Source organism: Hyla sarda, chromosome 2 (genome assembly GCF_029499605.1).
Source record: "Hyla sarda isolate aHylSar1 chromosome 2, aHylSar1.hap1, whole genome shotgun sequence".
Taxonomy (NCBI): domain Eukaryota; kingdom Metazoa; phylum Chordata; class Amphibia; order Anura; family Hylidae; genus Hyla; species Hyla sarda.
In genome coordinates this window covers 260,775,700-261,064,057 of record NC_079190.1, presented here as the reverse complement: position 1 = coordinate 261,064,057, position 288,358 = coordinate 260,775,700, and the positions used below count along the sequence as shown (strand labels likewise).

Here is a 288,358-nt window from a genome sequence, read left to right as displayed (position 1 = left end):
CCAACTCTTTTTGTTGGGTTTTGCGCCTAAATTCTGTCACATGGATCGTTTGACAGAATGTACAACAGAAAAAACTCGACAAAATTTTAATCACTCTGAGTGAAAGAAAAATAAACTACAAAATAGGTGTTTTCGGGAAAAGGGGCGTGTTCCCTACATTTCATCCAAAATCATTCTTTTCTGAAAACCACTCCGAAATTCATGTATAGAGTTTCAGAAAGTGGAGTAAATTCTCTGGCTGTTTGCTCCTTTGCCTGCCTCATCTTTTTCAAGCGATTCTGTTTTATTATTTATTTATTTTTTTCACAATTTTATTTTAACAATGTTTTAGCTTTATTTTCACATCACATTTTTTTTCCTATTGCTCCGGCTGTGTGCTTCCCCAAACAGGGCCCGTGCCTCCCCCTTACAGCGGCTTGCTGTTTCCTAGGGAGAGCCCAGATCACATTGAGACTCTTCCTTTTGAAGACCTCCCCACTCTGCTGCCTGGTTACTTAGGCCCCAGGTGAAGGATTCTCCAGAGTGAGTCAAGGAAATGCATCCTTTCCTTGCCACTTTATCACAATATATATAGTTATGTATTTCTATACATATATATTTTCACAAATTATATATATTTTTTTCTTTTCCCGGTTTTTATTTTAAAAATCTGTCACACTGCAACAGATTTAACCCTGCAATAGATTTTACCATGCGACAGATGAACCCTGCAACAGAAATTACCATGCAACAGATTTTTTCCCTACGACTAAAAAGATCGGGAAAAGTGCGACAGATCAGTAAATACCAAGAGAAAAAAAGGTCGGAAAAGCAAAAGTCAAACACAAACCGACACTCTTCTCTTAGAAACTGAGGGCCGTTGTAGTGCTATATAACAAGAACATTTCTATACATCAACATTAAAGTTTTTGATAGGTCTAGAATAAGGGCTGGAACAACTTATTTTGGTGCCCTGGCAAGAAAAGACAAATGGCGCCCACAACTTCCACTTCATATCTTGGTGCAACTTACCTTCATCACCTGGTAAAAAGGGCCTTCAATACACCAACCAGTTCAGCAACAGAACTGGATAGACTGCACTAGCCATTTGGGTTGTCTGATGGTTGTCAGAATAATACAGTATCTTTGGTCAGTAAAATAATAAAGCTGGGAGCAGTAAGAACATCAGTAATGTGTAATTTTTGCTCACATCTCATAGGGCATTGACATTCAAACTAGAGTATATATAGAGGTTTTCTCCCTTAGAAAATAAAGAAATAATATATATATATATATATATATATATATATATATATATATATATATATATGGCGGTGAGAGACCACTGAAATGTTGTCTACTACATCATGGAATAGACCACAAGTTTTGCTTCACATAATTTTGGAGTGCTGCCTACTATTTCCTTTATATCAAGGGAATCGGAGCACCGAGGCTCGTTAGTGCCTGCACTCAAACTACATTCTATTTGGTCTGGATGTGCTGCTTCTTATTGGACTATATATATATATATATATATATATATATATATATTTTTTTTTTTTTATCTCACAGACTAAGCTATGAGATAAACGTCTAATTTATAGTCATACAATGACCAAGTAATACCACTATACAATCTACCTTTTTTCTTGCAATCTGGAATCTGAGAAGGGGCAGTGATATCCTATAAGTACTGAGGCCATGTGGGGAAGGGAGCCAACTATCCACTGTTGGCACACCACAAAGTTCTGCTTTATTTTGTTAAATCATGCAAATAAACCATACATACATGTCTAATTGATAGGAAAAGCCTAAGATATGTTAATTTCAGTGGTAATTGCTATTATCCCTAAACAAAATGATGGCATATTCACATGTGGCAGATTTGATGCAGAAATTGTTTGAAAATGAGTTCCAGAAATCATAATGGGTGTTGGATTTCTGCAAGCCCTATTCAGATGAGTAGCTACAGGTCTGCCACATGTGAACATGTCTAGAAGGGCAGGGTCACATGGAAGGAATCTGCAGTGCAATTTATGCTGCTGATCCACCAATGATCTACCCTACAGTGTGCCTACAGCTGTGCCTGCCTGCTCGTAGTGGCAAGAGGCAAGCGGATTGATGCTACGAGCAGGCACAGCTGGAGGCACACTGTAGGGTCCATCATCGTATTTTACACTGCGCATCCATTCTATGTGACCCTACCCTAAAAGTTTTAAACTTTTTACACTACATTGTCAGCCATACAATTCAGCAAATGGCTAAGAAGACGTGAGTAGTTACTGTTCAGAGGATTTGGTAGGCCATGTTAGACCCACTTGGCTTATTCTTACACTGACTTTCTCTTCATATTTGTATTTGGACTCTTCTTTCTAATAACGTATGCATATTTTAACATGTTATTGATTATAAAAGCTATTATATACTTTTGATAACATTACTTTCCTTTCATTGATATTTATCAAATGGGTGATAGTGTCATCTGTACTGTTGCATGCGAGAGCAGAATACATTATGACTCGGTCAAAATGACGTCTGGAAATTCCAGGCTATAGTAAAGATCACTGAACGCTGATGTCTAAGTCATTGTGGTGCCCTAAAACATCTGACTAATAACATAATTCTGATTCAGCCTCTGACAACAGAATGCAGAACTAGTTAACAGAAGAAGATACATGTCTCAAACACTTTCCCACGGTCTGTTCTTAAAATAGATAAATTGTTAACTGACCCAGTCTATCTGCGCAAATGATAAAAAGATAACTATAAGTTATTAAACCTAAGTGCAAAATGCGGTTTGTTCCTGTGAGTTTTGTTAGGTGTCATTTTTGGCAGTAACGTATGTGAGCATTTGCACATAGGAAAGAAGCAGATATTGCTGTAGTGTCAGGGAATACAGGTGCAAGCAGACAATTGGGTTGTGCGGTTGAAATTGTGGTTTTCCTGCCTAGAAGCTTGTTGCAGACAAGTATGATGTTAGTAAGCTGCTAGGAGCTTATGTTTCTGCAAAATGTGTTTTTCTCATCATTGAAACATTTCATTTACTTGGAAATGGTTTAATTTGTTGAGTTACTAACATGTCTTACCTAACTGCTATCTGCTGTAGTTTGGCTTCTTAACACGCTGTTTAATGTTTTAAAAAGTAGTGCAGATCTTTTTTTTTTTTAGAAGAATAAGTCTTGTTTAACATGTACAAATTTTTGGTTCATTCAGTATGAGAAAATCGGTCCCTTTATCAACGCTCTGATCTTATCTAAGCAACAAGGGTTATGTACAAATGTAGCCTCTGTGTCTATGCAGTTTTTAGATCTTACTAGTATATGTACAGTCTACAGTCCAAACCTTTAATTCCCATATAAATAACCCCAATTTTTATAATCATCTATGTACTGCAGCAAGCTATGGGTTAACGTGTGCGGTGACTGGTGGCCCTAGTAAACTATTTACTTCTCTATCCTTCCATTTAGGTGATTGTGCTCCTCTTGAAAACATTCACAAAGGTATAGACAATAGTTGGCTCCAAGAGGGTTATAAGGTAGCGTTCCCTTCTGATCGGCTCTGGATCTGGTTACAAAGTCTCAGAAGCTGATTGGAATTAAAGGGGTTATCCAGGAAAAAACTTTTTTTTATATATATATATCAACTGGCTCCAGAAAGTTAAACAGATTTGTAAATGACTTTTATTAAAAAATCTTAATCCTTTCAGTACTTATGAGCTGCTGAATTTGAGTTGTTCTTCTCTGTCTAAGTGCTCTCTGATGATACGTGTCTCGGGAACCGCCCAGTTTAGAAGCAAATCCCCATAGCAAACCTCTTCTACTTTGTGCAGTTCCCGACACAAGCAGAGATGTCAGCAGAGAGCACTGTTTCCAGACAGAAAACAACAACTCAACTTCAGCAGCTGATAATAATTGAAAGGATTAAGATTTTTTAATAGAAGTAATTTACAAATCTGTTTAACTTTTTGTATCCAGTTGATATATAAAAAAAAAAGTGTTTTCCTGGAATACCCCTTTCATGCCAAGTCAGAATTCTCCCCAGAAGGGAAGAGAACCCATCTGCAGACAGCTGTTTCGGGGCGTTTGCCCCTCGTCAGTACAGAGCAGGGTGTTCTGGCTTGGCTGAGGATGAGAGACCTGTAGCGACTTGCTAAAAGGCATGAGTATTTTCCTCAGGGAGAGGCACCACTTCCGGTGTAAAACAGAGATTTAAAAAAAAAAAAAAAAAAAAAAGGTTTCCACGGGAGTACCCCTTTAACCCCTTAAGGACCAGGCCATTTTACACCTCAGGACCAGAGCGTTTTTTGCACATCTGACCACTGTCACTTTAAACATTAATAACTCTGGAATGCTTTTAGTTATCATTCTGATTCCGAGACTGTTTTTTCGTGACATATTCTACTTTAACATAGTGGTAAAATTTTATGGTAACTTGCATCCTTTCTTGGTGAAAAATCCCAAAATTTGATGAAAAATTTGAAAAATTGAATTGAAGCTCTCTGCTTGTAAGGAAAATGGATATTCCAAACAAAAAAAAATTTGATTCACATATACAATATGTCTACTTTATGTTTGCATCATAAAATTGACAAGTTTTTACTTTTGGAAGACACCAGAGGGCTTCAAAGTTCAGCAGCAATTTTCAAAATTTTCACAAAATTTTCAAACTCACTATTTTTCAGGGACCAGTTCAGGTTTGAAGTGGATTTGAAGGGTCTTCATATTAGAAATACCCCACAATTGACCCCTTTATAAAAATTGCACCCCCAAAGTATTCAAAATGACATTCAGTCAGCGTTTTAACCCTTTAGGTGTTTCACAGGAATAGCAGCAAAGTGAAGAAGAAAATTCACAATCTTCATTTTTTACACTCGCATGTTCTTGTAGACCCAATTTTTTTATTTTTACAAGGGGTAAAAGGAGAAAATTCATACTTATGTTTGTAGCCCAATTTCTCTCGAGTAAGCACATACCTCATATGTCTACTGCGGCGGGCGCAGTAGAGGGCTCAGAAGCGAAGGAGCGACAAGGGGATTTTGGAGAGTACGTTTTTCTGAAATTGTTTTTGGGGGGCATGTTGCATTTAGGAAGCCCCTATGGTGCCAGAACAGCAAAAAAAAAAAACACATGCCATACCATTTTGGAAACTAGACCCCTTGAGGAATGTAACAAGGAATTAAGTGAGCCTTAATACCCCACAGGTGTTTCACGACTTTTGCATATGTAAAAAAAAAAAATTTTTTTCACTAAAATGTGTGTTTCCCCCCAAATTTCACATTTTTGCAAGGGTTAATAGCAGAAAAGACCCCCCAAAATTTGTAACCCCATCTCTTCTGAGTATGGAGGTACCCCATAAGTTGACCTGAAGTGCACTACGGGTGAACTACAATGCTCAGAAGAGAAGGAGTCATATTTGGCTTTTTGAGAGCAAATTTTGCTCGGGGGGCATGTCGCATTTAGGAAGCCCCTATGGTGCCAGAACAGCAAAAAAAAACCACATGGCATACCATTTTGGAAACTAGACCCCTTGAGGAACGTAACAAGGAATAAAGCGAGCCTTAATACCCCACAGGGGTTTCACGACTTTAGCATATGTAAAAAAAAAAAAGTGTGTTTCCCCCCAAATTTCACATTTTTGCAAGGGTTAATAGCAGAAAAGACCCCCCAAAATTTGTAACCCCATCTCTTCTAAGTATGGAAATACCCCATGTGTGGACGTCAAGTGCTCTGCTGGCGCACTACAATGCTCAGAAGAGAAGGAGCGCCATTGAGCTTTTGGAAAAAAAATTGTTTGGATTGGAAGTCAGGGGCCATGTGCGTTTACAAAGCCCCCCGTGGTGCCAGAACAGTGGAACCCCCCACATGTGACCCTATTTTGGAAACTACACCCCTCACAGAATTTAATTAGAGGTGCAGTGAGTATTTACACCCCACTGGCGTTTGACAGATCTTTGGAACAGTGGGCTGTGCAAATGAAAAATAAAAATTTTCATTTTCACGGACCACTGTTCCAAAAATCTGTCAGACACCTGTGGGGCGTAAATGCTCACTGTACCTCACTTATTACATTCTGTGAGGGGTGTAGTTTCCAAAATGGGGTCACATGTGGGTATTTTTTGGGAGGGGTTTATGTCAGAATCGCTGTAAAATCAGCCACCCCTGTGCAAATCACCAATTTAGACCTCAAATGTACATAGTGCGCTCTCACTCCTGAGCCTTGTTTTGCGCCCACAGAGCATTTTACGCCTACATATGGGGTATTTCCGTACTCAGGAGAAATTGCGTTACAAATTTTGGGGGTCTTTTTTTCCTTTTAACGCATGTGAAAATAAAAAGTAAAGGGCAACACCAGCATGTTAGTGTCAATTTTTTTAATTTTTTTACACTAACAAGCTGGTGTAGCCCCAACTTTTCCTTTTCATGAGGGGTAAAAGGAGAAAAAGCCCCCAAAATTTGTAGTGCAATTTCTCCCGAGTACTGAGATACCCCATATGTGGCACTAAACTGTTTCCTTGAAATACGACAGGGCTCCGAAGTGAGAGAGCGCCATGCGCATTTGAGGACTAAATTAGGGATTGCACAGGGGTGGACATAGGGGTATTCTATGCCAGTGATTCCCAAACAGGGTGCCTCCAGCTGTTGCTAAATTTCCAGCATGCCTGGACAGTCAGTGGCTGTCCGGAAATGCTGGGAGTTGTTGTTTTGCAACAGCTGGTGGCTCCTTTTTGGAAACACTGCCATACAATACGTTTTTCATTTTTATTGGAGGGGGGGAGGACAGTGTAAGGGGGTGTATATGTAGTGTTTTACTCTTTATTAGGTGTTAGTGTAGTGTTTTTAGGGTACATTCACACTGGCGGGTTACGGTGAGTTTCTCGCTAGAAGTTTGAGCTGCTGCGAAAAATTTGCCGCAGCCCAAACTTGAAGCAGGAAACTTACAGTAAGCCTGCCCGTGTGAATGTACCCTGTATGTTCACATGGGGGGGCAAACCTCCAGCTGTTTAAAAACTACAACTCCCAGCATGTACTGACAGACCGTGCATGCTGGGAGTTGTACTTTTGCAACAGCTGGAGGCACACTGGTTGGAAAACCTTCAGTTAGGTTCTATTACCTAACTCAGTATTTCTAACCAGTGTGCCTCCAGCTGTTGCAAAACTACAACTCCCAGCATGTACTGATCGCCGAAGGGCATGCTGGGAGATGTAGTTATGCAATAGCTGGAGGTACGCAACTACAACTCCCAGCATGCCGAGACAGCTGATTGCTGTTGGACATGCTGGGATTTGCAGTTTTACAACATCTGGAGGGCTACAGTTTTAGAGAACACTGGAAAGTGATCTCCAAACTGTGGTCCTCCAGCTGTTGCAAAACTACAATTCCCAGCATGCCCTGACAGCAAACAGTTGTTTGAGCATGCTAGGAGTTGTAGTTTTGCAAGATCTGGAGGGCTACAGTTTAGGGACCACTGTATAGTGGTCTCAAACTGTAGCCCTCCAGCTGTTGCAAAACTACATATTCCAGCATGCCCAAACAGCTGTCTGGGCATGCTGGGAGTTGTAGTTTTGCAACATCTGGAGGGCTACAGTTAGAGACCACTGTATAATGGTCTCAAACTGTACCCTCCAGATGTTGCTAGGAAACTCACCGGCTTCCGTCGGATCCAGCCGCACGTCATCGCCGCCCGCCGATCTCCGTCGCCTGCAGCCTCCGACGCCCGCCCGGATCGGTAAGTGGATCTTCGGCGCCGGTCCCCGTCGTTTCCCCATCCTGCCCCGCCTATTGTGGGAGGGCAGGACGGGGAAAACGAAAGTTAACCCCCCCGCCCCCGATCTGCTATTGGTGGTCGCGTCTAGAACACCAATAGCAGGGATAGGAGGGGTGGCACCCGTGCCACCTCACTCCTATCGCTTCAGGGGGATCGTGGGTGTCTTAGACACCCGCGATCCCCCTTACATTCCGGGTCACCGGGTCACTATAGACCCGTAATGACCCGGAATCGCAAGTGTGAATTCACTTGCGATTTGCCGCCATCACCGACATGGGGGGGTCTGATGACCCCTCTGGGCATTTGCACGGGATGCCTGCTGAATGATTTCAGCAGGCATCCCGCTCCGATCCCCGCCCGGCGGGGACTAGAACTGCCCATGTCGTAAATGTACGTCCCTGGTCCTTAAGACCCAGGGTGTCGGAACGTACCGTTACGTCATTGGTCCTGTAGGGGTTAATGCCAAGTCAAAATTCTCCCAAGAAGGGAAGAGAACCATTCTGCAGACAGCTGTTTCAGGGTGTTTGCCCCTCGTCAGTACAGAGCAGGGTGTTCTGGCTTGGCTGAGGATGAGAGACCTGTAGCGACTAGCTAAAAGGGACGAGTATTTTCCTCAGGGAGAGGCACTGCTTATATATATCTCAAAGAAACTTATTAAGAGTGTTGTAGGAGAACCTTTGTTTTAAACCTTTCATTTGTGTGGTAGAAAATGTGTATGTGCACCAAATGTATTAAATGGTGCAGTGCACATGATAAATATGATGCTAATGCATATTTTCCTGCAACTTTTTAAACTATGTGCCAAAATGCTGTCCACAGCCAGTTTTGTAAGCCAAAACACACAGCTGGTATAGATTTGTGACAAATGGAAGGCTTTGAGATTAACTGTGTGACAATTGCACATGATAAATTCAGGACCACTTCAAAAAGTTAACTATGGCATAGCTACCCGATTTTTAAAAAGCTTCTAAAGCGAATGAAAATCTTTTAAACAGCAACTAAGACAAATTGTGCAACAAATCTACACCACAAAAACAGAGTAAAAGCAATGATAACTTTTTTGTGTGTATGTATGTGTGTGTGTATGTTTCAGCATCACTTAGGAGATATTTCAGGGAAACTTGTTACATGTGTTACTTATATGTAAATGAAAGTTATAGGGTAGTGTAATGACCCCTAACCTATCCCCACTGGTGAGGGTTGGGTTTTGTGTCTAAAGTCCAAAGCAAGTCTATTGGACTTCTGGTACCTTACTCCGCAAGGGCCCCACTCTGTATCTTTGGGTCAATGTGTCAGTCCAGCTTGCAAGCCATGCTCCTTTCCACAATCCACATCCTCTTCTATTTTCGGCCTAAAATCTTATCATCACAGCTCAGCCCCACCTAAGGACGGTATATGAGGACAGATTATAAGGACAGGATATGACAATGGGATATGAGGACAAGAGAATCATTGTTGCTTTATCTCTCTCCCACAAGGTTTAGGTAGGAAGACCGGGCAACTCCAGGTACATGGCTAGTGGAGAATAAATGTGCTCACAGTAGCTGAGCTACAGTGCCCCCTGATAATATGGACTTAATGTCTTTAGGGGGACCTGAAGCCATGGAACATCCCATATGTGCTATGGGATCCTTGCACAACTTTCCCCCAAAGTCTCTGTTTTGAGTAGTTTGGTCCTGTATCCTTGACACTTGGCTGAAACATAAGATGATTTTACAAGTTTGTAAACCACCATCAGCTTCAGGAAAGGTACAATTTGCTTTTAAACTCTACCAGCTATCCAACAATGTGTGCAGCTTTTATCAGAAAGTACAGGTGACAGATTCCCTCTGAATATTAAATGACCATAGACATAAGATAAATAATGACTAAAAGAGTCCAGCTCATTAGTGAAGAGTCCAGCTCATTAGTGAATTTGCGATATTTTGCTAATATGAGGACGAATATTCATCCCATATTCGTGAAATTCGAATATTCGTTATATTCGTGCCGTTTTTTGAATTGCAAAATTTTGCTATTGGGAATGCGAAATTAATAGTGAAATTTAGCTCGTCTGCGCATGTGCGCTATAACATCATACGATGGACGTTGCTAGGGACGTTGCTAAGCTCTGACAACTGTGCTTGCAGAACTCTCATTGGCTCACAGGCATAAGTAGGGCAGAATTTCCACGAATATTCGCATGCATAAACCTTTATTCGCATGCATAAAAATTCGCTACGAATATTCGAATTGCGAATATTCGTGAGCAACACTACGGCACATTGAAGATATATGAATCTGACCTTATGAAAAGTGAAAGTCCTTTGTGAAAGTACTAGACGTGTTTTGTCTTTCTTTATGAATTGCCAAATCTAGGCATTGGAAATTATATTAAATCTTTCTAGAGTGATATACCTCAATATCTTCTTTTCTCATCGCTTCTGGAGTTGCCTTTAAATGAGTTCTCCTACCAACAACACTTGTTCTGTATACAAAACCAAAGCAGAACTCCGGAGGAAAAAAAAAGTTTTAAAATCAACTGGTGCCGAAAGGTTATTCAGATTTGCTAATCACTTCTGTTAAAATATTGCAATCCTTCCAGTACTTATCAGCTGCTGTATAATACAGTTGTGTAGATCTTTCCAATCTGACCACAGTGCTCTCTGCTGCCTCCTCTGTCCGTGTCAGGAACTGCCCAGAGTAGGAGCAAATCCCCATAGCAAACCTATCCTGCTCTGGACAGTTCCTGACATGGAGAGAGGTGGCAGCAGAGAACACTGGGGTCAGACTGGAAACAACTATACAACATACTCTGGAGCATACAGCAGCTAAGTAGGACAAGCTGTGATGGTTGCCAAGTCAGAGGTCTTATGCCAGACCACCCTTCATCCCTAAAGTTCAGCTTGCTAGCAGTTAGACAATCATTTATATAACTTCCCACTGTTTCACCCATTGTCCACAATGCCTTGTATACAGTATATTAATAATGCATGACCTCCATTTCTCTCCACCCATGTGCAGTAATCGATGCAGTGCTGGCTGGGTACCCTACTGCATATCGGTATATAGCTGTATAACTGTCCAATAAGTTGATTGGTAACAGTGTCATTCAGTAAAAGTCTGGTCCTATGTGACCAATGGCGAGATTCCCAGGACCGCAGTGACAAACTAGTACAAATGACAAATTGTATTTATCAAATGTTCTATAACAGCTTCACAATCTTTTAAGATTAAAATGTTCATAGTTTTATAAATTGGTAAACACTGTACATGGGGACACCGATTTTGTCAGGTAATATTATAGTGACACTAAGGCTCCTTTCCCACTGTGAGCATTCATCCATTGTTTAACATCCGTTTTCTGTGTAAAAATGGATGTATAATAATGGATGAAATAACGGATGTTAACGGCTGAATAATGTCCATCAAAATAATGGGCATATTCATCTGTTAAGACCCATTATAACATCCCTCATGTACAGCCGTTTTAACACCTCTGCCTACAGACTCCCACAGCCGGGACTACTACTACTACTCCCATAAGGGAACAGACTCTGTTCCATTATGGGGGTTGTAGTACAGGGGCTGAGGGATTGATTGCACTTTTGAGACCTGATGCGATTAGAAGTTATTCAACAGGGGAGCGGGTGGCATGCTCCACTCCCCTGCGATTTACGATATATTTACAGTTCACAGCGTAGAAACAGTACCGGCACAGCTGCGGCAACACCCTATTTATTCTATGAGCTCTCACGCGACCAAATGCTGGGAAGGCAAGGAGTGATGGGGTAATGCCGTCCGTGACAGACCGGGTGCTCAATCCTCTAAAGTATACACAGTAGAATCCGGGAAGAGCAAAGAAATAAGGAGGCACTCACGGTTTTGTCGGGGTGACAGCAGGCTTCTTTATTTCAGGTGCGGCATGCGAACATCGGCGTGGGACGCCAGACCAGTGCAGACAGGTAGTGACAAATGTTTCACGCCCCTTCTGGGCGTTTCTTCAGACTCGCCTTCCTCCTGCTTCACGCACAGGTAAATAGTCCACCCAGCGTGACGTCAGGGGGAAGGATTATTATCTTGATGTGAAGTAAAACCACAAATTTTAAAAACAAGACAACTGTATGCGAAAATCGAACATGGGAAGCAACGTAATGATATTTATAAAAATACACTAAGATCAAGGCGGTCATTCAAGCCCAAGTTACCTTGAGCATTGAGTTCGAGGATCAGTCTCGCCTCTCTCTGCAACAGGGTTTTAAGCCGATCTATGCCCTCCTTTTGATTAACCCTTTCTATGCCTAAAAAGGTAAGGCAAGAGGAATCACTGGAATGGCAGGTTACAATGTGCTCAATCAACCTAGGGCTACCATGTCCTGTTTTTATGGAATGCACGTGTTCCCTAAATCTAATATTAAGGGCTCTTTTAGTGCACCCTATATAAAACCTCTTGCAGGGGCAAAGTATTGCATAAATGACAAAATTAGTCCGACAGCAAATTACATCCTTGAATCTAATATTTTTACCTCCAATATTTATGGTTTTTTCTGGATTGATGAAATTACACCAGTTACAAGAATTACAGCGATAGTTTCCTGGGGATAAAGTTCTGTTCAACCAGTTCTTGTCTTGTTTTTTTGTCTCAAATTTACTTTGAACTAATTCGTTTTTCAAATTCCTAGTTTTACGGAACGCTATTAAGGGTTTATTTTTGGTAATATCCCTTAAATTAGTATCGTTCTGCACCAAGAACCAGTTATCGTAAATGATTTTCTTAATTCTTTCAGCCATCGGGCTGAATTGAAAAGAAAAAGTAAAGGGAGGAGATTTCTCCTTTCTTTGATCACTGTGTTTCTTGTTGTAAAACTTTTTTCCTTTCAGGAGGTCACTTCTTTTTTGTTTAGAAGCTCTTTCTAGAGCCTGGTTTAGGATAGGTTCTGGGTAACCTCTAATTAATAGGCGTTTTTTCAAGTCCATTGCCTGCAACAAAAAATCTTCGTCACTACTATTAACTCTTTTTAAGCGCAAAAATTGTCCATATGGGACAGCTTTTTTTACGTGTATAGGGTGATAAGACCCGTAATGCAGCAACGAGTTGCAGGCAGTGGGCTTGCGATAGCCTTTCGTTTTTAGGCTATTATTCTCTAAATTAATCAATACATCTAAGAATTCTAATTCTCTGCCACCTATTTTGCTAGTAAATTTCAAATTCATGTCATTGGATGCGTTCAGTTCAGACACGAAGTCCGTAAAGGCGGACTCCGTGTCTGTCCATACTATGAACACGTCATCCACGAAACGTCTATAGCATGCTATCGACTTCAAATGTTTATTTTTACCGGAAAATATGTATTTTTTCTCAAACATAGCTACAAACAGGTTAGCCAGTGTGCACGCCACTGGCGTACCCATGGCTACGCCTCCCGTTTGTGTGAACCATTGTTCACCAAATTTAAAGGAGTTATTTGATAAAATAAATTAAAGGGATTCACAAATGAAGTCAATGCATGCCATACTCTTATCAGAGGACAATAATAAATCTCGTACAACCTCTACTGCTAGATTTTGAGGTATACTTGTATAGAGGCTCAATTTCAGTTTGAAATTGATCTTTTCAAAACTGTAAGAAAAATGAATCTAAAAAAGTTTTTTTGTACTAATAAAATTTCTAACGAGCAACCCAGGTTAGAGGGTGAGGTCCCTGTCAGTATAGGTCCTTTGGGATTCAGTGTCTTCCAGGATGCCCCAAAAGCGGAGCTGGAAGGCTTGGAATCCCTTATAGACCTACTGAATGAAAATGATTCTAGCCCCTCTGAGTTTGATATGTCTCAAACTATTTTTCAGGTCCAGGAATTCACTGGAGGGAATAGATCTACTTTCTGCCCCCCGCTAGCACCCGGGAGCAGTCTAGATCTTTTTCAAAAAAGAGTTCTAGAAAGTATAAAAGCACTTAAGTACCCTGCACATGGTAACAATATCAGCAGGGAAGAATCATTAGCTTTAGAACAACTGAAGAAAAGAGATGACATAATAATTAAAAAATCAGATAAGGGAGGAAATATAGTCCTTATGAAAAAAAGTTATTACGTACAGGAAGCCAATAGACAGCTTAACGATAAGAGATTCTATCAAAAACTTTCGTCAAACCCTTTGAGTAAAACCACTAGTAAATTACAGTCCCTATTACGTATTCACATAGAAAAGGGGGTTCTATCTAAAAAAATGGCAGAAAAATTACTCCCTAAATCTCCGAGGGTTGCCCAGTGGTACTTCCTTCCTAAAGTACATAAAACTTTAGAGTCCCCACCTGGACGACCTATTGTCTCCGGTGTGGGGACCCTAACCGAACCCATCTCAAAATTTGTGGACTGGCTACTCCACCCACTTCTATCTGAAATTCCATCCCTAGTCAAAGACACTAATGAGTTTTTGTTAACTTTAGAAGGACTTTCATGGCCAGCAGACTGCATCCTTACGTCTGTGGACATAGAAAGCCTCTATACAAGTATACCTCAAAATCTAGCAGTAGAGGTTGTACGAGATTTATTATTGTCCTCTGATAAGAGTATGGCATGCATTGACTTCATTTGTGAATCCCTTGAATTTATTTTATCAAATAACTCCTTTAAATTTGGTGAACAATGGTTCACACAAACGGGAGGCGTAGCCATGGGTACGCCAGTGGCGTGCACACTGGCTAACCTGTTTGTAGCTATGTTTGAGAAAAAATACATATTTTCCGGTAAAAATAAACATTTGAAGTCGATAGCATGCTATAGACGTTTCGTGGATGACGTGTTCATAGTATGGACAGACACGGAGTCCGCCTTTACGGACTTCGTGTCTGAACTGAACGCATCCAATGACATGAATTTGAAATTTACTAGCAAAATAGGTGGCAGAGAATTAGAATTCTTAGATGTATTGATTAATTTAGAGAATAATAGCCTAAAAACGAAAGGCTATCGCAAGCCCACTGCCTGCAACTCGTTGCTGCATTACGGGTCTTATCACCCTATACACGTAAAAAAAGCTGTCCCATATGGACAATTTTTGCGCTTAAAAAGAGTTAATAGTAGTGACGAAGATTTTTTGTTGCAGGCAATGGACTTGAAAAAACGCCTATTAATTAGAGGTTACCCAGAACCTATCCTAAACCAGGCTCTAGAAAGAGCTTCTAAACAAAAAAGAAGTGACCTCCTGAAAGGAAAAAAGTTTTACAACAAGAAACACAGTGATCAAAGAAAGGAGAAATCTCCTCCCTTTACTTTTTCTTTTCAATTCAGCCCGATGGCTGAAAGAATTAAGAAAATCATTTACGATAACTGGTTCTTGGTGCAGAACGATACTAATTTAAGGGATATTACCAAAAATAAACCCTTAATAGCGTTCCGTAAAACTAGGAATTTGAAAAACGAATTAGTTCAAAGTAAATTTGAGACAAAAAAACAAGACAAGAACTGGTGAACAGAACTTTATCCCCAGGAAACTATCGCTGTAATTCTTGTAACTGGTGTAATTTCATCAATCCAGAAAAAACCATAAATATTGGAGGTAAAAATATTAGATTCAAGGATGTAATTTGCTGTCGGACTAATTTTGTCATTTATGCAATACTTTGCCCCTGCAAGAGGTTTTATATAGGGTGCACTAAAAGAGCCCTTAATATTAGATTTAGGGAACACGTGCATTCCATAAAAACAGGACATGGTAGCCCTAGGTTGATTGAGCACATTGTAACCTGCCATTCCAGTGATTCCTCTTGCCTTACCTTTTTAGGCATAGAAAGGGTTAATCAAAAGGAGGGCATAGATCGGCTTAAAACCCTGTTGCAGAGAGAGGCGAGACTGATCCTCGAACTCAATGCTCAAGGTAACTTGGGCTTGAATGACTGCCTTGATCTTAGTGTATTTTTATAAATATCATTACGTTGCTTCCCATGTTCGATTTTCGCATACAGTTGTCTTGTTTTTAAAATTTGTGGTTTTACTTCACATCAAGATAATAATCCTTCCCCCTGACGTCACGCTGGGTGGACTATTTACCTGTGCGTGAAGCAGGAGGAAGGCGAGTCTGAAGAAACGCCCAGAAGGGGCGTGAAACATTTGTCACTACCTGTCTGCACTGGTCTGGCGTCCCACGCCGATGTTCGCATGCCGCACCTGAAATAAAGAAGCCTGCTGTCACCCCGACAAAACCGTGAGTGCCTCCTTATTTCTTTGCTCTTCCCGGATTCTACGATATATTTACCTTCATTATTAAAATCCCCGCTGGGAGCCCTGAATGGCCGGTACTGAGGAGCCATTCAGAGCTCCCGGCGGGGTTTTCAAATAGAGGAGCTGCGGTGGGGAAAGATATATAGAATCGCTGGGGGGGGGGGGGGTAATATATCTGGCCCCCACAGTGCATTTATATATGTTCCCCCCGCAGCGCATTTATATATCTTCCCCCCGCAGCGCATTTATATATGTTCCCCCCGCAGCGTATATATATGTTCCCCCCCACAGCGCTATCATAAGACCCCGGCAGCACTATGAATGAAAAGTATTATACAGCAGCGCATCTGACCGGGACGATGTGCTGCTGAAAGAATACTTGTCATTCATAGCGCTGCAGCGGCATCTGTATATAGATGCACTTCAGGGGTCAGACACATATCCATATGTCTGGCCCCCCACAGCGCTTCTATAATCAAATGCGTTTGCAGCGCTGTGAATGAAAAGCATTCTTTCAGCAGCACATCGCGCCGGCCAGATGCGCTGCTGGGGGCTTATGACAGCACTGCGGGGGGAACATATATATGCGCTGTGGGGGAACATATATATGCGCTGCGGGGGGGACATATATAAATGCGCTGCGGGGGGAACATATATAAATGCACTGCCAGGGGAACATATTGTGGTAAGCCTCGGGGGGTGTAGCGTAGCTGGGGTGTTGCTGAACAGGTATCAGGGGTTTATTAACCCTTGTCACTCGGGACGCCAGGGTGAGGGTTAAATGCTGAGGTAATGCTGGGCCTATCGCCACCCTTCCCAAGAGCGATAGGTGAGTGCAGAATAACGGATTGTCCACAACCAGTACTTAGCTGAAAACTTGTTGAAACTTTACAGAAGATTTTCTGTAACATGCAGTAACCGATAACAGTCCAGATAACAGAGTCTATATACAGCTGCACAGCGATTGACAGTGGTTGGGACCGGGTAAGTTCTCTTTAGTTTAGGAGGATTTTGTAGCATAGATCCGCTGGATTTATGGATAGGTTTAGGTCCAGTGATCTTGCGGAGTTAGAGGGGAATTGTAAGAACTCACAGTCTTTAGCGTAGGCCGAGGCCGCAAGGCTTTGGCCTAGTAATTGTCTTTGGAAGTTGCGAAGGTCCTACCTCATCCAGTGTCAGCAACGCAAGAGAGCGATTATTGGCTGCAGCTTATATGGGCAGGGGTTGAGCGGTTTTGGATTGGTCCATAACAGCTGTCACTCACTGTTACATGGCATTGTGGGTGAACACCTGACACAAGAACCACCGAAGGTCCTTCAACAAACCATAGAGTTCTGAACACCGAGTCACATGACCTAAGGTCCTGCAACGCTAACAGGTAGGCATTTAAATATACATATTTATACTGATATTTATATGAATATTAGCTAACTGAAGGGTGACGAGGGGCTAACTAGAAAAGAGGGACCCCACCGTTCCTAGGAACTCTGACTTTGGGGACCTCTACCAAGGTACGGTATGCAATACGGTACCGTGACACCACAAACCCCCTTACTTAAAACAAGTCGACCCTGACGCCTGTCCCTTAAGTGTCGCATTGCCTTCATATTGTGCGATATGGCGTAGATTCATGTGTTGTCAACTGACCACCATAGCTGCAGATGTGGGGTTTTTGGTTGATGGCACATGGAGGTGTGTCATATCTTCTGTAGGCTGAATCACCTTGTAACCTAATGCTGTACTGTATGTATGGGCGTGGCTCTGTACTATGGGAGTGGCTATTGAAAACCCTTCTTTTGTTGTCTACATAAATAAACTGAACACTGACCTCCTTCAGGTATTCTTCCTATGCTGGAGAAGGAATCAGTTGCTGGGACCCCCCCGATCTCCCTAACTGGGCGCGGCCATAAGTGCTCATGGTGATGTAGCGTCGACCTAGAGGTCGACGGTGACGGCCCGTCTCCTCCCCGTCCCCATACAGTTCTATGGGGGATGCAGGGAGGCACGAATGCTGCCTCCCCGCCTCTCCCATAGAGATGTATGGAGGAGGCGTACCGGCCGCAACGTCATGCTGCAGCTGGCACGCCCCCTGCACAGGAGAGCCGCGGCCCCGCACAGGAGATCGCCGGGGGCCCCAGCGTTCGGACCCCCCGCGATCAAACACTTATCCCCTATCTTGAGGATAGGGGATAAGTGTTTGTAACGCTGCAGATGTCCTTTAAGGGTAGTTTACCCTGAGTAGTCCTTTGAGACCGGTGCTAGCGATTGGCGACTGTAATGCTACTCTCGGAGGAGCCGGGAGAGTCACCCATTTAGCAACTGCTAAAACACTTTTTAAATGTTTCTAGTGTATGTACTTGTATACAAGAATTACTCACAATTCTTCATTTATGTACACGTGCATCTAGCGGACATTTTTCCGTGTACAACACTTACTTACTTTTTATGTACAAAAACTTACATATTTATTAACACTCCAACAAAATTCAGACGCATACACCTGATAAGTGCAACTTTTAGCAAGAAAGTCTTATAAATATAGGGATATATACACAAAACGGGCATGTAAGGATCTGCAGTCCACCTACACTAGGAGTCCAGTGATAAACACGCCTTACCACAATCAGCCGGGCACACAACTTACGAATCTCCTACTGGCTAGGAGTCTCTTGACCTAAGGGTCAGGCACAAAGCTTAGTGGTTACCTTGCTGAACTTGGAACTGGAACAGTCTTAGCATAGTCCTGTTAGGCACATTTGTCTTGAACTTTTCTGTTGCTGAAAAATAAAAGAGGTTAGCAAAAAGAAACACAACAGTCATCACATGACAGTTCTTTAGAAGACATTCCTCTGAACTCTTACTGTTCCTCTTCTAGACCCCCTAGCTCTTCCAACATCAGGGGCTGGCTGGGTGTTAATATAACTCTCCCACACCACATTGGTGAGAGTAGAGTGGGTTACAGTGGGATTCAAAGTGACCAGGGGTTTACTGGTAGCCCTGGTTACTGGGATCAAGGTTGGTGCCAAAGGTTTTAGCCCCATCTCCATGTCAGGAGCGGGCCACAGCACTTTCGTTGGTACCCTGGAAGCAGGCAAACTCTCATTGCTCCGAGAGGGCCTGGGTACGGTCTTTGGTGCCCGAAGTTTAGGCCTACTTTCCTGGTCCTGGGCAGGCCTTAGCACTTTGCTGTACACTGAAGAAGATGACTGTTGTTGGAGAAGCTCCTCCTCCTTGAGTACGCTGGTGGAGGCATCCAACTCCCAATCTGTAGAGAGGAAGTATTTGAAGGGAAATTGTGTTGGAGCTGTTGGTCTGGTGACAACAGCAGCCCATTCTCCTCGCAGGCCCCGGACGGGGGTGTATTCCACTATTTCACCCACCTCCAGGGAATAGAACTTTTTATGAAGATATGGCCTCTGTACTGCTCGCCGGTTTACGAGGAGGGTTTGCCCTGTGTGGCAATCTATGAGGGTCCCATACCCTCTGACCTTGTCGAACTTGGCCACAGTTGCTCTTCGTCGTTCTAAGGGCTCCTCCCCTTCTCGGGGATGATCCCACTTGTGGATGAACAGTGCCTCCATCTCTTTAGTGTTCTCCTGATAACAAATTCTCTCCTCAACTCAGCCAGCTCGGCTTCCTGACGGGCCCTTTCTCTTTGTGCAGTTGGGATTGGTGGGGCTCGTCCCCAAAAATCCACAGGGGCAAATTTGGTGAGCGCAGTCGTGCACTCAGCAAGCTGGACAGGGGTACTTCAGGCTCAGGGCTGGAGGAGGAAGAAAAGGCCGCCTCCGGCGGGGTACTCACTGTAGACTACTCCGATGGGATCTCGGCCCACGAGCCCCAAGTCCGGTGGTGAGGGGACAATCTCACTGGCGATGCTACTCCAGGTGTCCCAGCGCAGTCTCCTGGAGGTGTATCCGGCCAGTCATCATCATCGTCGGGCAGTGGGGGAAGAATGCAGGCCCCCTCTTCGTCCAACGACAACCGCTGCAGACAGTCGGCAAGTTCGTGGAACAGTTGGGCTGCGACCGCCACAACTTTCCGTTGCTCTGGCGCCATCTTGGTGCTCTCACCACGTGGAACGCTGCACTGCTCCATGTCTGTACTCTCCGGCTCTCTGCGCAGACTCAAGAGGTCGCTGTGCAGGGTTTCCTTTATACTGGGCTTTCCCAAAATGGCTGTCGGCAGGAAGAACATTATCGGTGCAGCCCCAACTTCTGGTCCTTCCAGAAACAACTCCTCTGTCTCTAAGTTCCCTTTCGGCTGCGATACAGCAACTTGACAGCCACGCCCAGGGTCGGGACGTGGCGCAACGCTGGACTTTTTTGCGCGCTTATTCGGCAGCAGGTTAACTCTTCCTGTGCTGACCGGACCAGAGGATCGTAGCATGTATTCATTTTGTAGTTTACACATTCTTGCAGCGAATATATCTTCGCCTCCCCCTTACTTTTCGCGTGGCCCCCTTGTAATACACACCACACGCACCGTTCTTGTACACTATAATGCGGTTTGCACATGAATGAAGCCCGTTATATTGGGGGGAGAACACTTTCTCTAGTGGCAACAGCAGCAGGCACACCCCCGAATCCTGTTCGTCAGATGCCAAAAAGGCTTTGTGGTAAGCCTTGGGGGGTGTAGCGTAGCTGGGGTGTTGCTGAGCAGGTATCAGGGGTTTATTAACCCTTGTCACTCGTGACGCCAGGGTGGGGGTTAAATGTTGAGGTAATGCTGGGCCTATTGCCACCCTTCCCAAGAGCGATAGGTGAGTGCAGAATAACGGATTGTCCACAACCAGTGCTTAGCTGAAAACTTGTTGAAACTTTACTGAAGATTTTCTGTAACATGCAGTACCCGGTAACAGTCCAGATAACAGAGTCTATATACAGCTGAGCAGCGATTGACAGTGGTTGGGACCGGGTAAGTTCTCTTTAGTTTAGGAGGATTTTGTAGCATAGATCCGCTGGATTTAAGGGTAGGTATAGGTCCAGTGATCTTGCGGAGTTAGAGGGGAATTGTAAGAACTCACAGTCTTTAGTGTAGGCCGAGGCCGCAAGGCTTTGGCCTAGTAATTGTCTTTGGAAGTTGCGGAGTTGGCTGCAGCTCCCTTATATGTGCAGGGGTTGAGCGGTTTTGGATTGGTCCATAACAGCTGTCACTCACCGTTACATGGCATTGTGGGTGAACACCTGACACACGAACCACCGAAGGTCCTTCAACAAACCATAGAGTTCTGAACACCAAGTCACATGACCTAAGGTTCTGCAACGCTAACAGGTAGGTATTTAAATATACATATTTACACTGATATTTATATGAACATTAGCTAACTGAGGGGTGACGAGGGGCTAACTGGAAAAGAGGGACCCAACCGTTCCTAGGAACTCTGACTTTGGGACCTCTATCAAGGTACGGTATGCAATACAATATCGGGACACCACAATATATAAATGCGCTGCGAGGGGCTATACATCGGGTCGCATCGGGTCTCAGAAGTAAGACCCAGTGCGATCAATGATCAATCCCTTAGCCCCTGTACTATAACTCCCACTATGGAACAGAGTCTGTTCCATGATGGGGGTTGTAGTACAAACACTAATGTAGTCTCCCCAGCCACCGGCATACTCCCGCAGCCAGGGAATTACTACTCCCATCATGGAAACAAGTCTGTTCCATGATGGGAGAAGTAGTAGTCCCTAGCACTGCAGGAGTCTGCTGATGTCACCTTCTCTGAGCATGCTCAGAAGTAATAACTGATATTATAAACCAGGTGCAAACCGATGGCATAAAGGCTCATACGTTTGCCATAGACTTCAATGTTAAAAATAACGGCCGTTAATTTACCCGTTTCTTGTGACAAAATAAAAATGGGGGAAAGTGATGTTTTTTTTTTCCATCACAACTAATGTCCGTTATTCATGATGGGCTATAACGGGTCATAACGGATAATAAAAAAATCCAATAGACTTCAATGGGATTTTGTAACGGACGTTTATAACGGATCTTTTAAGGGATCTTTTAATCTTCCTCCCTCTGTCACTGTGTTAGTGTCAACTATTGTGAACACTGTGTAAAGGAGGGGAACTCTCAATATGGGGGGCACTCTTTATCAGTAGTGTTGCTCACGAATATTCGCAATTTGAATATTATTCGCGAATATCGCATATTCGCGAATTCGCGAATTTCGCGAATATATAGCGCTATATATTCGTAATTACGAATATTCGTTTTTTTTTTTTTTCACAGTACACCTCACAGTGATCATCCCTCTCTGCTTCCAGCTTGTGTGGTGTAAAGAAGGCTGTAATACTACTGTGTGAGACTGTCGTGCGAAAATTCGCATATGCGAAAATTTGCATATGCTAATGTTCGCATATGCGAATATTCACATATGTTAATTTTCGTATACGCGAATATTCGCAAATGCGAAAATAAAACAAGGATATAACGAATATGCGAATATTCGCGAATATATGACGAATATTCGTCCATATATTCGCGAATATTCGCGAATTCGAATATGGCCTATGCCGCTCAACACTATTTATCAGAATCTCTGTTTATCTGGTACATGAAGTGTATGTAGGAGCCAATACTGTAGAATAATTGTGGAGATAAACCAATGAATTATATCACTTACTGTGAAAGCTGTCAACCAAACAATTTCTATATGCTATTGTGCAGAATAGTAATGGGTGACAATATGGGTGAAAACAGACACTCAGATATTCTTTCCCCTGCTTTTCTTAAGTTACTGTCCTCTAGCCACAGCATTTTGAAGGTGAGTTTCCACGCACTCTGCAGGGGGATGCAGTGACACAGTGAGTGACTGTGAGAAAGGAAGGCCCTGTGCTTGCTTTCCAGTAAATGAGATCATAGGCTAAGCTAAGTTCATACAACATGTCATCTATTAGCATTTATTGTTCCAGTTTCATGTATAACCATATAATGGCTAAAAAGTAAAAAAAAAAAAAAATGGTGACATATTAAAGGGGTACTCTGCCCCTAGACATCTTATCCCCTATCCTGATTGCGGGATGTCTGATTGCGGGGGTCCTACCATTGGGACCCCCGGCATTTGTTTAGAATGCTGGATGCGGGCAGCTGCTGGCCTGGAGATCGCGGGGGTCCCCAGCGCCGGGACCCCCTGGGATCAGACATCTTATCCTCTATCCTTTTGGATAGGGCATAAGATGTTTTTCGGTGGAGTAAACCTCTAAACAAGGTTTAATATGATAACAGTGAAGGAGTCACACCACACAAAAACAAAAGTTTTAGATTTTAGAAAAACAGACTTTTCAAAAATGAGATTAGTCATAAATGAGTCCCTATCAGATTGGAACAAATTACATGGAGTTCAGGAGAAATGGGGCTACATAAAAGACGCTTTATTGAAGACAACAGAAAATTGCACTAGACTTGTCAGTAAAAGCAGAAAAAGGAAGAGACCACTGTGGTACTCAGAAGTGGCCAAAAGAAGTGGCAGAAGTGGCCAAAATCATAAAAAACTAAAAACTAGCATTTAGTAATTATAAAACAACCCAGAGCAATGAAGATAGGGAAATCTACAAGACTAGGCAGAAAGAGGCCAAGCAAGTTATAAGAACTTCTAAAGCACAGGCAGAAGAAAAACTAGCTCAGTCTGTGAAAAAAGGGGATAAGACATTCTTCAGATATATAAATGAAAAAAAGGAAATTAAAACAAGGAATAACTAAATTAAAAACAAAGGAAGGAAGGTATGTAGAAGAGAATAAGGGGCTAGCCGACTGCCTTAATGAATACTTCAGTTCAGTTTTTACAGAAGAAAAAGAAGGAAAAGGACCTCCATTAGAGAGGAAAACTAAGGAATCATTTGATGCATGTGTCTTTACAGAGGAAGAGGTTCTACGTTTGCTTTCTAAAGTGAAGACAAATAAATCACAGGGGCCTGATGGGATACACCCAAAATTATTAAAAGAGTTTAGTGGTCAGCTAGCAAAACAGTTAACAGATTTATTTAACCAATCAATGGTAACACGAGATTGGAAATTAGCAAATGTTGTGCCCATTCACAAGAAAGGTAGTGGGGAGGAATCAAGCAACTATAGGCCAGTAAGTCTGACATCAATAGTGGGGAAATGAATGGAAACCCTACTAAAGGATAGGATTGTGGAACATCTAAAATCCCATGGATTGCAAGATGAAAAACAACATGGGTTTACTTCAGGGAGGTCATGTCAAACAAATCTTATTGATTTTTTTGACTGGGTGACTAAAATAATAGATGGCGGAGGGTCAGTAGACATCGCATATCTAGATTTTAGTAAGGCTTTTGACACTGTCCCACATAGAAGACTTATCAATAAACTACAGTCATTGAGCTTGGACTCCAATATTGTTGAGTGGATTAGGCAGTGGCTGAGTAACAGACAACAGAGGGTTGTAGTCAATGGAGAATATTCAGAGCACAGTCTTGTCACCAGTGGGATACCTCAGGCATCTGTACTGGGACCAATATTGTTTAATATCTTCATTAGTGATATTACAGAAGGTCTCGATGGTAAGGCATGTCTTTTTGCTGATGACACAAAGATATGTAACAGGGTTGATGTTCCTATAGGAATATGCCAAATGGAAAAGGATTTAGGCAAACTAGAAGAATGGTCAGAACTCTGGCAACTGAAATTTAATGTGGATAAGTGCAAGATAATGCACCTGGGGCATAAAAACCCTCAGGCAGAATATAGATTATTTGACACAGCCCTGACCTCAGTATCTGAGGAAAGGGATTTAGGAGTAATTATTTCAGAAGACTTAAAGGTTGGAAGACAATGTAATAGAGCAGCAGGAAACGCTAGCAGAATGCTTGGATGTATAGGGAGAGGTATAAGCAGTAGAAAGAGAGAAGTGCTCATGCCGCTGTACAGAACACTGGTGAGACCTCACTTGGAGTATTGCGCGCAGTACTAGAGGCTGTATCTCCAGAAGGATATAGATACTCTAGAGAGAGTTCAGAGAAGAGCTACTAAACTAGTACATGGATTGCAGGATAAAACTTACTACCAGGAAAGGTTAAAGGACCTTAACATGTATAGCTTGGAAGAAAGAAGAGACAGAGGGGATATGATAGAGACTTTTAAATACATAAAAGGAATCAACACGGTAAAGGAGGAGAGCATATTTAAAAGAAGAAAAACTACCACAAGAGGACACAGTTTTAAATTAGAGGGGCAAAGGTTTAAATGTAATATCAGGAAGTATTCCTTTACTGAGAGAGTAGTGGATGCATGGAATAGCCTTCCTGCAGAAGTGGTCGCTACAAATACAGTGAAGGAGTTTAAACATGCATGGGATAGGCATAAGGCTATCTTTAATATAAGATAGGGCCAGGGACTATTCATAGTATTCAGATTATTGGGCAGACCAGATGGGCCAAAAGGTTCTTATCTGCCGACACATTCTATGTTTCTATGTTTCTACATAAAGTTCATGTAAAGGAGCAAAAATATCTAATTTATCCTAAGGTGGTACTTCAGTGGAAAACTTTTCTTTTTCCAAATGAAATGATGCCAGAAAGTTAAACAGATATGTAAACTAATTCTATTTAAAAATCTTAATCCTTCCAATACTAGCAGCTGCTGTATGCTCCAGAGGAAGTTCTTTTCTTTTTTATTTATTTCCAGTCTGACCACAGTGCTCTCTGCTGACACCTCTGTCCATGTCAGGAACTGTTCAGAGTAGAAGCAAATCCCCATAGCAAATCTCTCCTGCTCTGGACAGTTCCTGACATGGACAGAGGTGTCAGCAGAGAGAAAGACTGAAAATAAATTCAAAAAGAAAAGAACTTCCTCTATAGTATACAGAAGCTGGGAAGTACTGGAAGAATTAATTAAGAATTAAGATTTTTGATAGAAGTAATTTACTAATTTGTTTGACTTTCTGGCACAAGTTCATATAAATAAAAAATTGTTTTCCACAGTAGTAAAACTTTAATAATACATTATGCCATTTCCTCCTGTAGGAAAAATTAATTCCTAAAATTGTCCCCTGTGGCATCATTGGCCTCCAGTAGGTGCCACTTATAACTATCTTCCAGCCTCTGACATCAACTGGGATAAAATGTTTCCTGCTTCTTCATGAAGAATATTTTCTGCAGGATTATTATTGGGGGATTTCAAGAATGCATAGCCGGTTTGACCTTCCTCCACAACATTTTCTCAAGATTTAGATCTAGATTTTGACTTCTGCTATTTTAGCCTTGGTAGATTTACTGTAATGTTTAAAGGGTTACTCCGCTCCCCAGCGTCCGGAACATTGAGTCCTGAACGCTGTGTGCGGGCTTTCGTGTTCATGCCCGCCCCCTCATGACGTCATGGCCTGCCCTCTCAATGAAAGTCTATGGGAAGGGGGTGCGACGGCCATCACGCTCACTCCCATAGACTTGCATTTAGGGGGTGGGACTTGACGTCACATGACAGGGTGTGACGTCAAGAGGCGGCGGGCGTGAACACGGAAGCCCGCACACAGCGTTCAAAAACTCAATGTTCCGGACGCTGGGGAGTGGAGTAACCGTTTAAGTTAATTGGCAAAATGCAATCTTCACTGTTGGTAGAGCTTAAGTCTTCTAAAGATGGTATTAAATTATTTTCATGTCTTAAAGAGGTATCCTGGCTTGATACATGTTATCCCCTATTCAAAGTATAGGGGATAAGATATATTATCGCAGCCCTCGGCATTCTGTGATGTCACTGCCCCCCCCCCCTAGTGATACCACGCCCCCTCCATTCATGTCTACACCCCCTTCCATAGACATGAATGGAGGGGGCATGGTGTGATGTCACTAGGGGTGTGGTCATGACATCACATCCCCGTCTCGGAGGCAGCACCCAGCACAGAATGCTGGGGGCTGCACCGAGATTGTGGGGGTCGCCAGCTGTGGGACCCCTGCGATCATACATCTTATCCCCTATACTTTGGATTGGGGATAAGATGTATAAAGCTGGAATACCCCTTTAAAGAATTGTTCAAGTGGCTGCACATCATACTCATCAAATGCCAAGAGAGAACATAGCCATAAGTGCAACTACCGTCATATTCTTGGTCAGTGTTCCCTGTATATATTCTGTCAAGAACAGGTTTGGGCCCAGCAGATGTAAACAGTAAGGGTAGGGTCACATGTGCCAAACTTTGCTGCATATTTGATGCTGCGTATTTTCCTATCCACATAAGTCAATAGGTTGCAAAATCAGCTGCGTATTTTGCTAGCCATTGACAATGGGTAGGAAGATATGCAGCTGCAAATACGTTGCAAAATGCGACAAGCAAATGCAACAGGGCTCTGGAGTGAGAGCGCTCCATACGCATTTGAGGCCTAAATTAGTGATTTGCACAGGGACAGATAATACTTGCAGAACTTTACTTACATGCGGTGTACCAAAACAGAAATCTCCCCCTATTGCATTGTTTCCCTACCTAGGTGCCTCCAGCTGTTGCAAAACTGTGACTCCCAGCATGATGGGAGTTGTAGTCTTGCAACAGCTGGAGGCAGCCTGGTTGGGAAACACTGCCCTACTGTGTTGATCCAGAGGAAGGCAAAAAAAAACCTTATGAGGTGAATGCCAATTTGCCCCAAAAATTGATTCCCGACTCTAAATATGGCAATCAGAATAAATCCCTGGATCAACATTCTTGGGACTTTTTGGGGATTATTACAACCAGGGACTGGAATGTGCCTGTGTTGCCAATGCATCGGAAAAGCGTGTACAGCGTCACCAACACATTGGAAAAGAACAAACACATTGTACAACACTGCATGGCTCGTGTACAAAGCGTAGTTCATTTGGGGATGGATAAAAATGGGGTAAATTGTAAATTTAATACCCCATAGACCTATGATTCACCTTGAAGCATTCTTTGATGCAGAGGCCTGGTTTTTCAGGACAGGTTTCACACTGGAAAATGGTGTCCTTTCTTATCCCTTTTTTAAGACAGACTTTGCATCTTTTCTGGGACCGTCCCTTTTTTCCAGTGTGGGAGACCTCTCCTGGAAAATGTGCCCTGGTACAATATGGGGGCCTACAGTTCGAGAGGTATTTGGGCTTGCTCCTTACTGGTTGCCATAGATCAGGGCCTTGATCACTACCTCCTGGAACTGCAGGAATGTCCCCGTGTTGCCAGCACCTCAGAATAGTACAAAAGCGTTGTACAATGCTATTTTTTTTTGTACCATCTTCTGGTTTTGTACATGGCACCATATGGTTTGAGGACTTGATCAGAGAGATTAACTCCCCCTATATACTGATTGTAGTCCAGGATACAATCTGACTTTAGGACCGTTGCAGCGGTACCTTGCACAGGGACAGGTGAGCTGCCATTACCATGAATGTTGGTCAGCATAAGAACCTTCCTCTTGTCCTTATATCTGACCAACAGCAGATTTTCACTAGTAACTGCTCGGCTCTCACCCCTATGGATCGGGGAGGGATATGTGGGGAGGCCTCTTTGATTTCTCCGCACAGTGCCACAAGCTGCAGTAGCTCTGGCGGAAAGGGTCTTGAAGAGGGGGATGCTTGTATAAAATTTATCCATGTAGAGGTGATAACCTTTATCCAGCAGAATTTTTCCACTAACTCCCAGGATGGGGGGACATTCTGGGGGTTCAATGCGGGAATCCTTCGCTTCGTACACCCTAAATCTGTAAGTGTAACCTGAGGTACTCTCAGGGCCAGATTAAGGCTACCTGGACGACGGTGTACTTCATTATGATGCGGCCCCCCTCCTCCTGCTTTTTCTATTTTTCATATTTACTTACCTGGCCGCGCTCGGCAGGCTCAGGTAGCGTCGGGTCTCGTGGGCTGTGACGAGTTACGTCTCCTGTGGCTCCTCTGCACGACGTCACTCGTCATTTCCTGCAGCGCTGGGGTGTAATGAAGAAAACTGTGCCCTGTAGCGGCGCGGCTGCCGGAAATGAGGAGTGACGTCCCTGACACTGTGCAGAGGAGCCGCAGGAGACGTCACTCGTCACAGCCCACATGACCCGACGCATCACCTGAGCCTGCCGAGCGTGGCCAGGTAAGGAAATATGAAATATAGAAAAAGCAGGAGGAGTCCGGGGCGGGCCCACAGGAGCCACCGCTGGTCACTGTTTTAAAGTGGCCATGGCCGGGCTATCGGGGGCCCCGATCCGCTACTAAGCAGCCTGCAGGGATGTCCCGAATGTGACGGGGCCCCCTGCGGGCACGGGGCCCGGAGCAGGTGCTCCATGAGCGTCAATGATGATTCGGCCCTGGGTAGTCTCACAGAGGTTGTATACTTTCACGCCATACCTTGCCCTTTTACTGGGAATGTACTGGCGGAAATGGAGTCTCCCTTTGATACTAATAAGGGACTCGTCAATGGCAACCTCCTTTTGGGGGATGTAGGCCTCCGCAAATTTATTAGTGAAATGATCTATGACCGGCCTGATTTTGAATAGGCGGTCATATGCAGGATCATTTGGAATGGGCACGTTGCATTATCAACAACAAAGGCAAACATTTGAGGACAGCCTCAAAGCGTGCCATGGCATGGCCATATGGTAGAGTGGGGTGTTATACAGAACATTCCCACTCCAGTATTGCCTAATGGTTGGCTTTTTGACTAGGCCCATATGCAGCATGAGGCCCTAAAATGTCCTCATCCTGGCTGCATTAATGGGGGTCCATCTATTGGGCCTAGCCAAAAAAGAATCAGGGTGCTGGGTCACACACTGTTTGGCATACAAGTTTGTTTGAGCCACCATCAAATTGACAAAGTCCTCACTGAAAAAAAATGTAAAACTCTATTTCAGTGAGGTCTGTGGTGTCAATTTGGATTCCTTGGCGGCCAGCAAACCCAGGAATCAGTGGTGCATAATTGTTCAGACCTGGGGTCCAGACAGGGTCATCTATAGGGGGGACAGGGAAACTTGTACGGTGGGACAAGGCTACTAGTCCACTAGAACACTGTATGAGGGACAAGGCTACTAGTTTTGGGGATAGTGCTAATAGTTTGGGGGCCAGGGCTACTAGTTTGGGGGGCCTCTACCGGCATTGCTTAGGGGGCTCATCATCAGTGGATGATGAGGAAGAGGAAGAAATGAGGAAGCTGGGATCTTCCTCTTCCCCATCACTGACTGATTTGGCAAGCATGGCATTTGCCTCCTCTGCTGAAAACACCCTACTGGCCATTTAAAGGGGTTATCCAGGAAAAAACTTTTTTATATATATATCAACTGGCTCCAGAAAGTTAAACAGATTTGTAAATTACTTCTATTAAAAAATCTTAATCCTTTCAGTACTTATGAGCTTCTGAAGTTAAGGTTGTTCTTTTCTATCTAAGTGCTCTCTGATGACACATGTCTCAGGAACCGCCCAGTTTAGAAGAGGTTTGCCATGGGGATTTGCTTCTAAACTGGGCGGCTGGCGAGACACGTGTAATCAGAGAGCACTTAGACAGAAAAGAACAACCTTAACAAGCTGAGGCCCTCGGCGTTCCTGTCCATTTACCTGTCTGACACCGCCGCCATGTTTATGCAATAAAGAACCTTTTTGAAGCTACTATCTTGGGTGAGTGTCGTCCTCCCTTCTTTCAACATATAATTTACAAATCTGTTTACCTTTCTGGAGCCATTTGATATATAAAAAAAGATTTTTCCTGGATTACCCCTTTAAATATTTTTTTGGGTGGTAGGGACAGGGACGGGGGTTGTAAGTGTGTGTGAAAATGTAGTCTTTTTAGGTACTTTATTTGTGAGAAGTGTAGGTGCAGTGTAGTGTAGTGATTTTGAAACAGTACAAAACGCAAACGCTTTCCGAAAAAAAAGAAAGGGGTATGGTCCGGGAACACAGTGCAGAACAGCGACTGTTGGCACGGCCCGCAAACACCCACTCCAAAAAATAAAAAAGCACAAAAAACTGGGGGGAAAAAAACTACAGGAAAAAAAAACCTGCCCCCCCCCCCCCCCAAAAAAAAAAAAAAAAGTATATATACCATATTTATCGGCGTATAACACGCACTTTTTGGGCTAAAATTTTTTGCCTAAAGTCTATGTGCGTGTTATACGCTGATACACCCCCAGGAAAGGCAGGGGGAGAGAGGCCGTCGCTGCCCGCTTCTCTCCCCCTGCCTTTCCTGGGGTCTAGAGCGCTGTTGCCGGCCCTTCTCTCCCCCTGGCTATCGGCGCCGCTGCCTGTTCTGTCCCCCTTTTGGGAGAGAAAAGGCAGCGGCACCTATTGCCGGCGCCGCTGCCCCGTTGCCTCCCCCCATCCCCGGTGGCATAATTACCTGGGTCGGGTCCGCGCTGCTGCAGGCCTCCGGCGTGCGTCCCCGGCGTCGTTGCTATGCGCTGCATGGAGCGGCGCATTACGTCAATGCGCCGTGCATAGCAACGACGCAGGGGACGCGCGCCAGAGGCCTGCAGCAGCGCAGACCCAACCCAGGTAATTATGCCACCGGGGATGGGGGGAGGCAACGGGCCTTTTGAAAACACCAGCCATCTTCACCCGATCACCCGTCGGGAGACATACCACCATGTCATGACGTACATTTACGTCCATTGTCGTTAAGTGAGCACTTATATCAGGGATATAAGGGCAGGTGTATGGCATTCTGGAACAGTTCCAGAAACCTTACATTGTATTATAGAATCCTGAACTCTTGACAGTAGGAAATTTTGGGACTCTGTACAGTTCTTGAATGCTTCCTCAGCTAAACCTGTATAGAACACTACACACTCAAGCTTTCTGTATCTTCCTTCCTCTTGGAAGCTTCTTCTGATGCCTACTCCTAGGGAAACAAAACATTGGATAGGTAGGCTGACCCTATATGCGTTGACCCAAAGGAAGGACATGGTGATAGAGCAGGGTAAAAGTGGGAAAAAGTCACGGATGTCACAAGTGACTGTAGTGGTGAGGTAGATCACAAGTGTCCTGGCCAGTAGTAAATTGGAAGGTCCTTCATGTTAAGTGTGCAGTAGAACCAGGACAACAGGACTTAAAGGGGTACTCCGGTGAAAACCTTTTTTCTTTTAAATCAACTGGTGGCAGAAAGTTAAACATATTTGTAAATTACTTCTATTAAAAAATCTTAATCCTTCCAGTACTTATTAGCTGCTGAATGCTACAGCGGAAATTCCTTTCTTTTTGGAACACTGATGACATCACGAGCACAGTGCTCTCTGCTGACATCTCTGTCCATTTTAGCAACCATGCATAGCAGATGTATGCTAAGGGCAGCATGGTGGCTCAGTGGTTAGCACTGCTGCCTTGCAGTGCTGGGGACTTGGGTTCAAATCCCACTAAGGACAACAATAAATAAATAAATAAAGCGTTATTATTATTATAATAATGTCAGCAGAGAGAACTGTGTTTGTGATGTCATCAGAGAGCATTCCAAAAAGAGAAGAATTTCCTCTGTAGTATTCAGCACAGGAAGGATTAAGATTTTTTAATAGAAGTAATTTACAAATATGTTTATCTTTCTGCCACCAGTTGATTTAAAAGAAAAAAGGTTTTCACCGGAATACCCCTTTAAATGGGCACTCTCATAAAAAAAATGTTTTCTATGTTTTATTTGTGTTTAAAAAAGCTGGCACTAGGTGTCTCCCTACTTGTCAAGAGCACATTTCCCCCCCATCTCATGCACAGTCTTTGGACTCCTGCTGGCCTGGCAAAAGTCCAAACACAGGAAGTGCAGCCTGGAGTGCTGAGGGGGGGTGTCTAGCCTCTTCCAATCATAGCTCCTCTCACACTGAACTGCTGAATGCTGTTGGTTGCAGAGTAAGGGAGAAAGTTCTCCCCTGTATGGCTTCAGATGATGTCACACCTGCTGATTAATCCCCCTTCCCAGTCTGTGAACCTGAGGCTGAGCAGAAAATACAGAGCAATATCAAGGTAGAAAAATAAAAATAAAGGCAGGGGTGGTTTATCATGATGGGGGCAGTGAACTGGGAGGATTATAAAATGTATCAAGTTAATGAGAGGTACTATTTAAAGAGTTCTGCAACATGATGGGTAACAGTTTACTTCTTCCACATAGTGAAGGCACATATGTTAAACAGTTTCAATGAAAACGGTACCTGAGTTAGTAGATGGCAGATGGCATAGGGGACTAAAGGAGTTAAATGTTCTGTTGATAGGCACTGAGATGATAGATCCCCCAAAAAGCCTTGGAAAACAGTACAGGTTGGTTTTTAGCAGAGACACATTTGTTGGCATACACCTACTGGCCATTTTTTAGGTACACCTGTTCAATTGCTTGTTAACACAAATAGTTAATCAGCAAATCACATGGCAGCAACTCAATGTATTTGGGCATGAAGATGTGATCAAGAATTCTTGCTTAGGTTCAAACTGATCATCAGAATGGGGAAAGAGGGGGCTTTAAGTGACTTTGAACATAGCATGGTTGTTCGTGCCAGACAGGTTGGTCTGAGTATTTCAGAAATCTACTGGGATTTTCATGCATAGCCATCTCGACAGTTTACAGAAATGGTCAGAAAATGAGAAAATATCCAGTGTGCAGCAGTTGTGTGGATGAAAATGCCTTGTTGAAATCAGAGGTCAGAGAAGAATTAGTAGACTGATTTGAGATGAAAGAAAGGCAACAGTAACTCAAATAACCACTCATTCCAACTAAGATATGCTGAATACCATCTCTGAATGCACAACACATCGAACTTTAAAGTAGATGAGTTACAGCAGCAGAAGACCACACTGGGGGCCATACCTGTCAGCTAAGAACAGGAAACGGAAGCTAAAATTTGCAGAGGCTAACCAAAATTGGACAATGGTAGACTGAAAGAATGTTCCCTGGTCTCATCAGTCTCAATTTCAGCTGCTAGATTCAGATGGCAAGGGCAGAATTCAGCATAAACAACATAAAATCATGGATCCATCCTGCCTTGTATCTCTGACTCAGGCTGGTGGTGGTGGTGTTATGGTATGGGAGACATTTTTGAGACACACTTTGGGCCCCTTAGTACCAAGTGAAAATCATTAAAACATGGTGGCCTACCCAAGTATTGTTACTGGCCATGTCCATCCCTTTATGAACACAGTGTACCCATCTTCCGATGGCTTCCAGGAGTATGGTGCACCATGTCACAAAGCTCAAATGATCTCAAATTGGTTTCTTGAACATGACTGTAAGTTCACTGTACTCCAATGCCTTCACAGTCACCAGATCTCAATACAATAGAGCATATATGGGATGTGGTGGAATGGGAGATTTGTGTCATGGATGTGAAGCCAACAAATCTTTAGCAATTGCATTATCCATCATTTTCATATGGACCAAAATCTCTAAGAAATGTTTCCAGCACCTTGTAGAAAGTATGACATAAAGAATGGAGGCAGTTCAAAAGGTAAAATGGGGTCACACCTGGTACAAGCAAGGTGTACCATATAAAGCGGTCAATGAGTGTAGACAACTAAGGGGACCTAAAAATCATTATTCCCTTAGTCTTGGAGAAGTTTAGAAGAAATAAATCCTTCAGGTCAGGCTAATGTCTTTATGCAGGATATCTGTAGTCATCAGAGTGATAGCCTGTATTCATATACATGACTTGTCCCTGGTAGTCTTTAGCAATTATGTTAAAACTTCAACTTCAATCAGCAACAAAACCTTGAGAGGTTTTAACACATATGGTATAAAGCCACAAGTCAATGTACCCTAGAAAAGTTAGACTTCTATATGGAGCTTATTGTTGAAAAAAACAAACAAACCAACCGCATTGATGCTACATGATTCTTGGGGGTTCTAAGGGATTCCAAAAGGTTAACTACATTAATGCAGCAGTGGGCAGAAAGTATGAATGTATGTGAATGGGTTTAACTCCTTCATACTATCTGCCATTCCCTGGTAACATACAAAAAAGAAATGCAAAAAGAATGCTAAAATGCTGTTTTACATTACAATAAATTCACGAGATGTTTCATCAAAGTATAAAAAATATACCATAAATATACCAAACACTAGATATACACATTAGATTATCATTTGACCCCCTTTTCAAAGGAACATTGGCACAGATTAGAGCAAATTCATTATGCTGTTACATTTATTAGACCTGATACTCAAAGAGTTGATCAGAAACTGAAAGAGAGGGTGTTCACATCTTCCACTTTCAGTCAGTTAGAAAAAGCATAAAAGCTAAACTCTCCCACAAATTTGTAAAAATACACACCCAGGTTATAATAATCACTAAGGAATCATTCACATTGCTGTACTTTTGGTCAACGTTACTTACATAAAACATTTAAATATGTTGGTAAAGTGTAGTAGGACATGTGACAGTTTTTTCACATTAACCCATTTACTTTGAAATACTGATAATAATTCAAATGTAGACAAGATTAGAACTTCACTTGAAGTTGAAGTTTGTTTTATTACTATAGAATAAATAACACGGTAAAACTACTTTGATATGTTAGTTACCCACAAGTATGCCAACAAATAATACCACTTGAATATTGCTAGTACCTGAACAAATCAAAATTAAAGTTACACCAATAAAGGACACATTCCTAGATTATGTCTGTTATGTGGTTGTGGTCTATGTATTTTTTCTAATTTAAACAAAGGTCCCAGGTTTTGCAGTTTATAGGTCCTCAATATCTAGTTCAATCATAAAGTGGCATATTGTTACACAAAGCATGATTCCATCACAGTTTTCATCATTACTCTTTTATTTTCTTCATCTATAGAGCCATATGAGGGTTTATTACTTGCAGGACCAATTGAATTTTATAATTATATCCCTCATTTTAGATACTGTAAAACAGAAAATCAGAAAATAAGTTTGTGACACTGAAAAAAAATGCAATTGGGAAATTGGGGGAGGTAGGGGGGGGGAGTTACAACGATATCCAATTTGTATACTTTTTGTCATGTTTTGGTTCTTTTATAAAATGATAAGCTTAAACAAAAAAAAATCATTTAACCCCTTGGGGATCAAGCCCATTTTGATTTTTAGAACCAGGCCAATTGTAACGACTGGTGATGGGGAAGTGGATCCGCTGGACCTGTGTGGATGATGGCGTGGACGCGCCGAACCAGGGAGCGGAGTCTAAGGTGACGCTGGTTTTCAGCAGAGCCTGCCGCAAAGCGGGAAGGACTTGCTGCGGCAGGCGGCACCCAGGTCGCTAGCCCGGATACGACTTGTCCACACAGGCTGCCGAGGTGTAGCATGGCACAGGAAGGATAAGGCAAGCTCGTAGTCAGGACAGGCAAAGGGTCAGGGATGTAGCAATGTGGTCAGAGGCTGGCAGCACAGGAGCAAGGTCAGGAACGTAGCAAGAAGGTACAGTAAAACTTCAGCACAGGCAGAAAACACTTTCTCTAAGGCTCAAGGAGACACAAAGATCCAGCAGGGATCAAGGGGAAGTCAGTCCCCTTTATAGGATCAGCAGCCAGCAATTATCAATTACCAGTGCGCTGGCCCTTTAAATCCCAGAGAGTCGGCAGGCGCGCACTTGGGGACAGGTGCGCGCATGCCGGCAAACAAAGTGCATTGGAGTGTTGGGAGGTGAGAAGGAGCAGGGAACACGGGAGTGCCCGCAATCTGGGAAGCAGACCACAGCACCAGAGGGGGGCAGAGGCGAACACCTGCGGCCGGGACACCGGACCGCAGGAGAGCACATAACAGCAGGGAGCACCTGCGGTCGGGACATCGGACCTCAGGAGTGCATATAACAGCAGACGAGCACCTGCGGCCGGGACGCTTGACCGCAGGAGCTCTCGTTACAGTACCCCCCTTAGTCTCCCCCTCTTTCTAAGGCAAAGTCTTAATCTGAGAACCAGATCCTGGTCTACGATGTTTTCCTCAGGTTCCCAGGATCTCTCCTCAGGACCAAACCCCTTCCAGTCCACCAGAAATAATTGTTTTCCCCTGATGGTCTTGTGGCAAGAATCTCCTGAACTTCAAACACATCAGAAGCCGAGGAAACAGGACTAGGAAAGATGTTCTTCTGAGAGAACCGGTTAAGAACGAATGGCTTGAGGAGGGAGATGTGGAAGGAGTTCGGGGTGCGCAGAGAAGGAGGAAGATGTAATTTGTATGCAGCCGGATTAATGCGACGTAGAACTTTAAAAGGACCCAAGTACCGTGGCCCCAGTTTGTAACTAGATTGCTTCAGACGAACATACTTTGCAGAGAGCCTTGTTCCCGGGAGAATAGACTGGTGGAGATCTCCTCTTCTTGTCAGCCTGGGACTTCATACGAGAGGAGGCGAAAGCTAAAGAATGACGGGTATCCAGCCAAATAGTTTGAAAGTCTACTGCTGATACATCTACTGCTGGTACATCAGAAGAGGCGGACAGAGGAAGATGAGGATGAGGATGGTGACCATAGACAATTAAGAATGGAGAGGTACCAGTAGACTCTGAGTAATGATGATTGTAAGAGAACTCAGCCCAGGGTGAGCAAAAACAAAATGTCGAAGATACTCTCCAAGAACTTGATTCACCTGTTCCACTTGGCCGTTGGTCTGCGGATGGTATGCTAATAAAAAATCCAATTTGACGAGAGCAGAGGGCCCGCTTAGGTCCTGGTGCACCACATCGGAGGCTCTAGAGAGGGCATCGGCTTGGATGTTTTTGTGCGCAGGACGAAAATGGATGAGAAAATTTAACCGGGAAAACAAAAGTGACCACCTTGCCTGCCGAGGGTTCAGACGTTGTGCGGACTGTAAGTGAAGAAGATTTTTATGGTCCGTATAGATGTTGAAAGAATGAGTAGCTCCCTCTGACAGGTGATGCCATTCTTCCAGGGCAAGCTTGATGGCCAAGAGATCCTGATCACCAGTAGTGTAATTCCTATCAGCAGGAGTAAAAGTTTAAGATGAGAAGCCACAGGTCAGCATTTTGCCCTTGGAGGATTTCTGAGTCAAAACTGCTCCTGCACCTACTGAATAGGCTTCCACTTCGAGATAGAATGGCTTGTCGAGATCAGGTCTCGTTAGTACGAGTGTAGAGGCAAATGCCGACTTCAAACTAGAAAAAGCCTCCTCCGCTGCAGATGACCAGGACTTGGGGTTGGCACCTTTCTTGGTAAGAGCCACAATCGGAGCTACCAAGGTGGAGAAGTGTGGAATGAACTGCCGATAGTAGTTGGCAAACCCAAGGAAGCGTTGAATAGCCCAAAGGCCAGAAGGTTGCAGCCAGTTAAGAACCGAAGACAGTTTATCAGGATCCATCTGTAGGCCTTGATTGGAGACAATATAGCCGAGGAATGGTAAACTCGATTTCTCAAAAAGGCATTTCTCTAGCTTGGCGTAAAGACGGTTGCTCCGAAGGCGTCGCAGAACCTGATGCACATGAGTGTGATGAGCTTCCAAGTTGGGTGAGAAGATCAAAATGTCGTCCACCACCTCACACACCACCTCATAAGTGTAAAGTAGATCTCGGAAAATGCCATTACCAAAGAAGAAACTGGCTCCTGCTGGAGAGGAAGACTTCTGTATAAAACACTTCTGTAGGTTCTCTCTTATGTATTCAGACATGGGCTGCGTCTCAGGAGCCAACAAGGGATAAATTCTTCCCTGAGGGGGTGAAATACTCGGCAGAAGATCAATTGGAAAATCATAGGGTCGATGTGGTGGAAGACTCTCCGCTTGTTTCTAGCAAAACACATCAGCGAAGTCTTGATACGGGGTAGGCAGACCCGGCAGAGAGGGACAAGGAATGGGATGCTTCAGTTGAATTGTCAACAGACAGTGATTCTGGCAGTCCTGGCCCCAATGTGAGACTTTTCCGGAACGCCAATCGAGCACTGGGGTGTGGCATTGCAGCCAAGGCAGATCGAGGAGCACCGAAGAAGAACCACGGGGGAAGCACGTAAAACCTGATTCATTCCTTGTGCATAACACCCACTTGCATCCTCAGAGGTTTTGCGAGTTGTGTGACTGGAAGATGATATTTGTAGACTAGAGTGGCATCTACGAAGTTCCCTGCAGAACCAGAGTCCACAAAGGCAGAAATGTGGAGCAAGGATCCAATAGAGGTGAAGAGCTGAACTGGCATGTATAAACGAAGAGAGGAAGTATTCACACCTAGAGATGCCTCTCCCACATGCCGCTGAGGCTGAAGAGGTCAATTATTATGAAAACGCTCTGGACTGGCACACTACAGGCACAGGTTCTCTCCCGTCGGCGCGACCTCTCTTGTGGGGACAGGTGAGCACGATCAACCTGCATGGGCTCTTCAGCAGAAGATAAGGAAGTAGGCTGAGACATTCACTGAAACACCAGAGCCAAACGGGGAAGACGACAAGAACGAGTAGGTTTGTGTTCTTTTCGGAGCTCCTATTGCATTTCGGCAAAACACACATCTATGCGGGTCGCCAGCAGAATCAATTCACTCAAGGAAGTTGGTGAGTCCCGTGTGGCTAGAGCATCCTTAACCTTGCTAGAAAGTCCCTTCTTGAAAGTAGCACACAGGGCTGCATCATTCCAATCCAACTCAGATGCTAGAGTATGGAATTGGACCGTGTAGTTGCCCACAGAAGATTTCCCTTGGCGGAGGTTCAGGAGGGCTGTTTCGGCCGTAGATGCCCCTACTGGCTCCTGGAAGACACTTCGGAATTCCGAGAAGAAGGCTTGTAGGTTGGATGTCACAGGATCACTTTTGTCCCAGAGGAGTAGCCCAGGCCTTGCTGGAAAGAAGGCTGACCACGAAAGCCACTTTAGCATGTTCAGACGGAAACTGATCGGCCACGAGTTCCACGTGCATGGAGCATTGGGTAACAAATTCCCTGCACAATTTAGGGTCCCCTTCATACTTGGTAGGCATAGACAGATGAAGTTTGAGACCTAGGGATGCCACGGAAGGAGCGGTCCCCGAGGTGCTCCATCATGGTGGACAACTGGTTCAGTTGTTGGGCCTGCTGCACCAACTTTTGAGACTGCTGAGTCACAATTATAGAGAGGTCTGTGACACTAGGCAAAGGCACTTTGGTGGGATCCATTGCTGAATCTTACTGTAACGGCTGGTGATGGAAAAGTGGATCCACTGGACCTGTGTGGATGATGACGTGGGCCGTACTAGGGAGCAGAGTCTAAGGTGCTGCTGGTTTCCACCAGAGCACACTGCAAAGTGGGATGGACTTGCTTTGGCAGGCTGCACCCAGGTTGCTACCCCTGATACGATTCGATTCGTCCACACAGGCTGCCGAGGTGTAGCATGGCACAGGAAGGATAAGGCAAGCTCATAGTCAGGATAGGCAAAGGGTCAGGGTTGACGGCACAGGAGCGTGGTAAGGGATGTAGCAGGATGGTCATAGGCTGGCAGCACAGGAGCAAGGTCAGGAACGTAGCAGGAAGGTACGGTACATGGAAAGTCAAAACACACAGAAAACGCTTTCTCTAAGGCTCAAGGAGACACAAAGATCCGGCAGGGATCAAGGGGAAGTCAGTCCCTTTTATAGAGTCAGCACCCGGCAATTACCAATTACCAGCGCGCTGGCCCTCTAAATTTCAGAGAGCCAGCATGCGCGCGCACAAGGGGACAGGAGTGCACACGCTGGCAAACAGGGCACATCGGAGTGTGGAGAGGTGAGAAAGAGCAGGGAACACGGGAGTGCACGCAATCCGCAGCACCACGGGAAGCGGATCGCAGCACCAGAGGGGGGCAGAGGTGAGCACCTGCGGCCGGACCGCAGGAGCGCACATAACAAATAAATACCAATAACACAGACAACAAAACCCTATTTATGGGAGGGGGAATCATAACACCCCTATGTACTCCAAGGGTGCATGTAAACGTCTGCTATTACAACAGCAAACTACAAACACCAATATCAAAAAAGAGCTGTAACAAACATGGGAAGTAAAAAAAAATACACAAACTTTATTGTTAAAAAGCACAGATTAAAAAACAGAAAGACAGGGGAGGAATGGCAACTGAAATAAAAGATGTCTGCTGGATATAGTGCATGAGGAACTAGTATCAAAAATGGCATTTGCCATACAATATACAGGTATATAATAGGGATGGTACATTCAGGTAGCACACTACATCTACTGCATGGTAAATATATAGTAATGGCTACACAACAGCACACTGTGGTTCAAGTGAGATAAATGCATAAATAAGTAACCGCAGGCTATGTGGACCCTACCAAGGTACAATGGTGCTAGCTGAAAAATACCCACATGTGCAGGGCATGTGCGCAGCCAGGAGATGTCCACCTCTACGATCATTTCGGACAAAGTCCTTCTTCCGGGAGTCGCGCACCTAACAGCAGGGGAGCGCTCGTTACACCAATTTCCATTTTTGCACTTTTGTCATTTCCTTCTCCCCTTCTAAAAATCATAATGCTCAAAATTTTGCACCTACACACCCATATAAAGGCTTGTTTTTTGCATCATCAATTGTACTTTGTAATGCCATCACTTATATTATAACATAATCAGTGGCAAAACGGGAAAAAAAACATATTTGTGGGGTGAAATAACAAAAGCCATTTTGTCAATTTTGGGGAGTACGTTTCTACGCAGTGCACTTTTTGGTAAAAATGGCACCTTATCTTTTTTCTGTAGGTCCATACAGTTATAATGATAATCAATTTATGTAGGTTAAAAAAGTTATAACCACATGCACCAAAATTTGTATGTTTAAAATTGTCATCTTCTGACCCTGACCTATAACTTTTTTATTTTTCGGGGCTATATGATGGCTAATTTTCTTTTGCGCCATAATCTGTAGTTTGGTAAAATTGTTATGATGGAACTTTTTGATAGCTTTAAAAAAAATTTTGAATGGTATATGAAGTGACCAAAAATGCACAATTTTGGACTTTTTTTTTACTTGTACACCATCGACCGTGTGGTTTAGTTACCCTTATATTTTATTAGTTCAGACATTTACGCACGCAGCGGTACCACATATGATTATTTTTATTTTATTATTTTATTTATAAATTGGGAAAAGTGGGGATTGAAACTTATTAGGAAGGGGTTAATTAATTGTTATAAACTTTTTTTTAACACTTTAATTTTTTTTAGCCTCCATAGGGAACTATACCATATAATCTTTTGATTGCATATACTGATCAATGCTATTATATAGCATAGCATTGATCAGTGTTATTGTTGCTCTGCTATGCAGGCTGGGAGCAGCAGAAGACCAGTCAGACAACGAGGAAGCAGGTAAGGGCTCTCCTGCTATCTTCTCAGCTGATCGGTTTCACCGCGATGTTCCCGATCAGCTCCACTGAGCTGCCGGGACACTTTCACTTTCGTTGTAGATGTCGCAATCAAATTTGATTGCGGCATCTAAAGGGTTAATGCCGGGCATCGGCCCGATCGACAGTATCCGGCATTAACCCTGGGTCCCGGCTGCTGACAGCAGTCAGGACTCACCGGGTTTGAAGCATTCACAGCTCGTGAGCGTGCTTCAAACCGTGGTAATGGGACCAGGGTGTGCATGTACACCCTTGGACCTTAAGTACCAGGATGCAAGGGCGTACCTGTACGCTCTTTGTCCCCAATAGGTTAAATCTGATGCATATAACTCTATTTTTCTTTTAGTCTACAAAGCTGTGTGGGGCTCTATTTTGTTTCATATGTTTTTTAACTCCTTAACGATGAAGGATGTATATTTACATCCTCCGCCGACTCCCGCGATATGCCGCGGGGTCAGGCGGTGACCCCGCGTCATATCGGGTCGGTCCTGGCAGCCATCAACAGCATGGGACCCACGGCTAATACAGGACATCACCAATCGCGGTGATGCCCTGTATTAACCCTTCAGACGCGGCGATCAAAGTTGACCGCCGCGTCTGAAGCGAAAGTGAAAGTATCCCGGCTGCTCAGTTGGGCTGTTCGGGACCGCCGCAGTGAAATCGCAGCACCCTGAACAGCTTACAGGAGACCGGGAGGGACCTTATCTCCTCGGTATTCGATCGACGAATGACTGCTCCGTGCCTGAGATCCAGGCAGGAGCAGTCAAGCGCCGATAACACTGATCACAGGCGTGTTAATACACGCCAGTGATCTGTGTAAAAGATCAGTGTGTGCAGTGTTATAGGTCCCTATGGGAGCTATAATATTGCAAAAAAAAAGTACCATAAAAGTGTTAATAAAGATCATTTAACCCCTTCCCTAATAAAAGTTTGAATCACCCCCCTTTTCCCATTAAAAAAATAAAACCTATAACATAAAAAAATTAACTAAAAGTGACCAAAAAGTCAGATCAAAACAAAAATGGTACCGATAATAACTTCAGATCACGGTGCAAAAAATGAGTCCTCATACCGCCCTGTACGTGAAAAAATCTAAAAGTTATAGGGGTCAGAAGAGGACATTTTTAAACACATACATTTTCCTGCATGTAGTTATGATTTTTTCCAGAAGTACGACAAAATTAAACCTATATAAGTAGGGTATCATTTTAACCGTATGGACCTACAGAATAAAGATAAGGTGTAATTTTTACCAAAATAGGCACTGTGTAGAAACGGAAGCCCCCAAGAGTTACAAAATGGTGTTTTTTCTTCGATTTTGTCGCACAATGATTTTTTTCTGTTTCGCTGGGGATTTTTGGGTAAAATGACTAATGTCGCTGCAAAGTAGAATTGTTGACGCAAACAATAAGCCATAATATGGATTTTTAGGTGGAAAATTGAAAGTGTTATGATTTTTAAAAGGTAAGGAGGAAAAAACGAAAATGCAAAAACTGAAAAACCCTGCGTCCTTAAGGGGTTAAGGTTATTCTGTTCTCCAGGCAGTTTAATTAACATACAATTTAAAATGTTTTTGTTTAGTTTTTTAATTTGAAAATTGGATGACTTGAATTTTTTATATGGAGGGGATTTTTATTTAAAATACTTTTAAAAACATTCGTACGGGAACTTTTATTAGCAATAGTTTGGTTGCTTATTGAATATATTGCTTTGCTATTGCATTAAATTGAATTGCCTAATTGGCCATCTACTGGTACAGTCTGCCTATGTCAGGCTGTAACAGTAGATCAGCCGCGGCAGGCACCAGGCTGCCATGGGACCAAACTTGCTCCCTGCAATCTTGCCATGGGGGTGCTAATCAGACCTTCAAACAACCAATGGTGAAACTCTGTACTGTTTAAATGTCCTTGTTTTGACACCCGCATCTAAACAGTTAAAATAGACAGAATGAGAAATCAGCGACTGCCTTTAGCTTCTGCCGTGTATAGGCTCAAGTCTCAGACCTGCTCTATACACTCCTGGCAGCCTAGGGCAAGCATGCTAGTTTCTGGTTCACTGACAGGTAAAAAAAAAAAATATATATATATATATATCTATATATATATATAAAAAGTAAAGATGATGCAGCACTCCACAATTATGCATAAGGTGGTATTTATTCCAGCATGTTCAAAGACAACGTTTCACCAGTCTATCACTGGCTTTCTCAAGTAACTGATAGTGACATAGGTGGGTATAAATAGACCTCCCATTTGGTCATGTGACATAATTAACAAAACAATTTACATAGGTAAATCAGGTGCATACATACCGTATTTATCGGGGTATACCACGCACCGGCCTATAACACGCACCCTCATTTTTCCACGGATATTTGGGTAAAAAAAGTTTTTTACCCAAATATCCATGAAAAAATGAGGGTGCGTGTGTGCGCGTGTATATACCCCGATACATCCCCAGGAAAGGCAGGCAGAGAGAGGCCGTCGCTGCCCGCTTCTCTCCCCCTGCCTTTCCTGGGGTCTAGAGCGCTGCTGTCGGCCCTTTTCACCCCCTGGTTATCGGCGCCGCTGCCCGTTCTGTCCCCCTGACTATCGGTACCGGCGCCCCATTGCCGGCGCCGATAGCCAGGGAGAGAGAAGCGGCGCCGACAGCCAGGGGGAGAGAAGGGGCAGCGGCACCCATTGCCGGCACCGCTGCCCCGTTGCCTCCCCCCATCCCCGGTGGCATAATTACCTGAGTCCGGTCCGCGCTGCTCCGCTGCTCCAGGCCTCCGTCGTGCGTCCCCGGCGTCATTGCTATGCGCTGAACGGCGCGGCGCTCTGACGTCATGCACCGCGCCGTGCATAGCAATGACGCCGGGGACGCACGACGGAGGCCTGGAGCAGCGGAGCAGCGCGGACCGGACTCAGGTAATTATGCCACCGGGGATGGGGGGAGGCAACGGGGCAGCGGCGCCGGCAATGGGTGCCGCTGCCCCTTCTCTCCCCCTGGCGCCGATAGCCAGGGGATGAAAAGGGCCGACAGCAGCGCTCTAGACCCCAGGAAAGGCAGGGGGAGAGAAGCGGGCAGCGACGGCCTCTCTCCCCCTGCCTTTCCTGGGGGTGTATCGGCGTATAACACGCACACAGACTTTAGGCTAAAAATTTTAGCCTAAAAAGTGCGTGTTATACGCCGATAAATACGGTAATTAAAAGTGAATAACTTGAACATTTCATAACGTATAGAACATCATGGTATATATGCATGTAATACAGTGATCAGATATTAGATACTGTTCATAGAAGACGTAAAAATGACATAAATATACATGCAAGTGCGTGCAGTCGTGAAATACTTCCGGTGTCCTCGCCATGATGCCTGTGTTGCAGAGACGCTGATCCAGCGTGGTATCAAAGAGATTCGCGGCTGTTAGCATCGTTTCCGGGTTGGGAGGGGGTAGCGGCGTCCAAATTACGTCATTGCTACCATAGAAATCTCTCTCCGTCACTAGCGCATGCGTAATAGGCCTATGGGATGTAGAGAACGGACTGCTCATGCGTACTGTGAGTTGCGTCCTTGGCAACCAATGCGTCCATACCTTAGTAGCCTAGTAACCAGGACTTGTCAGCGGCTTCAGTGGCAGTGAGCGATGAGCGTATCCATGTTGGGCTTATCTGAGGTGAGTAGTTAGTCAGTCACTTCACCACTAGTGGGTGTTGTCGTGAAGAAGATAGTATAGATTCCCCATTGGAAAATAAGAGAGTGGGGGAAACCTGTTCCGTCTATCGTTGTCCTTAGCAACAGTTGTCCACACAGAACCATAAAGAAAAGTGGGCATCCATTATTCATAAGCACATGCGAGTATCCTAAATAGGACAGGAATTTTTGCATTTTTGCCCTGTCGGTGTGTTTGAACCGACTGCAGGTCCTGTAAACCATCATGAATCTGTGGAGCTGTCGGTGTGTGTGAACCGATCCTGTGCTCCAGACCACTGTGTGTGTACCGGTACCAACTGGGGTGCGCTCTGGGTGGTCAAGCTGAAAAAAAGAGAGACTGTGAATGCCATGTTATATAGGATCACATTAGAAGCTCCCACACACACAGAAGGTCACACATATATCTCAGGGACATAGGCAACCCTGTCTAGTGTGTAATTGGGATAATTGCGGGGGGTGCCTATTAAGAGCCGCTCATGGACATGTGCATACTCAGCACCAGGTCGAGTGGCTGTTGTCAGAGGAAATCCAACCGTAGCCACTAGCCGACTTTGAACCCCTCTTCCCACACACTATTGCAGACATGTGTCTATATAGGTCCCTCATTCATGAAAACAGTCATGCCGGAGCTCCGAGGATATGGAGTGTGGTTGGTACAACACAAAACAGTAAAGTAGATGGTACAGTTGTACGGAGGCAAGTGTGCAGAAGGGAATTATGCCCATGAGAATAGAGTAGAAAATAGATATAAGAACAGTGTTAGAAAGGGGAAAAGTCACATGGATGAAAATTACCGCATAATAAGAGGAGGAAAGATGAATGAACTGGCTATATTGTCGAGTATGAAATCCAATGATAGATATAGGGTAAAATCCAAAGTGGTGGTCGGCATCATGGCAAGTACCCGGTGTGCAAGTGGTCTAAAAACAAAAGAGAGTAGCAAAATTAAAAATAATATAATATATTGTAATATATACAAATGTTGTGATACATATCACTATCACCTAAAGCTTGGTGGGGAAACTGATTATCAAGGGGCTATGTCAATCAACGTTTAAGCATTTTAGGGAGGACTGTGAACTCCACATTAAGTCCTTTTGCTTTCAAACAATCAAGGTTGTGTATCCATCTGAGTTCTCTGGTTTTGAGCATGGTTATGCAATCACCGCCCCTCGTTGGTGGGGGGATGTGATCGACCAGCATGCCCCTAAGTTCAGATTCCATATGTTTGGCTTCAGTGAAATGCTTGGACACCGGTAAGTCCATGCGCTTTATTCTTATAGAATATCTATGTTGGTTTAAGCGGGTTCGGAAATCATTCTTTGTTTCCCCCACATAAATCAAATTGCAGGGACACCAAAGTATGTAAATGACATGATTACTTTCACATGTCAGATAAAAATTGATGGGATATTCTTTCTTGGTTTGCGGATGTATAAATGTATTGCCCTTGTTAATATATTTACAACTAACGCATCTGAGGCATGGGAAGCATCCTTTGGATTTAATTGACATATATTTCTGATTCTTTCTAGGTCCTGCGATGTCAGCTTTAATCGGGTGGTCCCTAAGGTTCCGTGACCTACGGTAAGACATTAAAGGGGGGATTTGGAATTCTTTTATCTGGGGAAAGCTGTTTTTAACAAGGTGCCAGTGTTTTTTTATGGCTCTAGAAATACTATTGGATGTTTCGTTATACGTGGAGATAAAGGGTATATGGTTGAGTTGGTCTTTTTTATGAAATTGGGATTTGCCTAGTCTCCTCTCAGTTTTTACCCTCTGTACATGTTTAGAGATGATGCCCGCTGGGTATCCTCTCTCTCTGAAAAGTTTAACCTGTCGATCTACTGCCATCTCAAATTTATCCTCTCTGTCCGTGATACGGCTAGCTCTTAGAAGTTGGCTGTAAGGTAATGAAGATACCATGGGTCTGGGGTGTGAAGATTCGAATTTCAGAAGGGTGTTACAATCTGTAGGTTTGTAATAGATGTCTGTGGATAGTCTGTTGTTACAAATGGTCACTTGTGTATCTAGAAAATTGACAGTGTTGTCGGAGAAGGATAAGGTAAACTGTAAGTTGGTGTCAATGCTGTTGAGATACTTCTGGAAGTTTAGTAATTCCTCTGGTCCCCCTGTCCAGATGATGAAGATATCATCTATGTACCTCCACCACCCCAGTAAGTAACTGGAGTGGTGGGATACATAGACGCTCTCTTCCGCAAACTTGGCCATAACGATGTTTGCGTATGTAGGCGCTACGTTGCTGCCCATAGAGGTCCCCCGTTTTTGGATATAGAACTCATCGTTGAAGGAGAAATAATTATTCTCCAATACAAATGAAAGTAGCTGTAAAATGAAGTCATTTTGTATGATAGTTAATGGGAGTTTTTTTTAGAGCATTGCTCACTGCTCTAAAACCCCTATCATGTTGAATTGAGGTGTAGAGTGAGACTATGTCAAAGGAGGCTATGATGGCATCATCTGGTATATGTAATGGTTGAATCACTGATAAAAAGTGCATAGTGTCTCTACGGAAAGATTTTGTACCTGTGGCCAGGGGTCTGAGTACTTTATCCAAAAAAATTGAAACATGGTTAGATAGTGACCCTCTCCCCGAGACTATTGGTCTACCGGGAGGGTCTTTTAACCGTTTGTGTATTTTAGGAAGTAAGTAAAGTAGTGGGGTAACCGGGTATTCAATAAACAAAAATTCTTTAAGTTTTTTATCAATAATGAGATCATCGGCCGCCTTGTCGAGTATCTCATTCAGTTTCCGTTGCATAGATTTTTTTGGATCGTTCTGGAGTAATTCATACACCTCCCCATCCCCTAGTTGTCTATGTGCCTCATTAAGGTAAGTACTCCTGTCCATCACCACAATTCCACCGCCCTTATCTGCAGGTTTAATTATTAAATTGTGGTTTTGGATCAGTTCTTGCATGGCTATGATTTCCCCATGTGTCATGTTGGGATGTTTAAGTATTGTCTGTTGTTCCTTGATATGTGTGAATTCACGTTTAACACAATCAATAAAAGTAGAAGTCACTCTTAGAGGGTAAATCATAATTCCTAAATACAAACCCATGAGTATTCTGGTTAAGCAATGCCTGTGTATCAGAGGACTCAAATGGGTTTTGGCTAAACCATATTTTCAGTTTTAAGCTACGAATAAAGTTCACAAAATCAAGTTCTAATTGAAACCAATCATTATGTATGTTGGGGCAAAAACTGAGACCTTTAGACAATAAAGACAATTGTTGTTCAGTAAGTATGGTAGAGGAGATATTTACCACAGTCTCTGTTTTTTTCTGTGTTACTTCTTCCTCTGTTGCTGAATTTGCTTGTGCTGTTGGGTCCGACCCGACTTCTGTGCTCTGGTTCTTGCGACCTCGTTGGTGTTTGCGTCCTCCTCTCCTTGGCCGCCCCCGACGGGCGGCACGTGCACTAAAAAAGGATTCTGCTTGTTTTGTCGGTTATGTCTTACTGTTCCATCTTCTGTGTCTGTCTCATTTCTCTTTTGAAATCTTTTATAGGTAGATACGGTATTTTCCCATGTATAAACATGTCCATTAGTGTAGTCCTGGCAGTCACGGAACCATTTATGTCTTTTTGTTTCCTCAATCTGTACGCGTTGTTTCTCCAGGTAGGCTTGTTGTTTGTCAGATAGGTCACGCCATTCCTCCTCTGAGAGGGATGCTTATAGGGCTATTTCCACCTCTGTTACTTTGGTTTTCAGTGTAGCCATATAACGTTGCAAAAATTCTATGTTTAGAAGTATAAGATCCAGCGACTATTTGTTGGAAATAGCTTCATAGCAGGTACGAAAATCTGTATCATTAGTAAATGCGTTGGTCCTGGGTTGGGCTCTCATGCCTCTCGGGATTCTCCTTGTGCGGTAGTATTCACTTAAGGTAGATAGATGGAGTTGAACAGTGAGTAGTTTTTTTGTCTCACTTTCATAGGACCGTTTTAAATCAATTTTAGACGGGTTATGTAAAAAAGCAGTGTTGATTGTCAAACTCCCCAAGATACGATCAGCGTCCACTTTGCTATAGGAAAACACATCTGTGGAATGTGGGGTTGAGGTTATTTCTATGTTGGTATCCATCTGTGTATCCATAATGTACCTGAGTGCACGCCTGTCGACCTTCAAACAGCAAAAAGATAAAGGCAGCACCTCAGTCGTCCAGAGTAGGAGAAGAAAATGAAAAAGAAGATGGGGTGCTCGCATTCCTGGAACCTGGGTCCACTGGTTCCTCAATCCAGAAAAGTAAAGATGATGCAGCACTCCACAATTATGCATAAGGTGGTATTTATTCCAGCATGTGCAAAGACAACGTTTCACCAGTCTCTCACTGGCTTTCTCAAGTAACTGATAGTGACATAGGTGGGTATAAATAGACCTCCCATTTGGTCATGTGACATAATTAACAAAACAATTTACATAGGTAAATCAGGTGGTGGAGTGACTGACTAACTACTCACCTCAGATAAGCCCAACATGGATACGCTCATCGCTCACTGCCACTGAAGCCGCTGACAAGTCCTGGTTACTAGGCTACTAAGGTACGGACGCATTGGTTGCCAAGGACGCGACTCACAGTACGCATGAGCAGTCCGTTCTCTACATCCCATAGGCCTATTACGCATGCGCTAGTGACGGAGAGAGGTTTCTATGGTAGCAATGACGTCATTTGGACGCCGCTACCCCCTCCCAACCCGGAAGCGATGCTAACAGCCGCGAATCTCTTTGATACCACGCTGGATCGGCGTCTCTGCAACACAGGCATCATGGCGAGGACACTGGAAGTATTTCACGACTGCACGCACTTGCATGTATATTTATGTCATTTTTACGTCTTCTATGAACAGTATCTAATATCTGATCACTGTATTACATGCAAATATACTATGATGTTCTATACGTTATGAAATGTTCAAGTTATTCACTTTTAATTATGTATGCACCTGATTTACCTATGTAAATTGTTTTGTTAATTATGTCACATGACCAAATGGGAGGTCTATTTATACCCACCTATGTCACTATCAGTTACTTGAGAAAGCCAGTGAGAGACTGGTGAAACGTTGTCTTTGCACATGCTGGAATAAATACCACCTTGTGCATAATTGTGGAGTGTTGCATCATCTTTACTTTTCTGGATTGAGGAACCAGTGGACCCAGGTTCCAGGAATGCGGGCACCCCATCTTCTTTTTCATTTTCTTCTCCTACTCTGGACGACTGAGGTGCTGCCTTTATCTTTTTGCTATATATATATATATATATATATATATATACATATATGTGTATAATATTTAGTAAAAAAAAATCTAATTAAACATATTTTATAACATGACAGAAAAGAACAGTTTTGTGTTGTACTAAATACATTGTGTTGTATATACATAGCACATATACATGCATATGTAAATGTTTGTTTGGTTATATCACCTAGAAATCAGTGTGACATTTTTGTGGAACGAAAGCTCTGTTTGTTTTTTAGCCTCTGAAATTCTTCTGTGTCTTACCGATCACAAGTCAGACTTCAATCTATCTCTGGTGGCTCTTAACCCAACTTAGAACCACACTTTACACTTTCAAGAACATTGTATAAACCTCAGCTTTAGGTTATGAAAGAGGTTTTCACTGCCACCACCTTCAGCAAATGTGAGACTTATTGAAAAGACGTAGATGTGTGTATCAAAATAAGTGGTCTGAAAACAGTACAAACGCTTCTGGTACAATAAAAGCAAAATATCCCTTTCTTATTCCTATTTGTACAGTATATAAAGCTCTTAACTAATCCTGATGAACATCACACAGTTAACCACAAGTCTTTAAAAGTTGTTGACATGATAACAGAAACCCTGGTGTAATGTGTAGACCTCCACAAGCACTTAATATAGTCCCTATGGGGACTATTCAAGTGTAAAAAAAAATGTAAAAGTAAAAGTTAAAAAAAATTGAAAAATCCCCTCCCCCAATAAAGAAGGAAAACGTCCGTTTTTTCCTATTTTACCCCCAAAAAGCGTAAAAAATTTTTTTTATAGACATATTTGGTATCGCCGCGTGCGTAAATGTCCGAACTATTAAAATAAAATGTTAATGATCCCGTACGGTGAACGGCGTGAACGAAAAAAAAAATCCAAAATTCCTACTTTTTTAATACATTTTATAAAAAAAAAATTATAAAAAATGTATTAAAAGTTTTTTATATGTAAATGTGGTATCAAAAAAAAGTACAGATCATGGCGCAAAAAATGAGCCCCCATACCGCCGCTTATACGGAAAAATAAAAAAGTTAGAGGTCATCAAAATAAAGGGATAATAAACGTACTTGTTACGCCGAGCGCTCCGGGTCCCCGCTCCTCCCCGGAGCGCTCGCAGCATCCTCTCATTCGCAGCGCCCCGGTCATACCTGCTGACCGGGTGCGCTGCAATATCACTTATAGCCGGGATGCGATTCGCGACGCAGGAGGCGCCCGCTCGCGATGCACATCCCGGCTCCCGTACCTGACCCGTTCCCCGTCTGCCTTGTCCCGGCGCGCACGGCCCCGCTCCTTAGGGCGCGCGCGCGCCGGGTCTCTGCAATTTAAAGGGCCACTGCGCCACTGATTGGCGCAGCAGGCCTAATCAGTGTGTTCACCTGTGCACTCCCTACTTATACCTCACTTCCCCTGCACTCCCTCGCCGGATCTTGTTGCCATTGTGCCAGTGAAAGCGTTCCCTTGTGTGTTCCTAGCCTGTGTTCCAGACCTCCTGCCATTGCCCCTGACTACGATCCTTGCTGCCTGCCCTGACCTTCTGCTACGTCCGACCTTGCTCTTGTCTACTCCCTTGTACCGCGCTTATCTTCAGCAGTCAGAGAGGTTGAGCCGTTGCTGGTGGAAACGATCTGGTTGCTACCGCCGCTGCAAGACCATCCCGCTTTGCGGCGGGCTCTGGTGAATACCAGTAGCAACTTAGAACCGGTCCACCAACACGGTCCACACCAATCCCTCTCTGGCACAGAGAATCCACCTCCAACCAGCCGAATCGTGACAGTACTAATTTGGTTAAAAAGTTTGTGATTTTTTTTAAGCGCAACAATAATATAAAAGTATGTAATAATGGGTATCATTTTAATCGTATTGACCCTCAGAATAAAGAACACACGTCATTTTTACCATAAATTGTACGGCGTGAAAACGAAACCTTCCAAAATTAGCAAAATTGCGTTTTTCGATTTAATTTCCCCACAAAAATAGTGTTTTTTGGTTGCGCCGTACATTTCATGATATAATGAGTTATGTCATTACAAAGGACAACTGGTCGCGCAAAAAACAAGCCCTCATACTAGTCTGTGGATGAAAATATAAAAGAGTTATGATTTTTAGAAGGCGAGGAGGAAAAAATGAAAACGTAAAAATTTAATTGTCTGAGTCTTTAAGGCCAAAATGGGCTGAGTCCTTAAGGGGTTAAAATTATCTTTTACAAACAATGTTTGTATATACTGTTTTCAATTGGTTAATTTGTATCTTCTAGGCAGTCTCCATACAGGAGAAATGTTCCGGGGAAACATGTGTCTATATTTTTTGTTACATGTATCCTTACCTGCCAATCCTGCCAGCAACACTAACTGTCCTTCTTTAGATGAGCGCTGCACATCACGCTTGCAACAGCTGGAGGGTTATATACTTATGCCCACTATGGCATCAGGTTCCCCCCGCCCACTGTTACGACATACAGCGGATCCGCTATGTCATGGCCCGATTCCGGGCCGCGTCGTCCGCCCATCAAGTTTGCACATTACGAACAGCTGGAGTTACATACATTGTGCACACAGTGACACCTGATCGCTCCACTTGTAGATGTGTTGGACAGTTAGTAGCGCATCACTCGCATTCCATTGGTGCGCACCAGTGTCAATCACCGTGGCGTAGTTCTGACACGGCCAGGTAAGAGGATTACCTGGCTGTGCACACTGGTCTGTAAGGCGTGACCAAGCAGACTGCAAGGACTCCATTGAGTCCTCTTTCCTGTTCTCCCCCCCGGACCCCACTGTACTGCGGATCTTCACTTTCCTGTGTATCGTTTGATCTGAATAAACCACTATCAAGGGTGAGTGCTGCGCTGTCATCATTTTTTGTTTCTACATTTTTGCACCTCTGTCTATTGCTGCATTGCACCACCCTGTGTACAGTACAGGCCCCTGACCATCAAGCATAAACCTAATCAGCAGGACTCTATTTTCCACTATTCTGCATTAGTATTTTTTAGCTAAAACAAAGAAATCTTACAGTTCTACTTGTTTATCTTCAATTCCTGGTGTGGGTAGCATACTGTCCTAAATATGCAAGTGTGAATGAGCGACATGTTGCATAACTTTTCATGATACAATAGTCAAGCTTTCTTTACATAACACTGGACAACGACTTTGATTGCCGTATTTTCCGCCGTATAAGACGCACTTTTTGTTCCCCAAAACTGGGGGGAAATAGTCGGTGCGTCTTATACGGCGAATACACACCTATCGCGACGGTCCCTGCGGCCATCAACGGCCGGGACCCGCGGCTAATAAAGGACATCACCGATTGCGGTGATGCCCTGTATTAACCCTTCAGACGCGGCGATCAAAGCTGACCGCCGCATCTGAAGGGAAAGTGACACTAACCCGGCTGTTCAGTCGGGCTGTTCGGGACCGCAGCGATTTCACCGCTGCGGTCCCGAACAGCCTGACTGAATAGCCGGATTAGTGCTTACAGGACACCGGGAGGGACCTTACCTGCCTCCTCAGTGTCTTCTCCGTTCAGGGATCCCTTGTATGGCCGGCGCTCTCCTTCCTCATCATCACGTCGTCGCGTACGTGCGTCGGCGAGCGTAACGACGTGATGACGGCGACGGAGAGCGAGGATACCCGGCCGGCAGCAGAGACGTTCAGCAGCAAGGTGGCAGCAGAGCGACGGGGACACGGCGACAGCTATGGAGCGACATCCAGGGCAGCAGTGACGAGTCTGGAGCGGCGGGGACACGTGAGTATTACCTCCTATGCAGTGATCTTCAATCTGTGGACCTCCAGATGTTGCAAAACTACAACTCTCAGCATGCCCGGACAGCCAACGGCTGTCCGGGCATGCTGGGAGTTGTAGTTTTGCAACATCTGGAGGTCCGCAGGTTGAAGACCACTATTGGGTTCAAAATCTTTAATTTTTTAGATTTTGCACCTAAAAATAGGGTGCGTCTTATACGCCGGCATTACGCCGGTAAATACGGTATTTACCTTTATATCACAGATGGCAGAGATATAAGATATAATATATAGCCACATTCTATTACAAAACTAAATCATATCTATCTAAAAAGCTATTTTAAATTTAGCCCAACATTTTCCAAACTATTTAAAGGCAAAAATATTTCTACACGTCTCAAAGTTTTTACTTAACTTTGTGTGCGTGGGTGGTAGACCCATCCCGAAATCCTATTTCCTAATTTCTCTGAAGTCTCTGCTTTGGCTTCTCAAGTGTGTTCTCCATCTGCAGTGAATTAGACTTAGTTATCTGAAATAAGCAATATTACGCTTTTCTGCAAAAACACTGACCCTCTTAACTAGTGTATGCCTTTATTGTCTACTTGGAAAAATATTGGGAGCTTGAAAATCTGTCAGCTATCTCAAGGATATAATGAGAAGGAAATCTAGTAGTGACCAAACATAAACAATGTAGTATCCTATGGCCAAACACATACTGTAATCCATGGTGTCTTAGAAATGCAACTTATATCCTTGATGAAAAGACTTCAGCTGTATGTGCAGTCAACACGCAACTTCTCTTATCCTAACAAAAAAGTGTTACCTAGTGTATTTAACAGAGTACACTGTGTGAGTACTGTGAGGAACCTTAAGTGTATCCAGAATAATTATCAAATACACCAATTGCCACAGAATGGGAAAGTGCTAAAGAAGTTTTTACCATTTAAAACTACAGCTCCAAATATGACCTAAGTAGTGGTGAGGAGATGCTGGGAGTTGTTGTTTCACCCATCATTACTGCAAAACTTACAAGTGACTACAACTCTGATGGGACAGTCAGGACAATACACAATGATATCAGTGACTACAAGTGACATCTTCTCTATAGTCTTTCCTTATCTAATTCAGATGGAACATACCACCGGGTCCAGCTAAATATTCTCACTGCATAACTTGACGCCCAGACGGCTCTTCACTGTGTCAGCGGATTCTGATCCTCTATATGAAAAAAGTATTATTATAATACTGCCAAACACCATATCCTTTGAATATAATTCTGACACACTGTATCCTCCGAATATACTACAATTCACTTTACCCTTTGAATACAATACTGCCACACACTGTACCCTCTGAATATAATACTGCCATACACTGTACCAACTGAATATAATACTGCCACACACTGTACCCTCTGAATATAATACTGCCACACACTGTACCCAATGAATATAATACTGCCACACATTGTACCCACTGAATATAATACTGCCACACACTGTACCCTCTGAATATAATACTGCCACACACTGTACCCACTTAATATAATACTGCCACATACTGTACCATCTGAATATAATACTGCCACACATTGTACCCACTGAATATAATACTGCCCACACACTGTACCCAATGAATATAATACTGCCACACACTGTACCCACTGAATGATACTGCCACACACTGTACCCAATGAATATAATACTGCCACACACTGTAACCTCAGAATATAATACTGCCACACACTGTACCCTCAAAATATAATAATGCCACACACTGTGCCCTCAGAATATAATACAGCCACACACTGTACCCCAGAATATAATACTGCCACACACTGTACCTCTGAATATAATACTGCCCACACACTGTACCCTCAGAATATAATACTGCCACACATTGTACCCTCTGAATATAATACTACCACACACTGTACGCTCTAAATATCCCTCTGAATACAATACCGTGATGTATTGTGGCTAATGAAAACCGTACTACCCCAGAAATTCCTTATACTCTGTGCCCCTCATATATAGTAGTAATGCCCCATCCTGTGCCCCCACATATAACTATGACCTGTCCTGTTCCCCCTCATAATAATATTGCCCTCTGTCCTGCGCCCCTACCATATAATGCCCCCTGTGCTGTGCCCCTCACATACAATGCCCCTGCAATGTTCCCCTCACATATAATGCCCCCCAATCCTGCACCCTCAGGGGGCATTATAAGTGAGGGGACCATAACAGGGGGCATTATAAGACAGGGCACATTATATGTTAGGGGCACATGACAGGGGGGCATTATATGTGAGGGGCACATGACAGGGGGTTCCTCACTCATGTGCCCCTCACATATAATGCCCCTTCAATGTTCCCCTTACATATAATGCCCCCCAATCCTGCTCCCTCAGGGGGCATTATAAGTGAGGGGAACATAACAGGGGACATTATAAGTTGAAGTACATTATATGTTAGCGGCCCAAGACAGGGGGGCATTATAAGTGAGGGGCCCAAGACAGGGGGGCATTATAAGTGAGGGCCTGTTATGTGCCCCTCAGTTATAGTGCCCCCCTGTCATGTGCCCCTCACATTTAATGCCCCCTGTTATGTGCCCCTAACTTATAATGCCCCCTTCATGTGCCCCTCACATTTAATGCCCCGTTATGTTCCCCTCACATATAATGCCCCCTGTCCTGCACCCTCAGGGGGCATTTTAAGTAAGGGGCACATGACATGGGGCATTAAATGTGAGGGGCACATGACAGGAGGCATTAAATGTGAGGGGCACATGACAGGGGGGCATTATATGTGAGGAGCCCCCCTGTCATGTGCCCCTGACTTATAATGCCCCCTGTCATGTGCCCCTCACTTATAATGCCCCCTGTCATGTGCCCCTCACTTATAATGCCCACCTGTCATGTGCCCCTCACTTATAATGCCCCCATGTCATGTGCCCCTCACTTATAATGCCCCCCTGTCTTGGGCCGCTAATATATAATGTGCTTCGACTTATAATGCCCCGTTATGTTCCCCTCACATATAATGCCCCCTGTCCTGCACCCTCAGGGGGCATTTTAAGTAAGGGGCACATAAAAGGAGGGCATTATAAATCAGAGCACATTATTTGTTAGCGGCACATGACAGGGGGGCATTATAAGTGAGGGGCACATGACAGGGAGGCATTATAAGTGAGGGGCACATGACAAGGGAGCATTATAAGTGAGGGGCACATGAAAGGGGAGCATTATAAGTGAGGGGCACATGACAGGGGAGCATTATAAGTCAGGGGCACATGACGGGGGCATTATAAGTGAGGGGCACATGACAGGGGGGCATTATAAGTGAGGGGCACATGACAGGGGGGCATTATAAGTGAGGGGCACATAAAGGGGCCCTGTCAGTCTGCTGGAAGTGGCCATTCCAATGTCCCGGAAGCTCCGTGGAGGGTTCAGCACCCCCTTCCAGCAGACTGCAGGGGCCCTGTTCGGGAGATTGTAGGGGGTCCTAGCGCTCGGATCCCCCACAATCTATAACTTATCCCCTGTCTCGGCATCTAAATAGGCTGTAAGTAAATGAAAAGTAGATGCTGGCAGCAGTGGGATAGATATGATATAGATATATAGATATATATGAGATAGATAGATAGATAGATAGATAAGACGCAAGAAGATACAGCAGCACACCCAGTAGTAAAGTGCAAAATATGGGATTTATTTAACCCATATCAGATGCGACGTTTCGACGGCCTCCCGCCATCTTTTTCAAGCATGGTACACTGGTTACAACATCCACATTATATCAGGTGTGTGATTAACAAACAATCAAATGTAAACATTGTCATAAAAGTGATCAAAAATACAATCATAAAATTTAAGTGTATACAATATATAAAGTGCATATATTACAAACCAATGCAATCGTAACATCAATATAAATTTAGCAAAATCCTCAAAAAATAAACAAATATCAGTTTGCCCAAACGTGGGGGGGGGACAGAGTCAGTCTGTTAAAAAAGAGGGAACTATTCTGGATATTCGAATTGGAATCTTTAAGTCCTAAAGGACTTAATGTTGACTTTGCCATCACACCTCCATATACCATCACACCTCCATTTGCCATCACACCTCCATATGTAGAGCCTAAATCTGTGTCCATAATTGGAGAATAGTACACAGGAATGTATTACAATCCAATCTATATATTGTATATATAAGCATTGATGATACCTCAATATACTGATACTATTCTCTTTTTCTTCTAGATTGCAAGCAATATGATACCGAAGAGATAGATCCAACCATTCTCCTGCCCAGCTATAACCGCTTTGTGACTCATGGATATATTTAATATTGGTGATGATAAATTAATTCTAGTGTATTTTTGTAAATTTATATTCTCTGACAAATAGCTATAGGAGTTATTCACCTGTATTTGGTGAAGAAATTCAATAATTTTTTATAATAATCTTAAGATATAACTATGGTTATGATTATATACATACATCCAGTGCTATTATTGACACTATTTATTTAGATTCTTCATCTAGTGTAGCTAGTATTAATTTTCACTAATCACTATGATGTAGCACATTTTTTTCTCTTTTTTATTCCTATTTTTCACATATAGTCTCTAGTGCGTTTCCCTATACTTTATTGGCGAGACACAGTGAGAATTCATCTTCACATATTCATTAACATAGGGTTATAAAATACCTTCAAACACTATTTTTTGTTTCACCTTCCCTTGTCTTTATTCTGTACACTATTCACATGTGGATGCGCTTTCGATGCGTTTTTCCGGTTATCTGGTGGGACGCGTCGGGAGCTCATCCACATGTGTCTTATCACAACATCAATTCACTGTTTTTATATTTGATAAATACATTTTCTACTAGATTATGTAGTTATCCCCCTGTTCATATTGTACTGCGGTTTTTGTGCGTTTTCCACGAGTGTTGGAGGACGCACATAAACCTCCAGTAGTCTACACACTGAAATCAGAGAGAGCCATATATACTATAGTTAGATCTATACATATTCAATAGATTTTGAAAATATTATATATAGAGTTTTTATAACTATTCACTAATAATACGCGCGATATGCAGCAGTATATGCGCATGCACCGAATCGGCTGGCCTGAGCTGGCGAGGCCCATGTGACTCGTGTGATCATGTGATGGTCATGTGACTGCTGGGTACCGATGTGGAAGTGAGGAACGCCGATATGGCGTCTATGGGCGTACAGGAGTATGAGGATCTGTCTCAAGGTAGATTTCATGTTTTTAACTTGCTTTTAATTCACTGCTGATATGGCACACCTGGGATTCCGGTTTAGGGAAACTGATATTTGTTTATTGTTTGTTAATCACACACCTGATATAATGTGGATGTTGTAACCTGTGTACCATGCTTGAAAAAGATGGCTGGATGCCGTTGAAACGTCGCATCGGATATGGGTTAAATAAATCCCATTTTTTGCACTTTACTACTGGGTGTGCTGCTGTATCTTCTTGCGTCTTGGATTATCTGTGCAGTCTGCGATTGGGACTGCTATCCTCGCTTGCACCCCAAGATTTTGCCAGAATACGTGGTTGTGCTGCCTGCTCCTTTCATAGATAGATAGATAGATAGGAGATAGATAGATAGATAGATAGATTGATTTGAGATAGATATGAGATAGATAGATAGATATGAGATAGATAGATAGATAGATATGAGATAGATAGATAGATAGATAGATAGATAGATTGATTTTAGATAGATATGAGATAGATAGATAGATAGATAGATAGATATGAGATAGATAGGAGATAGATAGATAGATAGGTTGATATGAGATAGATAGATAGATGATAGGTAGATAGATAGATGATAGATAGATATGAGATAGATAGATAGATAGATAGATATGAGATAGATAGATAGATAGATAGATAGATACATAGATATGAGAGAAAGATAGGAGATAAAAAGACAGATAAATCAGTGTTCCCCAACCAGGGTGCCTCCAGCTGTTGTAAAACTACAACTCCCAGTATGCCCACAAAGCCAAATACATGCTGGGAGTTGTAGTTTTACTATAGTTAGAGGTCTCTGCTGGGAAACACTGATAAGAGTTCCCCTTTACCTGTCTCCCGAGCCTTACCATGAAGGGCAGCATCAGGGTGGGCAGGGGGGCATCTGGAGGCATTGGGTGGGTGTCCGGGTCTGTGGTGAAGGGCAGTAAGCTGAGCCCGGCCTGCTGGAAACACAGAGGGGTGAGAGGGGGATGAGCTTATCTCTTCCCAGCCCCTGCACAGTGTAATGGCTGCAGACTGAATGATGCTGAGACCGGAGCATTCTCAGCACTGACAGGCAGCCCGCGCGGCCTGCAGAGAATGGTGTCCTGCAGAGAATGGTGTCCTGCAGAGAATGATTTCCTGCAGAGAATGGTGTCCTGCAGAGAATGGTGTCCCTGGCGGTTCACACGCTGCAGGTGAGGGGACAGTGCAGCCGGGGATGACAGCTCGCGCTCATCACTATTATAGTATCGGGAGGGGCAGCAATCTCGGGGGGTGGGGGGCAATTGCCACTGTCACAAATAATATTCTATCGCCATACAAATTCCACCCTCTTTTTCTCCCCCTTCATCAATCAAATGAAAGTGGATCAAAATCCATGAGTCCAATTGCCCCCCGAAACAATGCCAGAACATGTCAGTAGCACAGAGGTTAAGAAATGACAAGCTCAGAGTCCTGTCTACAAATGCTCGCAGTTTAGGTAATAAAATCAATGAACATGGGTCAATAATGGCATCTGAGAATGTAGATTTAGTAGCTGTTACTGAGGCATGGTTTAATGAACGTAATGACTGGGACATAACCATACCAGGGTCCTCTTTGTACAGAAGAGACAGATACGGCAAGAAAGGAGGAGTGTGGCCCTGTATGTGAAAGAAAGCATAAAATTTAACCTAATACAAGTTAGTGAGGCCAACATAGAGTCAGTTTTGGTTATGTTACAGTTTGGTAATCATATAGTAATCTTGTGTAGGTATGATATATAGACCTACTAGTTGAAGAAATAGCTAAAATGACAATGAAAGGAAAAGTTATCATTATGGGAGACTTTAATCTTCTGGATACAAACTGGAAAACCAAAACAGCTAGTTCTGCCAGGAGTACAGATATTCTAAATTCCCTACTGGGATTATCTCTACAACAAGTAGTTGAGGAGCCAACCCGGAGGGAGGCCATTTTGGATTTGGTATTCACAAATTGGGATTTGGTATATGATGTCATTGTAGGCGAAAGCTTGGGATCTAGTGATCCCCAGTCAGTGTGGTTTAATATAAGAACAGTGAGTGAGTCACACCACACAAAAACAAAAGATTAAAAAAAAACAGACTTTTCAAAAATGAGATTAGTCATAAATGAGTCCCTATCAGACTGGAACAGATTACATGGAGGCCAGGAGAAATGGGGCTACTTAAAAGATGCATTGTTGAAGGCAACAGAAAATTACATTAGACTTGTCAGTAAAAAGGGAAAAAGGAAGAGAACACTGTGGTACTCAACAGAAGTGGCCAAAATCATAAAAAACTAAAGGCTAGCATTTAGTAATTATTAAAAAAAAAAAAAAAAAAAAAAACAGAACAATGAAGATAGGGAGATCTACAAGATTAGGCAGAAAGAGGCCAAGCAAGTTATAAGAACATCTAAAGCACAGGCAGAAGAAAAACTAGCTCAGTCTGTTAAAAAAAGGGATAAGACATTCTTCATATATATATATATAAAGGAAAAAAGGAAATGAAAACAAGGAATAACTAAATTAAAAACAAAGGAAGGAAGGTATGTAGAAGAGAAAAAAGGGCTAGCCGACTGCCTTAATGAATATTTCTGTTCAGTTTTTACAGATGAAAAAGAAAGAAAAGGACCTCCATTAAGAGGAAGACTAATGATTTGTTTGATGCATGTGCCTTTACAGAGGAAGAGGTTCTACATTTTCTGTCTAAAGTAAAGACTAATAACTGACGGAGGCCTGATGGGATACACCCAAAAGAATTAAAAGAGCTTAATGGGGAGCTGGCAAAACCGTTAACAGATTTATTTAACCAATTACTGATAACAGGAGTCGTCCCGGAAGATTGGAAATTAGCAAATGTCGTGCCCATTCAAGCAACTATAGGGAAGAATCAAACAACTATAGGCCAGTAAGTCTGACATCAATAGTTGGGAAATTAATGGAAACCCTACTAAAAGATAGGATTGTGGAACATCTAAAATCCCATGGTTTGCAAGATGAAAAACAACATTGGTTTACTTCAACGAAATCATGTCAAACAAATCTTATTGATTTTTTTGACTGGGTGACTAAAATAATAGATGGCGGAGGTCCAGTAGACCTCACATATCTAGATTTTAGTAAGGCTTTTGACACTGTCCCACCAAAATGGCTATTTCTGGCCTACAGAGAGCCTCAATAGGGATGTAGAACACTTTGCTTTGTTCTAACATGCATATGGAGTGTGCTGGGGTAGTGAAATAATACTGTTATTCAGTATGACATGCATATTACAGGCATCGCTTTTAGAATCACTGCAGAGCGGCACAATGACAGAGCCTGGAGGTGGCAGCAGTATGAGGAGACCATAAAGTGGCTGAATGACACAGCGTGGAGGTGTTGGCAGCATGGGAAGACCATATAGTGGCTGAATGACACAGCGTGGAGGTGTTGGCAGCATGAGGAGACCATATAGTGGCTAAATGACACAGAGTGGCGGTGTTGGCAGCATGAGGAGACCATATAGTGGTTGAATGACACAGTGTGGAGGTGTTGGCAGAATAGGAAGAACATATAGTTGCTGAATGACACAGCTTGGAGCTGACAGCAGCATGAGTAGACACTAGGGCTTCACAATCCCTAAGATTAAAAGAGGAATTTTGAAATTTAAATTGAAGATTTATGGTAGCTAGTGCTTTATTTTTAGGCCCAGGCCCAGCAGCATCGGTAAACCATATATTGGCTGAATGGCACAGCCTGGAGGTGGCTGAAGCATGAGGATACCATATAGTGGCTGAATGACACAGTGTGGATTTGGCTAAAACATGAGGAGGCCATATAGTGTCTGAATGGCACAGCCTGGAGTTGACAGAAGCATGAGGAGACCATTGAAATTTAAGATTTTTGAATAGAAATTTAAGATTTTTTTTATTAAAATTGAGAATTTTTAAATTGAAATTTTAACTCCCAAGTTAAAGTTTCCCGGGTCCCGGAGTGTGGGTAAAAAGGACCAAATATAACAAAGAGTCACATGTCAAATGGCAGCACAATGACAGAGCCTGGATGCAGCATCAGTATGAGGAGACCATATAGTGGCTGAATGACTGTCTGGAGTTTGTTGCAGCATGGGGAGACGATATAGTATCTGAATGGCACAGCTTGGAGTTGGCAGCAGCATGAGTAGACACTAGGGCAGTAATGGCGAACCTATGGCACGCATGCCACACGTGGCCATAGTTCGCCATGGATGCCTTTAGATGCGCTCCGCCGGTGTGAGGTGGAAACTTGCGACCGCTCCTCCACTCAGCTCTCCGAAGGTTTCCGAAGCTAGAGCTGAGTGGAGCAAAGGCAGAGCAGAGGAAGCAGGTCTGCACAGGAGAAAGAAGGCAGAGCAGGGGAGAGAGGACATACACAGCTTCTCATCTCCCCTGCCCCTGCTCTGCCTTCGGAGGATGCAAATTTCCACGGGGAAAAGAAGCCAGAGCAGGGGAGAGAGGACGAACATGGCTCCTCATCTCCCCTCCCTAATGATTTCTATGTGTGAAGGGGGACATACTGCATGGGATGGGGACATCACAGACTGGGGATGATTTCTATACGTGAAGGGGGACATACTGCATGGGCTGGGGATAAGGGGAGGGGGGACATCACAGACTGGGGAGGATTTCTATGTGTGAAGGGTGACATACTTCATGGGCTGGGGATGAGGGGGGGACAGGACATTACAGACTGGGGATGATTTCTATGTGTGAAGGGGGACATACTTCATGGGCTGCGGATGAGGGGGGGGACAGGACATTACAGACTGGGGATGATTTCTATGTGTGAAGGGGGACATACTGCACGCATCTCCCCTCTCCCCGCTCTGCCTTCGGAGGATGCAGGTCTACACATCACCCCCACACACAGCACCCCTCAAACACACAGCACCTCACACACAGCACCCCTCAAACACACACACACAGCACCCCCACACACAGCACCTCATACAATTTCAGTCTGGTATGTAATCATATCACAAGTTGAGTATCCCCTTGTACGCATCTTTGGCACAGTTTACATGTAGCTTTTTTTGCAGCTGAACGATCAGAAACCTGAAGAAAAATGCAGGTCTATTGACATACATGCAAAGCTGCACCAAAACCGGATGTAATTCTGATGTAAACTGTGCCAAAGCAGCATGTAGGATGCGTGCAAACTGCAGGTGGATAGGTGGGAATAGGTTCTTATTTAGGGGATGCACCACCAACCACCAAACAAGTAACAACTACTTAAAGTAAAATTAAATTTTAGGCTGATCTCATATTGTTACGCCGAGCGCTCCGGGTCCCCGCTCCTCCCCGGAGCGCTCGCAACATCCTCGCTACTGCAGCGCCCCGGTCAGATCCACTGACCGGGTGCGCTGAGATACCGCCTCCAGCCGGGATGCGATTCGCGATGCGGGTGGCGCCCGCTCGCGATGCGCACCCCGGCTCCCGTACCTGACTCGCTCTCCGTCGGTCTTGTCCCGGCGCGCGCGGCCCCGCTCCCTAGGGCGCGCGCGCGCCGGGTCTCTGCGATTTAAAGGGCCACTGCGCCCCTGATTGGCGCAGTGGTTCTAATTAGTGTGTTCACCTGTGCACTCCCTATGTATACCTCACTTCCCCTGCACTCCCTCGCCGGATCTTGTTGCCATCGTGCCAGTGAAAGCGTTTCCTTGTGTGTTCCTAGCCTGTGTTCCAGACCTCTTGCCGTTGCCCCTGACTACGATCCTTGCTGCCTGCCCCGACCTTCTGCTACGTCCGACCTTGCTCTTGTCTACTCCCTTGTACCGCGCCTATCTTCAGCAGTCAGAGAGGTTGAGCCGTTGCTAGTGGATACGACCTGGTTACTACCGCCGCTGCAAGACCATCCCGCTTTGCGGCGGGCTCTGGTGAATACCAGTAGTAACTTAGAACCGGTCCACTAGCACGGTCCACGCCAATCCGTCTCTGGCACAGAGGATCCACCTCCTGCCAGCCGGCATCGTGACAGTAGATCCGGCCATGGATCCCGCTGAAGTTCCTCTGCCAGTTGTCGCCGACCTCACCACGGTGGTCGCCCAGCAGTCACAACAGATAGCGCAACAAGGCCATCAGCTGTCTCAACTGACCGTGATGCTACAGCAGCTACTACCACAGCTTCAGCAATCATCTCCTCCGCCAGCTCCTGCACCTCCTCCGCAGCGAGTGGCCGCTTCCGGCCTACGACTATCCTTGCCGGATAAATTTGATGGGGACTCTAAGTTTTGCCGTGGCTTTCTTTCACAATGTTCCCTGCACTTGGAGATGATGTCGGACCAGTTTCCTGTACACTCCTTCTTCTCGGAAATTCGAAGTGTCTTTGAGGAACCTGCCCGAGCCTCTTCTGCTGAGACTGCCCTGCTGAACCTGGTCCAGGGTAATTCTTCCGTTGGCGAGTACGCCATACAATTCCGTACTCTTGCTTCCGAATTGTCCTGGAATAATGAGGCCCTCTGCGCGACCTTTAAAAAAGGCCTATCCAGCAACATTAAAGATGTTCTGGCCGCACGAGAAATTCCTGCTAACCTGCATGAACTCATTCATCTAGCCACTCGCATTGACATGCGTTTTTCCGAAAGGCGTCAAGAACTCCGCCAGGATATGGACTTTGTTCGCACGAGGCGTTTTTTCTCCCCGGCTCCTCTCTCCTCTGGTCCTCTGCAATCCGTTCCTGTGCCTCCCGCCGTGGAGGCTATGCAAGCTGACCGGTCTCGCTTGACACCTCAAGAGAGGACACGACGCCGCATGGAGAATCTTTGCCTGTACTGTGCCGGTACCGAACACTTCCTGAAGGATTGTCCTATCCGTCCTCCCCGCCTGGAAAGACGTACGCTGACTCCGCACAAAGGTGAGACAGTTCTTGATGTCAACTCTACTTCTCCACGCCTTACTGTTCCTGTGCGGATATCTGCCTCTACCTTCTCCTTCTCTACTATGGCCTTCTTGGATTCCGGATCTGCAGGAAATTTTATTTTGGCCTCTCTCATCAACAGGTTCAACATCCCGGTGACCAGTCTCGCCAGACCCCTCTACATCAATTGTGTTAACAATGAAAGATTGGACTGTACCGTACGTTACCGCACGGAGCCCCTCCTATTGTGCATCGGACCTCATCACGAAAAAATTGAGTTTTTGGTCCTCTCCAATTGCACTTCCGAAATTCTCCTTGGACTACCATGGCTTCAACGCCATTCCCCAACCCTTGATTGGTCCACAGGAGAGATCAAGGCCTGGGGTACTTCTTGTTTCAAGGAGTGTCTTAAACCTGTTCCCAGTACTTCCTGCCGTGACCCTGTGGTTCCCCCTGTAACCGGTCTCCCTAAGGCTTATATGGACTATGCCGACGTATTTTGCAAAAAACAAGCTGAGACTTTACCTCCTCACAGGCCTTATGACTGTCCTATTGACCTCCTCCCGGGCACTACTCCACCCCGGGGCAGAATTTATCCTCTGTCCGCCCCAGAGACTCTTGCTATGTCTGAATACATCCAGGAAAATTTAAAAAAGGGGTTTATCCGCAAATCCTCCTCTCCTGCCGGAGCTGGATTTTTCTTTGTGTCCAAAAAAGATGGCTCCTTACGTCCTTGCATTGATTACCGCGGACTTAATAAAATCACGGTAAAAAACCGCTACCCCCTACCTCTTATCTCAGAACTCTTTGATCGCCTTCAAGGTGCCCACATCTTTACCAAACTGGACTTAAGAGGTGCTTATAATCTCATCCGCATCAGGGAGGGGGACGAATGGAAAACTGCATTTAACACTAGAGATGGACACTTTGAGTATCTGGTCATGCCCTTTGGCCTGTGCAACGCTCCTGCCGTCTTCCAAGACTTTGTTAATGAAATTTTTCGTGATCTCTTATATTCCTGTGTTGTTGTGTATCTGGACGATATTCTGATTTTTTCTGCCAACTTAGAAGAACACCGCCAGCATGTCCGCATGGTTCTTCAGAGACTTCGAGACAATCAACTTTATGCCAAAATGGAGAAATGTCTGTTTGAATGTCAATCTCTTCCTTTCCTAGGATACTTGGTCTCTGGCCAGGGACTACAAATGGACCCAGATAAACTCTCTGCCGTCTTAGATTGGCCACGCCCCTCCGGACTCCGTGCTATCCAACGTTTTTTGGGGTTCGCCAATTATTACAGACAATTTATTCCACATTTTTCCACTATTGTGGCTCCTATCGTGGCTTTAACCAAGAAGAATGCCAATCCTAAGGCCTGGCCTCCTCAAGCGGAAGATGCATTCAAACGGCTCAAGTCTGCCTTCTCTTCTGCTCCCGTGCTCTCCAGACCTGACCCGTCTAAACCCTTCCTATTGGAGGTTGATGCCTCCTCAGTGGGAGCTGGAGCGGTCCTTCTACAAAAAAATTCTTCCGGGCATGCTGTTACTTGTGGTTTTTTTTCTAGGACCTTCTCTCCGGCGGAGAGGAACTACTCCATCGGGGATCGAGAATTACTGGCCATTAAATTGGCACTTGAGGAATGGAGGCATCTGCTGGAGGGATCAAAATGTCCAGTTATCATTTACACCGATCACAAGAATCTCTCCTATCTCCAGTCTGCCCAACGGCTGAATCCTCGCCAGGCCAGGTGGTCTCTGTTCTTTGCCCGTTTTAATTTTGAAATTCATTTTCGCCCTGCCGACAAGAACGTTAGGGCCGATGCTCTCTCTCGTTCCTCGGATGCCTCGGAAGTAGAGCTCTCTCCGCAACACATCATTCCTCCTGACTGCCTGATCTCCACTTCTCCAGCCTCCATCAGGCAAACTCCTCCAGGGAAGACCTTCGTTTCTCCACGCCAACGCCTCAGAATCCTCAAATGGGGTCACTCCTCCCACCTCGCTGGCCATGCGGGCATCAAAAAGTCCTTGCAACTCATCTCTCGTTTCTATTGGTGGCCGACTCTGGAGCCCGACCTTCTGCTACGTCCGACCTTGCTCTTGTCTACTCCCTTGTACCGCGCCTATCTTCAGCAGTCAGAGAGGTTGAGCCGTTGCTAGTGGATACGACCTGGTTACTACCGCCGCTGCAAGACCATCCCGCTTTGCGGCGGGCTCTGGTGAATACCAGTAGTAACTTAGAACCGGTCCACTAGCACGGTCCACGCCAATCCCTCTCTGGCACAGAGGATCCACCTCCTGCCAGCCGGCATCGTGACACATATGTAGCATTAGTGTTAAAATATCATGAAACATTTCATGAGAAAAGGGAGTGGCCCAAAACTGCACCACAAACCATGAACATTCATGGTAAAATGTGTGTGGTTTTGTTGTGTGAGAACCAAGCTCAAGGCAGAACTTACCTGCAGAACAGTTTTCTTAATAGGCTTGGTTAAAGCACATCTAAAAATAAACTTGGAAAATGCAATTTTTCTAAGCCCACGCTTTAATTCCGTTAAGCAATACTGTACACATTAGGGGCAACTTACTAAAACTGACTAATCATTAGACAATGCAAATTTTGGCTACGGCTGTTTGATAAATCTGTCTTGATCAAAATCTGTAGACTGTGTAGGATAAATTTTGACCAACTGTTAGTTGGCTTACTTAACACTAGAACTGTGCACCAAACTATACATTTGGTAAATTCTCTTTTGTTTACTCTGCAATGCCCTTTTTCTAAGAAGCAACCTCCTTTTTCAGCCCAGATGAAAAAGTGTCTAAGAAGTGTCTAAAACTTTCTTAGTAACTGAAAATGACAGTGGACTCCCTTAAAGGGATACTCTGCCCCTAGACACCTTATCCCCCCCCCCCCCCACAATCTCTCCTGCAGCACCCCCTGTCATCTGGTGCACGGAGTGAACTTCGCTACATGCCTGATGACGGGCGATACAGGGGCCGGAGGATCGTGACTTCAGGGCTCCGCCCCCTCTTGACGTCACACCATTTGCATTGAGGGTACAGGGTGTGACGTCACAAAGATTGGGGATAAGATGTCTAGGGTAGGAGTACCCTTTAAATAATCACCGAACAAGACTGAACACAGGAAGGGAGGCTTAGCTATTGCTATGTGCAGGAGAGGGGAAAGAGAAAAAAAGCCAAGAATGTGTACTTGCAATTTGTGAACCTGTCTACCTCCTCTAGAAAGACCAAAGCTCTTCCTCAAAAGTAAATCAAGGCCTTCCTCTCATCTCTAAAGTTCGCTCTGTGCACCAGCTCTGGCTCCACAGTAAATCAAGGCCTTCCTTGTTGTGTTGCTGTTTTTTTCCCCTTTCTTCTCACATAGCACATTGCAGAGCTAGTGCTTCAGTAACCTCTTTGACCCCACTTACCATCTCAAGAAGTTTACTCTATATCCTCCCACAGCACAGTGCAACCTTTATCAGTTCAATACACTTTCACTAGCACTGCAAGGAGTGAGACCTGTGCTTTGACTGTTCAGAAAACTAAGGAAGGAAGTAATTGTGTGAGTACTGCTGACATGCAGCCCAGCTCTGGTCCCTCCCCCTGAAAAGAAAGAATGAAAAAATGCTGCGCACCATGGAGAGGGACTCTCAGGGGCTTAATAAAAGCACTCGTCATCTTGTCACCACTCTGAAGGGTCAATCTAACAACACCATGCAAGATTGTAAAAAGTCTTTTCATATGACAAGTATAGGCCCCATAGTAAATGTCACAGCTGTCGTTTAACCCTAATCTGTCTCCTTTTCTTCTATATGCTCATGATTCTATGATCCTACAAATCCTGACACAATAACCCAATGTAGTATTTTCCTGCTTTAATATATTGCATTAATTACCAGCCATTGCTGTTTCTATTTACAAAACAAATCAAAGAGAAATGTTGGGAAGTGTTAGCCAAGCATTGTTAGAAACAACACATTGTTAAGCCAACATTTCACTTTGGAACTGTAAGTAGCAGCAGATCATCAGCTTTGAAATTCTACGGATGTTTTATGTTTAACAGGGTTATTCGCCTCAAATTTAACCATCTCTTTGCCTAAGGTCTTTGCCTCTGACTGTCATAGCATTTAAAATGGGTTGTACAGGATGAGAAAAACATGGCGGCTTTTTTCTAGAATCAGGGCCATGCCTGTCCGTTGGCTCCATTGAAGTGGGATAAATGGCAATACTACACAGACATTTTTGTACAGATTTGGCACTGTTTTTGGAAGAAAGCTGTCATGTTTTACTAATCTTGTACAACCCTTTTAACTTTCCCTCAAGGATCAGATCAATTATCACTTTGATGCATCTATGTGATTTAATACTTCTGAGGTATTAGACCACAAACAAACACATTTGCTTAACCCTTTGTACCAGTAAGAAGTACATCAGTATCCAATACCAGTATAGTGTACCCTGTATTCTTCAACATGGCAAAGTATCTTTATGCTGCCTGAGACAAAATGCAATATGGCACCAAGTCCCCAAGAGGGGATCGGGAAAGTGAAGTTATGGACTATATATCTGTCAACACAATGCCAACACATGGCCCCCCACCTATCCACTCCCACACTATGCAGAGAATGTGGTCATAATCAGTTAGCTCTGTACACCATGTAGTGGCAGTTACGCGTTACTGCAGTCTCAGCTCCTATTGACGTGAATACTAGAATGAACATATTTATTCTTTTAAATGGAGTCTGGAATTTAAATTACTGTAGTAGAAACTCAGCAGTATGCAGGCACCATTGAAAACAATGGGAGGCTGCTGTCATGCAATTTCTATGTGGAATTTCTCCACTTGGACATTCTGTAGTGTGAATGCACCCTGACTCTTTCATTTATATTTCCCATTACTTTTAAATCCTCTTCTGGTTTTGGCACAATAACTGCAATGTGTGTAATATAGCCTCAGAGTGCCCTTCCTTGCAGTACATGCTTTAGATATGTTTCATAAAATCTGTATAAATGTAATGATGTTTATTGGTTTTTGGAATATGTGCAATTTTATTGTAAATATTATTACCTTTATAAGACATTTATTGTACAGTATGTTTTCTACATACAGTACATTCTCATTGATATACAATACAGGGCCTCTACATACATTACAGATGAATCAAACATTAAATTGATATTCAACAGGTTACACTGTGTTTATTTTATTAGCATGTGGTGTATTATATTTTTCAGATTAAAGTTGGCAACTTCTGTACATTTATATTAAGGTATGATACATGTCATCCCCTATACACACAGCAAATGTATACAGTAATATAGTGTATCGCATTAAAGTATAATACATTCATATATTCATATAATACAGTAATCTACACAAAGGTTTCATGAAGATTACATTTATATAAGGATACAGTACATGGCATTGTCATAGAGTACATTCATATGAATATATACAGTAGTTCATGTAATCTTCTTACGGTTTTGACAGATTATATTCATATGAAGATATAGTACATGGCCTCTGCATACAGTACATTCATATCAACATATATAGTAGTACCTATAATCTTCTTACAGTTTTGACAGATTATATTAAATATGAAGATAAAGTACATGGTATACAATACATTCATATAAGCATAATCTGCATACAGTATTGCTATAGATCAGTATAAAGTCTCTAAATCAGAATGTTATCAGTCCTTTCCATAGGTCGTAGTATTATTTAGAAGGCAGTATTAAGTGTTGTACAACTGAATCCTTCCTCCACACGCAGTGAGTCAGCTCAGCCCCAATCAAAAAGACTAAGAGAAAGCCACAGACGCTGTACAGGGTTTAGACATCAAAGATCAGGTGATCATCCCCATCTACTCTGTAAATGACTGCGTTGTCTTTTTTCTCCAGTTGACTTAGAACTCTTTGAGGCCTTGTACACACAACCACATGACCACAGTCAGTACAGCGTTGAAATCTTAACACTGTCTGCAACTTTCAGCACCACATCTAATATTATCAAACCAACCTATTTGTTTGCGGAAAAAAGAAAGGTAATGTTTCTTCATAAACTTCTCATACTCGATCATTTTTCTCCTCCCTCTCCCTCTCTCTCTCTCTCTAAGCTTTAACATCCATGTCTCGCTTGTGTTCTATTCTGTGGAAAGAAAAATCATGCTGCAAATTAGTGGTTGCACATTCCTGTGGCCATACAAACTCAGAGACACTCATTGTCTTTAGGGAACTGCCTATTGTATGCTATTGAATTTATTTTTTCCTCTTCTTTCTGCCAGTTAAGTCTAAACCACAAGGAATAAACTGTCGCCTTCAAGTAGGCCACCAGCATGGAGCCCAGTCATCCCTTCGACCCGTTTGCTGCATTTACCAATGGCTTTTTCCGTGGTGAGTAGTATTTTTTTTAAACATATGAATAGGGGCATAGCTTTCTGCAAGATAATTACCAGATGCATTCGTCTACTGTATATATTGTGGGGTCTGATGTTATTTACTAGACTCATGCCAGGTTGAGGTTTAGGAAGTGGTTGGAATATAAGTCCAGAAGAAGTAAAGCAAAGCTTTTGTTTCACAGTTTTTCTACAGTGTCTTTTGAGCTTTGCTTGTATTTCTTTATATTATTTCCTATACGCAACTTTTTAATGCTGGAATGTTTTTTTTGCATGCTCAATCTCGGCAATAAAGAAAGTGCCTTATCACTGATAAAACTGTATGTATGGAAAGTTATAGTGGTTTTAACAGAATTGTTCATTAGCAGCTAAAACAAACCAAGAATAGGGCATTATGGCAAAGAAAAGGTCTGTTTCTGCACGGCTTCACATCTTATCAAAATATAGACTGTTTTACTATTATTCTCCACAAATTTGCAGATTACAGATTATTGTTGCTATTTCTATCTTGGTGAAAACTAAAAGGAGTGATCACCGGATGTCGGACATTTCTACCATCTACCTTATTCTATTTTATAGCCATTGCATACAGTATTATTACTGTTAATGTTATTGTACAGAATTCCTTAATATGTTTCTTAAATTATTTTGATACTAGATTTACAGTTTTATTTATTTTTAAAAAATGAAGAAAGAAAATTAAAACTTAAAAAAACAAAACCACAACACGATAACATTAAGTGTTTAATAGCGATGGATGACTTTCACGTGATTCATACAAATTATCTGACTGCCCCATGGACTCAGAAGGTATCCCCCCCCCCCCCCAAATGTAAAATTAGCAATAGTTGTCAAGGGAGTTTTTCTTTCAGTTTCTCATAGATAATACAGTTACATATGAGACTTGATGGATTTGACTGGTCTTTTATTTTGACCTATTTATTAACTATATAACTATGGTGCATTATGGGAATTTGTCATCAGAAAATATATATTATTTAAATTCAGTTTTAATGTTAAACATATTTTTCAAGATTTATTTTACTATCTATATATTAAGTATACGTGTAGTCTTGCAATTTTTATTCTGGACACAAGGCCTAATAATAAACTGACACTTCCTGTTTGGTAGAGATCACTTCAGTGAGATTACAGCGAATGGTTTCACCAGTGCCTAGAAAATGATCCCATGTGAATAGGGTCTGGTCCAGTCTATTGTGTCTTTGTCCTTGGGGCTTTCTGTAAAGTATATCTCTAACTGCAAGCTGGCTGCCCCATAATAATGTACTGAAATAAGATATAAAAAAAAGTAATAAAGAAAAAAGAAAAAAAAGAAACAGATAAAAAAAAACATGTTTTGGGTCTGGATTTAATCACTGTTAAGGGGTACTCCAGTCTAGATAAACTGGGGCTCTGTTCAGGAGATCACGGGGGTCACCGAGCTCAGACTCCTAGTAATCGAACACTGTGGATAGGGGATAAGTTTATTTAAGGTAGAGATCCCAAATAAAGCTTGCCCAATATATTGAGATAGGATTTAATGGAGTTTGAAGATGCCTGTGCCCTCTTTAGTAAATCTATCACATGATTCAGTGCAAATACTGTAGTTTTCGCACTAGCTCAAATTATTGGCACTTTTTCTATACCAGCATCTATGTGTAGTAGAGGTGCAAGTTTTTTCTAAAAATGTTTGTGACTTTTTTAAATGCTACATGTCATAAACATGTTTAAATTCTGACCAAGCAGTAAGCCACACTCGTTTTTTTTACTCCCCTTTTACAAACTTATATGCATGGCAGAAATGGCTATAATTCAGATTTAGCCACCCAAGAGATAAACCTCTAAGGGTAAACTGTTTCTTGGGTAACACAGGTTTGTGGAGTTGTGGGAATTATATATATGCAGATATGCTGTTCCCTTGCGTGCAGAACCTGCAGAATAGATTCTCATATATAAAATGTAAAAAGATCCATAAAGATTCTTCTGCAGTCAGTCCTGTTTACCACAGAATTTTGAAGCTGCAGAACTGATCAAACTATCCTTAAGCTTTACTTAGGCAGGGTTCACACCTCGATTTGTGCCCCTGGGGCATGTATGTATCCCGAATCCTGTCAAAATGACACACTGAATTATCCATGCACAGACAGGCACAGAGCCCATTTATTTCAATGGTCTGAGCGTAGTTGGTTAGTGACTACGTTCAGGTCATTTTCTGAACGTATCTGGGTTTCATCTCGGACTGTAAAGTGCTGCAAAGCACACTTGTCAGTCCAAGCCAAAACATGTATTCACCCAGAAACCTACCCGAACCTAGTCACTAGGTTAATTGTAATTAATGTGGCTCATGCCTGTTCCCACCTAGATACGTCAGCATGTCAATTGGACAGTTTCCAGATGTATCTGTGCCTCGGAGGCTCTAATTGTTGTCTGAACAAGCACTTGTATATAATATTTGTATCTATGGTTTGTAGTTTTTACTAATAATTCACCAATCGCCACTGTAATGCCAAGTCAAATTTACAACAAGTTTTATAACTTACCTGAGTAATCATTGACACTTTATCTTAAATGGGGTTGTCCCAGCATGCTCATTACAGTTTTCTACGCTCCTCTGACCTCGGCAAACAGGGCAGAGCAACAGAGAAGTCCAGAAGGAACAAGCTGGGACAACCCCTTTAACAAAGTATTAACCTTTTTTGTGTAAAATTGCTTCTCAAAGATACTTGCTTCATTGCCTCTGATTGCATTATTATATGAGTTCTAGTGTAGACTTACTGCAGTTAATGGCATATTGATAAGATATACCAAAAATGTCTGATCATGTCTGATAAGGCTCTTGTACCGCTTTCAAAATGCCTGTTATGGGGAAATTTCCTTGTGGCCTGTTTGAAAGTAATAAAGTGATCACTGATTTATTGATATTTCTATAATAAAAGATTTTTTTTTTTCATTTATTGTTTTTGGTAACACAGCCCATTTTGGCCTTAAAGGGGTACTCCGCCCCTAGACATCTTATCCCCTATCCAAAGGATAGGGGATAAGATGTCAGATAGCGGGGGTCCCGCTGCTGGGGACCCCCGGGATCTCGGCTGCAGCACCCACCTCAACGGATTCCGGCAACGCTGGAGGCATCGGATCCCGACCACGCGAGCGGAAGAGCGTGACGTTAAGACTTGCATTGAGGGGCAGGGCGTGATGTGACACGGGGGGCGGAGTCGTGATGTCACGCTCTTCCGCTCGCGTGGTCGGGATCCGAAGCCTCCAGCGTTGCCGGAAGCCGTTGCCGGAAGTCTCAGTCAGATTCACAAACTTTTGTTTTGTACTTTTTATGTCCCCATAGTGGACTATTTATATCAATCAAAAGATTGCAGATACTGAACAGTGCTATGCATTGGCATAACACTGATCAGTATTATCCGCAATCTTCTTCTCTCGTCTGTTCGATCTCAGATCAGATGAAAAGACCCTGGGATAACAGTCGGAGCAGGTAAGGGGACCTTCGGCCGCCATGTTGTATGATCGGATCCCCGCAATCCGATGCATCCTGATGCGTTACCATTTACGTCCTGTGTCATTATGGGGCTACTATCACTTAATCTTCTGGTAATAAAAAGTGAATGTGTCCTCCCTAAATATTTTGGGTAAACATAAATATCTAGGCATTAGCCATTTTAACATCCCAGATACTTTAGGAGACATATTCAAAAACTTGCTCAGGTTTTCTTAGACAAGACAGTCAAAGGTAAAAAAATTCTCCTGTTGTTTGAAAACCTTGAGCAGTTTACACGGTGTGCTCAGTCTACACCACTCCTGTGGTGTTTTAGTTTAATGATGTTTTTTTGGCACAATTTAAGCCACACCTCCTTATCAGCCCCTTTTTCCAATTTCCATAAGTGTCTGGCTAAGTCTTATTAATCTCTTTGTAAAGTATTTTTTTTATAGGGAAGTTTTTGTTGTTATCATGTTAGACTACATGGCTACCTTAGGTCAGAATAATTTTTGCTGTTAAAAACAGTTCAGGGAAAGATGGCTGTACTAAACCCAAAATGATCAGAAAACAGAAATAGATGATAGAAAAAAGAACATGCTTCACTATCTGGCAGTAATCTGTAAAAATAAAATAAAATTAGATGAACATTACTGTAATTACCATAAAAATTTTCATTTTTCCACACAAGCAAAAATAAACGTATAGACTGAAAAATAAACAAAACAATAATGAGACTGTCCCCTGGAAACTAAGTTAAATACCTACTGTATTCATGTAACCACCACAGTAAATGTGGAAACAAGGACAGGATCTCCTATCACAATACTGTATAATTTGCTTAGAAAAGCTGCACCGTTTCAGTGGAATCATCATAATAACTTGGCCTTTAGCTGGAAACAGGGCTCCAGGTCATCGAGGTGGTCCCTGGTGGCTTCCCCCTGCCCCACTGACCTTCATTAATAAAGGTTGGAATGATGATTCCTCTAAAATGGTGCATCTATTGAGTGTAAATTATACAGCATTGGAGCTTTTCCTGCTTCATGCTGCCCGTGGTTCAAACAGCATGAAATTAGTGAAGGGTTCCCTTTAATGGCACATTTTTTTTCTAGATATGGGGGGGGGGGGGGAATTAGGGAATTACTAACCATAAAATTCAGGGGAGGAACGGCTACTAACTATAAAATGCCAGTTACAGGTTGTCCCTACCTAAAGATAAACTATATTATACATATATTATAAGCTTGTTACTGGATTGAGAGCCAGTCTATTTGTTTCCCATATCTTTCAGTTGATATGCCTGTTCTTAGGACCAAGTCCATTTTAACCTTAAAGGGGTACTCCGGCGCTGGAGTGTTTTTGTAGTATGTTGTGTATGTGGTTGTGCTTCATTTATGTGCTTTTTTCGTTGTGGGCATGCCTTACAGTTTCTGTGCAATCTTACCTTTTTTCCTCGGCGGAAGTATTGTAGTTTTGCTGGTTTAGCCTTGCTCACGACCCCGTTTTTTTTTCTCTGTTCGGCGGCCATATTGCGTTCGTGACCTCACACTTTGCATCCTCTGGGTCTCCTCCTTGCCGCCCCCCTTGTTTGAATATTCATAGCGTTTTCCTTAGTTCCTCCTTGTTGGGTTGTGCCTTTCTATGTTTCGAAGCTCCTCATTTGTTGTTTCCTGTCCAATAATCTCTATTCTTAGTGTCATGTGATAGGCGTCTCTTCTCCTCCGTGATGCTTCGCTGTAACTGTGATGTTTGGTTGCACCACAGCGCTGCCGACGTCATGTTTTCACTTTGCGCATGCGCTTAATGTTCGGCTATAATATTTGTAAATTATCTAGTTGGGTTCAGCTGTTTCTGCAGATGTTTATTCGCTCGCGTTTTAGTGATGCTGCTGCAAAGGTGATTGGCCATTATAGCTGGAACGCAAGCGCAAACAGGTTAGGCTGCACGCAAGGTCCCACACACATGCCCACTGGAAAAATGAAAACAAAAGGGTGGATTCGGGGTGGGGAAAACATGGTAAGCAGAAGGCAGGGGGGCAACAAAAGCATAGGGAAGGGAGGGAAATAAAGGGAAGCCCAGCCCAACAAATCATAATAACGCCACCTACAATAGCACCCAAAACACGTGATGTGCCCGCAAACGCTCATGGGAAAGGAAGTTTACTTGCGCAAAAACACCAGAAGAAGGGGAGAATGTACAACTCAGGTGTGACGCGAAAATAAACGCATTAGACACGCAAACACAGCGCAACACGTCAGACAACTGTAGGGTAAGTAAAACAGGCAGGAGAGGGCATAAGGTTGAAAAAAAAACATAACAACGCCGGAGTACCCCTTTAAGGACCAGGCCAATTTTACTTTTGCATTTTAGTTTTTTCCTCCTCGCCTTCTAAAATCCATAACTCTTTTATAATTCCATCTACAGACCCATATAAGGGCTTGTTTTTTGCGTGACCAATTGTAATTTGTAATGAATCCTCTCATTTTACCATAAAATGTACAGCGAACCCAAAAAAATAATTTTTTTAGGGAGGAAATTTAAATGAAAACCACAATTTTGCACATTTTGGAGGGTTTCGTTTTCACACTGTACACTTTATGGTAAAAATGACATGTGTTGTTTATTCTGTGGGTCAATACGATTAAAATGATACCCACTTTTTGTAAAAAAAAACTTTTTGTACAAAATCAGTAATCTAAAACCGCCCTATTTTAAAAACCTATAACTTTTTCATTTTTCCGTATATAGGGCAGTATGAGGGCTAATTTTTTGCACCGTCATCTGTACTTTTTATCAATACCACATTTGCATATATAAAACTTTTCGATCATTTTTTATTACGTTTTTTTTGGGAATAAAATGGGACAAAAAAGCATCATTTTTGGACTTTAAAATTTTTTTTGTGTTTACGCCGTTCACGGTAGGGGATCATTAACATTACATTTTGATAGTTTGGACATTTATCCAAATATGTTTATAAAAAAGAATAATGTATTCTTTTTGGGGGTAAAACGTGAAAAACTGACAATTATCATTTTTACTGGGGGACGGGATTTTTCGCTTTTTTTTTACTTTTTTTTTTTTAATTTTCAACTTTTTTTTTACACTTTTTATGTCCCCATAGGGGACTATCTATAGCAATCATTTTATTGCTAATACTGTTCAGTGCTATGCATAGGACATGACACTGATCAGTATTATTGGCTATCTCCTGCTCTGGTCTGCTCGATCTCAGACCAGAGCAGGAGATGCTGGGAGATGGACGGAGGCAGGTGAGGGGACCTCCGTCCGCCATTACAGAGGATCAGATCACCGCGGCAGCGCTGCGGGCGATACAATCATCTATTTTAACATGTGCATTGCCGCAGATGCTGTGATCTGCACTGATCACGGCATCTGAGGGGTTAATGGCGGACATCCGTGTGATTGCGGATGTCGGCCATTACGGGCGGGTCCCCGGCTGCTGATTGCATCCAGAACCTGCCGTGTATGATGCGAGCACCACTCCCATGCATCTTTAGCAAAGGCTGTTTGGTGATTCATCACCGAATATAAGTTCATCCAATCTCTTCACGCTCCATGATTGTCTCTTTAGGGTAGAGTCACATGTGACATATTTTTCTGCATATTTGCTGCTGCATATTTTCCTACCCCTTAAATTCAAAGGCTCTAAATGAATGCTGGGTGCTCCAGGGAGATAGCAGGGGTCCCAGCGGTGGGCCCCCCCGTGGTCAGACATCTTATCCCCTATCCGGACATTTCCACACGCGACGATACCATATATGTTTATTTTTATTTACACTGTGTTTTTTTTTTATGGGAAAAGGGGGGGATTCAAACTTTTATTAGGGGAGGGGTTAAATGATCTTTATTCACTTTTTTTTCACTTTTTTTTTGCAGTGTTATAGCTCCCATAGGGTCCTATAACACTGCACACATTTATCTTTTACATTGATCACTGGTTTCTCATAGGAAACCAGTGATCGATGATTCTGCCGCTTGACTGCTCATGCCTGGATCTCAGGCACTCAGCAGTCATTCGGCGATCAGACAGCGAGGAGGCAGGTAGGGACCCTCCGGCTGTCCTGTAAGCTGTTCGGGATGCCACGATTTCACCGCGGCTATCCCGAACAGCTCCCTGAGCTAACCGGCATGCTTTCACTTTAGACGCGGCGTTCAACTTTGAACGCCGTGTCTGAAGGGTTAATAGCGCGCGGCACTGCGATCAATGCCGCGCACTATTAGACACGGGTCCCGGCCGTTGTTAGAGGCCGGGCCCGACCCGCTATGACGTGGGGCCAAGCCGTGGCCCTGCGTTATAGATCGGGATCGGACACATGACGTTCCCGTACGTCATGTGTCCTTAAGAGGTTAAAAAATATCCTGGGACTTTTACCACATACATATCGTTCCACTCAGCTTGGTGGGGTGCTGACATACCATTGTCATAAGAAGATAGCTCTCTGCATTGTGTAGGGGCTGTCCGTGCTGGAATATTGCAGCTGAGATCCCAATAAAGTGAATGCAGCACATCCTTTATCACATTGGTACTTGAGTGGAGATAACTGCTTTGTAGGGATTTACTACCTTTTTACTGCCTGTGTATGTCAATCACCTGTAATGACAACTAGGGGTCTGATCATATTGACAGCCAAAGGCCAAAGAGAGCTACCAATATTTCACTCCACTCTGGTAAGCAGAGTCTCACCCTTCCCCTGTGACTTCACCTGAGCCTACTGCAAGGTTGGTTGGACTTGGCTTCCAGGGGCCCAGGTTGCATCTTGAGAACATAAAGATGGAATAATGGTTCTACACAGGAGGTGTTTGTATTGCTGAATTAGTACCAGGAGAGCACATTAAGACACAGTCAGTAGACAAAGAGATAAACAGTAAAACAGTGATGTTGCAAAGGTGAGAAGCCAGAAGAGCATGTGCCTACAAAATCATCAGAAAATTTGTTTGAGCACACGGTCTGAAGACCAAAGCAAGGAGGGCATGCATACATAAATAAGCAGGGACACAGTCCAAAGAGTCAGTAGCAAGAACAGTAATACTTTAAAACACAGTGCAGAATAAACAGCCAAGAAATACTTTAATCACAATTATTTACTCTAGGTGAGTGCCTTAACTACCCCATTTGTGAGGGTCGGGGTTTTTGTTTAAGGTCCCATGCAAATCAATGGGAAATGTATGTTTTCACATAACTTCTGTACGGCTGGAGATATTTCAATACCTGGTACACATCTTACAGTTTGGGATATGAGGACGGGATAGAAGGTCGGGATAGGAGGTCGAGATAGGAAGTCAAGATAGGAGGACGGGATGGTCGGGATAGGAGATCGAGATAGGAGGTCGAGTTAGGAGGTCGGGATAGGAGGTCAGGATAGGAGGACGGGATAGGAGGACAGGATAGGAGGTCGACATAGGAGGTCGGGATAGGAGGTCGTGGTATGGACGGGATATGTGGTTGGGATATGACAACAATATATGGGGATGGGATATGAAGTCAAAAGCTTCCTCCTTTGTTGATTTAATTTTCTCAATATTCCAATATATTTTCAACTCAGCTTACAACACATTTCTGAAAGACAAACATACCTTCTCTCCAACCGAATATAAAGTATTCCTCTTTGGAGAGTTTGGGGATTTTTTCAGGTTTAATTGGACTTGATCCCAAACTGTGCACGGATTGTTAGTCTCTATGTTTGTCTCTAGAAAAAGAACCACAGTGGGGATAAAAACAAACTTATAAAGAACAACAGGTACTGTTAGAATTATAATGTTGGCTATTTATGGCAAATGTATGGCAAATCATTCTGGAAATCATTCTGCTTATTAATCTCATAAAACCTTATTGTTTTAGAGTCTAGTCTAGACTCTTAGGGGAGCTTGGTGTAGCTAATGTGTTGTCCAACAACGTGTAAGAAGGAAAGGAGTGATGCATAGCGCACTGCTGTATACAATATAGGAGCCTGAACTCCCATAACTCTCCTGAGGCTAAGTTTCCACTTTTTTCTTTTTTAAACGCTTAAGGACCACGGGTTTTTCCGTTTTTGCACTTTCATTTTTCCTCCTCACCATTTAAAAATCATAACCCTTTCAATTTTGCACCTAAAAATCCATATGATGGCTTATTTTTTGCACCACCAATTCTACTTTGCAGTGACATTAGTCATTTTACCCAAAAATCTACAGCGAAACGGGAAAAAAAATCATTGTGCGATGAAATTGAAGAAAAAACGCCATTTTGTAAATTTTGGGGGCTTCTGTTTCTACGCAGTCCATTTTTCGGTAAAAATGACACCTTATCTTTATTCTGTAGGTCCATACGATTAAAATTATACCCTACTTATATAGGTTGGATTTTTTTGTACTTCTGTAAAAAATCATAACTACATGCAGAAAAATGTATACGTTTAAAATGCATATGGGGCGGTATGAGGGCTAATGTTTTGCGCTGTGATCTGAAGTTTTTATTGGTACTGTTTTTGTATTGATCTGACTTTTTGATCGCTTTTTATTCATTTTTTCATGATATAAAAAGTGACCAAAAATATGTTATTTTGGACTTTGGAATTTTTTTGCGCGTACGCCATTGACCGTGCGGTTTAATTAATGATATATTTTTATAGTTCGGACATTTATGCACACGGCGATACCACATGTTTATATTTATTTTTATTTACATGGTGTTTTTTTTATGGGAAAAGGGGGGTGATTTGAACTTTTATTAAGGAAAGGGATAAATCACATTTATTAACTTTTTTTACACTTTTTTTTTTGCAGTGTTATAGCTCCCATAGGGACCTATAACACTGCACACACTGATTGCCAGCACTGTTCCCTGCAAAGCCATAGCTTTGCAATGATCAGCGTTGTCGGCGGTCGATTGCTCAAGCCTGAATCTCAGGCTTGGAGCAATCAATCGCCGAGGGGACACGCCAGAGGCAGGTAAGAGGACCTCCGCTCGTGTCACAGCTGATCGGGAGACCGCATTTTGACTGCGGTAGTCCCGATCAGCCCCGCTGAGCAGCCGGGCAGCTTTCACTTTTGTTTTAGACGTGGCGTTCAAGGGTTAATAGCACGCGGCCCCGTGATCGCTGCCGTGCGCTATTATCCCCGGGTCCCGGCATCAGATACATGCCAGGACCGACCCGATATGACGCGGGGTCACCGCGTGACCCCGCGTTATATCGCGGGATCCGGCCAAGGAGGTAAATATATGTCCTTGGTTGTTAAGGGGTTAAAACACCAACACTGCTGCACTTTTTCAGCGAAAAAACTATGCAGCCAGATTTTGGCTAAACCTACTTGGCTTTTTTTGAGTTTTACATTTTTTTCCCCTGACTGGCAGTTTTCCCAAATCACAGCCTGCTAAGACTATGGCATTTTTTTTCAAGCTTGTAGTAGGGATGAGCTGGGCAGGAGATATAAAATGTCTATCTGCGGGGACAGCTTGGTCCCGCTACGAGCAGAGACAGTAATTATGAGTGCACTATGCAACGCTGAATACTGTATTGCTGGTCGAGATATGCCTTTTTAGTAAACCATTGTTGACTTTATGTATTTTTTATTAGCCATATCAGAATTGGGGTTATTTAGTTTAGAAAAAAGAAGGCTTAGGGGAGACCTAATAACTATGTATAAATATAGGGGACCGTACAGATATCTCTCCCATGATCTATTCATACCCAGGACTGTATCTATAACAAGGGAGCATCCTCTACGTCTAGAGGAAAGAAGGTTTCTAAACCAGCACAGATGGGGGTTCTTTACTGTAAGAGCAGTGAGACTGTGGAACTCTCTGCCAGAGGAGATGGTCATGGTGAATTGTGTAAAAGAGTTCAAAAGGGGTCTGGATGCATTTTTGGAGAGTAAGAACATTGCTGGTTATGTATACTAGATTTAAAGGGACAGAACATTGATCCAGGGATTTATTCTGATGCCATATTTGGAGTCAGTAAGGAACTTTTACCTCTAGTATGAGGGTTTTTTGCCTTCCTCTGGATCAACTCAGTAGGGACTCATTAGGGACAGTGAGTTTCCTGCTTGAAGTTTGAGCTACGGCAAAATTTTCGCCAAAGCGCAAACTCCTAGCGGGAAACTCAGTGTTAACCTGCCAGTGTGAATGTACCCTAAAAACACTACACTACACTAACACATAATAAAGGATAAAACACTATATATACACCCCCTTACACTGTCCTCCCCCCAATAAAAATGAAAAATGTATTGTACGGCAGTGTTTCCAAAATAGAGCCTCCAGCTCTTGCAAAACAACAACTCCCAGCATTTCCGGACAGCCACTGACTGTCCAGGCATGCTGGGAGTTTAGCAACAGCTGGAGGCACCCTGTCTGGGAATCACAGCGTAGAATACCCCTATGTCCACCCCTATGCAATCCCTAATCCAGTCCTCAAATGCGCATGGTGCTCTCTCACTTAGGAGCCCTGTCGTATATCAAGGAAAAAGTTTTGGGCCACATATGGGGTATCTCCGTACTCGGTAGCAATTGCACTGCAAATTTTGGGGGCTTTTTCTCCTTTTACCCCTTATGAAAAGGAAAAGTTGGGGTCTACACTAGCCTGTTAGTGTAAAAAAATTAAAATGTTTACACTAACATGCTGGTGTTTCTCCATACTTTTTATTTTCACAAGCGGTAAAAGCAAAAAAGGACCCCCAAAATTTGTAACCCTATTTCTTCTGAGTAAGAAAATACCTCATATGTGGATGTAAAGTGCTCTGCGGGTGAACTACAAGGCTCAGAAGAGAAGGAGCGCTTTTGGGCTTTTGAAGAGAAAATTTGTCCGGAATTTAAGGCCATGTGTGTTTACAAAGCCCCCGTAGTGCCAGAACAATAGACCCCCCTGCCCCCACATGTGACCCCATTTTGGAAACTTCACCCCTCATGTAATGTAATAAGGGGGGCAGTGAGCACTTACTCCCCACAGGTGTCTGACAGATTTTTGGAACAGTGGTCCGTGAAAATGAAAAATGTAATTTTTCATTTGCACAGCCCACTGTTCCAAAGATCTGTCAAACGCCAGTGGGGTGTAAAAACTCACTGCACCCCTTATAAAATTCTGTGAGGGGTGTAGTTTCCAATGGGGTCACATGTGGGGGGGGGGGGGGTCCACTGTTCTGGCACCACATGGGGCTTTGTAAACGCACATGGCCCCTGTTTTCCATTCCAAGGAAATTCTCTTTCCAAAAGCTCAATGGCGCTCCTCCTCTTCTGAGCATTGTAGTGCACTAGCAGAGCACTTGATGTCCACACATGGGGTATTTCCATACTCAGAAGAAATGGGGTTACAAATTTTGGGGGTCATTTTCTCCTATTACCCCTTGTAAAAATTTAACATTTGGGGAAAAACCAGCATTTTATTGAAATTTTTTTTTTTCATTTACACATCCAACTTTAACAAAAAGTCAGCAAACACCTGTGAGGTGTTAAGGCTCACTGTACCTCTTGTTACGTTCCTTGAGGGGTGTAGTTTCCAAAATAGTATGCCATGTGGGGGGGGGGGGTTGCTGTTCTGGCACCATAGGGGCTTCCTTAATGCGACATGCCCCCCAAAAACCATTTCAACAAAATTTGCTTTCCAAAATCCAAATGTGACTCCTTCTCTTCTCAACATTGTAGTGCACCAGCAGAGCATTTGTCGTCCACACATGGGGTATTTCCATATTCAAAAGACATGGGGTTACAAATTTTGCACACCTTTCCTTTTGTTTGATTTAAAAAAAAATTAAGTACATATATTTAATCCTAAGAAAAGTAAAGTTTTAGCTAATGCATATCCTCAATACTTATTTGTGGTCTGATGGTGAGGAATGTCTGTAACTGGAGAGCAGCACCATAAACATGTTTTTCACTATCCATATTTGTGTAGTGTTGGTATGGCACAATGGTCAATCTACTCTGATGCATCAGGCATTGGTGGGTGGAAATTCTGGCTGATCCATGCCTGATTCATCTTCACAAAGGTCAGTCTCTCCACATTTTTTGTGGACAGGCAAGTTCTCCTTGAGATGACTATGGCCCCCTCCGCACTAAACACTCCGTTTGATGGCACACTAGTGGCTGGGCAGGTCAGCTTTTCCAGGGCAAACTTTGCTAGTTGCGGCTGTACACTCAGGCTGCTGCGGATGGAGCTGGTACTGCTCCTGCCACCCCACCCCTACCCAGCAGCCATGGCAGTGGAAGGTGACCAGCCATTGTTTCCAACACGTTTTGTAGTAGATCAAGCAGTGGAATGACGTTGTTTATCCCATAATTCTGGCGACTGACTAATATTGTGGCTTACTCAAAAGGCCTGGGCAAACGGCAGGTGTCACGCATGAGCTGCCACTGGTTGACATTGAAGTTACACAGGGTAGTCCCCCTACCCGCTTGGATCATCAAAAAATAGGTTATGGCTTTTCTCTGTTCGTATAGTTGGTCCAACATATGGAGGGTGGCATTCCAACGTGTGGAAACGTCGCAAATCAGCCTATGTTGGGGGATGCCGTTCTGACGTTGCAGCTCAAGGAGGGTGTGCTTTTCGGCGTACGAGTGGCTGAAGTGCATGCAAAGTTTCCTTCCCATTGTTAAGATGTCTTGCAGATGGGGAACACTTCAGTAACCGCTTGACAACCAGATTTAACACGTGTGCCATGCAGTGTGCAAAACGGCCACACCGCTGAGTAGCTGATTTTCCCACCAACAGTGCGCACTGATACTGCTGCTGACTGCTACTGCCGCTGACTCCAGGAACCCCTGTTTCACTACCTCCCGGGAAAATAGGCTGCCAAGAAGCAGGTGGTCTACCCCGGGCACGTTTGGCTGCAGACTTTCCACTTCTGCAACCATGCTGACTGCCAACCATGCTACCACCTTGCTTGCTTAGCTGCTGCCTCACCGGCAACCTGCAACCCTCTTCTCCTGATGATGATGAAGTCCCTTCTGCACCCAGCTCCTGTTACGCCGAGCGCTCCGGGTCCCTGCTCCTCCCCGAAGTGCTTGCGGCGTTTCTCTCCCTGCAGCGCCCCGGTCAGACCCGCTGACCGGGAGCGCTGCACTGACATGGCCGGCGGGGATGCGATTCGCATAGCGGGACGCGCCCGCCCGCGAATCGCATCCCAGGTCACTAACCTGTCCCGGTCCCCGGCTGTCATGCTCTGGCGCGCGCGGCTCCGCTCTCTAGGGCGCGCGCGCGCCAGCGCTCTGAGATTTAAAGGGCCAGTGCACCAATGATGGTGCCTGGCCCAATCACCCTGATTAGCTTGCACCTGTTCCTTGCCCTACTTATACCTCACTTCCCCTGCACTCCCTCGCCGGATCTTGTTGCCTTGTGCCTTGAGAAAGCTTTACTGTGTTACCCATACTGTGTTCCAGACCTCCTGCTATTCCACCATTGACTACGAACCTTGCCGCCTGTCCCGACCTTCTGCTACGTCTGACCTTGCTCTTGTCTACTCCCTTGTACCGCGCTTATCTCAGCAGTCAGAGAGGTTGAGCCTTTGCCAGTGGATACGACCTGGTTGCTACCGCCGCTGCAAGACCATCCCGCTTTGCGGCGGGCTCTGGTGAATACCAGTAGCAACTTAGAACCGGTCCACTGACACGGTCCATGCCAATCCCTCTCTGGCACAGAGGATCCACCTCCAGCCTGCCGAATCGTGACAGTAGATCCGGCCATGGATCCCGCTGAGGTTCCCCTGCCAGTTGTCTCTGACCTCACCACGGTGGTCGCCCAGCAATCTCGACAGATCGCCCATCTAAGTTACCAGCTGTCGGAAGTGTCCACCATGGTACATCAACTTCAGTCGCAGCTACAGCATCTGCAACAGCAGCTACCATCTCCTCCAACAGCTCCTGCACCTCCTCCGCAGCGAGTGGCCGCTCCTAACCTCCGCTTGTCCCTGCCGGACAAATTTGATGGGGACTCTAGACTCTGCCGTGGTTTTCTGTCACAATGTTCCCTACATTTGGAGATGTTGTCGGACCAATTTCCTACAGAACGGTCGAAGGTGGCTTTCGTGGTCAGTCTCCTGTCTGGGAAGGCTTTGTCTTGGGCCACACCGCTCTGGGACTGCGATGACCCTGTCACCGCCTCTGTACACTCCTTCTTCTCTGAGGTTCGCAGTGTCTTCGAGGAACCAGCCCGAGCTTCTTCTGCCGAGACTGCCCTGCTGCACCTGGTCCAGGGTAATTCTTCAGTAGGCGAGTACGCCATCCGATTTCGTACTCTCGCTTCCGAATTATCTTGGAACAACGAGGCTCTCTGCGCGACCTTTAAAAAAGGCCTATCCAGTAACATCAAAGATGTGCTGGCCGCATGAGAGATTCCTGCCAGCCTGCATGAACTTATCCATTTGGCCACCTGCATTGACATGCGTTTTTCGGAAAGACACCAGGAACTCCGCCAGGAAAAAGACCTTAATCCCTGGGCACCTCTCTCTCGGTATCCCTTGCAATCTTCCCCTGTGCCTCCCGCCGAGGAGCCTATGCAAGTAGATCGGTCTCGCCTGACTATTGAAGAGAGGTCTCGCCGTAGGGATAAAAATCTATGTCTGTACTGCGCTAGTACCGAACATTTCTTGGTGAATTGCCCTATTCGTCCTCCACGTCTGGAAAATGCACGCACGCAACCTGCTCATGTGGGCCTGGCGTCTCTGGATACGGAGTCTGCTTCTCCATCTCTCTCTGTGCCCGTACGGATTTCTCCTTCTGCCAACTCCTCCTTTTCTGCTGTGGCCGTCTTGGACTCTGGTTCTTCTGGAAATTTTATTCTGGCCTCTTTGCTTGATACGTACTGCATCCCGGTGACCCGTCTCATCAAGCCGCTCTATATTTCTTCGGTCAACGGGGTCAAGCTGCACTGCACTGTGCGTTATCGCACAGTGCCCCTGCTTATGAACATTGGACCACATCTCGAGGAAATTGAATTTTTGGTTTTGCCCGGCTGTACCTCTGAAATCCTCCTCGGTCTGCCATGGCTCCAACACCATTCTCCCACCCTTGACTGGACCACCGGGGAGATCAAGAATTGGGGTCCTGCTTGCCGCAAGGAGTGCCTCACGTCTGCTCCCAGCCCCGTCTGTCGGTCCTCAGTGTCTCCTCCTGTGCCTGGTCTCCCCAAGGCCTGTCAGGACTGTGCCGTGCCCCCTCATAGTCCCCGTCCTGGTGACACTCCGCCCCGTGCCAAGCCTCACCCTCTGCCCCCCCTCCCCATTCCCACTCCTTCTGACCGGTCTGCCATTCATGTTTATACCCAGGACTTCACTGTCCCCCAGAAGGAGACTCTACAATCGCTCCCGATGTCCTCGTCCTCTGTGGAGCGACATCCCGACAAAAAGAGGGGGAAACCTAAGGGGGGGGTACTGTTACGTCGAGCGCTCCGGGTCCCTGCTCCTCCCCGAAGCGCTCGCGGCGTTTCTCTCCCTGCAGCGCCCCGGTCAGACCCGCTGACCGGGAGCGCTGCACTGACATGGCCGGCGGGGATGCGATTCGCATAGCGGGACGCGCCCGCCCGCGAATCGCATCCCAGGTCACTTACCTGTCCCGGTCCCCGGCTGTCATGCTCTGGCGCGCGCGGCTCCGCTCTCTAGGGCGCGCGCGCGCCAGCGCTCTGAGATTTAAAGGGCCAGTGCACCAATGATGGTGCCTGGCCCAATCACCCTGATTAGCTTGCACCTGTTCCTTGCCCTACTTATACCTCACTTCCCCTGCACTCCCTCGCCGGATCTTGTTGCCTTGTGCCTTGAGAAAGCTTTACTGTGTTACCCATACTGTGCTCCAGACCTCCTGCTATTCCACCATTGACTACGAACCTTGCCGCCTGTCCCGACCTTCTGCTACGTCTGACCTTGCTCTTGTCTACTCCCTTGTACCGCGCTTATCTCAGCAGTCAGAGAGGTTGAGCCGTTGCCAGTGGATACGACCTGGTTGCTACCGCCGCTGCAAGACCATCCCGCTTTGCGGCGGGCTCTGGTGAATACCAGTAGCAACTTAGAACCGGTCCACTGACACGGTCCACGCCAATCCCTCTCTGGCACAGAGGATCCACCTCCAGCCTGCCGAATCGTGACAGCTCCCAAGTGCGATCGGCTTGATCATCATCATCATCGAGTTGTGTCTGCTGGAGGAAGCACGGTGAAGCGTGCGAAACCGAATCTGTTGCCTGTTTGTCCCCCCACTGCACATCCCTGTACCCCGTATCAGTGAGCATGCTTTTGTACCGCTAACGCAATAAAGAAGAAAGAAAAAGTGGTGAGTCAGCCGATCTATCTTTTACCTTGCTATATGTATAAGATGTGTCTGCACGTCACTAATGTCCTCTTCAGGTTCCTCAACAGTGTCGTCTTCAGGAGCCTGAACGCTCACTACACCACCTCCCAAGCCACTCTCCTCATCACTACTTGCCCACTGAGCATAGAATTGGCGGATGTCTCCTCCATTTCTTGGCTGGGCAGTAGCTGCTGACTGTCCTCTAGATCGTCCTCACTAAATAGTGGAGCTGAACCCACAGCATAAGATACTTTTGTGAGGGAGGGAACAGCATAGGACAGAGGCAATGGGATGACAGGGACTGCTCCCAGGCCATGCCAACTGAGGGTTGTGTCTGCGGAAGCCACCGACTGTTGACTGGGGTGACAGATGTCACTTGTGATGAAGTGTAATGACCGTGTTAACCAATCGATGACGGCAGATGGGTTGCTTGTCGAGACACAATCTCTAGCTGATACCGGGAGCTCAGGCCTCCTGCTGCGACTCTTGCTGCCACTCGCCCCTAATCTGCTGCGACCTCTTCCTGATAAATTTAGGCCTCTGCCACTCCTCTGTGCATGTCCTGGCACTTCTCTGCCTGACATACTTAGTGCGTATATGAGGGGAGTACAATACGCTCCACTTCGCTTAAAAAAGTATTCATGTACAACACTAGCCTTGCTTTCACAGTATCTAGGCCCTTGAGACTTTAACAGAAACAAAATAGTACACCACTTAGATGTACGTATGTGGTATGCACTTATGAGGGGAGGACAATGTGCTCCAGTACGCTTAAAAAAATATTTGTGTAGAACACCAGCCGGTGAGTATTTTTGCCTGGACTTTCACAGTATCTAGGCCCTTGAGACTTTACCAGGAAGAAAATAGTGCTCCACTTAGATGTACGTATGTGGTATGCACTTATGAGGGGAGGACAATGCGCCACAGTATGCTTAAAAAAGTTTTTGTGTACAACACCTGCCGGTGTGTACTTTTGCCTGGCCTTTCACAGTATTTAGGCCCTTGAGACTTTAACAGGAACAAAATAGGACACCACTTACATGTACTTATGAGGGGAGGACAATGCACTCCAGTACGCTTAAAGGGGTATTCCGGGATTTTTTTTTATTTGACTATGCTACAAGGGCTGTAAAGTTAGTGTAGTTCATAATATAGTGTCTTTACCTGTGTGTGACGGTTTTCTCACAATTCTTATGTGATTTTCACCCCAATATTTATTTTTAACAGCATACAAAATGACTGCTCTCTCTGAATTTTTCCCAGCTTGCAATGCGGTCAACACCTGACTCACTAGTCAGCTGATGACAGGGAACCTGTCTGCTTCAATGGGTGGAGGGATCAATCTGCAACTAATGCAACAGCTGTAGGCATCCTGTTTAGTTTCAATGGGTGGGGTAGCTGATGTGTAGGAAGGAGGAAAATGGTATCACAGGATTTGTAGGCAAACAAGAAAACAGGAAATACAAGTTCACAGAAAGCTAACCACAGTGTTATGGTAATCTCACGGCATAGCCATTTAGCCCAAGACAAGCGCAGATCCTTCCTAAGCATGTCCATTACTGTCTGCCAGGTATGTACTAAAATCACCTTATGCTGGATAACCCCTTTAAAAAAGTATTTGTGTACAACACCAGCCGGTGAATTCTTTTGCCTTGCATTTCACAGTATCTAGGCCCTTGAGACTTTAACAGGAACGAAATAGTACACCACTTAGATGTATGTATGTGGTATGCACTTATGAGGGGAGGACAATGCGCCACAGTACGCTTAAAAAAATATTTGTTTACAACACCAGCAGTACACACCAGTGCTGCAGAACACAGTCGCTGTGTACTACACCCAAAATTGCGCTTTCTCTCTCAATCTCACTCCCTTCCCTATCAGTGCTTCTAGGCAGGATTTGTGATTGAGCTGAATGGCTGCTGTTCTGTGCAACACACTGCTCTCTGTCCCTCTCTGTAATAGAACGCTGAAGTGACTGGGAGGTGAATTGCTGCAGTAAGAATGCTTTTCTGTGCAACACATACTGCTCTCTGTCCCTCTGTGCAACAGAACGCTGATGTGAAAGAGGTGAATTGCTGCTGGAAAAAAGATTTTCTGATCAACACACAGCGCTGTCTGTCCCTATCTATCTCTCTGCAATGAAAGGCTGAAGTGACTGTCCGCAATATGGCTGTCGATTATATAGGGCTGTGACATCACAGGGTTGACTGGCTGCTGATAGGCTGCATGCTGCATGTGATTGAGGGTCATCCCCCCTACCCTTGTTCCCACCTTTCCAGGATTCCTTGTCCCATGTCCTCACATGTGGATCTACCATTTTAGATGCCCTGGAGCCTGGACTGCACTAAATGGAGTTTAATGAAGAAATTCACGTGATCGAATCGTGCCGATATTCGCATTCGTTGTGAATCGAATTTTTCCTGAAATTCGTAATGAATTCTTATTTGTCAGATTCGATTCGCTCATCCCTAATTACAACCTCTGGAAAGCTTCATAATAAAGATTGATATATATAAAAGATTATTGCGTGAAATGTAACCTGTAACATGTAAATCAGTTATAATAATATAAAATATGTTAAATTGTTTTAAGGCTATTATGTCTTTCACATCGTCTGTGAGAATGTGTTCCCCAGTTTCACATGCAGTATAGCCATTTGCTGACACATTATATTGAATTGGGAACACTTTGACAGTATGGAGATGTATCTGTCCTTTAGATCATGTTAGTCAGTACATAACTAGTGAATGATATAGAAACTGTGTGCCTAAGCTCTTCTGAGAATTTTCATTGATTTACCAAAGCTTGTTTGGTAATTTCCTTTATCATGTTGAGTCAGTTTCAGAAGATGCTTGTCTGGAAAGTTAGCACCTGCTGGAAGCTCTGGTATACCTATCTACAGAGATGAAGGGTACCTGTGTGAGCTGCACACAGCGCTGGAGGCTCCGAGTCTGAAGCCTCATGACCACGGGGCTGTAGTATCGTGACTTCATGACTCCGCCCCCATGTGACGTCACATCCTGCCCCTAAATGCAAGTCTATGGGAGTGTCTTCCAATATGGCGAGGAATATATTGGTATAAGAGCACGAGGTAGGGGACCCCATTGCTGTGCCAAGGATCTGCTTAAAATATTACCCGGATGGGAAGACATTATTTTCTAAAATGAACCGTAAAGAGTCTGCAACGGAATGAATAAATGCTGGCGATTTATTTGTCAAACCCAAAAGGTTTCTGACAGCCTGTACACCCGTTTATATGGGTGTACAGTTTATACCCAGGTTGCCACTGAAATTAGTCCAGAATTTTAATTAGGTCACCCATACGTAGGCGCAATCAGTCAATCTATGTAACTGGACAGAAATTCTGTTGGTGAACCAATCCCCGAGACAATAGAACGTCCCGGGGGGCTGGCTCACCGATTTGTGAACCTTGGGCAAAATGTACCATGATGGTATCCTAGGATTCTTTGGTAAGAGACGTTCTGCTGTCTTTTTACTGATAACTCCTTTTTTCTATGTAAGTACGTAAATGTGTTCTCAACTTATTCAGTATTTGTGTTGTTGGATCTGATTTTAATTTACTGTAAATCATGATGTTACCTAACTGATTATTGGCTTCACTATTGTGATCTTCCTTTTTCCACTATACTACAGATTCCCCTTTATCTGATTTAATAACCTCTTAATGACCCATGACGTATGCATACGTCATTGGTCCCGGTCCTGCGATATAAAGCGGGGTCACACGGTGACCCCGCATCATATCGTGGCGGGCCCGGCGTCATAGTGAAGCCGGGACCCGCCTCTAATAGCGCGCGGCACTGATCGCTGTACCGCGCGCTATTAACCCTTTAGCCGCGCGCTCAAAGCTGAGCCGCGCGGCTAAAAACGAAAGTAAAAGTGCCCGGCTAGCTCAGGGAGCTGTTCGGGATCGCCGCGGTATAACCGCGGCATCCCGAACAGCTGTAGCACAGGAGGAGGTCTTCTTACCTTCCTTCCTGCAGTCCGATCGCCGAATGAATGCTTCAAGCCTGAGATCCAGGCTTGAGCATTCAATCGCCGAAAACACTGATTGATCCATTCCTATGGAGATGGATCAATCAGTGTAAAAGATCAGTAAATGCAATGTTATAGCCCCTTATGGGAGCTATAATGTTGCATAAGAAAAGTGTAAAAAAATCATTAACCCCTTCAATTATCCCTTCCCCTAATAAAAGTTTAAATCACCCGGCATTTCCAAAAATAAAAAAAACATTATGTAAATAATAATAAAAATAAACATATGTGGTATCGCTGCGTGCGGAAATGTCCGATTTATAAAAATATACCGCTTTTTAAACCGCTCGTTCAATGGCATACGCGCAAAAAAATTCCAAAGTCCAAAATAGCGCATTTTTGATCACTTTTTATACCACAAAAAAGTGAATAAAAAGTGATCAAAAAGTCTGATCAGAACAAAAATGGTACCGCTAAAAACTTCAGATGACGGCGCAAAAAATGAGTCCTCAAAGCGCCCTGAACACAGAAAAATAAAAAAGTTATAGGGGTCAAAAGATGACCATTTTAAACGTATAAATTTTCCTGCATGTATTCATGATTTTTTTCGGAAGTGATACAAATTCAAACCTATACAAGTAGGGTATCATTTTAACCGTATGGACCTACAGAATAAAGATAAGGTATCATTTTTGACAAAAAATGTACTGCGTAAAAATAGAAGCCCCCAAAACGTACAAAATAGTGTTTTTTCATAAATTTTGTCGCACATTGATTTTTTTTCCCGTTTCACCGTAGATTTTTGGGTAAAATGACTAATGTCATTACAAAGTAGAATTAGTGACGCAAAAATTAAGCCATTATATATAATTTTAGGTGAAAATTTTTAAGAGTTATGATTTTTTAAAGTTAAGGAGGAAAAATTGAAAATGAAAAAACGGAAAAAGCCCGGGTCCTTAAGGGGTTAATGACAATGTTCTCCTTATCACTCAGAAAATCTAAAGCAGTTTTTTCTTCTTTTGAAATATTAAGTATCGGTTGCAGATATAATAACGCTTTTATCTCTTTCTGTACACTGTTATTAAATAAGTCTAGGGGACTACCTGATGTTATAGGGGGGATTAAATTTAGAGGGATTACCTCCACTAAAGTAGTCATCAGTATCTCTATCCTCTGTGGTCACCTCAAAATCCATCAAATCTAGTAGACAGATTTTCTTTATCTTTCTTGTCAAATTCTCGAGGTACACTAAAACCCAAAGGACCAATGGTACATGTCATTTTACCTTCAATTAATTCCGTAGTATTGCCATTAGAATTATTTGCAAAAACATTTTTAAATTTACTTTGCGTACTCCCTTAAAAAAGTCCTCTTAAAACCATTAAAAATCAAAGGGTTCTTTCAACCCAAAGTTTAACCCTTTATTGAGGACTGTCAACATAGGTTCAGTCAGTTCCACATCAGTAAGATTTAGGACGATATTCTCACTGAGAACTAGTCTCTCCATGTTACTGTCTTGCATCTTGGGGTTCTTTTCTTAATTTCTCTCTGATTTTCTCTTCCCCCTCCTGGTCTTAGTTCTAAAGGGACTGTACATGTAGTATTTGATGTTGCAATATTGTTTTCCACTTCTGATTCAGCTGAACCACTGCTCTCTGATTCCATTGTCATATAATCTTTACTTTTTCTCTTTTTTCTATTCTTTTGTGTCACATTTCTTTTATACATTTTCTAGGGATTAATGTTTTATTTCCATTCCATGTGAACACTTGATGGGTGTCAAAATCTTTTTTATCCCTGATAAACTTGTCTTGTTTGGTGTCTTTGATAGTAGCTTGTATTACAGTTAACTTTTTTTCCAGGTTTTGTGAGACAGACGCAAATTGTTGCTTGGTCAGTTTTGCCCTTAGTTCACACTTTGCTTTACACAAATCTAGTGTAATCTGTTCATATTCTGCGATATTCCTTTCCAGGACTAGTTTCTGAACTTGAAGGCAATGATTTAAATGTAGATCATCCCAAGCTTGTAAGAAATTCATGTCATCTACAAACTGAGATGGAAGTGTATATATTCTTAAACCTGGCGGCATTCCGATTATTTTCAACATAAGCCTTTAATGAATTGACTGTCCAGTAGAGACAAATCTATTTTTTTGCTAGTGCATTAACTTAATATTCCAATGATCTTGTGCTTAGCACTAAGATTTTGTCTCTTTGTTCACAACTAGCAAAAAACAACCCCACATTCTCATGCTGGGAGTGTCCATATCAGCGTTTTTAGACACTTTTTCACAGTGTGCTCAGAGTAGTAAAGCAAAGTACAGAAAATGATTCCTTAATAGAATATACTCGGCACCACTGTATATGTCATGTGTCCCTTCTGTGGACGTATATCCACACTCCCTTCAGGGTGGCGAAACTGACTGGCGGTACTCACTGATGGAATAGCAAGTATAATGATGAACGTTTTTTCAACAAGATAGAAAATTAGTGCACTCACCCACGTCAGGTCTTCTTAATTCTTTATTACAGAAATAACAAAAATCAGTTCTTTGACAGGACAGATGCAACGGTGGGGTTGCTTCCCTTTTAACGGTGACCGTTTCGTGCTCTGCACGGTGCTTCAACTGGCCGTTGCCTGGTTACATCATAGACACGTATATAAGCATCACTAACTTTTGTTGTCATAACAACATATAAACAAGAGACAGGTGAGTTAAAACAGCGTCTAAAAACATTGTACAAAAGAGACTTATAATAATGCACTAAGCTCTGTTTTATCATTGAGTCCTAATGGACCCATTGTGTCCAATTTCAGTATACATCACATTTCTTTTTTAAGTAATAGATCATGCCTGTCAATTCTGTTCTGCAGACATTCAATCCTTTCCAGAGCTGCAAACCGGAAACTACGAGAGTTACCTTGATGCATCTTATATATTAGCAAAAAATATATATTTTTGCGTTTTGTGGACGATTTGTTCATAATATGGGACGGATCTGAGAGTGAATTTGGAGATTTTGTGAATTATTTGAATAATGTAAATACAGAAAATATGAGTTTCACTTCATGTTTTGGTGATGAACACCTAGAATTTTTAGATGTCCAGATTGACATAAATGATGGTAACATAATTACATACATAGAAAACCCATCACAAAGAGTCCATTTTACATTACAATTCATCCCACCCCAGGTAAAAAATAGTATACCATTTAGTCAATTAGTTCAACTCAAAAGGATTAACAGCAACCCAGATATATTCAAAATGCAAGCAGATGAACTACAAATAAGATTATTGCAATGAGGTTATCCACCTAAAATAATAACAGAAGCTCAGAATAAAATCGATAGAATCCCTAGACATAACTTAAAAATAAAAAAAAATAAAAAACAATAACAATAGAATAGTTTTTTCTTTTGATAATAACTGGGATATATTGAAAAAAATTATTGGTGATAGGCCATTAATAACTTACAAAAGAAATAAAACAATTAGGGATTATCTGAAAATGCACAAAAAGAAAAAAACTGTGAAAACTAACTGGTAGTGTGAACAGAGGTCAAAAGGAAATTTTTGTTGCGGAACATGTTCCTTTTGTGATCTGAATGCAAATTGCAAAGAATTAATGCTAGCAGGACAGAATATAAAGGTTGAACAATTTGTTACCTGCCGTTCACCATTTGTAGTACACATCCTTATCTGTGAGTGTAGCTTCTCTATTCCTCTATATGGGCAAAACTAAGCGGCCGCTTTTCCACAGAGTGTGAGAGCATGTCCGATCATTGAGGACAGGTATCAGAGCTACGAGATTTATCCAACACATGAAGGAGATGCATCAAGGTAACTCTCATAGCTTCCGTTTTGCAGCTCTGGAAACGATTGATTGTCTGTAGAACGGAATTGACAGGCATGACCTATTACTTAAAAAAGAAATGCAATGGATACTGAAATTGGATGCAATGGGTCCATTAGGACTCAATGATAAAACAGCGCTTAGTGCATTATTATAAGTCTCTTTTGTACAATGTTTTTAGATGCTGTTTTAACTCACCTGTATGTTGTTTATATGTTGTTATGGCAAGGAAAGGTAGTGATGCTTATATACGTGTCTATGATGTAATCACGCAAGGGCCAATTGAAGCGACCGTGCAGAGCTTGAAATCTTGTTGAAAAACTTTCAAAAATGATCTTATGTGTTTACCAGAGACATATATTTAGATTGATACTTCACCCGTGCAAAGTAAAACTTACAGGAATGCATGGATTCAGTGACACAACCATCACCTTGACCTCTACGTGGTGGGTAGCAACATGGCTTTACTTTATTACATAAAGTGTGTCATCTGCCAAAATAGCTACAATAGAAACAGAGAAAGCGCTCCGTGGTGTATTATCCTCCGGACAACTGATAAACGCTAAGTCCAATGTGCACTTACTTTGGATAGGGCATGAACAGACGAAGATTCCTGCAGCCACTCCCAGCCTCAAACGAACTTGTTGCTCCGAACTTTTCTCCTGGTAAGGGCTTCAGGAGGGAGGAAACAGAATCTCTGTGAAACTTATGCATTATGGGAAAATGTACCTGATTTATCAAGCCTCCACCTGGAGGAAAGATTTATCTGCCAAAATAGTATGTATGTGTGTTAGGATTTTTAATTCATTATTTATGATAAGTGTTAGAGGAGTTTTCCCTCACTATACCATTTATGGATCATTCTGTTGTCTTTGTTTCTGTTTCTTAAACCTCAAAACTAGATCTCTTATTTTATTTATGACTAGCGGAGTACCCGGCATTGCATGGTTTATCCTTCCTAATCCTTGTTGTGGAGGAAAATCAACAGAGGAAGCTTTTGATTTCATATCCCATCCTCATATATTGTTGTCATATCCAAACCCCATATCCCGTCCTCATATCCCGACCTCCTATCCTGACCCCCTATCCCTTCCTCCTGTCTCGACCTCCTATCCCGACCTCCTATCCCATCCTCATATCCTGTCCTCCCATCTCGACCTCCTATCCCGACCTCCTATCCCAACCTCCTATCCCATCCTCCTATCCCGTTCTCCTATCCCGTCCTCATATCCCATCCCCATATCCCTTCCTCCTATCTCGACCTCCTATCCTGACCTCCTATCCCGACCTCCTGTCCTCCTATCTCGACCTCCTATCCTGACCTTCTATGTTGACCTCCTATCCCGACCTCCTATCCCGACCTCCTATCCCATCCTCATATCCCGTCCTCCTATCTTGACCTCCTATCTCGACCTCCTATCCTGACCTCCTTTCCTGTCCTCCTATCTCGACCTCCTATCCCGTCCTCCTATTCCGTCCTCCTATCTCAACCTCCTATCTCGGCCTCCTACCTCGACCACCTATCCCGACCTCCTATCCCGACCTCCTATCCCGTCCTCCTATCCAGTCCATCTATCCCAACCTCCTATCTTGACATCCTATCCCGACCTCCTATCCCGTCCTCCTATCCCGTCCTGCTCTCCCGTCCTCATATCCCTTCCTCCTATCTCGACCTCCTGTCCGGACCTCCTATCCCGACCTCCTATCACGACCTCCTATCCCGACCTCCTATCCCGTCCTCATATCCCGTCCTCCTAACACGTCCCCCTATCCCGACCTCCTATCCCGTCTTCCTATCCCGTCCTCATATCCCGTCCTCCTATCCCGACCCTTAATATGTGTACCAGGTATTGAAATATCTCCAGCCGTATGGAAGTTATGTGGGAATAAATTTCCCAATTTGCATGGGACTTTAAACAAAAACCCCAACACTCACAAATGGGGGTTAATTAAGGGTTAATTATGAGAAACCATTGATCAATGTAAAAGATCAGTGTGTGCAGTGTTATAGCCTCCTATGGGAGCTATAACATTGCAAAAAAAAAGTGAAAAAAAAAGTTAATAAAGATCATTTAACCCCTTCCCTAACAAAAGTTTGAATCACCCCCTTTTCCCATTAAAAAAAAAGCATAAATAAAAATAAACATAGGTGGTATTGCCACATGTGGAAATGTCTGAATTATAGAAATATATCATTAATTAAACCGCATGGTCAATGGCGTATGCGCAAAAAATTCCAAAGTTCAAAATAGTGTATTTTTGGTCACTTTTTATATCATGAAAAAATTTATAAAAAGTGATCAAAAAGTCTGATCAATAAAAAAATGGTACTGCTAAAAACTTCAGATCACAGTGCAAAAAAGAGCCCTCATACTGCCCCATATGCAGAAAAATAAAAAAGTTATGGGGTCAGAAGATGACAATTTTAAACGTGTATATTTTCCTGCATGTAGTTATGATTTTTTTCAGAAGTACGACAAAATCAAACCTATATAAGTAGGGTATCATTTTTTTATCGTATGGACCTACAGAATAAAGATAAGGTGTCATTTTAACCGAAAAATTTACTGCATAGAAACGGAAGCCCCCAAATTTACAAAATTGTGTTCTTTCTTCAATTTTGTCGCACAATGATTTTTTTTCCCATTTCGTCATAGATTTTTGGGTAAAATGACTCATGTCATTACAAAGTAGATTTGGTGGTGCAAAAAATAAGCCATCATATGGATACTTAGGTGCAAAATTGAAAGAGTTATGATTTTTTAAAGAAAAAATGAAAGTGCAAAAACTGAAAAAACCCTGGTCCTTAAGGGGTTAAGGATAAGGTCACAGAATCATATATTATGCTGCGATAAATCCGTGAGGCAGCAGAAAATCTGCTGCGCATTTTGCTATGAGCAGACACACAGGACATCTCCGCTACAGCACTGTGTGTGCAGTAAGGTTTGGAGGCGGGCCAAGCATGCTGATGTGACTGTTACCTACCTCCCCCACTGTTCCCACATTGATCTCCCAGTGTTACATCAGCAGTGCACGTCATGAGACTGCCACAGCCAATCAGCTGCATGTTCCCTGCTACTGGCATCACCACTTAGTAAAAGTAGCCATGATGCCAGGAGTACAGAGTTTGTTATTTTAATGCATGTGGGGCCTTAAATTTTATCGCTTTATTAAAGAAAAGTAAGAAAGAAATTCTCCAGAGTATGCTTTTAATTATTGCTTTAAGTTTTTATTTTTTGTAATGTTTAGGTATTCTTAAAGGGGAAAAATCTCCTGAATACACCTTTAATTTAAAGAACATAGAAAGATTGATGAATGTTTCCAAATTTTACTATTATTATTTAAAATTATATGTTTTACGGATTTTAAGGTGAATTCCAGATATTTGAAGAGATAATTTTCTGTTAATGTAATAATTTACAAAACCAAGCATCATTTCATCACTGCCAGACTCTGGTTTTCCCCTGATAAGCTGGAAAAAATTTGTCTTGTCCTTATCTCAGTGACGTACATAGCAAATGGATGAGATTTGATACCATGGTAAACTTTTTGTTATAATTAATAAACTGTAATATAAAGACCAAGTTACTGAAATTCTACTCCTACAAAATCTTGATGTATTTATTACTATTTGCATGTGCCCAAATAAGCCCAACAAATCCTTACTAACCCCTTAAGGCAAGATGTAAATGTATCTCCCAGTGCCCTAGTACATAATGCACCAGGACATACATTTACGTTCTGAGCAGCAGCTGCACTTGCTTTACAGACTGTAAGTGATGTGGTGCACTCACTGTCAATGATGGGAATGGCAATCCCAAAGTTCCCCATAATTAAACCCTGTTAATGTAAATGCTGTGATCAATAGCAATTAAACGCTGCAGGTGCTGTCCCCCTAACCAATAAGAACCACTGCTGCAACATGTATGCAGAGGTCCGATCAGTTTGTGTGCCCCCCGGAAGACCATTCAAAAAGTCATATACCTACAATAAAAACTACAGCACTATATATGGAAATATTGAAATGTTATAGGTGGTCAAAATCGGGCAATTTCAAATATACTTATTTTTTTAAACGTACTATAATAATAGAAAATAAGGGTATTGCTTTAATCATATTGACTCACAGAATAACATTACATGTCATTTTTACCATACAGTGCACTCAGTAAAAACTAAACAGTTCAAAAGTGGCAAAACTGCGGTTTTCTTTTTAATTTCCCACCACAAGTAATATTTTTTGGTTGCGCCGTACATTTCATGATAAAAAAGTGTCATTACAAAGTACAATTGGTCGCGCAAAAAACAAGCCCTTATATGGCTCTGTGTCTGGAGTTAAAATCTCTTGAAAATGTAAAAAAGGAAATTTATTGTGTCCTTAGGGTTCAAGTTTGTAAGAAAAAATTGCATTAATACAGTAGTGTTTAGTTCAACAATACAGCATTTTATAAAATCACTTTACATACATATCATATGGGCTTTAAAGGGGTACTCCGCTGTAATGAGAGTGCGGTGCCGCAGCGGGGATCCCAGGGCTCCCCAGCAGCGGGACCGCGGCGATCTAACATCTTATCCCCTATCCTTTGGATAGGGGATAAGATGTCTAGGGGCGGAGTACCCCTTTAAAGCCCATAAGATAAGTTTGTAAAGTGATTTTATAAAATGCTGTATTGTTGAACTAAACATTCTGTATTAATGCAATTTTTTCTTACAAACTTGAACCCTAAGGACACAATAAATTTCCTTTTTCACATTTTCAAGAGATTTTAACTCCAGACACAGAGCCATATATTTATCCTTTGGATAGGGGATAAGATGTCTAGGGGCGGAGTACCCCTTTAAAAGCATATTAACATATGATCAGATATTTGCTTTAAGAATGGTGTTGTTGAATGTTTTCAAGCATGCACCAATTTGATTTCAGGTTGACTGCAAATGCATAGATACCTGCACAGTTACAGAAATGTGGTATCCCTCATTCCTTGAATTGGGTGATATCTCACAAAAAAAAAGTTTGTAAAAATTTTATAAAAATTTCCAGCTGACCATGAAGACAGAAAAAGATTGTCAGAACTAGCTCTACTAGCTCATGAATTCTGATAACATGTAGTGTCCCAGTACAATAATTTTTGCATTTGGCTGGCAAGAGAGAACAATTCAGTGTGAATGGCTATAAATCTGATGCACGCATAACTCTACTATTCTGAACGCAATTTTTATTGTATTTATTGTATATTTATGGAACAGAAATGACTTTAACCCCTTAAGGACCAGGGCTTTTTCCGTTTTTGCACTTTCGTTTTTTCCTCTTTACCTTTAAAAAATCCTAACTATTTCAATTTTGCACCTAAAAATCCATTTCACGGCTTATTTTTTGCACAACCAATTCTACTTTGTAATGATGTCAGTAATTTTACCCAAAAATCTATGGTGAAACGGAAAAAAAATCATTGTGAGACAAAATTGAAAAAAAAATTCCATTTTGTAACTTTTGGGGGCTTCTGTTTCTACACCGTAAATTTTTCGGTAAAAATGACATCTTCTCTTTATTCTGTAGGTCCATACATTTAAAATGATACCCTACTTATGTAGGTTTGATTTTACTGTACTTCTTAAAAAAAATCATAACTACATGCAGGAAAATGTATACATTTGTCATCTTCTGACCCCTATAACTTTTTTATTTTTCCGCGTACGGGGTGGTATGAGGGCTAATTTTTTTTATCATTTTTAATGATATATGTTTATTATTCGGACATTTCCACACGTGCCAATACCACATATTTTTATTTTTATTTACACAGTTATTTTTTTAAATGGGAAAAGGGGGGTGATTCAAACTTTTATTAGGGAAGGGGTTAAATGATCTTTATTCATTTTTTTTTCCACTTTTTTTTGCAATGTTATAGCTCTATGGGAGCTATAACATTGCAAAAAAAAAAGTTAAAAAAAATTCACTATATATATAACACTGCACACACTGATCTTTTACATTGTTCAATGGTTTCTCATAACCATTGATTCTGCCGCTTGACTGCTCATGCCTGGATCTCAGGCACTGAGCAGTCATTCAGCGATCGGACACCAGGAAGCAAGGTAAGAGACCCTCCTTGTGTCACAGCTGTTCGAGATGCCGCGATTTCACGGCGGTGATCCCGAACAGCCCCCTGAGCTAGCCGGCAACGTTTTAGTTTCACTTTAGTTTCAACTTTGAACGCCGTGTCTAAAGGGTTAATTGCATGCGGCACTGCGATCAATGCCGCGCACTATTAGCCTCGGGTCCCGGCTGTTGTTAGAGGCCAGGCCTGACCCACTGCGTGGCCCCGCATTGTAGAACGGGAGCGGACTCAGGACGTACTGGTATGTCTTTGGTCCTTAAGAGGTTAACTTTCTGCACAGACACTAAGTATAGTTGGTTCCTTAAACTAGGCCAAAGTAGTCAGTCAATTAGTTGTTCTTTAGCAAATGTCTATAAAAACAGAGTTGCCAGAGAGTGACCAAATCACCAGAAACCTGTAAGAGTTAGTTGTCAGGGCTAACCCAAGTCCAGTTATTACAAGGAACTACATAAACACTTTAAGTACCATACTTGCCCTGGCCTGAGGCACAAACCTTATATGGCCTTTGAGATGTAGTCCAACGCTTTTTTAGGTCTGAGAGAGTAATATTTTGTAGTAGTAGCTCTTAGCAATCCAAAACCTTAGTGGACCACTGGTGGGCTTCTTCTAGCCACCGGGAGCCAACTGATGTCTTATCATCTCAGGTATAACAAACATCTCAGGAACTAGTTATAACAGCTTCCGACTGTTGCTATTTCATTTCTGTTAAAACAGGAAAATGTTTAAAGGGGCACTGTCAGATTCAAAAACTTTTTATATGTCTTACATCTTGGCAAAATGTTAACCTTTCTAATATACTTCATAAAAAAATTATTTCCTTTTTATAGAAATCCTGGCTTATAAAATCATGGCTTTGTCCAAGCTGACAGAGAATTCTCAGATAATAAAGGCAATCTGACAGCCAAAATAACAATGCTTCAAGGCATTAAGTAAAGTGCAAAATTACTAGAAGTGCGTAAAATGTAACATTTAATGAAAAACAAATATAAAATAAGGTGCCAAGATTCACATAATGTAAGTATCATAAAATCACGGTTAATATATCTGTACAACAAGACTTGTGTCTAGCAATCTCACAAGGGTACAGCCAATACTATTGTATAGCTTATATACCATTGGCAAAAGCAAACACCCCAAGATAGCCCAACGCCTTTCTGGCATGATATAGCTCACAGCTTCCTCAGGCGAGAAAATGCTGGGGGTCAAGGTAAGCCGAGCAGACAGTGGTAAAAAACAACACTTTGGCCACACAAAACAATACACAAGTAAACCAAGTAAAAATATACATAGTAGGGTAATGCAATATAAAAGGTAACTCAGGTTATGTAGTAGGCAATCTCTATAATATGGTGTATCCTGCCCAAACCTCCTAGCTGAAGAATTATACAGATAAACTGTAGGGGCAGAAGCCTAGCGAGAAACCAGCAGTGGGAGTGCCCGACTCAGATACCAGCTGGCCACGCTGCCTAAGCCCTACTCAGGGTTACTGGAAAGAAAAATCCTGACCATGTCCTGATGCTGCAGTGGCAAGCATGTGCTGATCACTGCAGCATCAGGACTCGGTGAGAGCACAGAGGAGTGCTAGCCCACCCTCATTTACTGCACTTTGTCCATATCTGTGCTTCAGCTTGGACAAAGCCATGATTTTATAAGCCATGATTTTTACAAAAAGGAAATAACATTTTCTTATGCAGTATATTAGAAAGGTAACTGTTTTGCCAAGAGGTACAACATAAGAAGTTTTTGTATCTGACAGTGCCCATTTAAGAACTGTTATTCCATGTACTTATGTATGTTAGAAAATGTTACAATGGTAAAGTGTGTGAAGGAGCCCCTAAAAGCCTGACATTCTATCACAGCTGGCTAATGACATGGAGCCCACCGAAGAGATCAAGAAAGTTCACAGCTTTACAGGCGCAGAATATCTATCTGATTATATTTTATTCATAATTCCATATGCTTCCCATTTACAGCACAAATGAGTTGTTGGCAAGGAATATTTTAGTCTCTTTGGATTTTTTCAGTCTTTGACAGCTCAGAGCAGCAACTGCAACACTTTTTATAAAAAGGAATATAATAAAAATATATAATGAGAAAATAAGTACAGATTAGAAAAAATTATGTTTCATTGAAATCATCAGAAAATGGTATGATACATAACTTTAAAAAAAATAAATGTTTTATGTAACAACCATAGATTGGCTGTTTCATCTTGTAGCTAAAAGTAATAGAAAAGAGCTTTGTTGTACTTCCCAATGAGTCTTTGGGTGCTACAACTAGTCTGATTCAATAATACATTTTTTTTGGAGTTCAGTCTTGCAGTTCAGCAACAACTTATGCCGGATGTGCCAAATGAATTGTAATACATTTGACACATACATGATGCCACACCAACTTTACACCAAGCTCCACTTACTTTTCAAGCGTACGCAAAGTGTCAAAAAGGCACACTTTTTGAGATAAACACCGGATGCAGGGATACAGTCGTTATTGACTGAGAAGTCAATAAAATATCTGTCAGAATATACAAGAAGGAACTGTGGGTCTTCAACATGGCAGAACCTATAAAGGGTTTTATGTTTTAATGGACAGCAAGTACATGTCACAGTGAGACCTGCCACAACACTTGGTAGACTGCTGTGCCTAGGCAATCACCAAGCAGGTGGGCTTTGAGACTGGATGGAACCTGTGAAGCTACACTGTGATGATGGCATGTGCTAATGTGAGCATAATTGCCAACATTTGAAAGTATTTTCCAGTCAATTCGGCTTTGATAAGTGGTTTGGCTTATTGTGGGTGGAATTTGTGAAGGGGTGTGGCTTGTCACAAGGTGTTTTTTTTCCCCATAAATTTCCCTATATATTGCCGTCACTGTAAGGAGAATACAGTTGGAGGGTAGTAACAGCCCCCTGTAGGTTTTAGCCCCCTGTAGACAGCAGTACCCCTGTAGGTAGTAGCCACAGCCCTTCATAGGTAGTAGCAGCCCCCTTGTAGGTAGTAGCAGCAGCCAACCTGTAGATAGTGGTAGCAGCCATCCTGTAAGTTGTTGTAGCACTCCCCTTGTAGGTAACAGCAGTTCCTTAGGATCTCTGCTAGTCATCAAGAGCCACAGCAGAGCAGTAGAGGCTAGAGCACAGGTGGTGCACTGAGGCAGGCAGTAAAGTTAATAACCGGTGATGCCGACTAATGTACAAGTCCACAGCAGGATACATTTCCTCACAGACCCTCTCCCCTGCACTCCTTTTTGGGTGGCAGCCGATCGCGGGACATCTTCTAGCAGTCCACTCTCAATTTGGCCGAGGGCTAATGTATTTGGGGGTGGGGGAGGGGGGGGGCGACTGCCAGGTGCAAGGCTTTATTCATCCGCGAAACTGTCCCGTTTTTGCCCGGATATTTAGATCACCTGGGACAGGGACCCAAATCCTGTGACTGTCCTGTAAAAGGCTGAAAAGTTGGCAACGATGTGTGAGAGAGGTTCTAGGGAAAGAAGTCCATAAAGAGTGTTACTCAGAGGTTGTAGGATATATGCAGAGGATGTTTGAGCTCCAACAAGTTAGAAAAGTAATTATTATTCAGTGTCCTCTCCAGAGGTCAATATAATGGGACTCAGAAATACTTTACAAACAATTTCTTCTGTTCTACTATTCAAGACAACTGTTTCTACTAAGAGCAATCTTCAAGAAGGGCTCTAGGTCTTCGCCAGGCAATTATAGACCGGTAAGTCTAACGTGCATTGTGGGTAAATTGTTTGAAGGACTTATAAGGGATTACATACAGGAATACATAGGGGATAATTGTATTATAAGTGATAGCCAGCATGGGTTTACTAAGGATAGAAGTTGTCAAACCAATCTAATTTGCTTTTATGAAGAGGTGAGTAGAAGCCTTGACAGAGGAATAGCTGTGGATATAGTGTTTCTGGATTTTGCTAAAGCATTTGATACTGTCCCTCATAGACGTCTGACAGGTAAGTTAAGGTCTTTGGGCTTGGAAACTTTAGTTTGTAACTGGATTGAACACTGGCTCATGGATCGTACCCAGAGAGTGTTGGCCAATGATTCGTACTCTGATTGGTCCCCGTTATTAGTGGTGTACCCCAAGGTTCTGTACTGGGCCCACTGTTGTTTAATTTATTTATCAATAATATAGAGGATGGTATTAACAGCTCTGTTTCTATCTTTGCAGATGACACCAAGCTTTGTAGCACAGTACAGTCTATAGAGGATGTGCATAAGTTACAAGATGACTTGGATAGACTAAGTGTCTGGGCATCCACTTGGCAAATGAGGTTTAATGTGGATAAATGTAAAGTTATGCATCTGGGTACAAATAACATGCATGCGTCATATGTCTTAGGGGGGATTAAACTGGCAGAGTCACTGGTAGAGAAGGATCTGGTTGTACTTGTAGATCACAGACTACAGAATAGCATTCAATGTCAGGCTGCTGCTTCCAAAGCCAGCAGGATATTGTCATGTATAAAAAGAGGCACGGACTCGAGGGACCGGGACATAATACTCCCCCTTTATAAAGCATTGGTACGGCCTCACCTGGAATATGCTGTTCAGTTTTGGTTGCCTGTCCATAAAAGGGACACTGCGGAGCTGGAAAGGGTGCAGAGATGTGCGAATAAACTAATATGGGGCATGGAACATTTTAGCTACAAGGAATGATTAAAGGAGTTACAATTGTTTAGTCTTGAGAAGAGACATTTAAGGGGGGATATGATAAATGTATATAAGTATATAAATGGCCCATACAAAAAATATGGAGAAAAACTGTTCCAGGTTAAACCCCCCCCCCCCCCCCCCAAAGGACGAGGGGGCACTCCCTCCGTCTGGAGAAGAAAAGGTTTAGTCTAAAGGGGCGACACGCCTTCTTTACCATAAGAACTGTGAATTTATGTAACAGTCTACCTTATAAACTGGTCACAGCAGGAAAAATTAATAGCTTTAAAACAGGGTTAGATACATTCCTGGAACAAAATAACATTAATGCTTATGCAGAATTATAAAACTATATCCCTTCCCCTTATCCCCTTACACCCTTCCCTTCAATTCCCTGGTTGAACTTGATGGACGCATGTGAAACTATGAAACTATGTAAGAGAAACAAACACACTGGCAAGACATACAGTAGCATACATTGCTCATTGACCTCCATTGTAAAGAGATGTACACCACATAGTATATGTGTCAATTTGAATAGGAAAGCGCAGAAGGGTTCATGGAAGCCTACGAATGTGTTTAGCATGTATTATCGGTTCTGAGATAAACACAGTAAATGACAGGTGATGAAATGATAAGATTCTTTTTTTAATTCATATCATTAGCGAATCTGGTGATTTCCCTCTGAATTAATGGGAGATCATTTTTACTTTCACTTTAACAGAGAGATCATAGTCTGGTGAGATTCTTCTTTGACTCTTTTTTTTTAAAGGTACAAACTGTGAGGGGAGGAACTGATCTTGAAGGCATCTATATAGTAAGGTGGAGCCTTGTGCTCAGATCAGGCCAGGATTTGGGATGAGCAAATCAGCTTGTTTGTTTGGCTTTTTATCGAGTCCACAAGACACAATGGGAGAATGGTATCACCAAGAGCGAATCACATACCTGGTGAATTTCATGTGTCAGTCATGAGAATAGGGGAATAAAAAAAGAAGACAATGTAAGCTGAAGAAGTTTAAGAATGCCTTTGGCTGTTTGAAAATCTGCTGCTTCTTTTTAAATATCCACTTTAACCCCTTCATGACCCAGCTAGTTTTGGCCTTCATGACCCAGTCCGTTTTTTCAAATCTGACATGTGTCTCTCTAAGTGGTAATAACTTTGAACTGCTTTTACCTGGCAAAGTGATTCAGAGATAGTTTTTTCGAGACATATTGTACTTTATATTAGCAGTAAATTTTTGTTGATACATGAAGCGATTTTTGTGAAAAACTCTAAAATATTGTGAAAAATTGGAAAAAAAATTATTTTCTCTATGTTTGAAACTCTCTACTTGTAAGAGAAATAGTCATGCCAAATAAATTTAGTTATTAATTCACATCCACAACAGGTCTATTTTGTGTGTGTGTGTGTGTGTGTGTGTGTGTGTGTGTATATATATATATACACATATAACATATATACACATATATATATATATATATATATATATATATATACACACATATATAATATATATACATATATATATTATATATACACATATATATATATATATCTATATGTATACACGTGTATATATATATGTATATATACGTGTGTGTATATATATATATATATATATATATATATTTTTTTTTTTTTACTTCTGTACAACAGCTCCTCCCTACGGTCTAGTGCACAAAAAATGCAGTAACAGGTTTAGGACACTAAAACAGCTCCTTTACAAAAAAATAAAAAAGAAGAAGAAGGGGTGTAAGTGAAACTAAAGCATGCCGGCGGGCACTGCGTCGGCAGCTCAGGGCAGGTGAGGGACACCGGGGGAAGGGGGAACAGGTAAGGGGCACTGGGGTCTCCTAACAGAGCAGTGTGTGTGTGTGTTGCTCAGGATTTTTCTGTGCGAAACACTGCCCTTCAGCTAGTCAGATTTGACTAGCTGATAGGAGACATCGCTGTGGGGGGGGAGGTCCCGAGGCAAGATGGCTGGCTATCAGTGATAGCCACCATCTTACCGGGCATGGCGGGATGCCGCAAGTAGCGGCCAGTATCTGCATGACGTACATGTATATTATAGGTCGGGAAAACCTTCCCTGTCATGACGTACATGTATGTCATGGGTCCGGAAGGGGTTAAGTTTGCAACTTCTAAAAGTTGGCCTAGTTTCTTCTCTGGATTTCTGCTGCATTTTTAGGGCAATTTTGGAATTTGGATACATTTAAGTACAGCAGAAAGTGCACCATATTTTGGAACAGTTTTATTGATCCCTAATGTATTTATGTGCATGCATGAATTGCCCAGCATCTATACATTAAGTTATGTAACAAAAGTGTACACATTGGGAAGAAGTATAATATGATATGACATACAGTATCTTGGTAGAAGGAACATACATACAATATTAGTAGTAAGAGATGCAAATGTCCAGCGCAAGGCTCAGGGGAACGTAGATTTATTCAAAAGCCATAGTAGACAGACATCAGGACTTCACAAACGTGCAGGTGACGTGTTTCGGCCTTAACAGAATGACCTTAGTCATACAACTGGTTGTATGACTAAGGCCATTCTGTTGAGGCTGAAACTAGTCACCTGCATGTTTGTGAAGTCCTGATGTCTGTCTACTATGGCTTTTGAATAAATCTACGTTCCCCTGAGCCTTGCGCTGGACATTTGTTTCTCTCACTGCATTACGGAGGTGAAGTCCACACCTGGTCCGTGTGGCAAGTACATGCGAGAGTGAGCTGATTTGACTATCTTTTTGTTTCTATACAATATTAGTACACTTGTATTAAGGCACATATCTGATTAGGTACAGTAAGTGTTCCATACCAAATGTAGTAGTATACCTTTACAAATAAATCTAACACTAAGTCTGGGGAAATTTACTCTAAAATATGGAATACGTGTCAATGGGAAAGAACAGATAGATGTAGCTAGTCATCAGTTACCTTAGGAACAGCAGTATAGGATCACCGGTATAAAAAAATTTGAGAAAAACAATGACATTACATGAAAATGGAAATCATACGTGCAATATCTGTATATCTGTACTTCATCAATCTAAAATTATGTTTTTGGACACGGCACATGTTCTCGCACTTGAAGTCTAAGCCGTTTACTGTGATGCCCTTGGTTGATAAAATGATATGGTATACCTGATTGAACTTGTGTCTGGCAATCATTTTGCGTAGTCATTGTGTGGTCTCCCCTACAAAAGAGAGAGGACATAGACAACATATTGAGAACACTATGAGATATTACTTGTATGAAATCCCCTTATGGAAGAAATCTTGCTTGTCTGTGGGCAGAAAATCTGCCCTCAACGACACTCAAGCACTAGCTGTTTTAAACAGGGGAAAGTACCCTGTCTTTGGGAAAACAAGGTCAAAGTTTCCCAGGAAATCTTAAGTCCTCTTCAGACGTACCTTAGCCACCTTGTGCTGCTTGGAACCAAAAGCTACCATTGCTATTTCAAATTAAAGTTCTTTTAGTAAAACACTTAGCGGCGATATGTAACGTGGCTTTGGGATGCCCTCCTCAGGATAAATACTTAACTTAATTTATGGAGCATTTTATTTACATTGGTCTGAAAGAATCATTTAGAACAGGCTTTTTAATTGTGTTTTTAGAACATCAAATAAGTGTGATTTTCATTTTGGTAATGGAAAATATAGTGGAACAAAACTAAACTTCTAACCTTATTGGGGTGTTGTAATAAGTAAGTACATACAAGTAGAAGTTAGAGAATGCAAAAACATTGGTTACATGAAGTTCAAAGATCTGTCACTGTCTCACCATATGAGTGGCTCAGGTTCATTATCCATTGGCATTGGACAGTGTAGACCATTTAGTAAAGATACCACTTGTGGGAGACCAATAGAAAAAAAAATGATCCATCATCAGGGGACCAGAATAAATGAAGGTAAAGTGTCGGTTTTACTTTCTGAGACATGACAGGCCTTCTTTAATAAAGAGAAAACATGGTTTTAATACATCATCAAAGAATTTCAGACAGCCATAACATACTATATTTTATTAAAGAAATATGGAAATGCAAATGACATTTTCCAGTTTATGGGAGCGAATTTCCTTTCATACAAAGTCTTTATAGAAACTGTGAATTGTAAAACGTGTTAATTAAGCATAGTGTAAAGCTATGAAGATATCTGTCTCTGGTTCTCACTTAACTTCATGCATATAAATTAAATGTACAATTGGGAAACAAATTATGGAAAGATACAGTCTGAGAATGCAAACTATAAATACTTAGGAAACTATGTAATGATTCCTTTGAAAAATATACATATATACAAACTCTCAACTGGAAGCCATTCATTAATAGGGTTGTAATATGTATAGTAAATATTGGGTACAATAATACTCATGTCTACTGCCACAGTTCGATAGTCTACTATGCACAGGATTTTGTTTAGTTTTTCTTTACCTTAAATACAATATAGAAGTCCAAAATTTTGTGCCATGTTAAAGCTACATTTCTCTGATACAAAGCTCCATAAAATTATGATAAAATTCTTGCAGTAACCACAAAGTGGGCCTAATGACTTTACTGCATATTCTTACCCATTCATTTCAATGAAACTTTATGTAGCTAATAAACTTAGTTAATTCATTGAATATGTTCAAACACAGCCTGGATGCCTTGGAATATGTATTAAATCACAACATTATGGATATTAGATTTCTGGAGACAGGATGGTAATCCAGCAATTTATTGAGCCATATTTTTTCCCTTGTATGAAGCAGTCGGCATTTGCCTCATAGGAGTTTCTTTTTTTGTTTTCTCTGGATCAACACATTAGGGTTATAGGGTGGGCTTGATGGGCCCTTGTCTTTTTTCCAACCTTATCAACTATATAACATAAGGGCTTAAAACATGCTGTAAACATGCTGCTTTCCACTTTCCTGACTTATTAAGAGGCACCTTAGCTAGCTTTGAGCTAGTGTAAATTTTAGCTACAAGTTACGCTAGATCTTTAGTGTGAATTGTGATAAATCAGGCAGTGCAAGAGCCAGCTGTAATAACTTATTCATGCCAAGCTCCGCTTACTTGGAGAGTCTGTCCTTATATTAATCCCTTAATAACGCAGGACGTAGATGTACGTCCTGGTGAAGTGGTACTTAACGCACCAGGACATACAATTACGTCCTATAGATAACTGCGAGCATCGGAGTAATGCTTGGATCATGCGTGGCAGGTCCCAGCTGCTGATAGTAGCCAGGGACCCGCCGGTAATGGCCGACAGTTTTTCCCCATTATACCCCCAAAAAGTGTAGAAAAATGTTTTTATAAACAAATTTGGGATCACCACATGCGTAAATATCCAAACTATTAAAATATAATGTAAATCATCCCATACGGTGAATGGCGTGAACGTAAAAAAAAAAGTCCTAAATTGATTTAAAAAATTGATTAAAAGTTTTATATATGCAAATATGGTATAAAAAAATTACAAATCATGGCGCAAAAAAATTAGCCCACAAACCACCGCTTTTACAGAAAAAGTTATAGGTCGGCAAAATAGAGGGATTTTAAACGCACTCATTTGGTTAAAAAGTTTGCAATTTTTTTTAAGCGGTATAATAATAGAAAAGTATGTAATCATGGGTATTATTTTAATTGTATTGACCCACAGAATAAAGAAAACATGTCTATTTTACCGTAAAGTGTACAGCATGAAAACGAAACCTTCCAAAATTTGCTAAATTGTGTTTTTCTTATCAATTTCCCCACACAAATAGTATTATTTTGGTTGCGCCATACATTTTAAGGACAACTGTTCGCGCAAAAAACAAGCCCTCATACTAGTCTGTGGATAAAAATATAAAAGTTAAATATAAAAGCATGCTGCTTTTCGCTTCCCAGACTTATAAAAAAAAGCGCAAAAGGCTGTGTACTGTGCTTTTGAAACCTATGCTAGCTTTGATCTAGTGTAAATTTTTGCTTTAAGTTACATTACTTCGGGAAAGTAAACTGGGATAAATCAGGCATTGCATGAGGCCACACCTCTTGTCCCGCCTAATGTATGCCAAGCTTCAACCACAGGATAAGGCTGGGTTCACATCACGTTTTCTCCCATACGGGAGCGCATACGGCAGGAGGGAGCTAAAACCTTGCGCTCCCGTATGCTTTCGTATGTGCTCCCGTATGTAATTTATTTCAATGAGCCGGCCGGAGTGAAACGTTCGGTCCGGTCGGCTCATTTTTGCCCCGTTTGTGCTTTTTCCCCAGACCTAAAACTGTTGTCAACCACGGTTTTAGGTCCGGTTGTAAAAGCGCATGCGGTGCAAAAATGAGCCGACCGGACCAAACGTTTCACTCCAACTGGCTCATTGAAATGAATTACATACGGGAGCGCATATGAAAGCATACGGGAGCGCGAGGTTTTAGCTTCCCCCAGCCGTATGCGCTCCCGTATGGGAGAAAACGTGATGTGAACCAGCCCTGAAAGAGGCGTAAAGTACAAAAAGTCAAAACATTTTGCAAAAAAAAAAAATGGAGGCTTGCACAAAAATTTTGCAACTTTTCACTGTCCGTGACAATGAAAAGTTCCCCATTTGTTTTTTTTTTTGTTTTTGCACAATGAAATACTTGCCGATAATCTCTTCCTCAGATTGTAGATTTGGATCCTCACAATTTAAAAAGGCACTGTAATTTTAACAAACTCTGCATAGATCAATAGTTCAGGTGAATATAAAAAACTTTGTAATATTTAATTAGACAAAAATGCTTTCTCAAACTCCCACCACTCCAACCCCTCCCTGCTGTTAAACTCTTTCTCTCTGCTCAATATTGTCCTGCGTCTGCAAGACAAGCTAATGCAAGTCTCTGGAAGGGGTAGGAAGGAGTGCCACCCACTACGTCTAGGAGAACTGCAAATTAGAGATGAGGTCTGCAGAGCAGAAATCTGATGAAAAATACCACATCCAAGTTGTTTAATGCCCAAAAACACATGACAGATTATCCTGAAAAGTCTCTTGAAATGAAAGGTGTGCTTTAAAGAAGCACCAGGATTTATTTCAGCTGATGCATGCATGAGTATTCAGCCATATTGATTTATGTTTCCACACTCAAATGATTTTCTAGTGCTGCCTGAATTTTCCATGAATCCTCTGAGGGTTACAATAGTTTAAAAAAAAAATATTGCCATGAGGTAAAAGTGATTTCACCTATGATTCCAATTACTATGTTTTTGTTAAATGCATAGTAAAAATTGTGTTTTTACTGTAATCAGTGCAATCTCTGCAATTTGGGGAAAATCACAGCAAAAATGCTGAAAAAAATGTAGTAAAATGCAACATGTGAACACAGCCTCAAGGGAGGTGTATAACTACTGCATATCCTGTTCCTACTTTTGGGGGCATTTACCTTAGACATAAACATCCAATTACATCTTCTAGTTAGTCATGCTTAGAGGATATATCCTTTACACATTCACAAGCAATAGAAAATGTCAGTTCTTCCTCTCATATGTATGTGTGTTTCACGGTCCAAGCCACAGTTTTCGGGAACTTGAAAACTGGGCTGTGGAGGTGAATCCTTAAAGGGATATTCCAGGCCAAAACTTTTTTATATATATATCAACTGGCTCCGGAAACAGATTTGTAAATTACTTCTATTAAAAAATCTTAATCCTTCCAATAGTTATTAGCTTCTGAAGTTGAGTTGTTGTTTTCTGTCTAACTGCTCTCTGATGACTCACATCCCGATATTCTCCCTGATGATGGGAGAATATCCCCATAGGAACTGCACAGCTCCCGGGACGTGACATCATCATTGAGCAGTTAGACAGAAAACTTCAGAAGCTGATAACTATTGGAAGGATTAAGATTTTTTAATAGAAGTAATTTACAAATCTGTTTAACTTTCCAGAGCCAGTTCATATATATAAAAAAAAGGTTTTGCCTGGAATACCCCTTTAGCACAATTCATGTGGATTTCAGTGCAGAATCTTCTCTGAATTCAAATCAAATCCAGAACATGTGAACTGACCTCAATATTGTGTGGATCATGAGAAAACAATAACGCACCATTGATGTATCTTTTAGGAAAATCTTCAGATCTTTATGTACTGCTCTAACTTCTGATTTATTCACATATAATGACCTTCGATTAACCTTTAATTAACTTTTTTTTTACCCGGCTGACAAAGAAAAATGCTTTCTCAAACTGAAAACATTTATGCAAAGCGTACACTTCCTTCTTAAGCATGAAAATGCTGTGCACTATATTAGTAATATATAAATAAATATGAATAAATAAATAAGACTTGTGTGAGTACATTTTACAAATGTTAAGGTGTACCTATCCTTTTAAAAACACTGCCACATTCCAGCTTTTTCAACTGTTCAGACGGGGTCTCTGTGACAGAATTGCATTATCAATGTTTTTATAGCATTTTAGGGAAACATACCTCACCTCTTTACATAGACCCCAAAAGCCCTCAGAATAATACCATTAAAGGGGTACTCTGGTGGAATTTTTTTTTTTAAATCAACTGGTGCCAGAAATTAAACAGATTTGTAAATTACTTCTGTTTAAAAATCTTTATGCTTTCAGTACTTATCAGCTGCTATATACTACAGACAGGGCCGGTTTTAGAAGTGTGGCCCTGGCCAAAATTAAATATTGGACCCCCGAATTGCATGACCAAAGATTTTCCTGGTTTCCTCTGTTTTGTGATACAGAATACGCAGCACTAGGTTACTGATCACACACCATGTGAATACGGCCTGAGATCCCAATGAGGGGAAAGCACCTAAGGCCATAACACAAACGTATCAGGGTCCAAATCTAAGATCTATAGTAAATATTTTTTGTGTTTAAGAGAACGTTCACACGTTCATAACTAGCAGTAGGTTTCCACTGCGAGTTACGCTACCATGCACATGGGCAGTCCGTAATAGTGGCATGTTTGCAGACCCATTAAAATGAACGGTAGAATAACCCGCACAGGTTTTTCTGCAGTGGGAAACCGGTTGCAAGTTACGAGTGTGTGAATGTACCCTGAAGGAGAACTTCAGTAAAGCAAATTTTATCCACTGTGCCTGGGCTGCCAGAATAAAAATAATAAACTTTAACTAGCCTTTCACCGCTCCTCTGGTGCCGCCAATATCGCAGTCCCGTCTTCCGGTCCTGGTCTGCTTCTGGCTTTTGGTGCCCGATTAAAATAATACATAATGTTAATGATCCTGTACAATTAACGGTGTATACATAAAAAGAAACAAACAACCTCAAATTGCTGCTTTTTGGTCACATCATTTATTTCAGAAAATAAAATGATCAAAAAGTCACATATATGCAAAAGTGAAACCAATAAAAACTACAGATAAAAGGGGTCAGAATAGGGCAATTTTACATACTGATTTTGTTAAAAAGTATGTTTTTTTTTTAAACCAGTACAATAATAGTAAAGCATGTAACCATGGGAATCATTTTAATCATATTGACCTACAGAATAAAGAAAATATGGCCTTTTTAACCCCTTAAGGACACATGACGTTCTCATACGTCTCCATTTCCGAGTCCTTAAGGACACATGACGTATGAGAACGTCATGTGTTTTACCGGCCCCCCGCAACCATCTGGAGCGGAGCCGGTCCCCGATGCCTGCTGAAATCGTTCAGCAGGCATCGGGGCATATCGCCCAGGGGGGTCATTATGACCCCCCATGTCGGCGATGGCCGCAGATCGCTGGACAATTCAGTCCAGCGATCTGCGGCGGATTCCGGGTCAATCGGGTCTCCAGTGACCCGGTGACCCGGAATTATTGGCTGATCGGGGCCGTCAGAGACGGCCCCGATCAGCCAGAGCCAGCAGGGGTGAGGTGGCACTGGTGCCACCTCACGATCGCCCTGATTCGTCGGCCGGATTACCGGCCGACCAATCGGGGCGCCTGCTGCGGGTGTCACTCCCGCAACCCGCTCCGCCCCTCTTCCGGAGGACGTGAGCGGGTGCGGGACGTGCACCCCGGGTGCTGGGGACCCCGATCCCCGGCGCACCTGTTGGGATCGGGGCCCCAGGAGCAGCTGCGGCGGCGGAGACGACGAGGGACTGACCTGATGCGGCTGGAACGTTGGAGGTGAGTGACAGCCTCCTGCTGTTGCTTAGCAACAGCTCCCAGCATGCAAAAAGGGCATGCTGGGAGCTGTAGTTATGCAACAGCAGGAGGCAGACCACCACAACTCCCAGCATGCCCTTATGGGCATGCTGGGACTTGTAGTTTTGCAACAGCTGGAGGCACATTCTTTCTATGGAAAAGTGTACCTTCAGCTGTTGTGTAACTACAACTCCCAGCTTGCACAATCAGCTAAAGTGCATGCTGGGAGTTGTAGTGGTGCATCTGGTGGTTGCATAACTACAACTCCCAGCATGCCCGTTGGCTGTCGGTGACTGCTGAGAGTTGTAGTTTTGCAACAGCTGAAGGCACACTGAGTTAAGTAGCAAACCAGTGTGTCTCCAGCTGTTGCATAACTACAATCCCCAGCCAAAGTAGTATGCCTCCAGCTGTTGCATAACTACAACACCCAGCATGCCCTTCCGCTGTCCGTACATGCTGGGGGTTGTAGCTTTTGCAACAGCTGAAGGCACACTGGTTGCAAAACACTGAGTTTGTTGCCAAACTCGGTGTTTCACAACCAGTGTGCCTCCAGCTGTTGCAAAACTACAACTCCCAGCATGCACTGATAGACCGTACATGCTGGGAGTTGTAGTTTTGCAACAGCTGGATGTCCCCCCCCCCCCCCAATGTGAATGTACAGGGTACACTCACATGGGCGGAGGATTACAGTAAGTATCCGGCTGCAAGTTTGAGGTGCGGCAAAATTTCTGCCGCAGCTCAAACTGCCAGCGAGAAACTACTGTGAACCCCCCGCCCGTGTGACTGTACCCTAAAAACACTACACTACACTAACACACAATAAAATAAAAAGTAAAAAACACTACATATACACATACCCCTACACAGCCCCCCTCCCCAATAAAAATGAAAAACGTCTGGTACGCCACTGTTTCCAAAACGGAGCCTCCAGCGGTTGCAAAACTACAACTCCCAGCATGCACTGATAGACCGTACATGCTGGGAGTTGTAGTTTTGCAACAGCTGGATGTTCCCCCCCAATGTGAACGTACAGGGTACACTCACATGGGCGGAGGATTACAGTAAGTATCCGGCTGCAAGTTTGAGCTGCGTCAAATTTTCTGCCGTAGCTCAAACTGCCAGCGAGAAACTACTGTGAACCCCCCGCCCGTGTGACTGTACCCTAAAAACACTACACTACACTACCACAAAATAAAATAAAAAGTAAAAAACACTACATATACACATACCCCTATACAACCCCCCTCCCCAATAAAAATGAAAAACGTCTGGTACGCCACTGTTTCCAAAACGGAGCCTCCAGCTGTTGCAAAACAACTACTCCCAGTATTGCCAGATAGCCGTTGACTGTCCAGGCATGCTGGGAGTTTTACAACAGCTGGAGGCACCCTGTTTGGGAATCACTGGCGTAGAATACCCCTATGTCCACCCCTATGCAAGTCCCTAATTTAGGCCTCAAATGCGCATGGCGCTCTCACTTTGGAGCCCTGTCGTATTTCAAGGCAACAGTTTAGGGCCACATATGGGGTATCGCCGTACTCGGGAGAAATTGTGCTTCAAATTTTGGTGGGTATTTTATGCTATTACCCTTTTAAAAAATGTAAAATTTTTGGGAAAACAAGCATTTTAGGTAAAAAAAAAAAATTTTTTTTACATATGCAAAAGTCGTGAAACACCTGTAGGGTATTAAGGTTCAAATTACCCCTTGTTACGTTCCCCGAGGGGTCTAGTTTCTAAAATGGTATGCCATGTGGTTTTTTTTTGCTGTCCTGGCACCATAGGGGCTTCCTAAATGCGGCATGCCCCCAGAGCAAAATTCGCTTTCAAAAAGCCAAATGTGACTCCTTCTCTTCTGAGACATGTAGTGCGCCAGCAGAGCACTTTTCACACCCATATGGGGTGTTTTCTGAATCGGGAGAAATTGGGCTTCAAATTTTGGGGGGTATTTTCTGCTATTACCCTTTTTAAAATTGTAAAAATTTTGGGAAACCAAGCATTTTAGGTAAAAAAAATATATATTTTTTTACATATGCAAAAGTCGTGAAACACCTGTAGGGTATTAAGGTTCACATTACCCCTTGTTACGTTCCCCGAGGGGTCTAGTTTCCAAAATGGTATGCCATGTGTTTTTTTTTTGCTGTCCTGGCACCATAGGGGCTTCCTAAATGCGGCATGCCCCCAGAGCAAAATTTGCTTTCAAAAAGCCAAATGTTACTCCTTCTCTTCTGAGACCTGTAGTGCGCCAGCAGAGCACTTTTCACCCCCATATGGGGTGTTTTCTGAATCGGGAGAAATTGGGCTTCAAATTTTGGGGGGTATTTTCTGCTATTACCCTTTTTAAAAATGTAAACATTTTGGGAAAACAAGCATTTTAGGTAAAAAAAAAAATTTTTTTTTACATATGCAAAAGTTGTGAAACACCTGTAGGGCATTAAGGTTCATGTTACCCCTTGTTACGTTCCCCGAGGGGTCTAGTTTCCAAAATGGTATGCCATGTGTTTTTTTTTTGCTGTTCTGGCACCATAGGGGCTTCCTAAATGCGGCATGCCCCCAGAGCAAAATTTGCTTTCAAAAAGCCAAATGTGACTCCTTCTCTTCTGAGACCTGTAGTGCGCCAGCAGAGAACTTTTCACCCCCATGCAAGGTGTTTTCTGTATCGGGAGAAATTGGGCTTCAAATTTTGGGGGGTATTTTCTGCTATTACCCTTTTTAAAAATGTAAAATTTTTGGGAAACCAAGCATTTTAGGTAAAAAAAATATATATTTTTTTTACATATGCAAAAGTCGTGAATCACCTGTAGGGTATTAAGGTTCACTTTACCCCTTGTTACGTTCCCTGAGGGGTCTAGTTTCCAAAATGGTATGCCATGTGTTTTTTTTTGCTGTCCTGGCACCATAGGGGCTTCCTAAATGCGGCATGCCCCCCAAAAACCATTTGTCGCTCCTTCCCTTCTGAGCCCTCTACTGCGCCCGCCGAACAATTAACATAGACATATGAGGTATGTGCTTACTCGAGAGAAATTGGGTTTCAAATACAAGTAAAAATTTTCTCCTTTTTATCCCTTGCAAAAATTCAAAAATTGGGTCTACAAGAGTGTAAAAAATGAAGATTTTGAATTTTCTCCTTCACTTTGCTACTATTCCTGTGAAACACCTAAAGGGTTAATACACTTACTGAATGTTTTTTTGAATACTTTAGGGGGTGTAGTTTTTATAATGGGGTCATTTATGGGGTATTTCTAATATGAAGACCCTTCAAATCCACTTCAAAACTGAACTGGTCCCTGAAAAATAGTGAGTTTGAAAATTTTGTGAAAAATTTCAAAATTGCTGCTGAACTTTGAAGCCCTATGGTGTCTTCCAAAAGTAAAAACTCATGAATTTTATGATGCAAACATAAAGTAGACATATTGTATATGTGAACCCAAAAAAAATATATTTTGAATATCCATTTTCCTTACAAGCAGAGAGCTTCAAAGTTAGAAAAATGCAAAATTTTCATTTTTTTCATCAAATTTTGGGATTTTTCACCAAGAAAGGATGCAAGTTACCATAAAATTTTACCACTAAGTTAAAGTAGAATATGTCACGAAAAAACAATCTCGGAATCAGAATGATAACTAAAACCATCCCAGAGTTATTAATGTTTAAAGTGACAGTGGTCAGAATTGCAAAAAACGCTCCGGTCCTTAAGGTATAAAATGGCTCGGTCCTTAAGGGGTTAATGTAAAGTGTACTGCTTAAAAATTATACCCCCCAAAAGCTGCAAAATTGTGGAATTCTTTTTAATTTACCCACAAAATAATAATTTTTGGGGTTTGCTGTACATTTTATGGTAAAATGAGTGATGTAATTACAAAGTACAATTGGTCACGCAAAAAAACAAGCCTCGTGTGGGTCTGTGGATGAAAAATATAAGAGTTATGACTCTCAGAAGATGAGGAGGAAAAAACGAAAATGCAAAAATAAAACCCGGCTGTGTCCTGAGTGGTTAAAATATTAAATCACACCCCAACTCCCCATTTCTAAGGTGTAACTATACACTGCTCCCTATGGCACCCCCTCCCCCATCCTTTCCCCTTACCTTCTACTCTCCTCTCCTATCTTTGTTAAACCCATAGACAGCATACACAGACTTGCTATGTATCCTACAAGACCTGGGATGACTCATATTGGCTTAGAGTCTTGATGATGTCACCAAAGGTCCTAGAAGATCCAAATTAAATATGTGTACTGTCTATGGGCTCGGTGCAGCCTGGACAGCTTTTGGGCTATATTCTCACTACTGTATTCAGGAACAGACTGGGAATAATTGCAAATCAGCCCTACAGCCACTGGCATCGGGGCGCAGATGTATTCCTCTTTTCTTTTTTTTTTTTTTTGTGGAAAAATATATACACACACTGTCTAAATCCTGTATACTGAGACCAATATTACCACCACTAATACTAGTATACTTAGCAAGAGGATTGCAGCCAGAGATCGGCATGGGATATTGGAGGCACCGCGGGAGCGCCGGTGGCATTTAAAGGTTTATTTTTTTCATATATAATAGAGATGAATGAATTTTCAAAAAATTTGATTTGGCTGATTCACCGAATTTTTGAAAAAATTTGATTCGATCTGAATAAATTTGCAGCAAATCGATGCAATAAAGTGTGTGTGTTTTTAACTTTTTTTTACTCTGTTTTTCTTTATTAAATTTTTTTTTAGGTAGTACTACTACTCCCAGTATGGAACAGACTGTTCCATGATGGGAGTAGTAGTATCTGTACTAATAGACAGATTGCCCCGGGAGTCACTTCTGACATCCGTTGCGATCCTCCTGTATAATGTACAGAAGCGGGCGGCTGGCCACTCTTCTGCACGATCCTGCACTATGTTCTGCGATGTGAAGTTCTTCACATCACAGATTCATATTTCATGCAGAGAGCTATGATTGGCCAGATGGTTCCAGTCAATCACAACTCCCTGCGGGAAATATGAATAATAGGTATATATACGGCAGTGCAGGGGACCAGAGAAGAGCGTCCATGCCCTGCATCTATACATTATACAGGACGATTGCAGGGGGTGTCATGAGTGACACTTCACTGTGATCTTTCCTTAACAGTAGATACTACTGCTCCCAACATGGAGAATGCTCTGCTCCATGCTGGGAGCTGTAGTACCTGCATTAATAGACAGATCGCAACAGGTGTCACTTCCTACACCTGTTCTGATCTGTCTATTAATGCAGGTACTACAGGGACTAATTATCAGGAGCAATATTATATATATATTTTCACTTTACTTTTTTGGCCCCATTTATTTTATTTTTTCGGGCATTTAGATATGCTGGCACGAATAATTGCAGGGGTCAGAGACGAGGACAGGGACATCAGTAATATGTATAATACAGTAGGCAAAAAAGGCTGACAGTTTCCTTAATTCACCATAAATCCATAAATTTACAGAGGTCTTCTATCAGAAATTAAAGATACTTCAAATTGTTATTTGCAGAGGCAGATGGCCGGGACAATAATGTATGTATGTATTTAATGTAATTGGGAAAGACAATGACAGACATTTATCAAGCGATTTAGTTAATTTTTTTACAAAAAATGTCACACAAATGTCGCACCTGCGACTACGCGATTTTTCGTGCGACATTTTGACTGGAAAGCGAGAAAAGCAAGTTTTCCAAAACTTAACTACATAGTAATAATTTTAAAATGGACTACGGGTAGTCAGGAATTTATTAACTGCAAAAAAAAGTCGCAACAAGGTTAAAAATTTACAAAATTTACTCCAGCTCAAACATGGAGCAGAAAAAGCTACTACCAAAGTAAAAAAGAAAAAATTGCTTACGTGAAAGAAATTTAGCAACAGGCTGAAACCAGTTGATAAATAAGTCACACATAAGCAAAAAAAAAAGTAAAGAAAAAATTACTAAAATAAGGAAAACATAAGCAAACATTGATAAATGTCTCCCAATGTCATTGTAATTATACAGTATGAACTGGTTTCAATTGACAAATTACTGAAAAACTCTTCTTGCAATTCCAATGTTTCTGCTCTGTATGCGAAAAATCTTTTATTTTTTATGTAGGGGATGATGAGAGTTGTAATTCCTGAATTCTAGCACAGTGGTTGCACTGGAATGGAATCTATTCACCGTCCTGGGGCCGTATGAATGGAAGAAATAAAGTTTTGAAATATACAGTAGCTGCTCTAATTAGAGCAAATTAAGGTTAATTGAATAATAAGACCACATCCTATTAAAGTCAAATAGGCAATAGAACATCAAAAGGAATGTAGATCAAGTGGTTTAACATTAATTGGCTGTGGTTTTATTATTGAATTAAGGTCTATCCCTCCTCTTTCCTGTTCTTCATTCATCTGTCTGCTGTGTGAACGAAAAAATAAATAATATATATATACATATATGATATATATGTATATATATATATATATATATATATATATATATATATATATACATATATATATATATATATATATATATATATATATATATATACTACAAAAAAATAGCAGCACACCCAGGTGGCATATAGTGCAAAATAGTTGAGCTTAATTGGCCCATGTTATGTTTCGATGGTATCACACCATCTTTGTCAAGCAAATGGGGATTTGCTCCTTTTCTGGACAGTTCCTGATATGAACAGGTGTGGTCAGACAGAAAATAAACTATACAACTTCCTCTGGAACATACAGCAGCTGATAAGTACTGGAAAGATTAAGATTTTAAAAATCTCTTTAACTTTCTTTATAAAAAAAAAAATAATAATATTCCACCAGAGTACCCCTTTAAATCACAAGCACTGCAGTTCATAAAGGCATACAAGTGTTCCACATGTAAGGAATGAGCAGGCTCAGATCTGTGGACCTAAATTATGTAAAATTATTTACAAAGTTAGCTTTTTCCAGTTTACACAGCTCCTTCTGTAACTTCCACTGACTTGAATAGAAACAGCGGCGCATATTTGTAGTCACCTCTTATACCCCTAGACAACACAGGACGTACAGGTATGCCCTAAACATTCGAGACTAAAGGCACCAGGGGGTACATGTACTCTCTTGATTGTTAAATGCCACTTTATATAGTGGTGAGGACTAACAGTGGCTGGGACCTCACCGTTAAAGGGATATTCCAGGATCTTTTTTTATTTGACTATGCTACAGGAGCTGTAAAGTTAGTGTAGTTCATAATATAGTGTCTGTGTGTGACGGTGGTCTCATAATTCTTCTGTGATTATTGCCCCAATATTTATTTTTAACAGCATTACTCATGTCTCAGGTTTTCCCAGGTTGCAGTGCGTAGAGACCTGACATCACTGGTCAGGTGATCAGAAGGTGCCTGTCCTGCTTCAATTTTGCAACAGCTGTAGGCCCTCTGGTTAGAAAACACTGTGTTTCAATGGGTGGGGTGGCTGGTGTGTGGGAGAAAGGAAAGTGATCTCAACCTTTCAAGCATGGAACTGTGGGATGTGTAGTTTAGAGAATGAAATCTATCAGGAAATACTTAGTTCTGGCAGGTAAGTACTAAAATCACCTTATGGTGGATAACCCCTTTAATAATGGGCAGCATCACTGCCACTGCCATTATTAACCCCTCAGCATTCATCACGGCGTTGAAAGTTAAAGATGCTAATAGCTCAGTTGAGCTCATCGGACGCCCCTCAATGTGATCATGGGGGTCCAACGAGCTAAAAATGGTGGCAGAGAGTCTCCTTAACTACCTCAGGCCTTCAGATCAATGCTGCAGTGATGCAGCCTGGGAGAACCAGGCTGTATCATTGGAGTGCAGATCATTAAACAATTAGTGAAATCTAATGATTCCATGTAAAAGTCTCCTAAGGGGACTTAAAAAGTTTAAAATAATTATAAGAAAAAATAGAATCACCCTTATTATCTCATTATATGGTATCATTAGAGTATTACTACGTGCGTAACTGTCCAAACGTTTAAAATATAATGTGTATGATCCCACAAGATAAACAGCGTAAACATAAAAAAAGAAAACAAACACCCGAAATGCAGATTTTTGGTCACATACATCAGAAAAAAGTGAATAAAAATGAGTCCTCATACAGTCCTAGAAACGGAAAAAAATTCAAGGGTTCAGTCATAGGGGTCAGAATAGGAAAATTTTAAGCATCAAAATTTTGTTTCAAAAAAGTTTGACTTTTTTAAAGTGGTTCAGTAATAGAAAAAAATATATGAATTAGGTATTACTTTAATTGCATTGCCCTACAGAATAAAGATAACATACAATTTTTACCATAAAGTGCACTGCCTTAAAACAAAACCACCAAAAGTTTCAAAATTGCGATTATCTTTTCAATTTTCCCCCACAAAAAAAAAAAAAATTTTTTTTGAGGAAAACATTAAAATGCTGAATTGAAAATTTGCTGTGTCCTCAAGGCCAAAATGGGCAATGTCCTTAAGGAATTATAGGAGTACTCCAGTGAAATAAAACTTCAAGACAAGGGATAAGTTATCTACAAGATAAGGGATAAGTGTTTTATGGCAGGAGGATCTGTCTCATCCTGGTGATTAGCTTAGCCGGTCATCACTATAGCTGGTTTTCAAGGGTGGGGGCCAGAGGAGCATTTATAGCACGAATGGGTAGCCAGGGCCCCTTACCTATTACATAGGTAATATGTTTTATTTCCCAAGAGTACCCCTTTAGCACCATTTAGAGATAACTTTTTAAAGCAAGCCCCATGGACCCAATAGTTAGGAGCTGACCCAATGAATGGGAGAGTTTTCTGCTCATGCTTTGTGACCTGTGCAAGGGTCATTCCACAGAAATGAGGGGAACTGAGCTGTGAGCTTCAGATCATGTGAATGATTTCTTATCGATACACTGGTGCCATTTTTCACTGGACTCCTTTTTATGACTATATGGAGGACACTGCTGGAAAGAGATCTGTGCGAAACAGAAAGTCTCAGCTTAGTTTTAAGATTAGTGACCAGAAATTTTTTTTTATAGATTGCAAGATTATTTTATAATATAGATGGTAAAATATAGAATAAAAAATCATAGGAATCACATTATTTTTAACCCCTAGACAACATGTGTTGTGCATGTACGGCGCTGCCACCTGGGCATTGGCACTGAAGGGAGCGAAGGATCAGTGCTCGGTTCATAGACAATGAGTAATGGCTTCTATCAACAGAAAACACAGTAAATGACCGACATCAACAATTGCAGCATTTAAGTCGTTTGTGAGAGGAGTGGTGACTGTCACCCATCCAATTGTTGCCCCCTCAATGTGACTGTGGGGAACCAATTAGATTTCATGGCAACCTTTTGATGGTCTCCTTATTGGCCACTTGGTCATCTGCTAAAAGAGTAAGCCACAGGCAGACTCTACTAGCATAGAGTCAATCTCACTGAGCAATTCTATGCAATGGCATAGTATTGTTTAGTGTGAGCAATCTAATGATTGCTTATAAAAGTCCCCAAAAGCAGTCTTTCCCAACTATGGTCTTCAAGTTCCCCCAACAGGTCATGTTTTCAGGATTTTTTTAGTCTTTCACAGGTGATATAATTGAGATACCTGATGCACTAACCATAATATTTAGTCCACAACAGAGACACCCGACACTAGAACACTACTAATAATGCTGTTTACAAGCTTCACTGGCTCCTAAGACATCTTTGGTGTTCACATATAAAAGTGTAACACATCCACAATGAGATAATTCAAAGAATGGGGCACTCACCCGGTCATGTAGATCACTTGCCGGTTTCTTTTTTGCGTAGCAACAGCAAACATGCGGGAGAGCGGAAAGGAACAGGGAGGGTGGGGGAGTGTGCAGGCGATGGTCCGTATCGCGTAGTATGAGCTCCATCAGGCCCCTAGCAGGATCATGTGAAAGGGTGTGTTTATAAAGGTAAGAACCCAGAACCATGGTTATTGTATAAACAAAAAAACAGGATAAACCATAAACCCTTTAAAAACAACAACCTTTAAGCAAATCGCTATTTCAGTGGGTGTACACTATTCAGAAGCCTGTTTCGCTTCTCTTGTTTAACCATAGATGTCCTGTGGTGTCCAGTCTAGATATCCATCTAGATTCCTTTGTGAGTAGCCGCTGGTGCCCATTTTCTTTTGTCTCTGACCATTCCACTCTTTCCAAAGCTGCAAACTTCAAAACTTTTGGAGAGCCATCATGCTTTTCCCTGACGGGGGCAATTAGTTTGGTAGCTCCAACACTGGTTTTGAGGGATCTCATGTCCTCCCTAATCCGGTGGAACAATGGTATTTCTGACCATAATTATATTACCTGTGTAAGACTAAGGAAATCCTAAAAAAAACATGACCTGTTGGGGGTACTTGAGGACTGCGATTGGGAAACACTGCCATAGAGGGACTAAAAAAGTGTAAAATAAAAAAAAGTTTTAAAAATATTTAAAAAAAAACTCACACCTTAATAAAATAAATTCTAATCACATCCCTATTCCCATAAAAAAAAAAAAAACTAAAAAAATATATTTGGTATTGCAGCATACAGTGTGACTTAATAAAATAATTAAAAAAATATTTGTAAATATGGATATCATTGTAATTGTATTGATCCACAGAATAAATATGACATGTTTGTTTTACAGTTGAAAGATTAAGGTGTTTTTTTTATTTATTTCACCCAATAAATAATATTTGGTTTGGTTTCGCCATACATTTTATTTTAAAATGAAATGTGTCAGTGCAAAATACAATTGGTCCCGCAAAAAACAAGCCCCCATTGGGGTTTGCAGATGTAAAAATAGTTATGGCTTTTAGAAGGAGTAAAAAATGAAAATACTAAAGGCCCAAACCTGCTGTGTCCTCGAGGGGTTAAGGTTTAATGGCAGGTAGGAAATGGCTAGTCTGAAAGGTTTTATCTGCTCTGAATTGTGTTTCACTAACTCGGATGTGGGATAAAAAGTACAAGGTACATTATTTAACCAAGGCACAAAAGATAAGAGATTTATTGCTGTCCATTCAGGAACATCAGGCTATTCTCAGAAGTAACCACATGGTAAGATCCAGACAGCCACGACAGACAGATAAACTTATGCATTTGAGAAAGGGGAAACAGAAAAATGTGCATGGTACAGATAAAGAAAAAAATCTTCACCACAACTTGAAGCTCGTCACGCAAGGCTGATAACCACTCTCGTTTTGTCTGCTGAAGTTCTGCATTTCTTAAGTCCTTAAGTCTACAACAACTTTCTTTCTCAAAATGACAAAATGATGTGTCTGGGTTCCAGCAACACAACTTGTGTGTCTCAGCTGAGTTAGGCAGGAATCTCCTGTCTAGCCACAAAATATATTTTTGTTATAGCAGACAATGCAATTACTGTCTGACAGACCCTGGCATGTAGAAAAACTATGTTTGTTGTAAGCAGTTATACATTGTTCTGAGTGGTAAATAAAGTCTTTGGTGGACATATATTGGCACTATCTTTCGCAGACAATTGAACCTGTGAGACATCAAATATTCACTTCTGGTTAGGCAGTATCATTGTTAGTGTTCTCTTCAGGAGAATGGTTGCCTGAAGTTTTCACTTATATAGCAATTTATCCCCTCCTCACCAGTGTTTCTTGTAATAATGTTGCATTATATGATCACAGCTGTACTGTGTTCTGATAAATTCTGCAGAGGAAAACCTTACGGTGCTCTAGGGATCACAAATGGTCTCTAGAGGCCAGAATTCCTAGACCCCTTATTTAAGATCAGGAGGAGTGTGTTGTCCTCCTTTTTGTCGATAAGTTGAGCTATAGTTGTGGATCCTGCAATACAACTTCTTGCAGCAAACAAGATTGTTATAGTAATGTTAGGCTGGGTTCACCTATGTCTGGCTTCCGGCTTAGATGAACTCAGCTTAAATCTAGATGCAACTGTTGCCACAACTAGTAACAAGTTGTCATCAGTTGTATGGCATCTGGCATCCATTGTTTCTGCACAGCGGACAGGGGAACGCAGCAAGCTGCGATCCCCTGTCCGATACCCTCCGGCATGTCCAACCATCCGGCATCAAAATTAAGATGCTGGATGATTGTGAAGTGTAAGTGAAAAATGAAAAACGCCACCGACAACTTTGTTACTTCATGAATTGCTTTTAGTAAAATTTTAAAAAAATTCACAATATTTTAGGCAGAGTCTTTATAAAAAGTAGATATTACAAAATTTAAAATCACCCAAAGTGCACCTTCTATGGACGCGCTCGACACTCTCCAATCTGTAGGAAGTCTTCACCCCATGGGAACAGACTGGAGCTTACGTCGACACCTTACAACGTTTTGGAGACCACACCTCCTTTCTCAAGTGGGATACTTGAGAAAGGAGGCGTGGTCTCCGAAACATCGTAAGGTGTCGACGTAAGCTCCAGTGTGTTCCCCTTCGTGAGAGGAAGGTCCATTTACTGAAGGAAGCCCAGACATGGGGTGAAGACTTCCTACAGCTTGGAGAGTGTTGAGCGCATCCATAGAAGGTGTACTTTGGATGAATTTATATTTTGTAATATCTACTTTTTGCAAAGACTCTGCCTAGAATATTGTGAATTTTTTTAAATTTTCACTAAAAGCAATTTATAAAGTAACAAAGTTGTCTGTGGTGTATTTCTTTGGGAGCCCTCACTTATAAAACACAGGACACCCGCCCAAGTGTGAACAGGTGACATATATATATATATATATATATATATATATATATATATATATGTATATATATATATATATATATATATATATATATATGCTTGATTGTGAACTGTCCCATTCAAATGAATGGGATCAGTTCTAGCATCAGTTTCCCTCCAGTGCACGCCTGATATATGTGAACCCAGCCTTACACAGTAGACCATCTTCATATAGGAGAACATACTTAAAAAAAAATATGTAAAAGAAAACCACCACTGTGTTGTTCCCCAAGAAATATAAAAATAAGCTCTCCTCCAAAAGCAAGGAAATTGGCAATTGACCGAATATTAGCTTCCATATAAGTCAATGTCCGACCTATTAGTGCTGACATTAAAACATTTCTTGTTTTCAGCCAAGACAGACAACATGATGTTAGCCTGGCCAGTTTCTTCTCCAAAAAGCAAAGCACCCATCCCATTTAAAGACAGCTGTTATGGATTTTTTGCAAATAACTTCATTTTAACAAATCATAAAATGCAAACATACAAACTTTTGCAACTCATCGCAGGCTAGATCACATTACAGTAAATAACACATAGATACAAGGTGATTCCAAAAGGATGGTACAAAACGATAGCCTACAGATTTGGACAAAATTGTTGGATCCCACAATGCTTCCTGTATTAACTGACAAAAGTAAAAATGGTTTAAAATGAACTGATAGAAATCATGATGAAACTGGTCTGGACAAAAAAAAATGTACCCTGAAATTTATATTTTGTTGCACAACCTTTTGAGGAAGTAACTGCAATCCAATGATTTCTGTAACTCTAAATGAGACATTTGCACTTGTCTACAGGTATCTTGGCCCAATCCTCATAAGATACTGCTCCAGCTGTCTCTGGTGTGAAGGGTGCCTTCTCCAGACTGCATGTTTCAGCTCCTTCCACAGATGTTCAATAGGTTTCAGATAAGGACTCATAGAAGCCACTTTACAATAGTCCAATGTTTTGCTCTTAGCCATTTTTGGGTGTTTTTAGCTGTGTGTTTTGGATCATTATCCTGTTTAAGGATCCATGACCTGCAACTGAAACCAAGCTTCCTGACACTGGGCAGCAGATTTCGCTCCAGAATGCCTTGATAGTCTTGAGATGTCATTGTGCACAGACACCCACTTTCAGCAAAGCAGCCTCATAACTTAACCGAGCAGCCTCTATGCTTCACAGTAGGTGTTGTTTTCCTTGTATGTGTTATTTTTGCGTCTTCGAAAAAAGAGCTTATTTGATTTGGCTAAAAGCTCCAGTTTTGTGGGGGGAAACTTTTCAAGATGGGTGATGACCATGGTGGCCATTTTGAAGTCGGCCATTTTGAATCCAACTTTTGTTTTTTCAATAGGAAGAGGGTCATGTGACACATCAAACGTATTGGGAATTTCACAAGAAAAACAATGATGTGCTTGGTTTTAACATAACTTTATTCTTTCATGAGTTATTTACAAGTTTGCCATTGTGTTGGATTGTCAACCCTCTTCTCCCACTCTTCACACACTGATAGCAACACCGCAGGAGAAATGCTAGCACAGGCTTCCAGTATCAGTAGTTTCAGGTGCTGCACATCTCGTATCTTCACAGCATAGACAATTGCCTTCAGATGACCCCAAAGATAGAAGTCTAAGGGGGTAAGATCGGGAGACCTTGGGGGCCATTCAACTAGCCCACAACAACCAATCCACTTTTCAGGAAACTGTTCATCTAGGAATGCTCGGACTTGACACCCATTATGTGGTGGTGCACCATCTTGCTGGAAAAACTCAGGGAACGTGCCAGCTTCAGTGCATAAAGAGGGAAACACATCATCATGTAGCAATTTCGCATATCCAGTGGCCTTGAGGTTTCCATTGATGAAGAATGGCCCCACTATCTTTGTACCCTTAGACTTTTATCTTCGGGGTAATCCAAAGGCAATTGTCTGTGCTGTGAAGATACGAGATGTGCAGCACCTGAAACTACGCATACTGGAAGCCTGTGCTAGCATTTCTCCTGCGGTTTTGCTATCAGTGTGTGAAGAGTGGGAGAAGAGGGTTGCATTGACAATCCAACACAATGGGCAGCACATTGAACACATTTTATAAGTGGTCAGAAACTTGTAAATAACTCATGAAAGAATAAAGTTACGTTAAAACTAGGCACATCATTGTTTTTCTTGTGAAATCCCCATTAAGTTTGATGTGTCACATGACCCTCTTCCTATTGAAAAAACTAAAGTTGGATTCAAAATGTCTGACTTCAAAATGGCCACCATGGTCACCACCCATCTTGAAAAATTTCCCCCCCCACATATACTAATGTGCCACAAACAGGAAGTTAATATCACCAACCATTCCCATTTTATTAAGGTTTATCCACATAAACGGCCCACCCTGTACAACTATGTGTAACATCTGTGATTACCTGTATTGTTCTTAACGGTACTTGAGGATGTGACTTGTCTGAAGAACATGGCTGTACACTGTACTCCAGTGCTAGCTAATGCCCAATAAATACAGTATCTCACATGAGTACACCCCTCACATATTTGCAAATATTTTATTATATCTTTTCATGTGACAATACTGAAGATATGACGCTCAACCTGTATAACAGTATTTAATGTTGTGTCCTCTCAAAATAACTCAACATAGCCATTAATGTCTAATAGACATGTGCAATTCGGTTCGGCACGAATGTCAAATTTACCGAATTTTGCCGTTTTCGTGCATTCAGACCGTTGCAAATGCACAAATTTTTCTTTTAAATATTTCCGAATAGCAACGATAAAACGAATAGCAACATAACGAATGCATTCGTTATTCTCCGAATGCATTCGTTATTCTCCGAATGCATGCGGTAAAAAAACGAATGCATTCGTTATCTGAAAATAAATGCATTAATTATTTACCGAATGCATGCGGTAAAGAAACGAAAGTAAAGAATTATTTCTAGTTTTTTTATTGTTCCTTGCGCTACACTGTTTCTGACTGTTAGTTACTGTTTTACTGTTACTAGGGTGCCTCCAGCTGTTGCAAAACTACAACACCCACCCAGCATGCGGCTGTCTGGGCATGCTGGGAGTTGTAGTTTTGCAACAGCTGGAGACACACTTTGGCAAACACACGCATTCGCGCAATGCTTTTTAATTCATTTTTTAATTCCGCTGGCTTTTGTCAGAAATGGGTGACCAGGTCAATGACATGCATAGTAATTGCCGTGGGAACATTTTTCATTCATAAAACTGCAGGCTTAATTGGATAATTGCCACGTAGAACGCTTAGGACACCAAACATTCTACACTGCAATTATCCAATTAAGTCTGCGGTTTTATTAATGGAAAATGTTCCCACGGCAATTACTATGCATGTCATTGACCTCAATCACCCGACAATCAAACACATCGATCAAACACATCAATCATTCATACAGCATTCATTCATTTACTCATTCATTCAACATTTCTTTATGTATTAATAATTTATTAATACATAATGTAATGTTGAATGAATGAGTAAATGAATGAATGAATGAATGAATGCTGTATGAATGATTGATGTGTTTGATCGTCGGGTGATTGAGGTCAATGACATGCATAGTAATTGCCGTGGGAACATTTTTCATTCATAAAACTGCAGGCTTAATTGGATAATTGCCGTGTAGAACGCTTAGGACACCAAACATTCTACACTGCAATTATCCAATTAAGTCTGCGGTTTTATGAATGAAAAATGTTCCCATGGCAATTACTATGCATGTCATTGACCTGGTAACCCATTTCTGACAAAAGTCAGCGAATTTGAAAATGAATTAAAAAGCATTGCGCGAATGCGTGTGTTTGCCAAAGTGTGCCTCTAGCTGTTGCAAAACTACAACTCCCAGCATGCCCAGACAGCCGCATGTTGGGTGGTTGTTGTAGTTTTGCAACAGTTTGATCGATGCATTTGATTGTCGGGTGATTTATGTATAACATCATGTTATACATAAATCACCCGACAATCAAACACATCGATCAAACACATCAATCATTCATACAGCATTCATTCATTCATTCATTCATTCAACATTACATTATGTATTAATATAAATCACATAAAATTATATTATCTTACCTGTCTTCCAATGTTCCGATCTCTGCGGCTGCCCTCTTTTCCTGCACACACTCCCGATAATGGTCCCCTGCTTAAAAAAGATTTACCCGATTGCACCCGAATACCGAATGTATACAAAAAATCAAACCCACCCGAATACGAATGTATCTGATAAAAATCAAACCCAGACACCCGAATACCGAATGTATCCGAAAAAAATGAGCCCCCGGACACCCGAATACTGAATGTATCCGAAAAAATTAGCCCACCGGACACCCGAATACCGAATGTATCCGAAAAAAAATTAAACCTGGACACCCGAATACCGAATGTATGTGAAAATCAAAACTGAAAATATTATAGAACCGAAAATTTTATAAAAAACGGAAAAAAAACGAAAATTTTATAAAAAACGGAAAAAAAAAGAAAATTTTTCTTCTGTACATGTCTAATGTCTAAACCTTGGCAACAAAAGTGAGTACACCCCAAGTGGAAATGTCTAAATTGGGACCAATAAGCCAGACAGTCTGCATGGCTGTCGTCTCAGAAGGAAGCCTTTTTTTAAAATTATGCACAAGAAAGTTTTCTGAGACACCATCTATATCTTTGAGAGTATCCAAAAGGAATCCCCAGACGTGAGTCTGTCACTCAACTAGGTCAGGTCTAGAGGAGTAGTCACACCTAGTCTTCTCTTTACAACAGAGCCTGTCGGTGCTGACTTTGTCTCAAATGTGACTGATTGGCTGAAGGGAGGACATGTGTTATATTACTAGATCATGTACAGTAAAGAAAAGGCTTTTGGGTAGAAAATGGTAACCCCTTAGACTCAGCGCATGCATAAAGACACAGAAAAACATATTTGCATTGTAATACAGAGATAGACCTGAGAATATAGCTGGAGTGTTCAGTGTAGCAAAAAGTGACACTTCAATGGGACACCACAGATAGACACAGCAGAGGGAGAGGGAGAAGGGCATTTATTTTCTTCCCAACTGACATTTGCACTGTTCACATTGGCATAGTCTCTGAGTAAGCTGTAAACCAGCTTGTGGCAGCCCTTGGGGGACATCCATGCCTAGTTTATAACAAGGTATTTTCTCGGAAAGCCAAATAAATCATCAGTAAACCATCAAGGTACAAGGATTTTTAGCTAGCCTTAACAGGCTATAAACTTTCAAAGGAAATAATACGACGAGTATGTGGTAATGGTGGGCAAATGCAAGGTCACTGTACCTTTGAGAAAATGTACACTGCAAGGTGTGTGTCCTTAGTAATATCTGTACCATGACAGCCATAGGATCTCTAGGCCCAGCATAAAGCCCTGAGAGGCTCTAGAATGGCTATGGGACTTCTATACAACTTTTCCCCAGAAAAGTTGTCTCCTTATCTTCTCTTTTGATCCCTCAGAAATAGACTAGGATGGAGATGACAATGGTGTTATCCTTGCTTTGCAGGAGCTTATGTCTCCCATGCAATCCTGGGGTCACACTTTCTCAGTAGTAGCTAGACTCCTCACAACTTAACCGAACCTCCTCTCAATTAAGAGAGCTAATATCTTTCTTTCTATTCACACCTTGCAGTACATAATAATGCAAAACATATCTCTATTCAGAAGTTTCTCCCTGTGATGTCCTCCTATAAGGGATGGATTAACCCCTTCTATGTTGCACATTTGTATTGTAGAATATTATATTATTTCTGACAGTGTGATTAGTTTGATACAGCTGAAACATGTTTAGAATTAAAATATGCATCAGAAAGACCTCTATACAAATGTAGTGGAAATATGAACGATGCTGCAGCAAATGCAGCGGAAATGTCCACATCTGTAAGATCAAGGATGTAGAAGCCAAAAAGGAGTTGTCTGCTGATTGCTACTGAAAAGACTAGGGGATACAAGTTGGCCAAGTTGGGTCCCATTCAAAATAAGGCCACTCCTGCGTGGTGGATGGAGGACACAATTTGATCAAATGCTAAGCTAAGGGCCATACATTTACAGGCAAAGTTATTTTGGCATTGAAGCAATTCACAACATTTGACATCTCACATGCCTTATAGTTTGCAGAGTGGTGCTGCAACCTTTTGTCCTGAGTTTTTTTGCATTACTTTTATTTTTGCAGCAATGAAAGCCAGTTACACAGCTTAACTCTCCACACAGGTCTTATCCAGCTAACTTTTCTTAGTTATTCAGTAAAGAAATCGTCCAAACCGTTCAGCATTTGTAAGATATTAGTTTGGTGCCAACATTATAACTAATAACCTGCTTTGCTTGGCATTAAACGGAGAGAGGGATATTGTGGGTTGTTTTCCAAATATTGACACCCAACCACAAGACATTTAACTCAATAGAATTTAATAATCACTCTCTTCCTCTAATAGCTAAATAAGGAGTGGGGAGCATGGCAAGGAATACAGCACATACCATCTGGGCTATCATCTGTGCTAGGGATGAGTGAATCGAATCTGACGAATCCAAATTTGTTACGAATTTCAGGAAAAATTACATTCACAACGAATGCGAATATCACCGTGATTAGTGCGGTTCAGGCTCCAGGGCATCTAAAATGGCGGATCCACATGTGAGGACCTGGGGCAAGGAATCATGGGAAGGCGGGAACAAGGATCGGTGGGATGACCCTGAATAACCTGCAGCATGCAGCCTATCAGCAGCCAGCCACCCCTGTGATGTCACAGCCCTATATAATCGGCAGCCATCTTGCGGCCACTCACATCAGCATTCTATTGCAGAGAGAGAGAGGGACAGAGAGCAGTGTGTTGCACAGAAAAGCTTTTTTTACAGCAGCGATTCCCCTCAAGCCCAAATCCAGCCTAGCACTGGATTGAGCACTGATAGGGAAGGGAGAGAGATTGAGAGAGAGAGAGAGAGTGCAATTGTGGATGTATTACACAGCAAAGCTAATAGTAGCCAGCCAGTTAGGGTGAGCAGAGCACTAAAAGCATATTGTCCTCTATTAAGTGTAACCTGTGCATACATCTAAGTGGTGTACCATTTTGTTCCTGTTAAAGTCTTAAGGGCCTAATTACTGTGAAAGGCCAGGCAAAAGTACACACCTGCTGGTGTTGTAGCCAAATACTGTTTTAAGTGTACTGGAGCACTTTGAACTCCCCTCATAAGTGCATACCACATACGTATATCTAAGTGGTGTACCATTTTGTTCCTGTTAAAGTCTTAAGGGCCTAGTTACTGTGAAAGGCCAGCTAAAAGTACACACCTGCCCAAAAGTACACACCTGCTGGTGTTGTAGGTAAATACTGTTTTGAGCATAGTGGAGAGTATTCTACTCCCCACATAAGTGCATACCAGGTACGTACATCTACGTGGTGCACCATTTTTTCCTGTTAAAGTCTCAAGGGCCTAGTTACTGTGAAAGGCCAGGCAAAAATACACACCTGCTGGTGTTGTAGACAAATACTGTTTTAAGCGTAGTGGAGCGTATTGTCCTCCCCTCATATACGCACTAAGTATGTCAGGAAGAGAAGTGCCAGGACGTGCACAGAGGAGTGGCAGAGACCTAAATTCATCAGGCAGAGGTCGCAGCAGACTAGGGGCAAGTGGCAGCAGGAGTCACAGCAAGAGGCCTGAGCTCCCGGTATCAGCTAGCGGTCGTGTCTCGACCAGCAACCCATCTGCCATCATCGAATGGTTAACACGGTCATCCACTTCATCACAAGTGACATCTGACACCCCCAGTCAACAGTCGGTGGGTTTCTCAGACACAACCCTCAGTTGGCATGGCCTGGGAGCAGTCCCTGTCCTATTGCCTCTGTCCTATGCTGTTCCCTCCCCTACAGAAGTATCTTATGCTGTGGGTTCAGCTCCACTATTTAGTGAGGATGATCTAATAGAGGACAGTCAGCAGCTACTGCACAGAAAAAAATTGGAGGAGACATCCGCCGCTTCCTCCGCTAGGCGGGAGAGTAGTGATCAGGAGAGTGACGTGGGAGGTGGTGCTGCCAGCATTCAGGGTCCTGAAGCAGACACTGTTGAGGAACCTGAGGAGGACATCAGTGACATGTAGACACAACTCGATGATGATGAAGCCGATCACACTTGGGAGTCGGGTGCAGAAGGGGCTTCATCATCATCAGAAGAAGGCTGCAGTTTGCCAGTGAGGCAGCAGCTGAGCCAGCAAGGTGTAGCATGTTGGCAGTCAGCATGGTGGCAGAAGTGGAAATTCTGGAGCCAAACGTGTCGGGGGAGATCAACTGCTTCGCGGCAGCCTACCTTCCCGGGAGGTAGTGGAACAGGGTTTCCTGGAGTCGGCGGCAGTAGCAGTCAATCAGCGCGGACTGTTGGTGGGAAAATCAGCTACTCGGCAGTGTGGCAGTTTTTCATAAAGCATCCGAAGGAGGTTAACATGACCACATGCAAGATGTGTTGGCAGAAGGTGAAGCATGGCCAGGGTCCCAATGTTGGCACCACGGCCCTGCGTCAACATATGCAGCATCACCATAAAGCGCCCTGTGAGAACAGTGGCTCCGATGTGGTTGTCCAGCCTGCTGCATCACCCAGTGGCTCCTTGTTTCAGCCAGCCAAGGCTCCACCACCTCAGCTGTGTGTCATACCCATCTTCTGTCGCTCCAGATGCTCCTGCTCCTCCTACTTCGAGTCAGTCATTTTGTCAGCAAGCCATCAGCGAAGCCATGTCCAAGAGACAACAGTATGTGTCCACTCATCCAAAGGCGCAGAAGCTGAATGTGCTCCTGTCCAAGTTGCTGGTGCTGCAGTCCCTCCCTTTTCAAGTTCTTTGCAAAGAAGGCAGTACCAGCCCTGCACAATTTTGTGGAACAGAAGGTGGGCCAGTCCTTGAGCCCGTTGGTGTGTACCAAAGTGCACGGCAGTGTTCGACGTGTTGATTTGTAACTACGGTCAGGGACAATACATGTCCTTTATGGCCCACTGGGGGAATGTGGTTCCTACACAGCCACAACAGCAACTTGGACAGGTCACACCGTTTCCGCCTCCATGCTCTCAGGCCATTGGTCCTGTGACAGTGTGTGACTCTGCCTCCTCATCCTCCACTGTGTCCTCAGCCTCCACTGCACGGACAAGTCTCAGTGCCCCTCCAGCATACCATGTGTGCAGGGCACGGCGGTGTCACGCTGTTCTTCCCATGGTTTGCCTTGGCGAACAGAGTCACACAGGGGAGGAACTCAAGAAATCAAGAAATCGAATCATGGCTTACTCCACGAAAACTGGAAATGGGAACCATGGTGACCGACAACAAGAAGAACATCTTGTCTGCGCTGCAACAAGGAAGCCTGAGCCATGCGCCCTGCATGGCACACGTGTTCAATGTAGTTGTCAAGCGGTTCCTGAAGTGTTCCCCCCATCTGCAAGACATCCTAACAATGGGAAGGAAACTTTACATGCACTTCAGCCACTCGTACACCGCAAAGTGCACCCTTCTTCAGCTGCAGCGTCAGAACGGTATCCCCCAACATAGCCTGATTTGCAATATTTCCACACGTTGGAATTCCACTCTCCATATGTTGGACCGACTATGCGAGCAGAGAAAAGCCATCACCAATTTCTCGATGATCAAAGCGGCTAGGGGGACTCCCCTGTATAACTTCAATGTCAACCAGTGGCAGCTTGTGAGGAAGGCACCTTATTAGTCAGTCACTAGGATTACAGGTAAAGTTGCTCGCGAATATTCTCAATGCGAATTTTATTCGCGAATATCGCATATTACGTATATATCGTAATTACGAATATTCTTTTTTTTTTTGTGTGTGTTTTTTTCACAGTACACATCACAGTGATCACCCCTCTCTGCTTCCAGCTTGTGTGGTGTAAAGAAGGCTCTAATACTACTGTGTGAGACTGGTGTGCAAATTTTCGTTTATGCGGAAATTTGCATATGTAAATTTTCGCATACGTTAATTTTCGCATACGCAAATTTTCGCATCTGCGAACATAAAACGGGACTATTACGAATATGCGAATATTCGCGAATATATGACGAATATTCGTCCATATATTCGCGAATATTCACAAATTCGAATATGGCCTATGCCGCTCAACACTAATTACAGGATGAACAACATCATTCCCCTGCTTCATCTACTACAACACGTGTTGGAAATTATGGCAGGACAGGGCACTGGAGACGTTGCGCCTACATCTCATGGCCACATGAGCCCTGTGGGGGCTGAACTGGAGGAGGAGAGGCACAGTGGATCACAGTTTAGGTTTCACGAAATGGGTAGTTTTTCTAGTCATCTGACAGAAGAGGAGGAGCAGAAGCAGCCAGAGGAGATAGAGGGTTATGAGGAAGGCGAGACAGAGGACCCAGACACACCGTGGCAGTATGCAGTGAAGATGGAGGCAGGGAGTCCCTCCGAGTCACTTGCACAATTGGCACAATACATGCTCACTTGTTTGCATAGTGACCACCAAGGAGAACTCGTCTGTCCACGAAAAATGTGGAGAGACCGACCTTTGTGAAGATGAATTAGGCATAGATTAGCCAGGATTTCTATCCACCAATGCCTGATGCATCAGTGTAGATTGACCATGGTGCCCCAACAACACTTTAAAAATATAGATAGTGCTAAATATATTTAAGGCGCTGCTCCCCAGTTACAGATATTCCTCTGCATCAGACCACAAGTAAATATTGAGGATATGCATTACATAAAACTTAACTTTTAATAATATTCTTAGGATAAAATATATGTACCCACATTTTTTTGAAATCAAACAAAAGGAAAGGTGTGCCAAAAACACCATGTGCCACCTACACCACCAAGTATTGATGTGATGCAAAGACCTCTAAAAGGTGGAAGGGAACAACGTATGGTCCAGTGTAACAGGTGGGGGTAAAATCTTCCCCTGTAAGGCCCTACTCTCGCATTATTAATTCCCTTCTTGGCAAGTGTTACTCGCCCTAAAAAGGGTGGCTCCACACAGGAACCTCTCCTTATTTCCTCCTACAAACACTATCATTTCCCAGGGCTTTTAGGTGGAAATAGAGAGTTTCCTGTGTGGGGATGCCCTTTTTAGGGTGAGTAACACTTTCCACGAAGGGAATAAATAGGGCGATAGAAGGGCCTTACGGGGGAAGTTTTTACCACCCAACCTGCTACAATGGACAATAAGTTGTTCCCTTCCACCTTTTCGAGGAAAGTGTTACTTGTCTTAAAAAGGGCGGCACCACACAAGAACCAATCTCTATTTCCACCTAAAATCCCTGGGAAATGGCAGTGTTTGTAGGTGGAAATAGGGAGAGGTTCCTGTGTGGGGCTGTCCCTTTTAGGGTTTAGGGTTATTAATTCCCAGAAGGGAATTAGTAATGTGAGAGTAGGGCCTTTCAGGGGAAGTGTTTACCCCCACCAGTTACAATGGACCATACGTTGTTCCCTTCCACCTTTTAGACGTCTTTGCATCACATCAACCTCCAGGCTGTGTCATTTAGCCACTATATGTTCTCCTCATGATGCCGCAAACTCCAGGCTGTGTCATTTAGCCACTATATGCTGCCGCCAACTCCAGGCTGTGTCATTCAGCCACTATATGGTCTCCTCATGCTCCCTCCAACTTCAGGCTGTATCATTCAGCCACTATATGGTCTCCTCCTGCTGTCATTCAGCCACTATATGGTCTCCTCATGCTTCTGCCACCTCCACGCTGTGTCATTCAGCCACTATATGGTCTCCTCATACTGATGCCACATCCAGGCTCTATCGTAGTGCCGCTCTGCAACAGTGATTCTAATAGTGATGCCTGTGATCTGCATGTCATACTGAATAACAGTATTATTTCACTAACCCAGCACACACCCTATGCGTGTTACAGCTGGGCAAAGTGTTCTAGACCCCTATTGAGGCTCTCTGTAGGCCAGAAATAGCCATGCTTAATATCAATTTGCTGCAAATAAATTCAGACCAAAACTAATTTTGGGGGAAAATTCGTCCGAATCAAATTTTTCAAAGATTCGCTCATCTATAATTTGTGCTACTTAAAGATTCTATTACATCTTTCCATGAATACAATTTGTTTAGCAATGATACCTATATAACACTTCAGCATCCAGTAGTATATCAGAGTGAATTAAAGTTTTCGTTCTCTTTCTTTCACATACTATAAATACCTCCTATTTACTTTGCCTCCTATTATACCTGATCCATGTCAAATAAAGCCACTTGACTATTTTAATTTGTGAATTAACATTTTTTTGCACTGTATTCACCCAGGACAAGAATACAGTTTGCTGCCATAGTCCTTTATCTAATTAACCAGGAGGCGTACCTACCATTAAGGCAAGGTGCACCAATGCTATTGGGCCTGGTGGTCAGGGGCCCCAATCAGGGACACAATCCAGCTGACCCCACAGATTATTGTTGTGTCACTGGGATGATGTTGTTGGTGATAATGAAAGTAGAAGTCCCTGTAGGTGTAGTGTCACTTAGCTCAAGGGGTAACCCAAAGTTCCTCATTGTACAACAAATGTTTTTGTAAAAAAAAAAGCTGTTCCCTTGTATAAAGCCCAGAAGTAAGACTTCTGAAAGCCATGGTATGGTGAAATACATTTAACCTTTACTCTTGATGCAGTTCAATACAGCTCAGACATTTTTAATCCAGCTTTGGAAAGTACAGTTTAAGGTAGTACAATGCAGAATTTAGGAAAATTTGAATCTAGTAACTGTCCCTTCAAGTTCATGTGATTTTCACAGACTATGCATTTTGGTGCTTTAACAATGTGTCTAATGCAAATGTAGAAAAATAGGTGTAGACAACTCTTTGATGCCCTAGCCTAATGTTCTAATTACAAGAGAGCTAACTGAACAAGGAATTCATATAGGTGACTGTGGCAAAAGATACTGTAGAACTCCACTTACTTTTGTGGCAAATTGTAACAGGGCACTTAGAGAAGCTTATCCAGGTGAAGTTCCCTCAGCATAACAGGTAGGCACTAGTCCAACCAGAGCGAAATACAAGATCCAGTGTGAAGACGTCAAGGTCCTGGTACAGCTTAACCTTGTGAACCCCTTGAAGAAAATACTGAAGAACTGAACGATTCTTGCAGTGAGATTTTTTTAAGCACAGGCTTGACTTGATTGAAGACAGAACTAGTCACAATGTGGCCTATTTGTAGGAGTTCTGCCTGACATTAGCTAAACTTAGGCTCACAGACTTAAGTTTCCTCAGAAATGGGAAGTATGATAGAAGCTAAGGACCTGAAATATGCACTTAGCTGGGCCTGACTAATATGTGCACTGATTAATAAGAGAAAAAAAGATCCACCTCTAGGAGCTGGTGTTGGAACTGGCTCCTGCATTTTGGCTTGGGTGGTTTGGGCTACCTACTTTATAATCCGTTCACTAGCCAGGGAATCCAGGACACATGTTCCGCATCCCTAGGCCAGGGACAGTCACTTTGATGTAGGATGCAGACAGCTTCAAGTTGTGGCCTACACCAGGAGTGGAGCCAGAGCTCTACCCTGGCACAGGCGATTTGTCATTGCAGTCTGCACCAGACAGGAGGAGGAAGGAGGGGACCCAGCTGCTGTTATGCACAGGAGAGTGTGATTTGTTTTGTGTTTACTTTATTTTAGCAGGTAGGGGAGGCCTACCTGCCTGCTGTGGGGATAATCTAGTGACTACCTACCTATTGTCCCAGACTAAAGGCTCTGTGTGCACTGCACAGGACTGATGGCTCTAGATCCACTTCCTCTGCAGTTTAAATGCACTACTTCCCTCCCCAGGGAGGAGATAAAATCAGATTTTTGCTCCGGGATCCCATGTATTCTATGTACACCCATGGAGCAAGCCCAAGGAACAGTGGCTTGCTGGCAGTTGTTCCCAGCATATGCTAAGCCATCAACCCAGAAGTTATGTCCCATGTAGGTTATTTATTTATTTTATTTTATTATTTTGTTGTAATTAAACTTTTACAATTTTTTTTACAAAATTAAAATATAATTCCTCATGATCCCATATATGTCTAACCAGAATACATTTAATATATCTGTAATCTAAAAACTCAAATATTCTAAGGCCTACAAATTTGTGTTGTATGGATACATATTACAGAATGCGTCTGTTTTTGACACATAGAAAATTTTTGTCCTGTGCCATTCATTATTATAAAGATTTGGGGGGAGATTTATCAAAACCTGTGCAGAGGAAAAGTTGCTGAGTTGCCCATAGCAACCAATCAGATCACTTCTTTCATTTTTGAAAAGGTCTGTGAAAAATGAAAGGAGCGATCTGATTGGTTGCTATGGGCAACTGGGCAACTTGCACTCTACACATGTTTTGATAAATCTCCCCCTTGGTCACCTTGCAAAGGAACCAAGCCAACCAAACCTTGTTGACATTGATGATGCTACCTGTGTCATCCACCATCTTCTCCAAATCAGGACTGTCACACGTACAGAAAGGAAGTGAAGTCTTTGACCTCAGTCCTTTTTGCACATGCATTATTTTTGCCAGTCCTATTTGCAAATAGTGTTGAGCGCGAATATTCAAAATGCTAATTTTTACAGCGAATATCGGCACTTTGCGATTTTGCGAATATTTAGAATATAGTGATATACATACGTAATGACGAATATTCATGTTTTTTTCCTTTAATGAGAATTTATGCAAATATTTAAGGGAATATTGGCACTTCCAGACTGGACATTGATCCCTCCCTTTTTTTAGGTGGAAGATATAATTGCACGTGCGCACTATGTGAATTTCATTACGAATTTTCACATGGGAAAAAAAAGAACACAGCGAATATGCAAATTTCACGAACATAGAATGAATATTCCTCCATATATTCGCGAAATATTGCAAATTCGAATATGGCCCTTGGCACTCATCACTATTTGCAAATAGTTGCTGTGATGTGCCATTGAACACAAAATGGCATCCATATATGTAGAAGGTTCCTACCAGAGGGGGTAGACAAGACCATTGTATTAATCTATTTAAATGAAAGTACCTACATCTATTAAGGATATGCAGTTGATTTAATAATTTTTGCTAAATTATTGCCTTCGATACCATGGTTTAGCATGTTTTTTTTTAACCAGAACAATATTTTTTTATCCTTTATAAATGAGTGGTTTATGTTAAAATTCCTACAGCTTTCCACCCACAAGGAGTCGCAAATTATAAGTTGCTGATGGAATGCTTTGGCTTAAATGACCCCATGAGGTTTTCTCTAGTTGCTTTGTCAGCGAATTTACTTAATATAAGAAAGCTTCATTGGGTAAGACCACTACTTACAGCCATCTTTCCAACTGAACCAAAACTATAGGAAGTCTGTGGTATAGTAATGATAGCTAAGTAGCCTGTCTTGTTATTGCCCTTTGCACTATGATGTGACATTTTAAAATTCAGATGTTGTCAAGTCTGCATTTATACACAATTATCTGTATGAGAAATTGTTTTAGGGTATACAGTATAACGGAGGTTAAAGAAAATACTATCAGTATATAACTTTTATTCTTAAATTTTGAAGCTGTTTCTTGTGAGACAAGTCATACTCTTTTTAACCAAAGAAGACAACATTTAATCAAACAAATTAGTGTTTAAAGGGGTACTCCGGGGAAAGTTTATGGTCATTCTGACCAGCCGTATCCCTCATGATCAGAAACTTGGATAGGTGATAAGTTTTGGTTCCTAAGAGTACTCCTTTGAGTATTAAATTAAATTTTGGAGGAATGCTGAAATAAAGGCACAGAATTCACTTATCATAAATTATTTGTACACTTGTTATGTTTTTGAGCACGCAGCAGAGGATTATGTTATTGTGTCATTGTACTTTTCTTATGATTCTTCATTTAATTTAGATCATTGTAACTAAAACCCCAACAAATGGCATAGTGCAGTAAGGATCTAAGGTCCATAACTGCTTGCACAATCTATAGAAGCAATAATTACAACTAAACAACAGCCAAAACCCAAGTTGTGTTTTCAGGAGATACTCTTGGCAAAAGGGAGAAAAATAAGGGAATTGGGGGATAACCCCCTTTAAAGGGGTATTCTGCCCCTAGATATCTTATTCCCTATCCAAAGGAGATAGGGGATAAGATGTCTGATCACCAGGTGTCCGCCTACTGGGCAACCCCCTGCGATCTCTGGCACACGGGTGTTCTGAATATTTATGTTCAGAATGTTGGCTGTTCTAGGCTTTGGGGGGCCGTGGTCATCATGCCCCCTTGATTAATGTCTTTGGGAGATATATGGAGGGGGTTTGATGGCTGTGGTCGTTTGCAATTTGTCATGGATTGTAGTTCGCTCCATGCATGCAGATTACTGAGGTGCCGAGCTGGAGATTGGCCAGACTGTGATCAGACATTTTATCTCCTATCATTTGGATAGGGGATAAGATATCTAGGCGTGGAGTACCCCTTTAAAGGGGTTATCCCCCAAAAAAGAATAAAAAGTATTAATCTTAAATAAATAAATACATGTATTAATAAACCATCTGTAATGAAATAATTTCTATTGGAGTCAGTGATAGCAGCCCCTCGATTTGCTGCTGTGCCCTAATATATGCATTAATCTTCAATGGGCAGCAGTGGACACAACTTGGGCAGTTGCTGCATTTATCATTGCTCTAGATCTCTGCCTAATCTCTGCATGACACATCCAGTTCATTATACCTAAGCCTATAACCTGAAATGCACTTCTGAAAGATCACATGGCAGGAGCGTTTTGTGTTGCCACCCACAGAACAAGAACAGAGGATTAATTCACACCGGCGATTTGCATCAATTTCGGGTTATACGGGTCTCCGGTGACCTGGTGACCGAGAATATAAGGGGGATCAGGGTTGTCCAAGACACCCACGATCCCCCTGAAGGGACAGGAGTGAGGTGGCAGGGGTGCCACCCCTCCTATCCCTGCTATTGGTCGTTAAGAAGCAACAACCAATAGCAGATCAGGGGCGGGGGGTTAACTTTCGCTTCCCCCGTTGCGCCCACCCACAGTAGGCCGGGCTTAATGGGGAAATCGACAGGGACCAGCGCCGAAGTCCACTTACTCCACTCACAGGAGTGAGGCGACAGCAGAGGACGGCGATGTTGCTCCCTGGATCTTACAGAAGCCGGTGAGTTGCCTAGCAACATCTGGAGTGCTACAGTTTGGAGACCCCTGTACAGTGTTCTCTTAACTGTAGCCCTCCAGATGTTTCAAAACTACAACTCCCAGCATGCCCAAATAGCTATTTGGGCATGCTGGGATTTGCAGTTTTGCAACAGCTGGGGGGCTTTTTCTCCTTTTACCCTTATGAAAAGGAACAGTTGGGGGCTACACCAGCCTGTTAGTATGAAAAAAAGAAAAATTTTTACACTAACATGCAGGTGTTGCCCCATACTTTTTATTTTCACAAGTGGTAAAAGGAAAAAAAGACCCCAAAATTTGTAACGCAATTTCTCCTGAGTACGGAAATACCCCATATGTGAGTGTAAAACGCTCTGCAGGCGCACAACAAGGCTCAGGAGTGAGAGCGCACTATGTACATTTGAGGCCTAAATTGGTAATTTGCACAGGGGTGGCTGATTTTACAGCGGTTCTGACATAAACGCAAAAAAATAAATATCCACATGTGATACCATTTTGGAAACAACACCCCTCACTGAATGTAACAAGGGGTATAGTGGGCCTGGTGCTACCCTAAATTTTTCATTTTCACAAGGGAAAATAGGAAAAAAGCCCCCCAAAATTTGTAACCCCATTTCTTCCGAGTAAGAACATACCCCATATGTGGATGTAAAGTGCTCTGCTGGCGTACTACAATGCTCAGAAGAGAGAGAGTGCCATTGGGCTTTTGAAGAGAAAATTTGTCCGGAATTGAAGGACACATGTGTTTACAAAACCCCACAGTGCCAGAACAATGGACCCCCCCCCCCACATGGGAGCCCATTTTGGAAACTACACCCTTCATGTAATGTAATAAGGGGTACAGTGAGCATTTACGCCCCACAGGTGTCTGGCAGATTTTTGGAACAGTGGTCCGTGAAAATGAAAAATTTAAATTTTCATTTGCACAGCCCACTGTTCCAAAGATCTGTCAAATGCCAGTGGGGTGTAAATACTCACTGTACCCTTTATTACATTCTGTGAGGGGTGTAGTTTCCAAAAAGGGGTCACATGTGGGGGGGGGGGTCCACTGTTCTGGCACTACGGGGGGCTTTGTAAACGCACATGGCACCGACTTCCATTTAAAACAAATTCTCTTTCCAAAAGCTCAATGGCGCTCCTCCTCTTCTGAGCATTGTAGTGCACCAGCAGAGCACTTGACGTCCACACATGGTGTATTTCCATACTCAGAAGAGATGGGGTTAAAAATTTTGTTGGGAATTTTCTCCTATTACCCCTTGTGATAATGTAAAATTTGGGGGAAAACTTGCATTTTAGTGAGTAAAAAAACCAAAACATTTAAACATCCAACTTTAACGAAAAGTTGTCAAACACCAGTGGGGTGTTAAGGCTCACTGTACACCTTGTTACGTTCCTTAAGGGGTGTAGTTTCCAAAATAGTATGTTTTTTTTTTTTGGGGGGGGGGGGGGTTTGCTGCTGTTTTTTTGCTGTTATGGCACCATCTTAAAAGTGACATGCCCCCCAAAAACCATTTCAGAAAAACTCACTCTCCAAAATCCCACTGTCATTCCTTCCCTTCTGAGCCCTCTAGTGCATCCACAGAGCACATGACATACACATATGAGGTATTTCCTTACTCGAGAGAAATTGGGTTACACATTTTAGGAAGATTTCTCTCCTTTTAACCCTTGAAAAAAATTTAAAACTGTGTCTACAAGAACATGCCAGTGTAAAAAAATTAAGATTTTGAATTTTCTCCTTGAATTTGCTGCTATTCCTGTAAAGGGTTTGTAAAGGGTTAACAAACCTTTTGAATGTCATTTTGAATACTTTGGGGGTGCAGTTTTTATAATGGGGTAATTTATGGGGTATTTCTAATAAGAAGGCCCTTCAAATTCACTTCTAAACTGAACTAGTCCCTGAAAAATCTTGATTTTGAAAATGTTGTGAAAAATTGGAAAATTTTTCACCAAGAAATTATGCAAGTATCAACACAATTTTATCACTAACATAAAGTAGAATATGTCATGAAAAAACTATCTCGGAATCAGAATGAAAAGTAAAAGCATCCCAGAGTTATTAATGCTTAAAGGGGTACTTAAGTGGATTTTTTTTTCAACTGGCTCCAGAGAGTTAAACAGATTTATAAATTACTTCTATTAAAAATCTTAACCCTTCCAGTACTTATTAGCTGCTGAATATTACAGAGGAAATTATTTTCTTTTTGGAACACAGAGCTCTCTGCTGACATCAGAAGCACAGTGCTCTCTGCTGACACCTCTGACTATTTTAGGAACTGTCCAGAGCAGCATATGTTTGCTATGGGGATTTTCTCCTACTCTGGACAGTTCCTAAAATGGACAGAGATGTCAGCAGAGAGCACTGTGCTCGTGATGTCAGCAGAGAGCTCTGTGTTCCAAAAAGAAAAAAATTATAGTATATATATATATATATATATATATATATATATATGTAGTATTCAGCAGCTAATAAGAAAAAAATTATAGTATATATATATATATATATATATATATATATATATATATATGTAGTATTCAGCAGCTAATAAGTACTGGAAGGATTAAGATTTTTTAATAGAAGTAATTTACAAATCTGTTTAACTTTCTTTCACCAGTTGATTTAAAAACTAAAAGTTTTCCACTGGAGTACCCCTTTAAAGTGACAGTGGTCAGATGTGCAAAAAATGGCCGGGTCCTACGGTGAAAATTGGCTGGGTCCTTAAGGGGTTAAGGATATGTATATTGTAGGAGTCCACTCTGGACAAACCTTTTTAAATGCCTTATTAGTACATAGTTTCTTACTCTGGGCTTCAACATGACCACAGAATAGGGGATAACTAACTGATCAGTGGACTTTTGACTGCTCGAACCCCTACTTATCCCAAAAATGAAGATTCTTTATTCCCCTTATGAATGGAGTGGTAGCGTGTATGCTTGGCCTATGTTTCATTTACTCACTATGAGACTTTTGACGATAACCAAGTAATATATTCAGCTACTGAAGTACATTTCATACAGAGTGAAAGCTGCTGCTCCATTCACTCATGAGACCTCTGTTCTTATGATCACTGGGGATCTGAGTGGTTATACCCCCATCAATCAGTTTTCTGTGGACAGGTGATAACTTTCCATCTTGGGATAACCCCTTTAAGTTAGCTATGTCTGCTATGTTTCACATTGTGTTCCTCTTTTATAGTTCATCTTTGGTCTGGCTCTGCCTTTTACTGTATTTTTGTATGCGTGGTCCCCACGTTAAAACCAGTAATACTTGTTAGGTTCTTAATGCTGAATACTCATAATAAACAGGATATTCTGTTTAACACTTCCACTTAAAAGGATAAGTATCATGAAATAAACGTATCCCCTAAGTTTTAGATGGCAGGGGATCCGAACGCTGTGGCACCCTTGCGATCTGCTGTTTGGAGTCCCAGCTCTCCATCACAGGCGTGCGTCACCACCCCCACCAGAAGCAAGGGATGCCATGCCCCCTCTATATAGCTCTATGGGAGAGATGAGGATTGCTGAACAGCTCTTACATAGAACTATACGGAGGAGACGTGGCGGCCATGATGCGCCCCTGTTATGGAGAGCCGGGGCTCCAAACAGGAGACCGTGAGGGGCCCCAGCACTCAGACCCCACGCAATCTAAAATTAATCCACAATCCTTTGGATAGGGGATACATTTTTTAATGATACTTATCCTTTAAAAGGGAATATGTCAACAGAAAATGACCTATTGTTCAAGTGAAATTTTTATTAGAGATGAGCGAATTGAAGCTGACAAACCTGAATTCGTTACGTATTTCATGAAATATTCAATTTGCAACGAATGCGAATATTGCCGCAATTGTTTGTTTTTTACATAATAAAAGTTTTATTAAAGTTTTCAACAATACATTGCATACGGAAGAGCAATTAAAAACAAAGAACAAACAATATCATAGCGGTGTAGTCCGCTCAGGCAAGTTGTCACTTTGGGAGAGTCCCCTGACTAGACCAGAAAGTCAAGGTAGACAGAATTCAACTGAAATCTACAACGATAACGTGCCATACAATTCGGCACCTTGTAAGGGGAGTCTACATTTTATGACGTAAAGGGGAGCCAAAGCAAGTGGACGTCAAAGTTAGACAATTGTTCAAAGAAACGGTATGTGGCTAAGTTCATAAGGGCTCATGATGTAGAACGAAAGGGGAAGAAGAAAGCGAGAGAGAGAGAGGTAAAGAAGAAAGAGTAAGAGGGGAAATGAAGAGAAGGGATACAGGAACAAAAGAGAGTCGCTTACCTAGTTTCCAGGAGCAGCCACGGACCTCCACGACCCCCCGGGTATGACAGAACAGAACAGTCCAAGAAGCCTCAGCAGGGCCCAAAATGTATGCTTATGGGCAGGCTGGGACAAATAAGTACTGGAGGGGGCAAGGGCTCTCATCTGCCTCAACTCGTTAAGTGTATATTTCTGCGATTCTATCGATTCATTAAACTCCATTTACTGCGTTCCAGGGCATCTAAAATGGTGGATCCACATGTCAGTACATGGGGAAGGAACGCTGGGAAGGCGGGAAGGGAAGTGGGCGGGATGACCCTGAATCACCTGCAGGATGCAGCCTATCAGCAGCCAGTCACCCCTGTGATTTTACAGCCCTATATAATCGGCAGCCATTTTGCAGCTCGTCATATCATTCATTACACTGCATACAGATAGGATAGACATCGCTGTGTGTGTGTGTTACACAGAAAAGCTAATTCCAGCAGCGTTTCACATCCTAGTCACATCAGCGTTCTGGTGGACAGAGAGCAGTGTTTTTTTCACTGAAAGGGATATTTACTTCACTTTGTATTACAGCATTGTATTACAGAGAGGGGCAGATAGCTGTGTGCTGCCTCATACATTTCAACAAGCTGCCTCAACTTCATAAACCTTAGCAGAGGAGGCAGGAATGATTTTTCAGTGCAATTCTATGTCTTTGTTCCACTACAAATCATCTGCTGGTTATACTAGTCTATAGACGGTATAATACCCAGAAGTCTATTCCTAAGAGTCTTTGACAGAGTGCAATTTTGTGTTTAGTTCCCAGCTTTTTTGTGCTGCAGCACTGTTGCGTACTGCTGGTGTTGTGCAAAAATACCTTTGTACAAATACATAATGTAGCGCATTTTTCTGCCCTCATAAGTGCATACCTGCATACCACATACGTACATCTAAGTAGTGTACTATTTTGTACCTGTTAATCTGTCAAGGGCCTAGATACTGTGAAAGTCCAAGCAAAAGTAATCACCGGCCTGTGTTTTACTAAAATACATTTTTTTAAAGGGGTATTCTGAGCAACAACATTTTATCCCCTATCCAAAGGATAGGAGATAAGATGTCTAATCGCAGGGGGCCCGCCGCTGCGATCTCCCTGTAGCACCCTCATTCTATGTGGGAGCTGTGTCTCCAGTTTTGGAAACAATGACGTCACGCAACGCCCCCTCCATTCATGTCTATAGGAGGGGGCATGATGGCCATCACACCCCCTCCCATAGACATGAATGAAGGGGGCGTGGTCAAACTTCACATCCCCAGTCCCAGAAACCCAGAGGTTTACGAAACTGGAAACGCTGTCCATTTATCTGTATTTTACATTTTCTGCTTTGGGTCCTGTTCAGACATTGTTTGTGTCTGAACAGTTTCTGTGTTAATTCTCCCTGGGATGGGAAGAGTTAACCTTCCTGATTTCACCACTGGGAGGATATAAAAGGTCTCTTCAGGTGTGGTAATTAGACTTATATTCTGGCCATGTAGGCTTGATGTGAACTATGTCTGTCTGTGCTCATATCCTGAGTTTTAACCATGGTTATCTGTCCTGTTTGATATAAAGATTTTAGCCGGCTTTGTTTTAGTAAATTTGCAGGGTTTTTACATTTTGTATGTTCGTTCTGCATTTGCTCTATGTTGACTTGCTTTATGTCAGTATTAACACTGTGCATTTTGCCAGTCTTGTTTTGACCTTGTTTGATCCTGCAACTCTGAGGATAGAATCCTGTTCTGAGCCTTGTGCTAATCTATCTATCTAGGAGTGAGTGAGTCTTTTGTATGTTTCCGTGTTTGCTTGTATTTCGGATTTTTGTTTTCTCCTCGGCTAGTATTCTGATTACTCTGTGGAGTGTGTATATTAGCTAGGAGCCTACTTAGCTTTGATGTCCCTCCATGCTTGGAGTGGGGTGCTTATTGTGTTCTGTATTCAGTTAACCTGTTCGTCTTGTCCTATATATAATGTTGTTCATATTATCATATCTGCCGTTAATCTTGATTCCGGTTTCTGCACTGTATGTTAGTATGCTATATTCTGCCTTGTTTGTATTTATATATCTGTTTGTTGGGTATTGTATTCCCATTATGTTCCTGACTTGTTTGCAGACTTTGTACAGTTCTATTTGTTTTGTTGATTTTGATGCCCATCTTGTTCTATAAAGATAATTTTCCAATAATACTTTTCTTATGAACACAGACAAGAAGACAGAGAAAGGTGATACCAGTAAGATAAATAAAAGAAGTTCACGTAATAGCTGTTGCTCAGAGGTCAGCATCTCCCCCATGTAGAATGACCTCTGAAAGGGTCACAGAGACTGCCCATTAGTATCTCCATTTCATCTGAATGGGACAGCCTCAGTCTATTGTTGTTTATGGTCCTGCACTAAATGCTGTTAAAACAGCTCAAGCAAGATGGCTGCCCCATTACAATGCATAAAAATGAAATAAAAAATGATGATCAGAAAATAGAAACAGATTAACCTCTAAAAAGGAAAAAAACAACACTAGGACTGATTATCTGAACTGTCCATTTACACATAGTTTTTTATGTTTACTTTTTTCCTGATGGTAACATCTTGTTAGCTCTTTTCTTGGTAAAAACAATCACTAATGTGGGTCATCTCTAAACAATACTTATAACTTGTTATTGATTAGTGTGTAGCCATCTTCAGTTGTATTTTGTGTGACTGTCTGCTTTCTGCTGTGAATCTGTAGTCACTAGGTGCTGGCAGGACCAATGCATTTTTATCTGAGGCATAAAAGATATTTTGTTATTTTGTTCTGTTAAGAAACTATACTATGTAATTACACTGTGTACTGCTGATTGTACAGCATGCAAAGACGCCCTGTGCCAGACCACACCACTAGCTCAGCATTTCTTATTTATGGGGTCTCAATATTTTATAATGTCTTCAAAGGCTTGACCAAACCTATATACATGCACAGGCCTTTATGTGGTTCTCTAAATGTTTAACAACAGAGTAAGTAATTTAAAGCAAAGAAATCCGATTCCATGTAGTGACCTGCTTCTGGAAGCAGCCTTGGTGGTCCAAATCTTTATCTAGTTTTATGGGGCATTGTCAGGGTGGGATTTGCTTTTAGACACAGATAGCCTGTGACTGTAAACATCCTTGGAATGGAATAAGGAGAAATATATATATATATATATATATATATATATATATATATATATATAACTTGGTATTAAAAGTAGGGCTCTTCAGTATTCTCAAGACAAACATTCCAAAGCCATTCATGACTATAGGTGTAGCCCTGTTGGTGGGTGGAGTCTGAGGTGTCAGATGTCTGTGCCTACTGGAGATGGAAATCCAGTGCCGAACAACAAAGAAATAAGGGGGGCTCAGCCTAATATGTAAATTGGGGTGCTACAATGGTATACAAAACATACTACAGAAAATCCAAGAGCAAAGAAGAAACCAAACAAATGTGCACAAAATAAATCAAATCATTATATTGGAGAACAATTATAAAAAAAAAAAAAGACATTTAAATACACTTAAAAGGCTCAACACAGAGCCACCCTAAAAGACAGGAGGGAAGCCAATAAAGATGACCCACCATCAAAACAGAGAACCACTAAGATTAATAAAGTGCCTATACACACATATGGTAAATAATACAAAAAATGCAAAAATTACTGTGTGACAAGCAAATCAAACCATATCAAAGTGACATGAGGAAAAAAGTATATATATTTCTCTCGAGTAAGGAAATATCTCATATGTGGATGTAAAGTGCTCTGTGGCTGCACTAGAGGGCTCAGAAGGGAAGGAGCGACAATGGGATTTTGGAGAGTGAAATTTGCTGAAATGGTTTTCAGGGGGCATGTTGCAAGAACAGCAAAAAAAAAAAAAAACACATGGCATACTATTTTGGAAACGACACCCCTCAAGGAACCTAACAAGGGGTACTGTGAGCCTTAACACCCCACAGGTGTTTGACGACTTTTTGTTAAAGTTGGATGTGTAAATGAAATTTTTTTTTCACTAAAATGCTGGCTTTTTCCCAAAGGAGTAATAGAAGAAAATGGCCTGTGCACTACAACGCTCAGAAGAGAAGGAGCGCCATTGAGCTTTTGGAGAGATAATTTGTTTGGAATGGAAGTCGGGGGGCCATGTGCTATTACAAAGCCCCCATGGTGCCAGAACAGTGGACCCCCCCCCAACATGTGACCCCATTTTAGAAACTAAACCCCTCACAGAATGTAATAAGGGGTACTGTGAGTATTTACACCCCACTGGCGTTTGACAGAAATTTGGAACAGTTGGCTGTGCAAATGAAAAATTACATTTTTCATTTTCACGGACCACTGTTCCAAAAATCTGTCAAACACCTGTGGGGCATAAATGCTCACTGTACCCCTTATTACATTATGTGAGGGGTATAGTTTCCAAAATGGGGTCACATGTGGGGGGGGGGTCCATTGTTCTGCCACTATGGGGGCTTTGTAAACACACGTGGCCTTCAATTCCGGACAAATTTTCTCTCCAAAAGCCCAATGGCGGTCCTTCTCTTCTGAGCATTGTAGTTCGCCCGCAGAGCACTTTATATCCACATATGGGGTATGTTCTTACTCAGAAGAAATGGGTTTACAAATTTTGTGGGGCTTTTTTTACTATTTTCCCTTGTGAAAATGAAAAATTTAGGGTAACACAAGCATTTTAGCGAGCAAAATTTTTTTTTCATTTTCCCATCCAACTTTAACGAAAGTTCGTCAAACACCTGTGGGGTGTTAAGACTCACTATACCCCTTGTTACGTTCCGTGAGGGATGCAGTGTGGGTATTTACTTTTTTGCATTTGTCATGTCAAGTCAGAACAGCTGTAAAATCAGCCACCCCTGTGCAAATCACCAGTTTAGGCCTCAAATGTACAAAGTGCATCCATATATGGGGTATTTTCATACTCTTTGGGGATCTTTTTTTCCTTTTACCTCTTGTGAAGTATGGGGCAACACCAGCATGTTAGTGTAAAATTGTTTATTTTTTTACACTAACATGCTGGTGTGGACCCCAACTTTTCCTTTTCGTATGGGGTAAAAGGAGAAAAAGCCCCCTAAATTTGTAAAGCAATTGCTCCAGAGTATGGAAATACCCCATATGTGGCCCTAAACTGTTTCCTTGATATACGACAGGGCCCTTAAGTGAGAGAGTGCCATGCGCATTTGAGGCTTAAATTAGGGATTTGCGTAGGGGTGGACTCGGATGCAAGTGTTACAATTGGCTCCGCTATCAAAAATATTCTACTCCAGTGATTCCCAAACAGGTTGCCTCCAGCTGTTGCTAAACTCCCAGCATGCCTGGACTGTCAATGGCAGTCCGGAAATGCTGGGAATTGTTGCTTTGCAACAGCTGGAGGCTCCGTTTTGGAAACACTGCTGTACGATACGTTTTTCATTTTTATTGGGGGGAAGGGGGACAGTGTAAGAGGTGTATATGTAGTGTTTTACCCTTTATTTTTTGGTAGTGTAGTGTTTTTAGAGTACATTCACATGGACAGAGGTTTACGGTGAGTTTCTTGCTAGGAGTTTGAGCTGTGCCACTGTAAATTCACATGGGGGGCCAACCTCCAGATCGTGCATTCTGGCAGTTGTAGTTTTGCAACAGCTGGAGGCACACTGGTTGGAAAACCTTGAGTTAGGTTCTCTTACCTAACTCAGTATTTTCCAACCAGTGTGCCTCCAGCTGTTGCAAAGCTACAACTCCCAGCATGTGGTTAGAGATGAGATGTAGTCATACAACAACTGGAGGTACGCTACGACAACTCCCAGCATGCCGAGACAGCCTTTTGCTGTTTGTGCATGCTGGGAGTTGCAGTTTTGAAAGATTTTGAGGGGTCGGTTTAGAGACCACCACACTGATCTCCAAACTGTGGCCCTCCAGATGTTGCAAAACTACAAATCCCAGCATGCCCAGAACCTCCCTTACTTTGCAATCAACAGCAGACAGCAGTTAGGTGTGAGAGGAGCTATGATTGGATAAGGCTGGAAACACCCCCTCAGCACTCCAGACTGAATTTCCTGTGTTTGGACTTCTGCCAGGCCAGCAGGAGTCCAAAGTTTGTGCAAAAGATGGGGAGAAATGTACTCTGGACTGTTACGCTGAGCGCTCTGGTGCCGCTGAGCGCTCTGGTGCCAAGATCTTCACCAAATTGGATCTGAGAGGTGCCTATAATTTGGTCCGAATTCGAGAGGGAGACGAGTAGAAGACTGCCTTTAACACACGGGATGGTCACTTTGAGTATTTAGTCATGCCTTTTGGCCTCTGTAATGCCCCGGCCGTCTTTCAAGAATTTGTTAATTACATTTTCAGAGACCTTCTCTACACATGTGTGCTGGTGTATCTGGACGATATCCTCATTTATTCTCCAAACCTTGAGCAACACCGTACTCAGGTTCGTCTGGTTCTGTCTCGTCTGAGAAGAAATTACCTTTATGCCAAGTTTGAGAAATGTCTCTTTGAACGATCTAGCCTGCCTTTTCTTGGTTTCATCATCTCTGCACAAGGCCAACAGATGGACCCTTCTAAACTCTCAGCAGTTCTGGATTGGCCTCGTCCCACAGGTCTACGGGCCTTACAGAGGTTCCTGGGTTTTGCCAATTATTACCGGCAATTTATTCCACATTACTCCACCCTGGTGGCTCCAATAGTGGCCCTTACTAAGAAAGGGGCTAATCCTAAGTCATGGACTCCTCAGGCCGAAGAGGTTTTCCGCACCCTGAAGTCTGCCTTTGCTTCTGCACCTGTCCTCACCAGACCGGATTCCTCGAAGCCCTTCTTCTTAGAGGTGGATGCCTCCTCTGTTGGAGCCGGAGCCGTACTAACCCAGAAGTCCTTAAAGGGGAAATCCGTCACCTGTGGGTTTTTCTCCAAAACCTTCTAGCCTGCTGAGAGAAACTACTCAATCGGAGACAGAGAACTTCTTGCCATCAAGTTGGCGCTGGAAGAATGGAGACATCTCCTAGAGGGATCTGTTCACCCTGTGAACATATTTACGGACCACAAGAATCTGTCCTATCTTCAGTCTGCTCAAAGACTTAATCCCCGCCAAGCCCGCTGGTCTCTGTTTTTCGCCTGGTTTAGTTTTCTTATTCATTTCAGACCGGCTGCCAAAAACATCCGGGCTGACGCTCTCTCTCGCACCTCAGATGTCACCGGAGAAGAACTGTCACCTCAGCATATCATTCCTCCTGAGCGATTGATTGTTTCTGCTCCTGTGGATTTACGTCTTCTTCCTCCGGGCAAGACCTTCATGCCACCTCGTCTTAGGGTAGTCAAGTGGGGACATTCTTCACTGGTGGCTGGCCATCCAGGTCTTCGGAAAACCCTACAACTGATCTCCAGAAGATACTGGTGGCCATCTTTGGAGAGGGACGTTAAGGATTTAGTCCAGGCCGATGCTGTGTGCGCCCGGGACAAGACACCCCACCAGAGACCAGCAGGTCTGCTTCAGCCGCTGCCAGTTCCAGAGACTCCATGGTCCCACATCGCCATGGACTTTGTCACCGATCTCCCACCTTCTCATGGAAAAACAGCTATTTGGGTGGTTGTGGACCGGTTTTCCAAGATGGCGCACTTTGTACCTATGTCTGCTCTTCCTTCTGCGCCATTGCTGGCGAAACAATTTCTTTCTCACATTTTTCGTCTCCATGGTCTGTCTACACACATTGTATCCTACAGAGGGGTACAGTTTGTGTCTAAGTTTTGGAGAGCCCTCTGTGGTCAACTGAAGATTAAATTGGACTTCTCTTCTTCCTACCACCCCCAGTCCAACGGTCAAGTAGAGCGCATTAATCAAATTTTGGGTGACTATCTCCGGAACTTTGTCTCCTCTCGTCAGGATGATTGAGTAGACTTGCTCCCATGGGCTGAGTTCTCCTACAACCACAAAGAGTCCTCCGCTTCTAACAAGTCTCCTTTTTTTGTGGTGTATGGACATCCCCCTTTGCCGCCTCTTCCGTTGCCCACCTCCTCGGAAGTACCCACTGTTGATAATCTTGTCCGGGATTTTGTATCCATCTGGCGCGAGACGTGCCAATCTCTTCTTGCAGCCACCTCTCGCATGAAGACACAGGCCGATAAGAAACATTGGGTTCCTCCAGTTTTTTCCCCAGGGGACAAAGTGTACTGTTACGCTGAGTGCTCCGTGCCCCCTGCTGGCCTCGGAGTGCTCACAGCGTGTGTCCCCAGGCAGCGCTCCGGCGTCTCGGCATGTGTATCCCCGCTCTCTAGGGCGCGCGTGCCCCGGGACTCTTAGATCTAAAGGACCAGTGCACAGGTGATTGGTGCCTGGTCCAATGTGGTGTATTAAGGGTTAACCCTTGTGAGAGGGAGTACTGTTTGGACTTAATTAGGCCTCACCTGTGCACTGCCTATAAGTACCGTCTCCTCCCACAGCCTCCTGCTGGATCTTTGTTGCCTTTGTGCTTGAGAGAAAGCATTCCTTGTTCCTGTGTACTCTGCCTGTTGCCGTTCCCGTTGCTACTGACTTCCGCCTGTAAACCTGTGCCGCCTGCCCTGACCATTTGCTACGTCTGACTACGCCTTTGCCTGATCCTCTTGTACCGTGTCTTATCTCAGCAGCCAGAGAGGTTGAGTCGCTACTGGGTGGAACGACCTGGGGGTTACTTGCCGCAGCAAGTCCATCCCGCTTTGCGGCGTGCTCTGGTGAAAACCAGTAACTCCTTAGACTCTGTTCCCCTGGTACGGCCCACATTATCACTTCTCTGGCACAGCGGATCCACCACCAGCCTCCGCTACCAGCTACCAGCCCGGATCCTGACATGGACAAGTAGGAAGACACCTAGTGGAAGCTATTTAAACACAAATAAAACATGGAAAGCTTCATTTTTTTTAAACAAAGTATATTAAAAGGATTTTTTATTTACCATAAGGAGTACAATAGCAAAAAAAATTGTATTAATGAGAGTGCCCATGTAACCTCTTGGGGAGGCAGGATGTATGCATACGCCCTGCATCCCCGATCCTTAAGGCCTTAACCCCTTAACGACGCAGCACGTATATTTATGTCCTGCGCCGGCTCCCGCGATATGAAGCGGGATCGCGCCGCGATCCCGCATCATATGGCGTCGGTCCCGGCGCTCATCAACGGCCGGGACCCGCGGCTAATACCACACATCGCCGATCACGGCGATGTGCGGTATTAACCTTTTAGAAGCGGCGGTCAAAGCTGACCGCCGCTTCGAAAGTGAAAGTGACCCGGCTGCTCAGTCGGGCTGTTCGGGACCGCCGCGGTGAAATCGCGGCGTCCCGAACAGCTTACAGGACACCGGGAGGGCCCTTATCTGCCTCCTCGGTGTCCGATCGGCGAATGACTGCTCCGTGCATGAGATCCAGGCAGGAGCAGTCAAGCGCCGATAACACTGATCACAGGCGTGTTGATACACGCCTGTGATCTGTGTAAAAGATCAATGTGGGACCTATAACACTGCAAAAAAAAGTAAAAAAAAGTGTTAATAAAGGTAATTTAACCCCTTCCCTAATAAAAGTTTGAATCACCCCCCTTTTCCCATAAAAAAAATAAAACAGTGTAAAGAAAAAGAAAAATAAACATATGTGGTATTGCCGCGTGCGTAAATGTCCGAAATATAAAAATATATAATTAATTAAACCGCACGGTCAATGGCTCACGCGCCAAAAAATTGCAAAGTCAAAAAAAGCGCATTTTTGGTCACTTTTTATACCTTTAAAAAATGAATAAAAAGTGATCAAAAAGTCAGATCAAAACAAAAATCATACCGATAAAAACTTCAGATCACGGCGCAAAAAATGAGTCCTCATACCGCACTGTACATGGAAAAATAAAAAAGTTATAGGAGTCAGAAGATGACATTTTAAACGTATACATTTTCCTGCATGTAGTTATGATTTTTTCCAGAAGTGCGACAAAATCAAACCTATATAAGTAGGGTATCATTTTAACCGTATGGACCTACAGAATAATGATAAGGTGTAATTTTTACCAAAATATGCACTGCGTAGAAACGGAAGCCCCCAAAAGTTACAAAAGGGCGTTTTTTCTTCGATTTTGTCGCACAATGATTTGCCATAATATGTGGAAAATTGAAAGGGTTATGATTTTTAAAAGGTAAGGAGGAAAAAACGAAAGTGCAAAAACGGAAAAACCTCCTTAAGGGGTTAAGGGACCGGACCGGGATGCCTGCTGGAATCATTCAGTCGGCATCCCGGCACATCACAGAGGGGGGTCCTGAGGACCCAACCCCCTCCATATGGGCGATCGCCACAAATCACCGGTCAATTCAGAACATCGATGTGCTGCGATTCCAATCCCCCGCTGCTCGCGATTCCAATCCCCCGCTGCTCACGTTTCGGGGAACTGCGTCCCCTTTTTCAATGGTGGAGGTTCAGGAAGACTGTATTCAGTCTTCCTGAACCTCCACCATTGAAAAAGGGGACACAGTTCCCCGAAACGCGTCTGGTGTTAAGACAACCCTGCACATCATCTGAGACAATCGTTACCACATTGCCGGTCCTCACCTACTCTCTCCCCTGCTCCCCGTGCCGTCGGGGTAGAGAGGATACCTCCAGCGTTGCCATATGCTGCTACGACCGCTAGGCTTCACAGCGCTGCCACACGCTGCTTTCCAGCCATCATCTCCAACCCCCAGCACCGGGGTGCTACATTTCTCCCGTACCGCCGGGACAGAGGGACGTGTATCCGGATCGCAAGCACAGCTGCACTCACCTGACTGTGCACACTGTAGCCGGTAAGAGGCACTAAGTGCCTGAACTGTATAGCGATTGCCCTCTTGCATTCAGTCCCCGTGCCGTCGGGGTAGAGGGGGCATCGCCTGTATCTCTGCACCTAAAAACGTTTATAATGGGCCCCAATCTGGGAGGCTCCAGAGCTACCGAAAATTTGCCTTATTGGATTATCAACTTTTTTGCTATGTACTTTCATCTGGATTAATCCTGGCTCTTATAATATGACTTTACATTATAACTAAACAGATACTGTTTGCACTGTCCCATTGCCCCACTTTCATTGTCTCATTGTCCAATTAGTGAAGTGCAATACCACTGTGTATATTTTTAGCATTTTATACCATTGTAACCATTTTATCTAGTGACCAGTCTGCGACAAGGGCCCTGCCCCAGACCTCACATAATTTTTCCAAATAAATGTTATCATTTTATGCTATTTTAGACACGTTTTCTTTTTTCTCTCTCTCTTTCTTCTAATTTTTGACCTTATATCTTTTACTCTGACCTAGCCTAGCAGGACTGCCTCCCCTTTTTAAACTATTAGTTTTATTTTATATTGTTATATTTTTGTTCTTAGGGCAGGTTTGTTAGTTAGTAGTTTAGGGAGGGTTAGGGTAGGAAGTCTCGCATCACACCAGAAGCAGCACACACACCAATAAAGTTTTTTTCCCCACACATATATACACTTCACCCCCCATTAGAGTAGGGAAACGGCCCACAGGGTGCTTTCAGCGGAGGAGGAATTTGTCATACTTGCCTCCGACACTCCGACCCCATCTTCCTTATTTCTTCCGCGTCCTCCTCATCATCCTCTGATGATGAGCATTTAAGGCGGCGGAGATGCCGCCATGCGAGACTGCATACCTCCTCTGCTCCTGACCCTGTGCCCCATGCTAGTATAAGTCCCCCAGGCGCTCATACTAGTCAAGCCTTCCAGCCAACTTTACTGGTGCCTGGTACTGGTGGACTTGTCTGGACTCAGCCAGCAGACCACGAGCCCGTGATTCCTGAGTTTGTTGGCGACTCAGGAATCAAGATTGACATCGTCGGGTTCACAGAAATGGACTATTTCAGGTTTTTTTCAGTGACAAATGTGTCAATCTGATGGTTGACCAGACGAACCTGTACGCTCAACAGTTCGTCACCGCAAACCCGGGCCCCTTTTTAGTTAGACCCGGTGGCTGGTTCCCAGTCAGTGCAGCCAAAATGAGGACCTTTTGGGGCCTTGTGCTTCATATGGGCCTATTTAAAAAACCAAAGGTCAGGCAGTACTGGAGTGGGGACATCCTCTACCAGACCCCACTCTACAGTATGGCCATGGCCCATCCCCGGTTCAAGGCCATTCGGAAATGTTTGCATTATGCTGATAATGCGGCATGTCCCCCCCGAACTGATCCCACGTATGACCGCCTTTATAAAATCAGGCCGGTCATCAATCACTTCGGGGCCAAATTTTTGGAGGCCTATGTCCCTGGAAGGGAGGTCGCTATTGCTGAGTCTCTCATCAGCTTTAAGGGGAGACTCAGCTTCCTTAATACATCCCAACCAAGCGAGCATGGTATGGCGTGAAGATGTATAAACTTTGCAAGAGTACCGCAGGGTACACTTGCAAGTTTAGAGTGTATGAGGGGTGAGATTCTCGTCTTGAATCCCAAGAATGTACCCTCCCTCTGGGTGTTAGCGGGAAAATCGTTTGGGGCCTTTTGCATCCATTGCTAGATAAAGGTTACCACCTTTATGTGGATAACTTTTACATCAGCATCCCTCTCTTTACATCCCTCACTGTTAGATCCACGCTCACTTGTGGGACAGTCCGGAAGAATCAAAGAGGCCTTCCTTCCTATCCCCTGCAGGCTCCTATCCCCCGGCGTCAGTCCCGTGCCTTTTCCCATGAAAACCTGTTGCTGGTCAGGTATAAGGGATGTCCTTATGCTAACCACAATTGATTGGAACGGCAGCACCCCTGTCCCTGTGCGAGGTACCGTTGGACCGGTCCTCAAGCCTGATTGTATTCTGGACTACAATCGATATATGGGGGGGAGTTGATCTTTCTGATCAAGTCCTCAAGCCATATAATGCCATGCGGAAAACACGGACATGGTACAAAAAAGTTGCGGTCTACATGGTACAGGTTGCCATGTATAACTTTTTTGTACTGTTCCCAGTACGCTGGCAACACAGAGACATTCCTGCAGTTCCAAAAGGAAGTTCTAAAGGCCCTCATCTTTGGTGACCGCCAAAGATTAGGTCAGAGCACCTCCGGAACTTTGAGCCCCCGGATCATTTCAGGTCAACACTTTCCAGGTGAGGTCCTCCACACTGGAAAGAAGGGCCGATCCATGAAAAAAATGCAGAGTGTGTCACAGGAGGGGGATTTGGAAGGACACCACCACTCAGTGTGACACCTGCCCCGATCATCCAGGCCTCTGCATTAAAAACTGCTTCAGGGAGTATCACACTTCCACGGAGCACTACATTTTAATTATTTTCCCTAATTTAAATTTCCCAGATTTCAACTCCAATGTACCAGTCCAGAGTACATTGTCTTCCAAATTTTAAAACCAACCCCCCCCCCCCCCCCAAAAAAAAAAGAAATAAAACTAAATCTATTTCCCAATACCTCTGATAATATCTCCCTCCCCACACAAAAAAATTAGCTCATGAGACCCAGTTAACAGCATTGGGGGTTTGCAGTTGCCTCAAATGCGCAGCGTTCTCTCCCCACCTGAGTGGTGTACGCATTTGAGGTAACAGAGTAGGGATGCCACACACATCACATTCCCAGAGTGATTCAGAACATAGGGTTTAAGGTGGGCATCATTTTTACTTTTGACTATACTCTGGGTCATTATTCTGGGAAAATAATTGGCATATCAGTACTAAAATAGCTATTTTCATTTTCCCCAAGCTACACTTCATCCATTCCTGGAAAATAAATTTATGGAACACCTGTCTGTTCCAAATTTCCCCTTCACCCTTTTACACCTTCCCTAAGGGGTGTACTGTTTGTAATAGGCTCACATGTGGGTGTTCCTTTCTTTTATTTTCCTCTGAATGTATGTAACTGTTAGGTCCTTAAGAAACATCGGCCTCAAATGTGAAGAGTTCTTGCTCATGAGCTCTGTAGTATTTCAAGGCGACAATTCGGAGTCACATGTTAGTTGTTCCCAGAAAGATGAAGCAGAGCATAGGTTGAAAATTGCAATTTTTAAAAGCTACCCTTCATCCATTCTTGGAAAATAAATTTAGGAAACACCCGTTACCCCTATACCAATTCCTCAGGGTGGGTACTTTCTGCAATGGTGTCACATGTGGGCGTTTCATTTTTGTATCTTCTTCTGAATGTATGTTACCGTAAGCTACTGATATGCCATAGGCCTCAAATGCAAACAGACCTCTATGACTTCTGAGCCTTGTTGTGTGCCCGCCCAGCACGTTACCCCATATGCGGATGTTTTTCCATAGTCAGGAGAAAAAGCCCTCCAAAATGTGTAACCCTATTTCTCCCATTACCCCTTGTGAAAATGTAAAAAATTGGGTAACCCCAGCATTTCAGTGTAAAGAAATCTAATTTTTCAATTTACGGCCGACCTGTTCAAAAACACCTGTGAGGAGTAAATACTCACTGCACCCCTTTTTACCTTCCTTGAGGGGTGTAGTTTCAAAATTGTGGTCAATTGCCGGGTGTTTTATTTTAGATTTTATGTCAGAACCTCAACCATTGCAGTGAAAAGCACCACTTTTGGCCATTCAAATCTCATCGGTGCTGTCTCACTCATAAGCCCTGTTTTTCACCCGCATAGTGCTTTACCGCCATATATGGGGAATTTCCTTATTCTGGAGAAATTGTGCTACAAATTTTGTGGATCTTTTTCTCTCTTACTACTTGTGAAACAAAAAAATAAAAATTTTTTTAATACCAGCAATTCAGTGTTAAAAATCTATTCTTTAACTTTTACGGCCCACTGTTCAAAAAACATGTGATGTGTAAGTACTCAGTATAACACTTGTTACATTCCCTGAGGGGTGTATTTTCTAAAATGCTGTCACCTGTGTGAGGTTTCTGCTGTTCTTGCACAATGGGGGTTTGTAAACGCACATGGCCCCCGACTTCAATTCCAACAAACTTTTCACTCCAAAAGCCCAATGGTGCTACTTCTATTCTGAGCATTGCAGTGCACCCACAGAGCACTTTACATCCACATATGGGGTATTTTCTTTCTTAAGCGAAATTGCACTACAAATTTTGGGGACCTTTTGCCCTATTACCCCATGTGAAAATGAAACATTTAGGGGAACTATCAATATAGTGTAAAAAATCTAATTTTTCACTTTTACGGCCCACTATTCAAAAAACCTGTGAGGGCTAATTATTCACTGTAACCCTTCCTGGAGGGGTGTAGTTTCCCAAATGGTGTCTACATATGGGGCATTTTCTTAATCGGGAGAAAGTGGGCTTTAAATTTTGGGGTCCATTTTCTCTTATTACTTCATGTGAAAATGAAAAATTTGGAGTAACACCATCATTTTAGTGTTAAATATAAATTTTTCACTTTTACAGCCCACTGTTCAAAAAACCTGTGAGGTGTAAGTACTCACTGTAACCCTTATTACGTTCCTGGAGGGGTGTAGTTTCAAAAATGGTGTCACAAGTTGAGGGTTTCTGCTGTTCTGGCACCATGGGAGGTTTGTAAATGCACGTGTCCCTTGACTTCAATTTCAGCAAAATTCTCTCTCCAAAAGTCCAATGGCACTCCTTCTGTTCTGAGACCTGTAGTGCGCCAGCAGAGCTCTTAAAGGGGTATTTCAGGAAAAAAAATTTTTTATATATAATCAACTGGCTCCAGAAAGTTAAACAGATTTGTAAATTACTTCTATTAAAAAAACTTAATCCTTTCAGTACTTATGAGCTTCTGAAGTTAAGGTTGTTCTTTTCTGTCTAAATCCTCTCTGATGACACCTGTCTCTGGAAATACCCAGTTTAGAAGAGGTTTGCTATGGGGATTTGCTTCTAAACTGAGCGTTTCCCGGGACAGGTGTCATCAGAGAGGATTTAGACAGAAAAGAACAACCTTAACTTCAGAAGCTCATAAGTACTGAAAGGATTAAGATTTTGTAATAGAAGTAATTTACAAATCTGTTTGACTTTCTGGAGCCAGTTGATATATAAAAAAAAGTTTTTTCCTGGAATATCTCTTTAACGTCCACATATGGGGCGTTTTCATAATCGGGAGAAATTGGGCTTCAAATTTTGGGGTCCATTATCTCCTATTACTCCATGTGAAAATGAAACATTTGGAGTAACACCATCATTTTATTGTTAAAAATCCAATCCAATTTTTCACTTTTACGGCCCACTGTTCAAAAAACCTGTGAGGTGTAAGTACTCACTGTAACCCTTGTTACGTTCCTGGAGGGGTGTAGTTTCCAAAATGGTGTCAAATGTGGGGGTTTCTGTTGTCCTGGCACCATGGGAAGTTTGTAAATGCACATGGCCACCGATTTCAATTTCAGCAAAATTCTCTCTCCAAAAGTCCAATGGCACTCCTTCTGTTCTGAGACCTACAGTGCGCCAGTACAGCACTTAATGACTACATATAGGGCTTTTTCTTAATCGGGAGAAATTGAGCTTCAAATTTTTGCTCCATTTTCTCCTATTACCCCTTGTGAAAAAGAAAAATTTGGCGTAAAACCATTATTTTAGTGTTAAAATCTAATTTTCCATTTTTACGTCCAACTTCAACGCAAAGTCGTCAAACGCCTGGGAGGTGTTAAGGTTCACTATACCCCTTGTTACGTTGTTTGAGGGGTGTAGTTTCCCAAATTGTGTGCCATGTGGGTTTTGTTTTGCTGTTCTGGCACCCTGGGGACTTGCTAAGTGCAACATGCCCCCCAAAAACCATTTCAGCAAAATTCTCTTTCAAAAAGTCAAATTTTACTCCTTCTCTTCTGAGCATTGTAGTGTCCACATATGGGGACATATATGGGGTATTTCAATACTCAGAAGAAATGGGGTTTTAAATTTTGGAGGGAATTTTCTCCTATTACCCCTTGTGAAAAAGAAAAATTTGGGGTAACACCATAATTTTAGTGTTAAAAAACAAATTTTTTTCTCACGTCCAACTTCAACGCAAAGTCGTCAAAAACCTTGCTTCCTTCCTTGAGGGATGTAGTTTCCAAAATAGTATGTCATGTGTTTTTATTTTTATTTATTTTTTGCTGTTCTGGAACCATGGGGGCTTCATAAATGCAACGTGGCCCCCAAAAACCATGGCAGCAAAATTAGTTTTCAAAAATACCACAGTTGCTCTTTCCCTCTTGAGCCATGTTGTGAGCCCGCAGAGTAATTTATGTCAACAAGTGAGGTATTTCCATACTAGAGAGAAATTGGGCTACAATTTTTTTTTTTTTTTTTTTTTGCTCCTTATACCACTTTTAAAAATGAAAAAAATGGGGCTAAAAGAACATGTTGGTGTAAAAAAAAGCAGATTTTGATTTTTCTCCTCCATTTTGCTGCTATTCTTTTGAAACACCTAAAGGGTTAACAAACTTTCTGAATGCCATTTTGAATACTTTGAGAGGTGTGATTTCCATAATGGCATCATTTATGGTGTATTTCTCACAGAAAGGCTCCTCAAATAAACTTCAAATTTACTTTGTCCCTGAAAATTTCAGATTTTGAAATTTTTGTGAAAATTTGGAAAATTGCTGCTATACTTTGAAGCCCTCTAATTTCTTCAAAAAGTTAAAAACATGTCAACAATACGATGCCAACATAAAGGAGACATATTGTATTTGTGAATCAATATATAATTTATTTGGAATATCCATTTTCCTTACAAGAAGAGAGTTTCAAAGTTTTAAAAATGCTAAATTTTCATGAAATTTTGGGATTTTTACACCAAAGGATGCAAGTAACGACAAAAATTTACCACTATGTTAAGGTGGAATATGTCACGAAAAAACATTTTCGGAATCAGAATAAAAGGTAAAAGCATCCCAGAGTCATTAATGCATAAAGCGACAGTGGTCAGATGTGCAAAAAAGGTGAAAATGGGCCCCTAAGGGGTTAAGGGGGACCAGTCACACTGAAAATACAGACCAATCTGTAAGCACCATATTATAGAGCAGGAGGAACTGAGTAGATTAACATATAGTTTTGTGGGGAATGTTCGAGTATGACGTCATACAATTTATTCATGCAAATATTTGCAAAAATTTGGGCTACGCAGTCAAGTGCGAGGTCCTACTCAGAGATTGACAGCTATTTATGTATAAATGTGCATGTAGAGAGTTAATCACTAATTAATCACTAATTTGGATCTCCCATAGAATGAGCAAAGTAGTCAAGTGGGTGGTCTTACTCAGTGATTGCTCTCTTTACATGTAAACCTATACACACAGATATTAATCACTGCCCTTATTCCTACAGAATCTTGACTCTAATGCCCCTTTTATGAAATAGCCCTCATAATGACTACACAAAATGGTGTGTAAATACGGTTGTGTGCCCTTAGAGCAACTCTTCATAGAGCTTGAAAGAAAACAATACAATTTCTAAAGGTTCAAGATTTTTTTTTACAGTGTAACAGGTAATTTGTGAGACTTGACATGAACTGGTTTATAACCAATGGGAAAAAAAGTTAATAAAAAGCAGTTAAGGCACCGATGGACTCAGATTTGGTTTTGCCACTTAGTTCCTGAGATTTGTTTTTAACTCCTTGTGGTTTCATTTCTTGCATAAAGCAAAAGGATGTGGTGATGTTACCACTGTTCAGTCCAAGTGATGATGATCTTCAAGCGGGCATTTTGTCATAGTGAAAATGTAGTTAGTATCATACTGCCTAATCGTGGTAAAAGTGTGAAAGGGACAGAAACACGTTTTTCCAAAGACCTTTTGTATACATTAATGGTTATTTAATGCTAGGAATCTTCCACTTGCCTGTTCCATATTTTTCTTCACAATTTGCTTTGTATTCTAAAGAGACGATATGCCACCCAGTTCAGTAATTAATTCGCAATTTCCCTACCAATGGGTACATTGGGCAAAATCCTGTTGACATGTTTAAAGGGGTACTCCGCTGCTCAGCGTTTGGAACAAACTGTTCCGAACACTGGAGCTGGGAGCTCGTGATGTCATAGCCCCGCCCCCTCAGGATGTCATGCCCCACCCTCTCAATGCAAGTCTATGGGAGGGGGCATGACAAAGTTGAATGCCGCGTCTAAAACTAAAGTAAACACTTCCCGGCTGCTCAGTGGGGCTGATCGGGACCACCGCCGTGAAAATGCATTGTCCCGATCAGCTGGGACGTGAGCGGAGGTCCTCTTACCTTCCTCTGGTGCGTCCCTTTTGGCGATTTATTGCTCTAAGCCTGAGATGCAGGCTTGAGCAATCGAGTGCCGATAACACTGATCAATGCAAAGCTATGGCTTTGCAGTAAACAGTGTAAAAGATCAGTGTGTGCAGTGTTATAGCCCCCTATGGGAGCTATAACACTGAAAAAAAAAAGTGTTCAAAAAGTTAATAAATGTCATTTAACCCTTTCCCTAGTTAAAGTCCAAATCACCCCCCTTTTCCCATAGAAAAAAACATGTAAATAAAAATAAATATAAACATATGTGGTATCGCAGCATGTGTAAATGTCCAAACTATAAAAATATATCATTAATTAAACAGCAGGGTCAATGGCGTACGCACAAAAAATTTCCACAGTCCAAAATAACATATTTTTGGTCACTTTTTATATCATGAAAAAATAAATAAAAAGCGATCAAAAAGTCCGATCAATACAAAAATGGTACCGCTAAAAACTTCAGATCACAACGCAAAAAATTAGCCCACATACCACCCCATACGCGGTAAAATAGTTATAGGGACACATGGAAGTATGAAGAAGATGCACCGGAGGACCAATCAGCTGTAGTGGCGCTCCGCGGGAACCCAGGAAGGTAAGTCATGGTTTATTTTCAGCCCGGGCAGGATGGAGCAGGAGTAGTCTGCACCAGAGTACTCCTTTAATTTTAAGAGCCATAAGTCTTAAAATTTTCCCTCTACAGACCCATATGAGGGCTTGTTTTTTCCGGAATTGTACTCAGTAATGAAATCACATTACAACCTAAGGTGAAAGAGCTTAACCCCTTAAGGACCAAGCGTTTTTTCTGTTTTTTCCTCCTTACCTTTTAAAAAACATAAACCTTTCAATTTTGCACCTAAAAATCCATGTGAGGGCTTATTTTTTGCACCACCAATTCTACTTTGTAATGGCATCAGTCGTTTTACCCAAAAATCTAGTACGGAACGGGAACAAAAATCATTGTGCGATAAAATGGAAGAAAAAACACCATTTTGTAATTTTGGGGGCTTCCGTTTCTACGTAGTACATTTTTCGGTAAAAATTACACTTTTTCTTTATTATGTAGGTCCATACAATTAAAATGATACCCTACTTATATAGGTTTGATTTTGTCGTACTTTTGGAAAAAATCATAACTACATACATGAAAATTTATACATTTAAAATTGTCCTTTTCTGACCCCTATAACTTTTTAATTTTTCCATATACAGGGCTATATGATAGCTCATATTTTGCACCGTGATCTGGAGTTTTAATCGGTACCATTTTTTTTATCAGACTTTTTAATCGCTTTTTATTCATTTTTTTATGGTATAAAAAGTGACCAAAATTACGCTATTTTGGACTTTTGAATTTTTTTTGCGCGTACGCCATTGACCGTGTGGTTTAATTAACAATATATTTTTATAATTCAGACATTTCTGCATGCAGCAATACTACATATGTTCATTTTTATTTTTATTTACACTGTTCTTTTTTTATGGGAAAAGGGGGGATTCAAACTTTTATTAGGGAAGGGGTTAAATAATCTTTATTAACTTTTTTTTCACTTTTTTTTTGCAATGTTATAGCCCCCACAAAGGGCTACTACACTGCACACACTGATCTTTTACATTGATCACTGTTATCCCATAGGATAACATTGATCAATGATTCTGCCGCTTGACTGCTCATGCATGGATCTCAGGCACTTAGCAGTCATTCGGCGCTCGGACACACAGGAGGAAGGTAGGGGCCCTCCTTGTGTGCTCCAGCTGTTCAAGACACTGCGATTTCACTGCGGCAGTCCCAAACAGCCTACTGAGCTAGCCGGGAGTAGTTTACTTTCACTTTAGGCGCGGCGATCAACTTTGAACGCTTTGAATGACATTTAGCTTTAACCCCTACACCACTCAAAACCACTCATACAGCAGCCCTAGAGTGGTCGTCAAATAGGGGTCTTCCGGCGCTGCCGAACGTTGCTACTCAACTTATCATATTATTATATTATATACGCGCATCCATGCCAACCACAGCACAGAGACTATAATACTCCATGTCCCAACCTATTCTTCTACAGGGGGAATTACTACAAGTGTGACCTATCCAGTATATATATGCATCTATTGTATACTATATTTTTTGAATTTTAGCACGTTTTATCATTATTTTAACATTTGCTGATCCGTCTGAAGCAAGGACCCTGCTAAAGACCTCACATTACAATTATTTAACCCCTTAAGGACCCAGCCAATTTTCACTGTAGGACACGGCCATTTTTTGCACATCTGACCACTGTCACATTAAACATTAATAACTCTGGGATGCTTTTACCTTTCATTCTGATTCCAGAGTGTTTTTTGTGACATATTCTACTTTATGTTAGTGGTAAAATTTTGTCGATACTTCCATCATTTCTTGGAGAAAAATTCAAAAATTTGATGAAAAAATTTAAAATTTTGCATTTTTTTAAGTTTGAAGCTCCCAAATGAATATCCCAAATAAATGATATATTGATTCACATATACAATATGTCTTCTTTATGTCTCCATCATAAAGTTGACATGTTTTTACTTTTGGAAGACATCAGAGGGCTTCAAAGTATAGCAGCAATTTTCAAATTTTTCACAAAATTTTCAAAATCGAAATTTTTCAGGGACCAGTTCTGTTGTGAAGTGGATTTCTTATTAGAAATACCCCACAAATGACCCCATTATAAAAACTGCACCCCTCAAAGTATTCAAAATTACATTCAAAAGGTTTGTTAACCCTTTAGGTGTTTCACAGGAATAGCAGCAAATTGAAGGAGAAAATTCAAAATCTTCATTTTTTACACTGGCATGTTCTTTTAGACCCAGTTATTGAATTTTTACAAGGGGTAAAAGGAGAGAAATCTTCCTAAAATGTGTAACCCAATTTCTCTCGAGTAAGAAAATACCTCATATGTGTATTTCAAGTGTTCGGCGGGCGCAGTAGAGGGTTCAGAAGGGAAGGAGCGACAGTGGGATTTTGGAGAGTGAGTTTTTCGGAAAAGGATTTGGGGGGGGGCATGTCACATTTCGGAAGCCCCTATGGTGCCAGAACAGCAAAAAAAAAAGCACATGGCATACTATTTTGGAAACTACACCCCTCACGGCCCGTAACAAGGGGTCCAGTGAGCCTTAACACTCCACAGGTGTTTGACGACTTTTCGTTAAAGTTGGACGTGAACATTTTTTATTTTTTCCACTAAAATGCTAGATTTCCCTCAAATTAAAAATTTTTACAAGGGATAATAGGACAAAATGACCCCCAAAATTTGTAACCCCCTCTTTTCTGAGTATGGAAATACCCCATGTTAGGACGTAAAATGTTTTGCGGGCAAACTACAATGCTCAGAAGAGAAGGAGTCACAGTTAGCTTTTGAAAAGCAAAATTTGCTGAAATGGTTTTTGGGGGGGGCATGTCCCATTTAGGAAGCCACTATGGTTCCAGAACAGCAAAAAAAAAAAACACATGGCATACGATTTTGGAAACTACACCCCTCAAGGCACGTAACAAGGGGTCCAGTGAGCCTTAACACCCCACAGGTGTTTGACGACTTTTCGTGAAAGTTGGATGTGTAAAGGATTTTTTTTTTCACTAAAATGCTAGTTTCCCCTCAAATAAAAATTTTTTACAAGGGGCAATAGGACAAAATGCCCCACAAAATTTGAAACCCCATCTCTTCTGAGTATGGAAATACCCCATGTGTGGACGTCAAGTGCTCTGCTGGCGCACTACAATGCTCAGAAGATAAGGAGCGCCATTGAGCTTTTGGGAAAAAAATTGTTTGGAATGGAAGTCAGGGGCCATGTGCGTTTACAAAGCCCCCCGTGGTGCCAGAACAGTGGACCCCCCACCACATGTGACCCTATTTTGGAAACTACACCCCTCAAAGAGTTTAATAAGGGGTGCAGTGAGTATTTACACCCCACTGGCGTTTGACAGATCTTTGGAACAGTGGGCTGTGCAAATGAAAAATTACATTTTTCATTTTCACGGACCACTGTTCCAAAAATCTGCCAGACACCTGTGGGGCGTAAATGCTCACTGCACCCCTTATTACATTACGTGAGGGGTGTAGTTTCCAAAATGGGGTCACATATCGGTATTTATTTTTTTGCGTTTATGTCAGAACCGCTGTAAAATCGGCCACCCCTGTGCAAATCACCAATTTAGGCCTCAAATGTACATGGTGCGCTCTCACTCCTGAGCCTTGTTGTACACCCATAGAGCACTTTACACCCACATATGGGGTATTTCCGTACTCAGGAGAAATTGCGTTACAAATTTTGGGGGTCTTTTTTTTCCTTTTAACGCTTGTGAAAATAAAATGTATGGGGCAATACCAGCATGTTAGTGTAAATTTTTTTATTTTTTTACACTAACAAGCTGGTGTAGCCCCCAACTTTTCCTTTTCATATGGGGTAAAAGGAGAAAAAGCCCCCCAAAATTTGTAGTGCAATTTCTCCCGAGTACGGAGATACCCCATATGTGGCCCTAAACTTGAAATACAAGTGAGAGAGCTCCATGCGCATTTGAGGACTAAATTAGGGATCGCATAGGGGTGGACATAATGGTATTCTATGCCAGTGATTCCCGAACAGGGTGCCTCCAGCTGTTGCTAAATTCCCAGCATGCCTAGACAGTCAGTGGCTGTCCGGAAATGCTGGGAGTTGTTGTTTTGCAACAGCTGGAGGCTCCATTTTGGAAACACTGCCATACAATACGTTTTTCATTTTTATTGGGGGGGACAGTATAAGGGGGTGTATATGTAGTGTTTTACTCTTTATTATGTGTTAGTGTAGTGTAGTGTTTTTAGGGTACATTCGCACTGGCGTATTACCGTGAGTTTCCCGCTAGGAGTTTGCGCTGCGGCAAAAAATTTGCCACAGCCCAAACTTGAAGTAGGAAACTTACTGTAAACCTGCCTGTGTGAATGTACCCTGTACGTTCACATGGGGGGGGGGGGCAAGCGTCCAGCTGTTTCAAAACTACAACTCCCAGCATGTACTGACAGACCGTGCATGCTGGGAGTTGTACTTTTGCAACAGCTGGAGACACACTGGTTGGAAAACCTTCAGTTGGGTTCTGTTACCTAACTCAGTATTTTCCAACCAGTGTGCCTCCAGCTGCTGATCGCCGAAGGGCATGCTGGGAGATGTAGTTATGCAATAGCTGGAGGTACGCAACTACAACTCCCAGCATGCCGAGACAGCTGTTTGCTGTCTGTGCATGCTGGGATTTGCAGTTTTGCAACATCTGGAGGGCTTCAGTTTTAGAGAACACTGCAAAGTGATCTCCAAACTGTGGTCCTCCAGCTGTTGCAAAACTGCAAATTCGAGCATGCCCAGAAAACCAACAGTTGTGTGGGCATGCTAGGAGTTGTAGTTTTGCAAGATCTGGAGGGCTACAGTTTAGGGACCACTATATAGTGGTCTCAAACTGTAGCCCTCCAGCTGTTGCAAAACTACAACTCCTAGCATGCCCAGACAGCTGTCTGGGCATGCTGGGAGTTGTAGTTTTGCAACATCTGGAGGGCTACAGTTAGAGACCACTGTATAATGGTCTCACACTGTACCCTCCAGATGTTGCTAGGCAACTCACCGGCTTCCGTCGGATCCAGCCGCACATCATCGCCGCCCGCCGATCTCCGTCGCCTGCAGCCTCCGTCGCCCGCCCGGATCAGTAAGTGGAACTTCGGCGCCAGTCTCCTTTCGTTCCCCGTTCTGCCCCGCCTATTGTGGACGGGCCGGACGGGGGATAATGAAAGTTAACCCCCCGCCCCTGATCTGCTTTTGGTGGTCGCGTCTAGACCACCAATAGCAGGGATAGGAGGGGTGGCACCCCTGCCACCTCACTCCTATGCCTTCAGGGGGATCGTGGGTGTCTTAGACAACCGCGATCCCCCTTATATTCCGGGTCACCGGGTCACTATAGACCCGTAATGACCCGGAATCGCACAAATCGCAAGTGTGAATTCACTTGGGATTTGCCGCAATCGCTGACATGGGGGGGTCTGATGACCCCCCTGGGCGTTTGCACGGGATGCCTGCTGAACGATTTCAGCAGGCATCCCGGTCCGATCCCCGCCCGGCGTGCGGCAGGGGCCGGAATTCTCCATGACGTACGCGTACGTCATGGGTCCTTAAGTACCAGGTGTCATGACGTACGCGTACGTCAAGGGTCCTTAAGGGGTTAATAAATGTTATTTTGATACTGAACATTTTCTTGTATATTCTTTTATACCTTGTTCCTCTCTATCTCTGCTATCCACTACCCTTAGCCTAGCAGGACTGCTACCATTCATTATCCCCTTATTCACTATTGGCGCATCGGGTCATGTGTAACGCAGTACCCTCGGCTTGGGTTTTCTGTTTTATGTAGAGCTCCCACACTTTTTAATTTCCATTTCAGGAAATGTCCAGAGCAGGATAGGTTTGCTATGGGGATTTGCTCCTACTCTGGACAGTTCCTAAAATGGTCAGTGGTGTCAGCAGTGAACACTGTGGTCAGACAGAAAGGAAATTCAAAAAGAAAAGAACTTCCTGTGGAGCATATAACAGCTGATAAATACTGGAAGGATTGAGATTTTTAAATAGATGTAATTTACAAATCTGTTTAACTTTTTTAAAGTGTACCTGTCTTTAACAAAAACTTTTTATAGAATGTAGATAATGCCATTATATGTATATTTGTAATATACATTGGTTAAAAATTTATATATTTTTGTCCTTACAGCTATTTCCTGTGTGACTCTGTGAGGAGTCCTGCTTGTCCTGCCCTCACTTCCTGTATTTGGACTCCTCAGAGAGACCCCTAGGCAATAGCTGCAAGGACAGCATTTTTTCTCCCCCAAAAAAATGAAATAATGTTTAATCATTGTATATTACAAATATACACATAATGGTATAATTTACATTATATATAAAGTTTTTGTTAACGACAGGTACACTTTAAAATATTTGTGGGGTGAAATTGAATAAAAACCCAGAAATTTTGCAAGTATTGACGGGTTTTTATTTCTACGCAGTGCATGTAATGGCAAATATGACATCTGTTTTTTCTTCAGGTCAATACGATTTCTATGATACTCAATGTTTATAAGTTTTATTTTATTTTACTACTTTAATAAAATGTAAGCTTTTTGTAACAAAATAAGTATGCTTAAAATTGTCCTCTTCCGACCCCTCTAAGTTTTATACTTTTTTGTATGTATGGGCTTATTTTTTGCAGTGTGATTAGTAGTTTTTCTCGGTACAATTTTTTGTTAAAATGAGACTTTTTGCAATTTTGCGGGGTTTCCCATGTACACGGTGCACTATACTGTTAAAATTATAATATTTTTACTCTTCTACAGTACCCATAGTGAACTTTTACATGCAATCTTTTGATTGCATAAATTGTTCAGCACTGATCAGTGTTATTGGCGCTCCACTTATACAGGCTTAGACTGCTTGTATTCTTCAAGCAATGATCAGACAGCATGGAGGAGTGTAAGTGACCTCTGGCTGTTATCCCAGATGATTGGGACCTTGTGATTTCCCCATGGGGGTCCTGATCAGGCCCCTGAACTCACCGGCACCAAGAATTTTACACTTTACATCAGGCGATAAACTTTGATTGCGGGTCAAAAGGGTTAATGCCGGGCATTAGCATCAATGTCTGAAATGAAAGTGAAACCTTCCCGAGCTGCTCAGTCGGGCTGATCAGGACCACCACAGTGAAACCGCGCTGTCCCGATCAGCTCTACGGACACGAGGGGGGTCCCTACCTGCCTCCTCGTTGTCTGATCGCCGAATGACTGCTCCGTGCCTGAGATCCAGGCAGCAGCAGTCGAGCGGTGATAACACTGATCAATGCTATGCGAATCACCCCCCTTTTCCCATAAAAAAACTGTAAATAAAATAAATATAACATATGTGGTATTGCAACATGCATAAATGTCCAAACTATAGAAATAGATCATTAATTAAACCGCACGATCAAAGGCGTACACGTAAAAAAAAGTCAAAAAAAGCTTATTTTTGGTCACTTTTTATACCATAAAAAAATGAATAAAACGCAATCCAAAAGTCAGATCAAAACAAAAATGGTACCAATAAAAACTTCAGATGACAGCGCAAACAATGAGCCCTCATACATCCCCATAATAAAAATAAAAACATTATAGGGGTCAGAAGTGGACATTTTAAATTTTCCTGCATGTAGTTATGATTTTTTCCAGAAGTACGACAAAATCAAACCTATATAAGTAGGGTATCATTTTAATTGTATGGACCTACAGAATAAAGAGAAGGTGTCATTTTTACTGAAAAATGCACTGCTTAGATATGGAAGCCCCCAAAATTAACAACATTTTGTTTAGTTTTTCAATTTTGTAGCACAATCATTTTCTTTTTGGTTTTGCCTAGATTTTTGGGTAAAATGACTGATGTCATTGCAAAGTAGAATTGGTGGCACCAAAAATAAGCCATCATATGGATTTGTAGGTGGAAAATTGAAAGGGTTATGATTTTTAAAAGGTAAGGTGGAAAAAACGAAAATGCATAAAATGAAAAAGCAGACTCCTTAAGGGGTTAAAGAGTACCTCTCATTAACTTGATAAATTTTATAATCCACACAGTTCACTGCCCCATCATGATAAACCACCCCCTGCCTCTATTTGTATTATTTTTTAGTTTTCCACCTTGATATTGCTCTGTATTTTCTGATCAGACTCAGGTTCAGGTTCACAGACTGGGAAGGGGCATTACTCAGCAGGTGTGACATCATCTGAAGCCATACGGGGAGAACTTCCTTCCTTACTTTGCAATCAACAGCAAACAGCAGTCAGGTGTGATAGTAGGTATGATTGGATGAGGCTAGACACCCCCCCCCCCTCAGCACTCCAGACTGCATTTCCTGTGTTTGGATTTCTGCCAGGCCAGCAGGAGTCCAAAGTCTGTGCAAAAGATGGGGAGAAATGTGCTCTGGATAAGTAGGGAGACACCTAGTGGCAGCTTTTTTAAACACAAATAAAACACAGAAAGCGTAATTTTTTAAACAAAGTATTTTAGAAAGATTTTTTATTTACCATAAGGAGTGCAATAGCAAAAATTTGTTTTAACCCCTTAAGGACCAAGCGGTTTTCTTTTTTTGCACATTTGTTTTTTCCTCCTTACCTTTAAAAATCATAACCCTTTCAATTTTGCACCTAAAAATCCATATGATGGCTTATTTTTTGCGCCACCAATTCTACTTTGTAATGACATCAGTCATTTTACTCAAAAATCTACGGCGAAACGGAAAAGAAATCATTGTGCGACAAAATTGAAGAAAAAACACCATTTTGTAAATTTTGGGGGCTTCTACGCCGTCCATTTTTCGGTAAAAATGACACCTTATCTTCATTCTGTAGGTCCATACGATTAAAATGATACCCTGCTTATATAGGTTTGATTTTGTCGTCCTTTTGGAAAAAAACATAACTACATGCAGGAAAATTAATACATTTAAAATTGTCCTCTTTTTACCCCTATAACTTTTTTTTTTTTCCGCGTACAGGGTGGTTTGAGGGCTAATTTTTTGCGCCGTGATCTGAAGTTTTAAATGGTACCATTTTTGTTTTGATCGTACTTTTTGATCGCATTTTATTCCTTTTTTTATGGTATGAAAAGTGACCAAAAATACGCTATTTTGGACTTTGGAATTTTTCCGCGCGTACGCCATTGACCGTGCGGTTTAATTTACGATATATTTTTATAGTTTAGACATTTACGCACGCGTCGATACCACATATGTTTATTTTTATTATGTTTATACATTTTTTATATAGAATTTGGGAAAAGGGGGGTGATTTAAACTTTTAATAAGGGAGGGGTTAATGTGTGTGTGTTTCAACTTTTTTAAAACTTTTTTTTTTACATTTTTAGTCCTCTTAGGGGACTTTTAGGAGGAATCATTAGATTCCTCATACAGATCACTATGGTTGTATAGAACCATAGTGATCTGTGTGCTCTGCGCTTGAATGATAAAGCCTTGCCCTGCCAGGCTGTATCATTCAGAGAACAGGAGCCAGCACTGGAGGAGAGGTAAGCCCTCAGGCTACCTCAGCAGTGGATCTATGTGCTGCCTAAAGGGAGGCTCTAACTATGTGCTGCCTAATATGGATGGGGGAATCTATGTGCTGCCTAAAGGGGGGCTCTATGTGCTGCCTAAAGGGGGTCTCTAACTATGTGCTGCCTAACATGGGGGAATCTATGTGCTGCCTAAAGGGGGGATCTAATTATGTGATGCCTAAAGGGGGGCTCTATGTGCTGCCTAAAGGGGGCTAAAGCACGTTATTCCAAAGAATTTAGGAATAATAGGTGATTTATGCCCTTTATGGATTAAAACCAGACTCTGCATCAACTAAGTAATTTTCCATGGGAGTTTTGCCATGGATCCCCCTCCAGCATGCCACAGTCCCAGGTATTAGTCCCCTTGAAACAACTTTTAAATCACTATTGTGGCTAGAAAGAGTCCCTGTGGGTTTTAAAATTCACCTGCCCATTGAAGTCAATGGCGGTTCGCCCGGTTCGCCGGTTTGCGAACATTTGCAGAAGTTCGCGCTTGCCGTTTGCGAACCGAAAATGTTATGTTCGCGACATCACTAGCGTAGTCAGGATGGAGCACAGGTTAGAAGGCAGGCAGCAAAGAAGCGTAGTCGGGTCACAGGCACAATGTCAGGAGGCAGGCGGCAAAGGAGCAAGGTCAGGTCACAGGCTGGAGGTCAGGAACACAAATATGGCACACACAAAGAAACACTTTTTCTAGGGCAATAAGCACAAAGATCCATCACTATGATAGGGAGGAGCCAGACTAATATAGAGTCCGCCCTGCAGGCAACCAATTATGGGCGTACTGGTCCTTTAAATCTAGTAACGCCGGTGCACGTGCCCCCTAAGGAAGGGGGATGCGCGCACCGGCGAAGCACAGAAGGAGGAAGGCTGGGACAGTGAGAGGTGAGGAAATGCCCGGGACTCATATGCGGGCGCGTTGTGGACACGCGTGCTGGTGCGTCCTGCACCGCGAGTTCTGGGACCGCAAATGTCAGCGGAGAGGGAGTGCTCACAACCACAATGAATGGCTGGATCACTGCCCATAACAGTTCTAGTATGACGTCATACAATTTATGCTCAGTCTGAGCTGCATAGTCAAGTGCGAGGTCCTACTCAGAGATTGACAGCTATTTATGTAGAAATGTGCATGTAGAGAGTTAATCACTAATTAATCACTAATTAGGATCTCCCACAGAATGAGCAAAGTAGTCAAGTGGGTGGTCTTACTCAGTGATTGCTCTCTTTACATGTAAACCTATACACACAGATATCAGTCACTGCCCTTATTACTACAGAATCTTGACTCTAATGCCCCTTTTATGAAATAGCCCTCATAATGACTACACAAAATGGTGTGTAAATACGGTTGTGTGCCCTTTGGGCAACTCTTCATAGAGCTTGAAAGAAAACAATACAATCTCTAAAGGTTCAAGATTTTTTTTAAAGTGTAACAGGTAATTTGTGAGACTTGACATGAACTGGTTTATAATCAATGGGAAAAAAAAGTTAATAAAAAGCATTTAAAGGACATCTGCAGCGTGATTAACACTTTTCCCCTATCCGCGTTCGTGCCTCCCCGTCTCCACCATAGAACTGTAGTTAGGGAGATCGCGGGGGGTCCCAGTGGTTGGACCCCCCCGCAATCAAACACATACCGCTGCAGTTCTCCTTTAAGGCACAGATGGACTCAGATTTGGTTTTGCCACTTAGCTCCTGAGATTTGTTTTTAACTCCTTGTGGTTTCATTTCTTGCATAAAGCAAAAGGACGTGGTGATGTTACTACTGTTTAGTCCAAGTGATGCTGATCTTCAAGCGGGCATTTTGTCATAGTGAAAATTTAGTTAATATCATACTGCCTAATCGTGGTAAAAGTGTGAAAGGGACAGAAACATGTTTTTCCAAAGACCTTTTGTATACATTAATGGTTATTTAATGCTAGGAACCTACCACTTGCCTGTTCAGTTTTTTTCTGATTGGTAAATTACTTCTATATAAAAATAATAATCCTTTCAGTAATTATCAGCTGTCACATGCTCCACCAGAAGTTATTTTCTTTTTGAATTTCCTTTCTGTCTGACCACAGTGCTCTCTACTGACACCTCTGTCCATTTTAGGAGCTGTCCAGAGCAGGATAGGTTTGCTGTGGGGATTTACTCCTACTCTGAACAGTTCCTAAAATGGACAGAGGTGTCAGCAGAGAGCACTGTGGTCAGACAGAAAGGAAATTCAAAAAGAAAAGAACTTCCAGTGGAGAATATAACAGCTGATAAGTACTGGAAGGATTAAGATTTTTAAATAGAAGTAATTTAGAAATCTGTTTAACTTTCTGGCACCAGATGATTTAACAATAAAAAAAGGTGGAGTACCCATTTAAAGTGTACCTGTCATTAACAAAAAACTTTTTAAACAATGTAGATTAGAGATGAGTGAATTTTTGAATAATTTGATTCGCCGAATTTTCAGGAAATATTTGTTTCGCTACGAATTTATTCAAGGCAAATCGCTATTAAAAACGGCTATTTCTGGCCTACAGAGAGCCTCAATAGGGGTGTAGAACACTTTGCCTTATCCAAAAACGCATAGGGAGTGTGCTGTATTAGTGAAATAATACTGTTATTCAGTATGACATGCAGATTACAGACATCGCTATTAGAATCACTGCCTCAGAGTGTCTGGATGTGTAAGCAGGGAGACCATATGGTGTCAAAATTGAAGGGAATTAATAGATTTTTTATGCAGACAAAGAAGTGTATAGTCCAGCTCACTCCCTCAGCCCGTCGTGCCAGGACCGGCGTGGGCAACACCGACTGGAACTGACAAGTAAAAGCAAAATGTCCAGCGCGAATATGAAGGAACTGGATGTTTATTTCAATAGCCAAAAAGACAAGGAGAACATGACAAGGTGACGCGTTTCGGTCCTAAGGCTGGACCTTAGTCATACTAAGGTCCAGCCTTAGGACCAAAACGCGTCACCTTGTCATGTTCTCCTTGTCTTTTTGGCTATTGGAATAAACATCCAGTTCCTTCATATTCGCGCTGGACATTTTGCTTTTAATAGATTTTTTATGTAATTTTTATTTTATTTAATTTGAATTTATTTACATTTTTTGAGTACCCATTCTTGTGAGCATCAAGCTGGCGGTCCACCGCAAGGCGAGCTACCACCTGTTCCATCCCGTGCCTCCAAGCGCCACTGCCCGCCCATTGTATTAGTCTTTGTTGAACTGAAAATGTTTAATTCAATCATATATGGTTCATTGTTATCGCTCCAACCTGTTTCATTGGATTCTACTTGTAATTCCACAGCTTATATATGATGTTTACGACCATAGGGCCTCAGTATTGAAAAGATTATATCGATTTTTTTTAAATTAATTTAAGATTTTTAAATATACATTTTACACTCCCAAGTGTAATGATCCGGGCCCTGGTGTTTACTTTGAATAAATAGAGTGGTTACAAAAGACCAAATCTAAAAAGGAGTAACATGTCACATGGCGGCACAATAACAGAGACTGGAAGTGGAATCAGTATGAGGAGACCATATAGTGGATAAATGACACAGCCTGGAGTTGGCGACTGCATGAGGAGAATATATAGTGGCTGAATGACACAGGGTGGAGGTGGCAGTAGCATGAGGAGAACATATAGTGGCTGAATGACACAGCTTGGAGGTGGCGGCAGCATGAGGAGACCATATAGTGGCTGAATAGCACAGCGTGGAGGTGGCGGCAGCATGAGGAAAACATATGGTGGCTGAATGACACAGCGTGGAGGTGGTGGCAGCATGAGGAGAACATATAGTGGCTGAAAGACACAGCCTGGAGTTGGCGGCAGCATGAGGAGACCATATAGTGGCTGAATGACACAGAGTGGAAGTGGTGGCAGTATGAGGAGAACATATAGTGGTTAACTGAGACAGCGTGGAGGTGGCAGCAGCATGAGGAGAACATTTAGTGGCTGACTGACCCAGCGTGGAGGTGGTGACAGCATGAGGAGAACATATAGTGGCTGAATGACACAGCGTGGAGGTGGCGGCAGCATGAGGAGAACATACTCTATAGTGTCTGAATGACACAGCTTGGAGTTGGTGGCAGTATGAGGAGACCATATAGTGGCTGAATGACACAGCCTGGAGTTGGCGGCAGCATGAGGAGACATTATAGTGGCTGAATGACACAGCGTGGAGTTGGTGGCAGCATGAGGAGAACATATAGTGGCTGAATGACACAGCCTGGAGTTGGTGGCAGCATGAGGAGAACATATAGTGGCGGAATGACACAGCGAGGAGGTGGCGGCAGAATGAGGAGACCATATAGTGGCTGAATGACACAGAGTAAAGGTGGTGGCAGTATGAAGAGAACATATAGTGGCTAACTGACACAGCGTGGAGGTAGCAGCAGCATGAGGAGAACATATAGTGGCTGACTGACAAAGCGTGGAGGTTGCAACAAAATGAGGAGAACATATAGTGGCTGAATGACACAGCCTGGAGTTGGCGGCAACATGAGGAGAACATATAGTGGCTGAATGACACAGCCTGGAGTTGGTGGCAGCATGAGGAGAACATATAGTGGCTGAATGACACAGTGTGGAGGTGGCGGCAGTATGAGGAGACCAGATAGTAGCTGAATGACACAGCCTGGAGTTTGCGGCAGCATGAGAACATATAGTGGCTGAATGACACAATGTGGAGGTGGTGGCAGCATGAGGAGAACATATAGTGGTTGAATGACACAGTCTGGAACTGGCGGCTGCATGAGGAGACCACATAGTGGCTGAATGACACAGCCTGGAGTTGGTGGCAGCATGAGGAGAACATATAGTGGCGGAATGACAAAGCGAGGAGGTGGCGGCAGCATGAGGAGACCATATAGTGGCTGAATGACACAGAGTAAAGGTGGTGGCAGCATGAGGAGAACATATAGTGGCTAACTGACACAGCGTGGAGGTAGCAGCAGCATGAGGAGAACATATAGTGGCTGACTGACAAAGCGTGGAGGTTGCAACAAAATGAGGAGAACATATAGTGGCTGAATGACACAGCCTGGAGTTGGCGGCAACATGAGGAGAACATATAGTGGCTGATTGACACAGCCTGGAGTTGGTGGCAGCATGAGGAGAACATATAGCGGCTGAATGACACAGTGTGGAGGAGGCGGCAGTATGAGGAGACCAGATAGTGGCTGAATGACACAGCCTGGAGTTTGCGGCAGCATGAGAACATATAGTGGCTGAATGACACAATGTGGAGGTGGTGGCAGCATGATGAGAACATATAGTGGTTGAATGACACAGTCTGGAGCTGGCGGTTGCATGAGGAGACCACATAGTGGCTGAATGACACAGCCTGGAGTTGGTGGCAGCATGAGGAGACCATATAATAGCCGAATGATAAAGCATAGAGTTTGTGGCAGCATGAGGAGAACATATATTGGCTGAATGACACAGCATGGAGGTGGCGGCAGCATGAGGAGAACATACAATATAGTGTCTTAATGACACAGCCTGGAGTTGGTGGCAGTATGAGGAGACCACATAGTGGCTGAATGACACAACGTGGAGGTGGCAGCAGTATGAGAAGAACATATAGTGGCTGAATTACACAGCCTGGAGGTGGCAGCAGCATGAGGAGTACATATAGTGGCAATATGAGACAGCATGGAGCTGGCATCAGCATGAGGAGAATATATGGCGGCAGAATAAGACAGCGTGGAGGTGACATCAGCAGCATCAGGAGTCCTGAAAGTGACCGGGTGACAGAGTGGTGCGGTGGGTGGCAATACCATTACCCGGTGACAAAGGTGGGTGAAAAAAGGAGAACTTGGCATCAGATGTGTGGCATCAGGTGGGTGGCAGGATCAGAATAGTAGCTGATGAAGGTAGGCAGAAGAAAACAGTCTCTTTTGTAAAAGTGTAAGTGTGCACAAGTAAGTATTGAGGATATGCATTACGTAAAACTTACCTTTTAATAATATGCTTAGGATAAAATATATATGGCCCCCAAATTTTTTTTTAAATCAAACAAAAGGAAAGGCGTGCACAAAACACCATGTGCCACCTACACCACCAAGTATTGATGTGATGCAAAGACCTTGAAAAGATCTGAAGGGAACAACGTATGGTCCATTGTAACTGGTGGGGGTAAAAACTTCTCCTGTAAGGCCCTACTATCGCATTATTAATTCCCTTTTTGACAAGTGTTACTCACCCTTGAAAGGGCAGCCCCACACAGGTACCTCTCCCTATTTCCACCTACAAACACTGCCATTTCCCAGGTTTTTTTGGGTGGAATAGAGAGAGTTTCCTGTGTGGGGCCGCCCTTTTAAGGGTGAGTAACACTTGCCAAGAAAGGAATTAGTAAGGCGAGAGTAGGGCCTTACAGGGGAAGTTTTTACCCCCACCTGCTATAATGGATAATACATTGTTCCCTTCCACCTTTTTGAGGATAGTGTTACTCGTCTTAAAAAGGGCGGCCACACACAGAAACCAATCCCTATTTCCACTTAAAAACCCTGGGTAATGGCAGTGTTTGTAGGTGGAAATAGGGAGAGATTCCTGTGTGGGGCCGCCCTTTTTAGGGCGAGTAACACTTGCAAAGAAGGGAATTAATATAGTCAGAGAAGGGCCTTACAGTGGAAGTTTTTACCCCCACCGGTTACAATGGACAGTATGTTGTTCCCTTCCACCTTTTAGAGGTCTTTGCATCGCATGAATACTTGGTGGTGAAGGTGGCACATGGTGGGTTTTTTTTGCATACCTTTCCTTTTGTTTGATTTTAAAAACAATTTTGAGTACGTATATTTTATCCTAAGAAAAGTTACGTTTTAGCTAATGCATATCCTCAATACTTACTTATGGTCTGATAATGAGGAATGTCTGTAACTGGGGAGCAGCACCTTAAAACTATCTCCATTTGTTCAGTGTTGGTGTGGCACCATGGTCAATCTACTCTTATGCATCAGGCATTGGTGGGTGGAAATCCTGGCTGATCCATGCCTGATTCATCTTCACAAAAGTCAATCTCTCCACAGTTTTTGTGAACGGACGAGGTCTCCTTGGGGGTTACAATGGCCCCCCCCCCCCCCACACACACACACACACACAAACAATGAACACCCGCTCTGATGGCACACTACTGGCCGGGAATGACAGCTTTTCCAGGGCAAACTCTTCTAGTTGTGGCCACAAATCAAGTTTGGCTGCCCAGAAGTCCAGCGGATCTTCAAGGTGTGTTGGCATGGTCATGTCAAGGTATGCCATCACCTGCTAGTTCAGGTCTTGCTCCAGGTCTACCTGCTGCTGATTAGTTGCTTCACTATGTAGGTGAAGAAAGTTACTCATCAGCTCCTGCCACACCACCCCAGCAGCCATGGCAGTGGAAGGTGAGCGCAGAGTGCCCCCTGAGACATACCTGCTGTCACGATTCGGCTGGCTGGAGGTGGATCCTCTGTGCCAGAGAGGGATTGGCGTGGACCGTGCTGGTGGACCGGTTCTAAGTTGCTACTGGTATTCACCAGAGCCCGCCGCAAAGCGGGATGGTCTTGCAGCGGCGGTAGCAACCAGGTCGTATCCACCAGCAACGGCTCAACCTCTCTGACTGCTGAAGATAGGCGCGGTACAAGGGAGTAGACAAGAGCAAGGTCGGACGTAGCAGAAGGTCAGGGCAGGCAGCAAGGATCGTAGTCAGGGGCAACGGCAGGAGGTCTGGAACACAGGCTAGGAACACACAAGGGAACGCTTTCACTGGCACAATGGCAACAAGATCCGGCGAGGGAGTGCAGGGGAAGTGAGGTATAAGTAGGGAGTGCACAGGTGAGAATACTGATTAGGCCTGCTGCGCCAATCAGTGGCGCAGCGGCCCTTTAAATGGCAGAGACCCGGCGCGCGCGCGCCCTAAGGAGCGGGGCCGCACGCGCCGGGACAACACAGACGGGGAACGGGTCTGGTACGGGAGCCGAGATGCGCATCGCGAGCGGGCGCGTCCCGCATCCCGAATCGCATCCCGGCTGGGAGTAATATCGCAGCGCACCCGGTCAGCAGGTCTGACCGGGGCGCTGCGAATGAGAGAACGCTGCGAGCGCTCCGGGGAGGAGCGGGGACCCGGAGAGCTCGGCGTAACAGTACCCCCCCCCCCCTTGGGTCTCCCCCTCTTTTTGGAGCCTGAGAACCTGAGGATAAGACTTTTGTCCAGGATGTTGTCCTCAGGTTCCCAGGATCTCTCCTCAGGGCCGCAATTCTCCCAGTCGACCAAGAAGAATCTTTTACCTCTGACCGTTTTGGATGCTAGAATCTCCTTCACAGAAAAGACGTCAGAAGATCCGGAAACTGGAGTGGGAGAAACAACTTTGGGAGAGAAGCGGTTAAGGATGAGTGGTTTAAGGAGAGAGACATGGAAGGCATTGGGAATAGTGTTGAGCGGCATAGGCCATATTCGAATTCGCGAATATTCGCGAATATATGGACGAATATTCGTCATATATTCGCGAATATTCGCATATTCGTTATATCCTCGTTTTATTTTCGCGTTTGCGAAAATACGCGCATGCGAAAATTTGCATATGTGGAAATTCGCATATGCGAAAATTAGCATATGCTAATTTTCGTATATGCGAATATTCGCACGCCAGTCTCACACAGTAGTATTACAGCCTTCTTTACACCACACAAGCTGGAAGCAGAGAGGGGTGATCACTGTGATGTGTACTGTGAAGAAAAAAAAAAAAAAAAAAAAACGAATATTCGTAATTACGAATATATAGCGCTATATTCGCGAAATTCGCGAATTCACGAATATGCGATATTCGCGAATAATATTCGAATTGCGAATATTCGCGAGCAACACTAATTGGGAATACGGATAGAAGGAGGAAGAAGGAGTTTGTAAGAGACAGGGTTGATCTGGCACTTGATTTTGAAAGGACCAAGATAGTGTGGTCCCAGTTTGTAACTGGGGACACGAAAGCGGACATATTTAGCGGAGAGCCATACCTTGTCTCCGGGAGCAAAAATGGGGGGAGTTCTTCTTTTTTTATCAGCAAATCTTTTCATCCGGGATGAAGCCTGTAAAAGAGAATTTTGGGTCTCTTTCCATATGGTGGAAAGATCACGAGTCACTTCATCCACAGCGGGCAAACCAGAGGGCAAGGGAGTAGGGAGGGGAGGAAGAGGGTGACGGCCGTACACCACGAAAAATGGGGATTTAGCAGAAGATTCGGAGACTCTGAAGTTGTATGAGAATTCGGCCCATGGTAGAAGATCTGCCCAGTCATCCTGGCGGGAGGAAACAAAATGCCGTAAATAGTCACCCAGGACCTGATTAACTCTTTCTACTTGCCCATTGGATTGGGGATGATAAGAAGAAGAGAAGTTTAATTTGATCTTGAGCTGTTTACAGAGGGCCCTCCAGAATTTAGACACGAATTGGACGCCTCTATCTGAGACGATATGCGTGGGCAAACCGTGAAGGCGAAAAATGTGTACAAAAAATTGCTTTGCCAACTGAGGCGCTGAAGGAAGACCAGGAAGAGGAATAAAATGTGCCATCTTGGAAAATCGATCAACGACCACCCAAACAACTGTGTTGCCACGGGATGAGGGCAAGTCCGTAATAAAGTCCATACCAATCTGTGACCAAGGCTGTTCAGGAACAGGCAGAGGATGAAGGAGACCAGCAGGCTTCTGGCGAGGAGTCTTATCCCGGGCACAGACAGTACAGGCCCGCACGAAATCAATAACATCAGTCTCCAGAGTCGGCCACCAATAAAATCGAGAGATGAGTTGCAAGGATTTTTTGATGCCCACATGGCCTGCGAGGTGGGAGGAGTGTCCCCATTTGAGAATCCCGAGACGCTGGCGTGGAGAAACGAAGGTCTTCCCTGGAGGAGTTTGCCTGATGGAAGCTGGAGAAGTGGAGATCAGACAGTCCGGAGGAATGATGTGTTGCGGAGAGACCTCTACTTCAGAGGCATCAGAAGAACGAGAGAGGGCATCGGCCCTAATGTTCTTGTCAGCAGGGAAAAAATGGATTTCAAAGTTAAAACGGGCAAAGAACAACGACCACCTAGCCTGGCGAGGGTTCAGTCGTTGGGCAGACTGGAGGTAGGAGAGATTCTTGTGATCAGTGTATATGATAACTGGAAATTTTGATCCCTCCAGCAGGTGCCTCCATTCCTCAAGCGCCAATTTAATGGCCAGTAGTTCTCGATCCCCGATGGAATAGTTTCTCTCCGCCGGGGAGAAGGTCCTAGAAAAAAAACCACAAGTCACAGCATGCCCGGAAGAATTTTTTTGTAGAAGGACAGCTCCAGCTCCCACTGAGGAGGCATCTACCTCCAATAGGAAGGGTTTAGATGGGTCAGGTCTGGAGAGCACGGGAGCGGAAGAAAAGGCAGACTTGAGATGTTTAAATGCGTCTTCCGCTTGGGGAGACCAGGACTTGGGATTGGCATTTTTCTTGGTTAAAGCCACGATAGGAGCCACAATAGTGGAAAAGTGTGGAATAAACTGTCTGTAATAATTGGCGAACCCCAAAAAACGTTGGATAGCACGGAGTCCGGAGGGGCGTGGCCAATCTAAGACGGCAGAGAGTTTATCTGGGTCCATTTGTAGTCCCTGGCCAGAGACCAAGTATCCTAGGAAAGGAAGAGATTGACATTCAAAGAGACATTTCTCCATTTTGGCATAAAGTTGATTGTCACGAAGTCTCTGAAGAACCATGCGGACATGCTGGCGGTGTTCTTCTAAGTTGGCAGAAAAAATCAGAATATCGTCCAGATAAACCACAACACAGGAATATAGGAGATCACGAAAAATTTCATTAACAAAGTCTTGGAAGACGGCAGGGGCGTTGCATAGGCCAAAGGGCATGACCAGATACTCAAAGTGTCCATCTCTGGTGTTAAATGCGGTCTTCCATTCGTCCCCCTCCCTGATGCGGATGAGATTATAAGCACCTCTTAAGTCCAGTTTGGTAAAGATGTGGGCACCTTGTAAGCGATCAAAGAGTTCCGAGATAAGAGGTAAGGGGTAGCGGTTTTTTACCGTGATTTTATTAAGTCCGCGGTAATCAATACAAGGACGTAGGGAGCCATCTTTTTTGGACACAAAAAAAATCCAGCTCCGGCAGGAGAGGAGGACTTGCGGATAAACCCCTTTTTTAAATTCTCCTGGATGTACTCCGACATGGCAAGAGTCTCTGGAGCAGACAGAGGATAGATTCTGCCCAGGGGTGGGGTAGTACCCGGGAGGAGGTCAATAGGACAGTCATAAGGCCTGTGAGGAGGCAAAGTCTCAGCTTGCTTTTTGCAAAAAATGTCAGAATAGTCCATATAAGCTCTAGGAAGACCGGATACAGGGGGAACCACAGGGTCACGGCAAGGAGTACTGGGCGCCGATTTGAGACAGTCCTTGTGACAAGAAGTACCCCAGTTCTTGATTTCTCCTGTGGACTAATCAAGGTTTGGGGAATGGCGTTGAAGCCACGGTAATCCAAGAAGAATTTCAGAAGTGCAGTTGGAGAGGACCAAAAATTCAATTTTTTCGTGATGAGGTCCGATGCACATTAGGATAGGTTCCGTGCGGTAACGCACGGTACAGTCCAATCTTTCATTGTTAACAGAATTGATGTAGAGGGGTCTGGCGAGACTGGTCACCGGGATGTTGAACCTGTTGATGAGAGAGGCCAAAATAAAATTTCCTGCACATCCGGAATCCAAGAAGGCCGTAGCAGAGAAGGAGAAGGTAGAGGAAGATATCCGCACAGGCACAGTAAGGCGTGGAGAAGCAGAGTAGACATCAGCATACGTCTTTCCAGGCGGGGAGGACGGATAGGACAATCTTTCAAGAAGTGTTCGGTACCGGCACAGTACAGGCATAGGTTCTCCATGCGGCGTTGTGTCCTCTCTTGAGGTGTCAAGCGAGACCGGTCAACTTGCATAGCCTCCACGGCGGGAGGCACAGGAACGGATTGCAGAGGACCAGAGGAGAGAGGAGCCGGGGAGAGAAACCGCCTCGTGCGAACAAAGTCCATATCCTGGCGGAGCTCCTGACGCCTTTCGGAAAAACGCATGTCAATGCGGGTGGCAAGATGAATAAGTTCATGCAAGTTAGCAGAAATTTCTCGTGCGGCCAGCACATCTTTAATGTTGCTGGATAGGCCTTTTTTAAAGGTCGCGCAGAGGGCCTCATTATTCCAGGATAATTCGGAGGCAAGAGTACGGAATTGGATGGCGTACTCGCCAACAGAAGAATTACCCTGGACCAGGTTCAGCAGGGCAGTCTCAGCAGAAGAGGCTCGGGCAGGTTCCTCAAAGACACTTCGGATCTCCGTGAAGAAGGAGTGTACAGAGGCAGTGACGGGGTCATTGCGGTCCCAGAGCGGTGTGGCCCATGACAGAGCTTTCCCAGACAGAAGGCTGACTACGAAAGCCACCTTAGACCTTTCAGTTGGAAACTGGTCCGACATCATCTCCAAGTGCAGGGAACATTGCGAAAGAAAGCCACGGCAAAACTTAGAGTCCCCATCAAATTTATCCGGCAAGGATAATCGTAAGCCGGAAGCGGCCACTCGCTGCGGAGGAGGTGCAGGAGCTGGCGGAGGAGATTGTTGCTGGAGCTGTGGTAATAGCTGCTGTAGCATCACGGTCAGTTGAGACAGCTGGTGACCTTGTTGCGCTATCTGTTGTGACTGCTGGGCGACCACCGTGGTGAGGTCGGCGACAACTGGCAGTGGGACTTCAGCGGGATCCATGGCCGGATCTACTGTCACGATTCGGCTGGCTGGAGGTGGATCCTCTGTGCCAGAGAGGGATTGGCGTGGACCGTGCTGGTGGACCGGTTCTAAGTTGCTACTGGTATTCACCAGAGCCCGCCGCAAAGCGGGATGGTCTTGCAGCGGCGGTAGCAACCAGGTCGTATCCACCAGCAACGGCTCAACCTCTCTGACTGCTGAAGATAGGCGCGGTACAAGGGAGAAGACAAGAGCAAGGTCGGACGTAGCAGAAGGTCAGGGCAGGCAGCAAGGATCGTAGTCAGGGGCAACGGCAGGAGGTCTGGAACACAGGCTAGGAACACACAAGGGAACGCTTTCACTGGCACAATGGCAACAAGATCCGGCGAGGGAGTGATGGCGCCGAACTGACTACGTAGGATGTCTCTGAAGTGGGTCAGTTTGTCCTCCTCAGTGAGTGTAAAAAAGGCCCCCATTTTGTACCAGTATCAAGGGTCCAATAAGGTGGAGAGGCAAAAGTCATCCCCCTGCCGAATGGTGACAATTCGGTGGTCACTACACAAGCAAGTGAGCATGCATCGTGCAATTTGTGCAAGTGACTCGGAGGGGCTCCCTCCTTCCATCTCTACTGAATTCTGCCATGGTGTGTCTGGGTCCTCTGTCTCGCCTTCCTCATAACCCTCTAGCTCCTCTAGCTGCTCCTGCTCCTCGACTCCTGTCAGATCATTAGAAAAACTACCCATCTCGAGAAACCCAAACTGTGCTCCACTGTGCACCTCCCCCTCCAGTTCAGCCCCCACAGGGCTCATGTGGCCGTGAAATGTAGGCGCCACGTCTCCAGTGCCCTGACCAACCATTGTTTCCAACATGTGTTGTAGTAGATGAAGCAGTGGAATGACGTTGTTCATCCCATAATCCTGGCAACTGACTAATAATGTGGCTTCTTCAAAAGGCCTGAGCAAATGGCAGGTATCACGTATGAGCTGCCACTGGTTGACATTGAAGTTACACAGGGGACACAGGGAGATCCTATCCGCTTGGATCATCAAAAAATCGGTGATGGCTTTTCTCTGCTTTGAATATTCGGTCCAACATATAAAGGGTGGAATTCCAACGTGTGAAAACGTTGCAAATCAGACTATGTTGGGGGATGCCATTCTAACACTGCAGCTCAAGGAGGGTGTGCTTTGCGGTGTACGAGTGGCTGAAGTGCATGCAAAGTTTCCTTCCCATTGTTAGGATGTCTTGCAGATGGGGGGAACACTTCAGGAACAGCTTGCCAACCAGATTGAACACGTTTGCCATGCAGGGTGCATGTCTCGGGCTTCCTTGTCGTAGCGCAGAAAAGATGTTCTTCCCATTGTCGGTCACCATGATTCCCATTTCCAGTTTTCGTGGAGTAAGCCATGATTTGATTTCTTGATTAATGACTTTTAGCAGTTCCTCCCCTGTGTGGCTCCGTTCGCCAAGGCAAACCATGTGAAGAACAGCGTGACATCACTGTGCCCTGCACACATGGTATTCTGGAGGAGAACTGAGACTTGTCCCTGCAGTGGAGGCTGAGGACACGATGGAGGATGAGGAGGCAGAGCCACACACTGTCACAGGACCAATGGCCTGAGAGCATGGAGGCAGAACGGGGCATGACCTGTCCAAGTTGCTGTTGTGGCTGTGCAGGAACCACATTCACCCAGTGAGCTGTAAGGGACATGTAATGTCCCTGACCGTAGTTACATCTCCACATGTTGGCACTGCAGTGCACTTTGGTACACACCAACAGACGCAAGGACTGGCCCACCTTCTGTTCCACAAAATCGTGCAGAGCTGGTACTGCCTTCTTTGCAAAGAAATTACTACTTGGCACTCTCCACCTCAGCTCGGCACAAGCCATCAGTTCTCTGAAAGGTGCACCACCACTTGAAAAGGGAGTCCACCACTTGAAAAGGGAGGGACTGCAGCACCAGCAACTTGGACAGGAGCACATTCAGCTTCTGCATCGTTGAATGAGTGGGCTTATACTGTTATCTCTTGGACATGGCTCCACCGATGGATTGCTGGCGGAATGTCTTACTCAAAGTAGGAGGAGCAGGAGCATCTGGAGCGACAGAAGATAGGTATGACACACAGCTCCCTTAGGCTGAGGTGGTGGAGCCTTGGCTGGCTGAAACAAGGAGTGGCATGCCACTGGGTGATGCAGCAGGCTGGACCACCACATCGGAGCTACGGTTCTCCCAGGCCACTTTATGGTGACGCTGCATATGTTGACGCAGGGCTGTGGTGCCGACATTGGGACCCTGGCCATGCTTCTCCTTCTGCCGACACATCTTGCATGTGGCCAGGTTAACCTCCTCCGGATGCTTGATGAAAAACTGCCACGCCGCCGAGTAACTGATTTTCCAACCAACAGTCCGCACTGATTAACTGCTACTGCCGCCGACTCAAGGAACCCCTGTTTCACTACCACTAGGAAGGTAGACTGCCACAAAGCAGGAGGTCTACCCCGGGCACGTTTGGCTGCAGACTTTCCCCTTCTGCCACCATGCTGACTGCCAATCATGCTACCACCTTGCTGGCTCAGCTTCTGCCTCACGAGCAACCTGCAACCCTCTTCTCCTGATGATGATGAAGCCCCTTCTGCACCCGGCTCCCAAGTGCGATTGGCTTTATCATCATCGAGTTGTGTCTGTACGTCACTTATGTCCTCCTTAGGTTCCTCAACAGTGTCTGCTTCAGGAGCCTGAATGCTCACAACACCCCCTCCCATGCCACTCTCCTCATCACTACTTCCCTATCAGTGCTTTAGGCTCGAGCTGAATGGCTTCTGTTCTGTGCAACACACTGCTCTCTGTCCCTCTCTGTAATAGAATGCTGTAGACAGTGACTGAGAGGTGAATCGCTGCAGTAAGAATGCTTTTGTGCAACAGAACGCTAACTTGACTAGGAAGTGAATTGCTGCTGGAAAAAAGCTTTTATGTGCAACGCTGTCTGTCCCTCTCTATCTCTCTGCAGTGAAAGGCTGAAGTGACTGTCCACAATATGGCTGCTGATTATATAGGGCTGTAACAGGGGTGACTGGCTGCTGATAGGCTGCATGCTGCATGTGATTCAGGGTCATCCTGCCTTCCCTTGTTCCTGCCTTCCCAGGATTCCTTGCCCCATGTCCTCACATGTGGAACCACCATTTTAGATGCCCTGGAGACTGGACCTCACTAAATGGAATTTAATAAATCGATTCAATCGTGTGATCGAATCACAGCAATATTCATTGCAGCATTCATTGCAAATCTAATATTTCCTGAAATTCGTAACAAATTCTGATTAGTCAGATTCGATTTGCTCATCCCAAATGTAGATAATGCCATTATATGTATATTTGTAATATACATTGGTTAAAATGTGCATATTTTTGTCCCTACAGCAATCTCCTGTGTGTCTCTGTGAGGAGCCCTGCTTGTCCTGCCCTCACTTCCTGTATTTGGACTCCTCATAGAGGTCCCTAGGCAATAGCTGCAGGGATAGCATTTTTTCTACCAAAAAATATACAATTTTTTAAATCAATGTATATTACAAATAAACACATAATGGTATGATCTACATCATATATAAAGTTTTTGTTAACCACAGGTGCACTTTAAAATATTTGTCGGGTGAAACTGAATAAAAACCCAGAAATGTAGCAAATATTAACGGGTTTTATTTTTACGCAGTGCATGTAACGGCAAATATGACATCTGTTTTTCCTTTAGGTCAATACAATTTCTAGGATTCTCAATGTATAAAGGTTTTATTTTATTTTACTACTTAAAAAAAAAATGTAAGCTTTTTGTAACAAAACAAGTATGCTTAACCCCTTAAGGGCCAAGGACGTACCGGTACGTCCTTGGTCCTGCTCTCCTGATATAACGCAGGGTTACACAGTAACCCCGCGTCATATCACGGCGGGCCCGGCGTCATAGTGAAGCCGGGACCCGCCTTTAATAGCGCGAAGCGCCGATCGTGGCGCCGCGCGCTATTAACCCTTTCGCGGCTAAAAGCGAAAGTGAAAGTTGCCGGCTAGCTCAGTCGGGCTGTTCGGGATAGCCGCGGCTAATCACAGCATCCCGAACAGCTTACAGGACAGCGGGAGGGCCCCTACCTGCCTCCTCGCTGTCCGATCGCCGAATGACTGCTCAGTGCCTGAGATCCAGGCATGAGCAGTCATGCGGCAGAATCGTTGATCACTGGTTTCTTATGAGAAACCAGTGATCAATGATGAAGATCAGTGTGTGCAGTGTTATAGGTCCCTATGGGACCTATAACACTGCAAAAAAAAAGTGAAAAAAAAAAAGTGAATAAAGATCATTTAACTCCTCCCCTATTAAAAGTTTGAATCACCCCCCTTTTCCAATAAAAAAGAAACACAGTGTAAATAAAAATAAAAATAAACATATATGGTATCACCGCGTGCGGAAATGTTCGAATTATAAAAATATATCATTAATTAAACCGCTCGGTCAATGGCGTGCGCGCAAAAAAATTCCAAATCCAAAATAGTGCATTTTTGGTCACTTTTTATATCATTTAAAACTGAATAAAAGCGATCAATAAGTCCTATCAATGCAAAAATGGTACCGTTAAAAACTTCAGATCACGGCGCAAAAAATGAGCCCTCATACCGCCCCATACACGGAAAAATAAAAAGTTATAGGGGTCAGAAGATGACAATTTTAAACGTATTAATTTTCCTGCATGTAGTTATGATTTTTTCCAGAAGTCCGACAAAATCAAACCTATATAAGTAGGGTATCATTTTAATCGTATGGACCTACAGAATAAAGATAAGGTATCATTTTTACCAAAAAATGTACTACGTAGAAACGGAAGCCCCCAAAAGTTACAAAACGGCGTGTTTTTTTTCAATTTTGTCGCACAATGATTTTTTTTTCCGTTTTACCGTAGATTTTTGGGCAAAATGACTGACGTCATTACAAAGTAGAATTGGTGGCGCAAAAAATAAGCCATCATATGGATTTTTAGGTGCAAAATAGAAAGAGTTATGATTTTTTAAAGGCAAGGAACAAAAAACGAAAATGCAAAAACGGAAAAACCCCCGATCCTTAAGGGGTTAAAATTGTCCTATACAAGACTGCTCATCGGCTTATTTTTTTGCAGTGTGATTTATAGTATTTCTCAGTACAATTTTTTGTTTACATGAGACTTTTTGCAATTCTGCAAGTTTGAGTGTTTTCACATCTACACAGTGCACTACACTGTTAAAATGATAATATTTTTACTCTTTGATCCCCATAGTGGACTATTACATGCAATCTTTTGATTGCATAAATTGTTCAGCACTGATCAGTGTTATTGGCGCTCCACTTATACAGGCCGAGACTGCTTGTATTCTTCGAGCGATTATCAGACAGCATGGAGGAGTGTAAGTGACTTCTGGCTGTTATCCCGTATGATTGGGACCTTGTGATTTCCCCATGGTGGTCCTGATCAGCCCCCGTGAACTCACCGGCACCAAGAATTTTACACTTTACATCAGGGGATAAACTTTGATTGCGGGAACAAAAAGGTTAATGCCGGGCATTAACATCAATATAGCAGCCACTTGTCACCATCTCTGAAGCAAGCACAGCTCCTGCGTGTTGCTTGCTTAGCGTTAATGTATACCTAAATTCCTAACGATGCATCGCAGGGTTGAAATGGGTTAATCTAATAATGTGTTTTATTTAAGGTTATGGAAAAGAGGTCATCAGTGCATAAACACATGGAACACATAGGAACTTATCATATTGCTTTTTTCATTTCTCAAAAGCATTTAAAAAAATGAAAGAAGCAATCTGATTGGTTGCTAAAGACAACTGCACCACTTTTCCTCTACACAGGTTTCGATAAATATCCACCATTAGATTTTTTAACCTCTCAAAAGGGCACTGTCAGATCCAAGAACTTTTTATATGTTGTTACTGATGAAAATTTAAGACCTTTTGTATTTAAACTTTTATGTTTAAACATATATACATATACATGTGCTATTCAAGGTAGTAGATACCCTATTTGCTGCTAAGAGAAATATATATGGTTCCTTATTTACCATATAAAGGTTGAAATTTGTATAAATAGTGTATTCAAAGTGCAAAAATAGGGACTTTGAGAAGTTATGCATATAATACAGCTAGTGTTCAGAGTTTAAATCTTCAGAATCTCACCCAATAAGGCTCTGTACCGATGTACTCCTTTTCATACAGTCCTCCAGATGATGTGAATATAGCGCTGTTCTTGCAGGTAATGCTTGATAGTCCGATTTTGCAGAGGTTTGGGAGATAGGAGGTTTGACATCTCGACCTAAACCTTTCTAGCTGAAGTACGTGTGTTTGGTTCGAGTGAAGTCAATAATGTGAACCTGAAGGGTCAGAAATTCTTCCAACGCATTTCAAAGGCAATTACGGCCTCCTTCATCAGGGAGATCGCTTTCTGTTCCTCCTATGCTTTTCAAGGCTTCAGATTGGGTGTTTTTATCATGCTACCTGCATCAGTGAGAACATGCTAGTTTGTTCGTTTATGTATATTTTTTGTATATTCACTGGTCGGATGAGGCTATCTATTCTTTTAGGATATGCAAGAATGTTTCTATTGTTAAAATAAGTTTTCACTGAAAAAAATCAAAAAGCTCTAAGTCAATGTTTAATCCATGTGGAGCAAGGGAATTTAGTTGGAATATCCATTTTCCTTCCACCTTTGAAATTTGGTTAATATAGTTTCCTCCCCTCCAGTGGGGAATGACTTTTTCTATTCCAAAAAAAAAAAAAATAAATAAATAAAAAAAAAATATATATATATATATATATATATATATATATATATATATATGCTCCCCTATTCTTTTAGTTAGCATCCTCTTTGTTTGTCCTACATAAATTTTATTGCAGGGACATTTTATTTCATATATTACACCCTTGCTTTTACAATTAATATGATCTTTTATTTTTCCTGCAGTCAAACCTTCCGTGTCTATGATGTCAAAAGTAGGGGTTTTGTTTTGTGTGGTGCAGCGTGCTTTATATTGTCTACATGGGGGGAAAAAAACCTGCTTGAGTGGTTAGATATTGATTTTTATTATCTGTCTTTTTCTTTTTTATGTTTGGATTTTTTTATAGTAGGTGCTATCTTATTATCAATGTTGGGTCATTTAAAAAAAATGAATTTGGGGACTGTAGGTAATAACTCCCCTATAGTTTTTTTCATTTTGGAGTATACCCCAATGTTTTTTTAACAACAGTAAACTGTGCTTTGAGTAGGTGGTGATAATAAGTATTTGCAATATATCAACATTGTTTGTTTCTATATTTTGTTGTTTTTTTACCTTATTTGTTAATATTTCTTTTCTGTCCATTTCCTTTACTTCGTCTGCAATGATTTTCAAACTGACCTCATCATATCCTTTAATTCAGAATTTTGTTTGTAATTCCTCTGCTTCTTAATTATAGTTTTCCACATCCATGCAGTTACTTCTGAGGTGTAAAAACTGACTTATCGGTATGTTTTCCAACCATTGGGATAAATGACAGCTGTCTTTAGGTATAAAACTATTGTTGTCAGTGCTTTTATGATATGTAGTGGTTATTATTTTTCCTTCCTCTATAGTTTCCACACCTAGCTGACCACCTGGGAATATGTAATCTTCCTCCCAGTGGCCTACGTACAGATTAGAATATCTAGGTGCAAATCTGGTGCTCTGGAAACGCTTCATTGATGATGTTATTTTTATCTGGGCGGGAAGTGAAACCGTTTTAAAACAATTTTTTATGATATTAATAAAAATGACTTTTATTTAGAATTCACTGGAGAGCATAAAAAACGGTATTCACTTATTAGACTTTAATGTCACTATAGAGGAAGGAAAAATAATAACCACTACGTATCATAAAAGCACTGACAGCAATAGTTTTCTACATAAAGACAGCTGTCATTTACCCCAATGTTTGGAAAACATACCGAGAAGTCAGTTTTTACACCTCAGACGTAACTGCACGGATGTGGAAAACTATATTAAAGAAGCAGAGGAATTACAAACAAAATTTAGGAATAAAAGATATGAGGATGTCAGTTTGAAAATCATTGCAGACGAAGTAAAGGAAATTGACAGAAAACATATGAACAAATAAGGTAAAAAAAAATAACAAAATATGGAAACAGTGTTCATATATCGCAAAAACCTACAGTATTATTTCCACCTACTCAAAGCACAGTTTCCTTTTCAAAAAAATGGTTAAAAAACTAAATGATAAAACTATAGGGGAGTTATTACCTACAGTCCCCAGGTTCATTTAAAAAAAATGCCCCAACATTAGTAATAAAACAGCACCTACTATAAAAAATCTAAACATAAAAAAAGAAAAAAACAGATAATAAAAATCAATATCTAACCACTCAAGCATTTTTTTCCCATGCGACGGCCATCACGCCCCCTTCCCATAGACTTTCGTTGAGGGGGCGGGCGTGACATCACGAGGGGGTGGGCGTGACATCACGAGGGGTGGCCCTGAACACGGAAGCCCGCACACAGCGTTCGGAACAATAAACTTCCGGATGCTGGGGAGCGGAGCTCAGGAAGCAGGGCAGCGGAGTACCCCTTTAAGTATAAAAGGGGAAAATTATATCAATTCATAAATTTGCACAAATGACACGAAGCACCAGGACCGTGCCAAAAAGGTTGTAAGCTCACACACATTCCTATGCCAGCTGGTCACTGGAGTATATATGCGCAAAAACTTGCGCAATCTATACCTTTCAGTGCAAGTCAAGGTGCAAACTAAAGAAACACTGAGCATGCAATTTTGCAGATGTGCACCAAGGTTTATGCAAAGTCCATGTGGTATGAAAGCAATGAAAGGATATACACATTTCTACTAATCTTCTAGTCAAATTAGTGCATTTTTTCACTATCTTTGGATCAAGGTTAAGAGTAGACAGTGTTTGGGCTGATCAGACAAGGGACATCATATCCTTACTGATGAATGCTGGAGATGGTTAGCATAGCACTGTATGTAGAACTACTATCATTTTGTATAAAAGGGCATAGATGTTAACTTTGTTTCACAGGTGTTGATTCTTTTTATCTTCCCACGGTTTGGGTTCACAAACAATGCGGTTTTTCATTGTTTCAAGAGAAGGAAAATGCAACAGCTGTAGAAAACAGTTGTTAGATCAGAGTTTAATATGTATTATTGTGAATGTAATGTACAGTATATTTGAGCCAGTCAGGCTGAAGGGCACCACTGTGTATGCCCTTCATACTAATGCAGTATGTTGACCCAGTTGGCCACTCACAACCAATGGTAAAGGCTTACATCAGCATTTCTCAGTTCCTTAGAATTATCTGAAGCACTTCCCGTTTTATGGTGGGAAAACCCCACTGATGATTGCCAAACCTTTGTTTACTGTGGTTTGCATCCCTCTGCCTTAATATTTAGCGTATCCAGTTATCTACCTGCACATAACATGGATACACATTCAACAGAAACCAATACAATTGACTGTTATGACAAAGCTAAACTTTAAGTCAATATCTGAAAGTCAAGAAAATAATAAATTTGCAACACAATGGAATGAGTTATTTAATTGCAAAATTTCATAAAAATACGTTTATTTAATGGCGCTTTAAAGTTTAAATTTTTTAAAAGTAGTAAAATAAAACAAAAGCTGCAAAAACTGGATATAGTTGTGATCGTATTGACCTACAGTATGGCAATCATTTTAACTGTAAAATGTACTGTGCAGGAATGAAAACTCACAAAAATTGCAAAATTACATATTTTTTTCTATTTAACCCCACAATCATTTATTTTAAATTTTTTTTTTTTTGCTTCACTGTGCATTTTGTGGTAAAATAAGTTATGACATTGCAAAGTAAAATTGGTCCTACATAAAACAATGTTATGGCGAGGAGAAAAAGATAAAAAAAAAACTAAATGAAAATTTGTTGCATAATCAAGGGATTAATGAATAACATTTCAAGCTACTTTTTGGTCCCTAGTCTGTGACCATTTTTCTTGCCTTAGGCAAGACTTAGCCACAATAGAGCCAGCCACATAGACTTCCTCAGGGGCGCCCCTGAGGAAGTCACTGTTTGTGATGGAACGCGTGGGGACCTGTTTCTGGGAGGACACCTGCTCCTGTACCTATGTGATGTATTGCTAACCTTTCTCTTGACTGAATGCTGGTTTGTATTTTGTTCTCATATTGCGGTTATGTATACTGCTGTTATCTAATATTGTGTAGGTTATTGTTTACCATAGAAATATTTATTAGTTCTACTCTTCTTTGATATTTGGGAATTGTGCAATAATACCTTATACCTGTTTAATTGTACAGGGGTACATGGTAGAAAGGAAGTGTTTACCATATTCTATTTACTATTTTCTATTAGGAATTGCTGGTTTCCCTTTGGGGGACCCTTCAGGTTGCTGGGGGTTCTCCTCCGTGGCTTTGGGAGACCATACATCATCTGGCTCCCTTATATTAAATGTTTTTAAATGTGTGTCCCATACATTGTTTATTGTATTATTTGAATAAAGTACTTTCTTGTTATTTAATTATTGGTGTGCGCCTTTGTGTGATTTCGCTTTTTCTTGTTTGTAATCTTTGTGGCTACCTTATGAGCAATGGCAGCACCCTTGTTTGGTTATTTATTCATTGGTTGAGCCCACTAATATATTCATACCCCTAATAAAACCATCAACGGTATTCTCACAAAAGTGGCAGCTATAAAACCTCCATAATAAACCAGTTAGAGTGCATCTAACACAGTGGCAGCCATAGTGCTACCATAAGACTGCCAGATACAGTGCTGCAAGGGCAAAAACTGACAATGTAATCTTTGTCTTAGAAGAAAAATGGCCAAGTGTAAGAACCTTAGTGACTTTGACATGGGCCAAACATGACTAGATGACTGGGTCAGAACATTGTTATCACGATCTGCAGCTTGGCCCCTGAAGGCCCCTTATTGAGCATCTGGGCGGTGCTAAGTGCGGGCCCTGTAGCTCATCAGCTCATCAGTGTGACATCTTGGGCCCAAAATTACTGCCAAAACGCCTGAAGAGCGGGCCCAAGCATCATCAATAAAAAAAAAAAAAACTACTGTACTTCTGGCCAGCAATGGGAGGAGAGACCGGACTACGGCTTCTGGATAGGTAATAACAGTACAGTGATCCCTCAACTTACAATGGCCTCAACATACAATAGTTTCAACATACAATGGTCTATTCTGGACCATTGTAACTTGAAACCGGAATCAACATACAATGCTATGGAATCTGCGAAACGTGTCAATGGCTGGAAGAACCGACCAATTAGAATGGACACTTCATTGGTAAAACCCCTGTATTCCTAAAGTGCATGCAGTGACTGGTGTCTGGTAGCGCCCCCTACAGTACAGGGAGGTAGTACATGTTCTGTACTACTCTTTACCTGTGCCAGGGTTATCTGCTCCTTTGGACACCGGGTGAGGGTGGCTCCATTTTACTTTTTTTTAGGACACTGTGTACTGTACAGGACCCTGAAGAAGCTCCTGTCCTCTACATAGACCAGTGTTCCCCAAAGAGGGTGCCTCCAGCTGTTGCAAAACTACAACTCCCAGCATGCCCGGACAGCCGAAGGCTGTCCGGGCATGCTGGGAGTTGTAGTTTTGCAACAGCTGGAGGCACCCTGGTTGAGAAACACTGAAATAGACAATGATTACAGTGATTTCCTTTCACTGGATATCCCCTTTAACCTGTTAAGGACCAAGGGCGTAAACTTACGCCCCTAGTCCCGCTCCCGTGATATAACGCGGGGTTACCCGGTAACCCTGCATCATATCGCGGCGGGCCTGGCGTCACAGTAAAGCTGAGACCCTAACCCTAATACCACGCGGCACTGATCGCGGTGCTGCGCCCTATTAACCCTAAAAGTGAAAGTAAAATGTGCTGGTTAGCTCAGGGAGCTGTTCGGGATCGCCGCGGTATAATCCCGGAATCTCGAACAGCTGTACTTCAGGAGGAAGGTCTCTTACCTTTCTTCCTGCAGTCCGATCGCCGAATGAATGCTTCAAGCCTGAGATCCATGCTTGAGCATTCAATCGCCGAAAACACTGATTGCTGCATTCCTATGGAGATGCATCAATCAGAGGTAAAGATCAGTACATGCAATGTTATAGCCCCCCCTGGGGGCTATAATATGGCATAAGAAAAGTGTAAAAAAAATCATTAAGCCTTTCAATGATCTCTTCCCCGAATAAAAGTTTGAATCACCCGGCATTTCCAAGAATAAAAAAAAAAAAAAACAGTGCAAATAAAAATAAACATATGTGGTATCGCCACGTGTGGAAATTTCCGAATTATAAAAATATACCGCTTTTTAAACCGCACGTTCAATGGCGTACGTACAAAAAAAAATTCCAAAGTCCAAAATAGCGTATTTTTGGTCACTTTTTATATCATGAAAAGATGAATAAAAAGCGATCAAAAAGTCCAATCAATGCAAAAATGGTACTGACAAAAACTTCAGATCATGGCGCAAAAAATGAGCCCTCATAGCCCCCTGAAATGGAAAAATAAAAAAGTTATAGGGCTCAGAAGATGACAATTTTAAACGTATACATTTTCCTGCATGTATTTATGATTTTTTTTCAGTAGTAATACAAAATCAAACCTATACAAGTAGGGCATCATTTTAACCGTATGGACCTAGAGAATAAAGAAAAGGTGTCAAAGAAAAAATGTACTACATAGAAACGGAAGCCCCCAAAAGTTACAAAATGGCATATTTTTTTCAATTTTGTCGCACAATGATTTTTTTTCCCGTTTCACCATAGATCTTTTGGTACAATGACTGATGTCATTGCAAAGTAGAATTGGTGGCGCAAAAAATACACCATAATACAGATTTTTAGGTGCAAAATTGAAAGAGTTATGATTTTTTAAAGGTAAGGAGGAAAAAACAAAAGTGCAAAAAATGAAAAACGCCTGGTCCTTAAGGGGTTAATGCTGGCTATAATAGAAAGGTGTCAGGATATTGGGCTACATATCTACAGAACAGTCAAAGTGTCCATGCTGACCCCTGTCCACTGCCAAAAGCACCTAAAATGGGCACATTGTTCCTAGTATAAGAACATAAGCATGTTGTTCAGTACTTTCAGGGTTATATATCATAAGGTGATTTTAGTATGTGCCTGCCAGACAGTAATAGCCATGCTTAGGAAGGATCCACATTTGTTTTAGGGCTAAATGGCTCTGTTGTGAGATTACCATTAAGCTGAGGCTTTTTGTAAACTGGCTATTTCCTGTTGGAGTTTTTTCCCTTAAACTACAAATCCCATCATTCCTTGTTTGTAAGTGTGAGGTCACTTTTTCTCTTCCCACACATCAGCCACCCCACCCATTGAAACACACCTATGATCTCTTCAAAGCAATATATCAGTGTTTTCTGACCAGGGTTCCTCCAGCTGTGTCAAAAACAGAATGATCTTATTTCCACCCAGCGGTCAGGAGCCCTTAAGGCAAAAACAGGCTCCCTCTGATCACCTGACTAGTGATATGTCTCAAGCCACACTGCAACCTGAGAAAACCTGAGGCAACACTTATTTTGTATGCTGTTAAAAATAAACCTTGCGGCAAAATCCCAGAAGAATTGAGAAACCACCATGAAACATAGGTACAGACAATATATTATGGACTACACTTACTTTACAGCCCCTGTAGCACAGTCAAATAAAAAAAATTATCCTGGAATACCCCTTTAACTTTTAAGTATGATCTTAACTGCACAGAGGTTTTTGCAAGTGGTGTCATTATGGGTTTTGTGTGGCTATATGAGACCTTATATTTTGTGAAACAAGTTTTAGGTAGCATTGTGGTTACCATGGCAACAATCATACGCAACCATCTACTGCTAATGCCTTGGTGCCATATACCACAGGGAACCTTCTGAGGTCTTGTGGAATCCATGCTTTAAATATGCAGAGCCGTTCTGGTGGTACAAAGAGGATCTAAGCAATAGTGGTTTTAGTGGTATGGCTGTTCAATGTATATACAGTATAGTTACATATAGGTTAGCTTAAAATTTAAAAAAAAAATGTTTACTTATTTGTTTGTTATTGTGCACCTGCCATTAAAGATATGTTAAAAAAGTTTTTACCAGTCAGGGTCTCATAGTGCTAAGACCCCCACCGATCAAGAGAATGAGCAGAGATAAGTGTGCCCCATAGAATTTTTGGGAGACAAAGGTAACTGAGTGCTGAGGAGTAAAGAGCTTTACTGTGCATTTATCCATGCTCATTCTCCTGATCAGTGAGGGTCTCAGAACTAAGACCATTAACTAATCAAAACTTTTGACATGTTTCTGTAACATGTCAAATGTTTTTTATAGGACAGGGCCAAATGACAGGGACATTTTAGTGTTAAATGGGAAAAATCCCCTAATCCGTATATCACTATTACATCTGTGATTGTGCATCTCTGTTTGCCCTGAGATACACTAAGAAGGGGCAAATCATTGCATGTTTCTATGTAGATCTCATTACATGTTTATTCAACAATTTAAGGACATGTTTTATTCCTAAAGGGATGTATCTCACCAATTTCTTCTTGTATTGAAACCATTTGTAAGTTCTTAAATCACAAACCAAATCTTTCACAGGACAGTGCCATTTCATGGGAAACAAACATCAATAATATATTAGAGGGCAAAGAATCAGCAATGTACAGTACTTAAATGCTTTACAGAAAGCAATGGAACTGTGAATTATTAATACAAAATCTGCTTTCCTGTAGTATTTTTACAAATTACATGAAAAAAAGCAAGTGATATTAACCCTTAAAAATGACCACTATTACAGCTTGTGAATGTATTGTATTCATGGTTTAATAATTAGCCAGTCATTTACAGTACACAATAGACATCGTTATGGGATAAATTTGCAAAAATCCTTGAATTTAAAAGTCATCTCTACAACATGGCTTGTTATAGTCACATTTAAATGTAATGATGCTGTTTTCCCTTTTATTTTCTGTTCATATGATGTTTAATTTTGACATGTCACAGAGACATTTCAATAGAACATCTGTGAAGGTCTATGAACTTGGACCATCACAGATTCCCACACTGATAGGGTTACAGTGCTGTCTAAAGCCTTAAAGGGGTACTCCGGTGGAATTTATTATTATTATTATGTTTTTTAAATCAACTGGTGCCAGAAAGTTAAACAGATTTGTAAATTACTTCTATTAAAAAATCTTTACCCTTCCAGTACTTATTTGCAACTGTATGCTACAGAGGAAATTCTTTTTTCTCTTGTCCACAGTGTTCTCTGCTGACACCTGATGCCCATATCAGGAACTGTCCAGAGCAGGAGAAAATCCCCATAGCAAACCTATATGCTGCTCTAGACAGTTCCTGACACAGACAGAGGTGTCAGCAGAGAGCACTGTGGACAAGACAAAAAATAAATTAAAAAAATAAAATAATTTCCTCTGTAGCATACAGCTGCTAATAAGTATCGAAAGGATTAAAAAAAAGTTTTACACCGGAGTACCCCTTTAAAACTGCTTCAGTGCAAGGTCACTGTAGATCCTCAGCCCAAAGGTTATGTTACTATATCACTATGCCACATGTCCACCATGACAGAAGTAACCAAGATGGTCTGTACCAAGAATATTTCCTGTCCTCATTTTTGGGGGGTAAATACATATGATATGGGGTTCTCAGTTCAGGAACTTTCTATTAGTCTGTCACTGGAAGACTTGTATACAAATAGTACACCGGTTTCCTCAAATATTTCAAAATATACTGATAGGTTTAGATTGTGAGCCCCAATGGGGACAGGAACAAATTTGAGTGTACAGTGCTGCAAAATCTGTGTGCGCTATATAACTAAAAATTATTAATAATTATTTTTTATGTTACGAAAATGGCCAACATTGGGATTCATTTGGATGACCATGTTTGCTAAGACAATTCCAAAGGTAAGGCAGACAGAAACATAGAATGTGTCAGCAGATAAGAACCATTTGGCCCATCTAGTCTGCCCAATAATCTGAATCCTATCAATAGTCCCTGGTCCTATCTTATATGAAGGATAGCCTTATGCTTATCTCATGCATGTTTAAACTCCTTCACTGTATTTGCAGCAACCACTTCTGAAAGGAGGCTATTCCATGCATCCACTACTCTCTCAGTAAGTTTTTGTAAGCTTTTTTTACAATTACCTAACGGAGAACTCCGGAATAGGAAAATTATCATCCATACTGCCTCCGGTAACCGGCTCTGGCCTCCGCTGCGATCCTCTTCCTGGTTGCCGGTGGTTGGCAAGTCATACTGCACTCAGCCAATCACCAGCCAGAGTGAAGTCCCGACTCAGCCGGCGATAGGCTGAGCGGCAATGTGACGTTTTCGGCCCCGGCAGCAGGTGCCTGTGTAGTGAAGGATTGTGTGTCTTGATACGTTCTCACACTGCCGCTCAGCCTATCGCCGGCCGAGTCGGGACTTCGCTCCGGCCGGTGATTGGCTGAGTGCAGTATGACTCGCTGACCACCGGCAATCAGGAAGAGGATCGCGGCGGAGGCCGGAGGCACCGGGGGAGCGAAGGAAGGTATGTACCTCTTTATTTTTTTTCTGCCGGTAGTATGGACGATAATTTTCCTATTCCGGAGTTCTCCTTTAAGCCAGTTTTGGAAGACTCTATACATTCTTAGCTAAATGCTTGCAGTATTGGAAAATTTACCTTCAATGAGGCACTGCCTAACTACCTCACAAGAGCTGACCACGTCTTCCAATGAATATTGCCAATTTATTGGACAGAAATATGGTAGTACAATAATCCGTTTCAGAGTTTAGGGCTTTTTTTTTTTTTGCATTGATTGCACTTAGGCCATGTTCACATCAGCTTTTCAAAGGTCTGTTCAGGAGTTTCATTACAGACGCTGATAACAGAGCTGTACGGATCCCGAATGCGGTCTGTCAGGCTTCTGTTTGTTGTCCGTGAGTTTAGCGGAGGAAAAATCCTGATATGCAGCATTTTTCTTTTTGCTAAAAAAACATTGTGTAGTGGCCGTGCCTGGTAATGTTGTGTCCTCTCAAAATAAGTGAGTACACCCCTTGGGCTTGAAGTGTCAATATTTTGTGTGGCCATCATTGTTTTCCAGCACTTCCTTAAAGAGTGTTTTCAAATCATCTGGTGCCAGGAAGTTATATAGATTTGTAAATAACATCTATTTAACAATCTTAACCCTTCGAGGACTTAGCAGCTGCTGTATACTACAGAGAAAGTTGTGTAGTTATTTCCATCTGACCACAGTGCTCTCTGCTGACACCTCTGTCCATGTCAGGAACTGTCCAGAGCAGGAGAGGTTTGCTATGGGGATTTGCTTCTGCTCTGGACAAAGTAGAAGCAAATATTAACGGATGCTGTTAACGGATATGTCTTGTAACAAACTAATGGCATTGCATGTATCTAATAGTAACCATATATGTGAATATTACAACTTTTAGGCTAGGTTCACACTACGCAATTCCGCTTTGAAATTGCAGGCAGAACTTCCGCTTGCTAAAATGTATAGTGTAGTGAATGGGCTTCTGTTCACAAATGAACACTTCGGAATTTGTGAAGCAGCTGGCCTAGCTGGCCGCACTCGGAATCTCCGGGCGGAAACTTTCTGCCTGGAGATTCTGCAGTGTGAACTTAGCCTTAGTGTTCCATGTGATGCATTCACATCACGATTGCAGAAATTCGAGCGCACCCGTACCCCAGCCGGACTGGCGCTGAAATCCATTCACTTTAATCAGCCGACCTGAGTCAAACAGTGACTCCAGTCGACTCATTTTCTTCCCGTATCCGGTTTTGTGATCAGACCTAAAACTGTAGTATACTACGGTTTTAATTCTGGTCACAAAGCCGGATACGGGGCAGAAATGAGCTGAGCGGAGTCACTGTTTGACTCCGGTCAGCTAATTAAAGTGAAATGATTTCAGTGCCGGTCCAACTGGGGTACAGGAGTGCCCGTTTTTTTCCCTCCCCCATCCGGATCTGGCAACCATAGGCTGCAATCGTGATGTGAATACAGCCTTAAGGTAACTGTCATGTTGAATACTGCGTATTTTGAACATAGTCATTAACATAGGATATTGGTATTTATTCATCTTATTCATACTAGTCTTGCAGTTTACATGACATAATCCATTTAGTTTCTTTCCTTTCACTTTGATGCTACCTGGTTTTTCATACAATCCTTTCTATCCACGTCACCTCATTACCTCTCCATCTCCTTGGTTGAATTCTCAATGTACTTTCTTTTCTGGACAATTTATTATAATTTCACTCATTCAATTATCATTTTGTTCACACATCTGACACAATTGTCAAACTTACCCGTAAGTACGGACAGTTATTATGAATGAAAGGAACCATCTGTAGAAAGATGTTTCCTGAATTTGTCCTGCATATAAAAAAAAAAAAAATTTTTGTTTCTCTAATGTATGTGTAAAGCTGGGTTCACATATGTCCAGCATTCGGCATAGGTGAACTCAGCCTAAATCTCGACGCAACTAATGCTGCAACTGATGACAACGTGCATCACTTGTCATCAGTTATATGCCATACGGCATCCATTGTTTCTGGCACCTGACAGGGGAACACAGCAAGCTGCATTCCCCTGTCCGATGCTGTCCGGCATGTCCAACCATCCATCATCAAAATTGGGTCGCTGGATGATTGTGAACTGTCCCATTCAAATTAATAGGATCAGTTCTAGCATCAGTTTCCGTCCCGTGGACGTCGGAGGGAAGCTATGCCGGACAACTGACATATGTGACCCAGCCTTAGTGGCTTATCTTACTTCCTTATTTCAATAGCAAACCTATTTAACAAAGCCCAATGGGCACACTTATTAATTGAGAATTTGTATTTGGACCAGTGCACAGGAACATGTACAACACCAGGCTTTTTTCCTTTTTTTTCCGCTGTGAATTTATATCTCACCCATTTACCGTAAGTTATGCTCCCAACCTTGAAATGAATTACATTGAGTGCATATGAACCTTAAAATTAATACCTACCCCTTACTTGGATGCTAAAGTATATTCAGACCCAAAAATAAATTAGGATGCTAAACCAGACCTCATGATAAATACTGATCTCAGGTCTTACCTCCAGTGTACAACTTATGTATGACTTATCCCCTATCCTGAGTATAGGGGATAAGTGTTTGATCGTGGGGGGTCCGACCTCTGGGGCCCCACACTATCTCCCGAATGCAGCCCCGGTTCCCTGCATGGAATGGTCATTTTTGACCACTGCCGGAAGCAGCGTCAGACACGCCACCTCCATACGGTTCTATGGCAGAGCCAGAGCGCTGCTTTCTGCAATCTCCACCTCTGCCATAGAACTTCATGGAGGGGGTATGTCGGCCGCAGCTTCGTGATGTGGTCGAAAACGCTCATTTCATGCAGGGAGCCGGGGCTCAGTGCAGGAGATCGCGAGGGGGCCCCAGCGGTCGGACCACATGCGATCTAACACTTATCCCCTATCCTTAGGAAAGGGGATAAGTTGCACATCCCAGAGTTATCCTTTAAATGAAGTACAGTCCCAAGCCAGATCACAGAATGAGTTAAGACCCCAGACAAAACTGCAGACCCCAGACCCCAGACCCCAACAGTGCTGCAAAGTTATCCAATCTCTTTGCAATGGCTGATATATTTCAAGCTGTGGAATCAGTCTGAGCTGAAGGAATCCCAACGGTGTCATCTACTAACATTTGTAAATGGCAATCCCAATGGTGTTATCTACTAACATTTGTAAATGGCAATCCCAATGGTGTCATCTACTAACATTTGCAAATGGCATGACTTCTAGGTGCATTTTCCTTTAAAAAGAAAAAAAAACAGTGAAGATGTTTTAATCAGAAGCAGAAATAGACCCCGTACATTTCCTTTCTCCCATGTGTTGTAAACCATTGCTACTTTGATTAAAAAAAGATGACTTCACATACTTCAAGTGTTTTACTGGCTAGAGTATAAATAATTTAAAAAAAAGAGGCCAATAAAAAAAAGAAAAAATGCTGTGTACGTACACTTTTCAGTATTTTGCTATGAATTTCTAATGTTTACCTGTCATTTCAGGTGACTTTTTAGAACAAGCTGTCATGTATGTGTTCATATTGAATATCATTATTTCTACCCAATATGGCTTGTATCTTCCCCAGTTTTCTCCTCCGTGGGCAGTTGTCCATTTTTACTCAGCTCCAGAGTGGGTGAAGATTAGCTGCTATGATGTTTCCATACACATTGAACCGATAGAAGTGAGTGCTCTGATCTCCTATGTCTATCTATCACATACAAAAAAGCAGCAACATGGAGAGCATTATGCAACAGCAATGAGCAGTGTAAGCTGTGATGTAAGCACTGGGTTGAGAAAGCAAGACACTAACTAAAGCCTCTTTGAGGCACCTCCTCTTTCTCTCCCTAACCTCTCAATAGACCTCTATAGATATAATTATGACAGAGAAGGAGAGTGCAGGAGGTGGGGTAGGAAAAGAAATGGGTCATAAGTGAAGAAGAGGCAACTTTATTAGGATGTGTTAAAATTTTCCTATATTCGCTTGTATTGTTGATTTACACAAAGTTTGTTAATTTTAGGAGTTTTTGAAAGACAGATTCATTAAGACACAAAGAATCTATGGGGCTTTGTGTTATGAAGCTGCAGATCAGTTGTTTCCTATTACAGAGATATTCTTCCTTGGGAGTACAAGAGTATACTATACCTCTGTAACACAGCATAGTATCATATGGAATCCAAAAGAAAAAAAAATACTAACCTCTATGCCTCTTCTTGCAGGCATATGACGGTACAGGAGAGTCCTATAGAAGTCTATCTGTAGAGGTTTTATAAAGCTGTACTACACCTATGTGCATGAGGCCTAATAATAATGCTTGCAAGCTTTTATATATATTTTTTCTTTTTTTATATAACTTTAAGCATCAATAAACAATTCTACTACTCAAGTTGAATGTTACTGCAGTGACAACTAGTGGTAAGAAATGTCAAAGCAGCATTACATACAGGTTATTATTATTCCTCTCATCCACTCACACAAGATACTTATCTACATAATACCAAAACTAACATATATTTAGTACATCATAAACACATAAATAAATTCATTCAATAATGAGAGTCACATAGATAGATATGAGATAGATAAATAGAGAATTACATACATTTTTTATAGTTTTGACAATGATGGCTTGATATTAGACATTCACATTATAAAGCTAGTTAGATACAGAGAATATATAAAGAGAGAGGGATAATTGGTTAATGCAAAACAAAAGAAAAAAAAGGAGTGACATATGGGATATACACAGATAGATATGTCATACGGAGAAATATGTCAGATACAATTTAATAAAGAAAGTCTAACAGATAAATGTAGAGGAGGACATAACAGTGTCTACATATAAAATAGGCATAAAATGAGTTGACAAGAGCATCTATTATAACAATAATCACCTGAAATGTTGTCTAGCAGATGCTCCAGTACCTACAGTGCTCACATATGTTGTCGCTCAGCTTTCAGTAGACACTAAATGGCCCATCAGTCAGCATTATTGACTTTAACTCTCCCGCTGCTCCAGTCTTCACTGCAGTCTTAGCAATAGGAGGAGACAGGTAGATCAGCTCACCGGATAGGCGTCCTTTCCACAGCACGGCAGGCGTATGGCTACACCAAACTATGGAGATAAGAAAAGATTGCCAGCGTGGAACATGCAGATAATCCTTTATTGAGTAAAATCGGAAACACAGGAACGGGAGGACATGACGCGTTTCAGGCGTGTACCGCCCTAAGGGCGGTACACGCCTGAAACGCGTCATGTCCTCCCGTGCCTGTGTTTCCGATTTTACTCAATAAAGGATTATCTGCATGTTCCAGTCTTAGAAATTTGTTTATGAACCAGTAGGATCAGGATGAACAACCTAATAGATTCCCCAAACACAGAATGATTCTGCAGGATGCAGAATACATAGTAAAAGCATTTCATACTTGAAAAAGAAATAGAACATACGTTATAGTGATTTACATTTTCTATTTCTTATAATTCATGAGTCCTTTTTTAACTGTTTACTTTTCATCTATCAAGTGAATACATGAACAAAGAAATTGTCGAGCAACATTTTGCCTAACACCAAAGGACAATGTGATAGCTTATGTTGGCAGCAAAAATGTCTTTTTACATTAGAGAAAATAACTAGCCTGGCAGGTAAAATTTTCCTGATACATTGTCGCATTTAACTATCCACATGACCAGTTAGAGATTTTTTTCTATTGATGTGGTTCTCTCACAGAGGATTATGGAGACTGGATACAATTGTAGCAAACAATCAGCTGTGAAAATTATTTACCTTATTGAAGTATTTAGGGTGTAAACAGGAATTCTCCAATTACTTGAAATCAAGCAGAAGTCTTAATACGGAATTTATTAAATGCAGATTTAGCAAAATAATCACTTAGTAGCACTTTTTCTGACCGATAATTTTTCTTGAGTGTTTTTTTCTTATTTTTTTTGTGTGCAAAACTCTTTTATCAAAATACAGGAACCCTAAGTGGCACTTTTATCTTGCTGACAGTGCCAAACATACTGTAGCAACCATGAAGGATTTAAAGTGTCATTTCAGGTACATTTTCAGTATAAACTGTCCTCTGTGTGTACATGAAGAGTAGCTCTATTTGAGCCCATTGTATGGCTAGTATATAGCATGTTTCCCTCTAGTTATCACCCTGCAGGCTCCATCTCTGTGTCAGGTTTCCTATGCTCAGCTGCAGAGTGGATTGTAATACATTACATACATGATACGTTATATGAACACAGAAACAAAGGATCCTGCTTCCATACCTCTCTGTAATAACCCTCAGACGTTGTAACAATATATAGCAGTACTTGAGCAGTCTAACCTGTGAATCCAGCACTGTATGCGAGACTGTAAGCCTGCAGAGTATTTGTCTGTGTGCCTGCAAATCCTCTACTCACTCCTACCCCATGGCCCCTCCCCTCTCAATAGACCTATATTCAGTGTAACTTGATGTCAGTGCAACTAAATCATCTGTCTTCCCTCTGGTGTAGTAGGAAGCATATATTTTTAATATATTGAGTCTCTTATATTCACTTGTACTTTTTATTCATGCCAGGTTGTTTGAAATAACAGTGCCAAAATTTTGAAGTGTACCTAAAGGGGTACTCCGGTGGAAAACTATTTGTTTCAAATCATCTGGTGCCAGAAAGTTAAACAGATTTGAAAATTACTTCTATTTAAAAATCTTAATCCTTCCAGTACTTATCAGCTGCTGTATACTGCAGAGGAAGTTCTTTTCTTTTTTAATTTCCTTTCTGTCTGACTACAGTGCTCTCTGCTGCCACCTCTGTCCATGTCAGGAACTGTCAAGAGCAGAAGCAAATCACTATAGCAAACCTCTCCTGCTCTGGACAGTTCCTGGCATGGACAGAGGTGTCAGCAGAGAGCACTGTGGTCAGACAGAAGGGAACAACTCAACTTCCTCTGTAGTATACAGCAGCTGATATGTACTGGAAGGATTAAGATTTTTTTAAATAGAAGTAATTTACAAATCTATTTCTGGAGCCAGTTGAGAAAAAAAAAAAATAAGAAAAAAAAAACATTTTCCAGGGGAGTACCCCTTTAGCCCTCCTACTATTGGTGTAGTTTTTCATTCCCTGGACACTGTGGGCAACACATGGAAGAGAGGGCATAGATAGAAACTGTGATGATCACTGGTGCCTAAACGACAAATGCCCAGACAGGACAGGTTCCAGGTGGAATACCCCAGCCTCCCTTTACATTCTATAATAAACTGGTATTGTGGTACTCGTAATGATATTTGATTTGTTTTAAATTAAAAATTGTTTTGTTTATTTATTTACATTTGTGCAAATTTATGCAACAAATTAAAAAAAAACATTTGTTCAAAGTCCAAATTTTTTCTTAAATTATATCTATCTTATCATACTATATAATGTTAAATTAAAATAATGGATATTTTAGAGCCAAGAAAAAATATAGACTTTGCAGTTAAAGAAGAGGCTAATCCCTATATCATATGCATATGAATCGCAAGACATTTCCATTGTTAAATGACCAGGCAATGTTTCCTTTTTCTCAGGCTTAAATGATTAACCCATGAAGCAATTTTCCTATTAATGTAAACTGTTGGTAACATGAATTATTAATAACAAAAATACAAAGGAACAAAGTGACAACATAGCTATCTTCACACTCAGTTTTTTTACCCAATATTTTATTTAAAAATAAATCAAATTTTTATTGTAAAGCAGCTGTAAAAATAATTTGCAGTGTTTTTGTAGCTTCTGTAATTTAAAATAATTTTTTTTTTATGGCTGATATATTTTTCAGCCATATTTTTCCAAAATGATCTGAAAATAAAGAATATGTTATTTATTTGAAGGGAAAATTTGAAAAAGGAAAAAAAAAACGCCATTTTGCTACTTTTGGGGAGTTTTATTTCTAATCAGAGCATTTTCTTGGTAAAAATTTCATGTTAAAAACGTCAACGGTACCATTTTTATTTTGGTGGAACTTTTTCTGTTATATAAAGGGATTAAAAAATCCTAAATTCTGACATTTGTTTTTGTTAACACCATTTACTGCATGGTTTCAATAATGTTATATTTTAACATTAGATTAAATATAGATTAAACATTTGCGCATGCATCGATACCACACATGTTTATGTTTACTATTGTTTGCATCACTTTATTTTAAAAAAATGGGAAAATGGAGGTGATTCAAATTTCTTTTAGGTAAGGGGCTTATTCACATTTATACATTTTTTATTTACATTTTATTCACAGTTTTTTAGTCCCCATAGGTGACTATTTCATGCAATCTTTTGATTGCATACACTGAACAATGCTGTCCCATAGAACTACATTGTTCAGTGTCATCGGTGCGCCATTACTACAGGCTGCTGAGGCTACCTACAATGAAGGAGCACCAATTGATCCCAATCAGCAATGCCTAGCATTAGCCATGGGTCCTGGCTGCTGATAACAACTCGTACTCACAAGGTATGAAGCAAGCTCAACTTCTGAGCACGCTTCATACAATGAGAGCAGGACAAGGGCGTACATTTACGCTTGATCTCCTGAAGGGGGCTAAGAAAATATTCCTAACATTCAAAAAGCTATTTTCGCAATGTTTCATAAATTATGACCAATTATACCATAGCTATTTGGTATCTATATATCTATCTATCTATCCTATTTCATATGTTTGTACATCTTTATAACAATATATTGTCTCATATCTGTCTTCTTATCTTTTCAATATATCAATCCAATAACCATTTAAATGCAATCTTTAAAGTTATCCAATCTAATTTTATCTATCTAATCTTAATTATATCTATCTATCTATCATCCATCTCTGTCTTTATTTACCAGAAATGTATCTTTTTATTTCTCTTTCTATTATAAATCTACTATTTATGCACTTTATCTATCTGTCTCTTTATTTATTAAATATTTAAGTTTAATAACAATTTTATTGCAATATGTTCTCTATCCATTTAAGATAAACCCTGTCTGTCCATTCTTCTATTTATCTATCTATCTATCCATACATCTATTTATCCATAACTCTACCTATTATTCTATCTGGCCATGTATTTGATATCAATTTATCATCTCAAATCTATCTACAGTATTTACCTATTCATCTCTCTATTTAATATCTCTCATATTTGTCTACCTCCTATCTGTAATAATTTAATATCAATAATTTCACATCTGTGTTTTTATTCTATCTTTCCATCTATCTATCTATCAATCTCTAATATCATATCTATCTCATATTGACCTATCTATCTCATATATCTCTGTATCTAACATATGTCTAATTTATATCTCTGTACATATCCCTTATCTTAAACTATCTCCTATTTAATATCAAACTATTATCACATCTATGTTTTTTTTTATCCCATCTATGTATGTAAACACTTCTCTTCATACTAGGTTAGAAGGAGCATGGCATTGTATATTTAGTTGCAAACACCTAATAATGTAAACTATTCGTTCAGAAATAATGAAAACAGATTGTTGCACTTATTAGAGCATTTCTATATCTATGTCTATCTTTACAGCAGACTCTCTCTAAATTTGCAGGGGGGAGTTGTCCTGACAGGCACACCCTTCAGTGAGCTTCTGCTTTCCTATAGACAGGGGTTGCACTGTTGATTTGCCAGTCACACTTACACTCTCCACCCCCCTCCCTGTGACAGCTCTGATGTCAAATACTGGATGACAGAACACGACTATTGCACTTTTTCTGACAGATCAGTAGAGAGGAAACTGTTGGATATATTACATGTCAGCATATGAGATGATAGGACACTCATGCCAGTTCACTACGACCTGTGATTTGGAATGAAGTCAAGTTTCTACCTACTTTGGACTTTCTGTGACACAGGATCTCCAGGATTGTTCCATAAGTAAATTAAGGTCTATAGAGGAACCTCTAACCACCCCCACATCCTTTCACGCTGACATTGCTCTTTTCACGACCATCAGGAAGAAGACAGATGTGTGCGGACTTCTGTTTTCTCATGCATTTTTTCACATTTTGTAGAGTTTCTGGACTGTGATATAAAGAAAACTACTGTTCTAAGTCATCTGAGCAACTGAATCCATTTAACAGCTTTAGATCTGACTTGTGCCTGTTCTGCTACTTCACAAGGGACCATTGCAAGAGAACCAGCTGCAATATCACACAACTCAGTGCTTGTGAAGTGTTGTTTCTTAGCAGTGCTACTTGGATCGCTGTCATAGCTGTAGACTTCGTAACATTTTCTTTGTGGTTTTGGTGCTTTAAGGAGGGTGCAGAAACTCGAGAAGACGAGGTTGGGCGCAGAGTTTCTTCACATGCAACACCCCTTCTCCACCAGCCTAACAGATTTCAGATCAGACAGTCACTTCCTGAGCTACTGATCTCTGAACTCTTTTATTCATTTTAGAAATCATTAGTGATAACCAATCTTAAATACGAATATAGTGCCTTTTCTTGTATACAGTGGTTTAGAGCTTCTAAGAGGGACACTAAACTTCTAGTTTAAACCCAGTGGCTGGCACTTTTTTAACTTTTGTTGTTGTAATGCGTATTCCAGTAGACCCGAGCACCAGTCGGCGCTTTACTCCTCCATCGACTACCTTCTCCTGCGGTAAAATGGGAGACAGCAATGGAGCCATCAACTCTTCTGGCTCTGGACGGACAAGAACGGAGATACGAACAGTAGTGGATGTCCTTGCAGATCACGCTGGAGAACTGGTCCGGACTGACAGCCCTAACTTCTTATGCTCAGTCCTGCCTTCACATTGGAGATGCAACAAGACCCTTCCAGTGGCATTCAAGGTAACTTGGGGGAAGGGGTATACTCTTCATAGAAATTAAGTATAAGTTTTATATTTAAAAGGATGGTACTTTTCATACTTTGCACTGACTACTGCACCTGCTGTTTAACTCCATGTAACAGACATTTGACGTGCTATATCTATTATATGTACAGAATAGTTTTTTACATTCCAGCAGTATTTAATCTCTATATAAATTCATATTTTGGGCATGACGATAACTATTTGGGTTAAAATAATGCAACAGGTTGTCAATCAGTCCTAGTTAAAACCGCAGATAGTACGAGCTGAGCCAAATGACAATCACATATATACTATTTCTGTAATGACATGCAGTGATCTGAAATACAATTTTTATGCTATTCACTAAAGTAATATTACGATTCTGATAAGATCCAGTTTGCATTCATATTGCTATTTAGATAGAAGTCTAATACTAAAAATAATCAATTCAATAAACGGGAACAGACCATTGTAAATTGACAGTCATATTTTACTTTATGGTTTATATTGTTGGTATTGCTAAACCAAATGTACTGTGTCAGGAATGGTTTTAGCGTACGGTTTGGTATGATCGGTATACCACTTCACAAACTGTCTCCTAACCTCACAGTCACTCTTTTCTCTTCTGAAGATTATCTAGTGTAATGATCAGGAACAAAAAAAAACTACATTAACCATAGAATTCTGTAAAATGTATGCACCTCTATACCAAAGCATCCACCTGCAGTAGTATAATATCCTTTCACTGTTCCCTTTCTAGTAATATAACCCTGAACCCTGATTTTATCACTATTGGTAAAAAGTATAGTTCCATTGTTTAATTTATTTGTTTATTATTCCTATTGTTACATTAATTTCAATGTGTTGTTCTAAATTATGAGCTGATCTAAAATATATATCTAAAGTGTTAATAACTTTTCATTCATAGATCCATAATATATAAAGCTATAAAAGGAAGTTTTGATCTGTGTAAAATAAGCTAGACGATTATCAGAGAGTACTTTGCTTTTGCAATTGCAACATGGTACATAATAAATAGTAGAAAATTGCAGGCTTTGTGTCAAGTGCTGTATCTGATGATGGGAAATCAGTGGGCTGCTGCTTAACACATTCAAGAACATGAGATATCTGTGGTCAGAGATTGAAATGAAGCGATAGAACACACATCTAAAGAAAAGTTCTGTTGGGAAATAAAGTACAAAAACCAAGTTAACTTAGTACTAAACAAGAAGGTTTGAGGTTTCACATTGTTTGTTCCACTTCAAAGAAATGTGTAATTGTAAAGCAAGTCTATATCAGTAGCTACTGCATTTGGTTGTCATTTTGTAATGATAAAATAATTATAAATGTATTCATAAATGTAAGTGCATGTTTGCATTTGTATAATGCATATCAAATAATTCTGCATGATTTATCATTTCTATATTGACAACATATAAAGACTACTGATTTCTTCACATTAATATCTATTTATATCACAATTGTTTAAAACCCTAAATATTTTCAATACAATAACCCATCTAATTATTCAGCGTTCATTTAATGAATTACTTTGATAAAGATATAATCTTAGTAGTATTTACATTCTTTTATAAATTCGTATTGAACAAGGACAGAAAAGATGAAGACGTAACACATATTTATTCGATGATCAGTTGTGAAAAAAAGGAATGTACAAATGTAATAGGTACATTTTTTCCTTTTTATCACATTTGAGACCATATTTCCACAGAAGGCAGAAACCATATGTAGTAAATATTTTTAATGTAGTGAAACTAGACATGAGCTCGCATAATGTATGATAAAATATGAACAATACAGAAGATATTTAGAAAGAACAGGACAGTAATTAAAACAGGTGTTTTGTTCGTTTGTTTGTTGTTTTTTTAATTTTTTTATGGGTTTGTAGGCAATGGACCAAAAATATAAAAGGAGAAATTAAATAAATAAATAACAATTATTGAAAGATGTCAGAACAAATGAGGAAAAGGAACTGAATATTAATGAGAAAAATACTAAAATAAAGGGGGGAAAAAAACAGTACAAACATTACATTTAGACCAGTAAGTGCATTCTCTGTCCAGCGCTTTGCAATTGTCAATGCTATACAACAATGACTGGAAAGAAAATAATATATATGAATAGTATAAGTTATTAGCACCAATATGAACTAATGAAGAGCCCGGGAGCATACATTTATTTTAGAAATTATATAAAATTGTACAAAAATTTAGATATAAAAATCACAATTGTTAACAGAATCAAATGAAAAACATAATTTTACATACTAAATCACTTAATTTTGGAGTATTTGTAGCAATTTTAAAACTACATAATAAATTATAGAATTATTTAAATGTTATACATTACACCAGAATTTTATAGTAACTTATTTTGGCAATAATTAGTAAAGTTGATCATTAACGTTGCTCTTAAAATGGTTTACATCTGAATGCTTTGTGATATCTTTCATATCATAAAGTCACTTGTACTGATGCTACAATTGATTACATAGGACATGGTATTCAGTTTTGGAAGCATTTTCAGTTTTTTGTATAAATCCTAGTGAATTAGCTAAGCATGACACATTTATTCAAACTATTCTGCATTAAATGTTCATACCCTGTAGCTGTCAACCTAGATTGTAATCTATATGAAATGATGCTCAGCTATTGCATATAGACAATGCAGAATAAAGCAAACACTGATGCAAGAATAACAAGAATTGTGGCACTTCTGTGTTTTATACAGACCTGTTCAGCTTTTGATGCCAAAATACAATTAGAGATTTGCAAAATAAACAGTTACTGTTTTATTTTTGGTTCCGTATGTGGATTATTATTAGGAAGGTCAATTAAATATATAGGTTGTAATTAATTTAAAATGACTCATCCAGTTATATGGATGACATATGTACAAATTTATTTCTAGGTATCACATTTCCTGACAGCGAACACAAGTCTCCTGATCTCTAGTATTATCAATGTACAGGTGATAGTAAACTGACAAGTGTCCAATGCATACTTTTTATCTCTAAACCTGACTAAACACATCTTTTCCTGCAGGTTGTGGCACTGGGTGATGTTCCTGATGGGACGGTAGTAACAGTGATGGCTGGGAACGATGAGAACTATTCAGCTGAGTTGAGGAACGCTTCCGCAGTCATGAAGAATCAAGTAGCCCGGTTTAATGATCTCCGCTTTGTTGGTAGAAGTGGAAGAGGTAGGCCTTACTGTAGCACTATGTGTATAATAATTCAGCATGTGATTGTAAGTAACTGTTGTTATTGAGTCATGTCAAAACAGAAACAAAATACTAAATTATAGGTACCTTGTAGGTGTGAATATTCTCCCTTCATGACTTTATGTATTCTCTATATACATTATACAGTTATATACATTGTATCCTTAATAATAGATTGGGTGCTTCTTGCATATTCAGGTTGATTTAAAATAATGTGAGTACGTGCATTTTGCTGTGTACAGTCAGCTGACATGGTATTAAAAGCTTTGTTCTCTCTTTTGACTGCCCATTTGAGTAGATGGTTGTGCACTGGGTAGTACTAAACAAAAACTTTGCCTCACAATTTCTACCAGCATATAAAGGCCATCAGTTTAATTGAATCCTATTTTTGCCTAAACTTAAATTTTATTTTTTTAAATGTATTGTTTCATTATAATGTGTCAAAACAAATGTAGAATAAAGCTAGGGCGACATTGTGACTTTACAAGATTGAGTTTAACTATTGAATGCCAACTGTAATTCACAAGATTGCATAAACCTCAGTATATTGCCTTGGACTGCAGCTGTATCACACTAGTTGAAACCTTGTAGCGCTACAAAAGGAGCAGTACAGCCCTGCCCTAACCCACCTACTACATAACCTAAAATGGAAATGTTTTACTATAAAGCTATGAGGAACCTAAAAATGATAATATTAAAGACATTGAAATTTCATTAGCATTTACCTTTTCTATCAGTCTGTCTATGCCTTTGCACCAGTATGTCGCCGAGCTGAACCAATCAATATTTGTTATTTCTACCATTCTAACAAGGTTAGCTTTCAGTAATTTCCATTTTGAGTAATAAAACACAAAAAGTCATATCCGATATAATGCAAATTTTCAACTATAGTTTAACACATGCACCGTACATGGATCCCCTTATTTAATATTAATATTAATTAGATGATGTAGATGTAATATGTTGGTGAATGAGAATTGCAATTTTAATTTTAAGAATACATATTGGATAAGCTGTGACCTGTACTAAGCATCTCCTATTTTGGGGTCCCAAACTGCCATAATTTGACATTTTGGGTCCAAAACTAACAGCATCATCTATGGTCTACATGGGAAATGCATTAAAATCTGTGCAAAAGAGCAGTTGCCTATAGCAACCAACCAGATCACTTATTTTATTTTTTAAAAGGCCTCTGACAAATAAAAGATGGAATCTGATTGGTTGCTATGGACATATGCTCCACTGTTCCTCTGCACAAGTTTTGATAAATCTCCCCGAATAGCATTTGTTCTTTTGAGTGGTCAAAACACCACAATATTTCCCCTGGGATAGGCAGTAAAACAATAAAGAAAACACCTCCGATCTTGTCTTTCTTCTGAAATAAAGCAAGTCATGGGGACAATAGGACACTGAAAAAGAATGATAGGATTAAAACCGAGAGATGTCATGGATTACATTTAGCATCAACCTGGGAAGCCTAGTCCGACAAAGCCTGTAGTCAGCATGATGCCACAGAACGCTTTTATAAGCAATTGACCCTTAAAGGAAAACAGCTTGTAGGAATTACTTCTAACACACACAAAAAGATATACTGCTACTCTGAACTTCTCTGTATACAGAACAGAAAGATTTTCAGCACGGAATGCTGCAAACTATAGGAGTTAATACTCAAAGCATTATTATGGCAGGTGTAATAAAGCATTAGTATAACCATCCTGGCCCTACATAATGAAACATAGAAACATACAATGTGTCGGCAGATAAGAACCATTTGGCCCATCTGCCATATAATCTGAATCTTATCAATAGTCCCTGGTCCTATCTTATATGATGGATAGCCTTATGCCTATCAATATCTTATATGAAGGATAGCCTCATGCCTATCCCATGCATTAGAGATCGACCGATATCGATTTTTTAGGGCCAATACTGATACCGATAATCTGTGGAGGTTAAGGCCGATAGCCGATAATTTATACCGATATTCCGGTATAAATTATCGGCTATTTTTCTCTCCCCCATGAAGCCGCTGCAGATCATTGATTTAAAGCGGGCGCTTAAAATCAATGAACTGTAGCGGCTTTTGCGGTGCAAGAGACCGCCGCCGCCACTTGCTTCTCTCCCCCTGCCTGTATAAAGCCCCCCTGACTTATAATACCCCCTGTCCTGTTCCCCTCATATATAATGCCCCATGTCCTGTGCACCTCACATATAATGCCCCCTGAGGGTGCAGAACAGGGGGCATTATATGTCAGGGGCACAGGACATGGGGCATTATATATGAGGGGCACATGTCAGGGGGCATTATATGGGGGGGGCACATGATGGGGGCATTGTATGTGAGGAACACAGGACATGGGGCATTATATGTGGGGAACACAGGACAGGGGGTATTATGTATGAGGGGCACATGACGGGGGGATTATATGTGGGGGCACATGACAGCCCACCCCTGTCATGTGCCCATATAATGCCCCCTGACTTATAATACCCCCTGTCCAGTGCCCCTCACATATAATGCCCATGTCCTGCTCCCTCAGGGGGCATTATATGTGAGGGTACAGGACAGAGGGTATTATAAGTCAGGGGGGCATTATATGGGCACATGACAGGGGGGGCTGTCATGTGCCCCCACATATAATCCCCCCTGTCCTGTGTTCCTCACATATAAGACCCCCCTGATATGTGCCCCTCACTTTGCCCCCCATCCATACAGCGCCCGAGCAGTGCTCACCTTTCTCACACGCTGCTACGTTCTTGTACTGTGAGTGAGAGCTGCAGGGACGTGATCTCCGGGCGCCGGCGCGATGATGTGATGTCATCACGCCGGCCTGCCGTGGATGGCGTCCCCGCGGCTCTCACTCCCATTGCAAGAATGAAGTAGTGTGAGAAAGGTGAGGGAGTGGAGGAGCGGGACAGCTGACAGCTCCCGCTCCACCATGCTGTCAGCTGTCAGGCAATTGCTCCGCACGGCAATACAAGGCGTGCGCACGAATCGCGGGACTTCAATTCCGGCCTGAAGTTCAGGGCTGGGACTGAAGTCCCGCGATTCGTGCGCACGCCTTGCTTTGCGCATTATCGGCAGGTTAGAAGCCGATACCGATAACGGAAATAAACGTGAATATCGGCCGATAATATCGGCCGTGCCGATAATCGGTCGATCCCTACTATGCATGCTTAAACTCCTTCACTGTATTTGCAGTGACCACTTCTGCAGGAAGGCTATTCCATGCATCCACTACTCTCTCAGTAAAGTAATACTTCCTCATATTACTTTTAAACCTTTACCCCTCTAACTTAAAACTATGTCCTCTTGTGGTAGTTTTTCTTCTTTTCAATATCCCCTCCTTTACCGTGTTGATTCTCTTTATGAATATAAAAGTTTCTATAATGTCCCCTGTCTCTTCCTTCTTCCAAGCTATACATGTTAAAGTCCTTTAACCTTTCCGGGTAAGTTTTATTCTGCAATCCATGTACTAGTTTAGTAGCTCTTCTCTGAACTCTCTCTAGAATATCTATATCCTTCTAGAGATACGGCCTCCAGTACTGCGCACAATACTCCAAGTGAGGCCTCACCAGAGTTCTGTACAACGGCATGAGCACTTCTCTCTTTCTACTGCTTATACCTTTCCCTATACATCCAAGCATTCTGCTAGCATTTCCTGCTGCTCTATTACATTGTCTTCCTACCTTTAAGTCTTCTGAAATAAATACTCGTAAATTCCTTTCCTCAGATACTGAGGTCAGGGCTGTGTCAAATAATCTATATTCTGCCCTTCGGTTTTTACGCTCCAGGTGCATTATCTTGCACTTATCCACATTAAATTTCAGTTGCCAGAGTTCTGACCATTCTTCTAGTTTTCATAAATTCTTTTTCATTTGGTGGATCCCTCCAGGAACATCAACCCTGTTACATATCTTTGTGTCATCAGCAAAAAGACATACCTTACCATTGAGACCTTTTTAACTATCAATAATGAAGATATTAACCCCTTAAGGACTCAGGGTTTTTCCGTTTTTGAACTTTCGTTTTTTCCTCCTTACCTACCTTTAAACAATCACACTTCTTTCAATTTTGCACCTAAAATTCCATATTGTTGCTTATTTTTTTTGTGCCACCAATTCTACTTTGCAGTGATATCAGTCATTTTACCCAAAAATCTACGGCGAAGCGGGAAAAAATTAATTGTGTGACAAAATTTACGAAAAAACGCCATTTTGTAATTTTGGGGGCTTCCGTTTCTACGTAGTGCATTTTTCAGTAAAAATGACTTCTTATCTTTATTCCGTAGGTCCATACGGTTAAAATGATACCATACTTATATAGGTTTGATTTTGCATTACTTCTAAAATAAATCATAACTACATGCAGGAAAATGTATACGTTTAAAATTATCATTTCTCACCCCTATAACTTTTCCACTTACGGAGCGGTATGAGGGCTCATTTTTTGCACCGTGATCTGAAGTTTTTATCGGTTCTATTTTTGTGTTGACCTGACTTTTTGATTGCTTTTTATGATATAAAAAGGGACCAAAAATACGCTATTTTGGACTTAGGAATTTTTTTTGCAAGTACACCATTGACCGTGCAGTTTAAATAACAAAGTATTTTTATATTTCGAACATTTCCGCATGCGGCGATACAACATATGTTTATTTTTATTTACACAGTTTTCTTTTTAAATAGGAAAAGGGGGGGGGGGTGATTCTTACTTTTATTAGGGAAGGGGTTAAATGATCTTTATTAACTTTTTTTCGCACTTTTTTTTTGCAGTGTTATAGACCCCTCTAGTGGCTATTACACTGCACACACTGATCTGCTACACAGATCATTGCCGTGCATTGACACTGCAAAGATCAGTGTTATCGGCGGTTGATTGCTCAAGTCTGGATTTCAGGCTTGGAGCAATCAATCGCCGATCAGATGCGACGGAGGCAGGTAAGGGAACCTCGGCTCAGGTTCCAGGTGATTGGGACATGGCGATTTCACCGCGATAGTCCCGATCAGCCCAACTGAGCTGCCGCGAAGCTTTCACTTTTATTTTAGATATGGTGATCAAATTTGAACGCCACATCTAAATAGTGCGTGGCACATCGATCGGTGCTGCACGCTATTAGCCCAGGGTCCCGGCTTTCATTAGCCGCCCGGACCGACCCGGTATGATGCGGGGTCACAGTGTGATCCCACATTATATACTGGGACCAGGCGCAGGGCATACAGGGCGTCCTTAAGAGGTTAAATAATCATTATTAACTTTTTTATTTCACTTTTTTTTTTTTTTTTTTTGCAATGTTATAGCCCCCATAGGGGGCTGTAACATTGCACACACTAATCTTCCACATTGATCATTGTTATCCCGTCGGATAACATTGATCAATGATTCTGCTGCTTGACTGCTCATGCCTGGATCTTAGGCACTGAGCAGTCATTCGGCGATCGGACATGCAGGAGGCAGGTAGGGATCCTCCTGGTGTCCTCCAGATGTTCGGGAGGCCAGGATTTCGCCACGGCGGTCCCGAACAGCCCTCTGAGCTAACTGGCAGTACTTTACTTTCACTTTAGATGCGGCGATCAATTTTGAATGCCGCATCTAAAGGGTTAATAGTGCGCGGCACTGCAACCAGTGCTGCACGCTATTAGCCATGGGTCCCAGCTGTTGTTAGAGGCTGGGCACGACCCACTATGATGTGGGGCCACGCTATGGCCCCGCGTTATAGAACGGGAGCGAACTCAGGGTGTACAGGTACGCCCTGAGTCCTTAAGTGATTAAACAAAATTGGTGCCAGTACAGATCCCTGATGTACCCCACTGGTAACAAGACCTTACTCTAAATATTCTCCATTGACTCCAACCCTCTGTTGTCTTTCACTCAGCCACTACCTAATCCACTCAACAATATAGGAGTCCAATCTCAAAGACTGTAGTGTATTGATAAGTCTTCTATGTGGGACAGTGTCAAAAGCCTTACTAAAATCTAGATATGCGATGTCTACTGCCCCTCTGGCATCTATTATTTTAGTCACCTATCAAAAAATCAGTTTTGTTTGACATGATCTCCCTGAAGTAAACCCATGTTGCTTTTCATCTTGTAATCCATGGGATTTTTAGATGTTCCACAATCCTATCCTTTTAGTAGGGTTTCCATTAATTTCCCCACTATTGATGTCAGACTAACTCACATATAGTTGCTTGACTCCTCCCTACTACCTTTCTTGAGAATGTGCACGACATTTGCTAATTTCCAATCTTCTTGGACGACTCCTGTTACCAGTGATTGGTTAAATAAATCTGTTAATGGTTTTGCTAGTTCACCGCTAAGCTCTTTAATAATTTTGGGTGTATCCCATCAGGCCCCTGTGACTTATTTGTCTTAACTTTAGAAAGCAAACGTGGAACCTCTTCCTCTGTAAAGACACATGCATCAAATAATTCATTAGTCTTTCTCTCTAATTGAGGTCCTTTTTCTTCCTTTTCTTCTGTAAAAACTGAACAGAAGTATTCATTAAGGCAGTCGGCTAGCCCTTTATTCTCTTCTACATTCCTTCCTTCCTTTGTTTTTAATTTAGTTATTCCTTTTTAATTTCCTTTTTTTTTCATTTATATAACTGAAGAATGTCTTATCCCCTTTTTTCACAGACTGAGTGTCAGAACCTATAGGGTTAGAAGGTTCTGACAGGTTCTTTGTTGTTTTTTGTTGCTGGGTTACGCCCGGCTGTCTGGACTGGTCAGCTGACCTTGATTGGAGCACCTGTTCTGGCTCCATATAAGCTGGCAGTCTACTCCCAGTCTGAGCCTGCTAAAGAGTTCTGTTTGTCTCCTAGCTAGCTTTATACTGTATCTGTTATATCTGGCATTTTGACCCTTTGGCTCTGCTCTCTGACTCTTCTCTCTGGTATTAGCATTCTTGTGCTTCATGCTCTCCTGTTTAAGACTCGGCTCTCTGACTAAGTATTTTTGTGTGTGCGTGTTTAGGTTTGTTTTCTGTTAGTTGTGTGCCTCCATCCTTTCATGACCTTTTGTCAGTTTTGTAGTTTATTGTTTTGACCTTTTGACTGTCCCTCACTTATTTAGGAAGGGACCGTCACCGTGGTTATGGACCTGTCATCTAAGGCAGGTAAGTAAGTAGGTAGGACAGGAAAGTGGGCGAGAATAGTGTGCACTCCTTCCCTGCCCATACATGACACTGAGCTAGTTTTTCTTCCGCCTGCACTTTAGATGTCCTTATAACTTGCTTGGCCTCTTTCTGCCTTATCTTGTAGTTTTCCCTTTTTTCATTGCTCTTTTTTTTTTATAATTACTAAATGCTAGCTTTTTGTATTTATGATTTTGGTGACTTCTGCTAAGTACCACAGTTTTCTCTTCCCTTTTCTGCTTTTACTGACAAGTCTAATGAAAGTTTCTGTTGCCTTCAATAATGCATCTTCTAAGTAGTCCCATTTCTCCTGGACTCCATGTGATCCATTCCAGTCTGATAGGGACTCATTTATGACTAATCTAATTTTTGAAAAGTCATTTTTTCTAAAATATAAATCTTGTTTTTGTGTGGTGTGACTCCATCACTGTTCTTACATTAAACCACACTGACTGGTGATCACCAGATCCCAAGCTTTTGCCTACAGTAATATCATACACCAAATCCAAATTTCTGAATACCAAATCCAAAATGGCCTCCCTCCGGGTTGGCTCCTCAACCACTTGTTGTAGAGATAATCCCAGTAGGGAATTTAGAATATCTGTACTCCTGGCAGAACTAGCTATTTAAGTTTTTCAGTTTATATCTGGAAGATTGAAGTCTCCCATAATGATAACTTCTCCTTTCATTGTCATTTTAGTTATTTCCTAAACTAGTAAATCATCTAATTCTTTAACCTGGCCAGGTGGTCTATAGATCACACCTACACGAGGTACTGTATTATTATCAAACTGCATCGTAAACCAAACTGACTCTATGTTGGCCTCACTAACTTGTATTAGGTTAGATAAAGTAATAATAGTAGTAGTAATAATCAGCCACAAGGGGGTTAAGATCTCAAAGTCTTCAGTTATGACATCCTGTGTATTTAAAATGTAACTGTCCCCCCAAAAATGTTTTAACATATTATCCAGGCATGCCAAAAGTTTAGATCGCACTGGGTCTCAGTCCTTGGACCCGCTATAATGGTATGTTATAGGCTAGTGAATTGCGCAGCAGCACTCTATACAGCCTGGCCATCTGCCTGATTCAACCCATTACTCCATTAAAGCTAAAAACCTCTTCACATTTTATCTGCAATGCTTATATTGTTTTATAAATAAAGATGAGGATCATGTATAAAGACTGGAAAACCAGCTGTACTTTACTCCAGCCTGAGAAGGGCTGAGTGTGTTCTATAATCCCCAACACTGTTCACACATGTCAGTTAATTCTGCTCAACAAGAACAAAGCAAAAGTGATGACCAATGGATACAGCTGCTGCAGAAACTCTTCTTTATTGAGATAAAATCAGTGTAGATCTATACAACTGTGCAGATTCATATGGTTTAAACACACTTCTTTGTCCAATTGTATGGATCTGCATTGGTGTTATATCCATAAAGAAGAGTTTCGGCAGCTGTAGCCGCTGGTAATCACTTTTGCTTTGTTCTGTTAACGGGTGAAAACTGGACATCTTTTCCATTAATCTAGCTCACCGTACTTAAAGGGAATGTGTTATCAGAAAAAGACCTATTGTTTATACATTTACTATCCACACTATAAAATACACCTGACATTTCCTGATTGTCCTTATCCTCATAGGGAGGATTATAGTGAAAGGTGATGCCAGGATGTACATAAGACAGGATCAGGCTATTCACAATAGGTGATGGTTAGAGCTCAGACCAAATCCCCCGCCTCCCCTTGCACAATGACTTTTTTTTTTTACAGGGCACAGAGCATGCCTAGAACACTCTCATGTAGAAGTAAATAAGGTCAGCTCTTAATGTTCAAAAAAATTTAATTAAATTTGCAATCAGAAAATAGAAACAGATTAGAAACAAAAAACATTTTCCAGTATCTGGCTGTGATCGGTAACAATGCCAGGTTTAACAGTGCCACTTTAACAATGCCAAGTATCTTTGAAAAAGTGCTAAGTACATCAACTGTCCTTGGTAGAACTTAAAGACCCCGTTCCCTTTTCCCTGACACAAATCACTTATTTATATATTCATTGGCCAAACCCCATTTTTAACTACTAGTGTTAATATGTGACTAAGACTCCTACTGTATAAACAGAATATCTTTCCTTCAAAACCATGAAAATATACTTAATCCCAGCTGTTACTAAGCTGTTGTGGGGAGCTGCTATTATAACTGGCTACTGACATCTTCACAAAACCCTCCACATCCTTCAAGTTAGTAGAGAAGAATACAGGGCACCACCCCTTCTTATTCATTCAGAGCTGCTGAGGAAATCGAAACAGTTCTTAGACTTCTGTCCTAACTTAACTACAGGTTTCTTATTAGATCAGATTATGGATCAAGAGAAAAATGTTTAAAGGGTTAATCGAGGATAAAAATATGAATTATAATATTTTATTTAAAAAAAGTTATCCATGGTAAGCAAATAGAAAAACAAGCTTAGAGACTTTACTGCTTAAGGGTCTATTCACAGGTAAAGTATTCTGCGCATATTTTATGCTGCAGATTTTAATGTGAACTAAGCGATTGAATACATCTTCAAATATGTGCAGGATACTGTAAATGTGAATAGACCCTAAAGAGGTCCTGTAGCCTCACCAAACATCTCATTTCTTAGGATGCCCCAAGTCTAGATGTATTCTTTGTTAATAAACCCTGTGTGCGATGTTACACTGAGGGGCATGATTTAAATACAGACAGTATTCTGTATGGATAAGGCTTGTAGGATGCTCTGGAAGCAAGATCTCATGAAATGTATGTCATTTTATAAGATCTTGTGGATGTGGGTGTAGGTATGAAGGGGTGACAGTACATTCTTGACTCTTTGTATACTCCAGCTGTGAACTTGTACAACGTACACAGCTCTGCACCTGCATCTCAGGGCCTTGTGTGCCTATAATACTTGACACCAAGTTGTATCCCGCTGATAGCAGGGGACAGGGGAGGGGGGCAGGGGTGCATCCTTACAGCTCGGGCAGCCATTAAAATCCATATGACAAACCCTGCTCAGCAGAGCTGTCAGGCAGCCCTATTCAGCAGAGATTCCCTGTGTATGGCTGTTATAGGCCTACACTGTCACTACTAATGGGTGTTAAAATGACTATTTTGAGACACTGGGTATAGGCAATGAAGGTCTTATTTAACAAATATTATTATTTGTATATGTTAATATTTGTATATGTAACTGATATGTAAAGATTTATTTTGAAAAGTGCCATATAAAGATCCAATTCTGCTGTACTAGTAGAGGTAACACAGTTAAAGGGGTACTCCACTGCCCCAGCATTTGGAACATTTTGTTCCGAATGCTGGCTGTGGGGGTTGTGACATCATGGCCAGGTCCTTCGGGATGTCACGCCACTCTCCCTCAATGCAAGTCTATGGGAGGGGGCGTGGTGCCCCCTCCCATAGACTTGCATTGAGGGGGCATGACGTCACTACCCCCACATCCAGCATTCGGAACAAAATGTTCCAAATGCTGGGGCAGTGGAGTACCCCTTAAAGTGCATTGGTTTGCAGAGTGTGAGCCATGACAACTTTCGGCTTTCCATAGCACACATGGGTTTGCAATTTCACAACAGTTAAGGAACCATCGCATATAGACCGTTGAAGAAGTTTCTATGAAAATATGTAATCTTTGTTTTTGGGCTGCTTTATGCTAAGAATAGCTTTCATGTAAAGCAAACACTTACAGCAACATACAGTGAACTTTGCTTAACAGTTTTGTGATAAATAAAATATAATATCATCCTAAAACCCTATAAAATATATTGCAAACTCTTTCGTATAACTTAAGTTAACCAGCTTTGATTACCCTGGTAAATCATGTCAATGTAAATCAGTCTATTCATATCTACAAATATGGGTAGTTTTTATGATATATAATTACTGTAGAGATGTTGAAGCGTTAACATTTCTTTAACATTTCCGTCTTCTTTTTTAGTTTCCTAAAACGCATACTTTTATTCTTTTTTTCTAAATCTGTACTTAACTGAGTGCAGATTGGCAATGGAAAATCTGCCCTTTTATGAATTAAGCTTTTATTTCTGTACTTAATTATCCTGTTAGAGTTTTTTCATGCTTCCAAAACAAATTTCCAAACCGGAATGCTTTATAATTCTAAGTCTGGTCTTTGAACTGATTCATCTTGAGTGTATTGATGTCATTTCAAAACTCCAAAATAAGGCATCATAATAGCCTCATGTATATCTGAACGTTTTGCATATAATAATGGTTTAACAATCTACTGGGAAACTACTGAAAAGCAAATGTGTAGAATGTATAAAGCTAATCTAAATCTCCTTGATATGGCTACAAATTAATGGAAGCCTCTAGCCATTACCCTATACTTAAATGGGTTTTCCCGGGAACTTTTTTTTATTTGACTATGCTACAGGGGCTGTAAAGTTAGTGTAGTTCATAATATAATGTCAGCATACAAAATGAGTGTCTTTTCAGGTTGCAGTGCGGCCCAAGACATTACATCACTAGTCAGGTAATGGCAGGGAGCCTGTCTTGCTTCAGTGGTCAGTGGGTGCAGCAACTGCTGGGTGGAGGGGGGGGGGGTTATTCTACTTGGAATTTTAGTTTTGCAACAGCAGAAAGAACCATGGTTAGAAGACACTAGTGTATTGCATTGAAGGCAGAACGTGTGCGCTTCAATCAGTGGGGTGGCTGATGTGTGGGAGGGAGAAAAAATACCACACACTTTCATACACAGAATTATGGGACTTGTAGTTGGAGAGAGGCAACTCCAACAGGAAATAGCCAGTTCACAAAAAGATTTCGCCACAGCATTATGGTAATCTCACAACATAGCCACATATAGTCCCTGAGTGCAGATCCTTCCTGAAAATGTCCATTACTATCTGGCAGATACATTCTAAAGTCACCTTATAGTGGATTATCCCTTTAATGCTGATTGTGAACCTTGTGTTGCTCCAGCATGGTCACCTCAGATGATGTAGTGAATTAATAAACCATAATTTAAGAACGCTACCAAGCAGGCTCTGAGTTTACAGAAACTATGCATTACAGAGCCCATATGATTCATTAGTGTATATCACACATAGAAAACTGCATCTTGTAAAAAAAATAAAAATGAAACCCTACCTCTAGTTAAATTGTACCACCAGCATGGCAAGGCCTCAGCTGCATGCAAAGGGTGCATTGTAATAAAAGTCACCCAGACTTAGTGACAATGAAATCAAAAGGTCATAATGGTCACTTATCTGCATAAACGTTTACTGATCTGATTGGGGTCTATAAATTATGAATTAAAGTGCATTCTGTCATCTGCAAATTCATATTCAAAATGGCAACATTGTTACAGAGATCATTATGAAAGGATGCCATGAATACCCTAATTGTGCTGTCCGTGCTAAAAAACTGTCTTATATTTTGCATTGAAATGTCAAAAAGGCATGGCCTGGGCTGCAACAACTCTCTACTCTGAATCCATATATTCTGTGTGTTTGATGGATAGACAGGGCTCGACTTAAAAGCCCATTTGTAATCCCACATAGACCTCATGTTAGCAGATTGCTGTGCATATACAGTGAGCCAGTGAGGCTGAACCGGGCAAACTTACTGCGCATGCACCACAAGACACAAACACGGCACATGCATGGGATTTCATCTGGGCTCGGCCCTGTTAGCCAAACCCTGTCTGTCAGCTGGATTCAGAAAGTAGAGGCATTGTAGATCAAGCTGATTAAGCTGATTAAATGCACAAAATTAAACGTGTTGTTTTCGGCAGGCATCTACTCCCTTTTTACTATAGTCCCCTTGTTTTGAATGGGAATATATGCTATTATTTTTTATGCCATGGAAAAAATTAAGTGATGTATAAGGAATCTCGATTTTTTTTTTTTTATACAGATTTCAAATCTGCAATGGTTTTTCCCATTCAAAATTAGACACAGATTTTTGATGGTATTTCTTTTAGAAATTACAAATTACAAGGTGATTTGGACAAACTTATGCCATTAAATAAGACGACTAATCTTTATTTCAGGTATGTTTTGTGTGCTGATTACATAATTTTTGCAAGGGGTTGTGCCATATACTAGAATGCCAAATACAGTTCCAGAACTCATAATAAAATAAGATTGAATTAATAAAGTTCAGGTAAGTGTTGGGGTACTAGAGGAAGAGTGTATCCCAAATCAAGTATCTTTAGTATATATAGAACTTTTGGAGGGCCTTTGAAGCTTATGGCATGTGCTATTATAATCTGACCTGTCTTATATTCATAAAGATTGAAATGTGTAATACATGAATGTTATATATTGAGTTCAGTAGTGCAATAAAATAAAATATGTTTCATTTTATCCTCAGGAAAGAGTTTCACATTGACAATCACCGTTTTTACAAGCCCTACACAGGTGGCCACATATCACAGAGCTATTAAAGTGACTGTTGATGGACCACGAGAGCCTAGAAGTAAGTCCTAGAGAAAGCTGTAATGTACAGACACCCCCAATGTAATGTTTTAGTGCTGCTAATAATTAAGTTATTAAGATATTTAACATGCAAACATTTACAATGATAATTGTGTTTATAACCTTACATTCCCTGACAGAGGCCAAAAGTGCATCCTTTTGGCCCCCATGTGTTTGGCAAATGCTAAACAATAGGATGGAACAACGTTCTAGACTATGCTATTCCATCCAAAGGGATTCTGTAAAGCAACATATACCGTACATTAAACAAATGCATTGTTTACAATGGGAGTCTAACAGTGACGGATGCTATAGCATGGCATCCCTCATAGGCCTCTATAAAATGGATACGGGAATCTCAACTAATGGACACTATTGCTGGTGCTTCTCCTGGCATGCATGCATGAAACTCAGAGCAGCTATGATTCTCTTCTTCCCATTCTTTTCTTCACTCTGAGCTTACCTCCTGAGCTCCCTCCAGAAAAGTGGTACTGCTGACAGGCACTCAACATACATTTTGAATGAATGAGTTTCGGAAGACTGTCTGTCGCTCTGCAGGAAACTCAGGGGAAGGAAAGAAAGACTTTTTTTTTTTCAACTATAATTTTCATAGAGCATATTCCAACAAACAGACAATCATGCCCCAAACATGGGGTCAAGAAAAAACAGGCTCAAAGTTTTCCAAGAATACAAAGGAGACATAAAATGTATATGGCAAATAATGGAAATAAATACTTTTAACAGAACCAAACTACCCATCCTTCCCTGGAAAGATGACATAACTATTGGACTCCAATGGTGGTCTGTACATTCATTGTAACTGTCCATATATAGACAGTGTTGTCACCACAAGTTCCCTGGGGATTTCTCCTAAGAGGTAGTCGCAGAGAGTAACATCTACTGTGTTGACAGATGGAATATATGGATATATGGATTTATAAAGAATCCAATTGTAGGGCCTATGTATGCCTCAGGATTACATTGGAGGAATAGAGAGCTACAACAAGAGTCTATAGACTTTTATGGGTGCTGCATTATGGCTTCATATAACTTGACAGTTGTATGGAGCTGTGATTAGACCACGAGTCCTGAAAATGTGATTTTTGTATATCTAAAATAGTGTAAAAAGTGCAAAAAGACTAGAGCAGGGTTCTAAAGAACTACTAGTTTAGACTGAGCTCAAACTTCAACAATAACACTTAAAGAGTAGCTCCCACCATCTTTTTTTTTTTTTTCTGTCCCTGCCTATTTCCCATCCATCCCTAACCCCCTCCCTGCCTATTTTTCTTTTTTTTCTATCCTAGAAATGCCTTTTTGTCTGCCTGGTAGTGTGCTCACTACCAGGCAGACTTCCCCAGCAGGCGCGACGTCACTGATGCCTGCTGGGGGGGACTTCCGCCCTTAGTTCACCTATACAGGGTGCCTCCAGCTGTTTCACCACTACAACTCCCAGCTTGCCATGACATCTATTGGCTGTCAGGGCATGCTGGGAGTTGTAGTGGTGAGACAACTGGAGGCACCCTGTGATGAAAACAATAACTTTGTTATGGCCACAGCGCTACCCTCGCAACGCCAAACCCCCCCCCCTGCTGAAAGCAAATAAATTTAATGGCTGTGGTGCTACCCCCGCAATGCCCCCCCACCCCCCCAGCTGAAAGCAATACATTTTATGGTTGCGGCGCTAAAATCCCCCACCACCACCCGAAACAGACATAACGAAGTGAGTCCTGGTGGGTCCTGAGTCCTTCCTGAGGCAGCAGCGGGAGGCGGGGTCGGCGTGTGAGGCCAGGGAGCCAATGCGCTCTCAGAGCTCGCTCCCGCCTGTCTGACAGGCAGGGAGCGAGTGCAGACTGAATGAATTTGGACCGATTGCCGGCCGGCATCGGTCCGAATTCAGGCGTGACGTCATGCCAGGCTGCAGCCGGCCACTAGGAGGGAGACCCCTAGTGGCCGGATTTCAAAATAAAAATAAAGTGTTTTAATAAAAAAAATAATAATTAAAGCATATTAGAAATATGTTGTAGTACATCAGTACAACAACATATAAAAAAAGAGTTCATGACAGTGCCCATTTAAAGGTATGTATAATACTAAAAGCATTGAAAATCTCTATATAACACTGTTACGTCACATAGGAGTATATCTAAGTACATTTTAACTTTTTTAAAGGCAAAGCCAATATAAAAATTATAGCAACATGTATGGCTATGTGTAGTAACCAACAGCTTATTTAAACTAAAAAATGTCTAAATAATATCCTTTTGGTGGCAGATGCCTGATAGTGTTTATATGCACATGATAGTATCAAAAGACACAATGGTTCCCTTTTTGGGAGAAGCAGTGGCTTTTTACAAGCTGTCAAAAAATTATCCCATTTTGGAGAGAAGCATGAGAATTGGTATCCTAGAAAGTGCACAAAACCCTCTAAATGTGACACAAAACCCTCCAAAAGTGCAGCAGGAAGGTTGTGCTTGGGTTTCCATTTGTAGTTCATGGCCCCTCACATAGTTTCCAAAAGGACATTATTGTCTTACTTGGGTGCCCCGTAAAATGGGAATATCTGGGCAGACATAACATGGCAGGCACCACCATAATGAATGAGCAGTAGGACTGCTCGGATATGCCCCTAACCATTGACAGAAATGCATTTCCAAGCAGATTCAGCTGACAGAATGTTGGGAACTTTACATTCAAATGTGTGCATGGTGCAGCAGAAATCTTTTGCAAACTATTGGAATCTTCGGTCCTAGAATTTCTGAATGGATCTCTCCGTTCAGAAATTCTGTAGTGTGAAAAAACAGAGGAGAAGAATCTTTTACTGACTAATAACATGTAATCTCTGCAGCGCTATAGATTGTCACCTTTATAAGAAGGGTCAATTAAGAGCCTATATGCAAATAGTATGATTTGCAGCGCATTTCTTGTGTGGATTGCTTTTCACAAGACTTTACTACGCAGGATTATTTTTTTTTAGTTCACATAGATTTTGTCTTCGAGGCAGAAGTAATCAAAACATGTGTTTTTAAATTTTTTACATATTGTGGTATTGTGTTACCTAGAGTGGGATTATTTTGCCACTATATTGGGTGCAATGTGGCAAAAACCTGGAGAAGGACCTGGGTGGTAGTGGGGAGAGAAGATCTGACTTCATGCAGGATGGTCTGTGTTCTATAATAATTGATGTCATAAGTTAACTCTTTAAAGTAAAGTACCATTAGGATGGGCCGACAGCTAAATACTGCGAGATTGGTACTTGTTAAAAGGAGCCTTTATAAGACTCTATTATTGCAAGTTTAGGCCCACCCAAATGACCCATAAACCGTTGTTTGGACCCTAATATAAATCATTGTCAGCAACACATCCTACAATTACACAGGAAGATGTGCCCCCAACTAACAATGATCTTTAATACCACATGACCCCTGTGATCAGCCGAGTGATCATTCGGTTGGGCAGTCACTCAGTGCTAGAAGTCTGACAAATGACAGTGTGTGCCAAAGCCTGTGGCAGCCAAGATCATGATATGGTATGAACTGTGTTTCTTTTAAAGTACTGTAAGGGTACGTTCACACTACGGAATTCCCGCGGAATTCCACGAGCAGAATTCCGCTGTGTGAACTTAACATTAGTGTGAATGGGTCTCCGCGGGTCTCCATTCACACTGCGTAATTTCAGCGGCGGACAATGCCGCCGCTGAAACTGTTCCGCGCAAAGAAAGAACATGTTCATTCATTGCGCAGATTCCGCGAGCACTGCATAGCGGTCAATGGTGAGGGCTCAGTGCCCTGCGGCCCTAGCGCCGAAGTATTTTTGGCGGCCGCCACCAGACGGAATCTCTGCAGCGAGCGGAGATTCCGCAGTGTGAACGCACCCTAAAATAGATTTAGGGTCTTATTTTGAAAGACATTGTATGTGTTTCTTTACAGGATAGATGGCCTAGGGTTTAGTTTAGCCTGTGATCGCCATTCTGAAACTGAATCCACTGTGTTGAAGTGAGTTCTTTAAGTGCCAACCATTTTACCCCAGAGACAGTGAGCTCACATAACCCCTATGTTGCCAGAGTACTTAAAGGGGTATTCCAGTTAAAAAATAACTTTTTTCATATCAACTGGCTCCAGAAAGTTATACAGATTTGTAAATTACTTCTACAAAAAAATCTTAATCCTTATCAGTTGCGGAAGTTGAGTGTCTGACAACAGTGCTCTCTGCTGACACCTCTGTCTGTCTTAGGAACTGTCCAGAGTAGGAGCAAGTCCACATAGCAAACCTCTCATGCTCTGGACAGTTCCTGAGACAGACAGAGGTGTCGGCAGAGAGCACTGTTGTCAGACAGAAAAGAACAACTCAGCTTCAGCAGCTGATAACTACTGGAAGGATTAAGATTTTTTAATAGAAGTTATTTACAAATCTGTTTAACTTTCTGGAGCCAGTTGATATGAAAAAAAAATGTTTTTTACTGGAATACCCCTTAGAGTATTCTGTAAATAATATTTCATATAAATGTGATACAGACAGAAATATGCAGACATGAGAAGATAGGGCGAATTATGCAGCAAAAATAGGAAAATGGTGCTGCATAGGAATAATCAGGAATCTGTTGTGGTTTTATTTAATGAGAACATAACATGAAACAGCAAGCTGGCAGCCTGTGGTCACAGTGTGGTTTTCTAGGAAAAGAAAATCACTACTGTTCTTTTTGCAAAACTGTATGTAGAACTTCTGCTCATAATAATTAATACTTTTTGTTGTACTGTTTGACAATGTTTTGTGTGTTCGTTAGTGATTCTGTTCAGTAATGTAGATTTTATGTAACCTGGCTTGCTGTACTTAGTATGTGTCTGAAAAAATATATTCTAGTGTTTATGTGTAGACTGTACTTGTCTTATAACTATGTCCTAGTAGTGTCCTATAAACGTATTGTTACACTGGACAGGGAATAGTGATGCCCTGCTCTCACCCAGACCACTGTTCCTGCCTACTTGCCAATTAAGTAGGCCATCAGTTGGCTTCAGTTAGATTATTAAATATTTTTTACATTCACTTAAGAATCCTTTAAGAATTCAGTAACTTAAAGGAATTCTCTCTTCTGACTTCTTGAGCTCACTGGAGAGCTGAGCCTCCTCTCTCTTCCTGCTTCAGCAGGAATACTTGAAACACACTGGTTGTGTGCAAGCTACCAGCACTTTGCATTACTCACTGGTACAGTACAGCTTGCACACCAGCAGAGCCTGTATCTGAAGTGTCAGTGATCATGTTTATCCAAGGTTCCTGGCAGATAAAGTCCCTCTCCTGCTCTGTGCAGAGTGAGTGTGTGAAGTTAGCAGCAGCTCATCCACCTTCCAGAAAAACGAGAGGTGGCCTGTAGCCTAGACAACTAGCAGTAACCAAAAGGTAGAGATAAGCAGCTGTAACATTTAAAAACATGACAACGTTTGAAAACTATTTATATTTACATAAGTGTATACATTTACATGCCCCACAGTTTAAAAACTAATAATGTAGATTGGAATACCCCTTTAAGGGTGTTTAATAAAAAAAAACTGAACATGTGAACTCACCTTTACATACTGTTTGATTAACAATCAAAATGTTAAAGGGAAATTTCAGCAAGTTTGATGCAAAAAAATATTAAAAAGAAAGCATACTGCACCCTTCTGCTGTTCAAATAGCTTCCGTTCCAAACCTCTCAATACTGATTCTGGTACTTGTGACACATCGACCCTGCAGGAACTGCCTGTTCACCCAGTCAATTGCCAAGGCCGGTCACCACTGTTATCAGAGATTGGCTGAGCAAGCAGTTCCTGTGTACTCATGTATCACTGAAACTAGGAAGCAGTGGAGATGACCGGTTGCAGGGTATGGCAGTTGAATATACTTTCTTATTTTTTTTTCAGCATGCAGGCTTGCCTTTACATTTTATTATGGGGCTGGAATACCCCTTTTAGTGTAGGGTCACACACAGCATATACGCAGCGTATTTCATTATGCAGCCCTGTGTGCACATTATGGATTGTAGACAGAGCCAGTATGACTGCAATGCGGACCCGCCTCCGAACCTCACTGCAAACACAGGGTTTCCATCGGGTAAAGTTTGTGTCTGTTTGTGTCTGTTCATAGCATACGCAGTGCAGGGATCAAGTCCTGGGAAAAAAAGTGTGGGAACTTACCCTAGATTTACACTTAAAGGGGTACTAGACATCTTATACCCTATCCAAAGGATAGGGGATAAGATGTCTGATCCCGGGGGTCCCGCCGCTGGGGACCCCCACGTTCTCCCTGCTGCTCCCGGCATTCATTTAGAGCATTCGGTGCAGCGCCAGAGGCTCATGACTTCACGGTCACGGCTCCACAATGCAAGTCTATGGGAGGGGCGTGATGGCCGTCACGCCCCCTCCCATAGACTTGCATTTAGGGGGCATTACTGTCATGTCACGAGCCTCTGCCCTGCATCACCAGTCATCCGGCACGGAGCGAAGTTCGCTCCGTGCACCGGATGTCTGGGGTGCCGCAGCCGCGATCAGACACCTTATCCCCTATCCTTTGGATAGGGCATAACATGTCTAGGGGTGGAGTAACCCTTTAAGGGCTGGTCCTGCAGGACCCCTTCTAATGGTAACTGCGTTTCTGCTATGGAAAAAGTGCCGGAACTCCGTTCCCATGAGTTCCTGCAGGACTTGAGCCCTGACACAGTGTATTTCCAGCTGCACAGTGGATTTTGTGTAGCGTACAATATGCTGCTTATATGCTACATGCATCCCTACCCTAAAGGGGTATTTCAGCAAGGCAAGTCTTTATGCTAAAAAAATTAAATATATTCAACTGCCATACCCTGCGGCGGGTCATCTCCACTGCTTCCTGGTTTCAGTGATGCATGACCCCACAGGACCCCACTGCTTGCTTAACCAATCTCTGGAAACAGTGGTGTCCGACCTTGGCCAATGACTGGCTAAACAGGCAGTTACTGTGGGGTTGATGTGTCACAAGTATCCAGAAGCGCTATTGAGAGGATGGGAACAGAAGCTGAAGGGAGAAAGTAGTAATCTGAACCAACAGTAAGGCAGGAGGTAGATTTCAGACTACCAGTTCTTCATGATTACAACCCAGTTACTCTTTTCGGTCTCCAGTTTCCCCCCTATTTGTGATAGATAAAGTCTGGTAGATAATTAAAAAATTGCATATTATTAACACTAGAGAAAAGCTGACCATTTCTATTCTATGAGGTCATATACAATGATTTAAAGGCAACAAAAAAAAATTGCTTTTTGCAATAAGCAGGGGAATTTTTAATTTAAGAAAAGGTGTCATTACAAAGACACTTGAGAAACTGTCGCACTTACATTGAAATTTATAGTCCAAAATATGAGAATAAGTTCACACATTATAAGTGATCACACAGGAAGAAAGAAAAAAATGATTTCCTGTTTAGTATTGCTCTTAGTATTCGAAATAAGCAGTCATTCTCTATGACATCAGCATTTACTAAATGAGCATTAAAGGAGAAGAAAGTGTTTCAAAAATTATATTGTTTTTTAAAGAAAACCCAATGGCTAGGGGTTCACACAGCACACATTTTTTTAAAACTGCCACTGCAGTTTTTCAACCAATACCAGAAGTGTATTCAAATGGAAAAGGAAATATAAAAGACTTCTCCTTCATAAATCTACTTCTGGCTCTGGCTTTGGCTTTAAAACTGCAGGAGCCGTTACAAAAAAAAACAAAAAACACCACAGAAAACCTGTGTTTGTGGTATTGCAACTCAACCCCCTTTAATTCAATGCAGTTAAAGAGGTACTCCACTGGAAAACATTATTTTTTATATCAACTGATGCAAGGAAGTTAAACAGATTTGTAAATTACTTTTATTTAAAAATCGTAACCCTTCCAGTACTTATCAGCTGCTGTATGCTACAGAGGAAGTTCTTTTCTCTTTGAATTTCTTTTCTGTCTGACCACAGTGCCCTCTGCTGATACCTCTGTCCATGTCAGGAACTGTCCAGAGCAGGATAGGTTTACTATGGGGATTTTCTCTGACTCCGGACAGTTCCTAAAATGGACAGAGGTGTCAGCAGAGAGAACTGTGGTCAGACAGAAAGGAAATAAAAAAAGAAAAGAACTTCCTGTAGAACATACAGCAGCTGATAAGTACTGAAAGGATTAAGATTTTTAAATAGAAGTAATTTACAAATATTTTTAACTTTCTGGTACCAGTTTATTTAGAAAAAAAACTGTTTTCCAGTGGAGTACCCCATTAAGCTGCAATTCGAAATATAACCCATGGACGGGTGAGGCATTGTTTCTAAAAGAAAGTCGCTTTGTTTTTCTTATTTTGTATAACTGCTTTAGGTGACTTCTAAAAACTTGTTAGGTTGTTGACAGGATTTTTTTTATCTTATCACCTTATGAAAGCTCTAATGTGTGAATTGTATTGCCAGGTTTTCACTTTTGAGTTCATACAAATAAAACACAAGTTGATTCTCCCGATGCATTCTTTGTACTGGTGAATCTGTGAATCAGCAGATCAGGGAAAATTACTGGTGAGTGAATGCAAGTGGTCAAAACCACGTCCTAAGGAGTGAAAGTTGCTGGGCCAATGGTGAGTTCTGGCCTGTGGGAATGCCACAACAGCAGCAGTAGTTAACCATTAAACCACTTAACCCATAATAGGTCCCCCCCAACCATCAGCTGATTATTGGGTAAGGGGTTCGGTCAACACAATAATGAAAAGAGAACTAATTGATAAAATCTCACCCGCAGATATAAAATAGTACATGTTATCCACTAAAATTTATAGGTTGTGTGACAGACAGATGATCTTTGCTGTCTGTTTTGACTAACACTCAAAGATCATGTGGATAGTTAGAAAGTACCCCAAAGTATAAAACAGTTTGAAGGTCTCCTTACTGATGTACCTAAGGATACCTCACCCTTTACTGTTCTTACCCAAGAAGTCTGTCAAATAATCCTAATCCTACATAAACACTGAAAGATTTAAAGGAGTACTGCGGCATACATTTTTTAAGTCCCCCTGTGCCTGGGCTGCAAAAGTATAAAAAAAAAACAACTTTAACTCACCTTCCTACATTCCCCCGTTGCAGAGAGATTGGCATCCCATTCCTCCGGTGCTGCTGGCTCTTGGCTTCTTTGGCTCGAAACATCACAGTGCAGGCAGCGTATCTCCAGCCGCAGTGATGTCCCACCTCGGCCGGTGATAGGCTCAGGCTCATGTAAGAAGCCCGGGCCCATCTTCTCCCTACTGCCCGGCTCTTTACATGACAGTGCGCTCAGCCTATCACCGGCAGAGGCGGAACATCGCTGGGGCCGGTGATACGCTGCCTGCGCTGTGGTGTTTCGAGTCTAAGAAGCCAGAAGCCAGCAGCACCAGAGGAATGGGACACCGATATCTCCGCAACGGGGAAATGTGGGAAGGTGAGTTAAAGTTTTTTGGGTTTTTTTGCAGCCCGGGCCCGGGGGAATTAAAACATTTACGCCGCAGTTCTCTTTTAAGCTGCATCTGAATATAAGACTAAACACTCTTTCAGAAATGTTCCTCTAAAGGCATTGCTATGCATTTCCATATTTCCAAGTGGGTGGCAATGACAGTAGAGATTGCACAATGTCATGTATTTGAAGCAGCTTGAAGCAAGATTTTATTGTACAGTTTCTCTGTCATTGTTGGCTGCTTTAAAAAGATTCTTACCAAATGCCGTTTTTGTTTTCCTTGCTTGCACTTGGAAGACAGATGTTACAAGGATGAATCAACTTCATAGGAAATGTGGGACACAGCATGTGCTTTTGATTTCATTAAAATTATAAACTAACTTCCTCTTGGTGTAATATTTGACACTATGCAAGTCAGAATTTGATAAGTGAATGGATTAAAAATGCCATAATGTGTTATTTATAAAAGGTTTTTCATAAATACACAGTTAACTTTTTTTTAAAAAGAAAGAAATTATCTTCACCACCGAATCTCCTGCTGCCACCATCCCAACTGATCAGTACCCGTATCCCAACTGATCTCAACCCTCAGAATGCCCCCTCAGGCAATGACTCGCTAAGACCCCCTTAGCAGATGATTGGCGAAGCAGGCATTTCCTGTGTGGTGAAACACTGACCTGGAAGTGTTGATGAGCACAGACTGGACACAGTTGGAATGGCAGCAGCAGGAGATCAGGCATTACTTTTTTACTTTTAGGACACACTGAGCCATTACAAAACATTTCCACTACAACCCCTTTTAGTTTAACTATTTATTTTACGTCTTTTGCTCTATAGGTAGAGTGCAGGCTCCCATTAAAAGCAATGGCAGTGAATTAGAACTCCATAACTGTATGTATGCATTCTTACACACATGGAACCAAATGTTAAATCTGTCTGGGGAGGGAGAAAGTAAAAAAAATAAGTAAGAGAGGGTGTTTTTTTTTTATACTTCCCCTCCCCAGGTGGATTTTACATTGGGTTATATCACTACAGTATCCCTTGAAATTTTCTACTGACATAGATGTAAAAATATTTGCATAAAAATTCTGATGTCAGAACCTGAGGATTATACAGATTAGCGGTGCTACATATGTCTGTTGCATTTGCAGGTCCATGGTTTCACACAGTTCTGTGCCACAGCTACTGCTGAATATTATAGCACACACCTCAGCTGCTACAGAATATTATAAGACACATTTAACTGCTGCAGAATATGATAATACACATTTAACTGCGGCAGAATATTATAATTCACACCTCAGTTGCTGCAGATTATCTTTATAAAGAAGCATAAAGGCACTTCACTGCTGCTCTAGTCATTGCTCTTTCTTTGTATCATATCATGAGGAGGGTTAACATGTCAAAACGTGTAGTTTTAAGTTTACCTACACATTAAATTAGAGGGCAAAGATTTATCTCTAAAACCATGGAAATTTTTTGCTCACTACTGACCCTTATGACTGCAGTTAGATCAGAGGAAACCAACCAGAAGTAATGAGTCATTTTGACTGTTTTAATTCTATACGTTTCTGTATAGACAAAAAAAACATATTTTCCTTTCAGTAGAAAAAAATTACCATAATTGGTCCCATTGCTTAAGGGAAATTGTAAAAGATTCCCACTGCCCTGTCATCTTAAGCAAAAGAATTAAGTGTGACCAATTCATTTCATCCTTATGGTATATCTTCCCACTTCAGAGGTGGGAATATTAAGTTCTCTGCAGGCACTATGGGTGACAAAGAGCTTGAAGAAAATTCGGGAAAGATTGACGTCAAAGGACCCTTACAAGTGGCACATAAGTTAAGGACAAGTTATCAACAAACAAAGTATAGGATACTGTTTTCCTAAAGCTACTTAATGAAAATTCATGCACTTTTCTGTTCTGTTTTTCTTCCCAATGATCACATGAACACATTCGTGAGCATGAGTACCCCATATAAATTAGTCACATCACCAGCACTGGTGACATGGACTTCAAGAAGAAAAAATAAATATATATATATTAATAAATACATAAACTAAAAAAAATAAAAAATATTTATATATATATATATATATATATATATATATATACACACACACACACACACACACACACATACATATATAACTGTAAGGTTCACACTGTGTTTAGACTCTACATTACTGGTATGGTCAACATTACTCTACATTACTGGTATGACTGGGTGGTCAAAGAGTTGAACATAGTCTACTAAGCAGACAATAGACTGTATACCGAAAATATACATTTAGGGAATAGACAGAACATAGTCACTAGTAGAGTAAGTTCGGTCCACTAAAGTTAATGTGCCTCATTACAAATTAGCATATTTTTGTTGCTATCGGAATATATACGATATATATACCTAAATCTTGACACAACTGATGACAACATGCATCAGTTGTCATCAGTTGTGTAGCATTCGGCATCCATTATTTCTGATAGCCAGACAGGGGAACGACGTCAGGAGTGTCCAACCATCTGGTGTCTTAATTTGGATGCCAGATAGTTGGACACGCTGGACGGCCGGAGGAATGGGGTCAGTTCTAGCATCACTTTCCCACCGGTGCTAAAAAGTGCCTGAGGGAAACTGACGCTGCACACAAACCCAGCCTTATAATTATTATTATCATAATCTATGTTCTAAATCATTCTCATAATTCTGCATGAAAACACCTATATCATGGACATGCAAGAACATATGGCATCCCAGATATCCCTACTTGATTATAAAGTGCAGAAGAAGACTGCTTATTAATTTGCTTGTTTCTAAAAGGAATACATCTAGCATTACATTTTAGCATACAGAATTTCACCCATCTGATTCCAGGAAAATACCCAAACTTTTTTCCTTATTATTGACAATTCTGTCTGCTGAAGACGTCAAGAACATTTGATGTGAAATGAATATTGATTTAGTATTAGATTAAATGAATACAATGCTTTTCTGTTTACTAAACATTAACCATACCAGAGTCATATCGTGGCCTGTAATTTAGTATGCCGATGACATTTGATATATTTAATAAGCGATTTTGACAGTATTCTGGTCTCTCAAAAATTTTAAGTCAATCACTGGTTCATAATAGTTTACATAATGCATTCAGACATATCATGCTAAATAATGTGAAAAAACACACAAAAAATATTGAAAACACATTAAAACACATGGCTATTTTAATGATCTTTGCACTTTTAGGCTAGCTTTCCACACAGGTTTTTTTTTTTTTTTTGGCACTTTTTGAAAAACTTCCACTGGCAGGTTGAGCCAAGGTCAGAAGGGGAGCCAGAAGAAAGGAGAAATTTAAGTCTTTCCTTTATATTTCCCATTTCTTTTGAATAAACTTCTGGCTGTGGATCAAAAACTGTAGTGGCCGTTTTTCCTAAAAAACACCTAGACAAAAATACCTGTGTGGTAACGTAGCCTGTACCACTTCCGGATGTTCACTATAGAAAAGCCTATACAAGACATGCCAGACAAAAACACCTCACCTGGAGCTCAAATGTAATTAAATAAACTGAATAACAATTTTCTGTATGTAATGAATGATAAATTCTAAAGTCACATTTGGATACATAAAAAACACTAATAAAAGTATTTTAAAAAAAAACAACCAAAACATGAATAATGTCAAAAACTGTGTCATCAAATTTTTTTGCCAAAGCCAGAAGTGGATCCAGTAGAAAGGAGACATATAAGTCCTTTCTTTATATGAAAACTGTGTGTAAAACCACCCCTAGGGGGGTTCAGACATTTTCATGTTCTCTAAGTCGGTACGTCGGTTGCAAAGGTTGCTGAAACCAAAATGTGTCTCATTTATTAAGAGACATAGACCACTTAAAGGGGTACTCCGGTGAAAACCTTTTTCTTTTAAATCAACTGGTGCCAGAAAGTTAAACATATTTGTAAATTACTTCTATTAAAAAATCTTAATCCTTCCAGTACTTATTAACTGCTGAATGCTACAGAGGAAATTCCTTTCTTTTTGGAATGCTGATGACATCATGAGCACAGTGCTCTCTGCTGACATTTCTGTCCATTTTAGCAACCATGCATAGCAGATGTATGCTAAGGGCAGCATGGTGGCTCAGTGGTTAGCAGTGCTGGGGCCTTGGGTTCCAATCCCACTAAGGACAACAATAAATAAAGCGTTATTATTTTTATTATAGTGACGTCAGCAAAGAGCACAGTGCTCGTGATGTCATCAGAGAGAATTCCAAAAAGAAAAGAATTTCCTCTGTAGTATTCAGCAGCTAATAAGTACAGGAAGGATTAAGATTTTTTAATGGAAGTAATTTGCAAATCTGTTTAACTTTCTGGCATCAGTTGATTTAAAAGAAAAAAGGTTTTCACCGGAGTACCCCTTTAATTTTGGTGCAGATATGACTGTGCGCCACACACACTTTTTCAGAACACTGGCGCACATGAATGACTAAACTCCCCCCTAAGTGTTTTGTGTCTTATTTTGAATCTATGGAAGTAAGAATAGAACTTGATCTCATATGTAGACCAGATGCTTGAGCATACGATTCAACAATCTGATTGTATAACTGCTCTATTTTTAGCTATCAAAATGGTTTCATTTTATGCCAGAAAAGACCTTTAGCAAGCAATTGTCATGAATATTAGGCCTAAAGTATATTGATTACAAATAATAACCTTTCTATTCACCCATTGTTCTACCTATTAAAGGGGTACTCCACCCCTAGACATCTTATCCCCTATCCAAAGGATAGGGCATAAGATGTCTGATCGTGGGGGTCCCGCCGCTGGGGACCCCCGCAATATAGCATGCCTATATAGCATACCTATTTAAGGGGTACTCCACTCCTAGACATCTTATCCCCTATCCAAAGGATAGGGCATAAGATGTCTGATCGTGGGGGTCCCGCCGCTGGGGACCCCCACAATATATATATATGTTTCTGCTCCGGAAGCGCTGGAGGGTCTGGGTCCCGACCACCGGAATGGAAGTCCGTGACGTCACGACTCCGCCCCTGTGTGAAGTCACGCCCCGGCCCCTCAATGCAAGTATATGGGAGGGGGCGTGACGGTTTTGGAAAATTGCCACTGCTGTTTTTGAGCCAACGTCAGAAGAAACCCTGTGTGGCAGATAGTTCTGATACAAAACAACTATATGTGAACATACCCTTACAGCTTCCACTAAGGGGCTCATTCAGGTTTCTTGAGCCTACTTGTCTGATTTGTGTTACAAGTAAACAGCAAATAACTAGGGCTGTAAAATAACTAACTATGCCATGCTCACCTATTACGGTCCTTTGTTAGCACTCCATTCTGCCCTGGTACCTTTGTTTACTCTGTCACTGACTAGGGATGTCCTGATACCAATACTGGTATCGATATCAGGACCGATACTGGACATTTGCACGAGTACTTTGCACGAGTACTCGTGCAAATGTCCCCGATACCTGATCAGATACCTGCCGGAAGGACTCCCGTTGGCAAGTATCACAGAGGAGCCATAAGCCGCCTGCACTCAGCAGCTGAACGCACATCATAGCCGGGACCCGCATTAACCCTTTAGACGCTGCAATCAAAGTTGATCGCGGTGTCTAAAAGTCCTGAGAGTCTTGCCGGGTAGCTCAGGGATTCTGCTCAGGATCACTGCGGTGAAATTGCGGTGTCCAGATCAGCTGTGAGGACGGTCGGAGGTCCCTTACGCTGCTCTGTGCGTCCAATCGTCACCAGCCATGGCAGGCATTAGTAAAGGAGCACCAATAACACTGATAGATGCTATGCTATGGCTTAGCATTGATCAGTATGCAATCTACAGATTGCATGTAATAGTCCCCTATAGGCAATAAAAAAGTGGGCAAAAATATGTGTAAAAAATAATAATAAATGTGAATTAATCCCTTCCCAATAAAAAATGTAATCACCCCCCTTTTCAAAAAGTTGAAATAAAAAAAAAATACAAAAAAAACCAACAACTTTTTCCCATTTAAAAAAAAATAAATAAAAAATCTGTCACATGACATTGAAAAAAGTATCGGTAATTGGTATGGGCGCGTACTTAAAAATAAGTATCGGTACTCGTACTCAGTCTTTAAAAAATGTTATCGGGAGACGAATTTGTCATTCCAGGGATTGGGAAAGTTGAGTGACATAGGTGACAGCCCATGTGGAATCTATAATAACAGACAAGATTGTTGCCACTCAGCTTCCCCAGTACAGTACGATTGTTGCCACCCAGCTTCCCCAGTACAGTTATAATAGCAAAAAAGGATAACAGGGCTTTTATATGCTGGTGACTTATTGAGTTTAGAGGTAAATTCTCTTTCACTGATCATATCTGGATGTTACAGGGCATCGGCAAAAGCATGAAGAGCAGGCAAGCAAGCATTTCCCTGAGCGCTACAGTGATCTGGAGCTTATACGGAGGCAGGGGATAAGAGTTCAGACCAATCCTAATTCAAGACCCTCATTGACTAACCCAAACCCATTTAGCAACCAAGCTCAAACACAAATACAAGGTAAGATGATCAGATCAACATATTTACTTTACCCGTCTTAGTGAGAAAAATGAGTAGAGATAAATATGAATCAGCATTGATGACATATCTTGGACAATGCTAATGGTTGTACTTAGATTATTTAGATCTATTATTGGTGAAAAGATTGCCTGCAGCCCTGCATATATATACTCTACAGTAAGACATTATTGTATACAGTATAAAGCACTACTATGTAAAATATTTAAAGCAAAAATGTACAGAAAAATATTACTCTCTATTGATTCGCCTGGGTTGCTCAGTAGTGTTTTACACTGTAGACCACCAACTCCTACTCAGTATGCTTCAATCTTCTTGGCTTAAAGGAGCATTCCAGTCACACAATTATTTTTTCTTTTTTGTTTAAAGTAAGCAATAAAGCTATATAAAAATGTATACTCACCTGCCCCAAACCTTCACTGCTGACAACAGTCTTTCCACTAGCATCATGACCTATATCTCTAGCATCATGACCTATATCTAAAACTAAATCTTTTAATAACAAAAGGTTTTGTTTTTCTGCTATCTATTAAGCTAAACCTGATATTTCATTCTCAGTGTACGAACATACCATAACTCGTAGGTAGTACATAGGGATGATAGACTCATATGGCCCTTAAAGGGGTACTCCGCCCCTAGACATCTTATCCCCTATCCAAAGGATAGGGGATAAGATGTCTGATCCCCTGTATCGCCCGTCATTACGCACAGAGCAAGTATGCTCTGTGCAGTAATGACAGCGGGGTACCTCAGCCGAGATCCCGGGAGTCCCCGGCAGTGGGACCCCCGCCATCAGACCTCTTATCCCCTATTCTTTTGATAGGGGATAAGATGTCTAGGGGTGAAGTACCCCTTTAACTCTTTATATTCAATCATTTGCAAGGTCATTACCAGAATGCGACCTTTTCTAAAATCCCTATTGTTGCCCTCATATAATTTCATCTCCATTACTGTAACTCTTCACATATCAGTCTTTCCCTCTGTCTGACCGCTAAATCTATGCCTCTACCCTGTTCCAGTGATTGCTCTATTTGTCCATTTACTATAAAATACAATTTAAACTCCTTTATATCACCCATAGATGCTGCATAATACTGCAATTCCCTATATCTCCTTCCTCATCTCCTTCTACCTTCCCTCCTGGGCTCTGTGTTCTACTTACTAACTTCCTCTATACTAAGAACCCTGCACTCACATCTGAAAAACTTTACTCGTGCTGCACCACTTCTCTTGAATGATGTACTTCAGACACATTAATTCCCCAGTTTTAAGCATACCCTAAAACCCATTTTTAAGCAGGATTTTCATATTCCTTAAAGGGGTACTCTGCCCCTAGACATCTTACCCCCTATCCAAAGGATAGGGGAGAAGATGTCTGATCGTGGGGGTCCTTCTGCTGGGGAACCCGTGATCTCCCTGCTGCACCCGGCGTTCGTTTAGAGCGCTGGGTGCAGTGCCGGATGCACGTGATGTCACAGTCACGCCCCGCTCACGATATCACAACCACGCCCCCTCAATGCAAGTCTATGTGAGGGGGCGTGACGGCCGCCACGCCCCCTCCCATAGACTTGCATTAAGGGGGCGTTGCCGTGACTTTACGATCGGTGTGACTGTGGCATCACGAGCCTCCTCCCCGCATCACCAGTCATCTGGGATGGAATGAAGTTCGCTCCATGCACCAGATGTCTGGGGTGCCGCAGCCGAGATCACGGGGTCCTTTCGATAGGGGATAAGATGTCTAGGGGGCAGAGTACCCCTTTAAAGGGGTTCTCCGGTGCTTAAACAACTTATCCCCTATCCAAAGGATAGGGGATAAGTTGCCTGATCGCGGGAGTCCCGCCGCTGGGGACCCCCGGGATCATGCACGCGGCACCCTGTTTGTAATCAGTCCCCGGAGCGTGTTCACGCCGGCGTGTGACGTCACGCTCCGCCCCTCAATGCAAGCCTACGGGATAGCTATCACGCCCCCTCCCGTAGGCTTGCATTGCGCGGCGGAGCGTGACGTCACACGCCGGCGCAGACGTGACGTCACACGCAGCCCGCCCTGTAGTCACCCGTAATCAGACCCGGAGCGAACACGCTCCGGGGACTGATTACAAACGGGGTGCCGCGTGCATGATCCCGGGGGTCACCAGCGGCAGGACTCCTGCGATCAGGCATCTTATCCCCTATCCTTTGGATAGGGGATAAGATGTTTAAGCACCGGAGAACCCCTTTAATCTGACTCTTATTAATTTTTTGTCCCTTTGCACATTATTCCCCAAAAGTTGATGCCACCATTCAGAAGTGCAATTCACACTATATGTAGTTTTAAACAGTTGCTTGGCATCTCCTCTGAGAAGCAGAGAAGACTATACAGCTTCAGAGACTCACCACACCAGTAGATACTTCTCCCAGCTATAACTGCAAAATACTGACAGAAATACACAAGTGTAAATAAGAATACTGTATATACTGTCCATAAGAAGGCTGAAGTGTAGTTTTCATTACAGACATAGACATACTGCACTACGGTCTGAAAATCTCATTGTACAAGATAAACCAGGACTAATATAACTTGTTAAAACTTTCAGCAACTATCCCACACTATATTCTCAAAGTCAAAATATGCCTGTTGTCACTTTTGTTGGCAGGGTAACTGTTAACAATCTTTTGGGATTGGAAACAAGAGGGTTTTCATCTCTATGGGAAATGCCCCTAGGCTAGAGGCATTTGGCATGCAATGAAACAAAACACTGCCGAGCTGTCATTGGAAAGCCTGTGCTACTGAAAGGCAAGCACGTGAATGTGTGCATCTGTGTGGTTAAAGGCACACATGCATTTCTAAATCTGCGCTCACACTGAGAGCAGCATTATCTTAACATGGCCCCACCATATTTCCTCCTGTGGCAAGGGAGCACTTCATTTGGTTAAAAGGACTGAATAAATTATTGTCATTACTGGTGCCCTCCCATGAGAATAAAATATCAGATATAATGAAACTAAACAAATCGATTAAAAAAATAAAAAATACATTAAAAAAATATATATATAGCGTACATTATACATTTTATATATTTACTATAAAACCCAATAGTGGCCCGAGTTAAGCAAGGAGTCTGGGTGTTATTTTTTTTTGCTTATGATGCTACAATTCAAGCCTGGTACAACCATCTAAAACTTGCCTAGAATCAATTTAGCCATATCTAGAGAGTCCAATGTAATTCATTATCTCTCTGAGCACAGTTATTCCAGGAATAATGATAATATAGTGCCACCTGCTGTTTCTGTTCAATAGCTTTACTGTGAGGTGGATACGCATGCTCAGTTTCGCTACTCCCTCTTCCACACGGGATACTTGGAGGGATCCCTGGTGTTGTTAACCAGATGAAGCGGTGCTGTCTTGTTTGCAGATGAAGTTACAATTGTGCTTGCTTAGCATCTTCTCTGAGAAGCAGATATCTGGCTCACTACACCAATAGATACAGATACCACACACTTTTGGCTATAACTAACAATTGGAGTAGGTCTCAGCACTGAGTCCCCGACCGATCTTAACTTTTGATATGCCAGTGCGACATGTCAATAGTTAATTTACATGACAGCAATGCTTCAAGTTAAAAAAAAGGAATTTAGTCTGATTCAATTTTTGGCAATGAAAAAAGTTTTGGGTAAGTCAAACAGCACAAATCACCAAGAATACACCATCCATAGTGCAGGGTGCATACATTTTATAGAAAAACATGTTAGTTTTATAAATTGTTATGCAAGCACACATGGCACATACTGTACTGAAATGTTAGAATAGAATATTGTAGTAATGTTCACTCTACAGTTTGATCTCAACTAGAAAGAAGCCCATCTCCCAAGACTTGTTTCTGGTCTGAGTTGGACCAAATTATTTTCAGATTTGGAAGTGCCCCGAATGCCATGTGCAAAGTATCTTAAAGATCACAAATTCCTGTCAAAGATCTTACTCCTGTACAGTACACTGACAGAAGCAGGGACAAACTGAATTCAAAAGGAATCCCAAAAATATCAGACTTTTTGTGAAATTCAGACCAAATCCAGTTCATACAAAACTGATTCCCTAGTCTTGAACATAGACCAGGAGCTAGTATGTAGATGCTCGTGTCCACTGAGCAATGTTTAATAGGAGCAAAAGGTAAATATATCAACACATCAATCACAAAAGCGATAAAAAAAAAAATTCTGGTTTTCACATCCACTAATCATAAAACACCGGTACACTTCAGGAAATTTGAAATTTGTACAATTCAGGAAATTGTTGACATACCAATGAGACCAGTGGGTTGAAGTTTTTAGTCTAGAAAGGCTTTAACCCCTTAAGGACTGAGCCCTTTTTCACCTTAAGGACTGAGCCCTTTTTTGCAATTCTGACCACTGTCACTTTATGCATTAATAACTCTGGGATGCTTTTACCGATTATTCTAATTCCAATATTGTATTTTCGTGACATATTCTACTTTAACATAGTGGTAAATTTTCGTCATTACTTGCTTTCTTGGGGAAAAATCTTGGACATCCCCGATCCTCCTTATTTTCCGGGTCACCGGACACCCATATGACCCAGAATCGCCGCAAATCGCCGGTCTGAATTGACCAGTGATTTGCAGCGATCGCTGACATGGGGGGTGACATGGGGATGTGCCAGGATGACATGGGGATGTGCCAGGATGCCTGCTGAATGATTTCAGCGGGCATCCCGGTCCGGTCCCTGACTGGCTTGAGGCGGGGAATGAAATTCCCACAGGCGTACCCATACACCCTCAGTCCCTAAGGACTTTAAAACGGTGGCATATGGATACGCCTGCCGTCCTTATAGGAGTACTCCAGTGAAAAACTATATTTTTTTTTATCAACTGGTGCCATAAAGTTAAACAGATTTGTAAATGACTTCTATTTAAAAATCTTAACCCTTCCAGTACTTATCATCTGCTGTATGCTCCACAGGAAGTTCTTTTTTTTTATTTATTTTCTGTCTGACCATAGTGCTCGCTGCTGACACCTCTGTCTGTCTCAGGAACTGTCAAGAGCAGGATAGGTCTGCTATGGGGATTCTCTTCTACTCTGGACAGTTCCTGAGGCAGACAGAGGTGTCAGCAGAGAGCGCTATGGTCAGACAGAAAAGAAATTCACAAAGAAAAGAACTTCCTCTGTAACATACAGAAGCTGATAAGTACTGGAAGGGTTGAGATTTTTAAATAGAAATCATTTACAAATCTGTTTAACCCCTTAAGGACCAAGGGCGTACAGGTACGCCCTTGGTCCTGCTCTCCTGATATAACGCGGGGTTACACAGTAACCCCGCGTCATATCGCGGCGGGCTTAGTGTCATAGTGAAGCCGGGACCCACCTCTAATAGCGCGCAGCGCCGATCGCGGCGCCGCGCTATTAACCCTTTAGCCGCGCGCTCAGAGCTGAGCCGCGCGGCTAAAAGTGAAACCGAAAGTGGCCGGCTAGCTCAGTCGGGCTGTTCGGTATAGCCGCGGCTAATCGCGGCATCCCGAACAGCTGACAGGACAGCGGGAGGGCCCCTACCTGCCTCCTCGCTGTCCGATCGCCGAATGACTGCTCAGTGCCTGAGATCCAGGCCTGAGCAGTCATGCGGCAGAATCGTTGATCACTGGTTTCTTATGAGAAACCAGTGATCAGCATAGAAGATCAGTGTGTGCAGTGTTATAGGTCCCTATGGGACCTATAACACTGCAAAAAAAAAGTGGGAAAAAAAAGTGAATAAAGATCATTTAACTCCTCCCCTATTAAAAGTTTGAATCACCCCCCTTTTCCAATAAAAAAAAAACGCAGTGTAAATAAAAATAAACATATGTGGTATCACCGCGTGCGGAAATGTCCGAATTATAAAAATATATCATTAATTAAACCGCTCGGTCAATGACGTGCGCGCAAAAAAAATAGTGCATTTTTGGTCACTTTTTATATCATTTAAAAATGAATAAAAAGTCCTTAAGGACTGAGGGCGTATGTTTTATGTATTAGTGGATGGAAAAACAAGGATTTTTTTTATTACGTTTATGATTAATGTGTTGGTTGATTAAGTTAATCCTCCATCCTTAGGTCCATTTTGTGTTAAAGGTAAATATATGTCCAGAAAATGTATACTAGCCAAAGCTTAATCTAAAGAAAATGTTGAAGACCATTCATTCTAAGTGACCTAGATAGAACAACAGAAAAGGTGATAATAGCACTAACTTTAAGATGAAAAGGTACAGATGTTGCACATTATAAAAGGTGAGAAATTAACAAGGAAAGGAAATATTCTATAAAATTCTAAAGAGAGAATAGCAGCTAAAGTTGTGAAGTTCATGGGTGGAGCTGTCATTTGAGTAAAATTTCAGAGAACTATAAAATATCCTGTACATATAGCTTCTACAGATGTACTAACATACTACTTACTATACCACACAAGTATTTTTACTGCACATGGATTCCACAATACTGGCCCTGATTTACGAAGAGTGGAGTGTAGGTTTTGTTGTGTTTTTTGCAGTTTCGACCTTTTTTTCCAAGGTATTTACAAATTTACTCCGCTTTCGGAAACTTTATACATGCTTTAAAGTGTAGGGCAGGGGTCTAAAACTCAAATTATCTGGGGGGCCACTGGAGGTAGAGGCTCGGTGAGGCTGGGACTCATGCGCACCTCACCTATAATGCCCCCGTCATGTGCCCCTCATACATAATGCCCCCATCATGCGCCCCTCATATATAATGCCCCCATCATGCGCCCCTTACACATACTGTAATGCCCCCATCATGCGCCCCTCACATATAATTCCCCCATCATGTGCCCCTCATATATAATGCCCCCATCATGCGCCCCTCAAATATAATGCCCTCATCACGCGCCCCTCACATATAATGCTTACAGCTTCCGCTTCTCCATGCTAGAGTACGGGGGCCACACTTGCTATGCCACTGTGCAGCGGACTAAAAAATTTCATTCCACGAAACGCACATGGCCCGCAGGCCGCGAGTTTGGGACCCCTGGTGTAGGGTTTTCTTCCCAGAAAATTCACATGATTTTCAGAGTGGTTTTCAGAAAAGACTAGTGATTTTGGATGAAATGTAGGGAACATGGCTCTTTTCCCAAAAACCATGCCCATTTTGTAGTTGTTTTTTTCACTCTGAGTGTTTCTGATTCTGTCAGATTTTTTTCTGTCGCACATTCAGAATTTACACAGAATTTAGGCGCACAACCTGACAAAAAGAGTCGGAAAGCTGTTAGTAAATGAGGGCCACTATGCATAGCAATCCAATGGTTCTACAATATCTCATGAGGAACATACGAACTGTGCATAAACCATGACATAAATGATATCAGAACATTGTATTATGTAGTAAAGAAAGGCACTAGGGTATTTTTCCCCTCACCTACAGTAGACAGTTGGTAATGTGGTGCCACAGGTGTAGTGTAAGGTAGATGCGAGGCAGATGTTATGGCCCAAGGGGCAGGTGGAATTAACCCCTTCTGTCATGACACCAGGGCGTGGTTTCGCCTAAACCTACAGTACAGACCAAAAGTTTGGACTCACCTTCTCATTCAGAGTTTTCTTTATTTTCATGACTATGAAAATTGTAGATTCACACTGAAGGCATCAAAACTATGAATTAACACATGTGGAATTATTGACATACAAAAATTGTGAAACAACTGAAAATATGTCATATTCTAGGTTCTAGCCACCTTTTGCTTTGATTACTGCTTTGCACACTCTTGGCATTCTCTTGATGAGCTTCAAGATGTAGTCACCTGGAATGGTCTTCCAACAGTCTTGAAGGAGTTCCCAGAGATGCTTAGCACTTGTTGGCCCTTTTGCTGGTGACTGTGGAGGCCAGGTCATCTGGTGCAGCACCCCATCACTCTCCTCCTTGGTCAAATAGCCCTTACACAGCCTGATGGTGTGTTTGGGGTCATTGTCCTGTTGAAAAATAAATGATGGTCCAACTAAACGCAAACCGGATGGAATAGTATACCGCTGCAAGATGCTGTGGTAGCCATGCTGGTTCAGTATGCCTTCAATTTTTAATAAATCCCCAACAGTGCCACCAGCAAAGCACCCCTACACCATCACACCTCCTCCTCCACACCAGTACACCTGTGAAGTGAAAACCATTTCAGGTGACTACCTCTTGAATCTCAACAAGAGAATGCCAAGAGTGTGCAAAGCAGTAATCAAAGCAAAAGGTGGCTACTTTGAAGAACCGAGAATATTACATATTTTCAGTTGTTTCACACTTTTTTGTTATGTATATAATCCTATGTTAATTCATAGTTTTAATGCCTTCAATGTGAATCTACAATTTTCATAGTCATGAAAATAAAGAAAACTCTGAATGAGAAGGTGTGTCCAAACTTTTGGTCTGTACTGTATATGTACAGTGGGAGACACTGCAGGGGAGCCCTGGAGACATGCAGGGACTCTGCCTGACAGGACAGGAGGACAGTACGGAGCCACATCCCATACTGGGACATTACAGTAGCCAAATGGAGCCAAGTTGTAATACCCCACCCAATCTGGAGACAGACAAGAAGCGGTCTTTGAAAGAAATTAGGCTTGTATTTTTGATTCCTGGATAAACCCTTTTAATGTACTCTCTTGCACAGTGGTCTCCATATTGAGGACCTCTAGCTGATGCAGAACTACAACTCCTTGCGTGCCCAAAGGTGTAGTTTTGCAACATCTGGAGGTTCACAGTTTGGAGACCACTACTCTAGTGAATGGAGTCAATGTTATAACTTACTTTTATAAAATATGCAAAGAAAACATTATTTATAATATCCAGCATCTCTACATTCAAGCTTTCAAACAAAGAATTAAAATGCAAAAAAAGTTGTCATTCATTTCGGATAAAGTTACTTAAAGTGGACCTGTCAGCTCTTGTTACATGTAGGTTTTAGCAAATACTTGCAGTTTTAATGGAATAACAACTATGGAGCATAGTTTATTAGAAATCATGCTGTTCCTACGTGGAAAGGTATGAATAAGGGATATGGCTACACATCGACTTTGGTCATATGACAGCAAATATTTGTGCAAATTGTCTGAAATTTGCTGTCATGACACCATTTTACCTTGATTTAAAGGGGTTGTCCAGGATTAGAAAAGCACTGATTCTTTTTTGCAAAAACAGCACCACTCCTGTCCCCAGGTTGTGTGTAGTAGTGTAGAGATGAGCTTCAATACCAGACACAACCTGAGGACAGGAGTGGTGCTGTTTTTGCAAGAAAGAAGCAGAGTTTTTCTAATCCTGGACAACCTCTTTAAGAAAAGAAAATGGATGCGTTAGATGTCCAGTTCCTTTTCTTCAGCATTATAAAGCCTGTCCACGTCAATCTGTGCGGCGGCAGTCTTACCTGTGTGAGCTGACTTGGACTTTATCTTACTAGTTGTGATTTAACTATACAAATAAGCCAAATTGCAGTTGCAGATCACTGTCACATGCCACTTGCTTTGAGTACAATACTTGCAAAGTGGCATGCAAATTGTGGCCAGAAATCCATAGAATTTGGATTTCGGATGACTGTCTTGTCACAGTTATGTTACATCACAAGTTGCAATTCTAAAGTAATCACAAAAAATTCTGATTCTGAATAATCTAAACTGGACCAAATCCAATGCGGACCCAATTGATTCACTCATCTCGTCTGCAATCTTCATGTCCCAAGACCAAAGTTTTACCATACCCCTAGGAGAGAGAGAGAGAGAGAGAGAGAAAAAAGAGAGAGAGAGAGAGAGAGAGAGAGAGACCTTAAAGGGGTACTCCGGTGGATTTAAGAAAACATTTTTATAAACAACTTGTGCCAGAAAGTTAAACAGATTTGTAACTTACTTCTATTTACAAATCTTTATCCTTCAGCTGCTGTATGCTCCACAGGAAGTTGTAGTTCTTTCTTGAATTATTTTCTGTCTGACCACAGTGCTCTCTGCTGACACCTCTGTTAATGTTCGGAACTGTCCAGAGTACAAGCAAATCCCCATAGCAAATCTCTCCTGCTCTGGACAGTTCCTGATACGGACAGAGGTGTCAGCAGAGAGCACTGTGGTCGGACAGAAAAGAACTCCAGAGAGACTTCCTCTGTAGCATATAGCATACAGCAGCTGATAAGTACTGGACTTTTTTAATTGATGTAATTTACAAATCTGTTAAATTTTGTGGCACCAGTTGATTTAAAAAAAAAAAAATAGTTTCCAACCGGAGTACCCCTTAAAGGGGTTGTGCGCTGCCCTGCAGTTCGGAGCTCCGCTCACAGCGTCCGGAAGTTCATTACTCCGAACGCTGTGTGCGGGCCTCCGTGTTCGCAGCCACCGGGCGTGACGTCACGCCGGGCAGCCGCGAACACGCAAGCCCGCACACAACGTTCGGAGTAATGAACTTCCGGACGCTGTGAGCGGAGCCCCGAAAAGCAGGGCAGTGCACAACCCCTTTAAAAGCCGGGTTCACATATGTACCCAACCTAAAACTCATGCTGCAAGTGATGACAAAAATGCATTAGTTGTTCACTGTGCAGGTCGGACAGGGGAACACAGCAAGATGCTTTCTCCTGTCCATACGGCGTGTTCTATCATCTGGCATCCAACATAAGATGCCGGATAAATGTCAACTGCCCCATATAAATGAATGGGATCAGTTCTACACACTCTTTCCCTCTGGTGTTTTTTCTACAGCACCGTTGGACGATGGACATATGTGAAGGGGGCCTTAAGAAACCAATGTACTGAATTAAAGGATCTTAGTTATGGTGCAGGAAAGGACAATTTTGGCTTAGATCACTGACGTCTGAATGTTTTCTACTCAGCATCACCAAATAGAGAAAACTACTGGTTTACTGGAGCCATGTCTGTGCAAGTATGGCCTTTTCTCTGTTGTAGTTTATATTGTGAGGATAAAAAGAGAATTGAGATGTTCAAACAAATGCGAAAGACAAGTATTTCCCTTCTCTATCTCCCCCTCGGTATTCTCTACATGCAGGACTGTTCTGTGGCACTACATCCAATTTACATGTTTTACATGAGTTAATTTCAGTGGAAACTTTAAAAACCTTCTCCTTTTAGGATAAAGTGGGCCTGAACATTATACAGCCGCCTTACCGTAATTGTGTCTGACATCTAGTAGCAAACTTTGGAATTTCCAGTTCCCCACAAGAATCTCAGTATGAGAGACACAATATACACCGTTATTTTAGGACTGATATCTAATGTCAGCACGAGCTGGAAATTTCCAGAATCTTAGCATAATATCATGGCACAGGAATTACTGCTTTGAGACTTTCTTATGCAGTGCAGTATATACAGAGATAAATAAAGGCATATGACTGCAAATACCTGTATCTATTGACTTTATACATCATCGGTACAATAAGGTAGTAACAACACTCCTACCTCTAATCTTTGTACACGCCGCATTTTAACTCTACCATTTCCAGTTATTCAGCTAAGAGGTTACACTGTATAGGCAAAGCATATACCATTTTTCTTGGATATTTTATATATGTATCGTATTAGAAAGTAAAAAAAAGAAAAAGAAAAGTAAGTTTAGAAACAATTAGCATGTAAAAGTTGTGTGCTCGTGTAACAGTATGTCCACAGCTTATGTGGGTGAAGTCCTCCTTTAAAGTCACAAGCAGTTAAATTGCTAATGAATTCCATATATCTTACTATCCAGCAAAGCATTGTGGAACCACAGAAAAGCAAGCCTATGGTTTGGTTAAGATCCAACAGAAATTCTACTGGACGTCTTTACTCTGAGGGCTTGAAAGGGTACAGAAAATAAACAGAGTTATTATAACAGTCTGCCAGCATCCAGCTTTATTAAAATTTGGAATATTATCCCCTTTTTGTTTTGTTTCTGTCATGTAACGTCAATACATGAGTTTATAAATTATTCTCTAAGTAGAAAGGGGTTGAATATTTACACAAAAAAAATAAAGCTTATTAATGGGCCCAGATCTTTCTAAATGCAAAAAAATCTTATCCCCTATCTGACCGCTGGGACCCCCGGGATCTCCCACCAGGCTCTGCGCGGCTAATGCGTGTGTCGTTGACCTCACTGAGGTCGACGACACGCCCCCTCCATACAGCTCTATGGGAGAGGCGGGCATGCACGAAAACGCTGCAATTCCACCTCTCTCAGAGATACATTGAGGGCGCATGTCGGCGGCCGTTTAGTGCAGGGGTCAACATGCTTAGTTCCTGGGTCTCAAGGGTCCAAGCTCAAGGGTCCAAGCATTCGGACCTTCCATAAAATCACATTGTCTGATTTTTTAAGAATTTTGTTTGCAAATTAAAGTGGAAAATAAGGATTTGGTCAATAACAAATGTTCATCTCAATACTTTGTTTATATACCCTTTGTTGGCAATGACAGAGGTCAAAGTTTTCTGTAAGTCTTCACAAGGTTTTCGCACACTGTTGCTGGTATTGAAATGCTTCTTACGAAACCACTTCTTTGTTGCCCGGGCGGTGTGTTTGGGATCATTGTCATGCTGAAAGACCCAGCCACATTTCATCTTCAATGCCCTTGCTGATGGAAGGAGGTTTTCACTCAAAATCTCACGATACATGGCCCCATTCATTCTTTCCTTTACATGGATCAGTCGTCCTGGTCCTTTAGCTGAAAAACAGCCCTAAAGCATGATGTTTCCACCCCCATACTTCACAGTAGGTATGTGTTCTTTGGATGCAACTCGGCAGTCTTTCTCCTCCAAACACGACGAGTTGAGTTTTTACCAAAAAGGTCTACTTTGGTTTCATTTGACCATATGATGTTCTCCAAATACTCTTCTGGATCATCCAAATGCTCTCTAGCAAACTTCAGATGGGCCCGGACATGTACTTGCTTAAGCAGGGTGGGACACGTCTGGCACTGCATGATTAGAGTCCCTGGCGGCGTAGTGTGTTCTGGGATTTTTACTCACCATTCATGTGATAATTTTGACACCACGGGGTGAGACCTTGCGTGGAGCCCCAGATCGAGGGAGATTATCAGTGGTCTTGTATGTCTTTCATTTTGTAATATTTGCTCCCACAGTTGATTTCTTCACACCAAGCTGCTTGCCTATGGCTGATTCGGTCTTCCCAGCCTGGTTTATGTCATCAATTTTGTTTCTGGTGTCCTTCGACAGCTCTTTGGTCTTGGCTATAGTGGAGTTTGGAGTGTGACGGTTTGAGGTTGTGGACAGGTGTCTTTTATACTGATAACAAGTTCAAACAGGTGCTATAAATACAGGTAACGATTGGAGGACAGTGGAGACTCTTAAAGAAGAAGTTACAGGTCTGTGAGAGCCATAAATCTTTCTTGTTTGTAGGTGACCAAATACTTATTTTCCAACATAATTTGCAAATAAATTCTTCAAAAATCAGGCAATGTGATTTAATGGATTTTTTTTTATCATTATGTCTCTCATAGTTGAGGTATACCTATGATGAAAATTACAGGCCTCTCTCATCTTTTTAAGTGGGAGAACTTGCAGAGTTGGTGGCTGACTAAATACTTTTTGCCCCACTGTATAAACATATCAATCTGCTCAGTTCTTTCTGCTCTATAACATGATGCCAATAGATTCCATAGCATCTTCATGGTGACAGGTTCCCTTTAAATTGAAAGGGCACATGGTATACTGTAAATCACTACAAACTGTTGTTAGTAGGTGCAACCACACTTACTGAAGGACCCTCAATCTAAAACCCAGTGGTTTTGGTGTGCAAAAAGCTGATCAAAGAAGCATAAAAAATGAAACTTATTCATAGGGTTTTCGGTTGACTCCCAGGCTACTGGCGCATCATAGATTATTGGAAGGGGAGCATAGAGATAAAATTGAATGTAAACCATGTGCCCCTGGTGCTAGCACCAGTTATGCTTATGTAATAATGCACAGTAATATGTACAGAAATGTTTCGCACTAAATCTGAGAAATTAGGTTTGAGGTAGCAGATCTATCCACTAAAATCTGACTTCTACTGACTCTGTATACTGACTATAGGGTGACATCAGGGATCATGGGACAGTTACCTACATAGGAACACATGGCTCCATGTTGTGTGACAGTGACACCTTTATGGGGTAAAGGAAAAACAACAACAAAAAAAAACCTGACACTTATTGGACTTGAAATGTGAGTCCAACTTGTTCTAGTAAAAGTAGCCTTGAGGCCAAGGCATAAGAATTACGCTTCCTCAGATACATTTCACATGTTTTGTGCATGACAATCCTTTATATAGATGTAGTGCGGGGCATGCATATTAAATGTATTTTGAGCCATTTTTATACCATAAGCCAAAAACAGGAACATTACTAATCAGAAACCATGACCTCTACATGGCTTTGAATTTATATATATATACCACACCTCACTGCTCTCCCAATCCAAAACATTGACATTTCCGTAGATAGATCAGGTCACATTTGGAAGTTCTTGGTCCCTGGGCTCAGTCTTACAATGGCCAAATTCTTAAGTATAAATGGGCTCATTCACTGGCTGAAGCAGCTGGTGTGATTTTGAGAAGAAAATAAACATATCCTTGAAATATTTTGGTTGGCAAAGTGAAAGTGCAATTCAACACTCCAGCCAGCAGGCTGTACTATATGGAACAATGTAAAAGTGGGCAAGCCAAAGTATATGAGAACCCAATATGCACCTACCCATACATTACAAGCCAGATCTATATGCAGAAACGTGCTGTCTGAAGCATGATCAGCACTGGGATGACTCACAAACATACATTATAATGTCTTCCGTAAGACCTTCTCCTTCCTGTGAATTCTTCAAATTAAGTATGAAATGAAGACACGCAATGATGTGAACAAAATTCCCACTGTGCAATTATTAAGACATTTTCCTTTGGTTTTGCCGTATAATCCTTTACATGGGATGACAGCGGAAATTCCTGACTTAACAATGAGAGAATTGTATGAACGTGTTCACATTTGAGAAAGGGCACATGACACTTAACAGTAAAGCTGTGAAATTAGTGGTTACAGTAATTCTGTATTATTTTACATGTTTGTCTACTAACCCACTACAATATATGCTGGTTACAACTCATGTCTCGTTCCCATTGCCATATAAATCTTTTTCATTTGCTTTTGTCTTCAACATGGATGTGGGAGGCTTATACGGATTCTGATATACAACAATGGGGACATAATCACTATTTACATAGTATTGCTTTTGACCGGGGACACGTGCATTTTATGCTATGTGTGGTAGCGGGGTGTGATGAGGGCAGATGTTGTTACCCTAGGGGCAGATGGCATTAACCCCTTGTATTTGTGACGCCAGGGCGTGGTTTAGCCTAAAACCACCCGAAGGTATACCGCTGAATTCTGGGCTAGGCACGAGGCATTAAAGACTCCAACACCAAGTTACGGAAAACGGTAGCTTTACTATGGGCAGACAGTTTCTAAAGTCTATACAGTTAGCCAGGGTCCAAGGAGGTGACCAGTGACACAGAGACCTTAAGGGCTTGCTGGGACTTGTAGTAGGACTGGACAACTGAATGCAGACCATGCTGACTTGACAGATGACCGGGACTGACTTGACTTGACTCATAAAGCTGTGACTTTAGCATAGTTGAATTGATGGTGGCTGCAGGACTTGACTTTGAGGCCTCCAACACTCTGACACACACACTAGGCACGACTGCACTGGCAGATCTTCTTTTAGACACAACTTGATCAGGTTTTGATGAACAACTTGCGCCTCGTACAACTTGCGCCTCTCCCAGATAGAGTCTAACTTATGGCTTCTTGGAAACTTCCACAGCCACATTTTGTCACCCAAATGAAGTGCTTTGACAAAGGCATGGCGATTATAGTCCTGTCGTTGTCTTTAATGAGCCCCGCCAATCTTCTTGCCGACAATTACTTTGGCTTCTTGGATTCTTCTCTGGTGATCAGAGACCCACCCCAGGGAGGTTTGCGGAGAGTTGTTGAATGGGGCTTCGAGCCCAAATGTTCGGTCTTTAGGCAGGTGTCCATGTCACCCCATTATCAAGTAGAAAGGGGTGTACTCCATAGAACAGTGGACTGTGTTCTTATAGATATCCAATAGTTCGGGCAGCAGTCAGGGCCACTTTTCTTGTCTTGACATGGAGACTGCTCGCAACATGTGGATAAAGACTTCATTGATGCGCTCACAGAGTCCGTTCCCCTGGGAGTGATAAGCAGTAGTCCGGAGTTTCTTGCAGGCATGGAATTGACACAGCTCTTGTGTCCATGGTCCATTAGGACAGACTCCAGACACCCAAGCGTTTACACCCAATTGGAATAGAACATCTGGGCCTCTGTCTTGGCTGTGAGATCTTTCACAGGGATAACAGCAACCCATTTTGAGAAGTGATCCACCATGGTGAGAGCATAGGTGTAACCGGACTGGGTAGGAGACAACTTGACATGCTCTAGCGCAACCAACTGTTTAGGCCTTTCACTCTGGATGGAATGGGGGGTTGCTCTTGCGTCCTTGCACACATTCTTGGTGACGTCACAGACAGAACATTCACTGCACCATTTCTAAATGTCGCTCTGCATTCTGATCCAATAGAATCTTCGCCTGACAGTAGCTTCAGTTTTGGGGACTCCAAAGTGTCCCAACTAATCATGGAATGCGTTGAGCACCATCGCCGCATCTCTTCGAGGAACCAGAATCTGATGAAGTCGATCACCAGAGACTGGATCCAAAGAATTCTGGTACAACAGTCCTTTATGCACAGTCGCTTCCTCTGTCACCGCAGATGTTTCAGCTCATAGTCACACTGAGCCCAGAGTAGACGGGTTGGTACCTATTTTGCCAGAAGGTAGTCCAACAGATCCCCCATGACTCGACTTTCATCCTGAAGAGTCTTCCACGTATATAGGTCTTCTTTGACCTTTTCGGACATGGGTTCACCATCCATGAGGGCGTTCACAACATTCTGGTTCATGAACCATTGGTAGAATGAGGGAATCTCCACATCTTCCCACACGTCTTCGACAGGGGGTTCTTCGCCGGGGGTCATCTGAGACAGTGTGTCGGCATTGACATTCGACTTGCCACTTCTGTACTTGATGGTGAAACTGTAATTGGCTAATCTTGAAGCCCAACGCTGCTCGATGTGTGTAGACAGTAAATGGCGTGGGGACCAAATAGTCTTTGAACTTTTCGGTCACTGCCCACACCAGGGCGAGAAGTTCCAACTTGAATGAGCTGTAATTTGCATCATTCTTCTCTGTTCCTCGCAGGTTATGACTGGCATAGGCAATTACTCACTGTTGCCATTCCTGGACTTGGGGCAAGATAGCTCCCAGACCTTCAAAACTGGCATCAGTATACAGCCGGAACGGCTGACTGTAGTCTGGATACGCCAAGATGGGTGGTTCTGTCAGCAGACTTTTGAGAGCTTGAAACTACCTGTTGAATTTGTCCCATTCAACAGGTAGTCATCCATTGTAGTTCTCCTTCACTGTACACCGTAAGAGAGCTGTGAGGGGTTCTGCAATTTAGGCGAAGTGGGGAATGAAATGGTGTTAGTAGCCGGCAAACCCCAGGAAGCTCCTGACATCTTACCCATGCGCAGGGTTTGCCAGTTCTTGACAACTTCCACCTTTTCAGGATTAGGCTAGACTCCTTCTCTGCTGACAACATGACCCAAGTAGTGGACCTGAGGTTTGAGCAAGTGACACTGATGGTTTGATCTTCAGCCTATGCTTGATCAGGACTTGGAAAATGTCTGACAGGTGTTTAAGGTGTTCCTGGTAGGACTTGGAATCCACAATGACATCTTCCAGGTACAATAAGACACTTTGAAAATTCAGATGACCCAGGCACCATTCCATCAGATACTGGAACAGGGGCATTACATAGCCCAAACGGCATACTTTTAAACTCAAACAGTCCTATGGGTGTCACAAAGGCGGTCTTCTCCTGATCCTCCACATCCATGGGCACTTGCCAATATCCACTGGTTAAGTCCAGGATGGAGAAGTAAGCAGCCAACCCGAGGGCAGTGAGTGACTCCTCGATCCTTGGCAATGGATAAGCATCCTTATGTGTGGCATTGTTCAATTTCCTGTAGTCGACACAGAAGCGGATGGTTCAGTCCTTTTTCTAGACTAGGAAAAGTGCACCCACCAAGGGGCTCTGACTATCCTGGATTAAGTCTGCCTCTTTCATGTCAGCCAGCATCTTCTTGACAGTCTGATACATGCCGGGCACGACCGGACGGTGTCTTTCCTTGATAGGAGGCCTGTCACCTATGAGGATTTGGTGCTGAATCATTGAAGTCTGCCCGAAGTCTGTGGGGTGCTTGCTGAAAGCCTCATGGTACCTCTTGGCAACATTGATGATTTTATTGACTTTGGGGTAGTGTAGTCTCCAACCTGGAATTGCGCCCACCAGGGCTCTGGAGGGCTCACACTGGATCCTTCGGCCACTTGAGCTAAACGCTGTTGGATCACCAGACGTTCTGTCACAATGTCTTTTGACTCTAGGAGGTACAGCTGGGCTACAGGAGTGTATTTGGGCAAAACAGTAGCAAAATCAGACAGGTTCACTATCCGCAGTGGGACTCTCCCATTGATGACAGTAACAAGACTCCGGTGCACGACACCAGATGATGGTCTCAGTGTTTGGTTTTAAAGTCACTGACCTGATGTCTTAAACTCATACTCTGCAGATTTCACCTTGCTTGTTGGCAAACTTCTGCTCCGCCTGTAGAACTTTCAAGTGGTTCTGCGCAGCCCGCTGGCCTGAAGGGGACTGTAAGGATTTCACCCTGGGGATAGCTCTGGGATCATCCTTGATACAGCCACAGGACACGTTTCTACTTCATTCAGCAGGCAAACAACAGTTCTTTATGCAAGTCTGGCTCCTAGCCAGCTTTATTAGACAGGTTGCAGGATAAATAAAAACAGAACACAGGAACAAACAAAATCCTAGGCCATCAAGCCACTGGCTATACAACCCAGCATGCCCTGACAATCAACTGGTAAGCTAGTCTCCACAAGCTTAAAACACAAGTTTCCTGTAACCTTTTACTTACTGTTCGCACACAGCGTTTGCAGCCTCTTCCTGTGTGTGCTAAGACTCCTTGTCTTGTCCACTTCACTGTTGTGGGTGTCACTCACAGCCCTGGCTGTGTGCTCCTCGCAAGGATCCCTGCCTCCCCCCAAAACTACCTTGCTGTCTTCTGGGGGGAGTCCAGACTATTCTGTTTCCTTTGCTTATATGCAGACTTCCCACAGTTCTGCTGGCCTCAATAATTAGGCACCTGATAAGCATCTCTGCTGCTCACCTAGGATAAAGGACTGGGAAAAACCCCCTTTCATTGCCCTCAAACCTGCCTCAATGCCACAGGGACACATGGGGAAGAGAGGTATGCAAGGCATCTGACACTTCAATATAACAATTCTTCATAATGTTCATCCCCAATATAAACTCAGCAGACCCCTTATCTGTCACATTAGTTACAATCACTCCCTGTCTGTTAAGTACATGCTCTCCCGACTGAATGGTTGGCTCCCAGTATCCATGTCTGGGGACTGGTTTCCCATTAACCACAACTACTCAGAAGTTAACATCATCAGGCTCACACACTAAACTAGCGACCCCAATGCTGAAAGAAAACACTTTTAGGTATAGTAGACACCTGCGACCCGGTATCTATCAACGCCTCCAATAGTACACCTTCTACAATAACTTTTTTATAGGGGCAGGATGTGACATAAAGTGAGAGTCCTGACTTAGGTCGTTTGGAGATTGGACCTAATGATTGTATTCCTGAGGGCTGGTCCGCGACCTCAGGGGAAATCCGTTTAAATTCCAGCATTGCATTTTCCAATCCTGATTTGTTAGAGTAAGTGCAAAAGGGTCTTTGAGCCCCTGAGGGTCTATTGGACGGAGGATTGCGGTAATTGAAATTGCGGGGTGCAGGAGCAGGGGCAGATTTTCTAGGCAGGAGTGGTTCACGGTCAGGTGGAGTGGCCCGGGTGGCAAGCTCCTTCACTGCCTTAGCCAGTTGTTCAATGTCCTGCCTAACACTTTGTAAATCTGAGGCTGCAGTAACTGGCAAAGTAGAGGACACGGGGTGGGGGCTGGTGACGGAGGTGGTATAGATCTGGCTACCGCCCCTAGTAGCTCTGGAACAGGTGTAAGGGGCGCACAAGCTTCCTCTAACTCAGTCCCAGACTCAATCACAAGGATAGCCAGTCTTTTAAAAGTGGGGAAGGACAAGTTGGGGTTTTGAACCTCCAAAATTCTCAGCTGGGCTTTGTCCCACTTATTATGAGCCTCATCAATAAATCTGTCCATTTACACCTTATTGCCATGCTTGGGAGTTATACTATGTAGTTTTTGGACAGTCTCTAGGGCATTCTGTATGGCTATGGCATATTCTCTCAAGGTCTCACTTGGCTTTTGTCGCCTTTCACACGGCCGGAGACATACCTCTGATGGAGGATGACTCAAATACCTGATACAGTCCTTCAAAGATCTGCTCTACAGTTGCCTTCTCGGAGGCTGGCCAGGTGCGGACTTTCTCTAGCGCTGGTCCCTAATCAACCTGTTGATTAGGAGGGAAAGAGTAAAAGACAAACTAACTCTGGATTCTCTCTTTGAAATCCCTCAGGGTGAAGGGGTATCCATTGTAGGTAGGGAGGACAGGGTTCCCCATGAATACCGGTGCAGACGCTGGAACACAGGACTGTTGATGCTGACTGCAGGTATAGCTGGCAAGATACTGGCTGCTGGGGCAGGTGATGACCTCGCTTCTGGAGATGAAGAGGCGCTGTTGCCTGGTTGATCTGGAGAGTTGGGTTCTGACATCTTATTGAGTTTTGAGTGCGCTGTTGCTTTAAGAAGAATAAGGTGCTTTCCCTTTTTTAAGATGATTGCTGAAGTGCTGCAGCGGCTTGGACTTGACTGATGGGGGTACTGTAATGGATGCTACCCCTCTATTTTGCAGGCACCTGGTTGTAGTCCATCTTGCGACACGACTTGCAGGTACTAATGGGTTAATGCTAGCAGATACTGACACCGGAGACTTAATACTGACAATCATTGGTGTTTGCAGAGTCTTTGCTGCAGCTGGTGCTTGACAAAAGCCGGACGCAGCAGCCGGAACCTTCAATATGGCTGCGCCCAGGGAACTTCCTGTTTTGGTCCGGTCGGCAAAATCTTCCCCTGTGCAACACAGGGCGGCTCTTTGGTTCCTCCTCGCTTGATTGAAGAGGCGTCACCTCTGGGGACTAACTGGGCGGAGCTGCGACCGCTCGTGTGCACGGGTAACACTGGACCAACTTAACCCTTTCAGGTACTACTTCTGTACAGTTCACAGTAGCAGATAACAGTCTTTTCTTCACCTCCCCCTCTATTTCACAAGCACCACGAGTAAACCACTTTTCATTCGCAAAGTCCCATACACTTTCTGGCACAGACTTAAATCGCATCGGCATGCGGTTTTTGCAGACAATATTGGACACAGTTCAGACTAGGGGAGGACTTGTGGAATAAGGTGCACACCCGTATCATGTTCGTAGGACACCAAAAGTTGTGGTAGCAGGGTGTGATGAGGGCAGATGTTGATACCCTAGGGGCAGATGGCATTAACCCCTTGTATTCGTGATGCCAGGGCGTGGTTTAACCTAAAACCACCCAAAGGTATACCGCTGGATCCTGGGCTAGGCACGGGGGCAATAAAGACTCTGACACCAAGTTACGGACAACGGTAGCTTTACTGAGGGTAGACAGTTGGTAAAGTCTATACAGTTCAGCCAGGGCCCAAGGAGGTGACCAGTGATGCAGAGTTTTTTATTTGACTATGCTACAGGGGCTGTAAAGTTAGTGTAGTTCAAAATGTAGTGTCTGTACCTGTGTGTAATGGTTTTCTCACAATTCTTCTGTGATTTTCACCCCAATATTTATTTTTAACAGCATGCAAAATGACTGTTGTCTCAGATTTTTGCTTCAATGGGTGGAGGGATCGCTTGGTGGGAGAGAGATCAATCTGCAACTAATGCAACAGCTGTAGGCACCCTGATTGAAAACCATAGTGTAAAGCCGAGCCCTCCGGGCCCCGCTTCCCCTCCGGAGCGCTCGCGGCGTTACTCCTCTGCTTGCAGCGCTCCGGTCTGCGAGTCTGACCAGGAGCGCTGCTCTATGTTACCGGCCCCATCCTTCTGCTCAGTCCCGGCGCGCGCGGCCCCGCTCTCTAGGGCACGCGTGCCGGTTCTCTCAGATTTAAAGGGCCAGTGCACCATTAATTGGTGCCTGGCCCAATTAGTTCCTAAGCACTTCCCACTCCATAAAAACCCACTTCCCCTTCTTGTCCCTGCCGGATCTTGTTGCCTTGTGCCCTGAGAAAGCGTTTCTGTGTGTTCCATTACCTGTGTATCCAGACCCTTGCCGTGGCCCCTGACTACGAACCATTGCTACCTGCCCAGACCTTCTGCTACGTCCGACCTTGCTCTTGCCTTGCCCTTGTGTACCAAGCCTGTCTCAGCTGTCAGTGAGGTTGAGTCGCTATCGGGTGGAACGACCTGGGGGTTACCTGCCGCTGCAAGTCCATCCCACTTTGCAGCGGACTCTGGTGAAAACCAGTAACCCCTTAGATTCCGTTCCCCTGGTACGGCCCATGCCATCTCCTGACTGACACAGAGGATCCACCACCCGTGTCCTCTCCGCATACCAGTCCGGATCCTGACACATAGGTGTCTTTTGAATGGATGCAGCTAATTTTTGTTTCAATGGGTGGGGTGGCTGATGTGTGGGAGGGAGGAAAATGGAATTATGAGATTTGTAGTAAAAAAAAAAAGAAAACTGAAACAGGAAATATCAGTTCACAAAAAGCTAGCCACATTATTATCGTAATCTTACAATATAGCCATTTAGCCCCAAGACAAGCACAGATCCTTCCTAAGCATGTCCATTACTGTCTGCCAGGTACATACTAAAGTCACATTATGGTGGAAAACCCCTTTAAGAGCTTGCTGGTACTTGTATTAGGACTGGACAACTGCATGCAGACAACACTGACTTGACAGATGACAGGGACTGACTTGACTCATAAAGCCGTGACTTTAGCTTAGTTGAATTGATGGTGGCTGCAGGACTTGACTTTGAGGCCTCAAACACTCTGGACACAAACACTAGGCACGACTGCACTAGACCTCAGCAGGAACCAAGAGCACTAAGCTCCAAGAGAGCGAGGCTAGGTCCACCCAGGGCTTTTATGGGGAAGACTAGCAGGGAGCCCATAGGTCACTCTTGGGATCACCTGGTCACTGGTACCTCCTGGGTAACAATCACATGACATAACTCTTAAACGATACAATATATTTTATAATACAATACACTGCAGAACACATGTACAGGGGGAAACAGGCGCTGGGGGCCCTGGGGACACTGAAGGAGGCTGCCTGACAGGGCAGCAAGGGTACAGGGCAACATCTCCCATACTGGGCCACCACATATGCTTCTGAATGTGCCCCCCACACGAAATGAAAAGACTATGCCAGTATGATAATTTATAATCTCTAAGTACCATGATGATTTATCATCTCTTAGTACCATGATGATTTATCATCTCTTAGTACCATGATGATTTATCATCTCTTAGTACCATAGGCTGGCTAATGGATAGACTTTTGGGATACTATATTGTGTCTGTATGGTAAAAAGGTAAATTCCTGTGACTGTCTTCTTTATATGAATAGCAATGCACAATGCACTTGCTGCAGAAACAACTCTATCTAGACATTTCTATAACAAAGTGTTAGTATTTGGCCACTTTTACATGACAATATTTTTTTTTTAATAACAGTATTTGTCAGCCAAAACCAGGACTGGAACCTAAACAGAGAAAAAATGTAATGGAAAGATTTGCATGCATTCTATGTTTAGACTTGCTCATTGTTTTAGTATACAGATACTGAAGTACTGACCAACAAACTGTTATGTAAATGTGGCCATATGCTGGTGACACCGTTTACAATGCATTATAAACAATTCTTCCCATTCCGGTGACAGAGAGGGCGACTTGTATTTTAATGTGCTACCAGCAAAAAAGCAGGGGTTTAAAGAAAGCCTCAGCAGCAGTTGTTTCACTGGCTTTAGATTACAACCATCAATAATGCTGTACAAAAATAGATAGGAATTTATTTTATACAACAATATATACTTAAAAAGCTTGAACAAATGGTGCAGGGTCACATCTATAATTGTAAGATTTTTATAGAAAAGTTTTTAAATACTTTTATTTATTTTATTCAATTAAATAGCGCAAACATATTCCACAGAACAGCAGAATTTGTCCTTTGTTGGATTTGTTTCCAGGACCCTAGTGCAACCACTGAGTATTGTCCTATTATACATGAAGAGGGATACAAATAGCTTTAAACTAAATGCATGCTAAACACTTAAAAAATCATGAGGAATATATCCAGCCAGCTGTCCTCTACCACTTAAAGGGATTATTCTAAGATAAACAGTTATCCCCTATGCTGATAAATAGCTGATCGGTTACAGTGTTTGACCATTGGGATCCTTGGGATGAGTAGGGGTCTGGCCTTATGTTTGTTTGAAGTCCAGCAGTCGGTCCACCACCAATAAGCTAGTTGAATAGGGGATCATTTTAAATTTTGAAATATGCATTTTAATGGTGTTCTATGGAACAGTATACATATTTTGTATATATAATGCTTTTGGCAACTAAAGAACTATTCTATACAGTTCTGTAAAAACATTTATTATCAATTATGAACCCTTAGGAGTGTTTTATTTTAATAAATTCATTATTGTTTCATTGAGATAACTGACTCTTTTTCTTTATCATTTTAGCAGATCTAAGTCCATTCTCAGACCCTCGACAATTTGACCGTTCCTTTCCCAATTTAACATCTCTGACGGAGTCCAGATTTCCAGAAACTCGCGTGCACTACCCTGGTGCCATGTCCTCTGCCTTTTCCTATACTGCATCTCCCTCAACAACTGGAATTGGAGGAATAAGTGTGACCGGTATGCCTACTACCACACGTTTCCATCCCACTTACCTTCCACCTCCATATCCTGGATCATCTCAAAACCAAAGTGGACCATTCCAAACCAATGCATCTCCATACCATTTATACTATGGCACATCTTCTGGATCATATCAGTTTTCTATGGTTGCAGGTGAACGTTCTCCTTCAAGAATGTTATCTTCTTGCACTAGTGTGACAGCAGGAAACAACTTGATGAACCACAATTTGACCAACCAGAACGATGGAGTGGATGCAGATGGAAGTCACAGCAATTCTCCCACAAGTCTAACAAGTAGTGGAAGAATGGATGAGTCTGTTTGGAGGCCATACTAAGCATGCCTTCAAAGTAACTAGACTGATAAACAAAAACAACTGATGTTAAATCTCCAGAAAAGACTGGCCAACATCCAGAAATATTTAAAAATACAGTTATATGAATTGTTGGTACTTGTCGTAGCATAAGACACACATGAATTACAGGATAGAATATCTACTAGATGTCTGGAAAGGCATACCTTATTTTAACTATAGAAGGTACTAATCGTATTCATGTTTGAGCATTATCATTTCAACATAAAAGTCGCATATCTTATGAGGATGAAGGATTTAAGGACAATTGTAAATACAAGGAGAACCTTTTGAGATGAATTTCTTATTAAGGCTGTTTATTAGGAAGTATTCTGTTAAGAACAGAGATATGTAGAAGAAAATTGTTTCAATTATATAGTGAGATAATACTATAGCAATTGAAATTACATGAGGAAACAGGAGATGGGATAATGTAGGAGTTTTCGGTAAGACCAAATATTGTATTTAAAATGAAATAATTTAAGACATTTCTATTTTCTTACTTAGTTAGAACTCTTCTTTAAGCTTCCCAATGTATTATTTTTCCCAGCTATCTAGGTGAGTCTGTCTAAACTATTTGTAAGAAACAGAATATATTTATTAGAACAAAGTCCTCTTTTTGATGGGTAATTTATTAAAAAAAGAAAAAAGGCTTGAAAGCTGATAAAAAGATGCGGGTAAAGATATGCTTTAGTAACACATAATATTAAGGCTGGGTTCACACTGTGTAAAATTCAGAGCATACTTTATTTTAAGCGCCACTTGTCCCCAAAAACACATCCATAATTCTTATGTGCATACAATATGCACTGAAAATTTAATGTTTTGCGAACCCAGCCTTAGTCTCACTGCATGTGTAATGCTAGATACAGAGATGAGGCTTTGCCAACCTGGTTACTTTATAAAAAATGAGGCTGGTTGTCACCATTAACACACCTTGTGGTAGTATTTGTTCTTGTTTAGATTAAATGGATCCAGTAAAGCCCTGTACACAAAATAAAAAACTTCATGGAAAAGGATCATATAAACCAATAGTAAACTGATTTGAGTGGACACCTATAAATCACAGCAAATGTAAATGGCTGAAGTTTGGAGAGCACTTTGTCTTTTGCCAGTTTTTTAAGGGTATTTACCAATTATGTCTGGCCTCGCAGTGTCTTTAAGACTGTCTGTCCTTGTTTTTTTTTACATACCGTATATACTCGAGTATAAGCCGTCCCGAATATAAGCCGAGGCCCCTAACTTCACCCCAAAAACCCAGGAAAAGTTATTGACTTGACTATAAGCCTAGGGTGGGAAATACATCATCCCCCCATGTCATCATCCCCCCGTCATCATCCAGACCCCGTCATTATCACCCCCTTCATTATCACCCCGCCATCATCCCCCTCGTCATCATCACCGCCTGTCAATCCCTTCTCAGTGGTCTTCAACCTGCGGACCTCCAGATGTTGCAAAAGTACAACTCCCAGCATGCCCGGACAGCCATCGGCTGTCCGGGCATGCTGGGAGTTGTAGTTTTGAAATATCTGGAGGTCTGCAGGTTGAAGACCACTGCACCCTTTGTCATCTTCCAGACCGCCCTTTTGTTTTCTACTCACCTCCCCTCGGTGGGAAGGAAGGGTGAGCTGGTCCGGGCCGTCCATTTTCAACCACCTATGCTGCAGGGACCGTCCGGTGGGGAGGGTTAGTCGTTCGGGGCTGTCCATCTTCACTGGGAGGCCCTCTTCTCAGCTCCGGACTAGTGCTGTTGACTTGACGACGACGCGCAGGGACGTCCCTGCACATGAACGTCCCTGCGCGGTGGCGTCAATCCAGCGTCACTAGTAGCTATTCTTTCTGGCATAACATTTTCATAAACTTGAAAGAATCAGTACATTTGTTTTTTGGTGCAATTTACACCAATAAAGAATGATAAATTCTCCCTTTATGCAATTATAGATATATTTTATCATAAATTTTTCTTGTTGTCTTGAATCAACACAGCATTTTAACTAAGCCAGGCCCATTATTCCTACCAGTAGATCATATTGTTTTCTAAATCTACCGTATAGGTTTCGACTAATAAGGACTGTAAATGTGGTCAAGCTCAAATAAGGACTCTCCTATGTCACAGGTTTCACTGTCAATACACTGTAGTTATGACCCTGACTCTGGGTATAGGTAACTCTTTACATATAAATTACGTGTTTGGCACATGTAATGTGCGGGTATTAATATATTGTTTGCTTTATTGCAAAGATATTAAAATATTTTCTTAGAAATAATAATTGCTTTGCACTATTCTTGCTTGCTTTGAAAATGCATTATTTTGAAAAGATGTACTAGATTTTATTTATGCATTTGTATATAGGTATTACTATTTTTAAAGAATTCCACATTGTTTCATGAATTGCATTATATATTCCCAACCATTTTATTTATTTGGTGCTGATAAAACATATATTTTGTTAACTTACAATGGTAAATAAGATTTTATAACTATTGCTACCTTTGGAAAGGCTAAATCTTCTCATAGGCCAGTTTCACATGAGCGCAATTTTGGATCCTGGCTGACCATGGGTTCAGACTAGCATTCAGACTGAGACTTGTGGCCATAATATGGACAAAAAAATGCGCCTTACGACGTCTAATGTATAACTGGCCTTATGATGGAGATTATATTACCTGTTTGCTCTCATTTGTATTGTAGAACCAGTTAAAGGGGTATTCTGGCTTTATACATCTTATCCCCTATACAAATGATAGGGGATAAGATGTATGATCGCAGGGGTCCTGCCGCTGGGTCCCCCGCAATCTCGGTGCAGCCCACGGTATTCTATGCCAAGACGTGACATCACGACATGAATGGAGGGTGGCGTGGCGGCACGATGCACTTCTAGGAGCCTCCGGCATGGAGGCTGCACCAAGATCGCAGGGATCCTAGCTGCGGGACCACTGCAATCATACATCTGATACATAAAATAAGATGTATAAAGCCAGAATACCCCTTTAAGGCTATACAGAGGCACCCCCAGCCCATGAGGTTTTGGTCTATGGAGCCAAAAGCACTCAATGAGTGACCATGTGGGGTGTAAAAAAACAAAAAAAACAAAACAACAATATATCTGTGATACAGCATTTATTCAGTGGGGTATGGTACGATTTTTTACGAGTCAACACTGTAAACTAAACTTGTCTTTTTGTTCAGACTTACCAACTAAGTTACTAATCTAACAGAAAAAAAAACAAAATGAAATCAGGGTAATAATATGGTATAGTAGGTTCCTATACTAGTGTACATGTGCCACTTTATGACATCATAGCTCTTTAAGGTTGTACTGAGCTGTATAATATGTTCATGTGCATGAGGCCTTCTCATGTGCATTGTAAAGGAACACCACCTATAAACACACTGAAATAGATATTAAGGATCATTACAAAAATACAATAGCGTCCTTGCCTTTTTTGTCTTTGTGTATTGCACAGTGTACAGTACGCTATAAACAAAGTACCTACGAGTTCAAATATAACTGCTTGTCTTTTTGAGTCAGTTACTAGCATTATTTATTGTACAGTAGAGCTAAATCTTTGCATGGTGTGTCACATACAGTCAGTATAGTGCATATTGCCATCTTGTTGCTATTAGATGGACAATAATGCAGCAATGTTGTAAAAACAGTGAAAATATTTCAAAGCGTTTCAAGATGTCTTCAGGACTATTCCTTCAAAGCGGTGTGCGCTGGAAAAGAAGGAGTTAAAACAACATTTTACTGAAGTCCGGGAACCCAATAGCAGTTATACTTGCCTGCAAGGTTGTGGATTTTAAGAAGAATCCATCACTAGGTTTATGTTAAGCTATGTGTGGACAGCATAAACCACTGACATAGAAGGTGTGTACAGTGATGTATTACTTACAGTGATGCAGCCATTCTTCTGATATCCTGTTTGATATTAAAGGGGTACTCTGCTGCCCTAGCGTTCGAAACACTTTGTTTCGAACGCTTGGAGCGAGCGGTGGTGGGTCGTGACATCACGCCACACCCCCTCAATGCAAGTCTATGGGAGGGGGCGCGGCAACTGCCGCGCCCCCTCCCATAGACTTGCATTGAGGGGGTGTGGAATGATGTCACGAGGGGCATGGCCTTGACATCACGACCCTCGCCACCCGCACCCAGCGTTCTAAACAAATGCCGGGTGCTGCACGGAGATCGCAGGGGTCACAGCTGCTGGACCCCTGCGATCAGACACCGTATCCCCTATCCTTTGGATAGGGGATAAGATGTCTAGGGGCAGAGTACCCCTTTAAGGACACTGGGTCCTTCATGCACGCGATTGATGTCCTCGATATTCATAAGGTGCCTCTTTGAACATCCACTGCTGATTCACAGCTTTATCCACTATACTGTGTATAGGTAGACATCTGTCAATCAGCAGAAAGTGGATGAGAATGCTGCATTACATGACGTAAGTAATGCATCATTGTTACTTCTCTTTCACTAGTGTACGCTGCTCTCAGATAAGGCAGTATGAACCTATATCCAAGGGATAGTTAATAAGTGACTAATCGCGGGGGGGTCTGACTGCTGGGAACTGCAGGATCTCCTGCACGGCCCCCGGCACTCCCCCGGAAATGAGCATGTCAACCCCCGCACCAAACGACGGTGAACACGCCTCCTCCATGTATCTCTATGGGAGAGCCATAGATAAAGCGTTTAGGTATATCCGGCTCTTCCATAGAGATACATGCAGGGGGCGTGTCGACTGCCATTTGGTGCAGGGCTCAATATGCCTAGCTCCTGGGGACTGCCGGGGTGCCATGCAGGAGATTCCGGGGGGCCCCAGTGGTCAGACCCCCTGCGATCAGACACTTATTTACTATCCTATGGGCAGGGGTCAAGTCCTGGGGAAAAAAGTGAGGGAATTCACCCAAAATTTCCACTCAAGAGCTGGTCCCATTGGATTCCTCCTAATGGGAATGGTTATCCTGCTGTGGAAAAAGTGCAGGAACTCAGTTCCCACACGTTCCTGCAGGACCTGAGCCCTGGATAGGAGATAAGTGTTCCTGCACCAGATTACTCCTTTAACTTTACCATCTGTAGAAGTGGTCTCTAAACTGAGGACCTCCAGATGTTGCAAAACTACAACTCACAGCTGGAAGTTGTAGTTTTGTAACATCTGGAGGACCACAGTTTGGAGACCACTGATCTACAGAGAATACTGAGCATTCAGAAAAGTGACTACCAACAATCACTCTTATATTATAATCAACTGTAATGGCAAACAATAGAAAGAGAGTCTGGATATATAAATAGGCATAAAACTTAAAGAAAACCTTAGCAAACCCAATATTGTTTTAAAGTACTGTACACTCAAAATAAATAAGTAAATAAATAAACAAGCATTACCTGAATAGAAATATGCTATAACATTATATACCATACCTTCAGCTGCCCTTATCAAATCTCTATGTATGTAAAACACAGAAATGTACAATAATGATAACGTGCAAGGAATATAACTAGAAAATGAGTTGTATTGTGATATAATAGAATGTGCTCTCACAGGTTTACGTCAACCAGCCTTTGTCATTGCTCAGACCTGTACAATCCAGAAGAATAAAGTCTTGATAGACATGGGATAGAAATCTCATATTCCCTGTCTCATTATTGACAATGTCATGTCATGATTTTCCCTGCGACCATCAATGCATTTTGTGCTTATTAGACATATAAATGACAAATCAGGAAATACAGATTTAGCCTTGAAATGAATGACTTAAAACTGCGATCAGGGAATTGTATTGGTATATAGATTGTTTAAGGTGTATATTTCTTTTTTTTTTTTTTTTCCTCAAGCTCTAATTTGGAAAAATAAAATTAAAATAATGTAAATATGGTTTGTTAGTTATTACATACTGAAAAGAAAAATGTACAAATTTTAATGAATAATATGTTAAATAAATGTGACAATCATATTAAAATTTGAATGTCTTTTCTGTGTGTCATTTAACAATGTAATAGTAAATGAAACCTGAATATATTAGGGTTGAAATAATGCAACCTCTAAGGCCAGGTTCATACTTCAGCAACACACAAGCCATGCTAATTCACTTCATGCCTGTCCTAGCAATATGTCATCACTTTTAAGATGGGAAAACCTTGTTTAAAGGAGTACTCCACTGGCTAGCGCTTGGAACTAAATGTTCCGAATGCTGTTTTTCGCGCTGCGGGGGTCGGCCATGCCCCTCAATGCAATTCTATGGGAGTGGGAGTGACGCTGGAGTACCCCTTTAAGGTATGGTATCATTTATTCTAAGGGATTTTCTGATGCTATAAATAAAAGTACCCACATATGAATGTTTATCAGATGATACCACTATATTTCAGAAGTACCTTTTTTCATAATCTTTCCCTGCTCGGAGCAGCACTGTTGTTTTCATGCTGCCAGGACTTGCTTAGGGTGGGACTAACAATGTAAAGTACTACAGTTTATGTGATTTCTCTCCTCTCTCACAGATATTGAATCTATATGTAGAGAGTCTACATGCCAATCTATTACAAGGTATGAGTTAGCACTGTAATTACTTTCTATCTTCACCAACAACACACTGAGAACCTCCAATGCCATTTACTGCTCTTTGATAACTAGCATGTGAAACACACTGCCGACAAAGATAAAAAGGAAGAGACAGGGAAGAGTAGAGATAGCAGGCAGAGAAGAAGGCAAGATTTGGGTGTCTTACACTAAAAGGAGAAAGATA

General features: G+C 42.0%; 1 protein-coding gene across 3 annotated transcripts; it reads left to right on the top strand.

Annotated features, from left to right (window-relative positions):
* Positions 1 to 72,218: 72,218 nt before the first annotated feature.
* Positions 72,219 to 282,996, top strand: RUNX3 (RUNX family transcription factor 3). 3 transcript variants are annotated; one of them, XM_056560589.1, is made up of 8 exons: positions 72,219 to 72,243; positions 72,881 to 73,023; positions 73,264 to 73,372; positions 223,171 to 223,415; positions 226,483 to 226,639; positions 240,162 to 240,266; positions 256,074 to 256,241; positions 281,087 to 282,996. In XM_056560589.1, exons 3-8 carry the CDS (start codon positions 73,315 to 73,317, stop codon positions 281,599 to 281,601), a joined length of 1,248 nt encoding a protein of 415 aa, XP_056416564.1. In that variant the 5' UTR covers positions 72,219 to 72,243; positions 72,881 to 73,023; positions 73,264 to 73,314; the 3' UTR covers positions 281,602 to 282,996. The 3 variants fall into 3 exon arrangements, with proteins under 3 accessions (XP_056416564.1, XP_056416563.1, XP_056416565.1); XM_056560588.1 differs by lacking the exon at positions 72,219 to 72,243 and having other exon boundaries at positions 72,668 to 73,023; XM_056560590.1 differs by lacking the exon at positions 72,219 to 72,243 and having other exon boundaries at positions 72,979 to 73,372.
* Positions 282,997 to 288,358: the final 5,362 nt, after the last annotated feature.

Coding starts and splice junctions, on each gene's coding strand:
- RUNX3 (XM_056560589.1), top strand. CDS start 73,315: ATGGAGCCCAGTCATCCCTTCGACCCGTTTGCTGCATTTACCAATGGC. Junction 73,373..223,170: donor TACCAATGGCTTTTTCCGTG/GTGAGTAGTATT, acceptor TGCGTATTCCAG/TAGACCCGAGCACCAGTCGG. Junction 256,242..281,086: donor AGCTCAAACACAAATACAAG/GTAAGATGATCA, acceptor TTATCATTTTAG/CAGATCTAAGTCCATTCTCA.